This window comes from Pristis pectinata, chromosome 17 (assembly GCF_009764475.1).
Source record: "Pristis pectinata isolate sPriPec2 chromosome 17, sPriPec2.1.pri, whole genome shotgun sequence".
NCBI lineage: Eukaryota > Metazoa > Chordata > Chondrichthyes > Rhinopristiformes > Pristidae > Pristis > Pristis pectinata.
This window is the reverse complement of record NC_067421.1, coordinates 9,726,035-9,996,584: the sequence shown is the minus strand read 5'-3', so window position 1 is coordinate 9,996,584 and position 270,550 is coordinate 9,726,035. Positions and strand designations below refer to the sequence as shown.

The window sequence follows — 270,550 nt, the reverse complement described above, 5'->3', positions numbered from 1 at the left end:
TGGTGATCACTGTATCTAATCGTCTGCGCATCGCTTTCAGATTTCCGGCGAAATTCTCCTTCCACTTGATAAGTCATAAAATTTCCAGAAGTAACATTTGGAGAATGCTTATTTATCAAAGCTTTGTCCTATTGTCGGGATTTAAAACTTGTGTATGCGCGCTAGAGCCATCCAGAGAGAACAGGCAAGGTTCACAGAGTGAAACGGCGCTGCCTCTGTAGCAAGAGCCACGGGCACGATTGCAGGAAAACGTTGACTGCAGTCCAGACACTGATGTCAATTGGAGGTATTAATTTTCTATTTATATTGTTAGTGATAGAAAGGCAGGCAAATGTGTGAATGGACTGGAAACTGCAGAGTGAGACGTCGCTTTGACAATGTTGGAGCATTTCACGGAAGATCCACCGTGAACATTTCAGACTGGAAGAAAGGTTTTCGCTCGGTTGAAATTCTTATGGGCACATATGACAGTGGGAATTATATCGAAATTGTAAACCCGGAAGAAGACTTAAAATAATTTAAGTTGATTAGAAAGTTGAGACTACAGATGTCTTTTGCATGAAGCGACTGAGATGTGGACATCGATTATCTATTCAAGAAAGTGTCACAGATTTTCTGAATGCCTTCTGTTCCTATCACTATGATAATAGATCAAACGATGAAGATTCAAAACTCTTTTCTGAACCCGCAGTAGTTAATAAGTAAAGAATGGAGCTGATTTGGAAGACAGAGGAGACCATTTAGCTCAGGAATGTGGAATGTCTGATATGATAAGTGAATATCTCGCATTTGTCTTTGGTAGAGAAGAGATGGGATAAACTACTGAAAACTTTGCTACTAAAAGTAGGAAGGTTATCTGATTCAAATCAATACATATTTGAGTGAAGTCTAATCAGTACATACTTTAGTTTGTTGCCAATCCAAAGATGCCCTTCAGTGCCACCTTCTCAAGGGCACCTTTGGATTGTCAATAAATACCGTTATCCCAGTGATGCACTCATGCCGCAAATGAATAAAGGTGAAAAAGTGCATACTGTCAAATGGGAGCGAGAAGAGGATACTGCTGGACTATTGTATTACGTTTCACAATCGAGGGAAGTAGACACAGTGTCCCCATAAAACAGCGCTGGCTCCACTGAACTTCCAGATCTCAATCAGTGATTTGGAATTACACAGCTCAAGTACAAAGCTTAAAAGTGGACTGAAATTTGGACGTATAAAGAACAAGGTGGAAATTTGCACAGTCTGGTTAATGAGGCAGATGCGTGGTAATTAGAAATAATGCAGAAAGTTTTGAAATGATTTGTCATGATAGGAGGAACTGGAAACAATCAGATAAAAGTATTGCGAATATTACGGCCAGGGCACCGAGAATCCTGGGGAAGTAGGTGAACAGGTTTGAAGGAAGATTTGAGGAAACTGTTGAAATACATTCCGAAATAAAAGTAAATGTAGAAAGGCGAAGTTTATAACAGACAGATAGACACATAGATGGTGAAGGGATGGGTGGCGAAACGGTTCAAGCTGTGAAGAGTGTACTGGGAGCGTGGTGGATGTGTGCTACCGTTCAAGCAACGACAGTGTCTGTGAGCATGTTCTGAACTTAAACTGCTGCACTTGCGCAACAGGCTTTTACGAAATGAATTCATCAGTGACATAACTAAATTCCAATTAAGGTATATCCTGAGTATTACCCGTTTTATTTTTGGTAAATCTGGCTCCTAACTACTGAAGCCATTCTAATTTAGTGGTGGAACTAAAATTTGTTCCTATTTTCTTAAAGTAATACAAAATTTCGAGTGTTCAAATACCGAGTTAAGATATCGAGGTGAGTAAAATTGACTAAATTCAAGGTACATGATTTGACAGGAAAACACCTGATCTACTTTAGTTGCAGTATATCGGAGATGGAGGACAACGTGATCCCGGGTATCTGCAATAAAAGCATACATTACTGCTAACTTAGGCTCCGATTTGCAGACATTATGAGGTACCGGAAAGGCTGAGCTACCCGAAGAGCTGCAGTCTCATTAGTCACGATTTCTAGGTTTGGCTGTGGTCTAGGTTCAGTCTTTAATGCACATCGTCCCTGAAGACATGAATCCCAGTCGGTAAGGACGCAAATATTGGAAAGATGCGAATAGCAGAGGAGTATGAAAAATACAACTTGGAGTCTCCTTTGGGATGGAAGATGATCTTGTTATATCCACCATTCCGTTTCAAGGGAAAAAAAATACTCAATGCAGCATGCACATTACAGACACTGACACTTAACTAGATTATCTCCGAATAATGGATAGCATGGATGCTATAATGTCATACAACAATGAAAAGTCCTCTCTGGCCTACTGTACCTATGCCCGCCACCATAAATCTGTCTGTACTCATCCCAATACCCAGAACCTGCACCCAGCATACTATAACATGATACTATAAATGCTCGTCTCAAGACTTCTGAAATGATTTGAGAGTCTCTTCCTCGGCAATGCATTTCGGATTTCATCCATCCTCTGGATGAGAAATTCTTCCTCAAATTCCGTCTAAGGTTGTCTTACAGCTATGCACTCTGGTGCTATTCACATGTGCTACTTTCTATTGTGGAGTATTTCTTTTCAGTTTCACTTCAGGTGCAGGAATAATGTTTCTCACTGTCACACACAATACATAGAATGACAGTCACAAGGACTGCTCGACTGACAATGGTCTGTCAAGGGAGGAAACAAATCCATTTGTAGACACGACAGAGGACTCTCTCCGCTTCCTGCTGCAGGGAAAGTCATCACATTCATCCTCCATTACCACCTTCTCTTAGAGGTCACATTGTGCATTTCAAACAGATGACATCATCTCGATCGTGCAGCAACTTTAAGAGAAAACCAGGGAGCTGAGCTATTTGTGGCCCTTTGATCTCACAGGGAAAACAGTCTGAAAAAAGTTGCACCTTTCCGATGCCAACTGTTCTTGATCCAGGGACAAGACGGGAAATCGCCTCTCCTGAGTACGCCAGATGGCTCATATTCTAAACAAAGACATGCTCTGCAAATTACAATATGTGACTGAGTTAGTCTCCAGCTCCATAGATGCAACTGAAGACAAAGAAATTGAAAGCAGTTCTGAGCCTCTCGACAATGAGCAGACCAGCTAGGGAATTAAAACAAAATGCTAGGAATACTGAGCAACTCAGGTCTAATTCTGTCCTTGATTTTTCAACTCTGGTGAAGAACCACTGAACTTACCATAGACCCATGGTGTCATATGGCACGGAAGCCGGCCCTTCTGCCCAATTCGTCCAAACCGACCAAGGTGCCAAACCGAGCTACTCTCATTTCCCTTCATTTGGCCCACATCGCTATCAGATTTTCTTTTCCTGTACCAATCCAAATGTCTTTTAAATGCTGTAATTTTACCCGCCTCTCTTCTACAGTTTCCTCAGGCAGCTAATTCCATACAGCCACTTCCCTTTTTGTGTAAACCTTGCCGTTCAAGTCAGTTTTAAATCATTTCACCCCCACCATTAACATCTAATTTTAAACTCATCCACAATATGATTTTTATATCTCTACAAGACTACCCTTCAGCCTCCTTCCCTCCAGAGAAAACATTGCCAGCCTATCCAGTATCTCCTGATACTCAAGACCTGCAGTCATGGCAACATCCTTGTGAATATTTTCTGCGCCCTCTCTTGCTTCATCCTTCCCAAAGTGTCGCGATCAGATATGCACGCTAGACTCATAGTGAGTTCTTACCAATGCCTCATCGCTCTGTCTAACAGTGGCGCCACTTTCAGAGAGTCATGTATATTACCCCGAGGTTTCTCGGTTCTTCAACACTGCCCAGGGCCCTGCCATTCACTGTGTATATCCTGCCCTCGTTTAAATTTGCAAACTCTATTATTTCACATTTTTTCTGAGTAACATTCCATCTGCCATTCCTTTGCCCAATTTCCCAAAGGATCAATATCCTTTTGTAATCTTAGACAACGTTCTTCACTGCCCACTACGAAACCAATTTATCTGTCATCTGCAAGCCTACTAATCATGACGTCTACATCCGCAACAAAATTGTTATTGTATATGACAAACAACAGGGGACCCAGCACCAACTCTTACGGCACACCACTGGACATAGGCCTACAACCTGATTTCCCAAGCACGAATCCATGCTGTTACAAATCAGTCTTTGCCTTTCCAGATGTAGATAAATCCTGCATCTCAGCAGCCTTTCCCGTAACTTTCCCGGAGCTCACCAGCCTGAGTTCCCTGGCTTGTCCTTGCAGCCCTTCCAAAATAAAGGCACAACATTAGCCATTCTCCAGTCTTCTGATATCTCACCCCGGATACCGAAGACACGAAACTCCCTGCCAGGGCCGCAGCAAATTTTTTCCTTGCTTCCCAAACGTCCTACGATACAATAAGCCAGGCTCCGGGGATTTACCCAACTTTATTTGCTCATGACTGCCAACACCTCCTCTTTCGTTATGTCAATAAGTTTAACAATATCACTGTTCCCTTCCCTGATCTCTTTAACGTCCATGACATTCCCGACGCTAAACACAGAAGGAAAATGTTCATTTCAGACCTTGCCATCTCCCGTGGCTCCACACAGAGATGGCCACAATGATCCTTAAGAGGACCTATTCTCTCTTAGATATCCTTTCACTCTTAATAAACTTAAAGAAACTATTAGGGTTTTCTTACCTTATCTGCGAAGAATATCACATGTCCCCATTTTCCTTTCTTAGTTTCCTTCTTAAGTGTTATCCTAAACCCCTTTCACTCCTCAAAGGATTCACTTCATCTCAGTTACCGATATCAGACAAATGCTGCCCACTTCAGCTAGGGTTCTCCAATCCTGCCAGCGTTGCCCTTCACTCTAACAGCAACATTTTGGCCATGAACACTCCCTACGTAGCTTTTAATAGCCTCTCACTTGTCAGATGTCCCTTTACCTGCTCATGGTCATAATTTCTCTCTGTATCCTCCTATTCTTACCCTCACACTTGGGTAGAACCAGAAGTATTCCAGAGATTACAACGCTTGAGGTGGGATGTCACCTTCCAACCTCTCAAAGGTGACATCCCACCACCCCCTCCCAACAGTATCCAAAGCAATATACTTGTTACTGTGGAGAATGCTCGCAGGGGAATCCAGCACACCCTGCCCATCCCTTCTACGTTTCGTGGTGGCCACCCAACTACCTGCTCCCAGTCCTTTCACACTGACAACTTCACTAAAACTCCGTCAATGATGCCCTTAGCTCCTGCGTGAGTCCAAGTCCAGCTCCAGTTCCAGCCGCTAGAAGCGTTAAGTCAGGAGCTGTAGCTAAAAACCCTTTCTACAGGTGTAGTCACAAAGGGTCACTGGAAGTCTCCCTGATCTCCCATATTCTGCAAACTGAGCATGTGTCTCCCCTGATTCCCAACTCTAAACTACTAAGACTACAGAGGAAAGTAAAAGATCTCACCTTATCTTACCATACCACTGCTCAATTCTGCGCCAAAGTCTCTCGAGACAAACGCTTAGAACTTCCACCTCAAACACAACAATTCAACCTCACAACAGCCACTCTCATTCTTGGTTACACTCCTGCTTGAATGAGCATTATTAGAGATAGTTCCACACGTGGGAACCTTTGAGGTTACTTGACCCTGGAACAGTTTAATCTGCAGGCCTATCGGTTTTAAGTACCACCCGTTTTCTTCATAATATGCGTGAACATTGTTGGGGTGAGGAGCGGTGGAAGCATGGAGAGTACTTGACGGTCTTCACCAAGCCTTGGGATTATAGTTATGTCGCTTGATGTTTTGGCCAATATTTATGCCTCAAACACAATCACTATAACACATATGGCTAAGGTTTTAGCTCTTTATGGAACGAAATATTTCACAAAGTAGTTGCCAGATTTCCTTCAATGTAATGGTGAATACATTTCAAAATTATATCGTTAATGCGAGAGCATATCAAGGTATCGAAAATCATCAAAAGCAACATAGAAGTCCATTGTATTTTATTTGAAGGCCATCTTTCGGGATAAATGGAAGAGTTGTTTAACCGTGACACTAATATTATAACATGGCAATCTTAGTATTATATATAGTAATATAACATAGTATAACATGAACATAGTAATGCAACAAACATACAACACAGGAACAGGTCCTCCGGCCCATGAAGTTGTGCCGAACTTCGACACTGGTAATTAAACGCAGACTAAACTAATCCATTTTGCCTACATGTCCATATCCCTCCATTTTCTGCATATTAATGTGCCTATCTAAGAGACTTCTAAACGCCTTTATCATAACTGCCTCCACTATCACAGCTGGCAGCACATTCCAGGCACCCACTACTCTCTGTGTAAAAAACTTGCTCTGCACATCTCCTTTCAACTTATCCCCTCTCACTTTAAATATATGCACCCTTGCTTTAGACATTTCGATCCTAGGAAGCAGATAGCACTCTCTGCTCTATCTATACCTCACATGATCGTATAAACTTCTATCAGGTCTCCCCTCAGCCTCTGCCACTCCAGAGAAAGCAACACAAGTTTGTCCAACCTCTCATTATAGCACATGCCCTCTAATCCAGGCAGCAACCTGGTAAACATTTTCACCTTCTACATAGTCTCCACATACTTTCTGGGCGACGTGACTGAATGCAATACTCCAGATGCGGCCTAACCAGAGTTTCATAAAGCTGCAAAAGAACTTCCTTCATCTTCAACACAATGCCTTGACTAATAAAGTCAGGCAGACCATACGCCTTTTTTACCATCCAATCAACTTGTGCAGCCGCTTTCAGTGAGCTATGGACCTGAACCCCAAGATCCCTCTGTACATCAAGATAAGATATGATATTTATTCATTAGTCACGTGTACAGCGAAACACATGGTGAAATGGGTTTTTTTGCGTTAATGAGAATGTGCTGGGGGTAGCCCGCAAGCGTCGCCACTCTTCCGATGCCAATATAGCATGCCCACAGCTCCTATTCTGTACGTCTTTGGAATGTGGGAGGAAACCGGAGCACCCGGAGGAAACCCACGCAGAGACATGGCGAGAACGTACAAACTCCTTACAGACAGCGGCAAGGATTGAACCCGGGTCACTGGAGCTGTAATGGCGTCACGCTAACCGCTACACTACCGTGCTGCCCATCAACACTGTTGAGGGTCCTGCCATTAAACTGTGTACTGTCCATTTACATTTGATCTCCAAAAGTGCAACATCTCACATTTGGATGCATTAAACTCCATCTTCCATTTCTCCTCCCATATCTGCAACTGATCTGTATCCCGCTGTATCCTTTGGCAATATTCGACACTATCCACAACAAGTCACGGACATCCAGCCAGAATAAGTCCCATCGACCACTGGTGAATACAATTCTGAATGCAAACGGCAAAGTCACCGTGGATCCCATGCAACTCAACCTTCTGAATGGGCATACCATGTGGGATCTAGCAAACGCCTTATTAAAATCCTTGGAGACAACATCCACTGCTCTACCCTCATCAATCACCTTCGTTACCTCCTCAAAAAATTAAATCAAGTTAGTAAGTCATGATTTGCCCCGCACAAAGTTTTGCTAACTGTCCCTAACTAAGCCAGGGCTCTCCAAATGACCATAAATATGAGCCCTAAGAATCCTCTCCAATAGCTTCCCTGCCACTGATGTAAGATTGAACGGTCTATCGTTACCAGGTTTATCGTTGTTTCCCTTCTTAAACAATGGAACAACATTAGCTACTCGCTAGTCCTCTGGGATCTCGCCTGTAGCTGCTGAGGAGAGGAAGATCTTGGTCAAGACGCGAACAATCTCATCTCCTGCCTCTCTTGATAACCTGTGGCATATCCATCAGGCCCTGGGATTTATCCGTCTTAATTTTCTTCAAGAGGCCCAACACTACCTTTATCTTAAAATACCTTAGCACATCAGCACGCTTCACGCTGATCTCACTATCCTCTACGTCCTTCTCCTTGGAAAATACCGACTCATATTATTCATTTAGGACTTTGCTCACGTCCTCCACCTCCAAGCACATGATCCCTCTTTTATCCTGATTTCTCCTATCCTCTCCTTACATATCCTCTTGTTCTTAATATAGATGTAGAATGTCTTGAGATTTTCTTTAATCCTACTTGCCAATGACTTTTCACTGCCCTTCCTGACTCTTCTAATTCCCTTCTTGAGTTCATTTGGAGCTTCTTTATAATCCTCGAGGGCCCTGTTTCATTTAACTTCCCAAGCCTTACATACGCTTCCTTTTCCTTCTTGACTAAATTCACCACCTCTCTCGTAATCCCAGGATCCCTAACCTTGCTATGTTTGTCTTTCCTCCCCAATTAACTCTCCCTAGTTCCTGCCTAATACTCGTAGTTTGCCCTGCCTCAATTTAATACTCCGCTGCAAAGTTCAGACTAATCCTTATTCATAGCTATCTTATGGAGTTGTGATCATTGTTTCTTTAATGTTCTCCCAGTGAAAGATCCGTCCCCTGGCCAAGTTCATTTCCCATTACCAGGTCCGGTACGGCTCCTTCTCTTCGTGAACCGTCTACATACTGGTTTAAGAAACCCTCTTTGATGCATCTAACAAATTCTGCCCCATCCAACCCTCTTGCACTAAGGAGGTCACAGTCTATATTGGTGAAGTTGAAGTCATGCTCAACAACAACCCTGTTGCACTTTTCCCTAATCTGCATTTATGTTCTTCAATGTCCCGGTGGATATTGGAGTTCAGTAGCATAATACCATCAGTTTGATTGTACCTTTCTTATTTTTGAGTTCTACCCATATAGACACAGTGGATGAGACCTCCATTATGTCTTAATTTAGTGCATCTGATGTTGTCCCTGATTAATAGTGCAACCACCACTATCCACTCCCTCCCACCTGCTTCTCGATCTTTTCTGAAACATCGAAACACCGGAAGATTAAGCATCCAGTCCTGACCCTGTCTCAACCAAGTCTATGTAATAGCCACAACGTCATAGTTCCATGTACTGATCCATGCTCTAAATGCACCTCCATTCATATTAAAACTCCTTGCATAAAATGAACAGTTCTCAAGCCGTCCGTCCCATCTTGTCCATTAACTTGCTCCTGCCTGTCCTTCTTTACTGACTTACTGGTCATGACATTTACTTTCCCCTCAGTCCCTCCACTTAGTGACCTGGTGCTCTGGTTCCCATCGCCCTGTCAAACTACTTCAAACCCTCCTGAGTGACAAGAGCAAACTTCCCCGCCAGGATGTTGGTTCCCCTCCAGTTAAAGTGCAACCAGTCCTTCTTGTACAGGTCTCCACTGCCCCAGAAGAGCTTCCAATTATCCAATAACTTGAAACCGTTCCCCCGACACCAGCTCCTCATCCACCTATTCAACTGATCTATTTTTCTGTTCCTTTCTTGAATAGCACGTGGCACCGGGGGTGATCCTGAGATCAGCACCTTCAAGGTCCTGATTTTCATCTTCTTTCATAACTCCTATACTCACCGCGCAGGACCTAACCTCTCCTTTTTAACCATGTCGTTCGTATTCTCAACCCTGGCACCAGCGGGCAACAGGCCCCCAGGCGTCTCTTTTGTGGCCACAGAGGTTCCTGCTTGTCGCCCTGTCTATTGAGTCTCCTGTTTACTCATGCCCTTCCTGACTTCATCCTTTCCCGATGAGTCTCAGAGCCAGCCACATTGCCACTAACCTGGTTGCTGCCTGTCACCTTCATTTTTCTATATTCCAAGAAATACAAACCTTAATTAATTAGTCTCGCTTGATAGGACAACGCTTTTCACTGCATTTTGGTACATGTAACAATAATAAAGGCGCTCTAATATGTTGATTTTGCTCCAGCAGCTGATTGATTGGGCAATTCCCGCAAATACGTGACCAAATGGTCTTTGTTTCGGGGGAAAACGCTTTTTTTCGGAAGTGTAAGGTCAATCGACAGACAAGTGACAACAATCATAGAGAAAAGTCGAGCGAGAAATACAGAGAAGGAGAGAAAGGGAGATGGAAAGGGAGAGAGAGCGAGAGGGTTACGCACATTTAATGTAGAGCGGGAGTCGGCAGTGGGGCAGTGAAATTTAAAGCAGTAACGGAGAAAGAAAGTACAGGATTTCGAAAGTCCGCGGACAAAACAGGAAGATTTTAAAATCAATCAACTGGTCACATCTCGGACCTCCAGCCTGATACGTAATTTACAGGAGGGCCTTAGTAGTGTTTTTTTTTCTTTTTGTCTTCACAACAGAGCAGTGATTGTAATTAAACTACCTGAACTAAAATCCGCTGCTAAATCATAAAATCAACAACACAGTAACAGGGTCTTCAGCTCACTGAGTCCTCAGTGAACATCAAGCACCCAATCCACTCCTGATCCCATTTTATTCCCATTAACTGTCCCCAGATTTTATCCCTCACTCACTTACCACCGACAATTCCCAATGACCAATTAATCTTTCAAATAAATAACTTGATAACACACGAGACAAGATATCAGATAATATTCTCTAGCAATAAAAAAAGAAAACACTGAAACACACAGGTCAGGCAGCAACTGTGGAAAGAGAAACAATTAACGTTGCTGGCATGACACACTTCATCAGAACTGGGAAACAGTGACAGAAAAAATGGAAACGGAAGGATTCACAAAGGGATGGTAAGAGTCAGAGATGAACCAGGTGAAGATGAAGGTAAGATGGAAATTGACAGCGATGACCGTGGTGGCATTTTCAAAATCAGTGTGAATGCAGGAAGCAATATGTATTGATCAATGTTCCATGTACAACTTCCATGCAGTGATACCGATTAGGACTGAAATAAAAAAAACTGTTCCATGTATCTCCCAAAAAGAAAAGTAACTTGCGCCCATGCCAATGTTCATATTTGTACGTATGATCTGCATACAGTGAGTGGAATTAGAGAAGTTGTTCAATGTGAGGGCAAGTTCGGAGAGACAAATGAGTGTTGGTGAGGAAAACGGGTTGGGCATCTGTCCAACGGAGAAGTGAAAGATCTTAAGATCCTCCTGGTGTGAGATGGAGATGCAGAAGGTTGCAGATCGCTGGAGATGGTAGCATTATTGTGAAGCTCAATAACTAGACTGCAGTAAATGCCTGTATTTTCACAAAATATGGCTTCAGTTTAAAGATCTGGATTCTTAGATGCAGATGTCACAACGTGTCAGGAAGGAGAAGCGTTTCCAGAGCACCCTGATCTACGGTCATTCATTGTTCCCAGATTAAGTAGTAGGCTGGGTTCAGTCGCCACTACATACTCTCCTCAATAGCAATTTCAATGCCATTCTTCGAAAGGGCACGAACCGTTTCGAAGTGTGGTTAGCAAAGAAGAAATACGGAAAGTTATCTCCTCGTGGGAGAAGGCTTTAAATGCAGTCCATACATACACAACGCATTGTATCAGTGATACCTGTTGGACCTCAGCAAAACGCCGTCTATCCAAACACTGGCACTTTCCAGCTCTTTATCATCTCAATGTGGAATCAAAAGCTCGTGTGCATCACTTGTACTACTTCGAAGCCCCATATCACCTGGGCATTGAGAGATGACATTGTCCACTGGTCTGTACACCGCCTAAACTGCAATTTCTATCAACCTATCGTCGAAACAGACCTGCCTAAGGAAAAACGACTTCAGGAATATCTGCGTCAATGGACTCAAAGAGCCAACGGATAAGTTAGCAAACACTAGGCAACAAGCGAAAAGGCGTTGCCGCTGTCTTTCCTGACCTCCAGCATAAATAGAAGCTGTGAACGGATTGTTGATGTCTCTACTAGAAAAGATCGGGCTGATATGGTGAGAATGGCCGTGAAATGCAGAAACAGAATTCTTGAATTGAAAGGCTGTCATACGCAATCGGAAATAAAACAGATCTTCGGCATCTGAAAGCTGAAGCCTAACATCAAACGCTGGGTGAAAAGAATGCAGGATCTCCAGTAACTGCCAGTAAGAATGGCATGCGAAGAATCTTCAATGTTGTGAAGCCCGTCACAGGAACAAATATCCAAGAAAAAAATTAGCTCGTGCACATGCCTCATCCAGAACGGAGAGGCACCAGGGTAGGAGAATTCGAAAGATTTCCTCAAATAAGGCTCTGCCTTTGACGTGCATGTTTTTGTCTCCATCCTACCGTCCAATAGCTTGGAAACAGCAAGGCCTCTGAAGTGGTCAAAATCCTCGTTGAAATACCAAAACGTGCTGAGCAAGCATTCCGATGCGATTATGATCGCATCTCCACATCTCACAAATGGAGAAATCCCAGGCGATTTCAGAATCCAAGCAACGTGTGTTTATCAATAGTTCTCTGGAATAGTTTCATTCTATTCATCCAAGATCTGCCCTCAAAGTCACGTTTCTTGTTAAATTTTGGCCTTCGGGTCAGAAAAGCTTCTTTCATTTGACTAATCAATAATGTGTTCTGAAAGGAAATCAAGACTGATTGTCGTAATTACAGAGAGAATTCTTGCTATGGGTCACAGGAAAGAAATTCCAAAGATTCTTCTCAACCATACCCTGCCAGTGGCTGAAAAGCTACTTCCAGGGTCCCAACATGGATTGTCTCCTCTGATAGAAACTTTCGACAGAATATTCACGACGTGACCAATCGAAGAACAATGTAGAGAGCACCAATCTATCCACTAATTCTGTTCCCCGTACAGAAGCCGTCAGCCTGATCAGCCAAAGGGGAATACAGAGAATCTTCCTGAAATTTGGAAGTCCTCCGAAATACGAAGATGTAATAACTAGGATCACAATCAAAGCATCCACTACGGACTCACGCCCAGTCAAGTAAGGCTGTCTCATCACATCTGCCTTCTTCTCAATCTTCATGCACCTCACAACCAATAAGCTTCCTGCTGAAATGAAGTTCATTCTCAGATGAGCAAGAAAATTGTTCAATCTCCGTTGTCTCCATTCCAGAGCCAAGCTTACACACAATGTCAGTCATTCGATTCCAAGTGTATGCTCAGAGGCTCAGCCCATATCGTTGACTTTTACACTGAAGCTTCTGCGAGGACGGCCCTCACACTAAATATCTTCGAGAAACTTGACCTTCGTGTACCTGTCCATGCATAACAATATCGCCTCCCCTTCCCACCCTCACACGAAACAGCTCGCACCAGAAATCAAAATCCAAGAACACAACTGGAAAATTGTGCAGCATTTCCATGTCTCCTCTCAACCAAGGCAGACTTCATGACGAAAATCTCAAGCAGTGCCTTTGTAGAGCCATGCACAGAATCCGGAAGATGATGTTCGAAGGTCAATACCTCTAACCTAAGTCTGCCCTGAAGTTCTACAGCAGCAATGGCGCGTTCCCGAATATTTCAACGACAAGAACACTGCAGAGCTAAGTTTCTCCCAACTCCAGTCAATCAATTTCAATGGACGTGTCTGTTGAGAGGATGAGTTCGACATCCTTGCTGGCTTTTGCAGTGAAACGTATGAAACGATGGGCCTTGCAACAAACTCCTGTAGGGCAATTGTCCTTCTCCTCCTCACTGCCTCTACTGAACAATATGACCCTCCTGTGGTCGACTGTGGTTGAGAGAGCTCTCACCCTTATCTCTGCCATTTCCCGCAACTTCGCTCTCACCCCCACCCCTCCTAAACCCTACAGGGATAGGGTCCCCTTGTCCTCACATGTCATCCAACCAGCCTACGTATCCAACACGTCATTCTCCGCCACTTCCGTCATCTCCAACAGGACCCAACCACCAAATGTATCTTCTCCTCCCCACCCCTTTCTGTCTTTCGAAGGGACTGTTCGATCCGCCACTCCCAAGTTCACTCCTCCAAACCCCCCACCCCACACCCATCCCGCTCCCACGTCGGATAATTTCCACAGCCCCCGTCATGTGCAACTCCTGCCCCTACACCATCTCCATCACCTCCACCCAGCGACCCAAACATTCCTTTCAGGTGAGACGGAGATTCACCTGCACCTCCCTTAATATCATCTACTGCATTCCGTGCTCCAAGTGTGGCCTCCTCTACATTAGTCAGACCAAACGCAGACTAGGTGACAGTTTCGCAGTACACCTGCGCTCTGTCGTTAACGGCGATCTGCATCTCCCCGTTGCAAGTCACTGGAACTCCCCCTCCCACTCTATCTCTGATGTGACAGTCCTTGGTCTCCTCCACTGCCAGGAGAATTCAAAGCTCAAACTGGAGGAACAGCACCTCATTTTCGTCTCGGAACCTTGCAGCCTAACAGCATGAACATTGAATTCTCCCATTTTGAATGTGTTGTTTAGGTAATCCCCTCCCACCTTCCAAACAGCACCTCCCCCAATGCTTCGTCTCTTCTCCCTCACCTGACTTCCTTTTTCTACTTTTTTTTCTTTCTCACCTTACCTATGACCCATCCCCCGGTGGAACTGCTCTCCCGTCCTCCACAGCACCTTCCTATCACTATTTCTTACCTGTATCTACCTATCAGCACCTTGTGCCCACCCGCCTCCCCTCTTTTGTCCACCTATCACTGATTTGTTTTTTCCTCCTATATATTGGGCTTCTCCTTTTCCTATCTTCAGTCCTGAAGAAGGGTCCTGGCCCGAAAATTTGACCGCCTGCTTTTCTCCACGGATGCTGCCCACCCTAAGTTCCTACAGCATCATTGTGTTTTTCACACTCTCTCACTATCCCCCTCTCGTCAAAAATCAAAACTCATGAACACACCTTGGAAATTGTGGCTCACTTTCAGTGACGAAACTTGCGGGCTGCCCCAGAACGCTACGCAAAAAAAAGATATGTTTCACTGTGTGTTTCTATGTACATGTGACTAATAAAGGTCTTAATCTTAATCGTAATATCTCCGGAGTTACCTCTGAACAAAGGCAACATTTGATGACGATATACCACAAGTGGTGGTTTTGGAGTGCAATGCACAAAGTGGGTAAAATGATACTCGAAGGTCATCATGCTTAGCAAACTCTGTTGGAAGCTCTGTGTAGGTGTGTGTGAGTTGGCGGTGGCAGGTGTGCCACTACTGGTGGCCATATCCTACTCAGATCCAAGATGAAACTGCTGAGGCAAGCACTGTACTCTGAGGTCCACCATAGCGAGAGATTTCCAGGACAGCAAAGATGTTTCAAGGACATTCTCAAATTCCCTTTGATAAAAATGTAATGTCCTCACTTGCTGGTGGATATCCCTGGATTCTGACCACTCAAAATTGAGATGCAGCCTCCAGGAAGGCACTGAGTACCTTGAGTCCCTACGACGGAAGTTCAAGCCATGAGCAAACAACAAAGGAGCACACATCATCGTCCGCACACAGGTGTCCTTGGAGAGGGAGCACGCTGTCTCCGTGGGCACCCTGGTTGAGTTCTGCACTCGGTGGGCCCCTTGGGATCGTGTGTGTCGTGGACGGTGAGAATGCGATTCTTCTCTGAAGTGTTGAATATGCGTTTAGCGGGTGTTAGTTCGCGTTATTCGTTCTGTAGTTTGCATAGTTTTTCTTCTACTCTCTGTATTAGTTGCAGTATTTTTGACACTGGATGTCCTTTTGTAGTGCTTTTAGCAAATAAACGTTTGTAAAAAAAAAGGAGCACACATCATTCCAAAGAAATCTCAGCACCCACAGAAGTGGAGTGAAAGGAAGACAAATCTACTTTGAGGCATTACTTAAGGTGAAAAAAAAGATTCGGTCTAGAGTTCGCGACCGGAGTATGTAAGTGTAAATTAAATAAGTTTGGGGATCCAAGTTACAGTGATACAGGAGGTTTAGTCTTTAACATTGCCACGGTTGTATGGATGGCAGCCCAAGGTAGCTTTAAGTTCAATGTCGCTATGACTAAGAACAAGGAAGCCTGCGTTGAATAAGTAGTGCCAGAATTAAAATCATTTTCTTGTCTTCGGAGAGGTATTTGACGTGAGAGTGACGTGAAACAAAACATTTCGTCCGCCCAGGAACTGATTCCATAGAAGGAGCTTGGAGTGAACTTCACCTGGGAGAAGTTTGGGAATTCGGTTTGAAATTAAAATTCAGAACCTTAGTGATAATGATCTCTGTCTTGTTATCTGCGCCATGCAGAAGTTCACCGTGGAACAGAGGCGAATGTGTCATTCAAGTTATGGCGTGGGACACCAGGATTCAGCAATACTTCTGGGGAACGTAGATTTATTTCATTGGTCCAATCTCCACTTGCTCCATGCTGGGACCATAAGTCTTCTGATCAGGTAAGTGGAGCTGTGTGTAGGGATCAAGGAAATAGGGAGAGTAGGGTGTCAATACAGGAGAAAAATACATTCTTTACCACGAAATGTCAACGTACTAACTTAAGCGACAGGAATGCAATGAATTTAAAGCTGATATTGCATCAGCTATGTCTGGATAGACTGTGATAAATACATTAAATAATTTGTAGACAACAATTGAGATAAATTACTTGATTTATTGAAAATGATAGTTCAGAATAGAGATGGGAATAAATTAATGGCTACTTCTGCCAGTTAACAGGCCTTAACTCTCTCTCTCTCTCTCTCTCTCTCTCTCTGCTCTGTGTGTGTGTGTGTGTGTGTGTGTGTGTGTGTGTGTGTGTGTGTGTGTGTGTGTGTGTGTGTGTGTGTGTGTGTGTGTGTGTGTGTGTGTGTGTGTGCACCCCCACCTCTCTCTTTCCCTTTCTCTCACACCTGGTCTGCATGCATGTGATCCATATGAAGCTGTTTTACATTCTTCGTAATTTTCTGGAGAAATCGCCTCTGTTTTATTGAGAATCTTATTGTTGCCAATTGTATGATACATCTGCCAGGCAATTTCATGCCCCATTCCAACTGGTGCGGGGAGTGTAAGGTGGAGATGAGACAATCTATCATTTTGTAAAATCTTGCTGTTCTATTGTAAGTTAATGGAGCTCCTGGTAAATTTCAGTCCTGCAGGTTTCACAGTTTCTTTATTTTTGTAACATTGAACGTTACGACCCTCCAACCCAAATACCAACATACAAGTAATTAACAAATCATTTCATGCAAGTTTTGGGGGAGCGCGCCCGGACAGGGAAGGTCTAATGATAAGTCATTAACCTGAAAAGTCAACTCATTTTCCCACTTCACAGACGGCGCTGGATATGCCGAATGTTTCCAGCAGTTTCATATCATATCTGCGATTCTCCTTGGTACTAAGACCAAGTTGCCACGCATCCTTCACAGGGATGTTTAGCTGGATGGAAGCAGTCCATTTTGACAGGGCATATATCGGAGCTGTACTGCACACCGACTGTCATCAACAACTGCCTCCGGCTCCGGAGAGCGCATTGTACAGCTGGACCAGTGGCAGAGGCTCCCTACTGCTGGAAGATTGTGATTCTTTGTCGAAATTGTGCTAAAATCATTTTCGGTACCTCAAAGCGAGGGGGAAAAAACAACACTATTTAGGTCATTATCGTTTCGGTCATAAAAAAACAAAGGGAAACAGCATTTCACGTGATCCGTTCGTGCATTTTACTCAACGGCTGCAAAGAAGACCGAGGTTACGTCAGAGATATCGGTGCCTTTGGTTGACGTTATTCAATGCACAGAAGCAAGATTCATTCATCTTGAGGCTTCAGTCAACAACTACAATCTTTCAACAGAACTGCATTTAAAGTGAAAAGGTCAAACTATTCAAAGTTTCTACGTCAAACCACATTTCTTTATTACACCTCCGAAGTCCAATACATTTCTACTTTGTTGCCACATGAAATAACTGAATGGTTATAAACAAAATTTGTCAGCTCAGCTCACAACTTTCCGATATCAGATACAGCTCGATCGCGCTATGTTTTCCTTAATCGGGTTTGCCTGACTCTCGTGCTTAACTACACAGGAGTAAAGTTCGTGTGTTTTCCAGTCTAGGGCTGGGAGAGTCAGGTAACTGCTCGTACTGAATGTGTTGTCCGTTTCCTGTTGGATAGGGCTGGTCTCAACGCCATTCTTTCTGGCGCTGACGTCAACGCTCACAGCGCCCGGATTAAACCTGTTCACCAAACACACCAGTGTGGCGGTACCCTTTGCCTTAACTTCATCCGCTGAAGGCGGCATAACGGTCACGACAGGTGCCAGAGGTTCTGTTTAAAAAGAGGTCACGGTTAACATATGTCGTTGCGATAACATATTTCTTCAAAATGTTATTGGTATCACACTGATCTATTCACTTTAAGAAATATATTGTTTTTCTATGAAGCATTTTCAAACCATTATATCCACAGAGTCTAAAAATCAAAGCCGGATGAATAGCGGGCTGAATAATCTCCATGAACGTTGGTAACATAGATCCTGACTCTGTAGTTTTACAAAAATGTATATGTTATTTTGTATATGATCCCCCACTTTTACTTCCGTTGGCCTCTGTTTCAATAAAAATCAGCAGACATACACGATTCGCGGTCGCGAGATCTATATGAACGAATTGAAACTTATTTTATCGTGTGAACACCCTTTACTGAGAGGAGAGACCGATGTTATTTAAAGAGCGCAGGAACATAAGGACATGAGTCTTCTGGACGCCTTAGTCACCGATTCTCGAAATGCCGCTCTGTGCTTTAAAAATCTAATTTCTGGAGTAAAACTGCGAAACCTGCTCTTTCATTATTTGGGGAGAAAAGTAGTTACTCTTAAACAATTCAACCGGAATCACGACGATGTTGAATTACACCGATGGTAAACTCCCGTTATCCAAGTAATTTACTTTCAGATCTGGACGTTATTATCATTTTTTTAAATGTCGCTGCAGCCCGTGGTAACGTCCGCAGCTGATTTCACTAACCAAATTCCATGCAACGAGAGTACAAGGACGTGTAATTGTATATCATTCCCCAACTGCATGATGATTTCAACATTACTAAGAAATTTCACTATACGCATCAGGAAGCACGCGATCCCCAACGGAAAGGGAATGAGATTAAACATTGGATAATTCCATCACATTCCTTCCGTTAAAGTTCATCGAGTGCGGGTGATATAACTGAATAAATCTGCGAAGATCAAATACCATCAGGCATGGAATTACAGCTGTGGGATTTCAAATCTAATATCGAATCTTTAATGTTGGAACAGCTTAGACCTGAGCTTCCATGATTGCTTCGAATTGGATTTGAGGTAGAAATGTGGTTCTGGTGTGCAAGACCAATGCTGTGAAATCTTTTAGTGATTCAAGAAATGCATACAACTCTTCAAACTGAATTTGAAACTCTTGTTTCAATATCAAACAAGGCAACGCTGAACAAATTGCTCCGTCTCAGCACGGCACGGCAAAGTGAGAACTCAATGCGGAAAAAGGAGCTCCGATGTAGCTGCAGTCCAAAGTGGGTTCGCTCATTCGAGAAGTCCAACGGAGCGCCGGAATTTTCATGAGAGAAAATCATTGTCGTTCTCTAAAATCTCACGGGAAACTATGAGCTGCCAATTTCAGTTATTTCTCTGAAATATGAGCAAGTGAGCCAAGACCGTGAGCAGAGGTGACTTTACAGCAGGAGCACTGCATTTGCACCTAAATACATTTAGAACAACAATGTAAATTTATAACTTATGTCTGTCATGTTTATAATGAACAATGCTGCTGCTGCAAAAAGCTAATTTTCCTGGCATTTATACCCTGTGTAAATATATGCCTACGACAAACTTGAACTTGAACTTGGCTTAGGATCAGGATATTTTACTTCCTGCCAATACCCAGCCTCGTTCCTTGGCCGAAGACAAAACCGCTCACCCACACAGCACAGTAATAGTCCGCAGCGTCCTCCGATTGAAAGTTAGGTATTGTGAATGTCGAGGTTATGCCTGATACTGAGAGGGAGAAACGGTCTGAAATTCCTGGACCATTGGCAACGGTTCCGGTACAATAGCGTATAAGAAGTCGGGGAGGGTTTCCAAGAATCTGCCGGTACCAGTACGCATAGCTGATGCCTGAACTGGAGCCAGCCAGGGTACAGGTTAATTGCACGTTCTGTCCCGGGGAGGCGGACTTAGAAGGAGGCTGATTGACTCAAATTTCCGCTTTTAAACCTGAAAAACACCAATATCAGAAACAAATAATGAAGAACGTTGAGGTATTTGAGATGTCAGAGAAAAGCTCAGAAGCAAATCCCATGTCCGGGAAAGAAAAATACTCACAAACTGCGCCAAACACCAATGCACTGACGACACGGATCCAGTAAAACATTTTATCTAACGGGTTAAAACGAGTTCCGGCACATTGACAGTTTCCAGGTGAAGTGGCGTCCAAACTCTCTCCGGCTCCTTTTATGAATCGTGTGTCGAGGTGTCACCGCCTGTTCCTTATTTATGCAAATCAATTGAACCAGATGCTCTTCGAAGCCAATCAGAAGTTGCCGGGTCTTTCCTGTGTCAAAATATTCCGCTACTACGAAGCATACCGGTCCTATTTTGGTATTTTGTCCTTCTAAATAGCTTAAGATTTTCTTAAGCATATCGGAAAATAAAAATAATTGGCTCGGTAGCTGTTTGTTTGAAAAAATCCATCGATTTTTGTCAGATCTCACAGGATGTATTTGCCGAAGCCATTTTTTGTGAGTTTCCAATTTTTTGTTCGGTAACTCTGCGGTTACCAAGGCAAGAGGAATAAACATATTCCACAATAACGGTCCATCTGAAATTTCTTCCATGAATATAACATGACAGCTTTCACCGTCCTCTGGTCTGATAGAAAGGCAGATAAACGTATGAATGGACGAGAACTGCAGCGGGAGATGTCGGTTTGTTGGGGCATGACATTGTAGATATAGAGGGAACATTTCAGACCGGAAGAAAAATATACGCCCCAGGAAAGTCTTTTGTCCAATATCATCTTAAATCTGGAAGTATTCGCAATGTTAGATTTCATAAATCCCACGGACCACCGTTATAAATGTGTGTCAGCGACTTCGGAAGACATCAGTGCAGATAAAATATCACTGAAAATTATATTGGATTTGCCGTTTCTGCTCACAATTTTCTCCACCTTGTGTGTATGTTGTTTGGTAGAGCTCTCTGCTTTTCCTGTATTATAGGAATGCGCAACAGACCTTTCCCATAGAACGGCGATGGAACCCGCACTTGGAAAACAGTGCTATTGTATTTGTCTTTAATGAAGTCGAAAATAGGGAGATACGTTTGATCAACACGTTGATACATAATGATGCGTACTATTGACATTATTGTAAGGCAGGCAAAGGAGAGATGGGAGGGGGTCGTAAGGATAGTTTTAGGGAAATAGTGAGAGAAAAATTAATTTTATTGGACAATATTACTTGATAAATGACAACTAATGTGGATGTGTTAATCCTAAATTATTCTGAATTAGTTTTATTTAGCAGTCAGCGTGATTGGTCGGCCATCAATCATGCCATACTTTTCACCACGGATGCACCGCGACTACTATGTGTACCATCGACAAAATGCACTGAAAATTGCTCGCATAAGCTACTCTAAAGGTAGGCACACCACATTGACGAACAAGGGCTCCAGGTGTAAATTTGCACTGGAGCCTGCAAGTTACACATTATCCTGGCTTATAACTATCTCGCGGTTGTCTCGCCGATGCTCGTTCGAAACCTGTAATGTGCAATTCTGAGAAACTATTAATGTCCGAAAGATTGCAGTGGTTTACAACTGTTCACAGCCACCTCCTCAAGGGCACATTTGGATTGTCAATAAACACCGTTGTCACAGCGATGCACTCATCCAACTATTGAATAACGATGAAGAAGTGCTTACGGTCAAGTGAGAGCGAGTGGAGGGTACGGTTGGGCTATGATTTCAAGTTTCAGAATCGAGGAAAGCGGGCGAAGTGTCCCCATAAAATAACTTTGGCTTTACTGAACTTCCAGATCTCTATCAGTAATTTAGGTCTACACGACACAAGTACAAAGCCTGCAAATGGCCTGAAATTTGGAAATGTATAAATAGAGGTGGACAATTGGACAGACTGTTTAAATGTGCAAATTCGTGGTAATTAAATTTTAATGCAGAAAAATTGAAGTGATTTGTCAGGACAGGAGGAATTAGAAAAGAGCACACATAAAGTATTACGAATATTATGGCCAGGGCACGAAGAACACCAGGAAGTATGTGAACAGGCTTTGAAGGCTTCAAAGGGCCGAGACTGCTCTGACATGATATTGTAAATTATATATATTCATATTTCTTTAAAGTTGTGAGAGTCTCTTACTCGGCAATGCACTTCAGATTTCATTCATCCTCTTGCTGAACAAGTCTTCCTCAAATTCCACCTAAATTTGTCTTACAGCTACGCCTCTGGTGCGACACACACATGCTCGGGGCTTGTGGTTTAGACATGGCAGTCAGGGGAGACACATGCTCCTGCAGAATGTGGGAAATCAGGGAGACTTCCGGTGTCCTTCGTAATGCTACCCGCAGGACGTGCGTTCAGCCGCAGCTCCTGACTGGCCACATCAAGCAGCTGGGGCTGCATTTGGACTGGCTCAGGAGCATCTACGATGCTGAGTATCATTGACAGAAGATTTAGTGAAGTGATCAGGCCGAGAGTGCAAGCAGAAGGTAGCCGGGTGACCAAGAGGAAAAGTAAATGGTAGGCAGGGGGTTCACGATTCCCATGTGGTCATTCTATTCAGTAACAAATACATAGTTTTGGAAACAATTTCGGGGTGGCCTTTCAGAGGAGGGCAGCAGCAGCACTCAGGTGAAGGGTGTGCTGAAGGAGGGTGATAGGTACAGGATCCTCGATAGTTAGGGAGACAGGCAGGAGATTCTGTGGCCACGATCGTGACTCCAGGATGAGATATTGCCTCCCAAGTGCCAGGGTCAGGAATCTCTCCGAGCGGTTAAGAATATTCTCTGGTGGAGTGGTGGTAGTGAGTGTTGGAATAGGAGGATGTGGCAGATTAATGCGTGGCTGAGGAGCTGGTGCAGGAGAGAAGGATTCAGGTTCTGCAGCGATTCGGATATCTTATGAGGCAGAGGTGACTTGTACAAGATGAACGAGTTGCACTTGAACTGGAATGGACCAATATTCTGGCAGGGTAGATTTGCCAGGGCTACTCAGGGGGGTGGGGTGTTAGAGCTTAGAGTTGAGAGCTGCTCGGTGATTTTCACTTCCCTAATATTGATTGGGACTGTCATTGTGCTAAGGGATTAGATAGGACAGAATTTGTTAAGTGTCACCAGGAAGGTTTGCTCAAGAAATCCGTAGATGGCCCTTCTAGACAAGGGGAAACACTCGATCTCCTCTTCGGAAATGAAGCTGATCAAGTATCTGATGTGGCAGAGGGGGAGCACTTTGGGACAAGTTTTAATATAGTTATGGAAGAAAGATAGAACTCATGCACAAGTTAAAGTACTGAAGTTAAAGTCCTGGCGAATCACATAACTAGGGCTGTGGGTAGGGCTTTTAAACTAAATGGGGGGGGGGGGCGTTCAACAGATTGGAAATGTATGGATAAAGTAAGAAGGAAAGAGAGTGCAGGAGAGGTTACTGAAGTCTCCAGAATAAAGAATAAGGGAAAGTTTAGAAAGGGATAAGAATTTAATTTTAGGCCATATGAAGACAAATTTGAGGAGAGTGGCCGTAAATACAGGACTGAAGGTGTTATATTTGAATGCACGCAGTATATAAAATAAGGTAGATGAGCTTAGAGCACAGTTAGAAATTGGCAGGTATGACGCTGTGGGCATCACAGAGTCGTGATTGAAAGAAGATCACAGCTGGGAGCTGAACATCCAAGGATACACATCCTATCGAAAACACGGGCAGGTGGGCAGAGGGGTTGGGTGGCTCTGTTAGGTAAAAGATGAAATCAAATTATCAGCAAGAAGTGACATAGGATCAGAAGATGTATAATCCTTGTGAATAGAGTCAAGAAACTGCAAAGGTAAAAAGTTATATACAGTTATATACAGGCCTGGGATAGTAGCCAGGATATGGGATACACATTACAATAGGAGAGAGAAAAGACATGTAAAAAAGTCAATGTTACGGCGGTCATCGGATATTACAATATGGATGTAGATTGGGAAATCAGGTTGGTACTAGATCCCAAGAGAAGACATTTGTAGAACGCATGCGATATGGCTTTTCATCGCATCTTGTGGTCGAGTTCACGAGGAAAAGGGCAATTCTGGATTTGGTGTTGTTCAATGAACCATATTTGATTAGAGAGCATAAGGTAAAGGAATCCTTGGGAGGCAGTGATCACAGTATGATAGAATTTACCGTGCAGTTTGAGAGGGAGAAGTTAAAATCGGATATATCGGTATTACCAGTATTACAGTTGAGTTAAGGTAACTACAGACGCCTGAGAGAGGAGTTGGCCAAAGTTGATTGGAAGGGGAACTTAGCAGGGATGACAGTAGAGCAGCAATGGCAGGAGTTTCTGGGAGTAATTTGGAAGACGCAGGATCAGTTTATCCCAAAAAAGAAGCAGCATTCTAAAAGAAGGATGAGGCAGCTGTGGCTGACAAGGGAAGTCAAAGACAGCATAAAAGCAAATGAGGGCATGCAATATTGCAAACATTAGTGGAAGCTGGAGGATTGGAACTCTTTTAAAAACCAACAGAAGGCAACTAAAAAAGAAATAAGGGGGAAAAAGATGAAATATGAAGGCAAGCTGGCCAATCTTATAAAAGAGGATACCAAAAGTTTTTTTTCGGATATGTAAAGAGTAAATGAGAGGCAAGAGTGGGCATGACGTTGGACCGCTGGAAAATGAAGCTGGAGAGGTAGTAATGGGGAAAAAAGACATGGCGGATGAGCTGAATAAGTATTGTGCGTCAGTCTTCACTGTGGAAGACACCAGCAACATGCCAGAACTTCGAGAGAGTAGGGGGCAGAAGTGAGTGTAGTCGCTATTACTAAGAAGGAGGTGCTTCGGAAACTTAAAGGTCTGAGGGTGGGTAAGTCACCTGGACCGGATGGACTATACCATCACTAGACTCTGGAATGTTTCCAGAGGACTGGAAAATTGCAAATGTCACTCCACTCTTTAAGATGGGAGGGAGGCAAAAGACAGTAAATTATCAGCCAGTTAGCCTGACGTCAACAGTCAGTAAGACGTTAAAGTCCATTATTAAGGGTGAGGTTTCGGGGTACGTGGAAGCACATGATAAAATAGGATGAAGTCAGCATGGTTTCCTTAATGGGAAATCTTGCCTGACAAATCTGTTGGAATTCTTTGAGGAAGTAACAGGCAGGATAGACAAAGGAGAGTCAGTGGATGTTGTTTACTAGGATTTTCAGAAGGTCTTTGACAAGGTACCACGCACGAGGCTGCTAAACAAGATAGGAGCCCATGGTGTTACAGGAAAGGTACTAGCATGGATAGAAGTTTGGCTGATTGGAAGAAGGCAAAGAGTAGGAATAAATGGGGCCTTTTCTGGTTGGCTGCCAGTGACCAGTGGTGTTCCGCAGGGGTCAGTGTTGGGTCCGCAACTTTTCACATTATATGTTAATGATCGGGATGACGGAATTGATGGCTTTGTGGCCATGATTGTGGTTATTACAAAGATAAGTGGAGGGCAGTTAGTGTTGAGGAAGCAGGGAGTCTGCAGAAAGACATGGACAGGTTGGGAGAATGGCCAATGTAGTGGCAAATGGAATACAGTGGAGGGAAGTCTATGGCCATGCACTTTGCTAGAAGGAATAAAGGCGTAGACTATTTTCTAAACAGGGAGAGAATTCAGAAATCGGAGGTGCAAAGGGACTTGGGAGTACTAGTGCAGGATTCCCTAAAGATTAATTTTTTTAGGTTGCGTCAGTAGTAAGGAAGGAAAATGCAATGTTAGCATTCGTAGAACAAAGAACATTACAGCACTGTACAGGCCCTTCGGGCCACGATGTTGTGCAGACATCTTATCCTGCTCTAAGATCTATCTAACCTTTCCCTCCCACATATCCCTCCATTTTTCTATCATTCATGCGTTTAAGAGTATCTTAAACGTTTCTAATGTATCTGCCTCCACAACCTCTGCCGGCATTGCGTTCCACGTATCCACCACTCTATGTTTAAAAAAACTTACCTCTTACATCCCCCCTATACCTTCCTCCAATCACCTTAAAATTATGCCCCCCTAATTTTAGCCATTTTCGCCCTGGGAAGAAGTCTCTGACTATCCACGATCTATGCCTCTTATCATATTGTGCACCTCTATCAAGTCACCTCTCATCCTCCTTCGCGCCAAAGAGAAAAGCCGTAGCTCGCTCAACTTATCCTCCTAAGACATGCTGTCAAATCCAGGCATCATCCTGGTAACTCTCCTCTGCACTCTTCATAAAGATTCCATATCCTTCCTATAATGAGGCGACCAGAACTGAACACAATACTCCAAGTGTGGTCTAAAAAGAATTTTATAGAGCTGCTCATTTCGAGGGGACTAGAATAAAAAAAAAAGCAAGGATGTAATGCTGAGTCTTTATAAGGCATTGATCAGACCATATTTGAAGTATTGTGAGCAGTTACTGGACCCCATATCTAAGGAAGGATGGGCTGGCCTTGGTGAAGGTCCAGAGGAGGTTTACAAGATCCCAGGAAAGAAAGGGTTAAAGTATAAGGAGCGTTTTATGGCTCTGGGACTGCACTCGCTGGGGTTTAGAAGGATGAGGGAGGATAGCATTGAAACCTACCGAATATTGAAAGGCCTGGATCGAGTAGACGTGGAGAGGATGCTTCCAGTAGTGGGATAGCCGAGAACCAGAAGGCACACCCTCAGAATAGAAGAACGTCCCTTTATAACAGAGATGAGGATGAATTGCTTTGGCCAGAGGGTGGTGAATCTGTGGAATTCATTGCCACAGAGAGTTGTGAAGTCCAAATCATTGGGTGTATTTAAAGCGGGAGTTGATAGATTCTTGATTAATAGGGGCGTCAAAGTTACGGGGAGAAGGCAGGAGAATGGGGTTGAGAGGGAAAAATAAATCAGCCATGACTGAATGGTGATGCAGACTCAATGGGCCGAATGGCCTAATTCTGCTCCTATGTCTTCTGGTCTTATGGTCTTACCAAATTAGCGAAAGTAAATTTTGATAACGATAGACAGGAATTTCTGAAGTGTTACTGGCAAAGACTGTTATTGGGTAAAGGGACATCTGGCAACTGGGAGGGTAGGAAAAGTAAGATAGCGAGAGTTCAGAGTTAACAAGTTCCTGTTAGAGTGAAGGGCACAGCTGGCTGACGAGGGATATTGCTGCTCTGGTGAGGGAAAATATGTCAGATAAAGGTAACTGAGATCAAGCGAATCCGTTGAGGAGTATATGGGGTGTAGGAGTAGCCTTATGGAGGAAATCAGGAAGGCAAAGGAGGGCATAAGATATCCTTGGCAGATAAAGTAAAGGAAAATCCTCAGAGATTATTTAAATCTACTAAGAGTAAAGGGGCAGCTGGGAAGAGAACACCTCTTAAAGAATCGGTGTGGTCACCTATGTATGGAGCAACGAGAGATAGGAAAGGACTTAAATCAATACTTTTCCTCTATATTTATCGTAGAGAAAGTCATGGAAGATAACGAGATCAGGGAAGAGAACAGTAACATCCTGCAATATATTGATATTACGAAAGGGGAGGCGCTGGTGATCTTGAGGCGCATAAAATTGGATACGTCCCCAGGGTCTGACCTAGAGTATCTTAGGACGTTGGCAGGAAGTAATGGGCCCTGGCAGAGACTTTTGTATCTTCGCTATCTACGGGTGAAGTACGGGAAGTCTAGAATGTGGCTAATGGTGTGCCTTTATTTCAGAAGGGCCGCAATAACAAGCCAAGGAACTACAGGCCGGTGAGCTTAACATAAGTGGTGGGAAAATTACGGGAGAGGATGCTGAGAGACAGGATTTACCTGCATTTCAAAAGGTAAGGACTGATTATGGACGGTCAACATGGATTTTGTTCGTGGGAAATCTTGTCTCACGAATATGATTAAGTTTTTTGAAATAGTGACCAGGACGTTTGATGAGAGCAGGATGGTAAACGTTGTTTACGTGGACATTAGTCCTGAGGCAGGGTCACGGCCCAAACTGTCGACTATTCCTTTCCCTCCACGGATGCTGCCTGAACCGCGGAATTTCTCCAGCTGTTTGTCTTTTGCTCTAGACTCCAGCATCTGCGGTCTCTTCTAACTCCGTGTCACGTTGGCTGTTTTCTAATCTTCTGGTACAATCCCTGAATTTAGCAAGTGATTGAAATTTAGGCACGATTTATACAACTTTTACATCTGTATCTTGCGAAGTAGCTTGAGCAGCACCTTACTTAGAAGATGGTAGACAACTTGGAACAATAATTTTCAAGTATTATTTCCCACCCCCTTACATCGTGAATTGCCATTATTACACTACAGATCATTCACAGAACTGAAATATCATTCCAATATCTGGTGTCCTCACGCTGCCCTTTTTTCTGTGTTCTCTCATAAGGCATGGTTTATATTTCTACAAACATTTTTTAAAAAACTACCCGGATTACTCCACTACAAGGACACCCTCGACCCTTAAAAGAAATATCGAACATGTCTCATATACTCCTCAGTCACCATCTCCCTTCCTCCGTCGCATTGGAGGACTGCCATGTCAAAAATATAGGTCATACAAATATAGTAAAACTGTATAGTGCGTACGCTCACATCAATAAATACTTCCTGTAAAGTTAAGCTTACATGGAGTGGCAGAATGGTAATCACTAGAATAGTAATAATTCCCCATTCAATCAAAATTGAGGGTGAGAATTCTAAAGATTTGCAACCACCTCATAGCAGAGGTAACTGGGCACCTACTTTCTCCCTAGACAATGCTGCTGAATTCTCGGATCACCAGCTGGAGAAAACGGACTGTTGTATTCTACGCTGTCTATCCCTTTCAGAGTCTAGCACGTTCCAATACGATCTTTCATTCTTTCCAAACTCACGGAAATTAATCTCACTCAATCTCTTTTTGCGAAAGAAAGATCACAAAGTAGGAATAAATCTAATTAATCTTCTGTGCACTTGTGCAAGATAATCACATCCCCACTGAGGTACAGCGATCTCAACTGTACACAGTACTGTGAGTGACTAAGAAAGTTCAGCAAAATTTCCTTGTCCTTGTCTTTGTCCGTTTGCACTGAAGGCCAACATAATATTCACTTTATAACTGCTTGTCTTATCTCCTTGTTTATTCCCAGGTGCCATGAGTCGAAACAGCATGATCACACCGCACGCAAGCATCTATTTGTTCTCGTTGTTAAAAAGCATGTTTTCACTCTTCCTGCCAGACATTCATTTCCCCCAGGTCAAACATAATTGGATGCATTGTCTTGATAATGATGAAGATCTGATCCTAAGTGCGGTGCTAATGAGTCATAGATTCCTTCAGTTATACACCGGGAAGCCTGAACTCACACCTGTCTGCTCTATCTGCTGAAAATACTCTAACCAACGCACAACAAATTCAAATATTGCGAAGAAATTGGATAACGTAAAATGCGGTGACAGCGAAATTGGAGTTGTTATTCGGGGAAGGAAAACCTACGATTTTGTCGAACTAAGAGTTTTGAAGTAAAAATAGGTCACAGCCACTGAGGAGAGCTGAGACTAAACGAGTAGCTATTTCTGACAGCTGACATGAGTTCCATGGCTGCTCGTCCTCTTTTGTTATAATATGTAGTTCCCTGATTCGTCTCTCTCTCTCTCTCTCTCTCTCTCTCTCTCTCTCCCACCCCCTCTCTCTCCCTCTCTCTCCCCCTCCCCCTCCCCTTTCTAATGGTCGTTGGTTGTGCCCGGATAGCTGAGTATCTGCATTTACTTCTACTTTTCATTCCTTCTCTTTCAAGCTGATTTTCCTGGCACGCGCAGCACAGTATTATTGTCTGCCAATCAAGCTTGACGGCCCAGATCTGTCGGCAGTTGAGACCGATTTTACGCATGTGATTTAAGTGTAGCTGTCCAGCTCGTACCGCACCTCCCTGCAGAAATTGTCCTGGCTTAAATGAGAGCGTTATCATTGCGCAATAGTTATATGAAACAATTCTCCATCCAACCCAACTAAAGTGCTATTACTCATTACCGCTGTGTTTATTAAATGCGGATAATTAGTAGAAACAAATTGCTGCGTTTGGTGTGAATATGACTGCTCTGTGGCGTGCATATGGCGTGGTTGGTGCGGGGGTGGGGGGGGGTGCAAAATCCGTCTTGGAGCAAATTATCAATCTGCAGAATTCTGGTATTCTTTGGTAAATTAATGGATCTTCCCGTTAAATCAGGTAAATGTCCAAGTCCGCAGATTTTAAATATTCTTGTAAATGTAGCAGAACACGTTAAAAGCTCCCATTCAATAAACATATGCATAATTAAGAAATCATTCAAATTGTGCACTGTTGGAGGGGACAGGGGTGATCTTATGACATGATATCGACCTGAAACAATAAGCCTATTTCCCTCATCACGAATGCTGCCTGAACTACTGAGTATTTCCAGTACTTTCTATTTATATTTGAGACTCTTCTTGGGGCTAAGACCAAGTTTGCTGTGCATTATTCACATGGTTGTTTCGTTGGAAGGACGGTCCATATCGGCAAGGCTATTATCAGATTAGTGTTGCACACAGATGGAGCTCAACAACATGCTGTATTCCTCCGGTTTCCGCGGAGAACAATGAACAACTGGGCCAGAGACGAAAATTCACTATTGTTCTACTGTCGTGATTCGTGATCGAAACCGAGAAGGAATCAGCGTCGACAGAGCAAATATATGAGACATCACAATTTATGATATCTCAGATTAACACCTTTGAATCAGAAATGATTCAAATAGAAACAGCGTTGCATTTGAAATCAGTTCAATAATTTTATTCAACGGTTACAAAGAATACCAAGGGTACAATAGTAATATCCGTGCCTTTGGTTAATATTATTGAATTCACAAAAGCAAGATTAATTCATTTTGCGACTACAATTAACAGCAACGGCCTTTCCATTGAAGAAGCAATAAAGTCAAAGTTTCAATTTCAAAGATAATTTCTTTACTAAAACTCCGAAGTCCAATACACTTCTACCTTATTGCAATATCAGGAAAATTAATAGTGATAAACAAACTTTGTCAGCTCAGCTCACAAGTTTCTGACATCAGATACAGCTGGATCTTGCGATGCTTGATTGAAGTGGGTTTGCCTGAGATTCGTGTTCAACCATACAGGAGTAAAGTTCGTGTGAGTTCCAGTATAAGGCTGGCAGAGTCAGGTAACCGCTCGCACTGAACGTGTTTTCCATGTTCTGCTGGATCGGGCTGGTCTCAACGCCATTCCTTGTTTCACTGCCGTCCACAGTCCACTCAATGTCTACAGGGCCCGGATTAAACCCGTTCACCAACCACACCAGGGTGGCGGTACCTTTTGCAGCGATTTCATTCGCTGAAGGCGGAAGAACGGACACGGCGGGGGCCCGTGGATCTGTTGTGAAAAAAATGACCCGGTTTAATTAAGACTAGGGACTTGCTTTGGCTGGGATGTTATATTTGTTTAAAATATGTTTCGTTTTGCGCTGAATCATTCAATTGAATTTATAAATCCTTTTCCCTCGACTATTTCAAACCATAATATGGGCAATAAAAAGATCCTAGTTAAAGAGTCTGATGAACAATGTGCCGGAGAGATACTGTGACAGATCCTCTCTGCGCAGTGTCACAAAACTAGATACGTCTTCTTTCCCTTTTTTATAAGTTCTTCCTTTTCTGTTGGATTCAATTTATGAATGATATAAATGATATCTCCGGTGGTGATATTCACACTAACGGATTGACGTTTATTTTGTGGTGTGTACACAGTTCATTAAGAGGAGAAACCGACTTTATTTAAATCCGGCAGGAATATCAGAATCGGAGTCTTGTAGCTGCTCTAAGTCACCAATTCACCGAGGTTGTTCTGCTGCAATTTGCAGTTCGAATTCGGAATTATATTTGAAATGTCAGTTCGCCTTCTTGGATTGCTGTTCTGCGTATTAAAACTGATTTCTGGAGCAGATATCCGAAATCTACTCCTTTCACTATTTGGGAGAAAAGCTGTCCCAGTCGTAACACGTCAACCAGGATCACAACGGTGTGGATCCTCGCCGATTGCTGAACCCCCGTTAACCAAGCAGGTTACATTCATACCTGGACAGCCTTGGGTAAATTAAAGTTAATGAGATGCAGGCGAAATTATTGTCAATATGTGAAGTGGAAACGCTTGGAAGCATTTACAGTGGTGATGCTGTGGGGATTGCAACTCTAACATCAAGGCTTTAGTGTTCCAAAGCCATCAGGTCTTGTTTCTTGGCCATGATTACCTTCAAATGGCTTTGTGGTAAAAATGTGGTTCTGATGTGCGAGAGCAGTGGTCTTTTCATTACTCAATGAATGTATAAAGCGATTGAAACTGAATTTGAAACTCTTGTTTCAATATCGAACAAAGGAACGCTGAACAAATTACTCTGTCGCATCATGGCACGTTACAGTATGAACTGAACGAGTGAAAAGGAGCTCCAATGTAGCTCCAGCCCACTAGGGGTTTGTTCATTCGTTCAGATGCGCTGGATGCCAAAAGTTTTATTTGAGAAATTTATCGTTATTCTGTAAAAGATCCCGAGAAACAACTAGCTCCCAATTCCGGTTATTTCACTGGTGGAGGTTACGGCAGGAGCACGCCATTTGCACCTAAATGCATTGAAAATAATCATGCATAATGTGATCTGACTTACCAATTATTTTCGCTAAATTAATAAGAACCCACAGCAGCTTCGGATGAATATTTTTTTACTTATTACAATACCCAGCCTCGTTCCTTTCCGAAGAATAAACCGTTATTCCACGTGGCACAGTAATAGTCCGCAGCGTCCTCTGATTGAACGTTCGATATCGTGAATGTCGCAATGTTGCCTGACACTGAGAGAGAGGAACGGTCTGGTATTCCCGAGGCTCTGTAAATGCTGCCGGAATAGTAGTAGACAAGAAGCTGGGAGTGTTTCCAGAAACCTGCCAGTACCAGGAAGCTGGTGCACTCCCTAAACTGGCGCCAGACATGGTACAAGGTATTTGCAGGTTCTTTCCCGGGGAGACAGACTTCGAAGGCCTTTGATTTACTGTAACTTCCGCGTTTGAATCTGTAAAAAAAAAAGACCAATAGTGAAAAAATACAGAACAAATGGTATAGCAGTGGGAGAAAAGCCTCATGGACTGCACAACACCCACACGCTAACGGCACGGATCCAGTAAGACATTGTAATTAAATTATTAGAGCTCCAACTGGACGACAGTTTCCAACTGAACTGGCGTCAAAACATCGTCTCTACCTCTCTTTATTGATCGTGTGACGAGGTATCATTGTCTGTCCCTTATTTATGCAAATCAGTCAAAGCGGAATGCTAGTTGGGTTTAAACAGAAGTTACCAGATTCATTCTATTTCAAATTATTCCGTAACCATGAACCTGGCATGATATTATTTTCTGGTTTTGCATTTCTAAATCACTTGAAGTGTTCTGAAACAGAGAGGGAAATAGGAAACATTGATATGGGAGACATTTTTATTTTATCTTTGGTCGGTTTCTAAATTATCTGGCAGTACGTATATACCAAAGAGGTTTCTGTGAATTACCGAGGGAAAATGAAGAGAAATATTCCAAACAGCTGGTTCACCTGCAAGTTTTTTTTTCTCTCGTGAGGACGTAGTCACCGTCCTCTGCACCGAATGTGTTTCATTGTCGTCTTAAATCTGCGTATTTTCCTCATGTTCGAATACATAAATTCCGCAGGCCACCCTTGTAGATGCTGTGTTGCAGGCATCGGAAGAAACCAATTGATTTAAAATATCGTTGAAATTTACATCTGATTAACCGTTCAGGGAGACAATTCTGACCACTCTGTGTGTGTGTGTGTGTGTGTGTGTGTGTGTGTGTGTGTGTGTGTGTGTGTGTGTGTGTGTGTGTGTGTGTGTGTGTGTGTGAAAGAGAGAGAGAGAGATAGAGTGTGAGCCCGCGCGTGTGTGTCCCTTGGGAGAGGTCTTATTTTCGTGTTTTCCGGGTCTACTTTTAATCTGCTGGTGAAATCCGCAGCAGACCTCTGTCCAAAGATCGCAGCAGCGCTTGCACTTCGAAAAAAATGCTATTACGTTTGAATTCAATGAAGGACAAAATGGAGAAAAACGTTGCACTGACGTGTGGTAATGTAACGAACCGTATTATTGATAGATATTGATAATTGTTATTTTCCTTGCACTTGAGATTTTTACGTATTTAAAATGGTATCAGTCGGTGATGTACATGAGCAGTGATGTACAAGACCAACGCCTGCAAAATCACCCTCGGATCGAAAGCGGTAAAATTGCTGTGTTCTCGGATTTCCAACGAACTTTTCTTTCCCTTTGAAAGGCCATGAAAGATCCAAAGGAATAATTCTAAATTGTTTGTAGGCGTTGGTCTTGTTTGTTGAAGCTTTGTTCTATTGACAGGATTCGTAGGTTCTATGTGTATGTAAAGTCACAATGTAAAACGGCCCTACTTCAGCAACAAGAGCAACCGGCAACATTGTTGGAAAAGATTAATGGCAATTCAGACATTAATATCAACTGGAGTCATTAATTTTCTTCTTACAACTTTATTTGTGGAAATGTGCACAAACATGTTAATAGCCTGGAAACTGCAGCAAGAGACATCGCTTTCACTGTGTTGGGGGCATTACATGGCAACAAAAACGCAGACATTTCACAACAGAAGGCGTTCAAGGGAAACCCTTATAGGCAGATATTAAAAATAGAAATAATATCAAATGGTAAATCCGGAAAAATACTTAAATTAGTTTAGATTGGTTAGATTATTGAGACTACAGTGTGTTATCTTTTGTGTGAGACAACTATCATGTGGACTGAATTATTCTCCACTGGAGAATGGGTTTCAGACATTCTTAATGTCTTCTGCTTCACGTAATGTCAATATAGATCAAACGATGAAGATCCAAAAATCTTTTCTGAACCTACAAGAGTAAAAACGAAAAGGACAGAAGAGATTTATGTAAAAAGATAATTCAGACTTATTGAATGTCTGATATAATAAATGACTGCCTTGCATACATATTTTTGGCAAAGAAGGGGTGGGAGAAAGTACTTGAAATATTGTTACTACTCAAACTAGAAAAGTCACCTGATTGAAATCGATGAAAATTTGGGGAAAGTATGAAAGGAAATAATATTGACTCTCGTCACCATCTTCCAAACTTCCTTTGACATTGCAGTGTGATGGGATGTCAGGAAGTTTTCAACTATTCAGTTTAAATTCGGAATGATCAGATTAGCTCGTGAGGTCTTGTACGTTTCACAACAAAGAGATGGGAGAGGGTGGTGACCATGGCCTTAGCAAAATAATTGGAGTAAAATATTGTTTTGAAGAATTAAAGAGATTGCAAGTAGCATAGACGTGTTGATGAGAAATTGTGCGTGAACTATTTTTATTCAACTCTGTCATGAAGGGAGAGGGCAGCTGATCACAGGACAGTTGATTTTGTAAACATGCACTTCCAAAAGGCATTTGAACATAACTAAAGAAAATTTTGAATTGACAAAGCGACTTTCATAGCCTTAAATTTTCGAATGTTCTTTAAAGGCAACAATGCGTTTTTTAAAAATTATAGTCAGGGTTTAAACGCTTCTGCTAAATTCTATTATAATAATCCAACAACTAATAGAAAAACCGAAACCCATATCGTCAAAGCAGTGACAGACTTGTCAGACAATGACCAGTGGAATAAGAAGTCTAACCTGCTCTTGACATTCAGTGGCATTAACACACACTCATGACTTTTCAACCACTTACAAAGCAAAATTTAGAATGTCATGAAATACTCTCCACGTGCCAGAATAAGTACACCTTCAACAATACTTGTTAAGCTCCGCACAAATGCAAGCAGTCCACGTGATTGCTGTGCCACCCATCACATTAAACGTTCATCTTTCCACCACCGATAGACCACGACCGCAATGCGTATCACCTGTAAAATGCACTGGAATTACTCGCCGAGGTTCCGCTCTAGGTGCGTACTCCCACCAGCACATACAGAATCCTCCCAGTTCCACACTATCCAGGCTTCTGAATATCTCACTTTCTCTCGCTGCTTCTCGTTCCAAATCTTACAACATGCTATTCTGTGATAATATTAACACGCGAAGAATTGTATGCTTGGATGAATAGTAAATACAATGTATTGCTTGTTTGGATGGACAAATTCACAGCGATATATTCACCCCCGCAAATAATTAAAGGCGAAGTGCATTTGGTTCAGTGCGAGCGAGCAGAGAGTACTGGTGAACTCCTGTTTCATGTTTCACATTCGAGAAAAATGAACAATGGTGTCACCCTGCAACAGTGCTGGGTCGGTGGACCTTCCATCGATCTGTTAGCAACTTAGGTTTAATTGGCACATTTACAATGTCGGCAAGTAGCCGGAAATTGGAACGTTTACATAAAAGAGGGACATTGGGGCAGACAGGAGAAGGGAGCTGGACAGTTAAAAAACATTACAGATAATTTTGAAGAGTCTCGGCCCGACACGTTGACCGTGTATTGCCCTCCATGGATGCTGCCTGACCTGCTGAATTCCTGCAGCATTTTTGTTTTGTGTTTTGCTTCAGATTCCAGCATCTGAAGAATTTTTTGTTCCTTAATTTTGAAGGGACTTTTCTTGGTAGAAGAAAGGAGACAAGACAACATAAAATAATGGTGCCGAGAGCCCTGGGCATATAAGTGAACAGGCATTGAAGGAGGGTTTGAGAAAGCAGTATCACAGGGTTTCGAAATGGAATCACATCGCTGGTACCTGAAAAACGAAAGCATCGGTACAGAAAGGAAGAGCGAGACGAAAAGGCAGAAAGTGGTAGAGACAGATAGATAGACAGACAGATGGGTGGATAGATAGACAGACAGACGGACAGACTGTCGGAGTTGCAGGTTCATGTGATCCCGTGTGTTGCCATCAGCTGTAAGATCTTGCGTTACAATTAAATATGGGTCCAAATTGCCGACGTGACGTCGTATCGGTAAGGAGTGAGTTACCAGAACAACTTCATGCATGCGGCAGTCACTGTGTATTGTTTGGGTTCTGTAATGAATGCATATCCTCCTGGCAGACTTTAATGCGAAGGACGTAAAGGACACAAAGTTTGGAAAGATGTGAATGGAAAAGAACGGGTAGGAAAAGGTAACTCAGACAGAGTCCTCCAGTTGATGCAAGATGGCTCTGTTACATCCAACACTGTATTCCATGAACAAGACAAACACGAAGTGCAACACCCACATAGCCTGGCACCTGCTAGATTATCTCATCGCCCGTGCAAGGGTCAGTAAACATACTGTCGAGTCATTAAACACTGAAACGGCCACTTCGGCTCGCTTTATCTATGCCCCACATCAGAAGCCTATGTGTAATAATCCTAATACCCAGCTCTCGGACTCTGGCCTTCTATCCCATGTCAGGTGAAACGCTCATCTGAATACTTTTTAAATGCTGTGAGAGTTTCTTCGGCTTTCTTCCTCAACAGAGCATTCTAACTTTCAACCATCCTCTGAGTGAAAATATCTTCTGCAAGTTCCGTCTAAATTCCATACCCCTTGTCTTAAACCTATGTGCTCTGGTCGTATACACACATGTTCGGTGGAGAATATTTCTCACTATCGCACATACAACGTTTCGTAACAGTTGCAATCACTGTTGCATCAACCACGAACAGTTATTCAAGATAGCGGACAAATCGAAATGTAGAAAAGACAGAGGACTCCCCCTGCTGTCTGGCTCAGGGAAAGTCACCGCCATCATCCTCAAACCACCTTCCGTGGAGGTCGAAAACTGCAATCCACATCACATCGTGGATTCCAAACAGTCGACATCACCTTCATTGTGTAGCGACTTTCAGAAAATGCATGGAGCAGCAGTACAAATGTTTCTTCTTACCTCACTGGGGAAAAGATTCGTATTGGTATTGGTTGATTCTTGTCACTTGTACCGAGGTACAGTGAAATACTTGTCTTGCATTTCGTTTGTACAGATCAATTCATTACACAGTGCATTCAGGCAGTACAGGGTTAAAACAATAGCAGAATACAGAGTAAAGTGTCACAGCAACAATATGGTGAAAGGTCATAATAAGACAGATTGTGATGTGTATAAAGGAGCCGTTTAGTAGTCTTATGACAGTGGGATAGAAGCTGTCCTTGAGCCTGGTGGGATGTGCACTCAGGCTCCTGTATTTTCTGCCTGATGGGACAGGGGCGAAGGGAGAATGACGCAGGTAGGTGGGGTCTTTGATTATGCTGGCTGCTTCACCAAGGCAGCAAGAGGTATAGAAAGAGGCTGGTTTCCATGATGTGCTGGGCTCAACACAGATGTGCGCAATGCCAAAATTACATTGTTAATTGAACAGCATGTCCTTCCTTTTCGTTCAGACTGTTTTTCCTACTACAGCAAGGCAGAGTGGGGATAATTACATATATTTTCCGCCAAACACGAAAGGCTGCCCACCGATGTAAGTAACACACCAAATGCTGAAGGAACTCAGCAGGTCAGGCAGCATCTAAGGAGCGAAATGGACAGTCGACGTTTCAGTTCGAGACCCTTCATCTGGACTGAAAGATCGAGGGGAAAGAGCCAGTATAAAACGGTGGAGGGAAGGGGTGGAACAAGAGCTCGCAGGTGACGGGTGGATCGAGGTGAGGGGGGTGATAGACAGATGGGAAGGGGGGAGTGGGATTGGCGCCAGAAGCTAGGAGGTGATAGATGGAAGTGACAAAGGGCTGATGATGATAGAGTCTGATAGGAGAGGAAGGTTGATCATGAAATGAAAGGAAGGAGGTTGGGAGGGCAGGCGAGAGTAGTGGGGGAGGGGAACGAGTGGGAGGAGTGTGCGGGTGATGGGCAGATGGAGAAGGTGTAGGAGAAGAAAAAGACATGGTGATGGGGGCAGGTAGATCAGGAGGGGAGAGAAAAGAGACGGGGGGCAGTTAACGGATGTTGGAGAATTCAATTCCCATACCGCCAGAATGTACGCTACCAAGGCGGAAAATGAGGCGTTATTCCTCTAATTTGCATTTATCCTCAACTGTAAGTGACTGCAATGGATTTTATACGTGTGATTTATGTGGCGTTGTCCAGCACTCATCGAGTTTGTCTGGATAAATTGCTCTTGTTTTATTGAGAGTGTCATTGTTGACAAACATTTCTATGATTTCACGCTGAAACAATTGTGCCCCAACTCTGTGGCTGTCGTGCTAATGTCAATACACACTCTGTTTATTTAGAGCAGATGATTAGTTGGAACAAAATGCAACATTTAGTGTGAATATGAAGCCCCTGTAGAATAAAGGGTTGAGTTTTGGTTTTCATTTCTTTATTTGGATAAAATCAAGGTGGTTGGTTCGAAGAGTGAAAATTAGGGGTAGGAAACAGATTATCAGTCTGCAGAATCCCGGTGACATTTCTAAATGAATGGAGGCTCCCAGAAAAATCCAGTAAATATCCAAGTCCGCACATTCTCAAGTTCCATATCATTAGTAACCGAGCACCCGTCATTACCTCCTATTCAATAACAACAGACATACGAGGAATTAAGAACGCCTAGAAACTGTGCAGGTGCAGGAGTGGGGAAGATCTCCTGAAAGCTTATCGGCCTGAAACGTCAACTCCATTTTCCACTCTGGAGATGGCGCCTGGCCTTCTATGTGTTTTCAGTATTTTATATTTATATTTGGCATACTTGTTGGTGCGAAGACCAGGTTTGCCGTGCAGAATTCACACGGCGTTTTGCCAGGTTGACGCAGAACTTTGGCAAGGCCCAATACTTGATCAGTGTTGAGCACGGATAGACTCAACATCTGCTTTTGCTGCATTCCTCCGCTTCCTGCGGAGAGCAATAAACAACCGTACGGGCGGTGTAATCTCTCGCCCCTTGTACGATCGTCATTCACGATAGAAACTGTGAGAAAATCAGCATGGATAGCGCACAGCTAAGAGACAACATAAGCCATCAAAGGTCATCACGAATTGGATGAGAAATGAAACAAATAGGAACAGTGCTGCTTTTGAAATCAGTTCAATAATTTTATTCAACGGCTACAAAGAATACCTTGGATACACTTGCAAATCTGTGCTTTTAGTCAACGTTATTGAATGCACAAAAGGAAGACGATTTCATCTTGATGTTTCAATCAACCTCAACAATCTCTCAACTGCATTTAAAATGAACAAGTCATAAAAATCGACGTTTCGACTTCAGAGCATTTTTCTTTATTTAAAAATCGAAATCTAATACATTTCTACCCTCTTGCCACGTAAATGGAACGAAAATTGATTAAAACACTTTGTCAGCTCAGCTCACAGGTTTTCAACATCAGATACATCCGGATCTCGCGATGTTTGCCTTAATCGGGTTTGCCTGAGACTCGTGTTTAACCACACAGGAGTAAAGCTCGTGGGAGTTCCAGAATGAGGCTGGCAGAGTCAGGTAACTGCTCTTACTGAATGTGTTGTCCGTCTCCTTCCGGATGCGGCTGGTCTCAACACCATCTCTTCTCGCATTGCCGTCCACAGTCCAGTCGATGTCTACGACGCCCGGATTAAACCCATTCACCAAACACACCAGGGTCGCTGTTCCCTTCCCTGTGACCTCCGCCGCTGAAGGTGGGAGTAGAGACACAGTTGGTACACGGGGATCTGTTAGAAATAGAAGGTCAAGATTTAGTTAGGGTTTGGAATCTCTTCACTTGAAGCATCATCTATGTTCAAAATACATTTTGCTTCGCACGGGTCGATTCAATTCAATAAAAAGCTCGCCACTATCTACCACTACCAAAATATTACATCCCTGCTGTATTCTCTTTAGAACATTACAGAACGAGGGGTCCAATCAAAAATTCCCTTCCAGGATACCGGGAGAGATCCAGACTGCGGAGTGATGGAAAACGGACTACAGTATATCGTTAGTCTTCGGCAACTGTTGCAGAATTTTATTTCAGTTGCCCGAAATTTACACAAATCTCAGGAGATGGAACTGCTTGCCTCTCGCAAGCATTAAGAAATCCTCCTAGACTCTTAAGTCGGCGTTTTCACATCGTACTCAAGTTAGACCGACGTGATTTGAACCGCATGAACATTAGAACTGCAGCTACTTTAAACTAATATGCCTTTTTTGAAAAAGTACTCTACGCAATGATCCAGCTCAGGTGTCCAGAGAAGAACTGCGCAACTTTCTCTTTTCTCTCATTGGGAGGAGGTGAGCATCGGGGTGTCTGTTACAACACATGGAACTGAAATACTTGCAGCAAAAGTATATGAAGTTGACATCCTAAACAAAAAGAATACTAGAAACAGTCAGCAGCGTAAGCAGCATCTGTGGGGCTAGAAACGGGATTGATGCTTCGATCAAGGGTCTTCATAAGAACCGGAATGTATTAAGCTGTACAGAGGGGTTGGGGAGCAAACAAAGGGATAGTCTCTGATAAAAACGGCGATAATACAATTTGGTGTTGAACTCCTGTTAGGCAATTTTTACATGCAGTGTTTGTTCTGTTCTTCAAGCTTGTCTCCTTCTAGTAATTCTTTCCATAACTTGTTTCACTACTAGATATTGCACTACCAGATTCCCAAAAATCAGAGTTTGAGCATGCATAAATTCAACACCCTATCCCATCACTATGGCGATTTAACAATTACATAATAATTTCTATATTCGCATTCAGCAGACGGCCGTTTTAAATAAACATGGATTAAGATGAAACACAGCAAACGTCCCGTCGCAGAAGTCCTGCACAATGAAATTCAATAAGTGAGAGCGAAGTAATTAAATACATATGTGAAAATGACAAGTTCAGAATCATGGGATTTCATTTTGGCGGACGTAGCCCTAAAGTCAGAGCGTTAAAGTTCGAAAGGCATCAGGTCTTATTCTAGACGCAAGTTTAGTTTAACAGAGAGCATTGAGGATAAGAATGGGTTTAGAAACTTCAACGTCAGAAAGCAATACTATGGAATTCTTCAGTAATTTAACGAAGCCGCCAAATGGTTCCAATCAAATTTTATACTCAGATTAATAATAAAACAAAGCAACGGCCAACACATCAGTCGGTCACCCAGTGAATGCCTCAGTACTAACTGGACCCGTAAAACAGATTACCCTGATATAGCTGCTGCGAGTTACAGTACAGGCACACGACCCTGCACTGAGAATCAGTGTGTAAAATGTGGTTCAGTTTCAGGCGCCGCTCCAAAAGTAGTATCTTTCTGCAAAACAACATTCCATTTATTACAAAGGGGACGACTGCTAACTACAATGGGAATCACCATCGATCGGCAAGGACGCAATGCAATGACGAGTTTTGCTGAACTGGTTATTTTCAGAGTAAATGTAAGAATACTGGCAATGAATGCGCTAAATATAGCAAAGGCATTGCGACAGAATATAGGTTGACAGCTAACATATCTATTCACAGTTTTGACGACGCACATCGACCTCAAACGTTAATTTTGTTTCTCGATCTGCGAATCCATCCTACCTACATATTTCTATTTATATCTCAGATTTGGAATATGTGCATTATATATCCATGTCCCCTGGCGCCGTGAACGCCATGTCTGGGACGTAAAATTAAACCTCATGAATTGTTTCATAAAATTGCAACAGTATGGTCATGAATTTAACCAGGTTCATTAATTCACCTTGAAAACAATTCATGTTCAAAATCAATAATTAGCTCTCATCGAATTGCAGCTGGGTGTTTTACATATTATCGCCAGTGTGCAAGATAGCTTTTAGAATCTGCTTCCCGCAGATTTTCATGCTCAGGGATCGATCTGAACTCGATTCTGTCAATACAAATGCACTCAACCTCCAGCAGAGCCACCGCGACCCCATCAAAAGCACTAAACGTTAAAGCCTCATCATTCTGTAACGAGGAGTCGAACTCCTATCCAGGTTTAGATTCGGAAATAGTAATTCCTATGACAAATTTAGAGGAGTCCATCGGCGTGGGAGGCTTCTGGAGAGTTGGGTTGTTTTAAAAATATCAGTTGTAAAAGCAATCAATTTTAGCCAATCTATAAACCACGCACTTGTTAACAGGAACCAACAGCTACGTTGGATTAAGTTACTTTACTTACTGCCAATGCCCAGACACGTTCCTTTGCCAATTATCCAGCCGCTATTCCACATGGCACAGTAATAGTCCGCAACGTCCTCCGATTGAAAGTTTGATATTGTCAATGTCGCAGTGTTGCCTGAAACTGAGCCGGAGAAACGGTCTGGAATTCCCGGGCCTCTGTAAACGCTACTCCCGGAATAATAGGATACCACACCCCGGGGAGTGTTCCCGGGAATCTGCTGGAGCCAGGAGACACCGTTACCCCCTAAACTAGCGCCAGACATAGTGCAGGTGATTTGGACGTTCTGTCCCGGAGAGGTGGTCTTCGAAGGCGGTTGATTTACTGTGACCTCCGCGTTTGAATCTGAAAAAAGATGGATATCAGAAAAACATGAAGACGATTGACAGCACTAATACTTGGTAAAATATAGCAGCAATTACCGACAAGGATACTACCCAGTGTTGCCGGCAAGAGATCTAAAGTTCATGAAACTAAAATACTCACAAAATGCGAAAAGCGCCAACGCACTGACAACACGGATCCAGTGAGACATTGCAGTTTAATGACTGGAGCTCCGACAGGGCGACAGTTTCCAGCTGAATTGGCTTCTCAACTTTCTCTCCGGCTCACTTATGAATCGTGTGACGAGGTGTCACTGCGTGGTCCTGTTTATGCAAATCAGTCAAATCAGAGAGTTCCTTGTGGCAAATAAGCAGTTGCAGATTCTTGCTTAGTTATATTATTCGCCATCTATTCGGCAGATATGGATTTTTCTTTTGGGTTTTGTATGTTTGCATCCTTTGATGTTTTCTTAAGTATGAAGATAAATCATAACAGTATTCACCGTCTTCCAGAGGTCACAGTTGGAAGGCACGAAAGGCTTGAAACAAGACTGCAAGAAAGATTTCAGTTGTCGCTTTAGGAAACAGTTCTGACAATCTTGTAGAGGTGTGTGTGTGTGTGTGTGTGTGTGTGTGTGTGTGTGTGTGTGTGTGTGTGTGTGTGTGTGTGTGTGTGTGTGTGTGTTTGTTGCTTGTTGGAGGGCTCTGCTTTTAGTGAGCCACTGGAATGCGTAGCATATCTTTACCCAAAGAAAAGCACAGAAGAAATGCCATTGAAATTCACTTCAATGGTCAAATGGGGCGATACGTTTAACCTACGCGGTGATCTATGATGACAGATATTATTGATATCTAATTTAATTAATATTTGACATACTTTTCGTAATTTTAAGATAGCATCAGTCGCTGATGTGCATGAGCAGTAACGATCATTGCCTGAGCAACGGGCATGATCACAGGAAACGTTCATTGCAACTCCAGACAATAATATCGATTGGAGACATTGATTTTCCATTTACATCGTTAGTAATCGAAAGGCAGATAACCGTATAACCATGAACCAGAAAAGTTCCTAAAGTCATACACGAAATGTGTTCGGGATTCCTGTTCGTTGAAGCTATGTCCTCCTAAGAGGATTTAGGACTTGTCTGTATGTGCGCGACACTTCTTCCATCCTGCGAGACCAGACGATGATCAGAGATGAAAATTGTGCTGCCACTTTAACAAGAGTAACGGGGGAGATTGCAGGAAACAATTCATGCAAGTTCAGACATTAATATCAATTGGAGTCATTAATTTTCCATTGAATTCCTTGTGATTGAAAGGCAGACAAACGTGTGAATGGTCTGGAGACTGCAGCCTGAGACATAGCATAAACTGGGCTGTGATCTTGACATGGCTACACCAGCGTGAGCATTTCAGGAGGAGAGATATTCGCCGAGTGAAGTCCTCGCAGGCACTGAAAGCAATGGAAATAATATCAAAATAGTAAATCGGGAAGAAGTCTTCAATTAATTTGGGATGATTAATGCGTTGTGACCACAGGTGTAATGTGTTTTGGTTGAAGTGATTAAAATATGCCTTTTAATTAATGTAATGATAACATGCATTAAAACTTGATGATCACATTCTGTTCCACAAATAGTTTGATCATTTCAAAATACATGAGTTTTCAGCAGAATTAGAAGAAAGAATTGGAAAGGACAACAGAAAGAGGAATGCAGGCAGAACGAATTGTTTGAAAATAGACACATTAAAAGGGAATTCAAAAATATTTTCTGGAACTATTATAGCAAAAGGATAAGAATGGAATGATTCAGTAACACAAAATAGTTTATGTCGTTCAGGCAGAGGGAATGTCTGATGTAATAAATGTGTTCATCGCATGTGATGAAGAGCTGTTGAGATAAAATACTGAAATACTAACAATGTTAGGAGTTGAAAATTTAAATGATTCAAATCAAATGCATATTTCGGAAAAGCAAAAATGGAGCTAGCAGCGACACTCACTATTCTCTTCTAAACCTCCTTTGATATTGCACTACAACATGATGACAGGAAGTTTCCAAATACTACACCCCTGCTTAACTGGAGCTGAACGGAAGGCAACAGCTAATGTAATCTAATAAAGTTGGCAAGGGAGACGTGGCAATCTGTTCATCATCCTAAACGGTCATTTCTGTAAACATGTTACGTATTTCAAAATCGCGTGTCATAAAATTAATTAAATGTAATAGATTTTAAATATAAATCAAATGGCAGCATCACTGGTTTTTGAGTGAATTATTGGCCTGGCACAACACGTTTTATTTTTGCTGTCCAAGCCAGAGCACGATTGTTTGTTTTTAAAATTTAAATCATGGGTACCAAAATTGCTGCTCATTTTTTAAATTGACACCAATATAATCTGGAAGTTACCAGAACAGTCTTACCCACGCGGCTGTCACTGTACATAGGTTTGTTTGTACTTTGGGTTCTGTCACTAACGCATCTCCTCTCAGGCGACTTCAATCCCGCAGTCGGAAGGGACATAAACATTGGAAAGGTGTGAATGGAAAGGAAGGAGTCGGAAGAATTCCCCCACGGAGGTCTCCTCCTGATAGAAAGTAGCCCTGCCCAACACCGTATTTCATGAGAAAGGCAAACGCAAGATATCAGTACAACAACCCACAATGCAGGCACTTGCACCAACTGGATGATCTCATTGTCCGGGCAATGGACAGCAGGGATGCTGTATTGTCAGACAGAACTGAAACAGTCCCTTCAGCCCACTGTGCCAGACAAACCATCAGGTGTATAATTATCATAATCCTATTTCCCAGCACTCGGATTATGTCCTTCCGTGTCATGGTATTTGAAGTGCTCGTCTAAATATCTGTTAAATGTTAAATGTACCAGCTCTTCAGCAGTGTAATCCAGATTTCAACTCTACTGTGCGAGAAAAATCTTCCTCAAATTTCCTCTCAATACCTTACTCCGTGCCTTCAATTTATGCAACCTGATCGTGTTTGCATGGCAAAGGAAAAGCTATCTCACGATCACGCACATAATACATTGCAAAATAGTTGGCAATCACTGCTCAACCGACTACGGCCTGTCATTCAAGAAAAAGACACAAATTCAGTTGCACAAACGACAGCGTAGACCCCCTGCTGTATGCCAAACGGAATGTCATCACCATAATCCTCCCAAACGCTTTCTTTTGGTGGTTAAAGAGCTGTTTCTAAAGGAACACCGTGGATTCCAACCATTTTGAGAAACAGTGCACATGATGTTCATCGTGCAACCCATCTCAGAGAGATGCAAGCAGCAGCCACTGTACATGTTGATTCTATCCTTCACTGTTGAAAAGATCTCACCGCAGGTGCACGCTCATGCCATATGCTGTTCTCTACCGAAAGAAAGGACATGAATTCACCTCTCGAAAGAAGAACAGGTCCATCGTGTCCCAAATACAAAGGTCTGCAAAATACTAGATGTATCTAATTTCTGCTTCAGTTCCATTCAATCAACCGAATCAAAGAAATTGATGTTAGCTGTGAGCCTTATTGCAATAGTACATTAACCCAAAATAAAATATTGGCAATACTCAGAAGGTCAGGCAGCATCTGATTCTCTTCTTGATTTTTCAGCTCTGGTCGAGGATCACTGACCTGCATGCACCCCTGCTGAAATGCACCCCCTTGGGTGGATCTCCACAGTTGAGAAATATTGCATTTATTTGACCCTGCATCACTTTATTCTGTGGGCCTAGAGGTCGTGCTATAAGTATTTTTCGATACTACATGAGTCTTGGTGAGATGTGTAGTTGTCACGAACATGTAGAATGTTCGAAGGTCACCACTGAATCACTTTTCGTTTTTGACCATTTGCATTCCTCAAGCAAAACCACTAAAGAAGGATTGACTGCTTGTTATCCCTGTATAGGACTGAGCCTCAAATTTGTACTTATAAACAACGAGGACATTAGGACAGACAGGTGAAAGGGGATCGACAGCTAAAATTTATTGCGGAAAAATTTGAAGTGACTTTTCCTGGCAGGAGTAATTTTAAAAAAAAATACTACTCTGAAGAATGGTGCAGAGAGCAGTGGACATATTGGTGAGCAGGCCTTGAAGAGTTGGGGGGGGGGGGTGGTTGAAAAAGCTGCGAAAAAGGTCATCACGGGATTTTGAAATAGAAACACGTGTCTAGTGCCTGAACCGAAAACAGCGGTAGAGAGAGAAGGCGGGGTGGCGGGGTGGTGGGGAGGAGAATGACGAAGAGAGAGGTGGAAAAGCAGAAAGAAGTAGACAGAGGAGGGCAAACAGACAAACGGGTGGTAAAGGCGTGGGTAGGCTGGTACAAACTGAATCTGGGACAATTTCTGAATTAATTATTTCGAGAGTACTGCCCGAACTTCCGTACTCTTGCACCCAGCGCGGGCAGCGATTTTAATTAAACGAAAAAAGACTAGAACTTCCTGCTTTTAATTATTGTAATAAAACAGTTGAAGTATTCAATCCAAGTTAATATACAGAGGTAAGTATGATCAACTAATTGTATGGTGCACATTTCGACCGGACAAGGAACATAATGTATATGTTAACTGCAGGATGTCGGAGGTGCAGGTCAATGTGATCCCGGGTGTCGCCATCAGTCATAAAATCTTGCGTTACAATTACCTATGGGTCCGAATTGCCAATGTGATGAAGTATCAGGAAAGACTGAGTAACCTGAACAACATCATGCATGCAGCAATCACTGTCCATTGTCTCAGTTGTAGAATGAATGCATGTCCTCCTGGCAGACTTCAATCAACAAGTCGGAAAGCACTCAAAGTTGCGAAAGGTGTGAATGGCAAAGGAGTAGGAAAAAGTAACTCAGGGTCCTCCTTCTGATACAAGACGGCTCTGTTACATCCAGCACTGTGTATCATGAGAGAGACAAACAGCCAGTGCAACACGGACATACGCTGGCACGTGCTAGATTATTTCATTATCCGTGGAAGAGACAGACAAAAAGTGTTGTAGAGTCATAAAACACTGAAACGGCGACTGCGACTCAACGTGTCCACGCCCGACATCAGGAATCTACGAATGCTAATCCCAAGACCCAGCTCTCTGACTCTGGCCTTTTATCCCCAGTCATTTGAAATCTTCATCTAAATACATTTTAAATGTTCTGACAGGCTCTTCCCCGGCAGAGCGTTCCAGATTTCTACCATCATCTGAATGAAAATGTCTTCTGCGAGTTCCGTATTAATCTCATCTGAAACCGAAGTGCTGTGGTCATATACACACATGATCGGGGGGGGGGGGGGGACGGGGGCGGGGGGCGGGGGGTTGTGGGTGCGCAGAAATATTTTGTATCACACATAAAACTTGCCGTAACAGTTGATAATGACTGTTGTATCGACCACCAATTGTCATCCAAGACAGCGGACAAATCCAAATGCAGAAACGACAGAGGACTCCCTCTTCTGTCTGCAACAGGGAAAGTCACCACCATCATCCACAAACAACCTTCTCTTAGCGGTCACAGAATTGCATCCCGCATCACACCGTAGATTCCAAACAGTCGACATGATCATCAGCATGTGGAAACTCTAAGGGAAATTCATGAAGCAGCAGTATAGATGCTGTTTTTTTAATCTCACTGGGGAAATGATCTCAACACAGATATGAGTTTCTGGAGTTTGATGTTCTCTATTCAAGGAAAATACATTGATTCGCCTATCCAGAGCAGAATATTTCGACAATGTCCCAAATACAAACATATTCTGCAAACTGCGCGATGTGACTGATTTTTCCCTCCGGTCCGTTGATTGAAATAAAAACAAAGAAATTGAGGGTAACTATGAGCCTGACTACAACGGGCAGATTGGTCTAGGAGTACTGAAAATACTGTAAATACTGAGAAGATTAGGTCGGATCCTGTTTCCAATTTTCCAAAAACTACATGGTACCAAGCTGGCAGTGCAGAGGACGCTGTAATGTCATCGCTGAGCCTTGGGTCATTGCTTGCTTATATTTTATCCTAGCCAAAATTAATACCTCAAGCAAGATCATTAAAGCAGAGATTACCGAAATGTTATTCCCGTGTGGAATCAAATTCTGTGCGAACTAGCTGAAGGATTTCCTTCAATGCAAGTGCGACTAAATTTCAAACTCACATTGTGAATTGGAGAGCAATCTAAAATATTGAAATATAAGCAAATGTTCAATAAAAGAAAGCCCTTCCTGAAAGCTGCTGGGTGACGGCTTAAGCGTAGGGTTGTCACGTGAAGTTTAAGTCTTTGTCAGCCACAAGGAATAGAGATGGGACAAAATGAATAACTATTTCTGACAGCAAATAGGAGACTCATGGCTGTTCTCCTCTTTCTATGACATATAGCTCTCTAATTCATCTTCGCCATCTCGCTCACCCCTTCGCTCCTCTCTCTCCCTCTATCTCTATCTCTCTCTCTCTATCCATCCATCTGACTGTCTGTTCGTGTGCACGTGCATCTCTGGATTTCTACATTTCTTTCTTTTCCTCTCAATCATATTTCCTGCTCTAGCAAGACAGAGTAGGGATAATTATATTTACTTTCCGCCAGTCATGCTAGGCGACCGACGGCTGCTAGTAACTGGGAGAGATTTCATGCATGTGATTTATATGGCGTTATCCAGCACTCAACGAGTTTTTTCTGGAGAAATTGTTCAAGTTTCATTGACAGTGTCATTGTTGCCTTACTGATATATGTTACCGCTGTGAATCAATTCTACACCCATCCGAACTCTGTGGCTGGTGTGCTAATGCCAATCCTCTTTATTTGGAACAGGCGAAACGTTGGAACAAAGTGCATTATTCAGTGTTATTGTGACGCCCCTGTAGAATAAGAGGTTGAGGATGGGTGGTTGTTTATCAATCTGTGGATTCCTGATATTCTTTTCGAAATGAATAGAGGCTCCTGGACAAATCCGGTAAATTTCCAAGTCCACACATTATTAGCTTCTATGTCAAACGTAATAGAGCACCCTCCCTAACGTCATATTCAATAAACAACAAACACACAGGGACCTGTGCAGCAGTTGGTGGTAGTAGTGATGATCTCCTGAAAGGTTATCGATCTGAAACGTCGACTCTCCACAGATGACGCCTGACGCGCAAAGTCTTTACAGTATTTTTTTATTTATATTTGGGATTCTTTTTGGTTCCTAGCCGAAGTTTGCCGAGCAGGATTCAAACGGTGTTCTGCGGGGTTAACGCAGAAAACCTTGGCAGGGTGAATATCAGATCGGCGTTCAGCACGATTTGACTTCAACAACTGCCTTTGCTGCATTCTTGCACTTCCCGCTGAGCGCACTGAACAACCTGACAACTGGTGTCGGCTCTCACCTGTTCTACCATTGTGATAAATGATGCAAACTTAGCGAAAGTTAGAGTCGAAAGCGCAAAACTAAGAGGCAACACAAACCATCTTAGGTCATCACCATTTGGATCAGGAATTATTCAATAGAAAGAGCATTCCATTTGAAATCAGTTCAATAATTTTATTCAACGGCTACAAACAATACCTCGGGTACAATAGCAATATCAGCGTCTTTCGCTAACGTTATTGAATGCACAAAAGGAAGATTATTTCGTCTTGAGGCTTAAATCAACAGCGACAATCTCTCGACTGCATTTAAAGTGAACAGGTCATTAAAATCAATGTTTCAACTTCAGAGGCTTTTACGTTATTAAACTTCGAAATCTAACACATTTCTACCCCTTTGCCACAGCAAAGGAACTAAAAGTGATAAACAAACGTTGTCAGCTCAGCTCACAGGCATCAGACATCAGATACAACCAGATCTCGCGATGTTTGCCTTAATCGGGTTTGCCTGAGTCTCGTGTTTAACCACACAGGAGTAAAGCTCGTGTGAGTTCCAGTCAGAGGCTGGAAGAGTCAGGTAACTTCTCGCACTGAACGTGTTGTCCGTCTCCTGCTGGATGCGGCTGATCTCAACACCATCCCTTCTCGCACTGCCGTCCACAGTCCAGTCAATGTCCACGGCGCCCGGATTAAACCCGTTCACCAAACACACCAGGGTCGCAGTTCCCTTCCCCGTGACCTCCGCCGCTGAAGGTGGGAGTAGAGACACTGTGGGTACACGGGGATCTGTTTGAAATAAAAGTTGAAGGTTTAGTTAGAGTCCGGAATTCCTTCACTTGAAGCATGATGTAACTTCAAAATACATCTCGTTTCCACCTGTCCATTCAATTCAATAACGAGATCGCCACTATCTACAACTGTCAAAATATCACATCCATACTATAGACTCTTTAAAATATTACAGGACGAGGTGTCCAGTCAAAAATTCCCTTCCATGATACTGGGAGAGATCCAGACTGCAGAGTAATGCAAAACGGACTAGAGTATATAGTCAGTCTTTGGCAACTGTCGCCGAATTTTGTTTCAATTGCCCTCAATTTACACAAATCTCAGGAGATGGAACTGCTTGACTCTCGTAGGCATTAAGAAACCGTCCTGTAATCTTAAGACGGCGTGCTCACATCGTACTCAATATAGACCGACATGATTTGTACCGCATGAATATGAGAACTGTAGCTACTTTAAACGTATATGCTGTTTTGAAAAAGTACTCAACTCAATGATCCAGCAAAGGTGTCCAGAGAAAAACCGCGTAACCTTCTATTTTCTCTATTTGAGAGGAGACGGTCGGGTGACTGTTACAACACATCGAACGGAAATTCTTGCATCAAGAGTATATAAATGTTAAAATCCGAACAAAAAGAATACAATAGCAGTCAGCAGCGCAGTCAGCATCTGTGGGGCTAGAAATGAGGTTGTCGTTACAGATCAAGGGTCCTGAGAAGAACCGGAATGTATTAAGCTGCAGAGATGGATTAGGGAGGAAACGGAAGGATAGTCTCTGATCAAAACGGAGATAATACAATTTGGTTTTCAACTCCTGTTGAGCAATTTTTACAGGCAGGTTTTGTTCTGTTGTTCAAATTTTTGTCCTTTTCGCAATTCTTTCCACAACTTATTTCACTACTGGATATGTCACTACCAGATTCCCAAACGTGAATCCTCAGGGTGCGTTTGTTGCACACTCTATCCCATATTTGAGGTGATTTAATAATTATAAAGTAGTTTCTACATTCGCATTAAGCAGACGGCGGTTTTAGAAAGACGTGGATTGAGATGAAACGCAGGAAACGTCAATGAAATTCAATAAGCGAGAGCGAAGCAATTAAACAAATATGTGGAAATGAGATGTTCAGAAACATGGGATTTCACTTGGGCGGACATAACCTGAATATCAGAGGTTAAAGTTCGAAAGGCATCAGGTCTTATTCTCGACGCTAGTTTAGTTTAACAGAGAGCACTGAGGATAAGCATGGGCTCTGAAACGTCAAAGAGAGAAACCGACGCTATGGAATTCTTCAGTAATTTAACAAAGCCGCTAAATGGTTTAAACCGAATTTTATACTCAGGTTAAATATAAAACAAAACGACGGCTAACACATCAGTCGCTCACCCAGGGAATACCTCGGTCCTAACTGGACCCGTGAAACAGATTACCCTGATATTGCTGCTGCCACAGTGGGTTTGTTCGTTTCTTCAGTCACATTCTGTTTTATTTTAAAAATTGTTCAATATTCTTCGAGATCTCACTAGAGTAAATTAGCTTTGAATTCCAATCAATTCACGAAACCGTGGAATCAAGTGAGCCAGAGGTCTGCGTTGCAGGGGAGAGTTACAGCAAAGGCACACGACCCTGCACTTAGAATCAACCTGTAAAATGTGGTTGCGTTGAAGACGCCGCTCCAAACGTGGTCTCTTTCGGCAAAAGGAAACTCCATTCCTTACAAAGGGGACGACGGCTAACTACAATGGGAATCACCATCGATCAGCAAGGACGCAAAGTAATGACGAGTTTTGCCGAACTGGCTATTCCAGGGTAAATGTAAGAATACTGGAAATGAATGCGCCAAATATAGCAAAGCCATTGCGACAGATTATCGGCTGACAGCTAACATATCCATTTACAGTTCTAACGAAGGACTTCGACCTCAAACTTTAATTTTGTTTCTCTATCCGCCAATTCATCCTACCTACATATTTCTGTTAATATCTCAGATTTTCAATATCTGCATTATTATATCCATTTACACCCTCGCCGTGAACGCCATTTCGGGGACGTAAAATTAAACCTCACGAATTGTTTTATAAAATTCCAACCTTACGGTCATGATTAATACCAGGTTCATGAATTCACCACGAAAACAGTTCATGTTGAAGATCAATAATCACAAATGCACTCAACCACCAGCCGAGCCACCGGGACCCCAACAAAAGCATTGAACGTTAAAGCCTCGTCACTCTCTAACGAGGAGTCGAACTCCTATCCAGGTTTAGATACAAAAACAGTAATTTCTATGAAAAACATAGAAGTGACTCTGGGCGTGAGGGAGGCTTCTGAAGAGTTGGATTGTTTTAAAAATATTAGTTGGAAAAGCAATCAATTTTAGCCAATCTCTAAACCACGCATGTTTTAAGCAGGAACCAACAGCAACGTTGCATTAAGTTATTTTACATACTGCCAATGCCCAGCCTCGTTCCTTTACCAAATATCATGCGGCCATTCCACATGGCACAGTAATAGTCCACAGCGTTCTCCGAGTGAACTTTCGATATTGTTAATGTCGCAGTGGTGCCTGACACTGAGCCGGACAAACGGCCTGGAATTCCCGGGTCTCTGTAAACCCTACTTCCGGAATAATAGTATACCACAGTCCGGGGAGTGTTTCCGGGAATCTGCTGGTACCAGGACACACCGCCACCCCCTAAACTTGCACCAGACATGGTACAGGTGATTTGGACTTTCTGTCCAGGAGAGGTGGACTTCGAAGGCGGTTGATTTACTGTGACCTCCGCGTTTGAATCTGAAAAAAAGATGGATATCAGAAAAAAATGAAGTCGATTGACAGTTATAATATTTGGTAAAATGTAGCAGCAATTACCGACAATGATACCAAAGAGTAGTGCAGACAAGAAATCTAATGTTGATGACACCAAAATACTCACAATCTGCGAAAAGCGCCAACGTACTGACAACCCGGATCCAGTGAGACATTGCAGTTTAATGACTGGAGCTCCGACAGGGCGACAGTTTCCAGGTGAAGTGGCTTCTCAACTTTCTCTCCGGCTCACTTATGAATCGTGTTACGAGGTGTCACTGCGTGGTCCTGTTTATGCAAATAAGTCAAATCAGAATGTTTCTTTTCGCCAATCAGAAATTGACAGAATATTGCTGTGTTAAATTATTCCCCATCGATTCGGCAGATATGGATTTTTCCTTTGCGTTTTGTATCTTTGCATCCTTTGATGTTTTCTTAAGTATGAAGAGAAATCTTAACAGCATTCACCGTCTTCTGTGCCTTCTTTTTATTATCAATTTAATTCTATATATTTTCGTAATCTTTGAATTCACACTGCCCAGAGGTCACCGTTGGAATACACGAAAGGGATTAAAACATGACTGCAGGAAAGTTTTCAGTTGCCGTTGAAGGAAACAGTTCTGACAATCTTGTGTGTGTGTGTGTGTGTGTGTGTGTGTGTGTGTGTGTGTGTGTGTGTGTGTGTGTGTGTGTGTGTGTGTGTGTGTGTGTGTGTGTGTGTGATGCTTGGTTGAGTTCTCTGCTTTTGGTGAGCCACAGGAATGCACAGCAGGTCCTTACCCAAAGAACAGCAGCAGCACCTGCAGAGAAGAAATGCTATTGAAATTCACTTCAATGAAGTCAAAATGAGGCGATACATGTAACATACACGTTTATCTATAATAATAGATATTATTGATAACCAATTTCATTGATATTTGATAAAATATTTGTCAATTTAAAATAGCATCAGTCGCTGATGTGCAAATGCAGGAAAGACCATTGCATGCACAATCGCCCTCGTATTCATGACGGCAAACATGTAATGACTGAGCATCGTCCTCGCATTTCTGACGAATGTCTCCTTCCCTCAATGAACCATAAAGGTTCCGAAAGTCATACTTGGAAATTGTTCGGAATTCTTCCTATTTGAGGCTATGTCCTATTAAGAGTACTTTAGTACTTGTTCGTCTGTGCGAGGTATTTCTGCCATCCAGAGAGAACAGATCATGATCACAAGGTGAAACGGCGCTGCCTTTGTGACAAGAGCAACGAGCAGGATTATAGGAAACGTTCATTGCAACTCCAGACATTCATATCAATTGGAGACATTGATTTTCCATTTACATCGTTAGTAGTCGAAAGGCAGATAAACGTGTGACCATAAACCAGAAAAGTTCCAAACGTCATACATGAAAATTGTTCGAGATTCTTCTTCGTTAAAGCTATGTCCTATTAAGAGGATTAAGGATTTGTCAGTATGTGTAAGACATTTCTTCCATCCTCAGAAACCAGACGAAGATGACAGAGGAAAACTGGGCTGCCACTTTAACTGGAGTAACGGGAAGTTTGCAAGAAAAGCTTTAATGCAAGTCCAGAGATTTCCATTGGAGACATTGATTTCCCATTTATATCGTTCGTGCTTGAAAGGCAGAGAGACAGACGTGTGAATAGTCTGGAGACTGCAGTCTGATACATCGCTTTTACTGTGTTGGGGGTTTGACATGGCTGCACCAGTGTGAATATTTCAGACCGGAAGAAAGATATTAGCAGGGTTCTGACTCTGTGTGTGTGTGTGTGTGTGTGTGTGTGTGTGTGTGTGTGTGTGTGTGTGTGTGTGTGTGTGTGTCTGTCTGTCTGTCTGTCTGTCTGTCTGTCTGTCTGTCTGTCTGTGTCTGTCTGTGTCTGTCTGCGTCTGCGTATGTGTGTTTCTCTGGGTGTGTGGGTGTTCGCGCGCGAGATCCATTTCCACCGTCCAGAGAGAACAGCAGAAGATCACAGAGTTAATCGGCGCTGCCTCTGCAACGAGAGCAACGGCAGAGATTGCAGGAAACATTTCATGCAATTTCAGACATAAATATCAATTGGAGACATTCATTTTCTGTTGCCATCCTGCGATTGAAAGGCAAACAAACGTGTGAATGGTCTGGAGACTGCAGCCTGAGACATTGTAAAATATATCTGAGCTGTGATCTTGACATGGCTGCACCAGCGTGACCATTTCAGGAAGAGAGATATTCGCCGAGTCCTTACAGGCACTGATAGCAACGGAAATAATATCAAAATGATAACTCCGGAAAGAAGTCTTAAATTAACATAGGATGATTAATGCGTTGTGGCCAGCGCATATCATAAGATGAATTAAATGTTATAGATTTTAAATATCAAATGGCAGCATCACTGGTTTTTGAGTGAATTATTTGCTGACACTACGTTTTATTTTTACTCTCCTCGCCACATCAGTGTTTTTAACTTAAATTCTGGATGCCAAAATAGCTGTATATTTTTAAATTTCCACATACAGCTGGACGGGGTGAGCTACCAGAACAGTCTGACCCACGGGCCTGTTACTGTCCATCGGTTTGGTTGTACTTTGGGTTCCATCACTAATGTATCTCCTCTTAGAACACTTCAATCCCGCAATCGGAAGGGACATAAACATTGAAAAGGTGTGAATGGCAAGGAAGGAGTCGAAAGAATTCCGCCACGTATGTCTCCTCCCGATGGAAGGTAAACCTGCCAAACACCGTATTTCATCAGAAAGGCAAGAGCAAGATATCAGTGCAACAACCCACAATTGAGGCACTTGCACCAGCCCGATGATCTCATTGTCAGGTCAATGGATAGCAGGGATGCTGTATTATCAGACAGAACTGAAACAGTCCTTTCAGCCCACTGTGTCACGAAAACCATCAGGTATATAATTATAAAAATCCCATTTCCCAATACTCGTATTATGTCCTTCCATGTCATGGTATTTGAAGTGCTCATCTAAATACCTGTTCAATGTTAAATGCACCAGCACTTCAGCAGTGTAATGCAGATTTCAACTATCCTCTGCGGGAAAAATCTTCCTCAAATTTCCTCTCAATTCCTTACACCCTGCCTTCAATTTATGCAACCTGTTCGTGTGCGCATGGCAAAGGAAAAGACATTTCACGATCACGCACAAAATACTTGGCATTACAGTTGCCAATCACTGCTCAACCGACCTCGGCCTGTCATTCAAGAAAAGGAGATAAATCCATTTCCACAACCGACAGCGTAGTCCCGTTGCTGTCTGCCAAACGGAATGTCATCACCATAATCCTCCCAAACGCATTTTCTCAGTGGTTGTTGTGAGAAAATGTTCTTTCGGTGTCAAAGGCAGAGGACTCCGGACACAGTCCATTATTTTTAAAAATAGGAATTTATTTACAAAGACAAACGCGGGAACAGAATGAACGGGAATGGATGCACTCACACACACGCACTCGGGTGATCGCGAAACGTGAGGCGAGTCACAACGGGGGAAGTGCATGTGTGTGTGCGAGCGCGCACACACAGACACACACAGTGAACTAGTTACAAACGATCAAGGAAAACGCAATACGGTGCCTGAACCCCTGACTCATGAGAAGTATGGGCTCTACGGTACTGGGAATCAACTTAAGATGCTCCTGGACCGCCGCTGTGGAAGCGCAGACTCTTACCAGTGGTCCCTCAGCGTGGTTTCGACCCCGGCAGCAATCAAAAAGAGAAAGAGCCACCCATATGTGGCATAGTGGCATTCTTTTTAGTGCTGGAGAGCTGTCTGGAGCTAGCTCAGGTAATTGGACAGGTCCAATAGGTCATGGCCAGGTACAAGATGTGTGCACGGGAACCAATGGTCAAGAGTGTGCGCTATAATGAGTGGGTGGAGCCAGACCTTGATTGACAGTGATGTCGCTTTTCACCAGTACTCGATGGTGTCACATGACAGCCATGATCTTTCACACTACATTCCACGACTCGAAAGTTACACCACTGGCCAATCATGAGAATAGCTATAAATAAGCTAACAAATACGTTAGTGTACGGTAGTAATGGAAGGCAGAAGTGGTTCTAATAATCCGACAAGCTCAGCACAAAATACAGATAGCTATTACAACTAAAACGAGGGTGGTCGCCCAGTGGACGATAGTTGCCCACTATCGCCCCAGAGAACCAAACAGCCACCAGTTTTCCCACGAGGTGTCGTGCTTAAGGAGCTGGTCCCTTGCTTTTTGAATTTTAGCCACCGAGTCCCGAATGGGAGCAGCCAGGTTGGTGATGTTGATGGACTCATCTGGGATAAAGGTACAGCACTTTTTTCAGACTACTGCACAGGTGCCACTGTCTGCAGCGAGTAGGTGGTCCAAGGCCATCTATTCTGAAGAGCTACCAGCCTGACGGCAGCCAGCTCCGCTGCTGTCCTCGTCAGGACATCCCTGATACGTTGCAGTGACATTTTCGTTTCGTCCGCCATTGTCTGGAGCACGCTGAAAATCCGGATGACTTCTCGGGACCGTTGGGCCATGCTATACGTGGGAAAGGCTATCATCCAGAACCTCTCCACTTCCGTAATGGCTCTTTTGTCCCGGTGGCTGCTGTATGCTGGGTGCTCCCCCAGGTCATCATGTGCATGGATATAGGAGACCACAAACGCTGGGAAACAGCAACCGTACCAGCTCGTGGGGAGCCACGAGTAGGCACAGTGCCCCCAGACCCAGCGGGCCCGTTCACAGTCCAGGGAGCCCCCATCTTAGCAACACCGCCGGCGGTGGTCACTGAGGCCCCTGGGTACCAGTTGCGCTCGCAGTCACTATGGCCAACTGAAAAGGTGGAACTGCGGTCGTTCTGGAGTCTGCACCAGCATTCACTCGGCTTACTCAGTGGCTGCAGGATGACTCTGAGGGTCGGGACTCAGGTGGAGGTCAAATTGTAGGAAGGGAAATACCAGCTCCTGAAACACCCACCCTATCGGGAATCACTGGAAGGAATGTCCTGTGGTGGCAAGGGGAGTGTTGGGGGACGACCATCTGGTCCCCCCAAACCTGTATACCCAACCCAACAGGCGCAAAAAGTCTATGTGAGCAGTTCATTTGGAGGTCATCGAGGGGAATCGCTGTAAATGGGAGAGCTTCACCAGCATGTGCTGGGGTTCGGACACAAATCCAGCAGTCTGATTGGTTTGGAGCTGTTGGCGAATTCATATGCGATGCGAAGGAAGATGTTAGCAGGCGTTCCAATGCCAATTATCGCAGTGAGCAGAAGGAGTGACTGGAATAGTGCCATGATCCTGTTGGGGTGGGGGGGTGGGTTGAGGAACAAATTCATTCTCAGCGGGTCAGGTGTTGGGTACGAAAGCAGGATAAGTTATTCCGATCCAGAATCGCGACCCAACGGGTGTCCCCGGGACCATGCACAACAACTTCTCCCTTTTGAGGGGGACATTGTGGCTGTCGGACCCACACTATCCCGGAGTCCTCGGTCTCGGGTTGGGGGGGGTGGGGGTTTGGGATCTCGCAAGTCGGGTTGGTGGGGAGTGTGCCAGATCGCGGGATAATGCGGACCCCCCTTGGCCAGTGGGCCGTGTATTGAGCTGGTTGACAGCCTGTTGCAGCACGCTTGATCAGACCTGCCATGTGTGGGATGGCGTCAGCGTGCGTATCGTTTATTTCAGCAGGCCGTTCATTCTTTCTATCAGGCCTGATGCCTGGGGATGGTAGAAGATTTGGAACAGCCACAAGATCCCCGCCTCCGCCGCCCAGTTTTGTACCTTAGCCCCTGTGACATGTCAGCCCTGATCCGATTGTACCTCCTATGGGACTTCACAGATGGCGGAGAGGTACCTCAATCCTTTTATGGTGCTGTTCTGGTTAGCCCTCTCACAGGTCACCACAATCAGGACACCCTAGTATGTGTCCACCATCACCAGGGAGCATTGTTTTTTATTGTGGCGTGGGAGCAGTCCAATATAGTCTATTTGCCACACGTGACCTACCCCATGCTGTGGAGAATGTGACTTGGTGGCCCCACCTGCCAGCCCCATAGTTCTACGTGGAGGCAGGTTGGGCAGTTTACGACAGTGGTCTTGCACTGATCCACTGTGAAGGCGAACCCGAACTGCTCTGACCAGCACCACGTACCATCAGCCCCGAGGTGACCACTCTTGCGGAGTGCCCATGCGGCTAGGGCGCTGAGGTCAGGTTCCTCTGGGGAGAAAGTAGAGCAGCATATCTGGGCAGCCTGGTCCACAGCGGCATTATGTATGGCCTCCTGGTTATTTTTGTTCATCTGGATTTCCACATGGTGGACTGAAATCTGTCTTCGGGCAGCTTGATCCCCAATAAAGCTCCAGTGTTCCTGTCCCCATAGGGGACGTCCGTGAAGTTTTCACCCCGTTTCGTGCCACCGTGCCATCAATTTCACCATAACGTTGGCTATTGCCTGGAAGTCGGTATAGATGTAGACTGGCCCAGTGGTGTTGTGTAAGGTGAGTGCTACCGCCGCTAGTTCAGCCAATTAACTGGACCTTCCCGCTCCCTCTTTTGTTAGTGTTTTCCTCGTGGCGGGTTGAAGTGCCACCGTTTTGCAATGCTGTTCCCCATTTTTCCAGCTGCTGGAGCCGTCTGTGAACCAGGAGTGCAGTTTGTGTTCGGGATCGAGGGAGTCGAAGGGTTGGCCCCAGGACACGGGGGGAGGGCTGTATCTCAGGTATGTCCGGGGGTTGGTCCTGGGACTGGGGTAAGGACGTGACCTGTTCGTGGAGGTGGCTGACCCCTTCAGGACCGGGTTCAGTCCGGACCGCGATGTACCACTTCCACTTCACTATCGAGGACTTCTGGGCTAGGCCCTCTTTGTGTGTGGAGTAGGGGGGACTTGACCCAACGCATTAGGGGCAGATTGTGGCGAAGGACCACGGGGTCGGCACTGATTTGGGGCTCAGTTGCGAGGAGCGCCAGGTAGCAGGCCAGCAGCTGGCGCTCGAAGGAGCTGTAGTGGTTGGCAGCCTCAGGCAGTGACATGGCCCAGAAGCCAAGTGGGACTCTGTGCCCCTGGACCTTCTGCCAGAGGCTCCACTCGGCCACTGACTCACTAGTGGAGACCTGTAATTCAAAGGGGACACCTTCCTGGCGGGAGGGCGAGAGGCATGGCTTGGTTCACTGCCTGTTTGGTTGCTTCAAGGGGTCTCAGAAGTATGGTGAGGTGAGGTATGTGTTGTCGCCAATAGCCAAGGAGGCCCACGAAACTCTGGGTGTCCGTCTTGTTAGTGGGGTCAACAAAGTTTAAAATTTTGTTCCATGCAGTTTCAGAGATGTCCCTCCTGCCTGCGTGCCATTGGATTCCAAAGAACAATACATTCTGGGCTGGGCCTTGTACCTTTTCCATATTAATGGCCCAGCCCCGCTCTCTGAGGAAGGATGTTAACATATCAAGGGCCTCTGAGACAATAGCCTCCAAGGGCCCCTGTGAAAGTACGTCGTCTATATAATGGGTGACTGACACCACTGGAGGGAGGTGAATGTCTTTCATTCCCAGGAGATTAACCCATGGCATATCGTGGGGCTGTGGATATAACCTTGTGGCAGACGTTGGAATGTGTATTGTCTCCTGTCCCAGGTGAATGCGAATTGGTCCTGGGAGGTATGGTGGAGGGGGATGGAGAAGAATGCATTAGCCAGATCTACAATGGCATACAATGGTTTGTTTGGGCGCCCTGCGATATTTTCCACCAAAGTAATGATGTCGGGTACCCCGGTCGCGGGGGTGGGGGGGGGGGTCATCCTTGTTCAAGTGTCGGTAGTCCACCGACATGTGCCACATCCCGTTCTTTTTGCGAACGGGCCAGGCAGGGCGATTGGAAGGGGAGGCTGCCGGTCTGATGATTCCCTCCCGCAACAGGGCTCGGATAGCCTCTGTGATGTCTTGGTGCCCCCCCCCCCCCAGCACGCTATACTGCCGACTGCAAACGAACTTGGAGGGAGGGGGTACAACGACCAGTTCCCACTTGGCCGCCTCGACTACCACTATAGACCGGGCGACTCCAAAGGTGAACTTGCCACGGTTGGTGTGCAGGTACTGTCCGTTTAAGACGTTAATCCCCAGTATGCATTCCATGGAGTCTGCGATTAAAACAGTCACAGTTCGGGAAAGTTGGTTCCCGATGGCCTCCTTTGCGGGCAAATGGGAACCACCCAGCCCCTCTATCTGCATTTGAGCCCACTTCCACGCAGCGGGATTCCCCGGGACGATGGTGTGCTGGGCATCCGTGTCGACAAGTGCCATCCACCTCTGCACATTCCCCTTTCCCCAGTGTACTGCTATGGGTATGTGTGGCCTCAGGTCCCCCTGGAATGGGAGGATATGGAGCAGACGCTCTGGGGCCCATGGCCTTCATCCTATGGGAGCGGCGTGGGGGGCTGCCACCCCGTGGGCGAGGGTTCCTGCTGGCGGAAATGGGACATCTCCTGTCGCAACAGGTCCCAGGGCTGGGCCCGGAGGTCAGGGAAGGCTGTTTCAGGTGGGGGAAGGGTGGAGGCCATATCGGTGTCTACAGGGACAGCCCACTTGGTCCGGCGGTTGGGGGCGCCCCCTGTGTTGGACTTGGACCGGGGGTAGTCGTAGGGTTTCCCTCGGCCGGGCATTCCCCCACAGAGCTCCTTCTTTCGTGTGTGAAGAGCGGAGGTCGGGACCCTATCAGTGCTAGCGCGCTCCAACCCTGCGCACGACAGGCCCAGATACAGCTGCTTGCGCCAGAGATGAGGAGCGGTGTCTCCAGCCCTCGTCTCCGCTCTACGAACCTGTGTGGATGCCCCCTGATGCATATATTCTAGCCCCTACAGGAGAGTGATGTCTTCCCGTATGGTCTTCCAGCTAGCCGGTCACATGAAGGGCAGGACCTCTGGCCTCAGGTCAGGGTGCGCAGTGGCGACCAGGTACCCTGCTAGCGCACTGGTCACAGTGGTGTTCTCTAACAGCTCGAGGTCGCCCATCCCCGTGTAAATGCTGGTCACTAATGCCCATTCCCTGATGACCCTGGTGCCCAACTGACTGTGCTCCACTATGGTCATCCGTCTAGATCCCACACGAGGAATGTAAGGTACCGGAACCTCACGGCGGCCGCTACCCGATCCCAAAGGGTAGCGGTGTTCCCGATCCCTCCTGGTGGTGACCACAGGCGGTTATTAATGCTCTGTTGGTCCTCCAAGCTCCCCAGGGCTCTCGCTTCCTGGTGAGAGAGGCTCACGTTGGGAGCCCCTCATCCCAAAGCTCCAGCAGCCACGCGTCCGTCTGTTCGCCCAGCTGCTGGCGGTACTGATCTACCAGCTAGGTAAGCTCCTTAACGGAGAGGTCCCGGGTCTCCATGGCCTCGGAGGGACCGTGAACACTTTCCCCTGAAGGGGTCCCATCCTGACTCCGCTTCGGTGGCGGATCTGGGACCGCGTGGTGACGGGTCGAGCCTGCAGGGGCTCGAGTGTGTAGGGCGGGGGTCGGGTGTGATGGGGCTCGTGCTCTTTGGGTACCCCCTCCTCATCATTGTCCATCCAGATGTCCCCAGAGCCCAGTCATGCATCCAGCTTGTCGCCGCGCTGGACCAAGGCTCCAATGTTAAACGGGTCTGGTTGCCAGCCAGAGCTGCGGGTGGCTTGTGCCTGCTGTACTTGAATTAGCCGGCAGGCGACCTTGATACCCCTGGCCTCGAGGTTGTTGGCACTGTTATGGGCAATCTGAACTGCTTCCTGCAGCGTGTTGCATCGCTGCCGGAGGGTCTTGATCTCCTTTTCCCTCTGCAGACATATATTCTGCAACTGGCTAGTAATCTTAACCTGGCGCCTCAGGAGGGATGCCAGGAGCAACAAGGCACGCCTTTGACTCCGTTTGGCTCTGGGGAACCCCGATTTCTGGAGGACGGTAACCACCTGGTGGCCCAGTTTATTACCACGTGGATCTAACTGTTCAGTCCGGTCCACTGGCTTACCGTCGTCTGCCAGCAGACTGGCCAAGCTGCTAAATCCCTCACTCCCGTCCGTCCACCCGGGAATCCTCTCCTCACTGCCTGCACTTTCCTTCTTTCTCCTGTTCTAGAACATCCTACCCTCTTCTGTGTCCAGCCAAGAACTTTAAGACCCTGCTTGCAGCATCAATTGTTGTGAGAAATGTTTCGTTCGGGTCTCAAAGGCAGAGGACTCCGGACACAGAATGTATTTTAAAAAGGGAATTTATTTACAAAGATAACTCCGGAATAGAATTAACGGGAACCGATGCACACTCACACACACACACACACACACACACACACACACACACACACTCGGGTGATCGCGAAACGTGAGGGGAGCCAAAACGGGGGTGAATTGCACACGCGCCCACACAAACACACACACACACACACACACAGAGTGAACTAGTTACAAACGATCAGGGAAAAATGCAAGACGGTGCCTGAACACCCTGACTCATGACAAGCATCGGGTATTACCAGTGATCCCTCGGCGTCGTTTCGACCCCGGCAGCAATCAAAAAGAGATTGAGCCACGCACATGTGGCATTCTTTATAGTGCTGGAGAGATGGCTCCAGCTAGCTCAGGTAATTCAACAAATCCAATAGGTCATGGCCGGGTACAGGATGTGTGCACGGGAACCAATGGTCAACAGTGTGTGCTAATCAGTGGGTAGAGCCAGATCTTGATTGACAGTGGTGTCGCTTTCGACCTGTATTCGATGGTGTCACATGACAGCCATGACCTTTCACTCTATAGTGGTTGAAGAGCTGTTTCCAAAAGAACACCGTGGATGTGAACTATTTTGAGACACAATATATATGATCTTCATCGTGCAACACCTCTCAGAGAGCAGCAGCAGCCACTATACATGTTGATTCTTTATTTCACTGGTGAAAAGATCTCACCTCAGCATGAGTGCATATCCTACTGGCAGCCTTCAATCAAAAAGTAGGAAAGGACTCAACGTTGGGAAAGGTGTGAATGACTAACGGGTCGGAAAATGTAACTGAGAGTCCTCCTGCTGATACAAGATGGCTCTGTTACATCCAACACTATGTATCATGAGAGAGACAAACACCCAGTGCAACACTGGCACATGCTAGTTGACCTCATTGCCCGTGAAAGGGACAGGAAAAAGTGTTGTAGAGACGTAAAACACTGAAACCGCGACTGCGACTCAATGTGTCCACGCCCGACATCAGGAATCTATGAATGTTAATCGTCGTACCAGCTCACGTACTCTGGCCTTTCATCCAATGTCATTTCAAATGCTCATCTGAATAACTTTAAATGTTCTGAGAGTCTCTTCATCGGCAGAGCATTCGAGATTTCAACAATCCTCTGAGTGAAAATGTCTTCGGCGAGTTCTATCTAAACCTCATTCCCCTTCTCTTCAACCGACGTGCTGTGGTCATATACACACATGTTCGCGGGGGAGGGGTGGCAGGGAAGAATTTTTGGTATCACACACAAAAAGTGCCATAACAGTTGCTAATGACTGTTGTATCGACCACCAATTGTCATCCAAGACAGCGGACTGATTCGAATGCAGAAACGACAGAGCACGCTATCTCCTGTCTGCAACAGGGAACATCACCAGCACCATTCACAAACCACCTACTCTCAGTGGTCACAGAATTACAATCCGCATCACACCATGGATTCCATACAGTCATCATGATCATCACCATATGGACACTTTAAGGGAAATTCATGTAGCAGCAGTATAGATGCTGTTTTTTTTATCTTACTCGGGAAATGATCTCAACACATATACGAGTTTCTTGAATCTGATGTTCTCTATTCAAGGAAATACATTCATTCGCCTTTCCAGAGCAGATTATTTCGACAATGTCCCAAATACAAACATATTCTGCAAACTGCGCGATGCGACTGATTTTCCCTCCGGTCCCTTGATTGAAATAAAGGCAAAAAAATTGAGGGTAACCACGAGTCTGACTACAGCGGGCAGATTGGTCTATGAGTACGGAAAATACTGGAAATTCTGAGCAGATTACGTCAGATCCCGTTTCTAATTTTCCAAAGAACTATTCCATCATGAGACAATATCAGACAATAAAAAGTTCGCCACTATCCACCAGTGTCAAAATATCACTTCCATACTGCAGACTCTTTAAAACATTGCAGGACAAGGGGTCCGATCAATAATTCCCTTACAGGATACCGGGAGAGATCCAGACTGCGGAGTGATGCAAAACGGACTACAGTATACAGTTAGTCTTTGGCAACTATCTCTGAATTTTGTTTCAATTGGCCTCAATTTACACAAATCTCAGGAGATGCAACTGCTTGCCTTTCGTGGGCATTAATAAACCTTCCTGGAATCTTAAGACGGCGTGTCCACATCGTACTCAAGCTAGACCGACATGATTTGTACCGCACGAAAATGAGAACTGTAGCTACTTTAAACTTACATGCCTTTTTTGAAAAAGTACTCGACGCAATGATCCAGCAAAGGTGTCCAGAAAAGGACTGCGTAAGCTTCTCTTTTCACTGCTTGGGAGGATTGAAGGTTACAACACATGGAACGGAAAGTTTTGCAGCAAAAGTACATAAATGTTAAAATCCGAAACAAAAAGAATACTAGAAGCAGTCAGCAGCGCAAGCACCGTCGGTGGGGCTAGAAAATGGGTTGACGTTTCGGATCAAGGGTCTTCATAAGAACCGGAATGTATTAAGCCTTAGAGAGGGGTTGGGAAGGAAATAGGGGACAGTCACTGATAAAAACGGCGATAATACAATTTGGTGTTAAACTTCTGTTAAACAATTTTTACATGCAGTTTTTGTTCTGTTGTTCAAAATTTGGTCCTTCTCGTAACTCTTTCCACAACTTATTTCCCCACTGGATTCCCAAAACTAAGAGCTGGTGGATGCGTTAATTCCAGACTCCATCCATCTCTGTGGTGATTTAACAATTATAAAGTAGTTTCCATATTCGCATGAAGCAGACGGCGGTTTCAAGCAGACGTGGATTGAAATGAAACACGGGAAACGTCCTGTCGCAGAAGTCCTGCACAATGAAATTCAATAAGAGAGAGCGAAGGCATTGAACAAATATGTGGAAATGAGAAGTTCAGAAACATGGGATTTCATTGGGGGGGGGCGGTGTGGTGGGACGGAACCTCAATATCAGAGCGTTAAAGTTCGAACAGCATCACGTCTTATTCTCAACATCAGCTTAGTTTAACAGAACGCATTGAAAATAAGCATGGGCACTGAAACGTCAAGTGAGAAAGCTACGCTATGGATTCTTCAGTAATTTAACGAAGGCGCTAAATGGTTTAAACCGGATTTTATACTCGGGTTAAATATAAAACAATGCAACGGCGAATACATCAGTCGCTCACACAGAGAATACCTCCGTCCTAACTGGACCAGTGAAACACATTACCCTGATATCGCTGCTGTCACAGTGGGTTTGTTCGGTTCTTCATTCACTTTCTGTTTTGTTTTAAAAATTGTTCACTATTCTTCAAGATCTCACCAGAAGCAATTAGCTTTGATTTCCAATCAATTCACGAAACTGTGTAATCAAGTGAGCCAGTGGTATGCGTTGCAGGGGAGAGTTACACAACAGGCACACGACCCTGCACTTAGAATCAACCTGTAAAATGTGGTTGCGTTGAAGACGCCGCTCCAAACGTGGTCTCTTTCGGCAAAAGGAAATTCCATTTCTTACAAAGGGGACTACGGCTAACTACAATGGGAATCACCATCTATCAGCAATGTAATGACGAGTTTTGCTGAACTGGCCATTTCAGGGTAAATGTAAGAATACTGGAAATGAATGCGCCAAATTTAGCAATGGCATTGCGATAGATTATCGGCTGACAACTGACATATTCGTTTACAGTTCTGACGAAGGACCTCGATGTCAAAACGTTAATTTTGTTTCTCTATCCGCCAATTCATCCTACCTACATATTTATGTTTGTATCTCAGATTTGGAATATCTGCATTTTTTTGTCCATGTATACCCGCGCCGTGAACGCCATTTAGGGGACGTAAAATTAAACCTCATGAATAGTTTTTTTCAATAAATTTCCAACCTTACGGTCATGATTAATACCAGGTTCATTAATTCACCACTAAAACAGTTCATGTTGAAGATCAATAATCACAAATGCACTCAACCTCCAGCCGAGCTACCGGGACCACATCAAAAGCATCAAACTTTGAAGCCTCGTCACTTGCTAACGAAAGGTCGAACTCTTATCCAGGTTCAGATACAGAAATAGTAATTTCTATGAAAAACTTACAAATTACTCGGCGTGAGGGAGACTTCTGAAGAGTCGGGTTGCTTTAAAACTATCAGTTGTAAAAGCAATCAATTTTAGCCAGTCTGTAAACCACGCAGTTGTTAGCAGGAGCCAACAGCTACGTTGGATGAAGTTATCTTACTTAGTGCCAATGCCCAGCCTCGTTCCTTTGCCAAATATTAAGCTGTTACTCCACATGGCACAGTAATAGTCCGCAGCGTCCTCCGATTGAACTTTCGGTATCGTGAATGTCGCAGTGTTGCCTGACACTGAGCCGGAGAAACGGTCTGGAATTCCTGGGCCTCTGTAAACGCTACTCCGAGAATAATAGTATACCACACTCTGGGGAGTGTTTCAGGGAATCTGCTGGTACCAGGAGACCCATGCATTCCCTAAGCTGGCGCCAGACATGGTACAGGTGATTTCGACGTTCTGTCCCGGAGAGGTGGACTTCGAAGGCGGTTGATTTACTGTGACCTCCGCGATTGAATCTGAAAAAAAGACCGCTATAAGAACAAAAATTGAAGACGATTGACAGTACTAATATTTGGTAAAATATTGCAGAAATTACCGAGATACCAAAGAGTAGTGCAGACAAGAAATCTAATGTTCATGAAACTAAAATACTCACAAACTGCGAGAAAAGCCAACGCACTGACAACACGGATCCAGTGAGACATTGCAATTGAATGACTGGAGCTCCGACAGGACGACAGTTTCCAGCTCAAGTGGCTTCTCAACTTTCTCTCCGGCTCACTTACGAATCTTGTGACGAGGTGTCACTGCGTGGTCCTGTTTATGCAAATCCGTCAAAGCAGAATGTTCCTTGTCGCCAATCAGAAGCTGCCAGATTCTTGTCGTGTTAAATTATGCCCCATCTAATCGGCAGATATTAATTTTTCGTTTACGATTTATATCTCTGAATCATTTGATGATTCCATAAATATGAAGAGAAATCTTAACACATTCACCGTCTCCTGTATCCTCTTTTTATTATCGATTTAAATCTATATATTTTCGTAATCTTTGAATTCATACAGCCCAGAGGTCGCCTTTGCAAGGCATGAAAGGGAGAAAAGACGTCTGCAAGAAAGATTTCAGTTGTCGTTTTAGGACACAGTTCTGACAATCTTGTGTGTGTGTGTGTGTGTGTGTGTGTGTGTGTGTGTGTGTGTGTGTGTGTGTGTGTGTGTGTGTGTGTGTGTGTGTGTGTGTTGCTTCTTGGAGAGCTCTGGTTTTAGTGAGCCACAGGAACGCGCAGCAGAACTCTGCCCAAAAAACAGCAGCAGTACCTCCACGGAAGATATTTCATTGAAATTCACTTCAAATAAGTCAAAATGGGGCGATACGTTTAACCTACGCGGTGATCCATAATGATAGATATTATTAATATCTAATTTTATTAATATTTGATATATATTTTGTAAATCTGTCACTGATGTGCATGAGTAGGAAAGACCATTTCCTGCACAATCGCCTTCGCATTCATCACTGCAAACATGCAATGACTGCGGATGGCCCTCGGACTTCTGACGAATATTTCCTTCCCTCAATATATTATAAAGTTTCTGAGAGAAATATTGGAAATTGTTCGGAATTCTTCATCGTTGAGGCTGTTTTATTAAGTGCACCTTATTTCTCTTTTTGCATGTGCGAGGTATTTCTACAACAGAGAGAAAAGATCATGATCACAGTGTAAAACGGCGCTACCCCTGTAACAACAGCAACCGGCAAGATTACAGGAAACGTTCATTGCAACTCCAGACATTTATTACAATTGGAGACATTGATTTTCCATCTACATCGTTAGTAATCGAAAGGCAGATAAACGTGTGACCATAAACCAGAAAAGTTCCAAAATTCATACATGAAAATTGTTTGAGATTCTTCTTCGTTGAAGCTATGTCCTATTAAGAAGATTTAGGATTTGTCTGTATGTGCGAGACATTTCCATCTTGAGTGTACAGACGAAGATCTTGGAGTAAAATTGTGCTGCTACGTTGACAAGTGCAACAGGGAAGATTGCAAGAAACGTTTTAATGCAAGTCTAGATATTTTGATTCGAGACATTGGTTTCCCATTTATACCGTTTGTAATTGAAAGGCAGACAGACAGACGTGTGAATGGTTTGGAGACTGCAGCCTGATGCATCGCTTCGACTGTGTTGGGGGCTTGAAATGGCTGCACCAGTATGAACATTTCAGACCGTAAGAAAGATATTATCAGGATTCTGTGCGCGTGTGCTAAAGTGTGTGCGTGTGTGTGTGCGTGTGTGTGTGTTTGTGTCTGTCTGTCTGAATGTCTGTCTGTCTGTCTGTCTGTCTGTCTGTGTGTTTCTGTGGGTGGGTGGGTGGGTGTGCGCGCGCGAGAGACATTTCCACCATGTAGAAAGAACAGAGGAAGATCACGGAGTAAATCGGCGCTGCCTCTGCAACAAGACAAACGGGAGAGATGGTAGGAAACATTCCATGCAAGTTCAGACATTAATATCAAATGGAGACATTGATTTTATATCGACATCCCTGCGATTGAAAGGCAAACAAACGTGTGAATGGTCTGGAGACTGCAGACTGAGACTTAGAATAAACTGGGCTGGGATCTTGACATCGCCGCACCAGCGAGACCATTTCAGGAAGAGAGATATCCGCCGAGTGAAGTCCTTACAGGCACTGATATCAATGGAAATAATATCAAAATCGTAAATCCGGAAGGCGTCTTAAATTAATGATCAATGCGTCGTGACCACAGGTGTGTTGCGTTTTGGGTAAAGCGATTAAAATATGCCTTTTATTTAATGCAATGCAACACGCATTAAAACTTGAAGATCACATTCTGTTCCACAAATAATTTGAACATTTCAAAATACACGAGAGTTTAAGTAGAATAGGAAGAAAGAATTGGAAAGGACAACAGAAAGAGGAATGAAGGCCAAAGGAATGGACACATTAAACTTTGAAAGGGAAAACAAAAATTATTTTCTGAACCTATTATAGTGAAAGCATAAGAATGGAATGATTCAGGCAGACAAAACAGGTTATGCCGTTCAGGCAGAGGGAATGTCTGATGTAATAAATATGTACATCGCTTCCGGTAAAGAGCGGGTGAGATAAAGTACTAAAATATTAGCAATGTTCAGAATGGAACATTTAAATGATTCAACTCAAATGCATATTTCAGAAAAGTAACATTGAATCCAGTAACGGCTCTCACTACTATCTTGTAAACCTCTTCTGATATTGCACGACAACGGGATGACAGGAGGTTTCCAAATACTACACCCCTGCTTAACAGAAGCTGAACGGAAAAAGAACAGTTGATGTAATCTTGTAAGGTTGGCAAGGGAGACATGGCAATCCGTCCATCAACCTAAACGTTCATTTCTGTGAATTTGTCCCGTATTTCAAAAGCGCATGTCATCAATGGAATTAAATATTATAGATTTTAAAAATAACTCAAATGGCAGCATCACTAGTTTTGAGTGAATTACTTGCTGACACTACACGTTTGATTTTTGCTCTCCTGTATAGAGCAGTGCTTTTAATTTAAATACTGGGTACCAAATTTGCTACTATTTTTTAAATTGACACCAATACTATCGGAAAGGGGTGAGTTACCAGAACAGTATGACCCACGCGGCTGTTATTGTCCATAGGTTTGGTTGTACTTTGGGTTCTGTCACGAATGCCTCTCCTCTTTGGCGATTTCAATTCCGCGGTCCGAAGGGACATAAGGAAGGCATGAATGTCACGGAATGATTCGAAGGAGGTACCCCAACGGAGGTTCCCTCCCGATGGAAAGTAGCCCTGTTATATCCAAAACCGTATTTCATGAGAAAGACAAGCGCAAGACTTCAGGTCAACAACCAACAATGCAGCACTTGCGCCAACTCGATTATATCATTGTTCATGCATCGGACAGCAGAGCTGCTGTATTGTCAGGCAGAACTGGAACAGGCCCTTCAGCCCACTGTGTCATGAGAACTATCTTGTATATCATTATAATAATCTCATTTTCCAACAGTCGGATTATATCATTCCATGCCATGGTATTTGAAATGCTCATCTAAATATCTGTTAAATATATCACTTCTTCGGCAGCGGAATCTAGATATCAACTATCCTCTGCGGGAAAAATCTTCCTCAAATCTCCTCTCAATTCCTTACACCCTGCCTTCAATTTATGCAACCTGTTCGTGTGCGCATGGCAAAGGAAAAGACATTTCACGATCACGCACAGAATACTTGGCATTACAGTTGCCTATCACTGCTCAACCGACCACGGCCTGTCATTCAAGAAAAGGAGACAAATCCAGTTCCACAAATGATAGCGTAGTCCCCCTGCTGTCTGTCAAACGGAATATCATCGCCATAACCCTCCCGATCGCCTTTTCTCAGTGGATGAAGAGATGTTTTCAAAAGAACACCGTGGATCCAACCATTTTGAGACGCAGTACACATGATCTTCATCGTGGAACAGCTCTCAGAGAGTTGCAAGGAGCAGCAGCAGCCACTCTACATGTTGATTCTTTACTTCCCTTGAGGAGGTGTAGGATTAATAAACTAGAACTGTATTGATATCTTAAAACGGATGAGAATTATGGCTGCTCGAAATACTGATTTAAAAAGTGTCCTTCAGGCCAGAACAGCCACACCACTGCTTTCCTGGGCTGGGTGCTGTGTGGTAATTGCTGTGTCTGGAACTAAATTGGATTCCCATTATGCTTGACTATGGAGATGATGGTCAATCTTAACGGGAAATGAGAAGGCTGTCTCAAACAATGAAGGTGATGCCTGCCTTTGTCTCACCCGATTGCAAAATGATTAGCTGAACCTGTGGTGTGAGGTTGCTCTTTGTCTATCTGCAGTAGCCCTTTGTCCGTTTCCTGCTCAACCAAGAATTCCGGCACCTGACTCATTCAAGTGTGCGTGACAATACCTGTATAAATCTCTGTCTGCCCCTTTGTACTGGGAGAACTCGGGAAGCGACTCTTAGTGAGTGCTGAAGAGAATTCTCCTAGCGGTGCACTGCTAATAAAGGTATTTGTTCGAATCGACCTCGTGGCACTGTGTTACTTACAGCGGACGGATAGGGAAATTGATTTCGGGATGACAATTTGGCGAGTCAGCCAGGAGTCCAAGACGAGGTTTCGGAAGCGGCGTGAGCGACCGACGGGGATAACGGCCACCTGAGACGGACGGGCCCACAAGGTACGATTCACCTTGATCCCTCTCAGGCAGTCGGACACCTTATCGATCCCTTCGTTTACCGACAATCCTCTGACGGACTCCTCGCGAACCTGTCCGAGTGCCACAGGTAAGAAGGGGTTCGAGTCCCCAGTTAAGTTCTGTTCGGGGTTCGAGTCCCCAGTTAAGTTCAGTTCGGGGTTCGAGTCCCCAGTTAAGTTCTGTTGGGGGTTCGAGTCCCCAGTTTTGGATTTGGGATTTTAAGTTGTGAATTTCAAGGTTTTGAGCTCTAAGTTCTGAGATCGGTTCTCCAGTACTACCACCCTGCCTTAGACCGGTTCTTAAGAGGGGAAATCCCCCACGGGAAGGTCAGGAACCTGATGTGGGTGAAGGAAAGAGACCGATATAGGTAATCGCAGCGATTCGTACCGTCCGATCGGGTAGAATACAAATATGGGACAAACTCTCGATAAGTCTGGGTCCAATACCCCACTATCTAAGTTATGTAAAGGCGATCCGAAGAACGAGAGTAACTTCCGTAAATTATCAGCGTGCCTCAATAAGAAATTGGGAAATGAAGTATGGCCATTGGGGGAAACCTGGGACGTAGATAAATGCCTAAAGGCGAAAAGGCAATTTGGGAGCGGAATACAGGGGAAAAATGGAAATTATTCATGTCTACTTGGAGAAAAACGGCCGAAGACCTAACAAATAAATCTAAGCAGGCCAGCTGAGAACATAATGTGCGCAGAAGGGGAATTAGTGTGTGTGATGAACAGGGAAATCCTAAGAGTTGGGGAGTCCTGAAGTCTCAGTGCGGAGACCACGATGCTGAAAGGAGCAGAAGGGAGAGAGGAGAGGTAAATGAGGTGTATAAGGAGAAGAGCAAAAATAAAAATAAAAGTAGTAAGGATAAAGTGGAGGTACCTCCCGACATGTCTGGCGTGCACCTGTTGTTCCAAAGTAATGATACGGACGAAGAGGAGGAGGATTGGATGGTCTGACCCACAGCCCCTACCTACCCACCCCCCCCCCGGTTTCATTGCCGCCCCCATATAATGCGGCTAGCCCGCCAGCCGTCCCGCCCTTACCACCAGCGACTGCTAGCCAAGTCCCGCCCACAGGACAAGTCCATGAACCTATTGCCTCCCGGACCAGGATGCGGCTTAGTCGAAGGGAAAGCCCACAGACAGGTGGCTCTAAGGCCACAGACAAACGACGGAGCTTTCTGGCAAGGGACGGTCCTTCAATAGATTCTCAGACGGACACCGACTCTGATTCTACCACTGATTATGGCGACCCTACAGATCCCAGCCTACCGACCATGTGGAACGGGGTTAAGGGAGCCAAGGTTAAGAAACAATTCCCCAACAGGAGTGTTCCCAATCCTGATCCAGCCCAAGCCAGCGCTAATCCTACAATCCAAATTTACACCCCTTGGAGGCCTCAGGAGATGTGCTTAATCATGAGTCGGGCGCCCAACCGTAAAGCCAACCCGGAGGATTTCATAGATCATGTGATTGGAACAATTCAGATGTATCAGGCCGCCCCACAAGACCTTTTCAGCCTTTGTTGCATGACCCTTACGACTAATGAAGTGGCACAGTGGAACGAACACCTGCGGAACTATGCTGACTGGACAGCCTTTCAGGCGGCCGTCGGCCTCAGGACCAGGTGGCCACTATTAGAACTGCCCTTCGTAAAACCCTCCAACAGCCTATTGACATAACTAAAGTTTTAGAATGCCGACCAAAACAAGGTGAGGACGGCCCAGACTTTTGGGACCGTTTCTGTTCACTTTACGGTACCTATGCGGGGGACGATGCCTACAACAGAGGCAATGCCTCCCCCCAGTTTAACGCCCTCTTATTACAATGCATCGCTGCGGGAGTGGCCTCATCTATCCGCACTAATGACATGAACTGGCCTGACCACACAAGACAAGCCATGAGGAGGGCGCTAGTCCATTTCTGGAGTAATGGGCGCGAGTCAAAAGCCACAAAGATAAAACAGGAAATGGTGCAGAGACCCCCTCAGCCCCAACCATCCTACTACGACAATACGGGCTATCAAATGGAGCGGCAATTTTGCGTTCCAGAAGGGGTTGACTGGTCCGGTAAAGGATACCCACTATACCCCAATGACTTAAGAGCCCCAGTGTACGGACCCCCTTGTGGGCCACCACCACCACCCTCTCGTAATTACCTAGGACCCAGGGGACCCCAACAACCCGCACCAGTGAACACCAGGCCGACGGGATGCTACCTTTTTGGGGCACCTGACCATTGGCGGAGGGACTGCCCCCACTACCGTCACAGGCAGACCAGACCCCCTGGTAGAGCACAACCTTTTTCAACCAACAACCCGTTTTCTGCCTGACTAAACGTGGAGAGTAGCCTCTCCATGTACCCTGCCCTCACCGATAACCCAGACGATGAACCCATCGTCAATTTCTTAGTTGAAGGAAAGCCGATTCCCTTTATGAGAGACACGGGAGCAAATACTTCGACCCTTGAAGCCCCTTGTATTACCCAGCATGATTTTAAACTGTCCACTGCTTCAGTTCCATTGAGCGGACTGGAGGGACAGGAAGGATCCTACCCCTTAACTGAACCCTTACAAGTTAAATTTGAAGATCAGGAATGCCTGAACCAGTTTGCAGTAACCACAAGCCTGGGGGTTAACCTAGCCGGAAGGGACCTGCTCTGCTCCTTCCAACTCAAAATACAATGCCTGGATGACGGTATTACCATTACTCGTACTAAAAACCATAGGATCCTCTGGATTCACCAGCCTCCTCAGTGGTGGACGGGGAACCTCACGAGCAGCGATTTTAACCCCCCCCCCCTTGGAAACCACTGACCCGCATGTGACGCTAGCTTACGACCCCACTGGGGCCTCAAGGGAACTAGAAGGGTTGTATGCTCCTCTCCTGGGTAGCATGGTGACCGTCACTATTTTAGGGGAAGTAGTGGGGAAGGAGGGGGCAGCACTTCTAGTCCAAGTGCCTAATGAATTCTGGAATCAGTCAGGCTTGATGTCCCCTCACATTACCCTGTCAGTTAACGAGGGACTTAGACCAAAGGAACTGGGATTCCTAGCCCACCGGCTTGAGGTACAGGCAGACAAAGGCCTTTTCGGGGTTCCTCAGGTTCTGCCAGAGGGGACCCTGACTTACTACCTCGTCCCTTTCTCGGTGACGGGCTGTTTACACCATCACCGGCCCCATCTACTCCCTTCGGATGAACCCACCCCCGATTTATGGGCCGCATCGAAGTCCGAGGTGGGATACACCTCAGTGACCCCAGTCCAGATCCGTGTAAGACCGGGAGCACAACTGCCTTCCGTCCCACAGTATCCCCTTCGGAGAGAGGCAGTCGACGGAATAACTCAGTTAATAGATTCATTCTGCAAACAGGGCATCCTGGTTCCTTGCCAATCACCTTGTAACACCCCCATTTTATCCGTCCCCAAACCCAGACGAATACATTGGCGCCTTGTACAAGACCTACGTAAGGTCAACCAGATAGTGGAGCCACTACATCCTGTGGTCCCGAATCCAGCTACCATTCTCAGCAGTATCCCCGCCGACTCTTGCGTTTTTACCATTGTGGACCTGCAGCATGCATTTTTCACAATTCCCCTCTCTCCCGACTCGCAGTACCTGTTTGCTTTCACCTTCCAAGGTCAGCAATACACTTGGACGCGCCTCCCGCAAGGTTTTATACACTCCCCGACTATTTTTTCCCACGTTTTACATAATCAATTCCAAGGGTTGCACCTTTCTGATAAATCCACCATTGTCCAGTATGTAGATAACCTTTTACTAGCAAGCCCCTCGGATCCCGCCAACATCGCGGACACGAATAGACTACTTAACGCGCTCCACTCGTGGGGATACGTAATACCTCCACAGAAAGTAAAACGAACCCAGCACCAGGTAAAATTTCTGGGCACCCTCTTAAGTGCTACTGAGCGGCGGCTCACTCCCGAACGTATTCTGCCCATCGTTGCCACCCCACCGCCCACTACCCCAAAGGGTATGCGCGCCTTCTTAGGGTTAGTAAATTTCTGCAGACAGTGGCTACCAAACGTGGTGCTCCTTACGAAGCACCTCACACCCTTGGCCTCGAGCCAGTCCGTGGGACCCTTTGAACTTACCAAGGAACAAAGGGAGGCCTTTGATAGCCTCAAACAGGCCCTTGCCAGCGCCCCGGCCCTGGGACGCCCTTTGTATGATTGCCCATTTCAGCTCTTCTTGAATGTCCTAGAGGACTGCGCTACAGCCATCCTTACTCAAAACCATGGGGATAGGAAAAGACCGGTGGCATACTACTCCACTCGGCTGGACCCACTTGCAAGGGGACTTCCACCATGCTCACAAATGCTTCCCGCCATTTATTCCCTAGTAACAGCAGCCTCCAATATAACCTTGCAACAGGCAGTGATGGTTTATTCCTCCCATACCGTAACGGCACTCTTAACTTCTCACCAGACGCAACACCTTACCCAGGCCCGCTTAAACAGATACGAGGTAGCACTCCTGAATAACCCACTCCTCACTTTTGCTTACTGTACGACCATTAATCCTGCCACCTTCCTAGAGGCCCCATCTGAGGATCTTGCGGACCCACCTCATGACTGTCTAATGCGTAACCACTTTTTAACTGCAGACCGCCCGGACCTTTCAGATAAGGCCACCCAGTCAGCCGACTTAAACCTGTACGTCGACGGTAGTTCCTACATTTCTGAACAGGGCATCCGCCTTAGCGGCTATGCTGTGGTTAACGACTCCCAGAGTGTGGAATCGGCATCTCTGCAGCCCCCAGTCTCTGCCCAAAAAGCAGAACTCTTTGCCCTGACACGAGCTTGCATTTTAGCCAAGGACAAAGTAGCTAATGTCTTCACTGACTCCCGCTATGCTTTTGGAGTTGCCCATGATTTTGGCCAACTCTGGGCACACAGGGGATTTCTGACCTCTGCAGGTAGCCCCATACAGAATGCGGTTTATGTAAAGAACCTCCTCCAAGCCATCCTCCTCCCAAACAAATTGGCCATCATTAAATGCTCCGCTCACCTTTCAGATGCCTCCCCAATAACCCAGGGCAATAACAGGGCAGATATAGAAGCGAAATTGGCAGCATGCCAGGGGTCTAAAACCGTTTCCACTATGGAAAAACAAGCAGTTGTTTGCAAGCCAAACATAGCAACGCCGGGCACCCCAGACATGGTCACTGTGCAGCACTTACAGGGCGACGCCCCTGACTCAGAAAAACAAATGTGGAAGGTGCACGGGTGTACGCACTCTGCGCTACATGGCCTCTGGGTTACTCCAGTCGGTCAAGTATGTATACCTGATTCTTTGTTACCAATGCTTATTGACTGCCTACATTCTGACACCCACCTTGGCAAGGAGGCAATGAGTAACATTTTACTACGTACCTGGTGGCACCCCAGATTGGAGGAAGCAGCACAAGGCAAAATACGGTCGTGCTTGATATGCCAACAAACCAATGCTGGGAAAGGGGTGAAGTGCACCCCAGGCAAAACCCCCCTTCCAGGTGATCCTTTCGAATGCATACAACTCGACTTTATTGAATTACCGCGTGTACATTGTTACAAGTACTGTCTTATTATTGTTGATGTATTTAGTAAATGGATTGAAGCTTTTCCAACCACCAATAATAAGGCCTCAACAGTGGTAAAGTTATTGCTCACAGAGGTTATACCAAGGTTTGGGGTACCCCGACGGATAGGTTCTGACAATGGCCCCCACTTCATAGGAGCAATAAATAAGGAATTGTGCGAGGCATTGCATATCGAACAGCAGTTCCACTGCACCTACCACCCTCAGTCAGCAGGTGTAGTAGAGAGAGCTAACAGCACCCTTAAGAATAAACTAACCAAATTAGTGTCAGAGACGGGTCTAAACTGGTTGAAGGTTCTCCCCTTAGCATTATACCATATGAGAATCACCCCCCACTCAGCCGCCGGGGTATCGGCTGCTGAAATTGTCTATGGGCGTCCGGGAAGAACCCCATGGGACGCTGCCACCCAACCCCCCACACAGGTTGATCTTAATTTCATGGGGGATGAACTACAAAGGTATTTCAGACAACTTACATCCTCTTTAAAGTTTCTTAATTCGCAGGTGGAGAGTGCCTTTATACCACCTGAAGGGCAGAACACGGAATTGCCTGACCTGGAAATCGGAGACTCAGTACTGATACGGGTTTGGAAGCGCCCTAAACTGGGACCTCGGTGGAAAGGCCCCTTCCAGATACTACTCCAAACACCGACAGCTGTGAAAGTAAAAGGCCTGGAACGTTGGATTCATCTGAGCGACTGCAAACGATGGCCACCGGAGGAAAGCTAATACCTTTTAAATTCGGACTCCTCATCATTACCAGTACGCTTGTGCGGGCGGTAGAGGATAATTTGTTTTACAAAATACATATGCAGCTACATGGGAATCGCACCGTTTGTTACCCCTTGGCAGAGTCAGTGGAAGGCCTTTTTATAGCCACACCAAGCTGGAGCCCCAGGGCCCTCTTAAAGTATGATTTTTCAAAAACAAAGTGTGTTGGACAGATGGGAACTTACAGGAGGGTGCTGCCGGGTAAATGCTTGCAAGGAACAGTAACAGGACCTAGTAGTTCAGCCCACCACCAGTCCTTCTCCCACTGTTTCATCGGCATAGGGTGGGGTTGTGGGCTAGCAATTGTACAGCATACGATAGCATGTGCCGCCACTACCTGTACAGAGAGGAATTGCGGGTTTAAAGGGGGATGGTTTAGCTGTGAGTGCGCTGCCACCAGGTGTGCTACGTTACTTGCAGGAGAGCGATGGGTTTGTGGAGAAGGGAACGGGACCCACGTGAGATTGTCTAAAGTCTGCTTAGAATGGCTAACCAGGGAGAATTACCACAGGGAGCATGGGAGAAATCTTGCTGGGATCTCTTGGTACTCTCAAATGCCCAGTCCACGGCACTCGGGTAATGTAACCTGCTACCGGGCTAAGGAAGGGTATGTGTTCCTCTTGAATGGCACTTACACCACAGCCACCCCCGCTCTGCCAGCTTGGTTTGCAATAGGAACGATTGGGCCGGTCACGGTCCCCTGCCCCCAGAAGGCTCATGGCCGACGAAGACTTGTGGTGCGGTCAGTTAGTGAGGAGTTCTGTGAGGATTGGAAGGATCATATGTCATTGGGATCTCCCTTAGCATCGTTAGGCTATGGATTCCTGAGTACTCTCTCTCTGGGGGGTTCGGCAGGCACTATAGCCGCAAAAAAACGGAACTACCTTATTTGTGGACTGGCTGCACTGGGAAACAGTACTATGGAGGGCCTGAAGGCAGTGAACCGGGAACTGGCAGAGCTTCGACTTTATGCCCAGCAGACCGGTATGCTGTGGACTACCAGTTGGCTCAGCAAGGAGGAGTATGTGCTATAGTTGGGGACGAATGCATCACCAACGTGAGAGACGAGTCCTACAACATCTCCCATGCCATTCAGGACATTCAGACGCAAGTAGATAGCTTTAGACAGGGATTTACAGGAGGTACCAGTTGGTTGGGGTGGCTGCTAGGAGGATCGTGGGCATCATACCTGCTGCATGGAGCTGTGGGACTAATCGTGATTATAATAGTATGCTGTGTGGTGCTGGCCTGTCTAAATACTTGTTGCAAGGTCCTTATTAATAAGCTCTCGGCCCCGTTCTCAGCGCCGCTCTAGTTTATCATGAAATGATAAAAAGGGGGGAATGAGGAGGTGTAGGATTAATAAACTCGAACTGTATTGATATCTTAAGACGGATGAGAATTATGGCTGCTCGAAATACTGATTTTAAAAGTGTCCTTCAGGCCAGAACAGCCACACCACTGCTTTCCTGGGCTGGGTGCTGTGTGGTAATTGCTGTGTCTGGAACTTAATTGGATTCCCATTATGCTTGACTATGGAGATGATGGTCAATCTTAACGGGAAATGGGAAGGCTGTCTCAAACAATGAAGGTGATACCTGCCTTTGTCTCACCCGATTGCAAAATGATTAGCTGAACCTGTGGTGTGAGGTTGCTCTTTGTCCATCTGCAGTAGACCTTTGTCCGCTTCCTGATCAACCAAGAACTCCGGCACCTGACTCATTAAAGTATGCGTGACGATACCTGTATAAATCTCTGTCTACCCCTTTGTACTGGGAGAACTCGGGAGCGACTCTTAGTGAGTGCTGAAGAGAATTCTCCTAGCGCTGCACTGCTAATAAAGGTATTTGTTCGAATCGACCTCGTGGCACTGTGCTATTTACAGCGGACGGATAGGGAAATTGATTTCGGGACGACAATAGGACAGTTGATTTTGTAAACATGCACTTCCAAAAGGCATTTGAACATATCTAAAGGAAAAATTTGAATTGACAAAGCGACTTTCATAGCCTTAAATTTTCGAATGTTCTTTAAAGGCAACAAAGCGTTTTTTAAAAATTATAGTCAGGGTTTAAACGCTTCTGCTAAATTCTATTATAATAATCCAACAACTAATAGAAAAACCGAAACCCATATCGTCAAAGCAGTGACAGACTTGTCAGACAATGACCAGTGGAATAAGAAGTCTAACCTGCTCTTGACATTCAGTGGCATTAACACACACTCATGACTTTTCAAGCACTTCCAAAGCAAAATTTAGAATGTCATGAAATACTCTCCACGTGCCAGAATAAGTACACCTTCAACAATACTTGTTAAGCTCTGCACAAATGCAAGCAGTCCACGTGATTGCTCAGCCACCCATCACATTAAACGTTCATCTTTCCACCACCGATAGACCACGACCGCAATGCGTATCACCTGTAAAATGCACTGGAATTACTCGCCGAGGTTCCGCTCTAGGTGCGTACTCCCACCAGCACATACAGAATCCTCCCAGTTCCACACTATCCAGGCTTCTGAATATCTCACTTTCTCTCGCTGCTTCTCGTTCCAAATCTTACAACATGCTATTCTGCGATAATATTAACACGCGAAGAATTGTATGCTTGGATGAATAGTAAATACAATGTATTGCTTGTTTGGATGGACAAATTCACAGCGATATATTCACCCCCGCAAATGATTAAAGGCGAAGTGCATTTGGTTCAGTGCGAGCGAGCAGAGAGTACTGGTGAACTCCTGTTTTATGTTTCACATTCGAGAAAAGTGAACAATGGTGTCACCCTGCAACAGTGCTGGGTCCGTGGATCTTCCATCTATCTATTAGCAATTTAGGTTTAATTGTCACATTAACAATGTCGGCAAGTAGCCGGAAATTGGAACGTTTACATAAAAGAGGGACATTGGGGCAGACAGGAGAAGGGAGCTGGACAGTTAAAAAATATTACAGATAATTTTGAAGCGTCTCGGCCCGACACGTTGACCGTGTATTGCCCTCCATGGATGCTGCCGGACCTGCTGAATTCCTGCAGCATTTTTTTGTGTTTTGCTTCAGATTCTAGCATCTGAAGAATTTTTTGTTCCTTAATTTTGAAGGGACTTTTCTTGGTAGAAGCAAGGAGAGAAGACAACATAAAATAATGGTGCCGAGAGCCCTGGGCATATAAGTGAACAGGCATTGAAGGAGGGTTTGAGAAAGCAGTATCACAGGGTTTCGAAATGGAAGCACATCGCTGGTACCTGAAAAACGAAAGCATCCGTACAGAAAGGAAGAGCGAGACGAAAAGGCAGAAAGTGGTAGAGACAGATAGATAGACAGACAGATGGGTGGATAGATAGACAGACAGACGGACAGACTGTCGGAGTTGCAGGTTCATGTGATCCCGTGTGTTGCCATCAGCTGTAAGATCTTGCGTTACAATTAAATATGGGTCCAAATTGCCGACGTAACGTCGTATCGGGAAGGAGTGAGTTACCAGAACAACTTCATGCATGCGGCAGTCACTGTGTATTGTTTGGGTTCTGTAATGAATGCATATCCTCCTGGCAGACTTTAATGCGAAGGACGTAAAGGACACAAAGTTTGGAAAGATGTGAATGGAAAAGAACGGGTAGGAAAAGGTAACTCAGACAGAGTCCTCCAGTTGATGCAAGATGGCTCTGTTACATCCAACACTGTATTCCATGAACAAGACAAACACGAAGTGCAACACCCACATAGCCTGGCACCTGCTAGATTATCTCATCGCCCGTGCAAGGGTCAGTAAACATACTGTCGAGTCATTAAACACTGAAACGACCACTTCGGCTCGCTTTATCTATGCCCCACATCAGAAGCCTATGTGTAATAATCCTAATACCCAGCTCTCGGACTCTGGCCTTCTATCCCATGTCAGGTGAAACGCTCATCTGAATACTTTTTAAATGCTGTGAGAGTTTCTTCGGCTTTCTTCCTCAACAGAGCATTCTAACTTTCAACCATCCTCTGAGTGAAAATATCTTCTGCAAGTTCCGTCTAAATTCCATACCCCTTGTCTTAAACCTATCTGCTCCGGTCGTATACACACATGTTCGGTGGAGAACATTTCTCACTATCGCACATACAACGTGTCGTAACAGTTGCAATCACTGTTGCATCAACCACGAACAGTTATTCAAGATAGCGGACAAATCGAAATGTAGAAAAGACAGAGGACTCCCCCTGCTGTCTGGCTCAGGGAAAGTCACCGCCATCATCCTCAAACCACCTTCCGTGGAGGTCGAAAACTGCAATCCACATCACATCGTGGATTCCAAACAGTCGACATCACCTTCATTGTGTAGCGACTTTCAGAAAATGCATGGAGCAGCAGTACAAATGTTTCTTCTTACCTCACTGGGGAAAAGATTCGTATTGGTATTGGTTGATTCTTGTCACTTGTACCGCGGTACAGTGAAATACTTGTCTTGCAGACCGTTTGTACAGATCAATTCATTACACAGTGCATTCAGGCAGTACAGGGTTAAAACAATAGCAGAATACAGAGTAAAGTGTCACAGCAACAATATGGTGAAAGGTCATAATAAGACAGATTGTGAGGTGTATAAAGGAGCCGTTTAGTCGTCTTATGACAGTGGGATAGAAGCTGTCCTTGAGCCTGGTGGTATGTGCACTCAGGCTCCTGTATTTTCTGCCTGATGGGACAGGGGCGAAGGGAGAATGACGCAGGTGGGTGGGGTCTTTGATTATGCTGGCTGCTTCACCAAGGCAGCAAGAGGTATAGAAAGAGGCTGGTTTCCGTGATGTGCTGGGCTCAACACAGATGTGCGCAATGCCAAAATTACATTGTTAATTGAACAGCATGTCCTTCCTTTTCGTTCAAACTGTTTTTCCTTCTACAGCAAGGCAGAGTGGGGATAATTACATATATTTTCCGCCAAACACGAAAGGCTGCCCACGGATTTAAGTAACACACCAAATGCTGAAGGAACTCAGCAGGTCAGGCAGCATCTAAGGAGCGAAATGGACAGTCGACGTTTCAGTTCGAGACCCTTCATCTGGACTGAAAGATCGAGGGGAAAGAGCCAGTATAAAACGGTGGAGGGAAGGGGTGGAACAAGAGCTCGCAGGTGACGGGTGGATCGAGGTAAGGGGGGTGATAGACAGATGGGAAGGGGGGAGTGGGATTGGCGCCAGAAGCTAGGAGGTGATAGATGGAAGTGACAAAGGGCTGATGATGATGGAGTCTGATAGGAGAGGAAGGTGGATCATGAAATGAAAGGAAGGAGGTTGGGAGGGCAGGCGAGAGTAGTGGGGGAGGGGAACGAGTGGGAGAAGTGTGCGGGTGATGGGCAGATGGAGAAGGCGTAGGAGAATAAAAAGACATGGTGATGGGGGCAGGTAGATCAGGAGGGGAGAGAAAAGAGACGGGGGGCAGTTAACGGATGTTGGAGAATTCAATTCTCGTACCGCCAGAATGTACGCTACCAAGGCGGAAAATGAGGCGTTATTCCTCTAATTTGCATTTATCCTCAACTGTCAGTGACTGCAATGGATTTCATACGTGTGATTTATGTGGCGTTGTCCAGCACTCATCGAGTTTGTCTGGATAAATTGCTCTTGTTTTATTGAGAGTGTCATTGTTGACAAACATTTCTATCATTCTACGGTGAAACAATTCTGCCCCAACTCTGTGGCTGTCGTGCTAATGTCAATACACACTCTGTTTATTTAGAGCAGATGATTAGTTGGAACAAAATGCAACATTTAGTGTGAATATGAAGCCCCTGTAGAATAAAGGGTTGAGTTTTGGTTTTCATTTCTTTATTTGGATAAAATCAAGGTGGTTGGTTCGAAGAGTGAAAATTAGGGGTAGGAAACAGATTATCAGTCTGCAGAATCCCGGTGACATTTCTAAATGAATGGAGGCTCCCAGACAAATCCAGTAAATATCCAAGTCCGCACATTCTCAAGTTCCATATCATTAATAACCGAGCACCCGTCCTTACCTCCTATTCAATAACAACAGACATACGAGGAATTAAGAACCCCTAAAAACTGTGCAGGTGCAGGAGTGGGGAAGATCTCCTGAAAGCTTATCGGCCTGAAACGTCAACTCCATTTTCCACTCTGGAGATGGCGCCTGGCCTTCTATGTGTTTCCAGTATTTTATATTTATATTTGGCATACTTGTTGGTGCGAAGACCAGGTTTGCCGTGCAGAATTCACACGGCGTTTTGCCAGGTTGACGCAGAACTCTTTGGCAAGGCCCAATACTTGATCAGTGTTGAGCACGGATAGACTCAACATCTGCTTTTGCTGCATTCCTCCGCTTCCTGCGGAGAGCAATAAACAATCGTACGGGCGGTGTAATCTCTCGCCCCTTGTACGATCGTCATTCACGATAGAAACTGTGAGAAAATCAGCATGGATAGCGCACAGCTAAGAGACAACATAAGCCATCAAAGGTCATCACGATTTGGATGAGAAATGAAACAAATAGGAACAGTGCTGCTTTTGAAATCAGTTCAATAATTTTATTCAACGGCTACAAAGAATACCTTGGATACAGTTGCAAAATCTGTGCTTTTAGTCAACGTTATTGAATGCACAAAAGGAAGACGATTTCATCTTGAAGTTTCAATCAACCTCAACGATCTCTCAACTGCATTTAAAATGAACAAGTCATAAAAATCGACGTTTCGACTTCAGAGCATTTTTCTTTATTTAAACATCGAAATCTAATACATTTCTACCCTCTTGCCACGTAAATGGAACAAAAATTGATAAAAACACTTTGTCAGCTCAGCTCACAGGTTTTCAACATCAGATACATCCGGATCTCGCGATGTTTGCCTTAATCGGGTTTGCCTGAGACTCGTGTTTAACCACACAGGAGTAAAGCTCGTGGGAGTTCCAGAATGAGGCTGGCAGAGTCAGGTAACTGCTCTTACTGAATGTGTTGTCCGTCTCCTTCCAGATGCGGCTGGTCTCAACACCATCTCTTCTCGCATTGCCGTCCACAGTCCAGTCGATGTCTACGACGCCCGGATTAAACCCATTCACCAAACACACCAGGGTCGCTGTTCCCTTCCCTGTGACCTCCGCCGCTGAAGGTGGGAGTAGAGACACCGTTGGTACACGGGGATCTGTTAGAAATAGAAGGTCAAGATTTAGTTAGGGTTTGGAATCTCTTCACTTGAAGCATCATCTATGTTCAAAATACATTTTGCTTCGCACTGGTCGATTCAATTCAATAAAGAGCTCGCCACTATCTACCACTACCAAAATATTACATCCATTGCAGAACGAGGGGTCCAATCAAAAATTCCCTTCCAGGATACCGGGAGAGATCCAGACTGCGGAGTGATGGAAAACGGACAACAGTATATCGTTAGTCTTCGGCAACTGTTGCAGAATTTTATTTCAGTTGCCCGAAATTTACACAAATCTCAGGAGATGGAACTGCTTGCCTCTCGCAAGCATTAAGAAATCCTCCTAGAGTCTTAAGTCGGCGTTTTCACATCGTACTCAAGTTAGACCGACTTGATTTCTGCCGCATGAACATTAGAACTGCAGCTACTTTAAACTTATATGCCTTTTTTGAAAAAGTACTCTACGCAATGATCCAGCTCAGGTGTCCAGAGAAGAACTGCGCAACTTTCTCTTTTCTCCCATTGGGAGGAGGTGAGCATCGGGGTGTTTGTTACAACACATGGAACTGAAATACTTGCAGCAAAAGTATATGAAGTTGACATCCGAAACAAAAAGAATACTAGAAACAGTCAGCATCTGTGGGGCTAGAAACGGAATTGATGCTTCGATCAAGGGTCTTCATAAGAACCGGAATGTATTAAGCTGTACAGAGGGGTTGGGGAGCAAACAAAGGGATAGTCTCTGATAAAAACGGCGATAATACAATTTGGTGTTGAACTCCTGTTGGGCAATTTTTACATGCAGTGTTTGTTCTGCTCTTCAAGCTTGTCTCCTTCTAGTAATTATTTCCATAACTTATTTCACTACTAGATATTGCACTACCAGATTCCCAAAAATCAGAGTTTGAGCATGCATTAATTGAACACCCTATCCCATCACTATGGCGATTTAACAATTACAAAATAATTTCTATATTCGCATTCAGCAGACGGCCGTTTTAAATAAACATGGATTAAGACGAAACACAGCAAACGTCTCGTCGCAGAAGTCCTGCACAATGAAATTCAATAAGTGAGATCGAAGTAATTAAATACATATGTGAAAATGACAAGTTCAGAAGCATGGGATTTCATTTGGGCGAACGTAGCCCTAATGTCAGAGCGTTAAAGTTCGAAAGGCATCAGGTCTTATTCTTGACGCAAGTTTAGTTTAACAGAGAGCATTGAGGATAAGAATGGGTTTAGAAACTTCAACGTCAGAAAGCAATACTATGGAAATCTTCAGTAATTTAACGAAGCGCTCAAATGGTTCCAATCAAATTTTATACTCAGATTAATAATAAAACAAAGCAACGGCCAACACATCAGTCGGTCACCCAGTGAATGCCTCAGTACTAACTGGACCCGTAAAACAGATTACCCTGAAATAGCTGCTGCGAGTTACAGTACAGGCACACGACCCTGCACTGACAATCAGTGTGTAAAATGTGGTTCAGTTTCAGGCGCCGCTCCGAAAGTGGTCTCTTTCTGCAAAAGAATATTCCATTTATTACAAAGGGGACGACTGCTAACTACAATGGGAATCACCATCGATCGGCAAGGACGCAATGTAATGACGGGTTTTGCTGAACTGGTTATTTCAGAGTAAATGTAGGAATGCTGGAAATGAATGCGCTAAATATAGCAAAGGCATTGCGACAGAATATAGGCTGACAGCTAACATATCTATTCACAGTTTTGACGAAGCACATCGACCTCAAACGTTAATTTTGTTTCTCTATCTGCAAATCCATCCTACCTACATATTTCTATTTATATCTCAGATTTGGAATATCTGCATTTTATATCCACGTCCCCTGGCGCCGTGAATGCCATGTCTGGGACGTAAAATTAAACCTCATGAATTGTTTCATAAAATTGCAACCGCATGGTCATGAATTTAACCAGGTTCATTAATTCACCTTGAAAACAATTCATGTTCAGGATCAATAATTAGCTCTCATCGAATTGCAGCTGGGTGTTTTACATATTATCGCCAGTGTGCAAGATATCTTTTAGAATCTGCTTCCCGCAGATTTTCATGCTCAGGCATCGATCTGAACTCGATTCTGTCAATACAAATGCACTCAACCTCCAACAGAGCCACCACGACCCCATCAAAAGCACTAAACGTTGAAGCCTCATCATTCTGTAACGAGGAGTCGAACTCCTATCCAGCTTTAGATTCGGAAATAGTAATTCCTATGACAAATTTAGAGGAGTCCCTTGGCGTGGGAGGCTTCTGAAGAGTTGGGTTGTTTTAAAAATATCAGTTGTAAAAGCAATCAATTTTAGCCAATCTGTAAACCACGCAGTTGTTAGCAGGAACCAACAGCTACGTTGGATTAAGTTACTTTACTTACTGCCAATGCCCAGACACGTTCCTTTGCCAATTATCCAGCCGCTATTCCACATGGCACAGTAATAGTCCGCAACGTCCTCCGATTGAAAGTTTGATATTGTCAATGTCGCAGTGTTGCCTGAAACTGAGCCGGAGAAACGGTCTGGAATTCCCGGGCCTCTGTAAACGCTACTGCCCGACCAATAGTACACTACAGATCGGGGAGTGTTTCCGGGAATCTGCTGGAGCCAGGAGACACCGTTACTCCCTAAACTGGCGCCAGACATGGTGCAGGTGATTTGGACGTTCTGTCCCGGAGAAGTGGTCTTCGACGGCGGTTGATTTACTGTGACCTCCGCGTTTGAATCTGAAAAAAGACCGATATCAGAAAAACATGAAGACGATTGACAGCACTAATACTTGGTAAAATATAGCAGCAATTACCGACAAGGATACTACCCAGTGTTGCCGGCAAGAAATCTAAAGTTCATGAAACTAAAATACTCACAAAATGAGAAAAGCGCCAACGCACTGACAACACGGATCCAGTGAGACATTGCAGTTTAATGACTGGAGCTCCGACAGGGCGACAGTTTCCAGCTGAAGTGGCTTCTGAACTTTCTCTCCGGCTCACTTATGAATCGTGTGACGAGGTGTCAGTGCGTGGTCCTGTTTATGCAAATCAGTCAAATCAGAGTGTTCCTTGTCGCCAATCAGCAGTTGCAGATTCTTGCTGAGTTTAATTATTCGCCATCTATTCGGCAGATATGGATTTTTCTTTTGGGTTTTGTATGTTTGCATCCTTTGATGTTTTCTTAAGTATGAAGATAAATTATAACAGTCTTCACCGTCTTCCAAAGGTCACCGTTGGAAGGCAAGAAAGGGATTAAAACAAGACTGCAAGAAAGATTTCAGTTGTCGCTTTAGCAAACAGTTCTGACAATCTTGTAAGGGTGTGTGTGTGCGTGTGTGTGTGTGTGTGTGTGTGTGTGTGTGTGTGTGTGTGTGTGTGTGTGTGTGTGTGTGTGTGTGTGTGTGTGTGTGTGTTCGTTGCTTCTTGGAGGGCTCTGCTTTTAGTGAGCCACTGGAATGCGTAGCATATCTTTACCCAAAGAAAAGCAGCACTACCTCCACAGGAGAAATGCCATTGAAATTCACTTCAATGAAGTCAAATGGGGCGATACGTTTAACCTACGCGGTGATCTATGATGACAGACATTATTGATATCTAATTTAATTAATATTTGACATACATTTCATAATTTTAAGATAGCATAAGTCGCTGATGTGCATGAGCAGTAACGATCATTGCCTGAGCAACGGGCATGATCACAGGAAACGTTCATTGCAACTCCAGACATTAATATCGATTGGAGACATTGATTTTCCATTTACATCGTTAGTAATCGAAAGGCAGATAACCGTATGACCATGAACCAGAAAAGCTCCTAAAGTCATACACGAAATGTATTCGGGATTCCTGTTCGTTGAAGCTATGTCCTCCTAAGAGGATTTAGGACTTGTCTTTATGTGCTTCTTCCATCCTGAGAGAACAGACGATGATCAGAGATGAAAATTGTGCTGCCACTTTAACAAGAGTAACGGGGGAGATTACAGGAAACATTTCATGCAAGTTCAGACATTAATATCAATTGGAGTCATTAATTTTCCATTGACTTCCTTGTGATTGAAAGGCAAACAAACGTGTGAATGGTCTGGAGACTGCAGCCTGAGACATAGCATAAACTGGGCTGTGATCTTGACATGGCTACACCAGCGTGAGCATTTCAGAAAGAGAGATATTCGCCGAGTGAAGTCATTGCAGGCACTGAAAGCAATGGAAATAATATCAAAATAGTAAATCGGGAAGAAGTCTTCAATTAATTTAGGATGATTAATGCGTTGTGACCACAGGTGTATTGTGTTTTGGGTGAAGAGATTAAAATATGCCTTTTATTTAATGTAATGATAACATGCATTAAAACTTGAAGATCACATTCTGTTCCACAAATAATTTGATCATTTCAAAATACATGAGAGTTTTCAGCAGAATTAGAAGAAAGAATTGGAAAGGACAACAGAAAGAGGAATGCAGGCAGAAAGATTTGTTTGAAAATAGACATATTGAAAGGGAATTCAAAAATATTTTCTGAAACTGTTATAGCAAAAGGATAAGAATGGAAAGATTCAGGAACACAAAATAGATTATGTCGTTCAGGCAGAGGGAATGTCTGATGTAATAAATGTGTTCATCGCATGTGATGAAGAGCTGTTGAGATAAAATACTGAAATATTAACAACGTTAGGAGTTGAAAATTTAAATGATTCAAATCAAATGCATATTTTGGAAAAGTAAAAATGGAGCGAGCAGCGACACTCACTATTCTCTTCTAAACCTCCTTTGATATTGCACTACAACATGATGACAGGAAATTTCCAAATACTACACCCCTGCTTAAATGGAGCTGAACGGAAGGCAACAGCTAATGTAATCTAATAAAGCTGGCAAGGGAGACGTGGCAATCCGTTCATCATCCCAAACGGTCATTTCTGTAAATATGTTACGTATTTCAGAATCGCGTGTCATAAAAGGAATTAAATGTAATAGATCTTAAATATAAATCAAATGGCAGCATCACTGGTTTTTGAGTGAATTATTGGCCTGGCACAACACGTTTTATTTTTGCTGTCCAAGCCAGAGCAGGATTTTTTTAAATTTAAATCATGGGTACCAAAATTGCTGCTCATTTTTTAAATTGAAACTAATATAATCTGGAAGTTGTCAGAACAGTCTGACCCACGCGGCTGTCACTGTACATAGGTTTGTTTGTACTTTGGGTTCTGTCACTAACGCATCTCCTCTCAGGCGACTTCAATCCCGCAGTCGGAAGGGACATAAACATTGGAAAGGTGTGAATGGAAATGAAGCAGTCGGAAGAATTCCCCCACGGAGGTCTCCTCCAGATGGAAAGTAGCCCTGCCCAACGCCGTATTTCACGAGAAAGGCAAACGCAAGATATCAGTACAACAACCCACAATGCAGGCACTTGCACCACCTGGATGATCTCATTGTCCGGGCAATGGGCAGCAGGGATGCTGTATTGTCAGACAGAACTGAAACAGTTGCTTCAGCCGACTGTGCCATGCAAACCATCTGGTGTATAATTATCATAATCCTATTTCCCAGCACTCGGATTATGTCCTTCCGTGTCATGGTATTTGAAGTGCTCGTCTAAATATCTGTTAAATGTTAAATGTACCAGCTCTTCAGCAGTGTATTCCAGATTTCAACTCTACTCTGAGAGAAAAATATTCCTGAAATTTCCTCTCAATACCTTACTCCGTGTCTTCAATTTATGCAACCTGATCGAGTTTGTATGGCAAAGGAAAAGATATCTCACGATCACGCACATAATACATTGCAAAACAGTTCGCAATCACTGCTCAACCGACCACGGCCTGTTATTCAAGAAAAGGAGACAAATCCAGTAGCACAAACGACAGCGTAGACCCCCCGCTGTCTGCCAAACGGAATGTCATCACCATAATCTTCCCAAACGCCTTCTTTTGGTGGTTGAAGGGCTGTTTCTAAAGGAACACCGTGGATTCCAACCATTTTGAGAAAGAGTGCACATAATGTTCATCGTGCAACACCTCTCAGAGAGATGCAAGCAGCAGCCACTATACATGTCGATGCTTTACTTCGCTGTTGAAAAGATCTCACCGCAGGTGCACGCTCATGCCATCTGCTGTTCTCTACCGAAGGAAAGGATATGAATTCACCTCTCCAAAGTAGAACAGTTCCATCATGTCTCAAATACAAAGGTCTGCAAAATGCTAGATGTATCTAATGTCTGCTTCAGTTCCATTCAATCAACCGAATCAAAGAAATTGATGTTAGCTGTGAGCCTTAGCATAACAGAAGATTAGCCCAAAATAAAATTTTGGCAATACTCAGAATATCAGGCAGCATCTTATTCCCTCCTTGATTTTTCTGCTCTGGTGGAGGATCACTGACCTTGCATGCACCTCTGCGGGAATGCACCCCCTTGGGTGGATCACCACAGTTGAGACCTATTGCAGTTTTTTACCCTGCATCACTTTATTCCGTGGGCCTATCAGTCCTGCTATAAGTATTTTTGTGTAGTACCTGAGTCGTGTTGAGATGTGGAGTTGTCAGGAACATGTAGAATGTTCGAAGGTCATCACAGAATCACTTTCCGTTTTGGACCATTTACATTCCTCAAGCAACACCACTAGACAAGGGTTGTCTGGTTGTTTTCCTTGTGCAGTAATGAGCCTCAAATTTGAACTGATAAACAACGACGACATTAGGACAGACAGGTGAAAGAGGATCGCAGCTAAAATTTATTGCGCAAACTTTTGAAGTGATTTTTCTTGGCTTGACTAATTAAAAAATATAACTCAAAGGAATGGTGCGGAGAGCCCTGGACGTATAGCTGAACAGGAGTTGAAGTGTTGGAGTGTGGTTGAAAAAGCTGTTCAAAAAGTCATCACGGCATTTTGAAATAGAAATATGTGTCTCATACCTGAAACGAAAATAGCCTTAGAGAGAGATGGTGGGGGTGGGAATTAAGAAGAGAGAGGTGGAAAGGCAGAAATAAGTAGAGAGAGGAGGCAAAAGATACAGACGGGTGGTACCGGCGTGGGTAAGCGTGTAAAAACTGAATCTGGGACAATATCTGAATGAATTATTTCGAGGGTATTGCCCTAACTTTCTTACCATAGCACCCAGCTCGGGCAGTGATTCTAATTAAAAGAAAAAAACTAGAACTTGCTGCTTTTAATTAGATGAATAAAACAGTTTAAGTATTCAATCCAAGTTGATATATACAGGTAAGTAAGATACACTAATTATTCGGTGCACGTTTCGACGAGACAAGTTATGTAATGAGTACGTTAACTGCAGGATGTCGGAGTTGGCGGTCAATATGATCCACGACTGCGGCTCAGTGTGTCCACGCCCGACATCAAGAATCTATGAATGCTAATCCCAATGCCCAGCTCTCGGACTCTGGCCTTTTATCCCGTATAATTTGAAATGTTCATCTGAATACCTTTTAAATGTTCTGGAGGTCTCTTCCTCGGCAGAGCATTTCAGATTTCAACCATCCTCTGAGTGAAAATGTCTCCTGCGAGTTCTGTCTTAATCTCATTTTAAACCGAAGTGCTGTGATCATATACACACATGTATGGGGGAGCGGGGGTGAAGCACATAATTTTTTTGTATCACACATAAAACGTGCCGTAGCAGTTGCTAATGACTGTTTTACCGACCACCAATTGTCATCCAAAACAGCGGACTGATTCTAATGCAGAAACGACAGAGGACGCCCTCGCCTGTCTCCAACAGGGAACATCACCAGCACCATCCACAAACCACCTACTCTTAGCCGTCACAGAATTGCAACCCGCATCACACCATGGATTCCATACAGTCGACATGATCATCGCCATGTGGAAACGTTAAGGGAAATTCATGAAGCAGCAGTGTAGATGCTGTTTTTTATCTCACTGGGGAAACGATCTGAACACATATATGAGTTTCTTGAATCTGATGTTCTCTATTCAAGGAAAATACATTCATTCGCCTTTCCAGAGCAGAATATTTCGACAATGTCCCAAATACAAACATATTCTGCAAACTGCGCGATGCGACTGATTTTTCCTCCAGTGCCTTGATTGAAATAAAGGGGAAAAAATTGAGGCTAGCCATGAGTCTGACTACAGCGGGCAGATTGGTCTAGGAGTACGGAAAATACTGGAAATACTGAGCAGATTAGGTCAGATCCTGTTTCTAATTTTCCAAAAAACTATTCCATCATGAGACAATATCAGACTCAAATGGTAGATTTTTATTAATTACTAGTCTACTTCATAATAAAAAAAGTTGTTATGGTTAATGTTCATGCACCCAATGTAGATCACTTTGAATTTTTTAAACATATGTTTGCATTTTTTCCTAGTTTAAATCAATAAACTTTGATTATGGGTGATTTCAACTGCTGTCTAAACCCTTCGATGGATAGAACTGTGTCAAATCCTGCACTTCCAAACAAATCCGCTGTTTTTATTACCTCTTTCTTAATTGAATCCGTAATTTTAGATGTTTGGAGATTTCTACACCCATATGATAAAGAATTTTCATTCTTCTCTCAAGTCTAGCATAATTATTCGAGGATTGATTTTTTTATCGATGCTAGAATAGCTCCACTTACTACGGAGTGTAAATACGATGCAATTGCCATTTCTGACCATGCACCATTGAAATTATCAATTAAATTACCAGATGTACCCTTTGATGTCAGACAATGGCGATTTAACCCTTCTTAATTACAAGACTTGGATTTCGTCCAGTTTATTAAAGAACAGATCTCATTTTTCTTTTTAACCAATTTTACTGAAGAAATATCCAGTGGTACAATATGGGATACTTTTAAAGCATACATCCGTGGTCAAATTATTTCATATTCCGCTGGATTGAAAAAACGAACTAATAACGAAATACGTATATTAGCTGACAAGATCAAAGAAATCGATAAAAAATATTCTGATACTCCTAATCTGGAGCTTTATAAAAAGAGAACAGAACTCCAATTGCAACATAGTTTATCATTAACATCTTCAATTGAAAATCTACTACTTAAAAACAGAAGTCAATTTTATAAACATAGTGACAAATCTGGTAAATTATTGGACAACCAATTGAAAGCTACTTTGTCTAAACGTAAGATTCATAATATTCGTAAACCAGATGGTACCTACACGATAGGTCATGTTCAAATTAACAAACACTTTCAAGAATTTTATTCTTCTTTATACCAATCAGAATCCCCTGAGGATTCTACATTAATGCCTGATTTTTTAAGAGATCTGAAGATTTCCCAATTATCTTTAAATGAACGTTCTACATTCGATGCTCCCATTTCGGAAGAAGAAATAAAGAAAGTAACATTTTCAATGAACTCGGGTAAAGCACCCGGCCCTGACGGATATACAGCCGAATTTTTTAAATCCTTTTCGAATATTCTTGTTCCCTGGTTAGCAAAAATTTTTGAAGATGCCCTATCAGTAGGTAAACTACCACAACCTTTCTAAGAAGCAACTATTTCTTTAATTCTTAAAAAGGATAACGATCCCAGTGATTGTGCATCTTATATACCTATATCTTCATTAAATGTAGATTCAAAAATATTTTCCAAAATATTGGCCTTTAGATTGGAAAAGGTTCTTCCAAAAATTATCTCTGAAGACCAGACCGGATTTACTCAGAATCGTTATTTACATTTTAATATTAAGAGATCAATGAATATTATATATAACCCTTCATCCAAATTCCAGAATGTGTTGTTTCACTAGATGCTGAAAAGGCATTTGACAGAGTCGAATGGAAATATCTAATCATTACACTTTAAAGATTTAATTTCAGCCCTAAATTTATATCAGCGATTAAACTGATTTATTATACACCTATGGTTTCAATGCTTGCTAATAATCAAAGATCTCCTTTGTTTAGGCTTTTTCGAATTACTAGACAAGGTTGCCCTTTAAGCCATTTATTATTTGATATTGCTTTCGAAACCTTGGCTATTGCACTCCGGGATTCCTGAAATAATTGTGGCATTACTCGCAGACAGAAGATTCATAAGGTATCTCTCTACGCAGATGACCTGTTACTTTATATTTCTAATCTGGATGAATCTATCCCCGCAGTACTATCACTACTAGATCAGTTTAGTGTTTTTTTATGGCTATAGATTAAATCTTAATAACAGCGAACTTTTTCCATTAAATATTCAAACCCCAATTAACAGGTAATCACCTTTTATATTGGTAACTGACTATTTTATGTATTTAGGTGTTAAAATTACCAACAAACATAAGTACTTATTTAAAGCTACTCTATTGTCTTTAATTGACCATGTTAAACAATTATTTACTAAAAGGTCCCCGCTGTCTTTATCACTGGTAGGCCGAATTAATGCAGTTAAGATGAATATTTTACCAACATTTTCATATTTATTTCAAGCTATTCCAACTTTCGTCCCGAAATCTTTTTTTAACACTATTGATTCTAAAATTCTTTCATATATTTGGCAGAATAAGAACCTAAGGTTAAGCAAGAAATATTTACAAATACTAAAAAAGGATGGTGGTATGGCCCTGCCTAACTGTAGATTATATTATTGGGCAATTAATACCAGATATTTAATTTTTTGGATACAAGATTCAGATGTAATTCAATGCCCCAAATGGGTACACCTTGAGCACCAATCAGTACTTGGATTTTCATAAGTTTCTATTTTAGGAGCTTCAATCCCTTTTGCACTTACCAAATTAAGTAAGCATATGATTAACCCAATTGTTAAACATACAATACGAATATGGTTCCAATTTCGTAAATTTTTTGGATTGAACTAATATAACTTGTCAAGTCCCATTCAATCTAATTTGTTCTTTCATCCATCCAGAGTTGACTCAGCTCTTTCCAAATGGAAAAGGAAGGGAACAGTATGTTTTCGTGATATATTCAATGATAACTGTTTTTCATCTTTTGAACAACTGCCTAACGAATACAATTTGTCTATATTAATATTTTTTCGATATTTGAAGATTAGAAAATTTTAAAAGCAACTATACCCTCTTTTCCAACACCTTACAAAACTGAAATTACGGAAAAAAATTTAAGTCGTAATCCTCATCAGAAGGCCTTGATAGCAATAATTTATGATTTCATTATGAAAATACGTCCAGAATCACTCGACAAAATTAAGAATGAATGGTAAACTGAACTCCAGACATCTTTACATACAGAGACAAGGAAGAAAATTCTTCATTTAGTTAATACATCTTCAATGTGTGCCAGACATTCTTTGATACAGTTTAAGGTAGTTCACAGGACCCATATGTCAAAAGATAAGCTAGCCCGTTTTTATCACCATATAAATTGTTACGGACTCAGTGAAAGTCCCTTTAAGATAGAGAGTGTGTGTGTATGTGTGTGGGGGGCGTGCTTACGTCAATAGAAGATAAAGGACGTAATGACGTTGTTGAAGAAGTTAGAAGAAGAAGAAGAAGAAGAAGAAGAAGAAGAAGGAGAGAGAGAGAGAAGGGAGAGAGACACCAGCCTGCTTGTTTTCTCTATCGATGGAGGAGAAACAATAACTGTGTTTGCCACTGAAACCCATGTATGGAAGTTGGAAGTAATCCGGTGGAGTTCATTTTGTTGCTGACCTGCAGAAGGAAACAGGTATTTGTGTGTGGACGACCACGATTCGGATGCTTTTCGGGGTGAGGAAGTCACTACCGAGTAAACACTGAAGTGTCGTTTGGGTTCCATCGTGGAACATTTGGATTTCGTATTTACTCTCTCTATGTTTCTCTACATCTACGTCTTATCTTCAGACAACGGTGGTTGTTGAAGAAGCCCTTGCTCATGTTTCACCTTATGGCTTGCGGAACTGAACTTTAAGAACCATTCCGGAACTTGGAATTTGGGACTTTGTCACACACACACACACACACACACACACACACACACACACACACACACACACACACGAAGAGTTTAGTTTTGGGGTTAACGTTCGAGGTTTAACATTTTTGAAGTCTAACATACTAACATTTTTACTTTTATTTTACGTATTATCATAAGTAGTGATTAATAAAATAGTTTTAAACACTGAATCATGCTCAGGTGTTTCTTTTGTTGCTGGTTCGTGACAAAATCCTATATGTGACAGATGTAAATCGCATGTGGCTTCTCTGACACGTATGCTTTCGTCCTGTCATCTTTTGGAAAAATATTGGAAAGACATTTTTAACATTATCTCAACTGTATTGAATATTGATTTACAACCTCACCCTGTCACTGCCATTTTTGGATTACCAAGGATGGAGTCTGGCCATTTATCTGCTTCTGCTCATGGTATGATTGCCTTTGTCACATTAATGGCCACAAGATCCATTTTGCTTAAATGGAAGGATCCAATACCCCCCTACTACTTTTCAATGGTTCTCTCAAACTATATCATGTTTAAGCTTGGAAAAAATTAGGAGTGGTACTGTTGATCCTTCGCTTAAATTTCAAGACATTTGGAGTCCATTTATTCAATGCTTTCATATGATATAGATCCCTTTTCAATTACTTTTCAATTTAGAGGAACTGAGTTGATGACGTAATATTGCTCTGTTTATATTGAGAAATTTCAGTCCAGTATTTTTTTGGTTTTTTTTTGAGACTTTCTTTTTAGTTTGATTTGATTATCTACAATTTTTTTTATTGATTTGGGGATTTTTTCTTTCTTTTCTTTTATGTACACAATAAGTCTTCTTTCCTTTCTTTTATTTTGTATTCATCTACTAAGAGATCTTGAGGTCTAAAGATTTTTTATGTTTTATTATTCTTTATGATTATCTATGCCATGATTGTTCTCTTGATCTCTTTGTATTATATGTACAATCATCGATGTTATATTTCAGTCTGCATTAATTTGGAAACTAATAAAAAATTGAAAAAGAACGAAAACTACATGGCACCAAGTGTGCTGGCAGCACAGAGGATGCCGTAATGTCATCGCTGAGCCTTGGCTCATTGCTTGCTAATATTTTATCCCAGCCAAAATTTATACCTGAAGCAACAACATTAAAGACCAGATTACCGAAATATTATTCCTGTGTGGAACCAAATTTTGCGCAAACTAGCTGACGTATTTCCCTTCAATGCAAGGGTGACTAAATTTCAAACTCACATTGTCAATTTAAGAACAATTTAGAATATTGAAATATCAGCAAATGTTCAATAAAAAAGCCCTTCGGAAAAGCTACTGGGTGACGATTTAAGCGTAGGGTTGTCACGTGAAGTTTAAGTCTTTGCCATCCATAAGGAATAGAGATGGGACGAAATTAATAACTATCTCTGACAGCTAATAGGAGACTCATGGCTGCTTCTCCTCTTCCCATAACATATAGCCCACTAATTCTCCTCCTTCGCGCTCTCTCTCCCCCTTTCGCTCCACTCTCTCTCTCTCTATCTATCTGTCTAACTCTCCATCTGCTCGTGTGCACGTGCATCTCTGAATTACTGCATTACCTTCTTTTCTTCTCAAATATTTTTCCTCCTCTAGCGAGAAAGAGTAGGGATAATTATACTTATTTTCCGCCAATCCTGCTAGGCGGCTGACGGCTGCAAGTGACTGGGAGAGATCTCATGCATGTGATATATATGGCTTTGTCCTTCACTCATCGATATTTCTGGAGAAATTGCTCGTTTCATTGACAGTGTCATTGTTACCTTACAGTTGTATGATACCGCTATGAAACAATTCTACACCCACCCGAAATCTGTGGCTGGTGTGCCAATACCAATACTCTTTATTTGGAACAGACGATAACTTGGAACAGGCGATAAATTGGAACAACGTGCATTATTCAGTGTGATTGTGACGCCCCTGTGGAATAAGGGGTTAAGGATGGGTGGTTATTTATCAATCTTCAGATTCCTGATATTCTTTTCGAAATGAATGGAGGCTCCCAGACAAATCCGGTAAATTTACAACTCCACACATTATTAGCATCTATGTCAAACGTAATAGAGCACCCTCCCTAATGTCACACTCAATAAATAACAAACACACAGGGAATTATGAACCCATTAAAACTGTTCAGGTATTAGTGGTTGCAGTGAAGATCTCCTGAAAGGTTATCGACCTGAAACGTCAACTCTCCACAGATGACTTCTGATGCGCCGAGTCTTTGCAGTATTTATTATTTATACTTGGGATTCCCCTTGGTGCTAAGCCCAAGTTTGCCGAGAAGGATTCAAGCGGTGTTCTGCCGGGTTGACACAGAACACCTTGGCAGGGAGAACATCAGATCGGCGTTGAGCACGAATTGACTTCAACAACTGCATTTCCTGCATTCCTCCACGTCCCGCTGAGCGCACTGAACAACCTGACAATAGGTGTCGGCTCTCCCTTGTTCTACCATTGTGATAAATGATGGAAACTTAGCAAAATTCAAAGGGGATAGCGCAAAACTAAGAGCCAACACAAACCATCTTAGGTCATCACCATTTGGATCAGAAATTATGCAAATAGAAACAGCGTTGCATTTGAAATCAGTTCAATAATTTTATTCAACGGCTGCAAACAATACTTCGGGTACAATGGCAATATCGGTGTCTTTCGCTAACGTTACTGAATACACAAAAGGAAAATTATTTCGTCTTGAGGCTAAAATCAACAGCGATAATCTCTCAACTGCATTCAAAGTGTACACGTCATAAAATCATTGTTTCAACTTCAGAGGCTTTTTCGTTATTAAACTTCGAGATCTAACACATTTCTACCCCTTTGCCGCAGAAAAGGAACGAAAAGTGATAAACAAACGTGCTCAGCTCAGCTCACAAGCATTAGACATCAGATGCAGCCAGATCTCGCGATGTTTGCCTTAATCGGGTTTGCCTGAGACTCGTGTTTAACTACACAGGAGTAAAGCTCGTGTGAGTTCCAGACTGAGGCTGGCAGAGTCAGGTAACTGCTCGCACTGATTGTGTTGTCCGCCTCCTGCTGGACCCGGCCGGTCCCAACACCATCCCTTCTCGCACTGCCGTCCACAGTCCAGTCGATGTCCACGGCGCCCGGATTAAACCCATTCACCAAACACACCAGGGTCGCAATTCCCTTCCCCGTGACCTCCGCCGCTGAAGATGGGAGTAGAGACACTGTGGGTACACGGGGATCTGTTTGAAATATAAAGTCAAGGTTTAGTCAGGGTTCGGATTACTTCACTTGAAGTATCATCGAAGTTCAAAATATATTTCGAATCGAACTGGTCCATTCAATTCAATAAAGAGTTCGCCACTATCCACCACTGTCAAAATATCACTTCCATACTACAGACTCTTTAAAAAATTGCAGATCGAGGGGTCCGATCAATAATTCCCTTCCAGGATACCGGGAGAGATCCAGACTGCGGAGTGATGCAAAACGGACTACAGTATATCGTTAGTCTTTGGCAACTATCTCTGAATTTTGTTTCAATTGGCGTCAATTTACACAAATCTCAGAAGATGCAACTGCTTGCCTTTCGCGGGCATTAAGAAACCTTCCTGGAATCTTAAGACGGCGTGTTCACATCATACTCAAGCTAGACCGACATGATTTGTACCGCATGAATGTGAGAACTGTAGCTACTTTAAACTTACATGCCTTTTTTGAAAAAGTACTCGACGCAATGATCCAGCAAAGGTGTCCAGAAAAGGACTGCGTAAGCTTCTCTTTTCACTGTTTGGGAGGAGTGAAGGTTAAAACAGATGGAACGTAAAGTCTTGCAGCAAAAGTATATAAATGTTAAAATCCGAAACAAAAAGAATACTAGAAGCAGTCAGCAGCGCAAGCACCGTCGGTGGGGCTAGAAACGGGGTTGACGTTTCGGATCAAGGGTCTTCATAAGAACCAGAATGTATTAAGCCTTAGAGAGGGGTTGGGAAGGAAATAGGGGACAGTCACTGATAAAAACGGAGATAATACAATTTGGTGTTAAACTTCTGTTAAACAATTTTTACATGCAGTTTTTGTTCTGTTGTTCAAACTTTACTCCTTCTTGTAACTCTTTCCACAACTTATTTCCCCACTGGATTCCCAAAAATAAGAGCTTGTGGATGCGTTAATTCCACACTCCATCCCATCTCTGTGGTGATTTAACAATTATAAAGTAGTTTCTATATTCGCATGAAGCAGACGGCAGACATGGATTGAGATGAAACACAGGAAAAGTCCTGTCGCAGAAGTCCTGCACAATGAAATTCTATAAGAGAGCGCGAAGGTATTGAACAAATATGTGGAAATGAGAAGTTCAGAAACATGGAATTTCATTTGGGTGGGGGGGGGGGTGGTGGTGGGACGCAACCTTGATATCAGAGCGTTAAAGTTCGAACGGCATCAGGTCTTATTCTCGACTCCAGCTTAGTTGAACAGAGCGCATTGAGAATAAGCATGGACACTGAAACGTCTAGTGAGAAAGCTACGCTATGGATTCTTCAGTAATTTAAGGAAGGCGCTGAATGGTTTAAACCGAATTTTATACTCAGGTTAAATATAAAACAAAGCAACGGCGATCACATCAGTCGCTCACACAGAGAATACCTCAGTCCTAACTGGACCCGTGAAACAGATTACCCTGACATTGCTGCTATCACAGTGGGTTTGTTCGTTTCTTCCCTCACATTCTGTTTTGTTTTAAAAATTGTTCACTATTCTTCAAGATCTCGCTAGAAGCAATTAGCTTTTAATTCCAAATAATTCACGAAACTGTAATCAAGTGAGCCAGTGGTATGCGTTGCAGGGGAGAGTTACACAACAGGCACACGACCCTGCACTTAGAATCAACCTGTTAATGTGATTGCGTTTAAGACGCCGCTCCAAACGTGGTCTCTTTCGGCAAAAGGAAATTCCATTTCTTACAAAGGGGACTCCGGCTAACTACAATGGGAATCGCCATCTATCAGCAAGGACACAATGTAATGTTGAGTTTTGCTGAACTGGCTATTTTAGGGTAAATGTAAGAATACTGGAAATGAATGCGCCAAATATAGCAAAGGCATTCCGATAGAATATCGGCTGACAGCTAACATATCCGTTTACAGTTCTGACGAAGGACCTCGACGTCAAACGTTAATTTTGTTTCTCTATCCGCCAATTCATCCTGCGTACATATTTATGTTTGTATCTCAGATTTGGAATATCTGCATTTTTATATCCATGTATACCCGCGCCGTGAACACCATTTCGGGGACGTAAAATTAAGCCTCTTGAATTGTTTTTTTTTGTAAATTTCCAACCTTACGGTCATGATTATTACCAGGTTCATTAATTCACCACGAAAACAGTTCATGTTGAACATCAATAATCACAAATGCATTCAACTTCCAACAGAGCCACCGGGACCACATCAAAAGCATCAAACTTTGAAACCTCGTCACTTGCTAACGAGAGGTCGAACTCCTATCCAGGTTTAGATACGGAAACAGTACTTTCTATGAAAAACTTACAAATTACCCTTGGCGTGAGGGAGGCTTCTGAAGAGTTGGGTTACTTTAAAACTATCAGTTGTACAAGCAATCAATTTTAGCCAATCTGTAAACCACGCAGTTGTTAGCAGGAACCAACAGCTACGTTAGATTAAGTTATTTTACTTACTGCCAATGCCCAGACTCGTTCCTTTGCCAAATATTAAGCCGTTACTCCACATGGCACAGTAACAGTCCGCAGCGTCCTCCGATTGAACGTTCGATATCGTGAATGTCGCAGTGTTGCCTGACACTGAGCCGGAGAAACGGTCTGGAATTCCTGGGCCTCTGTAAACGCTACTACCAGAATAATAGTATACCACACTCCGGGGAGTGTTTCAGGGAATCTGCTGGTACCAGGAGACCCATGCATTCCCTAAGCTGGCGCCAGACATCGTACAGGTGATTTCGACGTTCTGTCCCGGAGAGGTGGACTTCGAAGGCGGTTGATTTACTGTGACATCCGCGTTTGAATCTGAAAAAAAGACCGATATAAGAACAAAAATTGAAGACGATTGACAGTACAAATGTTTGGTAAAATATTGCAGCAATTACCCACAAGGATACCACCGAGTTGTGCGGACAAGAAATCTGAAGTGGATGAAACTAAAATACTCACAAACTGCGAAAAGCGCCAACGCACTGACAACCCGGATCCAGTGAGACATTGCAATTGAATGACTTGAGCTCCGACAGGGCGACAGTTTCCAGGTGAAGTGGCTTCTCAACTTTCTCTCTGGCTCACTTATGAATCGTGTTACGAGGTGTCACTGCGTGGTCCTGTTTATACAAATCAGTCAAATCAGAATGTTCCTTGTCGCTAATCAGAAGATGCCATATTCTTGTTGTGTTAGATTATGCCCCATCTAATCGGCAGATATTAATTTTTCGTTTACGATTTGTATCTCTGCATCATTTGATGTTTCCATAAATATGAAGAGAAATCTTAACACATTCACCGTCTTCTGTATCCTCTTTTTATTATCCATTTAAATCTATATATTTTCGTAATCCCAGAGGTCTCCTTTGCAAGGCATGAAAGGGAGAAAAGACGACTGCAAGAAAGATTTCAGTTGTCATTTTAGGACACAGGTCTGACAATCTTGTGTGTGTGTGTGTGTGTGTGTGTGTGTGTGTGTGTGTGTGTGTGTGTGTGTGTGTGTGTGTGTGTGTGTGTGTGTGTGTGTGTGTGTGTGTGTGTTTGTGTGTTGCTTGTTGGAGAGCTCTGGTTTTAGTGAGCCACAGGAACGCGCAGCAGAACTCTGCCCAAAAAACAGCAGCAGTACCTCCACGGAAGATATTTCATTGAAATTCACTTCAAATAAGTCAAAATGGGGCGATACGTTTAACCTACGCGGTGATCCATAATGATAGATATTATTAATATCTAATTTTATTAATATTTGATATATATTTTGTAAATCTGTCACTGATGTGCATGAGTAGGAAAGACCATTTCCTGCACAATCGCCTTCGCATTCATCACTGCAAACATGCAATGACTGCGGATGGCCCTCGGACTTCTGACGAATATCTCCTTCCCTCAATATATTATAAAGTTTCTGAGAGAAATATTGGAAATTGTTCGGAATTCTTCATCGTTGAGGCTATGTTTTATTAAGTGCACCTTATTTCTCTTTTTGCATGTGCGAGGTATTTCTACAACAGAGAGAAAAGATCATAATCACAGTGTAAAACGGCGCTACCCCTGTAACAACAGCAACCGGCAAGATTACAGGAAACGTTCATTGCAACTCCAGACATTTATTACAATTGGAGACATTGATTTTCCATCTACATCGTTAGTAATCGAAAGGCAGATAAACGTGTGACCATAAACCAGAAAAGTTCCAAAATTCATACATGAAAATTGTTTGAGATTCTTCTTCGTTGAAGCTATGTCCTATTAAGAAGATTTAGGATTTGTCTGTATGTGCGAGACATTTCCATCTTGAGTGTACAGACGAAGATCTTGGAGTAAAATTGTGCTGCTACGTTGACAAGTGCAACAGGGAAGATTGCAAGAAACGTTTTAATGCAAGTCTAGACATGTTGATTCGAGACATTGGTTTCCCATTTATACCGTTTGTAATTGAAAGGCAGACAGACAGACGTGTGAATGGTTTGGCGACTGCAGCCTGATGCATCGCTTCGACTGTGTTAGGGGCTTGAAATGGCTTCACCGGTATGAACATTTCAGACCGTAAGAAAGATATTATCAGGATTTTGTGCGCGTGTGCTAAAGTGTGTGTGTGTGCGTGTGTGTGTGTTTGTGTCTGTCTGTCTGTCTGTCTGTGTGTTTCTGTGGGTGGGTGGGTGGGTGGGTGGGTGTGCGCGCGCGAGAGACATTTCCACCATGTAGAAAGAACAGAGGAAGATCACGGAGTAAATCGGCGCTGCCTCTGCAACAAGACAAACGGGAGAGATGGTAGGAAACATTCCATGCAAGTTCAGACATTAATATCAAATGAAGACAGTGATTTTATATCGACATCCCTGCGATTGAAAGGCAAACAAACGTGTGAATGGTCTGGAGACTGCAGACTGAGACTTAGAATAAACTGGGCTGGGATCTTGACATCGCTGCACCAGCGAGACCATTTCAGGAAGAGAGATATCCGCCGAGTGAAGTCCTTACAGGCACTGATATCAATGGAAATAATATCAAAATCGTAAATCCGGAAGGCGTCTTAAATTAATGATTAATGCGTTGTGATCACGTGTGTTGCGTTTTGGGTAAAGCGATTAAAATATGCCTTTTATTTAATGCAATGCAACACGCATTAAAACTTGAAGATCACATTCTGTTCCACAAATAATTTGAACATTTCAAAATACACGAGAGTTTTAAGTAGAATAGGAAGAAAGAATTGGAAAGGACAACAGAAAGAGGAATGAAGGCCAAAGGAATGGACACATTAAACATTGAAAGGGAAAACAAAAATTATTTTCTGAACCTATTATAGTGAAAGCATAAGAATGGAATGATTCAGGCAGACAAAACAGGTTATGCCGTTCAGGCAGAGGGAATGTCTGATGTAATAAATATGTACATCGCATCCGGTAAAGAGCGGGTGAGATAAAGTACTAAAATATTAGCAATGTTCAGAATGGAAAATTTAAATGATTCAACTCAAATGCATATTTCAGAAAAGTAACATTGAATCCAATAACGGCTCTCACTACTATCTTGTAAACCTCTTCTGATATTGCACGACAACGGGATGACAGGAGGTTTCCAAATACTACACCCCTGCTTAACAGAAGCTGAACGGAAAAAGAACAGTTGATGTAATCTTGTAAGTTTGGCAAGGGAGACATGGCAATCCGTCCATCAACCTAAACGTTCATTTCTGTGAATTTGTCCCGTATTTCAAAAGCGCATGTCATCAATGGAATTAAATATTATAGATTTTAAAAATAACTCAAATGGCAGCATCACTAGTTTTGAGTGAATTACTTGCTGACACTACACGTTTGATTTTTGCTCTCCTGTATAGAGCAGTGCTTTTAATTTAAATACTGGGTACCAAATTTGCTACTGTTTTTTAAATTGACACCAATACTATCGGAAAGGGGTGAGTTACCAGAACAGTATGACCCACGCGGCTGTTATTGTCCATAGGTTTGGTTGTACTTTGGGTTCTGTCACGAATGCCTCTCCTCTTTGGCGATTTCAATTCCGCGGTCCGAAGGGACATAAGGAAGGCATGAATGTCACGGAATGATTCGAAGGAGGTACCCCAACGGAGGTTCCCTCCCGATGGAAAGTAGCCCTGTTATATCCAAAACCGTATTTCATGAGAAAGGCAAGCGCAAGACTTCAGGTCAACAACCAACAATGCAGCACTTGCACCAATTCGATTATATCATTGTTCATGCATCGGACAGCAGAGCTGCTGTATTGTCAGGCAGAACTGGAACAGGCCCTTCAGCCCACTGTGTCATGAGAACTATCTTGTATATCATTATAATAATCCCATTTTCCAACAGTCGGATTATATCCTTCCATGCCATGGTATGTGAAATACTCATCTAAATATCTGTTAAATGTATCACTTCTTCGGCAGCGGAATCCAGATATCAACTATCCTTTGCGGGAAAAATCTTCCTCAAATCTCCTCTCAATTCATTACTCCCTGCCTTCAATTTATGCAACCTGTTCGTGTGCGCATGGCAAAGGAAAAGACATGTCACGATCACGCACAGAATACTTGACATTACAGTTGCCTATCACTGCTCAACCGACCACGGCCTGTCATTCAAGAAAAGGAGACAAATCCAGTTCCACAAATGATAGCGTAGTCCCCCTGCTGTCTGTCAAACGGAATATCATCGCCATAACCCTCCCAATCGCCTTCTTTCAGTGGATGAAGAGATGTTTTCAAAAGAAACCGTGGATCCAACCATTTTGAGACGCAGTACACATGATCTTCATCGTGGAACAGCTCTCAGAGAGATGCAAGGAGCAGCAGCAGCCACTCTACATGTTGATTCTTTACTTCCCTGGTGAAAAGATCTCACGGCAGGTGCATGCTCATGCCATCTGCAGTTCTCTACCAAAGGAAAAGACATGAATTCCCCCTTACAAAGCGGAACAGGTCCATCATGTCCCAAATACAAAGCTCTGCAAAATGCGAGATGTAACTTATTTCTGCCTCAGTCCCATTCAATGAACCGAAGTCAAACAAATTGTTGTTAGCTGTGAGCCTTACTACAATTGAAGATTAGCCCAAAATAAAATGTTGGCAATACTCAGAAGGTCAGGCAGCATCTGATTCAGTTCTTGATTTTTCAGCTCTGGTGGAGCATCACTGACCTTGCATGCAACCCGGCTGGAATGTGCCCCCTTCGATGGATCTCCACAGTTGAGAAATATTGCAGTTATTTGATGTTGCATCACTTTATTCCACGGTCATATCAGTCGAGCAATAGGTATTTTTTGTCTGCTACTTGAGTCTTGGTGAGATGTGGAGTTGCCACAAACATGTAGGGTGTTCTAGGGTCGTCACTGAATCACTTTTCGTTTTGGACCATATACATCCCTCAAGCAAAACCACTAAAGAAGGATTGTCTAGTTCTTATCCCTGCGTGGGACTGACCCTCAAATTTGAACTGATAAGCAACCAGGAGATTAGGACAGACAGGTGAATAGGGATCGACCGCTAAAATTTACTGCGGAAAATGTTGAAGTGACATTTCTTGGCAGGCGTAATTTTTAAAAATCCAAGTCAAAATAATAGTGCAGAGAACCCTGGACATATAGGTAAGCGGGCCTTGAAGGGGTTCGAGGTGGTTGAAAATGCTGCTAAAAAAAGTCATGACAGGATTTTGAAATAGAAACATATGTCTCGTGACTAACAACCTAAAACAGCGGTAGAGAGAGAGGGCAGTTCGGGGTGGGGGGCGAAAGAATGAAGAGAAAGAAACTCTTAAAACTTGCTGCTTTTTATTACAGGAATAAAGTAGATGAAATATTCAATCCAAGTTAATATATACAGGTGAGTAAGATGAACTAATTGTATGGTGCATGTTTCGATCGAACAAGGAACGTAATGTGTGTGTTAAGTGCAGGATGTCGGATTTGCAGGTCACTGTGATCCCGGGTGTCGCCATCAGTTTTAAAATATTGCGTTATAATGACCTATGCGTCCGAACGGCTGACGCGATGACGTAACAGGAAGCAGTGAGTTACCAGAACAGCGTCATACATACGGCAATCACTGTCCATTGTCTAGGTTGTTGAATGAATGCATATCCTACTGGCAGACTTCAATCAGAAAGTTGGGAAAGGTGTGAATGGCAAACGACCAGGAAAAAGTAACAGAGTCCTCCTTCGGATACAAGACTGCTCTGTTACATCCAACACTGTATATCATGAGAGAGACAAACACCCAGTGCATACACTGGTACATGCCAGATTACCTCATTGACCGTGAAAGGGACATAAAAAGTGTTGCAGAGTCATAAAACTCTGAAACTGCGCCTGCGACTCAATGTGTCCACGACCGTCATCAGGAATCTATCAATACTAACTTCAATACGCAGCTCTCGGACTCTAGTCCTTCATCACATGTCATTTGAAATGTTCATCTGAATACTTTTTAAATGTTCTGAGAGTCTCATCCTCCGCAGAGCATTCCAGATTTCGACCATCTTCTGAGTGAAAATGTTTTCTCCGAGTCCCACCTAAATCTCATACCCCTTCTCTTAAAACTAAGTGCTGTCGTCATATACACACATATGTTCGGGGGTGGGCGCAGAATTTTTTTGTGTCACACATAAAACATGCCATAAGAGTTGCTAATGACTATTGTATCGACCACCAATTGTCATCCAAGACAGCGGACAAATCCAAATGTAGAAAAGACAGAGGACGCCCTCTTCTGTCTGCAACACGGAAAGTCACCAGCATTATCCACAAATTACCTTTTCTTAGCTGTGGAAGAATTGCAATCCACACTATACCGTGGATTCCAAGCAGTCAACATGATATTCACCATGTGGAAACTATAAGGGAAATGCATGGAGCAGCAGTATAGATGCGTTTTTTTATCTCACTGGGGAAAAGATCTCAACATAGATATGAGTTTCTTGAGTCTGCTGTTCTCTATCCAAGGAAAATACATTAATTCGCCTTTTGAGAGCAGAATATTTCGATAATTTCCCAAATACAAACATCTTCTGCAAATTGCGTGATGTGACTGATTTTTCCGGCGGTCCCTTGATTGAAATAAAGGCAAAAAAAATTGAGGGCAACTGTGAGCCTGACAACAACAGGCAGCTTGGACTAGGAGTATGGAACATACTAGAAATACTGAGCAATTTAGGTGTGATCCTGTTTATACTTTTCCAAAAGCTACATGGTACCAAGTGTGCTGGAAGCGCAGAGGACGCTGTAAGGTCATCACTGAGCCTTGGCTCATTGCTTGCTAGCTTATTATCCCAGCCAAAATGTATACCTCAAGCAAGACCATTAAAGCAGAGATTACGGATATGTTATTCCTGTGTGGAACCAAATTTTGCGCAAATTAGCTGACGGATTTCCTTCAATGTAGGGGTGGCTAAATTTCAAACTTACATTGCCAATTGGAGAACAATTTAGAATATTGAGATATCCGCAAATGGTCTGCAGAAAAGCAGTTCCTGAAAATTGGTGGGTGACGATTTAAGCGTAGGTTTGTCACGTGAAGTTTAAGTAGTTGCTGGCCATAAGGAATAGAGATGGGACTAAATGAATAACTATTTCTGACAGCTAATGGGAGACTCATGGCTGCTTCTCCTCTTTCTATAACATATACTGTAGCTCTCCAATTCTCCTCCTCCGCACTCTCCCCACCGCTTCTCTCTCTCTCTCTCTCTCTCTCTCTCTCTCTCTCTCTCTCTCTCTCTCTCTCTCTCTCTCCATCTATCCAACTATCCATCTGTTCGTATGCACTTGCATCTCTGTCTTTCTGCATTTCCTTCCTTTCCTCTCAAGCTTTTTATCCGGCGCTAACAAGGCAGAGTCGGGAGAATTACATTTATTTTCCGCCAGTCATGCTCGGCGGCCGACGCTTGTAAGTCACTGGGAGAGATTTCATCCATGTGATTTACATGGCTTTGTCCAGCGCTCGTCGAGTTTTTCTGGAGAAATTGCTCTTGTTTCATTGACAGTGTCATTGTTGCCTTACAGTTGTATGATTCGGCTATGAAACAAGTCTACACCCACCCCAATTCTGTGCTGGTGTGCTAATGCCAATACTCTTTATTTAGAACAGACGATAAGTTGGAACAAAGTGCATTAATCCGTGTGAATGTGCAGCCCCTGTGGAATAAAGGGTTGTGGATTGGTGATTGGTTATCAATCTGCAGAATCCTGGTATTCTTTTAGAAATGAATGGAGGCTCCCGGAAAAATTCGGTATATTTCCAAGTCCACACATTCTTAACTTCTATATCAAATGTAACCGAGCACCATCCCTAACGTCATAAACAATAAACAACAAACAGACAGGGAAATGGAAACCCATTAAAACTGTGCAGGTGTTGGTGGTAATATGGAAGATTTCCTAAAAGGTTATAGACCTGAATCGTCGGCTTTATTTTACTCTCCACAGATGACGCCTGACCCGCGGAGTGTTTGCAGTATTTATTATTTATACTTGGGATTCTTCTTGGTGCTAAGCCCAAGTTTTCCCAGCAGGATTCACACGGTTTTTTGTCCGGTTGTCGCAGAACACTTTAGCAGATCGAATATCAGATCGGCGTTGAGCACGAATTGACTTCAACAACTGCCTTTTCTGCATTCCTCCACTTCCCGCTGAGCGCACTGAACAAACTGACAACTGTTGTAGGCTCTCGCCTGTTGTGCGATCATGATGAATGATGGAAACTTAGTGAAAGTCAGAGTGGACAGCGCAAAACTAGGAGGCAACACAAACCATCATAGGTCATCACGATTTGGATCAGAAATTATGGAAATAGAAACAGTGATGCATTTGAAATCAGTTCATTAATTTTATTCAATGGCTACAAACAATACCTCGGGTACAATAGCAATATCCGCGCCTTTGGCTAACGGTATTGAATGCACAAAAGGACGATTATTTCATCTTGAGGCTAAAATCAACAGCGATAATCTGTCAACTGCATTTAAAGTGAACAGGTCATAAAATCCTTGTTTCAAATTCAGAGGCTATTTATTTATTTAAACTTCGAAATCTAACATATTTCTACCCCCTTGCCACAGAAAAGGATGGACAAGTGATAAACAAACGTCAGCTCAGCTCACAAGCATCAGACATCAGATGCATCCGGATCTCGCGATGTTTGCCTTAATCGGGTTTGCCTGAGTCTCATGTTTAACCACACAGGAGTAAAGCTCGTGTGAGTTCCAGTCTGCGTCTGGCAGCGTCAGGTAACTGCTTGTACTGAACGTGTTGTCAGTGTCCTGCTGGATCGGGCTGGTTTCAACGCCATTCTTTCTCGCACTGCCGTCCACAGTCCACTCAATGTCCACAGCACCCGGATTAAACCTATTCACCAAACACACCAGGGTCGCTGTTCCCTTTCCCGTGATCTCCGCCGATGAAGGTGGGAGTAGATACACAGTGGGTGCACGGGGATCTGTTTCCAATAAAAGGTCAAGGGTTAGTTAGAGCCTAGAAATTCTTCAGTTAAAAGTATCATCAAAGTTCAAAATACATTTCGTTTCGCACTGATCTATTCAATTAAATAACCAAATTGCCACTGTCTGCCACTGTCAACATATTACATCCGTACTGCACAATATTTAAAACGTTACAGGACACGGAGTCCAATCAACAATTCCCTTCCAGAATACCGTGAGAGACCCAGTCTGCTGAGTGATACAAAACTTTTGGTAGCCTTTCGTAATTGTCCCCGAGATTCAATTGGCCACAATTTACATAAATGACAGGAGTTGGAACTCATTGCCTTTCGCGGGTATTAAGAAATCCACTTGTCGTTGGTGTGTTCACGTCGTTCCCAAGTGAGACCGACATGATTTGTACCGCAAGACCTGCAGCTACTTCAAGCTTATACACCTTTTCTGTAGAGTCCTCTGAGCATTGAGGCAACTCAGGTGTCTTGAGTAGAACTGCGAAACTACTTGGGAGGATGTGATCTCGGGTGTATGTTAAAGCACATCTAACGGAAATACTTGCAGCAAAAGGTTATAAATATTGAAATACGAAAGAAAATGTATACAAGAAGCAGTCAGCAACACAGACAGCATCTATGGACGAGAAACGGGACTGACATTTCCGATCAAGGATCTTCATAAGAACCGGAATGTATTAAGCTGTAGAGAGGGTTGGGGAGCAAAGACAGTCTGTGATAAAAACGGTGATAATACAATCTAGTGCTGAACTCCGGTTGAGCAATTTTACATGCAATATTTGTTCTGTTGTTCAAACTTTTTCACTTCTGGTAATTATTTCCACAACTTATTTCACTGCTGGATATTTCATTCCAAGATTCCTAAAATTAGCGTGTGAAGACCCGTTAATTCCACACGCTACCCTACCTCTGTGGTGATTTAACAATTCCAAAGTAAATTCAATATTAGCATTAAGCAGACAGCGGTCGTCAGTAGACATGGATTGAGATGAAACACAGGAAACGACCGGTCGCTGAATTCGTGTACAATAAAGTTCAAGAAGTGAGAGCGAAGTAGTGAAACAAATATGTGGAAATGAATAGTTAAGAAGCATGAATTTCATTTTGGGGGACGTAACAATATCAGGGCGTTAAAGTTGGAACGGTGTTTATTAACGGCACAAGTTTATTTTAAGAGAGATAGTTGAGGATATGAATCGGCTCTGATATGTCCAAGTGAGAAAACAATGCTATGGAGTTCTTCAGTAATTTACTGAAGCCGTTACATCGTTCCAACCGAATTTTAAACTCAGTTTAATTGTTAAACAAAGCAATGGAGAACAGATCAGTCGGTCACCCAGGGAATGCCACGGTACTAATTGGACCCATGAAACAGATTACTCTGATGTCGCTGCTTCCATGGTGTTTTTCACTTTCGTTTCTATGTTCACTTTCTCTTTTAGTCAGAAATGTATCACTATTCTTCAATATCTCAAGCGAACAATTAACTTTCAACTCCAATTAAATCACAGAACTGTATAATCAAGTGAGCCAGCGGCGTGCGTTGCAGGAGCGAGTTACAGTACGGGCACACGGCACTTCCCTTAAGAATCAGTGTGTATGATGTGGCGCCGCTCCAAAAGTTGTCTGTTACGGCAAAATAAGATACTATTTGTTAGAAGGTGGAGTAAGGCTAACTGCAATGGGAATCACCATCTACCACCCACTCCGCACATGAAATGATGAATTTTGCTAAACTAGCTAATTAAGGGGAAGTGTAAGAGCACTGGAAACGAATGCGCTATAAGGTAGCAAACACATTAGGAGACAATATCGACCGACAGCCAACATATCCATTTGAAGTTCTGACGAAGAGTCTTAGACATGAGGCGTTAAGTTTGATTCTCTTTCCTCCGATTCTTCCTACCTGCTGATGTTCTCCCGCATATTTTTGTTCATATCTCACATTTTCAATATCTGCATTTTATATATCCGTGTACATTAGGTAGCTTTACAGATTATTGGATTATCGCCAGTGTTCAAAATATCTTTTAAAATCTGTTTGCTGCAGATTTTCATGCTCAGGCATCGACCTCAACTCGATTTTGTCAACACAAATGCACTCACCCTCCAACAGAGCCACAAGGACCCGATCAAAAGCACTAAATTTAAAGCGTTCTCACTGCCTAACTCGGAGTCCAACTCCTATCCGGGTTTAGATTCGAAAATAGTAATTTCTATTTAAAAAAACTTAAAAGAGACCCTTGGGCTGAGAGAGGCTTCTCATGAATCGGCTATTTTAAAAATATCACTTGTAAAAGCAATCAGTGTTAGCCAATAAGCAAACCAGGAAGTTTATTACCTTCCCTTCAAGTTAACAAGAACCAGCAGCAACTTTGGATGAAGATATTTTACTTACTGCCAATGCCCAGCCTCGTTCCTTTGCCGAAGAATAAACCGCTGCTCCACATGGCACAGTAATAGTCCGCAGCGTCCTCCGTTTGGACGTTCGATATTGTGAATGTCGCAGTGTTGCCTGACACTGATCCGGAGAAACGGTCTGGAATTCCCGGGCCTCTGTAAACGCTACTGCCCGACCAATAGTACACTACAGATCGGGGAGTGTTTCCGGGAATCTGCTGGTACCAGTACACATTGCTACTCCCTAAACTGGCGCCAGACATGGTACAGGTGATTTCGACGTTCTGTCCCGGAGAGGTGGACTTCGAAGGGGGCTGATTTACTGTGATTTCCGCGTTTGAATCTGAAAAAAGACCGATATGAGAAAAAAATGCAGACGGCTGACAGTACTAAATCACAGTAAAATGCAGCAGCAATTACCCATTGAATAGAGCCGACAAGAAATGTCATGTTGGTGAAAGTAAAATACTCACAAACTGCGCAAAGCACCAACGCACTGACAACCCGGATCCAGTGAGACATTGCAATTGAATGACTGGAGCTCCGACAGGGCGACAGTTTCCAGCTGAAGTGGCTTCTGGACTTTCTCTCCGGCTCACTTATGAATCGTGTGACGAGGTGTCACTGCGTGGTCCTCTTTATGCAAATCAGTCAAATCACAATGTTCCTTGTCGCCAGTAGAAGTTGCCAGATTTCTACTGTGTTAAATTATTCCTCATCTATTAAGTAAATAAGGATTTACTTTTCTGTTTTGTATCTTTGCATCCATTGATATTTTCTTAAGTCTGAAGAATTCTTAACAGCATTCACCGTCCCCCGCACCTTTTTTATTATTAAATTATATACGTATATTTTCCTAGTCTTAGAATTCACGCAGTTCTGAGGTGACGGTTTGAAGACACGAAAGGGATTAAAATTTGGCTGCAAGTTAGATTTGAGGTGTGCTTCCAGGAGACAAATCTTGTTTGCGTGTGTGACTGTGTGTTGCTTGGTGGAGGACGCTGCTTTTAGTGAACCACGGGAATGAGCATCAGATCTTTGCCCAAAGAACAGTAGCAGCATATCCACAGAAGAAATGCCATTGAAATTCACTTCAATGAAGTCAAAATAGGGCGATACGTTTAACCTACGCGGTTATCTATAATGATAGATATTATTGATATCTAATTTTATTAATATTTTATAAAAATTTGTCAATTTAAAATAGCATCAGTCGCTGATGCGTATGAGCAGTAAAGGCCATTGCCTGCACAATCGCTCTCGCATCCATGATGGTAAACATGTAAACACGCTCATCATCCTCGGATTTCCAACGAATATATCCTTCCCTTTGTGCAACCAAAAAGGTTCCGGAAGTCATATTTGGCAATTGTTCGGAATTCCTGTTCGCTAAGGCTATGTCTTATCAACAAGATTTAGGATCTGTGTGCATGTGCGGGGCATTTCTACCATCCGGAGAGAACAGACGAAGATCACAGACTAAAACGGTGCTGCCTCTGTAACAAGAGCAACGGGCAAGGTTGCAGGAAACATTTAATGCAACTCCAGACATTAATATCAATTGGAGACATTGATATCCCAAATACATCGTTAGTCATGGAAAGGCAGACAAACGTGTTGAGTGGTCTGGAGACTGTAGTCTGAGACATCGCTTCTACTGTGTTGGGTTCTTGACATGGCTGCACCAGTGTGAACATTTCAGACCGAACGAAAGATATTCGCCCGAAGAAAATCCCGACAGCCACTTAAAATAATAGCAATCATGTCAAAATGGTAAATCCGGAAAAGAGACAAATTAATTTCAGATCATTAATGCGTTGAGACTGCAAGTGTGTTATGTTTTGCGTGAGGCAATTAAATATGTCTTTTAATTCATGTACTGTTAACATGGATGAAATCTTGAAGACCACATTCTGTTCCACCAATGATCTGATCATTTCACAATTCCTTCGAGTTTGAAGTAGAATAGAAATTAAGAACTGGAAAGGAGAACAGAAAGAGAAATGTAGACAGACAGAAAATGTTTGAAAATTGACACATTAGCAGATTGAAACAGAATTCAAAAAATATATATCTTCTGGACATATAGTCGTAAAAGAATAAGCATGGAACAGATTGGAGAAGAAAAAATAGAATATGTTTTTCAGGCAGAGGGGTTCTCATATAATAAATGAGTTCCTTGCATTCGTCTGAAGTACTAAAAATATTAACAATGCTCAGAGTAGAACGTTTATCAGAATCAAATCAATTGCATATTTGAGAAGAGTAAGGAAGGAGGTAGCATTGACTCTCACAGCCATATTCTAAACCCCCTTTGATATGGCACTGCAACAGGATGACAATAAGTTTCCAAACACTACATCCTTGCTTAAACAGGGCCGAGAGGATAAGAACAGCCAATGTAATCTGGCAAGATTGGCAAGGGAGACATGGTCGGTGGTTGCAGTCCACATGACTGGCAATCCGTCCATCATCCTAAACGTTCATTCCTTCCACCATCGAAGCGACGTGAATACAATGTACACCATCCACAAAATGCACTGGAATTACTTCTCCAATTCATTCTGACAGTAGGATGCCACTATGATGGATAAGGGCATCCAGTGTATTCCAGCAGGTTTCTCCAAGTTACCGTACTGGAATGTAAAGATCTCACCGTTGCTCAAACTAAATCTTGCAACGTGCTAAATTGTGAGAACGTTAACACCCGAAAAATTGCAGTGGATGAAGGCTGTTCACCGCCACCTTCTGTAAGGCACTTCCGGATGGACAATAACTACCGCTTTTGGGGAGATGCATTTATCCCACAAATGAATAAACGAGAAGTGCCTTTGGCGAAGTGAAGGCGAGCAGAAGATAGCGGCGAACTGTTGTTTCATGCTTCACATTCAAGGAAAGTGCACGGTAATGTTCCCCAGCAACAATGTTGGGTCCGCTGATCTTCCATTTATCTATGAGTAAGTTTAGTTCACTCTGCAAGTGGCCTGAAATTTGGACATGTATAAATAACGAGGAGGACAATTGGACAAACTGGAGAAATAGTTTGATACGTTACAGTTAGAGTTTAATGCAGAAAAATTGGCGTGGCTTATTTTGGGGATGAGTTAGAAAGGAGAACAAAAAAAATAGAAGTGACTATTATACTGCTGGTTCAGAGAGCTTTGGAACAGTAGGTGAACAGGCTTTGAGGCAGGTTTTGATAAATCTGCTAGAAAGGTAGTACATGAATTCGAAATAGAAGCAATATAGAAAAACAAAGGTTAACCAAGACATCTGTGAAAATTAGTGTCGGTTCCAGCTGCCATGTATTGCAAAATGTAAAATAAAGGTTCACACAATGAAGGTATTGTTTAGAGATCATGTGTGTGTGTGTGTGTGTGTGTGTGTGTGTGTGTGTGTGTGTGTGTGTGTGTGTGTGTGTGTGTGTGTGTGTGTGTGTGTGAGAGAGAGAGAGAGAGAGAGAGAGACAGAGAGACAGAGAGAGAGAGAGAGATGGGAAATGTGGAAAGGCGAATGAAGGAGAGGGAACTGGAGAATGTGGGAAGCATGCTGCCTTCAAAGCAGCGACAGAGTACATGAATATGTCCCATATTGCCAAGGTGCATTCAACATAAAATGACAAGTGTTAATGAATTTAACTATACATCGAACAGCGACATCATTTCTTTCTGATGGAATTATATGGTTTTATCGTTGTTTCCATAACTAGAACAGAGTTTTTAATTTTAATTGAGAACTAAAATTGCTACTAATCTATGACATTAATAAAGGAGTTGGGGTATTCAGCAAATGTTAAAACATTGAGTTGAGTAAAATTAACTAAGAATACAAAACAGGATTTGACAGGACAGCGCATGGTTGTGTTCCGTCAGTGGGAGTTTGAGCTTGGTGCAAGTACAATTAGCTTTGGCTCCGAGTTGCAGACATTATAAGGCATCTCTCTCCATCAGGAAGAAGATAGAAAAGCTTGAAAATACGTACTGCCAGATTCACGGAGAGTTTCTATGCTGCTGATATCAAACTCTTGAACCGACATCTCCGACGCTCAAGCTGAATTCTTGATTCTCCATATCTACTTCGTCGTGGCCTTTGCACTTTATTTACCTGCACTGCACTTTCTCAGTCTCTACAGACCTATATTCTACATTCAGTTTTACTTTTTACCACCTCGTTGGACCTATATATGGCACTATCTGACTGGACGGCACGCAAACATAAGTTTTTCACTGTATTCGGTACATGTGAAAATAATAAACCAATACCAATACCATCGAGGAGGAGTGAGTTACCTGAACAGTCTGACCCACGTAGCTGTCACTGTCCATAGGTTTGGTTGTATTTTGGGTTCTGTCACTAATGAATCTCCTCTTTGGTGACTTCAATCCCGCAGTCGGAAGGGACGTAAACATTCGAAAGGTGTGAATGGCAAGGAAGGAGTTGGAAAAAGTACCTCAAAGGAGGTCTCCTTATTGATAGAAAGTGGTCCTGTTATGTCCAGCATTGTGTTTCAAGAGAAAGTCAAACACAACACTCCACAATGCAGGCACTTGTACCAATAGAAGTACAACAAGTCAAGATGTTAGGATACATAATGTTAGGATAGGGGATGAGGTATATAGGAACATGTCTAAGGTAGTATGTAGTGAAGATGGTAAGAAGGATAGACAGATGGAAAGCTAGGATAATCTGCTGAACAATAGAAGTACAACAAAATTAATAGCAGATACCGGACTAAACGTACTATATTTAAATGCACGTAGCATTAGGAATAAAGTAGATGACCTAGTGGAACAACTACAGATTAATAAATACGACATTGTGGCAATCACCCAGTTATGGCTTTATGATGGATGTGATTGGGAACTGAATGTCCAGGGGTACACAGTGTATAGGAAGGATAGGCGGGTAGGCAGAGGGGGAGGTGTGGCCATGATGGTTAGTAGTGATATAAAATCAATAGAAAGGAAGGATATTGGGTCAGAGGAGGTGGAATCCTTGTAGGTGGAGCTAAGGAATAGCAAGGGTAAAAGGACAATAGTAGCAGTCATACATAGGCCCCCTAATAGCAGTCAGCAAGTGGACGATAAGTTGCAGTTTGAGATAGAAAAAGCATGCCAGAGTGACAATGTGAAGATAATTATGGGGGATTTTAACATGAAGGTGGACTGGGAAATCCAGAATGGCGGTAGTACCCAGGAGAGGAGTTTGTGGAATGTCTAAGGGACGTTTCTCTAGAGCAACTTGTTGAAGAGCCCACCAGGGGATCGGCTGTTTTGGATTGGGTGCTGTGTAATGAACCGGAGGTGATTAGGGTACTAAAGGTAAAGGAACCAATGGGAACCAGTGATCACAATATGATTGAGTTCAGTTTCAAGTTTGCGAAGGAGAAACTGATAACTGGTGTATCGATATTTCAGTGGAACAAAGGAAATTACAATGGTATGAGAGAGGAGTTGGCCCTAATTGATTGGAAGAGTAAGCTGGCACGAGGGACGGCAGAGGAAAAATGGAAGGAATTTCTACAGGAAATAAGGAAATTGCAGGATAGATATATTCCAAGAAAAAAGGTTTTGAATGGAAAAAGGCACAAATGTGGATAACGAGAGAGGTGAAGGCTAAAATAAAAGCAAAAGGGGCTGCGTACAAAGAAGCAAAAATTAGTGGGAAAACAGAAGACTGGGAAGCTTTTAAAAACCTGCAGAGAGAAACTAAGAAGGTCATTAGGAAATAAAAGATGAATTATGAAAGGAAGTTGGCGGATAACATTCGAAAGGTTACTAAGAGTTTTTTTTAAATACATAAGGTGTAAAACAGAGACACGGGTTGATATAGGACGAATTGATAACGGTGCAGGAGCTATTATAATGGACGATAGAGAGATGGCAGAGGAATTGAATGAATATTTTGCATCGGTTTTCACCGTGGAGGACATCAGCAATGTGCCGGTTAGTAAGGAGTCTCACGAAATGGAATTGAGTTCAGTTAAGATTACTAGGGAGAAGGTGCTAGGAAAACTAAATGGACTAAAGACTGATAAGTCTCGCGGACCGGATGAGGTGCATCCCCGGGTTCTGAAGGAGGTGGCTTTAGAGATAGCGGAGGCATTGTCGATAATTTTCCAGAAATCGATAGATTCCGGCGTGGGTCCGGAGGACTGGAGGGTCTCAAATATAGTTCCGTTGTATACGAAAGGTGGGAGGCAGCATAAAGGAAATTACAGACCTATTAGTCTGACGTCAGTGGTGGGAAAGTTATTGGAATATATCCTCAAAGACGGGGTTACGGAATACCTAGAGGCGCAAGGCAAGATAGGTCCTAGCAAACATGGTTTTTTGAAGGGAAGATCCTGCCTGACCAACCTATAGGAGTTTTTTGAAGACATCACAGGTAAGGTGGATAAGGGAGAGGCGGTAGATGTTATGTATTTAGACTTTCAAAAGGCCTTTGATAAGGTGCCTCACAAGAGACTGATTAATAAGATGAGAGGTCATGGAATTACGGGTAGGATAACAGAATGGGTGGAGCATTGGCTGGTTGACAGGACGCAAAGAGTGGAAATAAAAGGATCTCGTTCTGGTTGGTTACCGGTTACTAGTGGTGTGCCGCAGGGGTCGGTGTTGGGACCGCTCCTTTTTACCTCGTACATTAACGATTTGGATAATGGAATAAATGGTTTCGTGGCTAAGTTTGCGGATGACACCAAGATAGGGGGAGGAGTAAGGAGCATAGAGGAAATAGAAAGAATGCAGAGGGACCTAGACAGTTTAGGAGAATGGGCAAGGAAATGGCAGATGAGATTCAATGTAGGGAAATGTGCAGTTGTACACTTTGGAAGCAGAAATAAGCAGGAAGATTATTATCTAGGAGGAGAGAAAATCCAAAGCACGGGAGCACAAAGGGACGTGGGGGTACTCGTGCAGGATACCTTAAAGGTTAACCACCAGGTCGGATCGGTGGTAAAGAAAGCGAATGCTATGTTGGCATTCATTTCGAGAGGTATAGTGTATAAAAGTAAGGAAGTGTTGATGAGGCTCTGCGGGGCACTAGTGAGGCCTCATTTGGAATATTGTGCGCAGTTTTGGGCCCCACATCTTAGGAAGGATGTGTTGACGTTGGAGAGGGTTCAGAGGAGATTTACGAGGATGATTCCAGGAATGAAAGGGCTTACGTATGAGGAGTGTTTGTCGGCTCTTGGACTGTACTCACTGGAGTACGGAAGAATGAGAGGGGACCTCATAGCGACATTTAAAATATTGATAGGAAAGGACAGAGTAAATGTGGCTAGGCTGTTTCCCTTGGTGGGTGAGTCCAGGACCAGAGGGCAAAATCTTAGAATTAGAGGGTACAGTTTCAAAACAGAGATGAGGAAAAATTTCTTTAGCCAGAGGGTGGTGAATTTGTGGAACTCCTTGCCACGTACAGCAGTGGAGGCCAGATCAGTGGGGGCGTTCAAGGAGGAGATAGATAGATATTTAAATAGTCAGGATATCACGGGATATGGGGATAAGGCAGGAAATTGGGATTAGAATAGTTTTTTTTTTATTTTTTTCTTCCCCCATTCCCCATTTCTCATTTCTATTTCCCTTTCCTTGGAGCAGACTCGATGGGCCGAATGGCCTGCTTCTGCTCCCTTGTCTTGCGAACTGCATTATCTAATTTTCGGGGCAATGGACAGCGGGGATGTTGTATTTTTAGACAGCACTGAAACAGGCCCTTCAGCCCACTGTGTCATGCAAGCCAGCAGGGATCTAACTGTGATAATCCTATTTCCCAGCACTCGGATTATATCCTTCCATGCTATGGCATTTGAAGTGCTCATCTAAATATCTGTTAAATGTTGTGAGCCTACACCATCGCTTCAGCAGTGTCATCCAGATTTAAACCATCCCCTGCGTGAAAAGTCTTCCTCAATTTCTTCTAAATGCGTTACTCCTTATCTTCAGCCCTTGCCTTCTGGTCACGTGCGTATGTTAAAGAGAAACTTTTCTCACTATCACACACATAATACATAGCATTGCAGTTGGCAATCACTGCTCAACCGACCACGGCCTGTCATTCAAGAGGAGAGAAATCCAGTTGCACAAACGACAGAGGGCTCCCCCTGCTGTCTGCCAAACTGAATGTCCTCACCATAATCCTAAACGCCTTCTCTCAGTGGTCGAACAGATGTTTCCCAAAGAACACCGTGGATTCCAACCATTTTGAGACACAGTACACATGATATTCATCGTGAAACACCTCTCAGAGAGATACATGGAGCAGCGGCAGCCATTTTACATGTTTATTCTTTATTTCACTGGTGAAAAGATCTCACCGCAGGTGCACGCCCATGCTATCTGCTGTTCCATACCGAAGGAAAGGATATGAATTCCCCTCTCCAAAGTAGAACAGGTCCATCGTTTCCCAAATACAAACACGGTCTGCAAACTGCCACAAGCAGCTGATCCCTGGTTCCGTTCCACTGAATGAAATGAAGTCAAAGGAATTCATGTTAACTGTAAACCTTACTACAACGGAAGATGTCCAAAAATAAAATGTTGGGAATACTCAGAAGGTCAGGCAGCATCTGATTCTGTTCTTGATTTTTCAGCTCTGGTGGAGAAGTATTGATTTTGCCTGCACCCCAGCTGGAATGGACCCCCTTGGCAGGATCAGCACATGTGGGAATCATTCCAATTATTTTACCCTGCATCACCTTATTCCGCTGGCCCATTGTTTTCCTATAAGGACTTTTTTTTAGTAATACGCCGCTCTTCGTGGAATGTGTAGTGACCCCGAATATGTAGGGTGTTATAAGGTCATCACGAAATCACTTTTTGCTTTGGACAATATATCTACCTTAAGGAAAATCACTGAAGACGGATTGCCTAGTTGTTATCCCTGTATGCGACCCTATTGAATGTAAACGTTTTTTCTATAAAATTTGCTTCCTTCTATTTCAAAAGAAAACCCCTCTGCAATCGTATTAGCATAAACCCGCCTTACATTGCGTTGCACTCAACACATAATCCAACTGAGGCATGGAAACAAGAGTCTAGAACCCGGGGAATATACCCAGGAATCTGATACCAATAGAACCTGAATGACCAAGACGTACAAAGGGCGTTAAGCGCAAGATAACACTACTGTCTGCAAGCTCCACTCCAAGTCACACCCCACTGTGGCTTAGAAATGTATCTCCATTTCTTCGATATCGCTGGGTTGAAACCATGGAATCCCCGACACAATAAAATATTCGGGGAAATAATTCGTAATGATTGTTAGATGAAATATTTTCTTCATTGTCAAGACACAAGAGACTGCAGATGCTGAAATCTGGAGCAAAAAATCAACAAACTGCTGGAGGAACTCGATGAGTCAGGCGGCATCTCTGCTGGAAAATGGACAGTCGACTTTCGAATAGACACCCTTCAGCTGGATTCAGACAATGACTAGTTCGATAGTAAGTGTAACGTGCCCTTCACATTCAGTGGAATTATCACACACCCATGCGTTTTCTACCATTTACAAGGTAAAATTCATTATCTGATGGAATACTCACCACTTGCCAAAATACTTACACCCCCAATAACACTCATAAAGCTCAGCGCAAATGCAAGCAGTCCACGTGATTGATCGGCCTCCCATCATACTAAACCTTCACTCTTCCCAACACGGATGGACCATGACAACAATTGGGCATCATCTCCAAGATGCCCTGGAATTATTCGACTAACCTGCGTGTCAGGTGTATACCCGTACCAGCACATACAGGATCCTCCGATATCCACACTATCCAGGCGAGTTAATATCTCACTTTCTCTCATTGCTTCTTTTTCCAAATCCTACAACTGTCTATTCTGAACAATAAATACAATTTATTGCATGTTTGGATGGACAAATTCACAGCGATATGTCACCCCGCAAATGATTAAAGAAGTGCATTTGGTCAAGTGTGAGCGAGCAGGGAGTGCTGGCGAACTTTTGTTTTGTTTCACATTCGAGGAAAGTGAACATTGGTGTCACCCTGCAACAGTGCTGGGTCCGCTGATCTTCCACTTACCTATTAGTAACTCAGGATTACATGGCATAACTTAAAAAAACTGCAGATGGATGAAATTTGAACTGATAAACAACAAGGAGGACATTACGACAGACCAGCGAAAGGGGCTCGACAGCTAAAATTTACTGCGGAAAATGTTGAAGTGACTTTTCTTTGTCGGTGTGATTTAAAAATGCAACATAACAGAATGGTGCAGAGCGCCCTGGGCACATAGGTGAGCAGGCTTTGAATGGGAATTTGAAAATTTTGCTGAAAAAAATGCATCACAGGGTTTAGAAATGGTAGCACATGGCTAGTATCTAAGAACCGGAAACAGCGGTAGACGGAGAGGAGGAGAAAGAGAGAGACTAAAAGGCAGAAAGAAATAGAGAGAGACAGAGTGTCAGACTGACAGATGGTAATTATTATTTCATGAGAATTATTATATTATTCTACTATACTATATTAATACTATATTAATTATTTCGTGAGAATTACCGTTTTATTTTGCATCCCATTGCGCCCACTAGAGTAGCGATTCAAATTAAACGGGAAAAACAAAAATTTGTTGATTGTTTATTCCGGTAATGAAAGAGTTGAAGTAATTAATCTAAGTTAATATATCCATGACAGTAAAATGAACAATGCATGGTACATGTTTCGACAGGGCATAGCACGAAATATATATGTTAACTGCAGAATGATGGGGTTGGAGGTCAATGTGATCCGGGTTTTGGCCATCTGTGATGAAATCTTGGTTACAATTCGGTGTGGGTCCGTATTGACGCCGTGATAACTTATAAGGATGAGTTACTAGAACAACTTCATGCACACAACAGAAACTGTCCATTGTCTAGGTCGTGTAATAAATGCATTTCCTTCTGGCCGACTCCAATGGAAAAGTCGGCGAGGAGGCAAAGTTTGGAAAGGTGTGAATGGAAAAGAAGGGGAAGGCAAAAGTAGCACAGACAGAGTCCTCCTCCTGAAGCAAGATGGCTCTGTTACATCCAACACGGTGTTTCAGGAGAGAGACAAACACCCATTGCAACACCCACATACACTGGCAAATGCCAGATTATTTCATTGTCTGTGCAAGGGACAGAAAACAAAGGATTCAAAGCCATAAAACAATAAAACGGCCAATTCGATCTCTGTGTGCGCGCCCGACATCAGTAATCTATGTATACAAATCCCAATACCCAGCTCTCCGACTTTGGCCTTCTATCGCATGTCATTTTAAATGCTCATCTGATTACTTTTTAAATATTGTGAGAGTTTCTTCCTCAGCAGAACATTCCATATTTCAGCCAGCCTCTGTATGAAAATGTCTTGTGCGAGTTTCATCTGAATTTCATACCCCTTGTCTTAAACCTATGCCCTCTGGTCATATACACACATGTTCAGGAGGCAACACATTCTCACTATGGGGCGTAAAACTTGCTGTAGAAGTTGCCAATGACTGCTCGACCGAACCCAAACTGTCATCCAAGATAGCGGACAAATCAAACTGTAGAAACGACGGAGGACACCCCCTGCTGTCTGCCACAGGGAAAGTCACCACCATCATCCACAAACTACCTTCTCTCAGCGGTCGAAGAACTGCAATCCACATCACACCGTGGATTCCAAACAGTCGACACAACCATAATCGTGTGGTAACTTTAAGAAAAACGCATGGAACAACAGTACAACTGTTTTTTATCTCACTGTGGAAAAGCTCTCAACACAGATGTGAGCACCTGCAGTCTGGTGTTCGCTACTCAAGAAAAATACTTTAATTCGCCTTTCCTGAGTAGAATCTATCGATAATGTCTCAAATACAAACATAGTCTGGAAGCTGCGCGATGTAACTAATTTTTTTTGTCCGGTTCCCTTGATTGAAATGGGGGCAAAGGAATCTAGGGTAACTATAAGCCTGACTACAACGGGCAGATTGGTCGAGAAATACAAAATATAGTGGAAATACTGAGCAAATTTGGTCTGATCCTCCTCAAGATTTTACAAAAACCACGTGACACCAGGAGTGTCGGAAGCACGGAGAGCGCTGTCAGGTCATTGCTGAGCCCTGGCTCTTTGCTTGCTAATTTTTATCCCAGCCAAAATTTTCCATTTACATCGTTAGTAATTGAAAGGCAGACAAACGTGTGAATGGTCTGCAGCCTGCAGCCTGAGACATCCCTTCTACTGTGTTGAGGGCTTGACATGGCTGCACCAGCGTGAACGTTTCAGGAAGAAAAGTATTCATCCGAGGGAAATCCGCACAGGCTCTTACAACAACGGAAATGATATGGAAGTGGTAAATCCCGAAAAAGACTCAAAGTAATCGAAAATGATTGATGCGTTCAGACGATAGGTGTGTTATGTTTTGCGTGAGGCAATTAAAGTGTGTCTTCTACCTGGTGTAATGTTAACATGGATTAAACCTTGAAGATCACATTCTGTTCCACTAATAACTTGATCATTTCACAACACATTAGAGCTTTAGGTAGAATAGAAATAAAGACTTGGATAGGACAACAGAAAGAAGAATGCAGGCAGATAGAAATTGTTTGAAAATGGACATATTAGCAGCTTGAATGGGAACCCAAAAATACATATTTTCTGAACCTATAATTTCTAAAAGGATTAGAACGGAACTGATTAAGAAAATAAATAAATGAAAAACACGATGATGCTGGAGGAACTCAGTAGGCCAGGTAGCATCCGTGGAGAAAAGCAGGTGGTCAATGTTTCGGGTCAGGACCCTTTTTCAGGACTGGAGATAGGAAAGGGGAATGCCAAATACATAGGAGGGAAAAGCAGAGCAGTGATAGGTGGACAAAAGCGTGGAGGCAGGTTGTGCACAAGGTGGTGATAGGTAGATGCGAGTAAGAGATAGTGATAGGCAGGTGCGGGGGAGCGGTGGAGAGCAGATCTCTCTCCACAGTGGAAGTGGGTAAAAGGTAAGGAGAGAGGAAAAATGCTAGGAAAGGGAAGAAAAGCATGGTGGGGGGGCGGAGTTGGGGGTCCTCGGCTTCCACTCTCAGGAGAATTCCAAGCGCAAACTGGGGGAACAGCGCCTCATTTTGCTTCTTGGAATCTTGCATCTTAACGGCATGACTATTAAATTCTCCCACTTTCAGTAATCCCCCAGCCGTCCCCCAATCACCACTACACCCCCCCCCCCCAACACACACACATACATCACCATGTTTTTCCTCTTCCCTTTCCTAGCATCTTTCCTTTCTTTCCTTACCCTTGACACATCCCCCGGCGGATCTGCTCTCCCCTCCTCCTCCGCACCTGCCTAAGAGTATCGCTTATCTGCATCTACCTATCACCACGCAGTGCTAATCCCGCCTCCCCTCTTTTGTCCACCTATCACTGCTCTGTTTTTCCCTCCTATATATTGGGCTTCCCCTTGTCCGATCTTCAGTCCTGAAGAAGGGTCCTGACCCGAAACATTGACTGTCTGCTTTTCTCCACCGATGCTGCCTGGCCTGCTGAGTTCCTCCAGCATCATCGTGTTTTTCATCTGGATTCAGCATCTGAAGTCTTTTCTTTCTCCGGAAAATAAATAGACAGTGTTGTTCAGGCAGAGGGATTGCCTGATATAATAAATGAATTCCTTGCATTCGACTTCGGTAAAGAGTGGGGGAGATAAAGCATTAAAATATCAGCAATGTTCAGAGTAGTAGGTTTAAATGATTCAAATCAAATGTATATTTGGAAAAAAATAAAGAAGCAGATAGTAATGGCTCTCACTACCATCTTCTAAACCTCCTTTGATATTGCCCTGCAACGGGATGACAACAAGTTTCCAAACACTACATCCCTGATTATCCCTGAGATAAGGACGAGGCTTGCATTCCATATGGCTGGCCATCCGTCCATCATCCTAAACCTTCATTACTTCCACCATTGATGCACTGTGACGACAATGTGCACTGTCTGCAAATTGCACTGGGATTACTTGCTCAATTCATCTGACAGTAGGTTGAAGCAGCATGAATTAGAAAGAACCCGAACATGTGGGAAGCGTGCTACCGTCAAAGCAGCGACACAGTATGTGAATATGTCCCGTATTTCGAAGGTGTATTTGCATAAAGCGACATAAATATTAAAGGATTTAAACATAAATCAAATGGCGGAATCACTAGTTTCTGAGTTAATTGTTTCGTGATGTTACACTTTTCTGTTTTTGCTCCACTAGAGAGGGCAGTGTTGTTAATTTAAGTAACGGGAACTAAAATTGCTGCTACTTTATTAGTTTAATAAAGGAGCTGCAGTATTCAATGAAAGTTAAAATATTCAGGTGAGTAACACTGAGTAAGAATATAAAAGAGCATTTGACAGGACAGGGCACGATTTAGCTCCGCCAAGTGGGAGTTTGAAGTTGCTGCTGGTACAATTAAGTTTGCCTCCGAGTTGCAGACATCATAACGCATCTGACCCATCAGGCAGAAGATACAAAACCTTTAAAGTACGTACCATCAGACTGAAGGACAGGTTCTATCTTGAACTCTCCTCTCATACACTAAAGATCAATTCTGGATCTTCCAATCTACCTAGTCGTGCCTTTTACAACTTATTTATCTGCACAGTACTTTCCCTGACGCTACAGCACTATTTTCTGCTATCTGTCTTTTTCTGTTTACTGACTTGGTGGACATATGTGTGGCATGATCTGACTGGATGGATGCATACAAAAGTTTCACTCTATCTCGGTGCAGGTGACAGTGATATACCAACACTAATAACATCGGGAAGGGGTGAGTTACCAGAACAGTCTGACCCACGCGGCTGTCACTGTCCATAGGTTTGGTTGCACTTTGGGTTTTGTCACGAAAGCATCTTCTCTTTGGTGACTTCAATCCTGCAGTCGGAAGGGATGTAAACATTCGAAAGGTGTCAATGGCAAGGAAGGAGTTGGAAAAAGTACCTCAACGGAGGTCTCCACTTGATAGAAAGTGGCCCTGTTATGTCCAGCACCGTGTTTCATGACAAAGGCAAACACAACACTCAACAATGCAGGCACTTACGCCAACTCGATGATCTCATTATCGGAGCAATGGACAGCAGGGATGCTGCATTGTCAAACAACACTGAAACGGGTCCTACAGCCCACTGTCTCATGCAAGCCAGCAGGGATATAACTGTAATAATCCTCTATCCCAGCACTCGGATTATATCCTTCCATGCCATGGTATTTGAAGTGCTCATCTAAATATCTGTTAAACGGTGTGAACCTGCACCATCTCTTCCGCAGTGTGATTCGGTTTTCAACAATCCTCTGCGTGAAATATCTTCGTCTAATGTCCTCGAAATTTCTTTCTCTATGCATTCAAATTGCGCCTGCTGGTCATGCGTGAATGTCGAAGAGAAGGTTTCTCACTATCACATACATAGTACATGGCACTGTCACATACCTAGTACATAACAATTGACAATCAGCCGACCATGGCCTGTCATTCCAGAGAAGGAGACAAATCCAGTTGCACAAACGACAGAGGATCCCCTGCTCCCTGCCAGAGGGAACGTCATCACCATAATCCGCTAAAACGACTTCTCTCACTGGCCAACGAGCTGTTTCCAAAATAACACCGTGGATTCCAAACATTTCGAGACACGGTACACATGATCTTCATCGTGCAACCCCTCTCAGAGAGATGCAAGGTGCAGCAACACCAATATATACGTGTATTCTCTAGTTTACTGGTGAAATGAACTCAACGAAGGTGCACGCTCATGGTGTCTGCTGTTCTCTACCGAAGGAAAAGATACGAATTCTCCTCTGTGAAGAAGAAAAGGCCCATCATGTCCCAAATACAAACAAGGTCTGCAATCTGCGAGATGTCGTTGATTCCTACTTCATTTCCGTTTAATAAACAACGACATTGAAGTCAGCTGTGATCCTTACCACAACGGAAGATTAGTCCAAAAATAAAATGTTGGGAATAGTCAGAAGGTCAGGCGACATCTGATTCTATTCTGGATTTTTCAGCTCTTTAGGAGGATAACTGACCTTACATGCATCCCTGCTGGAATGCACTTCCGAATGAATTTGGGGACCATTGCAATTATCTGACCCTGCATCAGCTTATTCCGCGGACCAATCAGTCGGGCTAGGGACAGACAAAAGTATTGTAGAGCCATAAAACACTGAAACGCCACTTCGACTGTCTCCGTCCATGCCCCGTTATCAGGGATCTTCCGATATCATGACCCCAATACCCAGCATACGGACTCTCGCCTTCCATCCCATGTCATTTGAGGTGCTCATCTGAATACTTTATGTGTTTTGACAGTCTCTTCCTCAGCAGAACATTGCATACCAGCAATCTTCTGAGGGAAAATGTGCTCTACGAGTTCCATCTGAATTTCATAACCCTTGTCTTAATCTTATCCCTCTGCTCATCTACACACCTGTTCGTGGGGGGCGGGGGGGAGGTTGTAACATTCAGTATCATAAATAAAACGAGAGGTAACTGATGCCAATGACTGCTGGACCGACCACGAACTGTCATTCAAGACAGCGGACAAATCCAAATGTGGAATCGACAGAGGACTCCCCCTGCTGAGTGCCACAGGGAACGTCACCGCCATCATCCACAAAGCACCTTCTCTGAGCGGCCGAAGAACTGCAATCTGCATCACACCGTGGATTCCAAACGCTATAAATGTTGTTTTCTTTTTACCTCTCTGCGGAAAGGTTCTCAACACAGATGTGAACTCCTGCAGTTTGGTGTTCTCCAATCAAGGAACATACAGTATATTAAATCGCCTTCGGCCCAAAATGTCGTGCCGACATAGCTAATCCCTCCTGCCTACAGAATGCCCAGAGCCTTCCATTTCCCTCTCATTCATGTGCCCATCCAAACTCCTCTTAAAAGGCCCCAATGAACTTGCCTCCACCACCCTATCAGGCAACGCATCCACCTCTCTCTGAATGAAAAACTTACCACCCCCCACGTCTAGTCTGAATCTACCCCCTCTCACCTTAAATGTATTGTCTGGTATTGGATGGCTCAGTAACGGGAAGAATATATTGCTTGTCCACCCTATCTATGCCCCTCAAAATTTTATACACTTCCAACAGATCAACCCTCAGCCTCCGCCTCTCCAAAGAAAAGAGCCCAAGTTTGTCCAGCCTCTCCTGATAATACATGCCCTCTAATCCAGGCAGCATCCTCGCAAACCTCCCCTGGACCTTCGCTGAAGCCTGGACATCCTTCCTCTTGACAGTGACTAGAATTGCACGCAATATTCTATATGTGGCCTAACCAGACTTCAAAAGAGATGCGTCATAACTTCTTGACTCCAATACTCAATACCTCGATTAATGAAAGCAAGCGTTCCTTAAGCCTTCCTAACCACCCTACCAACCTGTGTAGCCACTTTCAATGAGCCATGGATTTGCACCCCAAGGTCTCTCGGCTCTTCAACACTGTTAACGGTCTTGCCCTTTAGAGTCTACTGCCTCTTGACATTAGTCCTACCAAGGTGAAACACCTCACATTTATCCGAGTTAAACTCCATCTACCATGTCTCTGCCCACATCTGCAACTGATCTCTATCACGCTGTATCTGTCGCCAGTCTTCTACACGGTTTACAACTCCACCAATCTTGGTATCCTCTGCAATCTTACTTACACCCATCAACAGACTCATTTATCTACATCACAAACAGCAGATGTCCCCAGTACAGATCCCTGTGGAACACCACTACGCACAGGTCTCCAGCCCGATTAAGTCCCTTCAACCACCACCCTCTGTCTTCTATGGGCAAGCCAGTTCTGGGTCCACACAGCAAATTCTTCACTGACCCCATGCATCCAAACTTTCTTGATGAACCTATTATGTGGGACCTTATCAAATGCCTTACTGAAGTCCATATAGATGACATTCACAGTTCTACCTTCATCAATCTCTCTCGTCACCTTTTCGAAAAACTCAACCAGGTTAGTAAGGCATGACTTGCCACGCGCAAAGCCATGCTGGCTTTCCCTTATCAAGACATTGGATTCCAGATGCTGGTATATCCCATCTCTCAGAATTTTCTCCAGCAATTTCCCTACAACTGAAGTGAGACTCACCGGTGTAAAGTTCCCCGGATTTTCCCTTGTTTCTTTCTTAAATAGAGGAACAACATTAGCCACTAACAAGTCCTCAGGGACCTCACCCGTGGACAAAGAGGACACAAAGCTGCTGGTCAAGGTCCCAGCATTTCCTCTCTCGCCCTCCTCAGTTACGTGGGGTATATCCCGTCGGGCCCCGGGGACTACTCTTGTTCTCGTTATCCTCTTATTCCTTACGTAGGTATAAAATGTCTTTGGATTCTCTTTAAAGCCTACTTGCTAAGGACATTTCATGGCCGCTCCTGGCTTTCCAAGTTCTTCTTTTAGTTCATTTCTAGCTTCTTTATATTTCACATGGACTCTATCTGATCCTTCCTTACAAAGCTCTACATGCTTGTTCGTTTTCTGCTTGAATAAGTTCGTCACTTCTCTGCACATCCAAGGGCCCCTTATTTGACCATTCATGTCCTTCCTTCTAATCGGAACATACCTATCCTGTACCCTATGTATTTCATCCTTATGCACTTTCCACGTGTTCGACGTGGACATGCCAGAAAAAAAGGTGTTCCTAGTTTACTCTACCTAGTTCCTGCCTTGTTGCTTCATAATTAGCCCTGATCCAATTTAAAACCCTCCCGCTAGCCGCATGCCTATCTTTATCTATAGCTATCCTGAAAGTTAATGAGCTATGCTCACAGTTCCCCAGTTGCTCACCAATAATGTCCCTAATGCAAACATAGTCTGTAAATTGCGTGAGGTAACTGATTTTTGCTCCGGCTCCCTTCATTGAAATGATGGCAAAGAAATTGAGGGTAACTATGAGATTGTTTACAACGGGACGATTGGTCCAGGAATAGAGAAAATGTGGGAAATACTGAGCAGGTTAGGTCTCATCCTCCTCCTCATTTTCTAAACATTACTTGGCACCATTTGTGCTGTAAGCACAGGGAACGCTGTTCGGTTATCGCTTAACCCTGGTTCAGTCCTTCACAATTTTTTACCTGAGCCAAAACTTATGCACCAAGCGAGACCATCGAAACAGAGATTAACCAGATATCTTTCCTGCGGAGAACCAAATGTTGTGCAAACTCGCTGATGCATTTCCTTCAATGCAAGGATGAATATATTTCAAAATTAGGATGTTAATTGAAAAGCATTTTAGAATATTAAGATATCAGTAAATGCTCGATAGAAAAGCACTTCCTGAAAGCTATTGGGTGAAGATTTAAGCTAAGGCTTGTCACGTGAAGCTGATGTATCCGCCAGCCGCAAGGAATAGAGATGGGACTAAATGAATAGCTGTTTCTGGCAACAAACAGGTGCCTTGTGGCTGCTTGTGCACTTTCCATAACATATACCTCTCTAATCCTCCTCCCCCTCTCACTATCTGTCTATTTATCTATATATCCGTCTATCTATCTATCTGTCTGTCTGTCTGTCAGTCTATCTATCTATCTATCTATCTATCTATCTATCTATCTATCTATCTATCTATCTATCTATCTATCTATCTATCTATCTATCTATCTATCTATCTATCTATCTATCTATCTATCTGTCTGTCTGTCTGTCTGTATGTCTGTCTATCTATCTATCTATCTATCTATCTATCTATCTGTCTGTCTGTCTGTCTGTCTGTCTGTCTGTCTGTCTGTCTGTCTATCTATCTATCTATCTATCTATCTATCTGTCTGTCTGTCTGTCTGTCTGTCTGTCTATCTATCTATCTATCTGGCTGTCTGGCTGTCTGGCTGTCTGGCTGTCTATCTATTTAACTATCCACACATCTGTTTATATGCACATGATCTACATGAAGCTCAGCCTCTCTCCTGTATTTCCTTCCTTTCCTTTCAGACTTATTTTTCCTGCTCCAGCAAGGCAGAGTGGGAATAGTAACATATATCGGGAAAGTCTGCCCACGATTATAAGTGACTGGCATAGATTTTATGCATGTGATTTATATGGCGTTGTCCAGCACTCATATAGTTTTTCTTCAGAAATTGCTCTTACTTCATTGACAGTGTTATTGTTGCCAAACAGTTGCAAGAAACCGCTGTGAAACAATTCTACACCCACCCCAACTCTGTGGCTGACTTGCTCATGCCAATACCCACACATTTGGAGAAGACGGTTAGTTTGAATAAACTGCAACATTTATTGTGAATGTGACGCCCCTGTGGAATAAATGTTGAGGATAAGTTGTAGGTAGGAGGACTGCAAACTAGTGGGAGTGAAAAGATTATCAGTCTACAGAATCCTAGTATTCTTTTCTAAATGAATGGGGGCTCCAGGACAAAGGCCAGTCCACACATTCTTAACTTCCATATCAAACGCAACAAAACACCTTTCCTAGCCTCCTATTCAAGAAACCTACAGGGAATTAAGAACCTCTTAAAACTGTGCAGGTGTTGGTTGGAATAGGGAAGATCTCGTGAAGGCTTATCGACCAGACACTCCAATTTCATTTCACTCTCCACAGCTGACACCTAATCCGCTTGGTCTTTCCAGTATTTTCGAGTTATATTTGGAGTTTCATCGGTGCTAAGCCAAGGTTTGCCGTGCAGGGTTCACGCGGTTTTTTTCGGGTTGACCCAGAACATTTTGGCAGAGCAACTATCAAATCACTGTTGAGCACGGATGGACTTCAACAACTGCTTTTGCTACATTCCTCAGGTTCCTGCAGAGCGCACTGAACAACCTGACTACCGGTTTTGGCTCCCGCCTGTTCCACGATTGTAATTCATGATCGAATCTTGGAGAAAATCAGCGTCGATAGCGCAAAACTAAGAGCTAGCACAAACCATCTTCGGTCATCACCATTTAGATCAGAAATGAAGCAAATACAAACAGCATTGCATTTTAAACCAGTTCAACAATTTTATTCAACGGCTACAAACAATACTTCGGGTACAATAGCAATAGCCGTGCCTTTGACTAACGGTATTCAAAGCACAAAAGGAAGATTATTTCATCTGACGGCTTCAACCAACTGATCGACTGCAAAAATCTCTCAACTGCATTTAAAGTCAACGTGATACAAATCAATGTTTCAACTTCAAAGACTATTTCTTTATTAAAACTTCGAAATCTAACGCATTTCTATCCCTTTGCCACCTGAAAGGAACGAAAAGGGATAAACAATTTGCCAGATCATCTCACAAGTTCCAAATATCAGATACAGCTGGATCTCGCGATGTTTGCCTTAATCGGGTTTGCCTGAGTCTCGTGTTTAACCACACAGGAGTAACGTTCGTGTGAGTTCCAGACTGAGGCTGGCAGAGTCAGGTAACTGCTCGTACTGAATGTGTTGTCCGTCTCCTGCTGGACCCGGCTGGTCTCAACACCATCCCTTCTCTCACTGCCGTCCATAGTCCACTGAATGTCCACAGCGCCCGGATTAAACCCGTTCACCAAACACACCAGGGTCGCAGTTCCCTTTCCCGTGACCTCCGCCGCTGAAGGTGGAAGTAGAGACACAGTGGGTGCACGGGGATCTGTTTCAAATAAAAGATCAAGGTTTAGTAAGGGTCGGGAATTTCTTCAGTGAAAATAGTTTTTGTTTTGTTCAAACCTTTGCTCTTCCCGTAATTACTTCCACAACTTATTTCACTACTGGGTATTGCACTCCAAGTATCCCAAAAATGAGAGGTCGGGGATGCGTTAATTCCACAACCCACCCTCTCGCTATGGTGATTTAACAATTACAACGTGATTTTATACTCATATTAAGCAAACGGAGGTCAATAGTACACCTGGCAACACGGGAAACATCCCGTCACAGAATTCGGGTGCAATAAAGTTCAAGAACTGAGAGCGAAGTAATGAAGCAAATATATGTACCTGAAAAGTTAAGAAGCATGAATTTCATGGTGAGGTGGGGTGCGGTCGGAATCTTACTATCAGGGCGTTAAATTTCGAACGGCATCGGGTCTGAATACCGGCACAAATTCATTTTAACAGAGAGCATTGAGGATAAGAATCGGCTCTGATACGTCAGACAGCGATGCTATAGAGTTCTTCGGTATTTTGCTGAAGCCGTTGCATCTTTCCAAACGAATTTTTAACTCAGTTTTGAGAAGAGACAAAACAACGGCGAACAGATCAGTCGGTCACCCAGGGAATGCCACGGTGCTAACTGGGTCCGTGAAACAGATTACTCTGATGTATGTGATGCCATAAAGGGTGTGCTCGTTTCTTCATTCACTTTATCTCCACTATTTTTAGAAATGTATCACTATTCTTGAATATGTCACTGGAAAACAATTAGCTTTCATTTCCAATTAAATCGCGAAACTGTAAAATCAAGTGAGCCAGTGGCGTGCATTCCAGAAGCGAGTTACAGCACGGACACACAACCCTTCACTTAAGAACCAAAGGGGATAATGGGGCTGCGTTGAAGGAGCAGCTTCAAAAGTCCTCTGTTACTGCAAAAGAAGCTTCTGTTTGTGAGAAAGGGGATTAGACTAACTACAATGGGAATCACCATCTATCACCCATGACGTCCATGTAATGACGAATTTTGCTAAACTGGCTATTTCAGGGTAAGTGTATGAGCGCTCGAAATGAATGCACTGCAATGTGGAAAACACATTCCGAGAAAATATCGGCTGACAGCTATCAGATTCATTTACCGCCCAGAAGAACTATCCTCGATTTTAAACGTTAACATTGGTTCTCTTTCCACCGACCCACCCTGTCTTCGGAGGGTCTCCTGCACGTTTCTGTTTATATCTCATATTGGAATTATCTGCATTTATCAGATCCATGTACACTTGCGCCGTGAACGCCATTTCGGGGACATAAAATTAAACCACACAAGTTGTTTTAAAAAAGTCCGATCTTATGGTCACGATTCATACCAGGCTCATTAATTCACTGCGAAGACAGTTTGTGTCGACGATCAATGATTAGTTCAAATTGAATTGCTGTTGCGTATTTTATAAATTATTGGATTATCGCCAGAGTGCAAGTATCTTTTAGAATCGGTTTGCTGCAGATTTTCATGTTCAGGCATCGACCTGAACTCGATTCTGTCAACACAAATGCGCTCAGCTTCCAGAAGAGCACCCTAATCCGATAAAACGCAGTCAGCCTTCAAACAAAGATTCTCACTATATAACCAGGAGTGGACTTCTTATCCAGGTTTAGATTCGGAAATAGTAATTTCTACAAAAAAGACTTGAAAGTGACACTTGGGCTGAGGGATGCTTCTGAAGTGTTGGGTTACTTTAAAAATATCACTTTTAAAAGGCATCAATTTTAGGTAATAGGCAAATCACGCATTTTATTCCTTTCCCTTTGTAAACAAGAACCAGCGGAAACTTTGGATGAAGATATTTTACTTACTGCCAATTCCCAGCCTCGTTCCTTTGCCGAAGAATAAACCGCTTTTCCACATGGCACAGTAATAGTCCGCAGCGTCCTCCGACTGGACGTTCGATATTGTGAATGTCGCAGTGTTGCCTGACACTGAGCCGGAGAAACGGTCTGGAATTCCCGGCCCTCTGTAAACGCTACTCCCAGAATAATAGTATACCACACTCCGGGGAGTGTTTCCGGGAATCTACTGGTACCAGTACACATTGCTACTCCCTAAAGTGGCGCCAGACATGGTGCAGGTGATTTGGACGTTCTGTCCCGGAGAGGTGGACTTCGAAGGCGGCTGATTTACTGTGACCTCCGCGTTTGAATCTGAAAAACAAAACACTAATATCTGTAAAAACAAAATGCAGACGGATGACAGTACTAAATCACAGTAAAATGCAGCAGCAGTTACCCATTGAGTAGTTCCGACAAGAAATATCATGTTGATGAAAGTAAAATACTCACAAACTGCGCAAAGCACCAACGCACTGACAACCCGGATCCAGTGAGACATTGCAATTGAATGACTGGAGCTCCGACAGGGCGACAGTTTCCAGCTGAAGTGGCTTCTGGACTTTCTCTCCGGCTCACTTATGAATCGTGTGACGAGGTGTCACTGCGTGGTCCTCTTTATGCAAATCAGTCAAATCAGAATATTCCTTGACGCCAATCAGAAGTCGCCAGATTCTTGCTGTGTTCTCCGTATTCTCGGCAGATATGGATTTGCTTTTGAGTTTTGTATCTTTGATGTTTTCTGAAGTATAAAGTGAAATTCAACAGCATTCGCCGTCCACTGCACCTTTTATTTATTATTAATTTAAATCTGTCTAGTTTTGTAATCTTAGAATTCACACAGCTCAGAGGTCACGGGTGGAAGGCACGAGAGGGATTAAAACATGACTGCAGGTTATATTTGAGTTGTGTTTCATTGTTTTAAGACACAATTCTCACAATCTTGTGTGTGTGCATGTGTATATGTGTATGTGTGTGTTTGCGTGTGTGCGTGTGTGTGTGCGCGCGCGCGTGTGTGTGTGTGTGTGTGCGCGCGCGCGCGCGCGTCCCTGTGTGTGTGAGTTGCTTCGGCGAGAACTCTGCTTTCAGTGAACCACAGGAATGCGCGGAAGATCTTGTATTGCAGCAGTACCTGCACAGAGGAAATGCTGTTGCAATTCACTTCAATGAAGTCAAATTGGGGCGATACATTTAAACGACGCGGTGATCTATAATGAAATATTATTTATTGTAATTTTACTTATATTCGACATAATTTTTGTAAATTTAAAATGCCATCAGTCGGTATCATCATTACCATGACCTGGAAAGAGCAGTAGCTGCAAAGTCGCCGTCCCATCTATGACGGCAAACGTTTAATGACTGCGCATCGCCCTCGGATTTCCAATAAATATCTCCTTCCGTTTGATACACCATGAAGGTTCCAAAAGTCAGTTTTGGAAATTATTCGGAATTCTTGCCCGTTGAAGCTATGACCTATTGAGAGGATTTGGGAGGTGTGTGTATGTGCGCTACACTTCTACTATCCAGAGAGAGCAGACGAAGATCACAGAACGCCGCTGCCTCTGCAACAAGAGCAACGAGCAGGGTTGCAGCAAAAGGTTAATGCCATTCCAGACATTAATATCAATGGTAGACATTGATTTTCCATTTACCTCGTTAGTAATTGAAAGGCAGATAAACGTGTGAATGGTCTGCAGCCTGCAGCCTGAGACATCGCTTCTGTTGTGCTGAGAGCTTTACATGGCCACACCAGCGTGAACATTTCAGGAAGAAAAATATTCATCCGATGGAAGTCCGCACAGGCTCTTACAACAACGGAAATGATATAGAAGTTGTAAATCCCGAAAAAGACCGAAATTAATTTAAAATGTTTGATGCGTTGAGACCACAGTTGTGTAATGATTTGGGTCAGGTAATTAAAGTGTGTCTTTTATTTGGTATAATGTTAACATGGATTAAACCTTGAAGAACACATTCTGTTCCACTAATAATTTGATCATTTCACAGCACATTAGAGTTTTAGGTAGAATAGAAAAAAACAATCGGATAGGAGAACAGAAAGGGGAATGCAGGCAGATGGAAAATGTTTGAAAATAGACATATTAGCAGCTTGAAAGGGAATCCAAAGATGCATATTTTCTGAATATATAATGGTAAAAGGATAAGAACGGAACTGATTCGGAAAGTAAATAGATTGTTCACTTCAGTAAGAGGGATTGTCTGATGTCATGCAGTAAATGAGTTCCTTGCATTCGACTTCGGTAAAGTGTGGGTGAGATAAAGTACTAAAATTATGAGCAATGTTCTGAGTAGAAAGTTTTTCTGGTTCAAACCGAATGAATATTTGAGAAAATTGAAGGAGGTAGTAATGGCTCTCACTACCATCTTTTAAACCTCCTTTGATATTGCACTGCAACGGGATGATAGCAAGTTTACAAATACTGCATCCCTGCTTAACCAGAGCTGAGAGGAAAAGAACAGCTAATGTAATCTCTTTCTTTTTCAATCTTTTTATTGAATTTCAAATTAATTCAAATTGATGTACATAACATTAATAATTATACATATGATACAAAGCGATTGGGATAATAAAAACAGTTAATATTTATACTCACAAGGAGTAAAATATGTATTCTGGACCTCACGCACTCTTGCTAAGTGTACATGCTGCGAAAAAAAAGAAAAGAAATTTAATTATATGAAGAGAAAACCCCCAAATCAAAAAGAAGTATAATATTAAACAAAAGCAAGCCAGAAACTTCAAAGAAAAAAAATGGACTGATAACTCTTCGATTGAAAAAAACATTCTTATGTCGTCAGCTCCGCTCCTCTATATACAAAGGTTCTTGAAGGGGATTCGAAAAAGGTCTGCTTATATCGTATGGAAATACTGAATAAATGGATTCCAAACTTCCTCAAATTTAAGCGAAGGATCAACAGTACCACTCCTAATTTTTTTCGAAGCTTAAACATGTTATAGTTTGAGAAAATCGTTGAAATGTAGCAGGGGGTGTAGGGTCCTTCCATATAAATAGAATGGATCTCTTGACCATTAATGTAACAAAATAAATCATACGACAAGCGGAAGCGGATAAGTGGCCGCTAATGTAATCTCGTAAAGTTGGCATGGGAGACATGGACGAGGCTTGCAGTCCACATGACTGGCATTCCGTCCATCATCCTAAGCATTTATTTCTTCTACCATCAATGCACCGTGATTACAATTGTGCACCGTCTACAAAATGGACTGGAATTACTTGCTCAATTCATCTGATAGTAGGCATGCCACCATGACGGACGAGGGCACCAGGTGTATTCTGGCAGGTTGCTTCAAGTCACTGTTCTGGCACGAAAATATCTCACCGTCGCTCATTCTAAAATTTCCTACTTCCTAATGTGTGAATACATTAGCAGCCGAATGATTATAGCAGTTCAAAGCTGTTCATCTTCACCTTCAAAAGTCACTTTATGGATGGAACATAAATACCGCTTTCGGGGAGATGCATTTATCCCACAAATGAATAAACCAGAAGTGCATTTGGCGAAGTGAGGGCGAGCAGAAGATGGTGGTGAACTGTTGTTTCATGCTTCACATTCAAGTGCACAGTAATGTTCCCGAGCAACAATGTTGGGTCCACTGATCTTCCAGCTATCTATTAGTTAGGTTCACTTTGCAAGTGGCCTGAAATTTGGGCATGCATAAATAACGAGGAGGACATTTGGACAAAGTGGTGAAATTGGCAGACACGTGACAGTTAAATTTTTAATGCAGCAAATTCAACGTGGCTTATCTTGGAAGGAGGAGATAGAAAAGAGAACCAAAAAAAAAGAAAATTGACGATCGTAGTCCTGATGCAGAGAGCTCCGGGGCACTAGTTGAACAGGCTTTGAAGGAAGGTTGAAAAAGCTGCTAAAAAGGTAGTGCAAGGATTAGAAATAGAAGCAAAATAGAAAAGTTAAGATTAAGGAAGGCCTTTGCCGGATTTCGAGTCGTGGCCAGCGGGTATATACTAGCCAATGTAAATTGGAGGTTCAAACAATGAAAGTTTTGGTCAGAGATCATGAGTCGCGGGGGGGGGGGGGGGTGAGAGAGGATGGGGGGAGAGTTGGGGAAGGTGGAAAGGAGTTGAAGCAGCATGAATTAGAAAGGACCGGGACATCTGGAAAGCGTGCCACCGTCAAAGCAGCGACACAGTATATGAATATGTCCGTATTTCGAAGATGCATTTGCATAAAGCGACTTAACTGTTAAAGATTTGAACCATAAATCAAATGGCGGAATCACCACTTTTTGAGTTAATTATTTGGTGCTGTTACTCCTTTTATTTTTGCTCCGCTGGAGAGGGCGGTGTTTTTAATTTAAATAGCGGGAATTAAAATTGATACTTTTTATTAGTTTAATAAATGAGCTAGACTATTCAATTAAAGTTAAAATATTCATTTTATATAAGTAAGAATATAAAACAGCATTTGACAGGACAGGGCACGATTTAGCTCCACCAAGTGGGAGTTTGAAGTTGGTGCGAGTAAAGCTAACTTCGTCTCCGAGTTGCAGACATGATAACGCATCTATCCCATCAGTCAGAAGATACAAAATCTTTAAAGGACGTACCACCTGACTGAAGGACAGTTTCTATCCTGAACTCTCCTCTCATACACTAAAGATCAATTCTGGATCTTCCAATCTACCTCGTCGTGCCTTTTACAACTTATTTATCTGCACAGTACTTTCTCTGACGCTACTACACTATCTTCTGCTTTCTGTCTTTTTCTTTTTACTGCCTCGGTGGACATACGTGTGGCATGATCTGACTGGATGGCATGCATTCAAAAGTTTCACTCTATGTCGGTGCAGGTGACAGTGATATACCAACACTAATAACATCGGGAAGGGGTGAGTTACCAGAACAGTCTGACCCACGCGGCTGTCACTGTCCACAGGTTTGGTTGTACTTTGGGTTTGGTCAATAATGCATCTTCTCTTTAGTGACTTCGATCCCGCAGTCGGAAGGGATGTAAACATTCGAAAGGTGTGAATGGCAAGGAAGTAGTCGGAAAAAATACTTCAACGGAAATCTCCTCTTGATAGAAAGTGGCCCTGTTATGTCCAGCACCTTGTTTCAAGAGAAAAGCAAACACAACACTCCACAATACAGGCACTTACACCAAATTGATGATCTCATTGTCGGGGCAATGGACAGCAGGGATGCTGCATTGTCAGGCAGCACTGAATGGGCCCTTCAGCCCACAGCGTCATGCAAGGCAGCAGGGATCTATATGTAATAATCCTATTTCCCAGTACTCGGATTAAATCCTTCCACGCCATGGCAATTGAAGTACTCATGTAAATATCTGTTAAACAGTGTGATCCCGCACCACCTCTTCTGCAGTGTGATTCATTTTTCAACAATCCTCTGCGTGAAATATATTCGTCAAATCTCCTCTAAATGTCTTACTCCCTACCTCCTATTTATGCCTGCCGGTCATGCGTGAATGTCGAAGAGAATCTTTTCTCACTATCGGACGTATAATACATGCCATGACAGTTGCCAGTCGATGCTCAGCAGACCACGGCCTGTCATTCCAGAGAAGGACACAAGCGACAGGGAGACAAATCCAGTTCCACAAGCGACAGAGGATCCCCTACTGCCTGCCAGAGGAAACGTCATCACCATAATCCGCCAAAACATCTTCTCGCAGTAGTCAACGAGCTGTTTCCCAAAGAACACCGTGGAATCCTAACATTTTGAGACACAGTACACATGATCTACATCCTGCAACCCCTCTCAGAGAGATGCAAGGAGAAGCAGCAGCCAATATATACGTGTATTCTTTACTTCACTGGTGAAAAGATCTCAACGAAGGCGCACGCTCATGCCATCTGCTGTTCTCTACCGAAGGAAAAGACGCGAATTCTCCTCTGCGAAGAAGAAAAGGTCAATAATATCCAAAATACAAACACGGTCTGCAAACAGCAAGATGTCGTTGATTCCTACTTCAGTTCCGTTGAATAAACAACGATATTGTAGTCAGCTGTGAGCCTTACCACAACGGAAGATTAGTCCAAAAATAAAATGTTGGGAAGGTCAGGCGACATCTGATTCTGTTCTGGATTTTTCAGCTCTAATTGAGGATAACTGACCTTGCATGCATCCCAGCCGGAAAAACACCCCTTGGATGGATCTCCGCATTTCGGAAGCATTTGCATTTATATGACCCTGCATCAGCTTATTCCGTGGACCAATTGGTCGTGCTATACGGGTTATTTGTATACTTCATCACTCTTAGAGAGATGTGGAAATGCTACCAGCTCACAGGGTGCTCTAAGGTCGTCACAAAATCACTTTATGCTTTCGACAATATATATATATGCCTTCAGCAATATTCTTGTTCTGCGAAAGTTGCTCTTTTCTGCTTCAAAGACACCCTCTGGAATCCTAGAAGCATTAACCCGCCTTACATTGCGGTGCACTCAATGCATATTCCAACACAGTCACGAAAACAATAGCCTATAAGCCAGGAAATATTCCCAGGAAACTGATGCCAATAGAATCTGTACGACCAAAAAGTACCATGGTCTTCCAGCGCAACATAGTACTGCTGTCTGCCTCTTCCCCTTCTACATCCCACTGTGGATTGGAAATGTATCGCTATCTCTTTGTTATCGCTGTTTAACTCATTTGGGGAAAATAATTCGTAATGAGAGGCGAGATGTCTCGCAGCGTTTGCCCTTTATTGTAAAGACACAAGACACGGCAAAACCTGGAATCTGGAACAAAAATAAACACATTGCTGGAAGAACTCAGCGGGTCACGCAGCATCTGTGAAGGGAAATAGACAGTCGGCGTTTCGAGAAGACACTCTTCGTCTGGATTCAGACAATGACGAGTTCAGTGAGAAGTTTAACCTGATCTTGACATTAAATGGCATTATCCGACAGCCATGGGCTGCCATTTGCAAGGCAAAATTCAGTATATGATTGAATACTCGCCACTTGCCAGAATACGTACACCCCCGACAACACTTATAAAGCTCCGTACAAATTACCAGCTTTTCATCGTGTTAAACGTTCATTCTTCCTACCACGGATGTACCGCGACAACAATGGGCATCATCTACAAAATGCGCTCGAATTCTTCGATGAAGATACGCGCCAGGCGTATCCCCGCACCAGCTCACACATGATCCTCTGTGTTCTACAACACGGTAGAACATTACGACAAACCAGTGAAAGGGGCTCGACAGCTCCAATTTATTGGGGAAAATTTTGATCTGACTTTTCTTGACAGGAGCAATTCAAACCATAACATAAAAGAATGGTTTAGAGAGCCCTGGGCATACAGGCGAGCAGTCTTTGAACCGGGGTTTGAAAAAGCTGCTGAAAAGGCATCGCAGGACTTGGAAATAGAAGTACATCGCAAGAACCAAAGACTCGATAACAGCGGTAGAGAGAGAGACGGAGGGAGAGGGAGATAGTAGAAAGTGATAGAGGGAGGAAAAAGTCCGAAAGACAGAGGGAGGGTAAAGGCGTGGGGAAGGCGGGCAACAGTTACATCTGGGACAATGGCAAAATTAATTATTTCGTCAGTTTTATCTCTTTTATCTTTCTTACCTTAGCGCCCAGCCAGGGCAGCCATTCTAATTAAATAGGAAAATCTAAAATTTGCTGCTAATTTAGTGCAGTAATAAAAGATGAAGTATTCAATCTAAGTTAATGCATTCAGTAAGTAAAATGAACTAAGTGTATGGCACATGTTTCGAACTGACAGAGTAAGTAATATATATTTTAACTGAAGAATATCGGAGTTGGAGGTGAACGTGATCCCGGGTATTGCCATCAGCTATAAAATCTTACCTTACAATTAACTATGGGTCCGAAATGCCGACGTGATGACGTACCCGGAAGGAGTGAGCTACCAGAACAACTTCAGGCATGCGGAACTCATTGCCCACTGTCTGGCTTGCGTAACGAATGCATATCCTCCTGCTAGAATTCAATCCAAAAGTCGAAAAGGACGCAAAGTTTGGAAAGGTGTGAATGGAAAAGAAGGGGTATGAAAAAGAAACACAGAGTCCTCCTTGTGATGCAAGATTGCTCTGTTGCATCCAACACTGTGTATCATGAGAGAGACAAGCATCTCATTGTCGTGCAAGGGACAGACAGAAGAGTTGTTGAGTCATAAAACACTGAAACGCCACTGCGACTCTCTCTGTCCTTGCCCGATATCAGGGATCTTCCAAATTCATAATCCCAATACCCAGGTGACGGACTTTGGCCTTCTACCCCATGTCATTTGAAGTGCTCATCTGAATATTTTAAGTGTTCTGATAGTCTCCTCATCAGCAGAGCATTGCCGACTTTAACAATCCTCTGAGGGAAAATGTGTTCTGAGAGTTCCATCTAAATTTCATACACCTTGTCTTAATCCTAACCCTCTGGTCATCTACACAGCTGTTCGTGGGGGGGGGGGGTGTAATGTTCAATATCACAAATAAAACGTGCCGTAACTGATGCCAATGATGCTGGACCGACCACGAACTGTGATTCACGACAGCGGACAAATCCAAAAGTAGAAACGACAGAGGACTCCCCCTGTTGTCTGCCACAGGGAAAGTCACCGCCATCATCCACAAGAACCACCTTCTCTCAGCAGTCGAAGAACTGCAATCCGCATCACACGGTGGATTCCAAACGCTATAAATGCTGGGGTTTTTTTACCTCACTGGGGCAAAGTTCTCAACACAGATGTGAGCTCCTGCATTCTGGTGTTCTCCAATCAAGGGACATGCATTAATTCGCCATTCCTGTGCGAAGTATATCGACCGACCATAGAACATGGATCATAGAACAACACAGCACGGTACAGGCCCTTCGGCCCAAAATGTTGTGCCGACATAGCTAATCCCTCCTACCTACAGATTGCCCATATCACTTTATTTTTCTCTCATTCATGTGCCCATCCAAACCCCTCTTAAAATCCCCCAATGAATTTGCCACCACCATCCTATCAGACAACGCATTCCAGGCATCCACCACTCTGAGTAAAAAACTTACGCCTCACGTCTCCTCTGAACCTACCCCCTGTTACCTTAAATGCATGCCCTCTGGTAAGGAATCGCTCAATAATGGGGAAAAGGTATTGCTTGTCCACCCTATCTATGCCTCTCATAATTTTATACACTTGCAACACATCACCCCTCAGCCTCCTCAGCTCCAGAGAAAAGAGCCTAAGTTTGTCCAGCCTCTCCTGATAACACATGCCCTCAAATCCAGGCAGCGTCCTAGTAAACCTCCTCTGCACCCTCTCTAAAGCCTCGACATCCTTCCTGTAGTGATATGACCAGAATTGCATGCAATACTCTAAATGCGGCCTAACCAGACTTCTACAGAGATGCATCATAACTTATTGACTCCTACACTTAATACCTCGATTAATGTAAGCAAGCGTTCCATAAGCCTTCTCAACCACCCTACATATCTGTGTAGCCACTTTCAATAAGCCATGGATTTGCACCCCAAGGTCTCTCTGTTCTTCAACACTGTTCAGGGTATTGCCCTGAAGACTGTACTGCCTCTTGACATTAATCCTACCAAGGTGCAACACCTCACATTTATCCGGGTTAAACTCTATGTGCCATTTCTTTGCCCACATCTGCAACTGGTCTGTATCACGCTGTATCTGTCGCCAGTCTTACACTATTCACAACTCCACCAATCTTGGTATCGTTTGCAAACTTACTTACACACCCATCAACATACTCATCCAAGTCAATTACGTGCATCACAAACAGCAGAGGTCCCAGTTCAGATCCCCGTTGACACCACTATTCACAGGCCTCCAGCCAGAATAAGTCCTTTCAACCACCACCCTCTGTCTTCTATGGGCAAGCCAGTTCTGGATCCACACAGCCAACTCCACTGACCCCATGCATCCAAACTTTCCGAATGAACCTATTACGTGGGACCTTGTCAAATGCCTCACTGAACTCTGTATAGATGACATCCACAGCTCCAGCTTTATTAATCTCTCTCTTCACCTTGTCAAAAATCTCAACCAGGTTAGTAAGGCACGACTTGCCCCTCACAAAGCCATGCTGGCTTTCCCTAATCAAGCCATTGGATTTCAGATGCTCGTATGTCCCATCTCTAAGAGTTTTCTCCAGCACTTGCCTTGCAACTGACGTGAGACTCACCGGTCTGTCGTTCCCCGGATTTTCCCTTGTTCCTTTCTTAAACAGAGGAACAACATTAGCCACTTGCTAGTCCTCCGGGACCTCACCTGTTGTCAAGCGGACACAAAAATACGGGTCAAGGACCCATCAATTTCCTCTCTCGCCTCCTCAGTAACCTGGAATATATCCCATTGGACCCCGGGGACGGATCCACCTTACTACCGTTTAGTAGAGATAACACTACCTCCTTTTTTGACAATGCCAAACATGTTTAAGCCCTCTGTTCCAATTTCTGCGTCCAGCGTGTCCGTTTCCTGGTTAAATGCTGGGAAGTACTCATTCAGCACCTTACCCACATCCTCTACATCCAAACATAGATTCCATTCTTTATCCTGAGGTGGTCCTACCCTTTACCTTGTTATCCTCTTATTCTTTACGTAGGTATAGAATGTCTTTGAATTCCTCTTAATCCTCTTAAGGATTTTTCATAGTCCCTCCTGGCTTTCGTAATTCCTTTCTTGAGTTCATTTCTAGCTTGTTTATATTTCTCACATGGTCTATCTGATGCTAACTTCCGAAGCTGGACATAATCGTTCTTCTCCTTCATGACTAATTTCATCACTTCTCTGGACATTCAAGGTTCCCTTATTTTTCCATTCATGTCCTTCCTTCTAATCGTGACATAAGGACATACCTATCCTGTACCCTATGTATTTCATCCCTAAACACTTGCCAGCAAAAGGGTGTTCCCAGTTTACTCTACCTAGTTCCTGCATTATACCTTCATAATTTGCCCTGCTCCAATTTAAAACCCTCCGGCTTGCCCCATACCTATCCTTATCTATAGCTATCCTGAAAGTTAATGAGCTGTGGTCACTGTCCCCCAACTGCTCACCAATAATATCAGATATGAACTCCTGCAGTCTGTTGTTCTCCAATCAAGGAACATACATTAATTCGCCTTTCCTGTTCGATAATATCCAAAATGCAAACATACTCTTCAAACTGCGTGAGGTAATTGATTTTTGCTCCGCCTCCCTTCATTCAAATCAAGGCAAAGAAATTAAGGGCTAGTAAGACTGTCAGATTGATTGCAACGGCCAGATTGTCAAAGAATACAAAAAATACCGGAAATACTGAGCAGGTTATGTTTCATCCTGTTCCTCATTTTCTAAAAGCTACCTGGCATCAGGTGTGCTGGAAGCACAGAGAGCGCTGTAAGGTCATCGCTGAGGCCTGGCTCATTGCTTGCCAATTTTTTACCCAAGCCAAAATTTATACCTCAAGCAAGACCATTAAAGAAGATATATCCAGATGTTATTCCTGCGTGGAACCAAATGTTGTGCTAACTAGCTGACGGATTTCCTTTCAATGCAAGAGTGACTACATTTCAAAATTAAACTTTTAATTGAAAAGAATTTCAGAATATTAAATATCAGCAAATGCACGATAGAAAAGCACTTCCTGATAGCTGGTGGGTGAATATTTAAGCGTACATTTGTCCCCTGAAGCTCAAGTATCTGCAAGCCGCAAGGAATAGAGATGGGACTAAATGAATAGCTGTTTCTGACAGCTAACGGAAGTCCCGTGGCTGCTTGTACACTTTCCATCATATATAGCTCCTTAATCCTCCTCCCCCTCTCTTTATCTATCTGTTTATCTATCTATCTATCTATCTATCTATCTATCTATCTATCTATCTGTTTATCTATCTATCTATCTGTTTATCTATCTATCTATCTATCTATCTATCTATCTATCTATCTGTTTATCTATCTATCTATCTGTTTATCTATCTATCTATCTATCTATCTATCTATCTATCTATCTATCTATCTATCTATCTATCTATCTATCTATCTATCTATCTATCTATCTGTTTGTATGGACGTGATCTACATGAAGCACTGCCTCTCTCCTGTATTTCCTTCCTTTCTCTTAGACATATTTTTCCTGCTCTAGCAAGGCAGAGGGGGATTTTTTACATATATTTCCCGTCACACGCGCAAGGCGGCCCACCGTTATAAGTGACTCGCATAGATCTTATGCATGTGATTTATATGCAGTTGTCCAGCACTCATCGATTTTTTTCTGGAAAAAAATTGCTCGTTTCACTGACAGTGTTGTTGTTGCCAAACAGTTGCATGATACCGCTGTTAAACAATTCTACACCCAATCCAACTCTGTGGCTGACATACTCATGCCAAAACCCACTCTGTTTATTCAGAGCAAACGGTTAGTTAGAATAAACTGCAACATTTAGCGTGAATGTGACGCCCCTGTGGAATAAAGGTTGAGGGTAGGTGGTTGGTGCGAGGAGTGCACAATAGGGAGAGAAAACAGATTATCAGTCTGCAGAATCTTAATATTCTTTTCTACATGAACGGGGGCTCCCGGGCAAAGCCAAGTCTACACACGGTTCACACGGTATTTTTCGGGTTTACGCAGAACACGGTGGCAGGGCGAATATAAGATCACTGTTGAGCACGGATTGACTTCAACAACTGCCTTTGCTGCATTTCTCCGGTTCCCGCAGAGTGCATTGAACAATCTTACCACGGTGTTGGCCCCCGCCCGTTGCACTATTGTGATTCATCAACGAATCCTGGAGAAAATCAGCCTTGATAGCGCAAAACCAAGAGATAACACAAACCACCTTAGGTCATCACAATTTGGATCAGAAACGAAGCAAATAGAAACAGCATTGCATTTCAAATCAGTTCAATAATTTTATTCAACGACTACAAACAATACTTCGGGTACAATAGCAATAGCCGTGCCTTTGTCTAATGTTATTCAATGCACAAAAGGAAGATTATTTCATCTTATGGCTTCAATCAACTGCAACAGCCTTGCAACAACATTTAAAGTCACCAAGTCATACAAATCAATGTTTCAACTTCCATGGCTATTTCTTTATTAAAACTTCGAAATCTAACGCATTTCTATCCCTTTGCCACCTGAAACGAACAAAAAGTGGTAAACAATTTGCCAGTTCAGCTCACGTTCCAAATATCAGATACAGCTGGATCTCGCGATGTTTGCCTTAATCGGGTTTGCCTGAGTCTCGTGTTTAACCACACAGGAGAAACGCTCGTGTGAGTTCCAGACTGAGGCTGGCAGAGTCAGGTAACTGTTCGTACTGAATGTGTTGTCCGTCTCCTGCTGGACCCGGCTGGTCTCAACACCATCCCTTCTCTCACTGCCGTCCATAGTCCACTGAATGTCCACAGTGCCCGGATTAAACCCGTTCACCAAACACACCAGAGTCGCAGTTCCCTTTCCTGTGACCTCCGCCGCTGAAGGTGGGAGTAGAGACACAGAGGGTGCACGGGGATCTGTTTCAAATAAAAAATCAAGGTTTAGTAAGGATCGGGCATTTCTTCAGTGAAAATACTTTTTGTTTTCTTCAAACCTTTGCTCTTCCCGTAATTCCTTCCACAACTTATTTCACTACTGGCTATTTCAGTCCAAGAATCCCAAAAATGTGAGGTCGAGGATGCGTTAATTCCACATCCTACCCTCTCTCTATGGTGATTTAACAATTACAACGTGATTTCTATAATCGTATTAAGCAGATGGAGGTCAATAGTAGACCTGGATTGAGATGAAACACAGGAAATGTCCCGTCACAGAATTCGTGTACAATAAAGTTCAAGAACTGAGAGCGAAGTAATGAAGCAAAGATGTGGACCTGAAAAGTTAAGAATCATGAGATTTAATGGGGGGGCGGGGTGGTTCGTAACCTTACAATCAGGGCGTTAAGTTTCGAACGGCATCGGGTCTGAATACCGGCACAAATTTGTTTTAGCAGAGAGCATTGAGGATAAGAATCGGCTCTGAGACGTCAAAGTGAGATGGCAATGCTATGGAGTTCTTCTGTAATTTACTGAAGCCGTTACATCTTACCAACCGATTTTTAACTCAGTTTTAATAAGAGGCAAACAACAGCGAACAGATCAGTCGGTCACCCAGGGAATGGCACAGTGCTAACTGGGTCCGTGAACCAAATTACTCTCATGTAGGTGCTGCCATAGTGGGTTTGCTCGTTTGTTCATTCACTTTCTCTCCATTGCTTTTAGAAATGTATCACTATTCTTGAATGTCTCACTGGAAAACAATTAGCTTTCATTTCCAATTAAATCGGGGAACTGTAAGATCAAGTGAGCCAGTGGCGTGTGTTGCAGAAGCGAGTTACAGCACGGGCATACGACCCTTCAGTTAAGAATCAGCGTGTATAATGGGGCTGCGTTGAAGGAGCAGCTTCAAAAGTCCTCTGTTACGGCAAAAGAAGCTTCTGTTTGTGAGAAAGGGGATTAGACTATCTACAATGGGAATCACTATCTACTACCCATGACGTCCATGTAATGACGGATTTTGCTAAACTGGCTATTTCAGGTTAAGTGTATGGCCGCTGGAAATGAATGCACTACAATATAGAAAACACATTACGAGAAAATATCGGCTGACAGCTGTCAGATCCATTTACAGTCCAGACGAACAATCCTCGATATTAAACGTTAACTTGGCTCCTCTTTCCACCAACCCGCCCTGTCTTCTGAGGAATGAAATTTCTGTTTATATCTCATATTGGAAATATCTGCATTTTTCAGATCCATGTACACCCGCGCCATGAACGCCATTTCGGGGACATAAAATTAAACCACACAAGTTGTTTTAAAAAGTTCCGGTCTTATGGTCACGATTCATACCAGGCTCATTAATTCACTGCGAAAACAGATTATGTCGTCGATCAATGATTAGTTCAATCGAATTGCTGTTGCGTATTTTATAAATTATTGGATTATCGACAGAGGTCAAGATATCTTTTAGAATCGGTTTGCTGCGATTTTCATGCTCAGGCATCGACCTGAACACGATTCTGTCAACACAAATGCGTTCAACTTCCAGACGAGCGCCCGAATCCGATCAAAAACACTCAACCTTAAAAGGTTATCACTGCTTAACCAGGAGTCGAATTATTATCCAGGTATAGATTCGAAAACAGTAATTTCTACAAAAAAACTTAAAAGTGATCTTTGGGCTGAGGGAAGCTTCTGCAGAGTTGGGTTCCTTTAAAAATATCACTTGTAAAATCAATCAATTTTAGGTAATAAGCAAATCACGCAGTTTATTCCTTTCCCTTTGGAAACAAGAACCAGCAGCAACTTTGGATGAAGATATTTTACTTACTGCCAATGCCCAGCCTCGTTCCTTTGCCGAAGAATAAACCGCTGCTCCACATGGCACAGTAATAGTCCGCAGCGTCCTCCGAGTGAACGTTCGATATTGTGAATGTCGCAGTGTTGCCTGACACTGAGCCGGAGAAACGGTCTGGAATTCCCGGGCCTCTGTAAACGCTACTGCCGGAATAATAGGCTACCACAAGCCGGGGAGTGTTTCCGGGAATCTGCTGGTACCAGGAGACAGTGCCACTCCCTAAACTAGCGCCGGACATGGTACAGGTGATTTCGACGTTCTGTCCCGGAGAGGTGGACTTCGAAGGCGGTTGATTTACTGTGATTTCCGCGTTTGAATCTGAAAAAAGACCAGTATGAGAAAAAAAAATGCAGACGGCTGACAGTACTAAATCACAGTAAAATGCAGCAGCAATTATCCATTGAGTAGTTCCGACAAGAAATGTCATGTTGATGAAAGTAAAATACTCACAAACTGCGCAAAGCACCAACGCACTGACAACCCGGATCCAACGAGACATTGCGATTGAATGACTGGAGCTCCGACAGGGCGACAGTTTCCAGGTCAAGTGGCTTCTCAACTTTTTCTCCGGCTCACTTATGAATCGTGTGACGAGGTGTCACTGCGTGGTCCTGTTTATGCAAATCAGTCAAATCAGAATGTTCCTTGTCGCCAATCAGAAGATGCCAAATTCTTGCTGAGTTAAATTATTCCCCGTGTTTGTGGCAGATATGGATTTGCTTTCGACTTTGCATCGGTTGATGTTTTCTTAAGTATAAGAAGCAATTCAACCGCATTCGCCGTCCTCTGTACCTTTTTTTTATTATTAATTTAAATCTGTATATTTGGTGATCTTAGAATTCACACAGTCCAGAGGTCACGGCTGGAAGGCACGAGAAGGATTAAAACATGACTGCAAGTTATATTTGAATTGTCGTTTTATCGATTTAGGAGATAATTCTGACAATCTTGTGTGTGTGTGTGTGTGTGTGTGTGTGTGTGTGTGTGTGTGTGTGTGTGTGTGTGTGTGTGTGTGTGTGTGTGTGTGTGTGTGTGTGTGTGTTGCTTGGTGGAGGACTCTGCTTACAGTGGACCACAAAGAATGCGCGTTAGATCTTTGCCCAAAGAACAGCAGCAGAACCTGCACAGAGGAAATGTTGTTGCAATTCACTTCAATGATGTCAAATTGGGGCGATACGTTTAAGCAACATGGTGATCTATAATGATAGATATTACTTATATGTAATTTTATTTATATTTAATATAATTATAGTAAATTTTCAATAGCTTCAATCGGTGATGTGCATGAGCAGTAACGACCAGTGCGTGCAAACTCGCCCTCGGATCCATGACGGTAAACATATAATGTCTTGATGACTGCGCTTCTTCCTCTGATTATCTCCTTCCCTTTGATAAACCATAAAGATTCCAAAAGTCAGACTTGGAACTTTTTGGGAATTCTTGTTCGTTAAAGCTATGTCGTATTAAGAGGATTTAGGATTTATATGTATGTCCGAGGCACTTCGAACATCCAGAGAGAACAGACGAAGATCACAGGGGAAAACGGCGCTGCCTCTGCAACAAGAGCACCGCGTGAGATTGCAGGAAACGTTTTATGTAACTTCAGACATTGATAGCAATTAAAGACATTGATTTCTCTTTACATCATTAGTAATGCGAAGGCAGACAAATGAGCGAATGGTCTGGAGACTGCAGCCTGAGTCATCGCTTCGACTTCGCTGGGGGCTTGACATAACTGCTTCAGCATAAATATTTCACAGTGGAAGAAAGATATTCGCCCGAGTGAAGTTCTTAAAGACACCGATAACAATGAAAGCAAGATCTAAATTGTAAATCCGGAAAAAGACTTACATTAGTTTAGGATGGTTGATGAGTTGACACTGCAAGTGTGTTATGTTTTGCATGAGGCAATCATTTATTTCATGTAATGTTAACATGGGTTAAACCTTGAAAGTCACATTCTGTTCCACAAATGATTTGATCATTTCACAGTACATTAGAGTTTTAAGTAGAACGGACGGAAGGAATTGGAAAGGAGAACAGAAAGTGGAATGCAAGCACAAAGAAATTGTTTGAAAATGAATGAAAGGGAATCCAAATAAACTTCTGAACCTATTGTAGTAAAAGTATAAGAATGGAATGATTCAGGAAGACAAAGCAGATTATGTTAGTTCAGGCAGAAGGACTGTCTGATATAATAAATGTGTTCCTTGCATTCGGTAAAGAGTGAATGAGATAAAGTACTAAAATATTAACAATGTTCAGAGTAAAAAGTTTAACTGGTTCAAATCAAATGCATATTTGGGAGAAGTAAGGAAGGAGAGAGTAATGGCTCGCACTACCATCTGCTAAACCTCCTATGAAGTTACATTGCAACGGGATGACAGGAAGGTTCCGAATACTACATCCCTGCCCAGCTTGGGCTGTGAAGATAAGAATGGCTCATATAATCTCGTAAGGTTGGCAAGGGAGATATGGATGAGGCTTGCAGTCCACATGACTGGCAATCCGTCCGTCATCCTAACCGTTCATTTCTTCCAACATCGGTGCACCGTGACTATAATGTGTACCAACTACAAAATGCACGAAAATTGTTTGCCTCATTCATTCTGGCAGTAGACATGCCACAAAGACGGATAAGGGCATCCGTTGTATTCTGTCGCTGTCTGGCATGTAGTAAAATGGACTGATACGCCATAGTTAAATTTTAATGCAGAAACTTTGACGTGACTTATTTTGGGGGGATGACTTAGAAAAGAGAACCAAAAGCAAGCTCCGGGACAGCAAGTGAACAGGGTTTGAAGGAGGGTTTGATAAAGCTGCTGTAAAGGCAGTACAGGAATTAAGACCTCAAGCAAAATAGCAAAAGCAAAATTGGTTAAACAAGACATTTGCAAAATTTCGAGTCAGTTCCAGCGGGTATGTATTGGCCAATTTAAAATAAAAGTTCAATTGATCAAGGTGTTGCTTAAAAATCATGAGAGAGAGAGAGAGAGAGAGAGAGAGAGAGAGAGAGGTGGATAGTTGTTTAAGCAGCATTGTATGAGGAAGGTCCGGGACATGTTGTAGGCGTGCTGCTGTCAAAGCAGGGCAGATTCTGTGAATATGTGCAGTTTTTCAAAGGTGCATTTACATAAAATGACTTCAGTGTTAAAAATTTAAAATATAAATTAAATGGGGGCAGCAATAATTTTGAGTTAAGTATTTAGTGATGTTACTCGTTTTATCTTTGCTTCCCTCGGTAGAGCAGTGGGTTTTTTTCAATTAAATAGCGGGAACTAAAATGTCTACTTCTTTATTGAATTAATAATGGAGCTGCGGTAATAAAGTTAAAATATTGAGGTGAGTATCTTTAACTAGGAACACAAAACAGTATTTGACAAAACAGGGAATGTTTTAGCTCCGTCAAGTAGGCGTATGAGGTTGGTGCGATCCCGAGTACAATTAGCTTTGGCTCCGAGTTGCAAACATTACAAGGCATCTCTTCCATCAGGCAGAAAATACAAAAGTTTGACATCACGTACCACCAAGACTCAAGGACAGCTTCTATCCAGCCGTTATCAGACTTTTGAACAAACCAAGCATCAGCTAAGGATGAACTCTTGATCTCCCAATCTATCTCATAGAACCATAGAACACTACAGCACAGAAAACAGGCCATTCGGCCCTTCTAGTCTGTGCTGAAACTTTATTCCGCTAGTCCCATTGACCTGCACCCAGTCCATAACCCTCTAGACCTCTCCCATCCATGTATCTATCCAATTTTTTCTTAAAACTTAAGAGTAAGCCCGCATTTACCACGTCAGATGGCAGCTCGTTCCACACTCCCACCACTCTCTGAGTGAAGAAGTTCCCCCTAATGTTCCCCCTAAACCTTTCCCCTTTCACCCTAAAGCCATGTCGTCTCGTACTTATCGTGGCCTTTGCGCTGCATTCACCTGAACTGCACTTTCTCTGCCGCTACAGCACAGATCTTCCTCAAATGTCCTCGAAATTTCCTACTCCTTACCTATGCTTTCTGGTATTGTGCATATGTTAAAAAGAAAAGTCTCTCACTATCACACACATAATACATGGCATGACAGTTGCCGATCACTGCTCAACCGACGACGGCCTGTCATGGAAGATAGGAGGACAAATCCAATTGTAGAAACGACAGGGGGTGGCTTCCCTGCTGTCTGCCACAGAGAAAGACAACACCATAATCCCCCCAAAACGCTTTCTCTCAGTGGTCGAAGAGCTGTTTCCCAAAGAATGCAGTGGATTCCAAACATTTTCAGGCACAGTACACATGGTCTTCATCGCGTAGCAAATCCACGAGAAATGCCAGGAGAAACAACAGACACTGTACATCTTTAACAATACACAAAAAGTGCTGGAGGAACTCAGCAGGTCAGGCAGCATCTATGGACGGAAATAAACAGTCGACTTTTCGGGCCGAGACCCTTCATCAGGACTGGAAAGGAAGAGGGCAGAAGCCAGAATAAGAAGGTGGGGGAGGGGGAGGAGCACACGCAGGCAGGGGGTAGGTGAGTTCAGGTGATAGGTGAGACCAGGTGAGAGGGGAAAGGTAGGTGGGGGGGAGGGGGAAGTTGTAAAGCTGAGATGTGATGGGTAGAAGAGGAAAAGGGCTGTAGATGAAGGAATCCGGTATAAGAGGGCAGTGGACCATGGAGTAAAGGATGGGGGAGGGGAGGAGAGGAGATGGGCAGGTCATCAAGGAGGGGGAAGGGAGCCACGGGGATAATTGAAGACAAATGAGTGGGAGCGGAGTAAAAGAAGGGGTGGTGTTACCTACCCCCTGCCTGCGTGTGCTCCTCCCCCTTCCCCACCTTCTTATTCTGGCCGCTGCCCTCTTCCTTTCCAGTCCTGTGAAGTGTCTCGACCCGAAATGTCAACTGGTTATTTCCCTCCATGGATGCTGCCTGACCTGCTGAGTTCCTCCAGCAGTTTACTTTTTTTGCTTCTTCATTGCGAGATCTTATCAGGTAGTAATACCAAAGCACTCCCAAACTGTGCACAACAACAAGTGCACCAACAAAATGATCCTGCAGGGCTGGAATTCGATCACACCTGTGATAAGGAGGTGAAATGGCTCCTCAACCTACCCTCGATTATCCCGTTATGAACCACGCGAAGGGATGTCAAGAACGGTTGCTTTTTGTCAAGCCCACCCGAATTATATTGCCGATCAGAAGCAGAGAAATCCACGTGTTAAAATCAAATTAGTAGGGAAATAATGAATAGTGTCTGTGTCATGCTGATTCTTCATGCTTTTATTCATTCTTAAAAGAACGAATGAGAATTATTTAACACAGATATACCATCATTCAGGCATATCGTTCAACTGGCACACTTTTCTTTGCAATTTCAGTTTTCTAATATATCTCAAAATAATCTCCATGGTGATGACATTTTCATTGCAAATGAAAAATGAAAATAAAATTCTACCTGAAACTCTTAATAGAATACTCGTTTCTGGAACATACCTTCACATATTCATAAGAATCGTGCATGGGAGATCTCGACTGAAATCACCTGTCAGACGAAGTATTTCGCTACAAACCTCTTTCAAAGCAGGACCCTCAACACCCTGAGAATCTCTATCAAAAATTCCTGACAGATCTGCACCAAGAAAATGCGACACAGACGTTGTTCAAACGTCGTTCTCAGGGCGCGAACTTGAAATGATAGCATTCATTCTGATTTTACATTTGACTTCACTGGAAACAATAACCGGGGATCTGAGAGGAACCGGTACCGTGTGTTTAACGCCTTTCTCCAAAGTCAAAGCTGCGCTCAGTGAATTGAGGCCAAATATTGTCAATGGGATACAAGCACCACTACCGAGGGAAAGGGGAGATTTTAAGCAAAAGGGATGATTTCTTAACGATAAGAGGTCTGGAATTGGATCAAGGTCCTTTGGAACCCCAACTAAGAAAAATATTATGCTCCAAAGATTGGAGGCCCCTTCTGCAACCCTGAGATGTCTAATTTTTGTGATTTTATTTCTATACAAAAGCTCCTTGATCTTATCTTCAATACGTATGTCATTCACAATGATCAGCACACTCGCTGCTTATCCCCTGGCCTGATTCGTTGTTTCTTCTTTTAAAAGAATATCCACTGTTGGCCATCCGCAGGGACATATCCGGTATTCTAAATTTTTGGAAGGTTTGTACCATCGTTCTCAAAAATTTTCTCCATGTTACTTAAATAAAGATTTCTTCCTGGAAGCTTGTCAGAAAAGAGCTGCAGGTGCTGGAAATCAAAAATAAAAACAGAGGATGCCGGAAAAGCTCAGCAGATCAGGACGCACCTGTGGACAGTGAAGCAGAGTTAACTTATCAGTTCTGGCCACGTGTCTTCGACCTTCCCTTCCCACCGGGCCGCCAGACCTGCGGAATATTTCCATCATTTTCAGTTTTTATTTTAGCTCAGTCACTATTTGTTCAGCAGTGTCTGTTCAGCAGTGATATGAAACCATCAAATATTTGAATTCTGCGGGCTCAAATGGAAGAGCATTGTTACTTATTGCAAAAACTTGAACAGACCAAATAAAAAATCTGGGAAAAGATAATGAAGTTGCTTGAAGTAGAGTCTCTCCCCAGACAATGTATTGGCAATTTGGAAGTGATTGTTGCTGAGACTTAGTTGAACTTACCATGTTCCTTAATATTGTTTGCTTTTAAAGAGTATGAGGAACTCGTGGACTCCTTTGCTCACCCGATTCCTCTCTTCTGAACCTGAGCCATGATCCTTCTAACCCCTCCCCGACTACTGTTCACCTGACCGCTGTTTAGCCCCATTTCAAAAGTTCAAAAACGAAACACCTTTGCCATTTTTGTTATTGAAAAGCACCACCCATCTCCAACCTCCCTGCCTGCTCCAAAACCTTTGAGTGTGCCTTTGCCTTTCAAATCCATGAGCATCGTTTACTCAATTACAATCATGAACCCTTTATGATAGCTTCTCATCCCTTATGACCAAACCATAATAAGCAATTACACCCCTGTACCCGTCGACATGCTGACTGCACCATTTTCTTCCACTGTCCAACTGGACAAGGCCCTTGGGTCCACGGTTATTAATTCAATCATAAGGGAAGCAGCCTGATTAATAGATTCACCTGCCACTCCGCGTTGTTACCTCCGGAGTGCTGCCAAGTTTGGTACTTCAGTCTCCCGCATTTCACAGTTTTTATGCTGACACTTGGCAACATCAAATAAAGACATGGGTTCAGGTTTCACATGCATAGATAACACCCAACTCTATCTCTCCGTTACCTCATCCCACCCCCGCAGTAGACTTGCATTGTCAAACCGCGTCCTTTACCCCATTCGTGAACATGTCACAGTTTCGATCAGTTAACCACTGGGAAGATCAAAGTCATTGACCAGATCACGTGACAAACTCTGTACAGCCTTGATAGAAGTCACCTGTCCATGGTATCAGGATGAACCAGGCTGACCAGAGATCTGTGGTCTGTTTCATCTGGAGCTCCTCGCCATCAGAAAGATTTCTGCACCCATCTCCGTTACATTATCCAGCTCCACCACTGCCTCTCCCCATCTTCCGCTGAAATAATCATCCATGCCATTAGTATCCGAAGACACGACTATTTCAATGCTCTTTCATACAGTTTTATATCCCGCAAGAACTGCACCCCGAGTAACCATTGGTGTCTGGTCATCGAATGCGCCGCAATTAAAAAAAATCTTATCTGTCTGTTTAATTTACTTCGTGGTTTTACCAAACTGCATCTGTACAATCTCACCACCAGTCCAAGCATGCTGCAAGATTCCATTCAGAGCTCTTGCACAATCCCATCACCTGGAATTGTTAATTTTCGGTGCTAGAACTAGTATTCGACAGCGATTAGCAGATCCCCTGCTGTCGGTAGGGCATCTGCCTTGGAATAACCAAGTGTAAATGCTGTCTCCGAGGAAAGTACCGCAGCTAAAGCAACACCAAACAGCTTCCAGTTATATAGCATCTTTAAAACAGCAGAAGCATTTTAAGGCACTCTGCCGGAGCATTATCAAACAAGATTGTTGTTGACTCACACGGAAACCGAAAAGTAAAAGGAAACACACGCCAGAAACATGAAATTAAAAATAAAACAGAAATGCTAGAAATACCCAGGGGGTCAGACATCAACTGAGGAGATGTAAACGGAGTTAATATTTCATGGGGGTGAATCTTCGTTATATTTTACGACCTGGTGAAAGAAACGGCCTTCAGGAAACGTCTCAAAAGAGGAAGGAGTGGTGAATTTTAGAGATGGAATTCCGGACGTTGGGGTCTTGTCAGTTGAAAGCAACTGTGGAGCAACTGGATTCCAATGTGTGTAATAGGCTAGAATAAGAGAAGCACAGAAATGGCAGTTGGTTATATTGCTGTCGAAAGTTGCAGAACTGTGAGGGACAATAGAGAGATGGTCGAGGGTTCCCACTACCGATTAGCCTTCAAAAGGCTCCTCTAAGTTACAACTTGGAGGATCACCAAAGATAGTTTGGGTTTTTTGGAGTCAGGATTCACTGTTGTAATGCGCCTGACTGCAAAATCTATCCTAATATTTCATTGGAAGTTTATTTTTGCATCTACAGTGCCCACAGCATTGCCCATTTGCCTCACTGGAAACCCAGGTACATGTATGTGACTTCATTTCATCAAAGTGGCTAATGACTGGCGAATCGATTCTTGCAGGATGGCCCAAGCCACATCCCGCTATATGTCCCCACTCTGTCTCCTGCTTCCTTGCATGTCAATATTCATCTTTAATTTACAAGAAGGACTTCATCAGAAGCATTCGAGAGGTCCTTACAAGTAATATCCATAGACATTCTTTTGTACAATAAACTAATATTACTCAAGAAATTCAATCTGTATCATCAGCCATGTCTACACTTTACGAATCCATGATGAAAAACGTCCCCCCATCTTTTTATACTGGCTCCCTCTCTCTTCTTTTGTTCCAGCCCATATGAAGCGTCTCGACCCGAAACGTCGACTGTCCATTTCCCTCCATAGAGGCTGTCTGACCTGCTGAGTTCCTCCAGCATTTTGTGTATTGCTTCAATGTGTTAAGTTGTTTTGTCTTTAATTATAAACTCCAGTAACTTTCCGTCAACAGATTTCGGCTGACTCGACAAAAGACTCACGACAATCCCACGTTTATCTTTTTATTGTTAAGTAATGAGCTGACCTACACAATTCTCCAAACGAAGTATATATTTCCCAAATTGAAAGAACGTTGAAAGATTATAGTTATGGTATCACCAAAGTTCTCCCTTAAAAAAAAACACGAAGATGGAAACTATTTGATCCTGAAGGATTTTCTCTCCTCCGAATTAAGACCGGTTTAATGGAGGCCTTCATTGTTCAAGTTTTGTGGAACTAGCGAATTCATTCGGTTTTGAACATCGCCAATGGAGCAAGGGTTGCGGACACAAAGTTTAAATCGGTTTTCTGCCTTCAAAAATGATCGATATTCATAGTTGGAGCTGTACTTTCTCACTGAGAAACAACTTAGAGGATTCTGATGGAAGGTCATTGAGCGGAAACGGTTCCGCTCTCTCTGTCTCCTGCTGGGGATTTCCAGCATTGTCCGCATCATTTTAGTTTTACAGTTCTATGAACTTCTTATCGGTTACAGGAAACTCGTCTTTTGTTCTTGCATGTAATGAAGAACTCAGTTTTGCTGCTCGAATGTTACATCTGTTCCTTGGCATTTGAACTTTCTGCGATGTTCAGACCGCATTTCCACCTGACGTGATTTCGCACCTTTTTTCGTGGTAACGCGGTGTAGCAGCGCCATCAGCCGGAGTAAACGTTGAACTGCAGTTCGCTTCCTGGCATCGCAGAAAAACGCATTATTTCCAAATATTGCCTTTACGTTTACATTTTCTTTCGCTTGTCCACGTGAGTACTACAAAAAACAGCACCGCTTTAGAAAGCAGCGTTTAATTAAATAATAAACTATAATTCAATTAAATATCAGAGTTGTTAGAGACCGAGTCGAAATCTATGTTACCATAAAGCTCTTACTGTGAGCCGCGTGCGTTATACAGTGTAGAGACAATAATCGAAGCACTTTCGGCTGGTATCACAAGAAAGGACAATGGAGATTTGGAATTGTTCTGAAGTACTAGCGGGGTTACCAATGTGTTTAAGAAAGCAAGCTCGTCGTGTTTACACTATCTGGGCGTTGGCTTCCAGCCTACATCAACAAGGTGAAAGATTGTTGCCACGAAAATGGGCAAACAATGTCAAAACAAATGAAGACGTACTACAAATCTTTACAGCATTTTTGGTACCTTGATCCCTCAATGTATTTAAATTGTTCCTGTTTAAGGGCACCACAGGGAATGGGAGATGAGCCGAATTTGCCAGAACTATCGCCAATCTGCTCTTTTTGAAAAGCAGAATTCGTACTTTGGATCTTCGTCCAATGGCAATTGGGGTCTATCCACAGGACGGAAGATTAGCTGCTGTGACTAGGTTTGAACCGGCCTGAACTTAACGCAGCTTTTAATGAAATATCGGAAGGAAATCCTTTATCAAAGTTCAACATGAAAAACACGTCGTTAGACCAAGAAACCAGCGTGAAACTTAACGGAATCCTGTTGCAGGTCTCCGATATCCTTCTGTTACAGCTCCATATGATCGTTGGTGCCAATATTCCAACTTAATAACAACTGGACAAGAAGCTTCATGAAGAAATTTAGGTTGTGACCCAGAAATTCCATTATACGTTTTGGAACCCCTGTCACTGTTCCTTTGCGGCCTGCAATCAATTTCTGTCCTTAGGTGGGTAACGGAGAGAAGGTTATAAATCGGCATCCTGCAAACAAAACCTATACATCTCGACATTCTAATAGATTGCTCCGAAACATCTTAAATCTATCCCTGCATCCATTAAGATTTATTGCCGACCGTAAAAGTCAGAAAGAAGCTATCAAGTGGGAATGTATTTCTCATGTGAGTTTCTAACGTTGATGCACAGTAACTGCTTGGCCAGATTGGTGTGGAACAGCTAGAGTTGGATAGGATATACGTGAAGGAATGTGGAGCCATGTTGGATAGAAGGCAGAATCGATCATGTTCTTATTGAGTGGCGCATTGGGACCAAAAAACTGAAGTGCCTGGTCCTGTTTCTTTAAAATGAGTCGGGGTAACTTACTTTATCAACCGGTTCAAGGGTTACTTCTAATCAGCGATGGTGGCGTAGGTAGAATTGCTACTGTTACGTACCAGCAACAAAAGAAACACACCAAGTCATGCATAAGTGTTAAAACTATTTTGTTAATAACTACTTATGATAACAAGAAAAATAACAGTAAAACTGTTAGAAGCTTAGAAGTAAAAATGTTAGAATGTTAAACATTAACCCCAAAACCAAACTCCAAATCCAGGGAGAGTTCTCAAAGTTCAGTTCAGCAAGCCATAAGGTGAAACGTGAGCAAAAGCTTCTGCAAAACCACTGTTGACTGAAGAGAAGATGTAGAAAGAAAATAGAGACATTACGAAATCCAAATGTTCCACGATGGAACCCATAGGACACCTCAGTGCCTACTCAGCAGTGACTACTCCACTGCTTTGTTCCGAAGTATCTGCCACCCCGAAAGGCACTCGAGACGTGGTCGTCCACACAAATACCTGTTTCCTTCTACAGGTTAACGACAAAGTGGTCTCCACTAGGTTATTGGATTGTAGTGACAGACACAGTTATTGTTTTTCATCCATCGACAGAGACTAGCAGGCAGTGTGTCTCTCTCACCCCTCTCTCTCCTTCCTCTGACACTGACTGACTGCTCCAAAAACGTCATCACGTCCTTTTTTCCTGTGTTGTGGTAATCACGCCACACACACACACACACACACACACACACACACACACACTACTGTACGATGTCTGAAATGGACATTCACCAATAGTAACAACCCGTAACACTATATTTGAACAAGTACCCGTAAAGTGTTATACATCAGGGAAACTATACAATAGACAGTTTAGTCGGCATGCAACAGAGCCTGCCCTTGGGAATCCACCGCTAATGTGTCGTGTGTGGCGCAGCACAGAAATCGTTATGCCTTATCCAAAAAGTTATTGTCTGTTTCATTTTTTAGGAAGTCCTGTCGTACGTGGAGGATTTTCGCTGAAATATTTCCATACAGTTAAAGGATGGGTAGTCTCGTAATGTTGCCCCATGTGAACGGAGAATGCGTGAAAGTTATAATCATCTGTTAAATATGGTAGAAATAATTGGAGAGATGTTACAAGCCAGCAGATATCATTCTGCATAATGGGGAACGAGAAAACAATATGAACCTGTTTCTAACATCTTCCGATGACGAATCATAGAAAGTTTGCCGCACAGGAGGGGGCCATTTGCCCATCGACCTGTGCTGATCCAGCACTTGATCCATTGCCCTGCGGGTCACTGTTCTTCGAGTGATGCCCAAGTACTTTGTCAGTGCGATGAGAGTTTCTGCCTCTCCCACCCCTTCAGGCAGCGAGTTCCAAACCTCCTCCACCCACTGGGTGAAATAATTTTCTTAATCTCCCCTCTAATCCTCCTATCAATAAATTAGACCAATTCTCCCCTCGGTTTTGTTTCCACTGCTAAAAGAATAGTTTTTTTCTGATTTGCTCTTTCAATGCTCTTCAAGATTTTATGCAGCTCAAATGAGTCTCCGTTGAGTTTCTTCTTTTCCCCATAGCTACAATTTTTCAGTTCCGGCAACATCCTCGTAAATCTCTCCCAGTACAATCACAGATTAGCTGTAAAGTGGTGACCGGAGCTGGACTCAGCACCCAGGCGGTGATGTAACTCACACTGTACACTACTAGAGTATAATCTACTTGATCCCATGTTCTGTACCACGATTAATAAGGGAAAGCATACCCTGTGCCGTTTCAACCAGCTTACTGACTAGTTTTGAGTGTTCTGTGGACCTAAACAGCGCGATCCTTTTGTTCCTCGAAACCATTCAATATTCTTCCATTTATTGTGTATTCCCTCCCCAGATACACTGCCTCACACTTCTCCGATCTAAATGTCCGTTGCCATGTTTCTATCCAACAGACCAGCAGTCTAAAGTTACCCCCCCCCCCCCACACACACACACACACACACTGTCAACCGCACTGCCAATTTTGCATCGTTTAGAAATCTGTATATCTCAGCCAGACTAGGAAGTGATTAGAAACATCCTTTCTGCAAAATGAGTCACTGTTTTATTTCTGCCACGCATTGCAGGGAATGACCAGCTTGGAAACGGGGCTTTTCCAGATACAGTTAGTCGTCGTGGTGTTATTAAAAGAACGATGGTTTCCTGCGCAATAGAGCCCAGAAGTCAATCTTGCCTACGGGATCACACAGACACACAGTACCATATCCACTTGTCCTTAATATGCTTCAACAACTGCTGGTCTCCCAATGCACTGGTTTGATTCAGACATTTTCAGTTCCTTTCACTATGGCAACTGACAACGGATTTTGTTCAATGCAACTGGAGTTCATGATATTCAATACTCAGCAAAGTTCCCGTTTTAGAATTGCTAAGGCAGCAAAATAAAAAAAAGAAGAACCTTTCCCTGCATTGATAAGTGAAAGGTTCCGCTGTTCCAGTCACATTCGCAGAAGCGCGTCGAACAGATGGATCTTGCAAATTCTGCTAAAAACGCCCAGCAGAATTTAAGCATAAGTGACAACGAGAACTCTGAATTATTCAAAGACGGTAATCATTGTTTTAAGTGTATCAGTGCTTGTGGTATCCTTTAACTTATTGCTAAATTTCACTTCATTTTGATTTACATTCAGACTCAAAATGGACTCGACTGACGAAACTGAAGCAAGAGGAAAGGACTGTGAGGGTCATTCTCACGTTGTGTCTGATTTTCCTTGGTGCCCTAACAGTACTGTCCGTTATTGCATGTAAGTACCGAGCTTCTGACAGGCTCGTATGATTGTACCCTGAGAACATTTATGGACCCTCCACTTGATCCGGTAGATATGTCCTTCTGCGATGTACAGCGGGCTGCACGGTAGGTACGGTCAATAAAACTACCCGCCAATAATGAATTAAGATCGATAGAGCCTGCCTAACCAAGCATCTGATACCATTATGTCCGTTTGGCGCTACCAACCAATACATTCTATACCCGTATTTCTATATAATTGAACAGCGCCAACAAGCCATGTACCTTCTGTCAAGTGGAGTGGCCACCACTTTTCGAGAACTCTGCGGGATATTTAAAACATTCAATTTATCTGCTCACCGCCCTTAGGTGGGTAATCACTCTGCTTGTTATGTGGAGGCTTGGTACAGGAGGAAATCTCTATCTCATCGGATTAGGCCCTCTCAGCATGTCTTTACAGTTCCTCTAAAGCGAATATTGGCAACCTATTCAGAATCTGAATGTACGGAGTGATCAAAGATTTTGTTACTCACTCTTTAACTGGGTGTCTGTAATCATATGCTCCACTCTTCCTGCATGAATGTACCGCCACAGCGTGGGTTTGGGGATCAAAACGTCCTGCGGTGGATTCCAACGATTGTTTCCTTGAAAACTTCTGTGGAAATTCTTAGCTACCACTCACATCGCCGAGGGATATCGCGCAGCCTTGTCAAACCACTCACATCTAGAAAATTACTCTGACCTGGAAATTTCAGGCGCGGCTTCCAATGCCCCCTGTAAGGTCGATGGAAAACAGTCCTTAAAACTGCGAATAATTTCACACTGAAGTTACCGGATGTCAGGGAAAACTCTTGAGCAGGAAACCCGACGGCTCTATTGCTGCAACTATCACTGACGTATGGTTCAAATAAACTCATTAAACTTCTTCAGTGTTGGACAATTGGCTAAATACAGAGATTCAACTTTGAAAGGTGTCGCACATACCTCAAATTAACTTCCAGCAGCAGTGCAAAAGACACAGTAAAGACTAAACTGGACTGTACAGCGACTGTCAAATGCTGGGGGGAAATGGGCCGATTTACAGCAACTTTCCAATTGTGATCGCTTGTCTGAAGCGTACACATTGAACGTTATATTATCGAATGGTGGGCTAGATTGAAGACGAGTGTCCCGCAGTCTTTTGCTTATGTTTTCATTAAATCAATTGAGGGAATCCGCACCACCACGGTGTAAAGAAACCGAGAGCTGCGTGTATGTTAGTTGCCGGGATGTTTCTTCCGAATGTTGCTGGAATTGTTTAATATTTATTTTCGAAGCCTCCTCTACTTCTCGAGTTCGGCTGGGGCTATTTGGTTGTATTTAGAAATTTGTGACCAAGTTGTTACCAGGTGGGGGGGGGGGGGTGGGGGGTGGAGCGCAGGGAGGTGTGACATGTGGAAATGGAACTTTTCTGGGACGGTGAAGAAAGGCCAAGCAGAACAAGGTGAGGTACTGGGAGAAGGAAAAGTCGTGGGTGGGAAACGGCGCACAACACGGTCTTTCGGGAGCAAGTCGATAGTCAGCGGGGACCAATCAATGAGGCATCTTCATTACATCGGAGTTTGTGACTGGGATCAAGCTGCTGACTCAATGAAACCTCAGCCTGGGAGGACGTTCCCTGTGGCTCTCAAGGTGACGGTAGCTTTCAACGTTTATGCAAGTTGGCTCCTTCCAGGCTGCTCCAAATGCAATGGACCATGTCATAATTTGCATTGCAGTCCAAGGGCCACTTCTCACGATCCTTTACACACGAGGTGATAGTTTACTGTTAACCCCACTTGCCAGAGGCAATCACGGGAATGTTCATGTTCCACAGTCGCGTCCCTGACGCAGGGTGTCACTGAGTGCATGAACGTCGCCTCTCGTGGGCCCAAATGAGAATTTAGCCATTTTCATGAACCCAAATGTATTTCACTCGTTCACACATTGTATGTACACGATCAATGGAAAATTCTCAGTCCATTTTTGTCATAATTCATGAAACGTTCATTGTGCAGAATCCTTATCCCATTTCCAATGAACACATGATATTAAAAGCCACCAGTTGATAGACATGACTTTGCAATCGCCCGCAACTTTCCAATATTGATCATTTCATCGCCCTCTGGTGTCAAACACTAGAAACTGCACACACGTTAATTCAACTTTCTAAATTCAATCACTGTATAAAACGTATAATGTTAACTTTAACTAATCAAACTTATAGAAACGATGCAGAAAATGCTGGGAACGCTCAGCAATTCGGGCAGAATCTGTGGAGAGAAACAAAGTTAACGTTTCAAATGTGGTGAAAGGTCATCACGCTGAAACCGTTTCTCCGTATCTCTCTCGTCAACTGTGATGCTTCTTCCAAACCACAGTATTCGGGGCAGCGGTGCAAGTAGTATCAGTTTTGTTTTTGATGTTTGAGGATACGGAACAGTAACTCAGTCAGCAGGGCTGCTGCCTCACAGTTCCAGCGTCCAGGGTCCGATAGTGACCGCGGGTGTTGTCTGTGCGGAGTTTGCGCGTTATCTCTGTCACCTCCAGGGTTTCCGCCGGGTGCTCGGGTTTCCTCCCACATGCCAAAGACCAGAAGATCGGTGGCTTAGTTAGCCGCTGTAAATTACTCCATGGTGTGTAAGTGAGTGTCACAATGGAGGGCGGGGGGCGCTGATGGGAGTGTGGGGAGGATGAAATGGGTTGGGTACGATTAAGGTAAAAATGGGTGTTTGAATGTGGCGCGGAGTCGCTGAGGCAAAAGGTCTGTTACCGCGCGGAAGGACTCAATGCCCACATCTGACCAAGTCCGCATTTCTCATCCCTTCCCAGTTGCTCTTCAAAAAGTGGTGATAAATCATTTTGTCTGGTGAAAATAGCCACAATATTTGTGAATCTGGTTAATGGTGACACCACCTCCCCCTCCTCACCAACACTCACCCTCCCTGCAGCCTCACACCCACCCCCAACAACCCCCCCCTCCCACACGCACACACACACACACCTCCGACACCCCCCCCCCCCTCCACCCTCCAGAGCAAAATATTGATGCTGGCGATATGAGGAAGCGTGTCATTGCAAGTTAAGGAAGGTAGTTCCATTACCCCTTGTTGGGGATGGACATATCCGTACACTTGTCAATTTCATTTATTGGGCTAGACCCAGATGTCGGCCAATCCTCTCTGGTTACAGGGTGTGTGCGCGGCCAGGGTTTCCTGATCTGAGAAATTCCAAATGGAACTGAACATGGTGCAGTAACCAGCAAGCAATCTTTTCTGACCTAATAGTAAGGAGCAAACTACCAATTTGACATTATCACATTCGTGGTACCTTCAGACTGCTTTCATTATAATAGCGGGTTGCAGGTTTGTGGGGTGCACTTAAAGAAGTCGTGTCGAACTGCTATGTGGCCTTTCCTGCATCTGTTAAATACTATGCCTAAATAGTTAATCACTCCTGATTTTTAAGCAGGTTTTGTTTGTAAAATTTAACACACTATTTAATTTGCAGATCTGGAGTTCTCTGTTGCTATTAAAGAACTGCAAGATTCAGTTAAAAATATCACTGGATCAAGCACACACCCAGGAAACGGTAAGAAAATAGTTACTATAAGGAGTAATAAATGTGTCTTCCGTACCTGTCTCTTCGGTCGTCACTTTCGTGTCAGGTGAACGTAGGAATGGAGGTTTGCAGAGCCCTGGAGTGTAAAGGGATGCGGTTACAGCAAGTGATTAGGAAAGCTAACAGAAGGTTATTGTTTATTGCTGGGCTAATTGAATAGAAAAAGGAGTGAGGCTATGAGTGAGATAGGTGGCGCATTGGTGAGACCATATCTGGTGTATTGTGCACAGTATTGGTCTCCTTATTTAATTGGGGGGGGGGGGGGAGGAATGTGCCGGAAGCAGTTCAGAGATTAATTAGACCAAAGCCTGGAAGGCGTGTCTTCTGGGGAAGGGTTGGACAGGTTAGTCTTTTATCTGGTGGATTTGTGGTACCCAACACTTTCACGGTAATGTTAAACTGATTGATCAGTAGATGGGGCATTATTCCGATTCTCTATGGTAAACAGGGATACGGTGCTTGTAATACCAGTTCACTGTCATCACCTCCACCCCTGAGGTAAATTGGGAGATTTCTCCAGAGTCTCCAAATATCCACCCTTAATTCCCTGGTACCAATGATCAATTCCATCTGTACTTCTACTTTGAGGAATGCCGGTCTTGTTAACTACTGTTCACTATTTCAATTACAACCAATACCATTACCACCTCATTCGCTTTCAATATTGCATCAACTTCGTTAATAAAGGAGGCTGCAAATTACTTATCTGGTACCTTATCAATGCCCTCTGCATAAAGATATATTTTAGTCCCTTAAATCTCATTTGCTCTTTGAATACACTTTTATTATCATAAAAGAATTTTGAATTTCCCTTACATTATTCGCTATTCTATTTTCGTATTGTCTCTTTAAATAGTTATTCTCCCCTTCTAGATTTCTAAAGTGTTTGCAGGATTAGACTCTTTGTATTTAAGACAACGCTGTCCAGGTGTACTGGTAACCCCTTTTATGATTTATCATCTCGGAAGCTCCATTTTCCTTTCCTACTTGTGAGAATATATTTAGTTTGTACGTAAACCATCTCCTCTTTGAAAATCCGATGCTGTTCAATGGTCGTTTTGCTGCACTTTATTTCATTCCAAGACATTCTGCCGAGATCCCTTCAGTAAAGTCAACGCATCTGAGATGCAAAATGGTGGAAATGGTTGTATAGCCAGATAACCCCATAACCGGAATTTTGGATTTCTTAACTGGTGGCACCGTGTTAAAAGATAAGTAACTAATAAAGTTAGCTGAACCAAATGGTCAGCCACTATGAGCAATTTTGGACACAGTTATGACTTTAGCATAGTTTTACAACTGGAGACAGGGCGAAGTCCGCCATTAGTTGGTGAGAGGAAACTTGTAGTTCGGCCACATAATGTCTTCCGCTCGCACACATCTGGAGCAGAAGCACAGACACTTGGTTGTAATGCGGACAGCGATAAGTCGTTACTCCAGGTCCGTCTAATCGGCAGCCAGACAGTCAAGTGGCAAACCTCAGGCTGCAACTCACCAGATTTGTCTGTATTTATAAGAATTTGATATTTTCGTTTGTATTGAGCCGCTTCGGGAGCAGAATTAATGACTGCAAGAGCGGCGGCATAGGGGTGTGAAATATTTGTTCTTAAATGCTCCGTTCGCTATCACAAACTATAGAATATCGGTAAGTTTCATTATAGACTTAGACGTCGTGAGGTGAGGTTCAGCTTCGGGAGGGACGCACAATGGCTGCCGCTTCCAACACGGGCGACGTATTCACCTCAGCCTGAGTGTCCGCCGAAGCTGCACCCATTCAGCTACCAACCACCATTCACCACTCCCAACACGTTACAGCAGAGGTTCATTGAGCCTTTCCTTCCTGAATTTCAGAAGCACAGGTCGGCTACGCGGAAAGATTTGACTACAGTAAATCAGAGCAAGAAAGGAAAACCTCTGGTAAGATCTTAATCCTCGTCTGCATTCGGCAATGCATTGCACAAGTTGTTACATTTCTGTTGCGCTAATGGAAATAACCTAACATGCACTTTAGATGCTATTTATTTCTAATGACACTTTGGGGTGTTTTATCAACAAAACGAATTTAACTCCGTGCTTGGCTGTAAAAGTGGACTGACTGCTGACTATAGAGGCGCTCCGACATGTATTTCTATTGAGATTGTTTAAGAGTCGGTAACAATTGCTTATTTTTCGTTTGCACGCTTTATGCTGTGCGGTGAGGACAGGAGGGACAAGGCCTGGGCGCAGTCCTATGCCAAATATAAAACCAGAGATTGCTGGAAATACTCTGAAGATCAGGCAACACACGCGAAGAGCGAAGCGGAGTTAACGTTTCAGGTCGACGACATTCCTTCACGTCACAAATGTTTGCGTTCCCAGTCCGTGTAGAATATACTACTCCCAGAAGTTAACGCTTGCTTTCTGGTGCTACTAGAAGTTGTTCTGAATCACAGACTAAATCAAGGTGGATCACCACTCCTACTTTACCTGGTCCTACAACTTCTGGACTTGCCTTTAGCAGTTTTGGTTACCAAAGGGTGATCTCTTGCCATAAAAAAACAGAAAATGCAGGAAATATTCAACAGGTCGGGCAGCATCCGAGCAAAGAGAAACAGAATTAACCTTTCAGGTCGAAGTTTTTTTCATGAAAGCCGCCGCCATCGATTTGAATAATTGCTGAAATTAAGCCCTTTGCTCGATTTGGAATCCGCATTTGCGCGTAAATTCTCCACAGGTTACCCACATTGCCTCTTGATCAGGTAAATTCAACGCAAGTCAATCAATCGATCCCATTGAGATATGCCACAATGGTTACACGGATGTTGGTTGTCAGTTCACCCGCGCTTGTTAAACTGCGGGAACTCTTTTTGCAATTAATTTTGTTGACTTTTTTTAGCGATAAGGATTTCGAAGGAATTGAGTGAGTTGAAAGAGTCTGTCAAGCAGCTGAATACCGAACTCCAACAGCTGCAAGGTAAAGATATTTGCAAATTCGCTGTCGATTGTGATTGAGAATGTCAAATTGCTGAATATTGTGATCATTGTTGATTGTGACAACTTTTTTAACGTTTGTTAATAGAAACAAAATATATCCTGGTATCTTACTACTGTTAATCAGCATGGCAGACAAATTCGCGGTCTGAAATTTTCTTGTGTGTCTTTCCTTTTGGGGATATATTTTTCATTGCTGTGATCACACTGCAAAGGTTTCTTGGGGTTGTCAAATGTTTCAAGAATAAAGGAAAAATCAGGCAATTTGACGAAAGGCGAGTTAGCTTGGGCCTTGTATATCGCCCACCAACAGAGTATCAACGCTTTACAGATTTAAGTATGGAGGTGGCCACAGCAATGGATCTTAACGCGACTTGATCTTCTCAAGTACGTGAAACTGTAGTCTATCCACAAGGTGGCAGTGTTTACTGAAGCTCAGGCCAAAAATCCTGAACTGAAACCTAAAGGAAATACCTTTTCATTCTGTAAACTTAAAAGTGCTGCCTCGCATACAAGTATAAAAGTGAATGAACGTGTCATCCACAATGGCATTAAGCAAAACATATTAGAGAAACAAAGAAACAAAACACAATGATGCTGGAGGAACTCAGCAGGCCAGGCAGCATCTGTGGAAAAAAGCAGGCGGTCAACGTTTCCGGCCAGCACACTGGAGACCCTTCTTCTGAAGACAGGAAAAGGGGAAGCCCAATATAGAGGAGGGAAAAGCAGAGCAGTGATAGGTGGACAGAAGAGGGAAGGCGGGGTGGGCACAGGGTGGTGATGGGTGGATGCAGGTAAGAGATGATGATAGGCAGGTGTGGGGGAGGAGGGGAGAGCAGATCCACCTGGGGATGGGTCAAAGGTAAGGAGGAAAAAAGCGTAGAAAAAAAGAGAGAGAGGGTCGGAAAGGGAAGAGAAGAGGCATGTTTTTGGGGGGGGGGGGGGGTGGTTGTTGGGGGATTACTTAAAGTGGGAGAATTCAATGTTCATTGGGTTAGGCTGCAAGGTTCCAAAATAGAAAATGAGGTGCTGTTCCTCCAGTTTGCGCTTGGGATTCTCCTGGCAGTGGAGGAGGCCGAGGACTGTCGTATCAGTGATAGTGTGGGAGGGGGTGTTGAAGTGACTGGCAACAGGGAGACGCAGATCGCGGTTACGGACAGAGCGCAGGTGTTCTGCAAAAGGGTCACCTCGTCTGCATTTGGTCTCACCAGTGTAGAGGAGGCCACACTTGGAGCACCGAATGCAGTAGATGATATTAAGGGAGGTGCAGCCCAGTGGCTTGAAAAAGTAAAACAGAGATTTACTTGTTCACCTCCCCAATATGTATCACCTCACATTTGTCAGTATTACATTCCATCTGCCACAGCCCTACCCAACTTTCTGACTGATGCTCGCCTTAAACAACCTTCCTCACTCTCCACAACACCACCAGTTTTTGTATCATCTGCCTACTCACTTATCACGTACATTCACATCGAAGTTGTTCATGTATATCACAAACATCAAGGGTCCCAGAACCGACCGTGGTGGTACACCACTGGTCACAGACTTCCGATCAGAAAAGCAACCGTCCGCCGCCGTCCTCTACTCTTCACATTACTCCTCCTGAGATTTTCCCTGCGTCGCGTATGCACCAAATGACATCATTGTTCTTGCAGCCCCCATTTCCGCCCGTGCCTACATAAATCAGACCAGAAAGCCTCACATTGCAACCATCATCAAGTCACCCCTATAGAACTAGGAGTTTGTTGCTTTTACTTACTTTAAAAGATAAAGTGGTGACATCAAGAGATAAAGCCATTGAGTCTTACAGCTCTGAAACAGGCCCCTCGGCCGATTCAGTCTATGGTGACCATCAAGCTTCCACTTGCATAAATCCAACAGCAATCCCACCCCATTCTCCCCACAGTCCCATCAACTCCCACAAATTCTACCGCTCACCTACACATTAGAGGAAACTTGTAGAGGCCAATTAACCTACCAACCTACATATCTTTGGGATGTGGAAGGGAAGAACTCGAAGGAAATCCACAGAGTCACAGGGAGAAAGAGCAAACTCCACACAGAGAACACCGGAGGTCAGGATCGAATCTGGGTCACTGGAGACGTGAGAAAGCAGCTCTAGTTGTGCCACTGCGCCACCCCAGGCTATTCAAACTCCTTCAGAACTCCAAAACATGTGCTCCAACTCACAGAGAGTGCTTTTTTTCCCATCATTTAGCTGCTGAGGCACTCATTCCATGGATGCCTCAGTGGTGAGACCACATATGTTATTCCTTTACTGGAGGCATTATAATGACTGTGCCAGGGATGGTCAGAGACCTCAGGACATGGTTCTCAGTGAAGACCCTACTGACGTGGGGTCTTCAGCGATGCCACATCCCACCTGGACCTCAGCGGTAAATAATCCCTTCACAGACTAAGGCTTCCCAAGGCTGCCATCACTGAGATACGTGACATTCTGTGGGGAGACCTCCAGCTATACACACAGTCCTGGAGGTCAAGGTCACATTGACTCTCAATGTCCTCACTACAGGATCTTTCCAGTTAGTCTCAGTGGATCTTTGCCCTGAATCCCAACTGACTGTTCACCTGTATTTGAGAAGAAACTGAATGCACTGGGATTTGCCAGCATTGCCGGCTATCTGAAGCGCAAGCAGCCACCGACCAGAAGAGCTCCCCTTACTAACCTGGACCTTCACCTCAATAGAAATGGTTTCCTTGCCCTCGATGTTCAGCTTGTTGTAAACAATGGGAAGAAATTCCTCATGATGAAGGCTCTGTTTCTGGGAAGCACCTATGATTCCTTTCTCCACAGGGTATCCACACTGCTGGATACTTTCAGTGGCTGGCACTACCCAGAGGGATTAATAGACAAGGGCTTTGCTACACTACCATAGCTGCTCACATCAGTCTGCTCTCCAAGTATACAGCTAGGCATCAATACAATGAGAACAATGCAAGTATTGGGACCATAGCGGAAAATAAGACCGGTCTCCTCAAGATAGATTTTGTTGCCTGAATTAGTCCAGTGGCTCCATTGTATTTCACACCAAGAAGATGTGGCAACTACATATTTATGTGCTGCTTGTGCCCAATGAATTGAACTGCAGTCAGCAGCTGGTCTCTTATGGTGAAATAACAACAGAATGTGCTGCAAGTACTCAGCAGGTCAGTTGGTAAATGTTAAATGCATGCACTGTTGAGATGATTAACATAAAACATGGGACACTGAACATTTATGTAACATGGGCTTGGAGGTTTACTTTGTGAGCATCCCTTCCATAAACCTGCCAAGTATTCATATAAGAGTGAGAGTGAACAATTTGAGGTGATTACAGCATTAATAGGATGGATCTGGAGAAGTTATTCCATATTATGAGAAATCGAGAAGAAGAGGAGATGAAAATAAGGATCAAAAATATGAGGCACTTTTCACATAAAGGGCAGCAGAAAGTTGGAACTGTCCCCCTGAAAGTTTCTGGGTGTTTCCAACTGTGAGGTGGCAGGAACATGATTTCCCTACAATTCCTCTTAATTAGTATTCAGAAATGGTAATGGAGTTATAATGAGCATCATTCACAATGATCTTAAGAATTCTTAAGACACAATTTATCTGAAACAACCCATGAAATCTTCATGCTGTGTGAAAGGAAGCACTCGTTTTATCCCCAATGCAAACCCTTAATTTCTAACTGGTCAGCCAAGGCTTTGGAAATATTACTTTAACAATGAAATGTATTAACACATTGCAAATTATCCTGTTTTAATACTTCATGAATTCAAACTCACTGCTGCATTAACCATCCCACCCCACTGTTACAATTATGGCTCCCTGCACCCAAACCTTAACACAACAGTTGTCCAATGAAAGGTTGCACTTTCGTGATCTGCTCCTCTCATTTACTTCTTTGGGTTACTTGGCCCAAAGACTAAATAAAACTAGTGATTTGTCAAATCTCTGCCGACGTTTATTGGTTTCACTGAATGTATTTGATTTGAACAATATAATATAGCCGCATCCTAGAGCCTTAACATTGCAGTTCGATTGCTGCTGAATAAAACTTTGCAAATGTAATAATTTTCTCAAAATCTGTGTTTCATTTTATAGGACAAAAGATGAAAGACAACATGAAACAACTGCAAGACTCACAGAGACAAATATTTTCTGATCTTCAAAATCTCAAAGGTTTGAAAGAATATTGGCAGCTCTTATTTTATTCATACAATCATGGTGGTAAATAGCTCTGTACATCTGTGGGCTATAAACAAACCCACCATTCATAAAACTGCCCATGAAGAGACGTCCTATTGTCAGTCAATTATTTGACAGACATCTTCACTCTGAGTATAATTATTAGCAGATTCAAACTCCCTTTTAATGTGCCCTCACTCCCTTGGATAAGGGAGGAAATAACCTCCCAAAATTGTTCATGTAGATCCCTCTGAAAATACCTCATGCCTTAAATTATTCGTCAATTCTACGTCTGTCCCATTATAGCTTCCACTGGATTCAACAATAAAGAACTCTGGGCAAGATGCATGGCTGAATACTTCAATATAATCCTCTTCACATTTTTACTAGCAAAGTTAAAACTAATGTCACTCATTCAGCAGATTAGTTGGAAATAAAACACTGCTCAGCTTGATAAATAATGTTCCAATTCATAATGTGTTTAGATTTACAGATCAGTGATCAGATTAACCAGCTGCAAACCTTAATGGATACTCTAAACGTGTCCACACATTTTGATCTACAAAGTCTTAAACAACAAGGTACGTAATGTGGCACCACGGAAATCTGATTACAATTCCGTGAACTAACAGGTTAATAGTTCACGTGGGTATAACTTTTTAGCAAGATTGTGCCAGAAATCTGAATTGGGAGAGATTTACAACTAGCAACTGCATAGGGCCTACAAAGTGGCGGAATTCCCAGACATTTCACAGGAGCTTTATCAAAAGAACTCTGATACAGAAGCATATTAGATGATGATAAGTAAGCAGGAGGCTATCAAAAGCTTACAAGGAGCATCTTCAGCAAGCGTAGGTTAGAGAAGCAGAGAACAAGAGACAAAGTCTGCAGGCCATCGACAGATCAGTTTAGTGATTTCAACACCGGCAATATGCAACCTATCATTTAATGTCATTTATCAAATTAATATTGGTGATATTTTCAAGACCTACAGATTTCAGTGGAAATGAATCAGTTACAAGAATCTGACAAGCACTTGAGTTCTGAACTGCAACAACTGAAAGGTAAAGATTAGAACAAATATTGAGTGGAAATCATCCAGGCACTCAATCGATTGTGATTGTGAATGCTAAACTCTGCAGAGAATTATCTCGTCATCGTTACTGGTGACTCTTCTTACATCGGTCATTTTTCCTTCTGTTAACTGCATGTCCCATGTTGTGATAGTTTAGAACTGGGAGCAAGCACAGCTAACCTTATGATCTGGAGTTATTCCAGATCTGGAGTTATCAGAAACATAGAAAACCTACAGCACAATTCAGGCCCTTCGGCCCACAAAGCTGTGCCGAACATGTCCCTAACTTAGAAATTACTAGGCTTACCCATAGCCTTCTATCTTTCTCAGTTCCAAGTACCTATCCAAAAGCCTCTTAAAAGACCCTGTTGTATCTGCCTCCACCACAATTGCCGGCAACCCATTCCATGCACTCGCCACTCTCTGAATAAAAAACTTACCCCTGACATCTCCTCTATACCTACTCCCCAGCACCTTAAACCTATGTCCTCTTGTGGCAACTATTTCAGTCCTGGGAAAAAGCCTCTGACTATCTGTGAACATTTCTCTTCTCTGGCTTCGTAGAGCTTTCATTTTTTGGACTTTGTAATCAGTTTCCCACCCAGACAATTTCAGGTGTCGGGGAGAAGGAGGAACTCAGGCAGAGAAGTGAAAGGCAGATTAATCTGGACCTCACCCACCCTGTAACCATGTGGTTGTGGTTGCTGGAGTTCAGTGGTCTGGCCCTGAGGCATGGGGCAGAATGTGGAGAGCAAGAGCTGCAGAAGGAAGAGAGCGGCTCCAGGGGGATGTTTCTATTCACCACCCACAGCTTCATGTCCCAGCCCGCAGGGGGCAGGCACTGGCTGATTGGGATACCGGAGACTCCTTCAGAGAGAGACGTTTTCTTTACGAGTTTGTAAAGTAAAATTTCTCAATGCCAGCAAGTTACTCTCCGTACTCCAGTTGTTACTGCCAACATCTTACAGAAGGAAAGTCCAGATGAGGTAGTTAGGCCACATTTGGAATATTGTGTGCAGTTCTGGTCACCACACTATAAGATAAGATATCTTTATTAGTCACATGTACATCGAAACACAGTGAAATGTATCTTTTGCATAGTGTTCTTGGGGCAGCCCGCAAGTGTCACCATGCTTCTGGCGCCAACATTGCATGCCCACAGCTTCCTAACCTGTATGTCTTCGGAATGTGGGAGGAAACCGGAGCACCCGGTGAAAACCCACTCAGACAAGAACGTACAAACTCCTTATGGACAGCAGCCAGAATTGAACCCGGGTCACTGGCGCTGTAATAGTGTTGCGCTGTGGGAGGCTTTGGAGAGGATGCAGAAGAGGTTCACCAGGATGTCGCCTGGACTGGAGTATTTTAGCTATCAGGAGAGTTTGGACAAACTTGGGCTGTTCTTGCTGAAGTGTCGGAGGCTGAGAGGAGATCTGATCGAAGTATGTAAAACGATGAGAGGCAGAGAGAGAATAGATAAGGTCTTTTTCCCAGGATGAAAATATCAAATAGTAAACGGCATAGCCTTACATTAAGAGGGAAAAAGATTAAAGGAGATTTGTGAGGCAAGCTTTTTACAGAGCAGTAGATGCCTGGAATCTTCTGCCAGGAGAGGTGGTGGAAGCAGATACAATAGCAACATTTAAGAGGCATCTAGATAGACTCATGAACAGGCAGGGAATGGAGGCATATGGACCATGTGCAGGCAGACGGGATGAGCTTCAATTGGCATCATGGTAAGTGCAAGCATGCTAGGCCAAAGGGCCTGTTTCTGCACTGTACTGCTCTGTGTTCTGTGTTCTTTGTTCTATGCATATCATTTCCTCTCTACTGCTTAACAGGTCCACGTGCACTGAATATAAAACGTGAATGAATGAATCCCCAATGCCCTAAACGGCCTGCTATAATATTTCTGTCCTTCCTGATGAATGGTGGTTCACTTAAAAAAGCACTTATCCCCAATGCAAACCCTTAATTTCTAACTGGTCAGCCAAGGCTTTGGAAATATTACTTTAACAATGAAATGTATTAACACATTGCAAATTATCCTGTTTTAATACTTCATGAATTCAAACAGCACTCTCACTGCTGCATTCACCATCCCACCCCACTGTTACAATTATGGCTCCCTGCACCCAAACCTTAACACAACAGTTGTCCAATGAAAGGTTGCACTTTCGTGATCTGCTCCTCTCGTTTACTTCTTTGGGTTACTTGGCCCAAAGACTAAATAAAACTAGTGATTTGTCAAATCTCTGCTGACGTTTATTGGTTTCACTGAATGTATTTGATTTGAACAACATAATATAGCCGCATCCTAGAGCCTTAACATTGCAGTTCGATTGCTGCTGAATAAAACTTTGCAAATGTAATAATTTTCTCAAAATCTGTGTCTCATTTTATAGGACAAAAGATGAAAGACAACATGAAACAACTGCAAGACTCACAGAGACAAATATTTTCTGATCTTCAAAATCTCAAAGGTTTGAAAGAATATTGGCAGCTCTTATTCATACAATCATGGTGATAAATAGCTATAAACAAACCCACCATTCATAAAACTGCCCATGAAGAGACGTCCTATTGTCAGTCAATTATTTGACAGACACCTTCACTCTGAGCATAATTATTAGCAGATTCAAACTCCCTTTTAATGTGCCCTCACTCCCTTGGATAAGGGAGGAAATAACCTCCCAAAATTGTTCATGTAGATCCCTCTGAAAATACCTCATGCCTTAAATTATTCGTCAATTCTATGTCTGTCCCATTATACCTTCCACTGGATTCAACAATAAAGAACTCTGGGCAAGATGCATGGCTGAATACTTCAATATAATCCTCTTCACATTTTTACTAGCAAAGTTAAAACTAATGTCACTCATTCAGCAGATTAGTTGGAAATAAAACACTGCTCAGCTTGATAAATAATGTTCCAATTCATAATGTGTTTAGATTTACAGATCAGTGATCAGATTAACCAGCTGCAAACCTTAATGGATACTCTAAACGTGTCCACACATTTTGATCTACAAGGTCTTAAACAACAAGGTACGTAATGTGGCACCACGGAAATCTGATTACAATTCCATTAACTAACAGGTTAATAGTTTACGTGGGTATTGTTTTTTAGCAAGATTGTGCCAGAAATCTGAATTGGGAGAGATTTACAACTAGGAACTGTGTAGGGCCTACAAAGTGGTGGAATTCCCAAATAGTTTACACGAGCTTTATTCAAAAAACTCTGATACAGAAGCATATTAGATGATGGAAAGTAAGCAGGAGGCTATCAAAAGCTTACAAGGAGCACCTTCAGCAAGAGTAGGTTAGAGAAGCAGAGAACAAGAGGAGCCTGAGACCAAGCCTGCAGACCACCGACAGATCAGTTTGGTGATTTTGACACCGGCAATATGCAATCTATCATTTAATGTCATTTATGAAATTAATAATGTTGATATTTTCAAGACCTACAGATTTCAGATGAAATGAATCAGTTACAAGAATCTGACAAGCACTTGAATTCTGAACTGCAACAACTGAAAGGTAAACATTAGAACAAATATTGAGTAGAAATCATCCAGGCACTCAATCGATTGTGATTGTGAACGATAAACTCTGCAGAGAATTATCTCGTCATTGTTACTTGTGACACTTTTTACTTCTGTAATTTTTCCTTTTGTTAACTGCATGTCCCATGTTGTGATAGTTCAGAACTGGGAGCAAGCACAGCTGACCTTATGATCCGGAGTTGTTCTGTGTACATTTCTCTTTTTGGGCTTCATACAGCTTTCATTTTTTGGACTTTGTACTCAGTTTCCCACTCAGACAATTTCAGGTGTCGGGGGAGAAGGAGGAACTCAGGCGGAGAATTGAAAGGCAGATTAATCTGGACCTCACCCACCCTGTAACCATGTGGTTGTGGTTGCTGGAGTTCAGTGGTCTGGCCCTGAGGCATGGGGCAGAATGTGGAGAGCAAGAGCTGCAGAAGGAAGAGAGCGGCTCCAGGGGGATGTTTCTATTCACCACCCACAGCTTCATGTCCCAGCCCGCAGGGGGGAGGCACTGGCTGATTGGGATATTGGAGACTCCTTCAGAGAGAGAGACATTTTCTTTACGAGTTTGTAAAGTTAAATTTCTCAATGCCACCAAGCTACTCTCCGTATTCCGGTTGTTACCGCCTTACAGAGGGAAAGTCCAGATGAGGTAGTTAGGCCACATTTGGAGTGTTGTGTGCAGTCTGGTCACCACACTATAAGATAAGATAAGATATCTTTATTAGTCACATGTACATCAAAACACACAGTGAAATGCATCTTTTGCTTAAAGTGTTCTGGGGGCAGCCCGCAAGTGTCGCCACATTTCCGGCGCCAACATAGCATGCCCACAACTTCCTAACCTGTACGTCTTTGGAATGTGGGAGGAAACCAGAGTACCTGGAGAAAACCTACACAGACACAGGGAGAACGTACAAACTCCTTACAGACAGCAGCCAGAATTGAACCCGGTTCACTGACGCTGTAATAGCGTTGTGCTGTGGGAGGCTTTGGAGAGGGTGCAGAAGAGGTTCACCGGGATGTCGCCTGGACTGGAGTGGTATTGGCTCTCAGGACAGGTTGGACAAACTTGGACTGTTCTTGCTGAAGTGTCGGAGGCTGAGAGGAGATCTGATTGAAGTATGTAAAATGATGAGAGGCAGAGAGAGAATAGATAAAGTCTTTTTCCCAGGAGGAAAATATCAACTAGTGGACGGCATAGCCTTACATTAAGAGGGAAAAAGATTAAAGGAGATTTGTGAGGCAAGCTTTTTACAGAGCAGTAGATGCCTAGAATCTTCTGCCAGGAGAGGTGGTGGAAGCAGATACAATAGCAACATTTAAGAGGCATCTAGATAGACTCATGAACAGGCAGGGAATGGAGGTATATGGACCATGTGCAGGCAGATGGCATGAGCTTCAATTGGCATCATGGTCAGTGCAAGCATGCTAGGCCAAAGGGCCTGTTTCTGCACTGTACTGCTCTGTGTTCTGTGTTCTTTGTTCTTTGCATATCATTTCCTCTCTACTGCTTAACAGGTCCACGTGCACTGAATATAAAATGTGAATGAATGAATCCCCAATGCCCTAAACGGCCTGCTATAACATTTCTGTCCTTCCTGATGAATGGTGGTTCACTTAAAAGAGCTCAGACCTCCACGTAAAAAAAGCATACACTGTGAGGACTTATATGTTGAAGCTGTAAACTGAGGTGCGCAGATGAGCTTGATGCACCTTGTGAGGTCATGAACTTTGCTTCAGCAAAACTCCATTGAGCAGAGCTTCTCACTTCTGAAGGAGACAAGTGCAGCCACCTCCAGCCAGGCCCTCCTGATGGGTCTAATGTGTCTCTGACACTCATCCCCCTACCGCCCCACCCCTCCCACCCCTGAAATAAAGGATCTTCCTCTTTGTATTTATCTTTTTGCCCCAATACTTGCACTTTCTGAGTGTTTGAGGGAGCTATCTCACTCTCCCTGCAGCATCTGTCTCCACTAATAGATATCCTGTGGCTACCCCAAGGGATGTGCCCTTAAGACCTTCTTTGAATGCAAATTGTTGGCAGTAGATAGAATTGGGTGAGGTCCAGTTGGAATCTGCACAGATCATCTTTCAGTACTATAATTCTGTTAATACTATAATTCCAAGCAAACTGATTACCAAACTCCGAGATCTGGGACTCAACACCTTCCTTTTCAACTGGATCCTTGACTTCCTAACCAACAGACTGCAATCAGTAAGGAAAGGCCCCTCCAGCATGATTATTCTCAACATTGGTGCCCCGCAAGGCTGCGTCCTCAGCCCCCTATACACTCATGACTGCATGGCCACATTCTGCTCTAACCCCACTGACAAGTTTGCAGTTGACACCACAGTGTGAGCTGGATCTCAAATAACAATAAGGCAGATTACAGGAAGAGAGCTTCGTGACATGGTGTCATGACAACAGCCTATCCCTCAATGTCAGCAAAACAAAAGAGCTGGTCATTAACTTCAGGAAGGTAGGGCAGTGCACATTCTCCTGTCTACATCAATGGTGCTGAGATGGAGAGAGTTGAGAGCTTCAAGTTCCAAGGAGTGAACATCACCAATAGCCTGTCCTGGTCCAACCACGTAGATGCCACGGCCAAAAAAGCTCAACAGCGCCTCTACTTCCTCAGGAGGCTAAAGAAATTTGGCATGTCCCCTTTGAGACTTACCAACTTTTATCAATGCACCATAGAAAGCATCCTATCTGGATGCATCACAGCTTGGTATGGCAACTGCTCTGCCTAGGACTGCAAGAAACTGCAGAGAGTTGTGGCCACAGCCCAGCACGTCACAGAAACCAGTTTCCCTTCCATAGACTCTGTCTATACTTCTCGCTGCCTTGGTAAAGCAGCCAGCATCATCAATGACCCCACCCACCCCGGATATTCTCTCTTCTCCACCTCCCATCGAGCTGAAGACACAAAAGCCTGAAAGCACATACCACCAGGCTCAAGGACAGCTTCTATCCCGTTGTTGTAAGACTCTTAGATGATATGAACTCTTGACCTCACAATCTACCTTGTTATGACCTTGCATCTTATTGTCTATCTGCACTGCACTTTCTCTGTGGCTGTGACATTTTACTCTGCATTCTGTATTTTACCTTGTACTACCTCAATGCACTATGTAATGAACTGATCTGTATGAACAGTATGAAAGACAAATTTTTCACTATACCTCAGTACAAGTGACAATAGTGAACCATTACCAATACAAATAGTAACTGTTTCTGGGTGTAAACCACCAAAGAGATGTCACACTGAATTTTAACGAGTTTTTTAAGGGATGTAAGTGAGCCTTGATGCTAAAGCCATCTGTGTTTTAACCACCAAAAAAGGATGACGGTTTTCTACATTTATTTATTTTCAACAATGACAACTACTTTCATTATTGCTAAACTTGTCAAAGGTTACTGAAGTAAACCTGTTGATTAATAATTTGGTTTCAGTTAAGAACGCAAAAGATGACGAGAAGGATTCATTTGCTTCTATTACACTGGTTTCTGAGGAACTGAGCCTTGTGAAAGAAGACGGTAAGATAAAACATGGCTATATAGTATTGCCTGGGGACTAGTGGTTTAAATTATTTCACTGCAGGATACATCAGTTTTTACTGCAATAAAGTTTTGTTCTTAATTTTCTGTAATTGGTTTATAGACTAACTCAGCACATTTCAGAAGTTAAAGTGAGAATGGTAGGGAACTTAAAGTAAAATTTCCAAATATATTGTATTGGATCACAAAATGTGGGTATTTCTGACAAGCTTCGCATTCATTGTCCATCTCTACCTGCCCCCAAAATTTAACAGTTTGCTCGGCAAGTCGGTGGGGTAGTTGAACGTCAGCCACATTGCTGGGTCTGGAGTTACAGACTGGAACAGCTTATAGATGACAGGTTTTATTTTTTGAAAGACGATAATGAACTAAATGGACTTTTTGCTACAATATACAGTAAAACTCCAATAGACCGCTATCCAACCATTCAGAAATCCCTACGGTTCACATCCGGCTCACTGGGACTCCCTTCCAATCCCTGGGACGCTAGATCCCCCATTCCCTTCCAATCCCTGGGACTCTAGTTGCCACGATCCCTTCCAGTTCCTGGGACCCTGGTTCCCCCATTCACTTCCAGTCCCTGGGACCCTGGTTCCCATGCTACACTTGCTGTGCTCCTTTTAAACTTACTGGATTCACTTGTAAATGTCTTATTCTACTGTGTAACATCTAAATCAAAGGTAAATTGGATGAGTGTTGGAGTATTAATGCAATAAAGTCTGATAGTCCAGAAAATCAGCTGGAGAGACTGGAATGTGCCAGATTAACAGAATTTTTCCTGTAGTAGTTTCAACTTCACCTTTACTAATGCCAGCTTTTTGATGGTAGCTTTATTTAATTACTTGAATTTAAAATGCCCCCACTGCATTAGTGAGACTCAACCCCACGTTTTTAGATCATTAAATCTGGCCTCTGGATACTGGTACATCATCTTAACCGCACTGCTACTGCATTCCTTGTGCCACTCACATTTCAGGAATTTGGGGTTCGTATTAAGTTTTATAATCAGTTTTCTTACATCGTGAGAACAGCATAAATTTAAATATTGAAACCAACAACATTAGCAGAAACTCCAGTCCTTAAATTATAGAATAAAATAACAAGCGAAGGAGAAAGTACCTGATTTCGTTATGAATTTGATCATTTTAAGTGACTTTGCATGATGTCTTAAAACGTATGTTTTATTCTAAGGTTGATAAGTTTTTATTAATGAGAGTTATGAAGGGATCAAGGCAGAGATGGGTAATGTAGTTCAGGCACTGATTGAAGATGATCTCATCAAATGGTAAAACAGGATTGGCCAGTTAAAGGAATTACTCTAGTTCTGATGTCCCCAGCTCCTCCATTCAATTAGCTTATGATTGATCTGTATTTTAATTCCATCTACACAACTTTTAAGTTCCATGTCACTTCATATGCTCAGCTCACAAAAAAATCACTATTGGAAATATCCATAATTTTTTAAAGGTCCAAATTCCTACCATCTATTATGTGAAAAAATGCCTCAATTCTGATCCTTATTGAGTTTTAATGACCCTTTCTTCCAGTCTCCACACAATATTGAATCATTTTTCATAACTACCTTACCAGTGGTTCAAACATCTTGGTTAGGCTCCATTCAATTAATTTTCTCAAAGGAACACATGACACATTTGTGCACCCAGTCTTCATAACATAAACCTCTAAGCTCTGGTTACATAAAATATTTCATCATCGCTTTTTTGTTTGCATATTCTACATTAATTATCTAAATATGGCATATAGTTGCATCTAGTTGCATATAATTGACATCTGTGCTTCAACTTATAGGTCAAAAGATGAAGGAGAACATGAAACAATTGCAAGATTCACAGAGACAAATACTTTCCGATTTGCAAAATCTCAAAGGTATAAAAGAAGTTTGTCTGTTCCTATTTTATATGTCGACGGTTGATGGGAAATAATTCTATACCTCTATATACCAAATCCATCATAAAGATATTGTTACTTGAGGAAGGAGCTTCATTTGGTCACCAGAATAAATGGGTCATATCATTAGCACTATACAGAGCAGATTCAGAATCCTCTTAGAGTGTCCACACCCCATTGATTAAAAAATGAATTTAGAAATTCTTTGTGCCATAATTCCATTAACCAATAACAATGATAGCAACAGAACAAAAGAGCTTGAAGCAACAATGTCAATATGGCCTTTTGATTCTACCCATCATTCAATAAGAGCATGGTGTGTCTCAGGCTATCTGAGCCCCAGGTTATCTGATCCTTTGCTTCCAAAAGTATCTCAGTCATGGGCTTGAATATACTCAAGGAACAAGCATGCACATCCCTCTGAAGTAGAAAATCCTAAAGATTTATCCTAAAAATGCATAAAGAAAGTTCTCCTATTGGCTCGGCCTTTAGTTCATGCTTCTCCAGCTAGAGGAACCGTATATTGTCAACTTCTCTAAGAATCCTGCAAATTTGAAATGTGATTCTTACCCAGTGTTGAACAGCCATTTACAAGTACTTCTATAATCTTTTAGATTTTAATATTCCCTTTAGTGAGCATAAGTTTGACCATTTTATGTATTTTATTTCTCCATCTGGTAACAATAAGATTGTTTACATCACTGTGCTGTTCTTAAGTACTAAATGGAAGAAATTACTTGTAGTATAGTTTTTTGACATCATTTTCATCATATTGCATCTTTGTTCATTTCTAATCCGGCACAGATAATACAAAATCTTCAAACAAATAAATATATTGCGAAGTCATGTTGGAGACCAGGGAGTTGATTTCAATCATCTATAGTTAATAATGTAGAATTGGTGATATTGATTTATTAGCCAATTATATGCCTGTCCAATGTTACCTTCCAGTGAACTCAATGATCTTCCCAATATCACTCAGCTTTAAAATTGACTTTACACTTCCAGCAGGTTGTTTGGAAATAAAGTATTGTTTAGCTTGAAAAAAAAGTTCCAATTCATAATGTGTTTAGATTTACAGACCACTGATCAGATTAACCAACTACAAACCGCTATGGATATTCTAAACATGTCCACCCACTTAGATCTGCAAAGTCTTAAACAAGAAGGTATGTAATGCTGCATCCATGAATTCTGATTATAATTTGATGAACTAACTGGTTAAAAATTGACTAGGGAACAATTTTGAGCTTGAAACGTAAATTGAGAGATTTTGTAACAACAGCGACTTGAATTTATATAGTGCCAATTAAGTGTAGAAAAATGTCATGATATGCATTACAGGAGATTGATCAAGAAGAATTTGACACAGCCAGAAAAGAGGATGGTAAAATAGATGAAAGCTATCAAAGGCTTTTAAGAAGCATGTTTTTCAAGAGGATATTGGAGAAGCAAAGAAATGTAGACCAGAAAGAGCTCAAGACAGAGCAAAAGGAAAACTGGGCATGCACAGCAGGCAGTAGTGTGGGTGTGCATTGTTTTCACAGGCTCGAAACAGTAGAGGTTACTGTTATAGGGCCAGGGAAGGTGTTAGAAGGATTTGATCACCAAGCAAAGAATTTACAGGTCTGGGCATTGTCTGACCAGGAGCCCATGAAGGTCAGTTAAGCACATGAGCAATGGATGTTTTGTGTCAGTTAGGATACAGGCAGCACAGCTTCATCTGAGCTTGTTCATGGAGGCTGGAAGACCAGGCAAGAGGGCATTAGAATAGTCAAGGTGAGAGATAACAAAACATAGATGTGGACTTTATGAGCAGAAGGAATGGACTTCAGAATCTAACAACATTACACTGGTGGAAGAAGAGGGACATCTTTTTGCTGGGGTACCTAAGGGGTTAAAATCAACCAAAATTACACTTTGTGATTAGAGAGCGCAAAGTGATGGGAGTAGTCTGTCCTGTTAAACCAGGTGAATATACACCTGCTGGTGATGTTTCATCCAATAACTCAAATGCATACATTTGTGTCATAGTTTACTTTTTTGTCTAGATTCCCAGACCACAAGGAGCTATTTATTCAAGTTCCAGAACGTCCATTTGCTGTATGAATATAATGAAATGAATCTGATGAACGCTAATGAAACTAATTTACACTTTAGGCCACATATTTTGATCCAGTTTTTCAAAAAAATTGCAAAATATTGCAAGTGGGTTTGCATGTTGCATTAAATCAATCAACAACAACTGGGAAGTTTTCAGGAAAGTGGCTCAGGATATTTTATACCAGAAATTAAGACTTTTTCCCAACTTGGAGCTTGGTTTTGAGTGTGTCTGCCCGGCAGCTTCCCCACTTTGCCATGTGAGACCAACTTTGTCAACCTCTGACAGATCAGTCTGGAGATTTCAACACTGGCAAATCAAACTGCAGTGCTAATCTTACACCAATGTGCAACCTATCATTTGGTGTCAATCATTAAATGGATGGTTAGCTTTTAGCTAACCCAACCTAGTTGAATTATAAGAATTCTGTGTTTGGAATTAATAATGTTGATATTTTCAAGGCCTTCAGATTTCAGAGGAAATGTATCAGTTACAAGAATCTGACAAGCGCTTGAGTTCTGAACTGCAACAACTGAAAGGTAAAGATTAGAACAATTTGTGACTGAAAATTGGCCAGTCACTAAATCAGTTGTGATTGTGAATGTTAAGTAGAGACTTAGCTTGTCATTGTTACTTTAACACTGCATGTTTCTGTAATCTTTCATTTTGTTGATTGAAAAGATTTCTCAAATAACCTGAAAGTAGTAGTCTGTAATTCTCCCTTTATCTTCCTCCTTTTGGGCATCATCTGTCTTCCATTTTTCTGGATATTATAATCAATGCCCCACTGAGTCATTGTAGGACTTTCAGAGATTTAAGGAGAAGGAAATCAGGAGAGAGGAGGAAGTTAAATCAGTGTAAAAGGTAGCAGTGGTTGTTGGAGACCAGTTGTGTCTGCACCAAGACTTTGCTGCAGGATTTCCTTAAGCCCTGAATATCTTCAGTGGCTAAGCTGCTTCATTATGTGTCCTGTACTCTAACAATTCTATGTGTGTCCTACGTATATTCTATGATCGGCACAGAGCAATCCAGTCAGTTGCATTACTCAGTTCTTTCCCCATACCTCTGCAAAATTAGTATTGAAATATTATCCAATTTACTTTCAACAGCCATAGCTGGATTTGCTTTCACCACACTTTCAGGCTGTTCATCCCAAATCAAAGCCGTTTTTTACACTTCTCCAATCTTGTTTCAGCCCCTTTTAAAATCTGCTCAAAGAACAAAACGTGGCCTCTCCACCCCTTTTCTTGAAACTGAAATCTCTCACCCCCTAGATGCGTTATAGGAATTCTTTTCTGCACCCTCTCCAGGGCCTCCTCGTCCTTCCCATAATGTCATGATCAGAACTGGATGCATTTTCTAAAGATTCCATATAATCTTCCTGCTTCTGTACTCAGTGCCTGTATTCATGAAGCCCTGCTTTCCCAGCTACTATATACACCGAGTTCACTCTGCTCCTGCCCTTTAAGAATCACGCAATTTGGTCTAAATTGTCTTCTAATCCTTTCTGCCAGGTTGTATCACTTGACTCTTATCTGTAGATAACATCTGCCTTATGCTATCCAGTGCACCAGCCTGTCATTTTTCAGGCTTTACATGCCGCTGGCAAGGTCAGTATTTATTGCCCTTTCCTAATTGCTGTTGAAAAGTTGGTAGTGAGCTGTCTTGAACTGCTGCAATCCTTCCAGTGAAGGTACTCCCACAGTAAGGAGATTTAGACCAGGATTTAGACCCAGTGATGATGGGGGAATGGGGGGAGGGGTGGGTAGCAATATATTTTCAGATCAGGATAGGATATTGTGTCCAGTCCTGTTGTTAAATTGTAAGATATTGCTGAGCATTCTTTTTTCTTTAACACAAAATTGTTGAAGTGACGGATCATCAAACAGATTGAAAGTGGCTTGCAGAAAAATGCAGACAAAGAAGTGTAGGGTGAGCCTGGAGAACTGAACAGCTCAACTGGCCTATAGCAGCACTCATGGTCCAAATGTGTCTCCTCCTGTACTTCTTCATCAGACCCTGCCAGTACTTCCTACTCCTCTCAAGTAGCTGCCCCTCAATGCAATGCATTTCTCTGTCAATGGACAATCTGGAGGATACAGGAGTAGTACATGATGTCCCTACATTTGCTATTGAGATAGGATAACAAAGGAATAACAGGAATCAGGGACAACAGTCTTCTGAGACTCACTTCACCACAATTAACCCATAGAATTTTCCATTCCTTCTTAAGGAAGCAATCATTTTGTTCTCTATCCAAATCCCTGGCAAAATGCACAATATCTGAGAGGGCAAGGTACTCCAGTTTTGAAACTGTTATTATTTTCACCAAGAAATGTATTAAACTGCCATGAAAAATACACTCAATAAAATGTCATCAGGCCAATCCCACTGTCCTGGCACCCATCCCTCGTTTCAGCCACCCCTCACCCCACCTTTCCAGACTTTGTTAAAAGTCAGTGAGGTAATTACCATTGTCTGTGTCTTAAAACAACAGCTGGCCAGTGAAAGGCACCATTTTCAAGCTTTGCTCTTTCCACTTATTTCCTTATACTGTCTCAAAAGACTAAACAAGATTAGCATTGGTATAAATCCTTTCAAATGGTTGTTGACTTAGCTGTAAGTGCACCTCAATTTGACTTAAGCAAAATAGTAAGACATTATCCTGGTGCTTTGAGTTCATAAACATAAGTGTTTCTACTCTGTGACAAAATCAGTTTTGCAAATTTAATCATTTTTTTTTCCAAATCTGTGCTTCAATTCACAGGGCAAAACCCAGAAAGCCTGCAAAACTCACAGAAAAAAATACTTACTGATCAACAAAATCTCAAAGGTTAGGGAAGCTTTATCTGTTCTGGTTTTACCAGTGAACTGTGGATGGTAAATAACTCTGTAAGTCTATGGCTATTAGCAAATTGGTGATTTCTAAAGCTGGTATCTGAGAAAAGGACTTCATTTGCTCTGTACATTATGAAGCAATTGTAACCATTATGGAGACCTCTCCCCTGTCTGATCGCCAGCGACCATCATTGGGCTTCTTACCAGAGAGAAATTGTCGAGCTGGGGAGAGGTGTGCAGCCAGAAGAAGAGATGGAGAGAGAGAAGCTTCAATGAAGTCGAACAAGTAGTGATGAGAGTGACTGTAGGGCCCAGGTGTTCTGTGAACACATGGAGCAGGTGCTGCCGGTCCACACCACTGACCCACGCTCAATGTGCTGGTCAAAATGCAGCCCTGAACCCCACACAATACTGAGTGTCCACACTGCTCACCCCAATCCACTAAAACCCAGCCCTCACAGGCAGCCTGTCCACACAGTCATAGGCGATTCTTTGCTGCAGGAGCAAGAGCAGAGGACAGCATTTGCAATGGGTTCCCAGCATAGCAGTGCACAGCCTGAGCAAAGGTCCTTTTTGAAATAGAGTTGGGTTGACTGTTTGGACTGAAGGACCAAGTGCATTACAATGAATCAGTACTCAACAGACAGTGTTCAAAGTCAAAGTCTGAAAGGATTAACTTCATGTCTATCTGCAGTATATATTGTTTATTCTCTTCAACATTTCTACAAGTTCAGTCAGAGTTTTGCCATACAAAACTTTCAGAAAGTAAATGCCTTGGACAAATAAAGCTGACGAACTCACGTTCAAGTTCTGATTTTAATTGCCAGAGGCTGATTGCATAACATAGGCAAAATTAAATAAGTAGTTTATATTTTACTCTGCCCAATTCTGAAGAAAAATATTTAGGATAATCAATGTATTATTAAGTAAAATATGACACCATCAGCCAAAGTTAAAATTACCTTCATTCCCACAGCCAAACGTAAAGTAAAACACTGTTCAGTTTGGTGATTAACTTTTTGATCTGTTCTGTGTTTAGATTTACAGCTCGGTGATCATATTGGCCAAATGCAAACTCTTATGGATACTCTAAACATGTCAACTCTATCTGAGCTACAAAATCTTAAACAAGAAGGTATGTACTTCTTCATTAATGAAGTCTGTTGTAGCAATGCATTTTATTAAATTTGATGTGGAAAGTTAATGGGAAGAATTCACCCAAGTAAACTTTTTGAGTAGATTTGGACTAAAAATGAAAATTGTGTGGGTTGCAGTAACAAAACTTGAAATTCCACAGACCCTTCAATGTAATAAAACATTCCAAGGCACCCCTAAAGGACTTTATGCCATCAAGAAGGTAGGAAAGTTTGAGAAGTGGGGGGCCTTAGAGCACAGATAGTTGAAGCAGGATTGTAGGAGTGCAGAGATCGCAGAGGCTTGCAGAGATGAAGGAGGTTGCAGAAGTGGGCAGGGATAAGTCCATTTTGAAGGATGAGAATCTTCAAATTGAAGCATTGCTGGACAGGGAACAGAATGTGGCGATAGATCAATGAGAAATGGGGAAATTGATAGGTTGATTTATTATTGTGACACGTACCAAGGTACAGTGAAAAATATTGCCTTGCATGCCATCCATAAAGATAATTTTATTACAATGGTGCATTGAGGTAGTACAAGGGAAAACAATAACAGAACGCAGAATAGTATTACAATTACAGAGAAAGTGCAGTGCAGGCAGACAATAAGGTGCAAGGCCATAATGAGGCACCATTATGGGGGAATCATTCAATAGTTTTATAACAGTGGATTAGAAGCTATTCTTGAGCCTGGTGGTACGTGTTTTCAGTCTTTTGTATCTTCTGCCCGATGGGAGGGGGGAGAAGAGAGAATGTCCAGGGTGGTGGGGTCTTTGATTATGCTGGCTGCTTTACCAAGGCAGTGAGAAGTGTAGACAGAGTCCAAGGGGAGACAGGTTTCTGTAATGTGCTGAGCTGTGTCCACAACTCTCTGCATGGTACTTACTTTGAGTTGGAATACAGACACTAGAGTTTAAGCTGAGCTCATGTTTATGTTGCAAATGGAAAATGAGAGGCCAAACAAGAAAACTTTAGAATAGTCAAGCCCAGTGATGAGCTTGATGGAATCGGACTCCAGCAATATTACAGGGGTGGAATTCTTGGTGATAGTCCAGCCGTATAATCAAATCATTTTACACTGAAGAGAAGCAGAGTAAGATGATTGCGGGGGACCTGTCCTCAGGCTGGTATGCATATTTCATCCAATTAACTAAACATGTCCATTCATGATTTTTTTTTCTCTGTCCAGGTTTCCAGTTCTCAGAAAACCTAAAAGTGATTACTGGTTCTATTACTAATGTTAATGTTTCGTTGTTATCCAGACTTCAAAGAATGGAACAAAATGGTAGGAAATTCAATTCTACATTAAATAATTTAAGATATAAATCTTCTATCTGCTTCATAAATTATTCTAATGGCACAATTGTGACAATGAAATTAGTCTGTGTGCTTTTATACTTCACACATTGTGCTATGAGGAGAGGCTGGACAAATTTGGGCTGTTTTCTCTGGAGCAACGGAGACCGAAGGATGATCTGAAAGAAGTTTATAAGATTATCATGAGATAGAGTAGACAGCCAGTATCTTTCTCCCAGGGTCAAAATGTCTAACATAGAAAGCATGCATTTAAGATGAGAGGGGGTAAGTTCAAAGGAGATGTGTGAGGCAAGTTTTTTTTACAGAGACTGATAGGTATCTGGAATGCGCTGCCAGGGTTGGTGGTGGAGACAACTACAATAGAGTTGTTTAAGAGGCTCTTGGATAGGCACATGAATGTGCAGAGAATGGAGGGATATAAACATCGTGTAGGTAGAAAGGATTAGTTTAGTTAGGTTTTTAATTTCTGGTTTAATTAGTTTGGCACAATATCGTGGGCTAAAGGGCCAATTCCTGTGCTGTACTGTTCTATGTTCTAATGCTCATACTTTACCTGAGAAGGAATGTATTTAATTCTGTATCTTCCAGGAAAATGGGCATTGGGAAGCTTTGATGCACAGTACTTCTAGCACCTGCATGGTCATATAATTAGAAGAATTCAAAAAAGGTAGTAGGGATAGTCCAGGGAATTACAGGCCGGTGAGCCTTACGTCTGTGGTGGGTAAGCTGTTAGAAAGGACTCTAAGAGATAGGATCTATGAGCATTTGGAGAATCATGGCATGATTAGGGACAGCCAGCATGACTTTGTGAAGGGAAGATCTTGCCTCACAAGCCTGATAGGGTTGTTTGAGGAGGTGACCAGGAAGATTGATGAGGGTAGTGCAGTGGATGTGGTCTACATGGATTTTACTAAGGTGTTTGACAAGGTTCTGCATGATAGGCTTCTTCAGAAGGTCAGAAGCCAAAGGATCCAGGGAGGCTTGGCCGTGTGGATTCAGAATTGGCTTGCCTGTAGAAAGCAGAGGGTTGTGGTGGAGGGAGTGCATTCGGATTGGAGGGCTGTGACTTGTGGTGTCCCACAGGGATCGGTTCTGGGACCTCTACCTTTTGTGATATTTATTAATGACTTAGATGAGGGGGTGGAAGGGTGGGTTAGCAAGTTTGCAGATGACACAAAGATTGGTGGTGTTGTGGATAGTGTGGAGGGCTGCAGAAGCTTGCAGAGGGATATTGATAGGATGCAGATCTGGGCTGATAAGTGGCAGATGGAGTTCCATCTGAAGAAATGTGAGGTAGTACACTTTGGAAGGACAAACTCCAAGACGGAGTACAAGGTAAATGGCAGGATTCTGGGCAGTGTGGAGGAGCAGAGGGATCTGGGGGTTCATATCCACAGATCACTGAAAGTCACCTCACAGGTAAATAGGGTAGTTAAGAAAGCTTATGGGATGTTAGCTTTCATAAGTCGGGGGATCAAGTTTAAGAGCCGCGAAGTGATGATGCAGCTTTACAAAACTCTGGTTAGGCCACACTTGGAGTACTGTGTCCAGTTCTGGTCGCCTCATTATAGGAAGGATGTGGAGGCATTGGAAAGGGTGCAGAGGAGATTTACCAGGATGCTGCCTGGATTAGAGAGTATGGATTATGAGGAGAGACTAAAGGAGCTAGGGCTGTTCTCATTGGAGAGAAGGAGGATGAGGGGAGACGTGATAGAGGTAAACAAGATATTAAGAGGAATAGATAGAGCGGACAGCCAGCGCCTCTTTCCCAGGGCACCAATGCTCAAAACAAGAGGACATGGCTTTAAGGTAATTGGTGGGAAGTTCAAGGGAGATGTTAGAGGGAAGTTTTTCACCCAGAGAGTGGTTGGTGCATGGAATGCGCTGCCTGGGGTGGTGATGGAGGCTGATACATTGGATAAGTTCCAGAGATTGTTAGATAAGCATATGGAGGAATTTAAGATAGAGGGATATGTGGGAGGAAGGGCTTAAATAGTCGTAGGTGTGGCTTGAAGAGCAGCACAACATGGTGGGCTGAAGAGCCTGTTCTATGTTCTATAATGTAAAATGCCTTCACTTTGCAATGGTATCATCTCCTTCAACTCCCATTTTACACTTTATTAGTTTGAAATTAATGACTACCAATGAACAGTGAACAATCACTGTACCATAATACTGTCTTTGGAATGGTATAGAAATGACATGAAATTTGAAGAGATCATCCCTGAATCAAAAACATCTGCTGTATACTTTCATTTCAAGATGAAACTTCTCCTTCAAACCAGAATTGACTCAGTGGTTGTGCATTGTGACTACACAGCACAATGTGGTCAGAAGTGTCACAATCAGAACAGAATTTTTTCTTGTAATTGAAGAAATTACAGCATACACAACCCAGTTTCATAATAAATTTTAACATAAGATGGTGATAAGCGAGAGATAATATTCAAAGGTTTGGTGCAGTATTTAAGAAGGGAGTAATATACTTTAGAAAAATCATGCATTAAAATGCTTAACTGGAGGTCAGTGAGTTTTAAGAGATCATACCCAGGTGAATCAAAATCAAAAGCTGGTGAAGGAAACAATAAACTAACAATGGGAAGACGGTTTAGGTAGGGAAGAAATCCCTACCCCGAAAGGGGTCACAAAACAAAACATGCAAAGCTTGAGCTTCCTGGTTAAGAAAGATAAGGGTTCAAATAATGCTCCAAAGGGAGGCTTATAGGTTGCTAATACAGCAGAGGAATAAACTATGTGTGGAAGGTACTGAGATGATCTTAAATAAGGAATGCAAGGGGCGAAGGAGGAGTGTGATAGTTTATGTTTTGTTTTTCTTGGCATTTGAATTGAAAATATTGTTTAAAATAGGACCAGCTTGACTTAGCATCCCTATGGGAAAGCAGAGGGCTTAGTCCAGGGAATAGATGAGCAATTCACACTCATTTCACTTGAAAGGAATATTTTGCAAATATAATAGGAAAGGAAAACCTTCAAGTGGTATGGGTGCTGTGTATCGTGTGTTGTCATAGGAATTATGTGTGAACCATGGGGTGGTGCCGGAGAGAGATAAACTGCAATTGCTGTGCGGTATTTAATAAAGGTGGAAAGCAGTGACTCTGATGATGAACCAACAGCCCTGGAAAGTGGACCAAGGGTGGCAATAAGGTCAGGAAAGAGTCGCCCTGGGAGTCTTCAACAATGACAACAGGCTGCAGGAAGCTGGAAAATGTAACAAGCATCACTACATGCTTCAGCTTCTCCTGTAGGTGACCCAAGTCTTCACCTGAGTCTTTATAAGTAGTACTGGTATATCACATTGTCCCGGAGAGTTGGCAGTATAGCCTGGCTGCTGCCCACTTTTACCAGGTAAATTACAGCACACATGAGATTAACAGCTTTACACTACCATCTATTAAAAAAATGGGAACAGGAATAAGCAGGGCTTGGAAGGGGACGGGGACCTAATGGGACAGGGTTGCTAGGCTGGTGGGATGATGAAGTCACAAGGATATGGTCATGTTGAGGGGAGAATGAGAGATAAGAAGCCAATTACTTGCCATTTTAAATGCCAAAGACAAATGTTACAGGAGGAATAATGGAGAAGTGTTATAAAGGTCTATTGGATATGTACACGCCGTCATCCTCAATGATTTCTGTCCCTGCTCAGAAGTCAATAGCTCTGTAACAGCAGAGTCCATGTTGGCCAGCACACAGTCTTCCAGACAACAGAGCCAGTATGATTCAAATGGCCCTCTCTAGTTTCTGCTCCAGGCTGTGATTACAAGCAAATGGGTTTGGAGATAGAGCGGGGCAGGTAGAGAGAGGGGTTTTATGGGGTGAGGAAATGGTTGTGGAGGTGAGGGATGGATAAGTAGGTGGGACACACTTACATGGGAGGGAACTATACAGATATCATAAGAAACCCGACAATGAATATCACATATTCTAAAATAAAAACCAATCATAACTCAACCACTTCTTAAGGCAGAGAGGGGATTGCCTTCATGCTCACTTTGAACTGGATTAATTTTCCCAAGCATAATATGAGGGCTTTCCCAGTCACTGCATGCCTTACAAGGGGAGAAATGTTTTATTTGTTGTGGCAGCAGGGTGTTAAGGGGATTGTAGAGAGGGGGGCAGTTAAAGAGAATTAGGAGGGCAGATGATCAGGGTGGGAGGTGGGAGTCAGTCAGGGGCCTGGCTGAGGTGGTGGGCAGGAGGACGGGTGGGCAGGTACAGATTGTCACACCTATTATTTATTTACAGGGGAATGACAGAAACACAAGAGCTGTTTCAAACCATCATTGAATCTGTTTAGTGTTCAGCCAAGAAGGGTTATAAAGACATTTTTACTCTGGTTACTGATCTAAGATACTTGCAGCCAAATGAAATGTTGGCAAGGTGGGGATCAAGTTTTATCACAGGCTTCTCCATCCCTAACATCTACACAAATATCCACAACACTTACCACTCCTACATATATGTAAGGTCCAACTTGCTGCCCGCAACCAGCTGTGAAGAGATCAGATGTGATTTTATTGGCTGAATGGATGTGTCCACTCTCTATCTAGTGTGTCCACTGAATAGGCCTTGTTTATGTTACAAGAATTATTTGTGCAGTAAAACACTCGAGGCATTCTAAACCTGCAGATCGAGTTAGTGGCTTGTTTTAGACTTAAAAAACAGGACTGATAACTCCCATGGGAAAATTGAACAGATTAACATTGTCAACTAAACAAGAGTTGCTGATGAAAACTTGGCCGAAGCAAGGTTTTTTTCAAACATTATTGTAACAGATTTGATTACACTTGACATGACAGGATATGATCAGTGTGAGTCATTGGGTTGAACACCCAACGAGTCATATTGAGGGAGCGAGTGAGTTGGTACAGACCACCACTGAGAAAGGGGCCAATCGGTACAATGAGTTTTAATCAGCAATTTAGCAATGAGAGCACACAGAAATGAAACAAGTTACTTTCACCCACATGGAGTAATATCCCAGACACTGAGATTAATAATGTAGATTTTGAAGCATTTGGCTGTGTTCATAAAATGTTCAGTAGCTAAACTTGAAGAAAAATTTTTTATCTCTACTTTCCTTAAGAGAAAAGTGTTTTGTTTTTGGGAGTGCTGCTCCTTTAATGCTGGCATTATCAGAGCACATGAAAGCCACGCATGCTCTCCAGCACCCACCAATGAGGCCTGCACTTTGTTGGAGGGAGAGACTCCTGGGCTCCATTGGGAGTTCCTTGAGTGTGGCTGAGGCTTTGCTGAGCTGTGCACAGACTGCCATTGTTTCCCAGTAAGAAGCTGCTGGGACGTTCTGGCCCTTAACATGCACTAATGGGGAAATCAAGCAGTATGAGTTTTAAACACGCACATGAGGAATGCAGAAGGAAGGTGTCCTCCAACGAACCAGGGCAAGCAGGTCCAGGTGCCACATTAGAGCTGGATTTTTTGAAGGTAAGAATTTCTAGACCAAACCGTTCCCAGTGGTAGAATTTCCCAGGGAAGCAGATCTAAAGGGATTAGGAAGCATCATGCAATACAACATGTCTGGAATACACCGCCTGAAGAGGTAGAGAAAGCCGATTCAATAGTAATATGCCAATAGAGAATGGGGTAAATACTTAGGAGGACAAAAATAAGTTTTGAATAAAGAACAGCTGAGTCAAGTTAATTGGGTAACTCTACCGAACCGACACCACAGACTATTCTTGCCACCTGTGCCCTCATTTGATTCTGTGTCTACTGCTGGCTGAAGATGTACCATGTAATATTAAAAATTTGTCTTTTTCAGCTGTAACTGTACTTACCAACATTCAAACAATGCAGGATTCTCTCTCAAGGCTTAGAGTGAATGTGCAGACTCTGAAGGCAACAGGTGAGAGAAAAGTACCCTTCACCTCATAAGCAAATATCACTCAGCACTTGACCAGTAATGTCTGACTCCTGATATTGTAATTTGTTCAGGCTGGCAAATATATATATTATTCACAGTTCTGAATGCAGATCTATAATTCTCTTATAAGTAGCTCATCATTGAGCCTGAAACATTGTATACAGATCTATGCTCATATTTGAAGGGCACAGTTGGTGCTGCTACCTCACAGCTCCAATGACCCAGGTTCGATTCTGACTTCTGATGCTGTCTGCATGGATTTGCACCTACTCCCTGTGACCATGGGTTTACCCTGGGTGCTTCAGTTTCTTCCCACCTGCCAATGATGTGCTGGTTAGCAGGATAATTGTCTACTGTAAATTGCCTCTGGTGCAGTTGGGTGGGAGAAGAAGTAGAGCAAGGGGGAGAGGTGACGTGGATTTGAGAAGAAAAACGGGATTAGTGTGAGATGAAAGTATATGGTGCCAAAGGACCTGCTTCCTTGCTGTGTGATCTCTGGATCTGTAGAGTCATGGTCATAGAGAGATACAGGAGACTTACAGGCCTTTTGGCCCACAGAGTCCACACTGACCACCCACCACCCATTTACACTAATCCTACACTAATCATACTTTTACTCTCCCCACATTCCCATCAAGTTCCTCCAGAAGCTGTCACTTACCTACTCAATAGGGGCAATTTAAAATGGCCAACAAACCTCCCAACCTGCATATCTTTGCGATGTAGGAGGAAACTAGAGCACCTGGAGGAAACCCATGTAGTCACAGTCCATACTCCACACAAACAGTACCCAAGGTACTCGGGTACCCGAGGTCAGGATTGAACTCGGGTCTCTGGCACTGCAAGGCAGTGGCTCTACCAAGTGTGCCACTGTGCCACTCAATGGCTCTATGGCTCTTTGGGGAGGATGGGGTGAGGTTTTCACCTTTAAAAACAGGTTTTGTTGGTCAATGTAATTGAAAATTAAGTCTTCATCTTACCAGTTCTTCTGGTTGCTCTGTGTTGGAGAGGAGGTCCTTGCACTCTCACTCATATAGTGAATATAGGTTGGCATTCAGAAATGACACTGTGTAATACTGACCCCTCGAGAAGAGGAGAAGTGTTCTATGAGTTGAATCTGCAATGATTGTGAGTTCTCGGCTTCCATTCCATCGGCAGATTAAAATGCAGTTCCTCATCATTTAAGAATATGTGAAAAAAGCATTAAAATGTGATTGAAACTACACAATGCAGCTGTTATAAGACACCCTTTTACTTCAGGCTGACACACTACCCATGCTATCTATGATACCAGTGTATATCACTTCCGTACCATATCCCACTTCCTGTAGATTCTCTTTGCCTTGCTTGCCATGTTTCAAAATGACACTAAGCAGAATTCCACTTCTTCCAAACTTTGTCACTTTGTTTATTCTTTTTATTGCTGAACTACAGTCAAGGGACTGGGAACTCAGGCATTGCAGCCCAGCTGTAAAACTGTTGTAGTCAATTCAAAGCTCACAAAATGATAAACGACTTTCAGCACCCCACTGTAAAAATTAACCTCCCCTTCTGACAAATACTTGTGACCTGTACCACAAAACTGAAAAAGAATTGTTGTCTCGATCTGATGGAGGGAGAGAGTTCTCTTCATTTTCTACCAAATGATCAACTTTTTGGGCACCAATTTGGCTGCTTTTGTGTAGCCAAATAAAGTGTTGTGAAACATTCACATGAAGTATTCTCTTTTTTTCCCCAGATAAACAGTTTTCTGAAGACCAAAAACAGAGCTCCAATTCCACAGAGTTATTCAAAAATTCATTTTCATCTCAGCTCCAGAATGTGAAGTCACTTGGTAAGAAACATGATTCATTTGTAAAATTGTTTGGGGAAAGGTGCCAACCTTTAACTTTCTTATGAACATTCTTAACCCAGCACTATTTAAGAATTAAATATGCAATATACAGGCAGTCCCCGGATTATGTAAGGGTTCTGTTCCTGAAAACTCCGTGAGCCAATTTCCCTGTCAGAAACTTCGGTTTTCTATAGCTACCCATATCATATCACTCAACATACGCTTGCTATAATTCTTCCATTTCATTGAATAATCACCCTATCACTACTCATAATTAAACTAATGTAATATATACTGCATCCAGTCATTAATGAGTACCATGAAACATTTTATTATTGGTATTACTAGCTTGAAGAATGCTTTAAAAATATAGGGAGAATTGGTGTAAAGTCAGATTTTCATAAGTCAGGTCATTCGTAACCCAGGGAGCACATGTACAATGCAAGTTAATAATGAAATAATACTGCTTATCAAACTGTTGTTGTATTTTAGAAGCAAATAATTTTGCGGCTTCAAATATTTTAAACATAAGCAACTTCAGCACTGCATTGTTGAAAACAAAATATCCTGTAAATATTGACAATTTGTATTTATTTAAATTGCTATCTGATGGTCTAAATTTTAATCGACTGAACTCTGTTATGTATCTAATTATTTAGTTGTTTTTTTATGAATAAATATTTTTAGTTTAAACCATCGTTAATTCATCAGGCTGAGCACAGAGATTTGTGCAAATATACCTTGTAGCATTTCTGCTCCTGAGGTGGAAGCCATGGAAGTTGATAAAACAAAGCAAATAGGTTTGCACAGAAATACTTCCATCTAACCTATTTCATGCATCAATTTTAATATTATCCTCCGAATGGAGCTGCCATCCAGAGAATCCATGAATAATGTGCTCTTCTTTTGGGGGGGTGTGGGGTGGGGGTGGAATTTTACATAATGTTCTCTTTAGGAAAGCAAACTGAAGAATAATAATAAATCATTCCAGGCAAGAATATTTTTCAGCAGAATTCCAGTGTGCACAACGTTTCCTACCACACATGCAATCAATGAATAAAAACTAAACCTAGTTCCTATTCAACTACCACTTGCAGTATATGGAAAAATAGTCTCTGTGATCTAACATGCATCTGGCATGAATTCAAGTATTCAATCTGTTACATTTAGCCATGTTGTCCACAGAGCTTGATTTGAGCTGTTTAGAAATTTGACATTATTTTCCAAAAGGAGGCAATCCACTGCATCATGGCCACTTCCACATAAGAATCCATGAATCCAGGAATAGCTTGTTAGAATCTATACAGAAAATGAATGAAAAGTCAGGTATTGATTGTCTTTGGCAAACTTTTATGGCCTGGACATTGCTCCATGTAAGTTTTTAGGCTTTAAAGTAGAAGTAGGAGTTTCCTTAACGGTCATTCTGAAAGTCACCTTAAACTTCAGCTGTGATGTTCACATTACAATGTCGTCAGGGTTTCCTTTATAATGCCGAGCTGAATATTCCCTATTATCATAGAATCATAGAACAGTACAGTACAAAACAGGCCCTTCGGCCCACAAATTTGTGCTGACCTTTAAACCTCGCCTAAGACTACCTAACCCCTTCCTCCCACATATCCCTCCATTTTAAATTCCTCCATATGCTTATCTAGCAATCTCTTGAACTTGACCAATTTACCTGCCTCCGCCACCACCCCAGGCAGTGCATTCCATGCCCCAACCACTCTCTGGGTAAAAAACCTTCCTCTGATATCTCCCTTGAACTTCCCACCCATTACTTTAAAGCCATGCCCAATATTATGTATTGCAAGGTCTTGCATTTTTCACAATATAACAGCTCTTAAAGGAACATCATACAAGAAAAACTCTGCTTAGAGCAGTGTCATTGCTACTGAATGAATGACGCTGTAAGGGTTGGAGAATGTTCCCGTGGGTCAAAAGGACGGTGCAGACTGGTAAAGAATCATTTCTGCAGGAAGCATGTTTCTTATGCAAGAGGTAACAGCCACAGATGCCCTCTAGGGCTTCAGCCAGGCACTCGTGACGGGGAGATCTCTAAGTACAGTTTCCCAATGCCTGCACTTACAAAGCAGGCTAACACTCTCTCTACCTGCAGTCAAGGCACACATGATGTTATATTAGGAATTATAGAAAGTTACAGGTCTCAGTTAGGTTAGAATGCTGGCCGGTTATGTAGCATAGTTTCAGAGGAAACTAGGTCAGTGAAGGTTATTCAGTAAGTAAATAAGAACTGTTTAACTGACCAGTGAGGTTGGTCAGGTGAATTTTGAGTGGAGGAGTACAGGTAACATAATTTTGGAGTGTACAATGCAGGGAAAAAGTGCTTAGAGAATGAGAATCCTGCTGAAAAAATGAGGAAATTAATTTTCAAGGCACCCATAAATGTGTGTGAAGTTGCTGTACCCTGTGTTAAACCTGACTTTTTGCTCCTCGATGCTGCTCTTTTATTTATCCTTTGGATTTAGTGTGTACAAATAACAAGCTTAATGCCTTTTCAAAAGAACAATTACTTCAACATGCATAGCTCACTGAATATGTAATTATGCATCTGTATTTCATTGCATTTAGTCTCAAGCTTATCTGACAAGATGCTAAAGCTGGAAGAATCGAATTCAAACCTGAGGGGGATGTTACAGTCCAAGGGTAAGAAAACAGTAATTATTTACCTCATGATAGAAAACTGGGCCCAAAACACACTGTGCGGGTGGGGCTGTGGAGACCCAGCAGAGGCTAAGGTTCTGCTGCAGAAGAGTCAGGGAAGGACTTCAGTACTGCAGGAAAAAAAAAGTTATATGTAAAGAAATTGCTTGAGAGAGAAAAAAGCAACAGTAGGGAGACTTGTACTGGAATTGTGTATTGTAATTGAATATGATCAGAGTCAGAAAGGATGCCTCTAAAGAAATTAAAAAGGTATGTAAACTATTTGGAAATCAACATTGTGTAAAGTACACTGACTAGTGACATTAACAAATGTAATGGTTGGTTTTATAGTCAGGAATCACTGCCCAGAACATTGGATGTTATACGCTGGCAGGTGCTATCTATTTTCATTGACTGAGGAGACCTTTACAAATGCAAAGAGACAATGTGCATTAAAACAATCACATCTTGTGGGGATTAACAGCAAGGCAGAACAGGTATGAAATATATCTTCCTTTATGCTATTTTCTCTACTGTGTGACAATAAATCTGCATAAATGTTCACGTATTTCACCTTCCCTTCTGTTTGAAAAGCAGTTTGCCTAATTGTTTGAAAGTCCTCTTGGAGAAGTACTTGTGGGCCTTATAACTTATTATGGCATAATTATTTTGTTTAGTCTCTTCCTGTGGTCAAAGTAAATGAAAAATGAACAGATATCTTGAGCATCCAGATTTATTTAGAGTGTAAAAAAAAGTTGCTTCTCAATCTAATAATTAGTTGAAAAAATCAACAGTTATGTTTCCATGTAAGTAATTTTACTGACGTCACCTATTTAGATGATCACTGTGCTTTGTTACAGAACACGTCAGAACTGCCCAGTCTGTAAGACTGGAGGACTAATCTTATAAGTCAAAAGTAGTGAATGGAATTACTAAATTTATGCAAAATAATAATCTTAGCCACAGACAGAAATATGAGACATGATACCCAGAAAATAGAGAACAGCGCATAAATTCCAGTTGTTATTTTCCCCTCATCACCATAATTGCACTTCACTTCTCCATTCCCTTAATGACGTAATCTTGCATTGGATTGGCCCTGAAAGCTCAGAATTGATCTGGTCCCTTTAAATAACAGGAAATTCTGTTTCTTGAATGAGGAATAAGTTTCTGAGATTTAGTATGCACATCCAAGTCCTTATCTCAGAGCACTAATGTTAAAAATTGTTTAAGAAGTTGAGTATTTAGATGGAGATATTGAAACATTAGTTGCAAAGTTGAACAACTGAAAGCATGCAATGCTGGAGATACTGAGCAGGTCAGCCCACATGTGTGGATGGTCTCAAACTTTGACTGACCTGTTGAGTGCTTCCAGCACTCTCTATTTTCGTTTCAGTTTCAGAGTTTGTAATTCTTTTGCTTTCTGAGCTGAAAAGTCTGTGTGTCTGTGTGTACGTGTGTATTAATTTGTAGCTGTGAAAGAAACACACTGCACTAAAACCAAGAACAGGTATTTCCGGTCATTAATTCCAATAATGGATTTGTAGGGAAATGCCAGTATCTTGTAGAAGTTGGGAGGGTTATCCTATCAATAAAGGCTCAAGATTTTGGGCTTGTATTCCCTTGAGTTTAGAACAATGAGGGGTGACTTTATTCAAACATATAACATCTGAACGGGACTTGGCAGGGTAGATGTCGGGATGTTGTCAGTAGTGGGAGAGTCAGGAACAAGGGTAGATAGCTACAAAATAAGGGGCCAGTCATTTAAAGCATTAAAGATGTGTCAAAATGGAATTCCCTGCCCCAGAGGATGGTGGAGATCAGATCATTAGATGTATTTAAGGTGGAGATAGATAAATATTTGAAAAATCGAGTAATTGAGAGTTATGGGGAACTGACACAGAGGAGGTGTTGGGGCCAACATTGATCAGTCATGATCATATCAAATAGCAGGGCAGGGTAGAGGGGCCAAATGGCCTACTCCTTCTAGTTTCTTGCTTCCCACTTAAGACCGAGAAAGTTTGAGATTTTCTGCAAATACTGACATGCACAACAGATACTGGCATTTTAACCATTTTTAACATTAGTGCTCTGAGATATGGACTTGGATGTGCCTTATTAAATCTCATAAACATTCCTCATTCAAGAAACAGGATTTCCTGTTATTCGAAGGGAACAGATCAATACTGAGCTTTCAAGGCTAATCCAATCCAAGATTACATCCTTAAGGAAGGGAATGGAGAAGAGCAGTACAATTATGGTTTGAAGTTGTGGACACAACCAGAGTGCTTGACGTGGTGCCAGGTCCCTGAGCAACCTAAGTGGGCAATGTGGATGGGCCAGAGGAAGCCTCATCCAACAAATTGGTGAGAGAGCCTTTGACAGTTGACAGAACTGTTTCCACAGCAACCTCCACTCAGAAACACACAAAACATAATGCAGGACCTATCGGTAGGTCTGAACAGCAGCGGCACTATGGTATCAGAGTAGTAATACAGAGACCTGAGTTCAAATCTGACCATGACTGCCGTGAAATTTAAGTTCAGTTAATGATCTAGATTTTTTAAATAAAAACTAGTTATTAGTAATGACAAGAAAAAATTATCAGACTATCATAAAAACCCACCTCATCCACAGATGCTGCTTGAGTGGCTGAGTTCTTCTGATATTTTCCGGTTTTGTTCCGGCATCTGCACTTTTATTTGTTTTCCATCTTATTCATGAACATTCTTAAGAGAAGGAAATTTGCTGAATGCACAGGGCCTGTTTGTGACAACTCAATGCTCTCTGAAGTGACAAGCCACTCAGTTCAAGGCCAGTAAATGCAAACTTACGCTCCTGGCAGAACGTATTGACACATTCAATGGCTGGAATCAAGGACAAGTCCTGGTACAGATATACAGGCACCAAGGCCCGAACTGGCTGATATTCACATGGATGCATGTTGGCAGTTTGGAATTGAACAGCCAGCGCTTCCTGGCAAGACTCATCAACGTGTAATTAAAGTGAGAAGGTGATGCGCTATATCAAAGGGAAGCTCTTTAAGCTCATGTTCAAACCATTATCTCTTTTGGCATTGTTAACAAAAGCACAAAAATCCTCCTTATATCTGTGGTATTGTTGGCTGCAGCGATTGGTATTTAACTGAATGGTTGTCAATGTCACCGTCTAGTATGGTAGATAATGAGCAGCTGATGCTGAGCCAAGGTATACTTCTATAACTTACTTATTGTCATTCATTATTAGTTATTGGTTTCACTGTTGTAACTCTAAGCATGTACGTGCATCACAGAAATTCATTGCTGATCACACATATTCCAAGTTTTACTGGATTGGACTCACTGACTCATTGCAAGAAGGTGACTGGATTTGGGAAGATGGTACAAGCTACTCAAGTTCTCCAAAGTAAGGAAATGCATTGTATTAATAACAGAATACTGTGCTTTTAATAAGTTATGGCCTTCTGGATGGAGAACTGGTGGGGTTCTACTAATAAATTAAACCATCTGTGATCTTCCGTATTCATTTGAATCATGGGTTAATGAGGACATAGGTTGAAAGCTATTATTCAGATGGCAGAGATCAAATTTCCTGTAAGCATTTGGAAGTCATTGTAGGTCATGGCATTGCCAGTCATTTCTCACTGTTCCCAGGGTATGTCTCCAACAACTTAAAATGGGCAAATGTCTAATTCTACATGACGACCGTAGATAATTTTGAGCAGTGTGAATGTTATTTATCACCAATCGCCTGAAGACTTGCCATGGTCCAAGGTCTTGTTGAAAAGAGCATGCACTGGTCCATTATCTGAAGAATTAAGAATGAAGCTTAATTGCGCTTTCATCAGCAAACATTCCACACTATGATAAAGAGAAAGGCATCTTTAGTTGATGACGCACGATGTTTGGGTCAGTGGGGCAGCCTTGAGGACAAAAGAATGTGAAAAAGGCAGCAAGAGTAAGCTGATCAGCCACGTGTAACTGCTCTGCAAAACCACGGATGATCCAATCTTGTCTCAGCACCACTTTCCTGCTCCCTCCCCAAACCACTGACTTATTTGTAGATCGAATGTTTGTCAATCTCTGTCTTGAATATATTCATTGACTCCAACTCTACAGATCTCTGAGGCAGATAATTCCAAAAGATTCATGACCCTTTGAGAGAAGTTTCTCCTTGTCTCCACCTTAAATGGACAAACCCCCTATTCTGAAAATCTACACCTAGCATTAGATAACCCACTGGGTGAAGCACCCTCTCAGTGACCACCCTGTCAATTCCCCTCAAAATTTTATTTATGTTTTAATAAGATCACCTCTCATTCTTCTAAAACACAAAGAATATTGGTCCAACCTGCTTCAAGAATCAACCTGGTCGTCCTAGGAATCAAATAGTGAACCTTTACTGCATTGACTCCATTGTGAGGATGACCAAAAGTTTCTTTAAATACAGAGACCAATAGTGTATTCAGTACTTTAGCCGTTGTTTCACCAGCACTCTGTAAAATTGAATCAAAACTTCCCTAATATTATATTCCATATCCCTTGCAATAAAGGCTAACATTACATTTGCCTTCCTAATTACTTGCTGTACCTGCATGCTTACTTTTTATGTTTTGACTATGGGGATCCCTGGCTCCCAATGTGGAACAATATTATGCAGTCTTATTTGATTTAAATAATTTTCTTTTTCATTTTTTCCTCCAAAATGGATATGGATGTCAATATGACTCTGTAATGAGGTGTAGATGATATTACAGGATACAGCTTATTGAGTGAGTGTGTGAAAATTTGGCAAATGGAATTTAATGTGAGAAAGTGTGAGGTCATACACTTGAGTAAAAGAAGTCAAGAGGCACGTTCTTATCTAAATGGAGAGGGATTGCAAATGAGTGAAGTTCAGAGGGATCTTGGGGTTATTGTCAATGAAGCAAAAAAGTTAGCAGGCAGGTCCAACAATAGTTAAGAAGTCAAATGACATATTTGCCTATGTTTCAATATTGAAGTTCAGAGATAGAGAAGTTGTGTTACAGTTGCAGAGGGTATTGTTGAGGCCACACATAGAGTATTGTGCATAGTTTTGGCCCCCTTACCTAAACAAGGTTATTGTGACATGAGAGGCTATCCAAAGGAGATTCATCAGGCTACTTCCTGGGCTGAGAGGATTGTCCTATCAAGAGAGGCTGAACTGATTGGATGTGTATTCTTTGAAGTTTGGAAGAATGAGAGGTGATCTTATTGAAACACATAAGATCCTAAGGGGGTTTGACAGGATAGATGTCAAGATGTCTTCAAGAGTGGGAAAGTCTCGATCAAGGGGTCATGGTTTCAAGATAAGGGGCTGGTCATTTAAAATTGAGCTATGTAGAAATTTCTTCTCGTAGATGGTGCTGAATCTCTGGAATTCTCTGTCCCAGGGGGTTGTTGGGACTAGCTCATTAGAGGCATTTCCAGTCAAGGTTGATAAATTTTTGAAAGATCAGGGGATTGAGAGCTAAGGGGGTGGGGTGGGGTCTGACACTGTGCAGGAGTTGAGGCCTGGGGTAGATCAGACATGACCTTATTGAATGCTGGGGCAGGCTTGAGGGGCCAGGCGGCCTACTCTTGCTTGTTGTGTTCTTGTGAGGGACAACTAATTGGGCCTTTTATTTCTATTCAATGTACTCAACCATCTCCTGATTCAGTGGCTTGATGCAACTAAGTAGCTTGCTTGAGGAATGCCGAACCCAAAGAACATTGATGAATCTGCTGAGTTTTTTATGACAATCCCTAAAGCTTCACAGATACTAACTTCTTTAACCTGACCTTATTTAATTAAGTGAAACCAGATTCACGATGGTGAATTGGTGAGATTTGGGCTTGCTGACTCCAGATCATTAGTCTAGGCCTCGAGATTACTCGTCTATGATATCATCCCCTTCAAGTGATTATGCCAGAATGCAAGTAGAACTACCTTAGAGCAAAAGAACTAACTGAGAACTTGACCAACCAGATGTCCCTGAGGCTGTCAACCACGGGCTTTAACTGAGAGCACACATAGGCTTGAGTTCACTACAAAGTACCCAAAAACACAGGAGTATTTATAAGTTACCATAGACTTTGGAAAGTTCCCACATATTCCTTACAGAAGGTGGAAAGATAAACAAATCCTAAGATAGATAACAAATCCTAAGAGAGATAACAAAGATAAACAAATCCTAAATTCCACTGAAAATACTGTACTTGCAATCAGTTTACTGAGACCAGCTCCTACCCAGCAGTCAGGAGTAAGTAGCAGGCCAAAAGTGCCAGAGTTACTTCACTTGATCATATTCACGGTTCTCCAACATGTATGAAGCCTGGGATAACAACTTATCAACAATTTTCAGTATTTGGCGAGATGAAGTTTCCAAGGGAAACTGGGAACGTTCCTATTGAAACTTGGCCCCAAAAAAACTTCTTTTCAACATTACTTTAGTAAGATTTTGTGTTGCAACACTGATGCATATTGATATATATTGGTTACAATTTGAAAATTATACATGAATTGTACTTTGTTTCACATTTTCTTTCTCTGTTTAGATTCTGGAAGCCTGGTCAACCAGATAACCACAATAAAATGGAACATTGTGCTCACCTTGTTGCTCGAGGTCTGTGGAATGATGGTCCTTGCAGCAGGAAGTATAAATATATTTGTGAAAAAATGCCTGACTGATGTAATATGAAGAGAACATTTATGAAGAAGAGCAAACAAAAGAATTTCAAAGTAACTGAATATTAAGCGTAAAATGTCTGATTCTTATAAAATGCCTATTAACATAATTATCACTGTTTGCTCCGTATGCTCTTTAAAAGATTTGGTCATTCCAGAATATTCCATGCACACATCCAACAAAGATCAGTTTTTGAAGATTGCCATGTGTTCTTTCCTTAAAGTATATCTTGCTTAACATTACATTAAAATTAATTATTAACGAGAAGTTGTCTGGGCAAGAATTATTTACCAGGAAGTTGTATACAAATATATTCCAATTTTTTCATGAAATGTTCATTGAAATTGCTTTAGTTGACTCTGTAACTCATATAAATCTCATTGGACAGTATTTTCTGCGACATCTTTCAAAGTATTACTGAACATTATGATTACAATAAAGCTTTTACATAACGAAGGAAATTACTTCTCAAACTTTGTCAATGCCACATCCATCACTTATCTCTTTGAACGTTCTGTGATTTCCCCAGAAAGTTCTCTTTGATTTGGCAATTTGATGAATCTAAACTTAAATAAAGGCACCACGATGCAGCTCATAGAGCTACTGCCTCACAGTACCAGAGACCCAGGTTCAATCCTGACCTCAGGTGCTGTCTGTGTGGAGTTTGCATATTTTCCCTGTGAATGCATGGGTTTCCTTTGGGTGCTCTGGTTTTCTCCCACATGCAAAAGACATGAAGGTTGGTAGGTTAATTGGCCACAGTGAATTACCCTCAGTGTGTAGGTGAGTGGTAGAATCTACTGAGAGTTGATGGGAATGTGGGGAAAATAAAAATTGGATTCATATACTGTATGATTAGTGTAAAGGGATGGTTGATGGACTGTGTGAAAACTCTTTGGGCCAAAGGACCTGCTTCCATGCTGTATCTCTCTGTGACTCAAAAACATTATGAGGGTAGAGTTGGCTGAAGTAGAGTGGGAAAATAAATTAAAGCATACAATGGTAGATCAACAATGGGAGACATTCAAAGAGCCAGTTCATAAATGTCAGCAAAGGTATATTCCAGTGAGAAGGAAAAGTTCTACGAGAAGGATGTGCCCTCTGTGCCTAACAACAGAAGTTAAGATCAGTATCAAATTGAAAGAAAAGGCATTGTAATAATTAGTAGGTCTGAGGTTTAAGAGCTTTTAGAAACCAGTAAAAAAACTAAAAGATATCTAAAGAGGGAGAAGATAGAAAATGAGTAAACTAGCAAATAATTTGAAAAATTCTAAAAGCTTCTAAAGTATTTAAAAAAGAGAATGGCTAAAGTAAATATTGATCCCTTCGAGGATAAGTGTGGAATTAATAATGGGAATTGACAGAGATTCTAAATTATTTTTGGATTGAACTTCATGATAAGAAGGCACTGATAACTTCCCAGTAATTTTCAATAATTAAGGGACTAGAGGGAAGGACAGATGTAAAACAACTTCCATCACTAGAGAGGAAGTACTAGGCAGACCGATGGAGCCAAAGTCCGACAGTCTCCCTGGACCCAATGGCCTGCATCCAGGTGTCTACAAGGACCTGGCTGCAGAGGCAGTGGATTGCTGTAAGACATCTATATTAAACATGGTGAAGGTGGGACCTGCACAGAAGATTTTGTGAAAATTTTGGGGTCTATCTTCCTCTTTGTGTTATCCCGAGGACAATGGATAATGAGAACTATTCAACCTGTGTTTAACACCCATAAGCTTTAGGACCTCAGTATAAAGTGAGACAATTTCTCATTCACTACCCAGTTAGGTGCTGGCCACTTCAGTCAATAAAACTGTTGACTGCAGTGGCTGATTTATTTCTACATAAGAAATGCCCCAATCCATTTTTTGGTGTAAGGGTGAGGAGCTGGGCTTCCCTGGAAGACTAACAAGTTTCAGGCAGACCAAAGCGCCTCTTTCACAAACTTGATGATCTTCCAGCAGCAGTTTATCTTTGTCTCAGTAGGAATCCCTGGGATCAGCCCATAGTGTACAGTGCCCCATATTACCCTGCTAGTTGGGATTCTCAACAAAGACCACTGCATCCCTTTCCAGATCTTGTTGGTAACACACACGCTGCAGAAGAGATGGTGACAGTCCCATCCCCAGTGCAGCCACCTCAAGGTTACTGTGCGGTGGGATTGAGACTGTGGATGAAATATCGAACAGGGAGAGGTCCATCTCAGTGCCAGCCAAGGATATGCAACTTACTTGAGAGTTCTGATGTGGCGGCACCTCGACGATCCATTCAGGGAGCTTTCCCACAGGAACCCACTGTCTTGTTCTCCCAAATAGCCTCCAGGACATTCCATGCTCACCACTGATTTGTGATCAAGGTGTTTTACCTGCAGAAAGATTTCTGCAAGGGACAGGTGGTGGGGCAAGTTCCAACCAAATGAAAGTTTGTCCATGACCGAACTGAGTCTTCCGCTCTATGTGTTGCCATGGTGCTCACCCTGCAAGGTTGCATCATCTTAACCAGTCTTTGTCTGGATTCCTAGTGGAGGGTGTGAGATGGAAAGGGTTAGGGCATAGTTTCTCTGGCTATGTGAAGGGAAGCCATTGCAATCTTTCATGACTAACCTCAAAAATAGCATATCCTAACCAGACAATGACCTGATCAGTACGAGCAGTCTGTAAACCTGGGCTATTTAATTCCATCTGCATGGTAATTACAAACTGAGTAATTTGCAGTGGATTGGAACAGATAAATAGATTTGGGTGATTTGAAAATCAGGCAAGGTAAAATGAAATAAAACACAAATTGTCTTTACTAAAGAAGCAATGATATGGACACTAATGTTAGACAATGAGAAAACATACAGAGGGAGTATTAAGGGGTCCAATGTCATTGGAATTGGATAAAGCACAAGTCCCAGGTAAAATGAATCCCCAACTGCTTGGAGAAGCAATTCGTTGGGGGGAGGATGGAATCATGGAGGCTCTGACAACACCTTCAAGTCCTCATTGGCTGCAAGCATGGCCCAGGAGGACTGAAAGACTGCTAATGTGTGTAGAGCATCAGACTGACCAAAGACAAGAGGGTCCACCAAACATCAATGGCAGGGAAATAATTGGTAATAGGTCTGAGGGGTTTTACGCTTTCATTTAGAAAGGTGCAGTTTAATATCAACTTGGAACTTTTAAGGGAAGATTGTGTCTGTTACGAGCCAGGTTGCTACTTGGTGAGTGTCCCTGTAAGGCACCTGGACAGTAGTGTTGTAGTGTGTGTGGCTTTATCTGACTACTGCGTGTGGAAAACAAACGGCTATAAATGTACTGGCACTTACGCAGGCAGACAAACGGAGAGAGAGAGAGTGAGAGAGAGAGTTGGGAACACTGCCTGCCTGCCAGTGTCTCTGTGTCTATGAGCGACGGACAATCATTGTGAGTGTCACTATACAATCCATGTATGAATTTTTGGAGTAATCTGTGGAGTCCACTTTGTCATTAACCTGTACAGGAAAGCAGGTATATATGTGGGCGGCCACATATCCAGTGCTCTCGGTGTGGCAGATACTTCAGAACAAAGCAATGGAGAACTTTGGCGATTGAGGTGTCATATGGGTTCCATAGTGGAACGTGTAGATTTTGTAAATTCCTTCTCGCTACATTCTACTGCGGTTTTCAGAAGCCCTTGTTCATCATATTGCTTCATGACTCACTGAACTGAACTTTGAGAACTGTTCCTAGACTTGGGGGTTTGGGAACTTGACGCACACACACTTTGAGTTTATTTTGGGGTCAATGTTTAATATCTAATGTTTTTATTTCTCTTATTATTACAAGTAGTTATTAATAAATAGATTCTAACACTTAAACATGGCTCCTTGTGTTTCTATTGTTGCTGGTACGTAACAATGTCTAATTAATAATTGACTTTTTGAAGAGAAATCTTTGAAGGCAGGTCAGAGAGTGTGTATTTTTAAAGAGTTAAATAGATTCTATCAAGGCATTTGACCAAATCCCATTTGGCAGACTGGTCTGAAAATTAAAAGCCCGTGGGATGCAAGGTCAAAAAGGCAAATTGGATCTAAAACAGACTCAGCGGAAAAGAGTAAAAGTCAATGAAACTTATTGACTGGAAGGGTATATGCAGTAGGTTCCTGTGGGATTCAACGCTGCGTCTATGGTACATATCAATAACTTAGACTTAAATAGAGGAACAACTACTTAAGATGTTTGCAGATGATACCAAAATCGGTAACGTTAATAGAGAGAAAGGAAGTTTCAGGCCGCAGGAAGCTATCGATGGACATTGGGCAGTCAATAAAGTGGCAATTAGAATTCAGTGCAGAACAAGTTGAGCATTTCCAGAAAATATCCAATGGGACCTGGCAAGCAGTTGAGAGGAAAGAACAGTCAGCAAGTGTTCTCTTACTTGAGGATTCTGGGAGACTGTGACTGCTTGTGCCGCCTCCATTGTTCGCTCAGCCTATTTTGGTCCAGTGATAGTTTTTCTCCCCCCTGGGCTTTTGCAGTCAGAATCTGAGAGACAGTCTCCAGGAACCTCATTGGCAGCTGGAGAGGGTTGGTCAATAAGGCCGGGGTAGCCCAGGGCAGTAGGAAACTTGAAGGATCAGTTTTACAAGTGGGTGGACCTGACAGAAAGGTCATCGCCTAGTAATGATTCTTAATTGCCCTTGGTCATCCTAACTTTGGCACCTCTGCTCCCTTTGAAGGAGAGGGAATCATCTGGTGTTTGTGGGGGATTGGTGGAGATAGGAGGGGGCGCTGGAGGAGGGTGTTAGGGGTATGAGGATGTTGGAGGGTTGGGATGGGGAATGGGAGCTCACACTGCAGTAGGACCCATCTTTGGGGCGTTGACGTTGAGGCTGGGAGGAAGCTGACATTGAAGTTGAGCCAGATTCACCATTCGCACGGGGGAAAGATTGCCCGCCAAGAGCAGCACCCACATTGAGACTTGAAAGGGTTAACTTGCAAAGGTAAGTTACACGGTACGCGTTTGTGTTCCATTGAGTTTCCAAAATTAAGGGAATACTATATATAGGTCGCTTGGAGTGATACTGGGACTCGACAGAGTGGTGAAAGACTAATTATGCTGTTGGGAATAATGTCAGGACGCACTTCCCCTTCGCAAAGTGGGTCAGCACTCACCCCCAAAATGGTCGTAGTCACCTGGGGGTTAATGGGAGCTTTCAATACTGGGATCGTTGTTGGCGAATGGGTATCGAGGACAGGCGAGAAGGCGGGTAAATGGGGTCAGGTTAGTAGATCGGCCGCGAACCAACTGAACGTGAAGTCAATGGGTCAGGGAAGGGATACGGCGAACGGCCACCCTCTGACCCGTTCAGGCGCAGGATCACATCAGAATTCCAGCAGCTGCGGATTTATTTCTTTTGCACATGTATTGCATGGGTTTCAAATCAATTTACGTATAATATCAACTAGAATATACAGGTATATATGGATTGACCAATGTATGTATTGAACCTGTAATTTTGTAAAATTACATTAAAATTTACACACACACACACACACATATTTAAAACTTTACATGTACAAATTTTGCAAGTGGTACAATTCTGAGTTCTTCCAAAAATTCCGCTGTGATCACCTAGAGCAAGACAACGTGTTCCAAGGGAGGAACAAATAACAAGCTGCAAATGCTGTTTCCCGTGCCCTGTCGCCGAGACCTGCTTGCAGCATTGACGGTAGAGAGGGCGGCCGGCTGCAGACAACATTTACCCGGTACACAGCCTGCGATGTTGCTGTTCATGCCTCTGCGCATCGCACAATGATAATCAAAGAGGGCTCAGCCTTAGGCCTTAGCGGTCAGCACAACAGTCTGGAAAGGCGGTTCACTGCCACCTTCTCATGAATGATCGCGGATGGGCAGGAAATGTTACCCTTAAACGCGTCTTTTTAAGGTTCCTATGAGAAATGCAACCGAGCCGCCTATGTGATGGACACACCCGTACCTGTAGGTTAAGCGTCATAAAAATCATAAAATATAGGGATTATACGTAAATGGATGACAGATATTTAGGGGTGGAGAATTTCAAAGATACACAGCGCTCTTAACGTACAACGCCCTCTCATTATTGCAGGTGACTTCAACCAGGCCAACCTCAAGAGTGTGTTGCCAAAGTACTACCAGCACGTCTCCTGTCCTACCAGGGGCCTAACTCCCTTGACTATTGCTATGCAACTATTAAAGATGCCTTCCGAGCCACCCCTCGCCCTCACTTTGGGAAATCGGACCACCAGGCTGTGCTCCTCCTCCCTGCATACAAATAGAAACTGAAATGGGAGGATCCAGTACAGAGAGTCGTGCAGTGCTGGTCTGAGGAAATAGATGAACTTCTACGTGACTGCTTTGAGACAGTGGACTGGTCAATGTTCAAAGACTCAGCTGCCAGCCTTGATGAGGATGTCACCACCATCACGGACTTTATCGGTCAGTGCGTTGAGGACTGTGTACCAAAGAGGACAATACGGATGTTCCCAAACTGGAAACCATGAATGAACTGGGAGATCCGCCCCCTACTGAAGTCGAGGGTTGCTGCATTCCAGTTAGGTGACCCTCACATTTGCAAGAAGTTGAGATACGACCTCCGTAAAGCTATCAGAGATGCCAAGAGACAATACCAGTTCAAAATAGATTCCCAGACCAGCCGTCAGTCGTAGCAGGGCTTACATGCTATAATAGATTACAAAACAAAGTCAGGCAGCATAGTCAGCAACAGCGCATCCCTTCCTGATGAGCTTAATGCATTCTATGCATATTTTGAACAGAAAGGGATTAGTTTGTCACCACCCACCCTGACAGCCTCCAATGCAACTGAACCCGTGGTCACCACTGAGGACGTAAGATCAGTCTTCTGGAGAGTGAACCCTAGGTAATAGGTAACGTGTACTATAAATACACAGTAGACAATACTGTGTATCCTGTGCTGTATCGTGCATTTTGTCGATTATGTTCTGTGCAGCACGCATTGTCTACTGTGTGCTTATAGTACACGTTACCTATTACGCACTGTATGTTGTCCGCAATGTACAGAGTATCTCAGAACACTCACCTGTTATTTTTTGCGCATTCTGAAGATGTGGAATAGGCGGGCGGGGTGTCCAGTGCATCAGAAGGTGGGCGCGTGGGTTTCTTAACCAGGCCAGTCTACATTGCGAGCCAAAAGGTACCGACCATCTTAGAATCAGCAGCACATCCCCGCCCGCCACCCACCTCGCTTCCTCTCGGCCTTACATCACACAAAGCAATGGATGAAATCTATTGCGTCTCTGGTTCAATCCAGGGAAATATTTATAATGCGTGAATTTATCAGAAATTATAATTCATAACACTGCTGCATTCAAACCCATAGTTAACTCATAATATAAATAAAACCTTTGTAAGTTTCTATATGTGGAAAGCTGCCCATGAACAGTACCACTACACGTATCAAATCTACATATTTACATTCTACAGAATCCGTAACCAATACGTAAAATCTCTCCTTACGAAACGATATTAAGACTTCTGCGTTTGTGTGTAAGTTGCATATTTAACAAACCTCTCAATGGCTGAGCAATGTGTTTGTGTAAACTCTTCTTTATATACGTTATATACTCGAACGCAAATTTATGGAATTGTAAATCGATAAAAATCCAAGTAAACTGAATGCATGAACAGTGCATCCGTTTAAAACTCTCTCCCGTATCAAATGTGAATAATGTATTTTAAAAATTCAGAATTTACGAAGCCTGTGTAAATATTTTATTGTATAGCAGCACATAAATGTGCCCGTGATATTTTCGCATATTATTTTGGAAAATTGCGAAAAATTATTAAAATACAATTTCCATAAACTCTGCCTGTTCGCAGTCCACATACCACCTGCGTGGACACCACTGAACATAAGGCTTTATAACCTGAACTAGTTTAGACCCTGATTGTTTCCGTTGAATGGCAATTTCACATGCTAAGCAGCTCTCTGAAAGTGCTACTAAATGCTTATTACACCGTGAGATAGCAGTAAACAAGGAGAGGGTGCGTGCTATTATCCAGTGCGGTTTGAGAAGCACTCCAAACCTTCAGAAAGCATGTAAATGTGGTGGAAAGTTTCCCACGTGTCCAGAACAAAGGAAAGTTTAGGAGCGGTCACCAGCCTGATCCGCGACCTGAACCAAATGCATCAATTTGCAGGCAACCCGGCGCATGCGCCTTCGATTCCTTTATTTTGTTCAGAAAACACGCACCAACATGTTATTCACGCCAGTTCGTGTTAAGACGCCAATGCTTTAGCGACCACCTTACCACTTTTACAAGTATTTCTTTATTATGCGAAACAATGTGTCTGTCCTGTTTTCGAACCATTTATTTGCTGTCAAGTTAATCACCAGAATATAAACTCTGATAATCCTGGCACCAGTTTGGACCCCTTCACCTCGGTACACGCAGGTTCCAGAAACCTGATTCTGTCGAGATCCAAGACTGGAAACCAGGATTATTTCCCGGCTATTTTGTGTTTTTATCTGTAAAGATTAAGCGTCAGCGAGAAAACTGGTTCTGGCAAACAAAAACTGTTACTCTTTCTCTGCCCTAAATCTTTGTTTAGTCTCCTTCTAAGATGCTGTGGGTACCTCACCTGCTGTATTTAGCAGCTGTCTCGCCGAGTATCAATTTCCTCACCATTCCAAATAGCGCCGGATTATCACAACAACCTCATTTATTTGTTTAACTCAAAAACGTAAGGGAGAAACGTGATACCGAAATAATAGACATGTCCAATGTGTGTGCACTAAAATAGTGGCCTTCGTGAGAAAATGTAACCTATAACGTTGAGAATGCGATTTGTCGATGCATGGATACATTAAAATTAATGCTAGCTTTACCACAGGTGAATAAATGATGTTAGCTATTAACTTCCGCACAAACAAAAAACCCGCGCAGCTGAAGGAGCAGGCTAGGCGCTCAGTTCATTCATCTGATCCCTGATATTATGGGCGGCGCTGAGATAGCTGGATTTGCCTCTTTCCCACGTGTTAAGAAACAAAGAGAACGCATGCAGCTGGTGTTTTTCAGCGGAGACTTGGCTCGCGTCATTTATTCGGACACTAGATACAGAACATTTGGTGAAATGGATCCGGAACATTGACAAAATGCTATACCGCAGAGTAAAAGACTTTCCCACGTTTGCAGAGAACATTGCGGTCTCTTGCTCCCACACGCACATGCACACAGACACGAACACACAAGTATATATGCACATACACACACAAACACATCTATACTCACACACAAACGCATACATTTATATAAATATACGATATTTATACGCATTATTAATGGAGTTTTATTTCATCTAAGTTTCCCAGCGACTGAGCAAATACTCACTCAAAAATATTCTAACGATAATAATATAGTTGTGCATATTTGACTATTTTATGTCAACGTTGAAATGTGTTATTGAAAACGGTATCTGAGATGTAACAATGTGGGAACTATGCGCTGTGCAATGTTTCGGGCGTTATATTTTTGGAAATTGGATCGCTGTCCATTTCCTGGACGTCAGCACTAACAAATTCTACGCCTTGTTATTTTCATTATTTCCTGTCACTATTATCTGTCAAGTTCCCGTCAATTTTCAGCGGTCATGTGCCAGTGGACAGTTGGATTTATTGGGACAAGAAAATTGTCTTACTGGTGCAGTAAGCCGTTTTCGGAGCTTTAGTTTGGTTCACAGTGGCCGAGTTTTAATCGGTAGGTAAATGTACTGAGCAGATCCCGTGAAATGTACAGTACTGACATTTAGTATCTGAAACAAATACAATTCCGTGCTTCAGACCAAGCAACACAAATGTAAGGCAAAAATCAATTTATTTCCACCTAAATAATAAATAGAACAGCAAAAAAAAAGTCCCAGAGATTGTTAGGATTCACATTGTCCAGCAGAATCCATCTTTGTTTATCAGTTTTATTCAAAATGATGTGTTTAACATTAATATTCTGCCTTGCCTGCGTTCAAACTATATTTGCAAAACAAATGTGTTCCCTTCTGAAATATTTATTTGCCGGTGGTCGGATGTGGCTATCGCTGACAATGCCGCCATTTGCGGCCCTAATTGCCCCTGAATTGCGGAGGCGGTTGACAGTGAACCACATCGGTGCGTCTGGAGCCACGTATGATCCAGACCGGGTAAGGAGATTTGAATCCGATGGGTTGTCATTGACAATCCGGCGATGTTGCTATTACGAACACTGGCCTTCCCTTTAGGTTCCAGGTTTATTCGATTACTTGAATTTAACTTCTTCGGCTGCCGTGGTGGGATTCGAACTCACGTCGTTGGATCAAAGGTCCAATAATCCAACTACAAGCCCAGTAATTTAACCACTACGTTAACGCGCCCTGCTTAGAAAATGTTGAAACAGTTGTTCATTTGAACACGTTGCGATAAAAAAGATAAATACAGTTAGATGTATTAATAATAAATGATTCATTTAAGTGTTAACTCAAGCAGGGCAAACCTGGGCAATGATTAAATTTAACTCCAGTATTAATAAAGCGGCGGGGGGGGGGGGTGGAGGGGAGGGGAATTGTAAATGCTGGAAATAAACTTTATTTAAATCGGAAACGTACTTGTTTGAAATCACCTTTATCTGAAATATTATTTCTTGAGAAAGAATATAATCTTACACAGATCGATCATTCGAAATGAGCGTTTCACGTTATGAGTCCGTATGTCCAAAGTAGGCTCTCATGCACACAGGAACATCTGTGATTACATAGGTTTTATTCTTCAAAGCAAAAGTGAAGAGATTATTTTAGAATGAACCAGCGGTGTAGGGACAGGCATACTTTCTGTCATAGAATTCCCTGTTCAACAATGACGGGAGGGTCTTTCCCAGGGTCCTGTAACCTCAGATGAGAGTAATTTCCTCTGACTTACTGTGTCATGCGTGCCGTCCAGATGGTCCTCAGAGACGACCACAAACAAAAGCTTAAAAACAGCCCTTAATTCAGCATTTAGAAAGAAAAGCTTCTGCTGTTGTCACTCTGACAGTAATGATTGGCTGCCGAGTGTGGGAAAAACCACGAAAAACAGGCACACGCTGTCTCATGGGCAGAAGGCGGTATAAATAGAGGAGCAAGTCCTGCTTATCCCAGCTGAATCGCTCCAGCCGAAGACAGTCACACGGCCATCCGCGGTGTTCCCGGCAGCAACCTCCAAAAGCATGGCTCCTAAAATGTCTGGCGTTATCCCAAAAGAATATTCGGAGGAAAAAGCCACACGGAAGGAAAAATACAAAGTAAGTCACTTCGACTTTAAATAAAAGAAATGTGCCGGATTTCTCAGCGTATTTCCAAGGTCTCTGTATTCAAATGTCACTCATATTTTTCTATACTTTTCCAGTTAATGAAACCAATTATCGAGAAGAAGCGCCGAGATCGTATAAACAGCAGCATCGCTCACCTCAAGGCTTTACTGGGGGAAGAGTTTCAGAATGGAGAGCCCAATATGAAAATGGAGAAAGCTGACATCCTGGAGATGACCGTGAATTATCTGAAACTTCATAGTCAACGAATGTTTACAGGTAGTTATTTTTTATTATTGGTGGAAGTAACGTTCTAAAATGGGCAAGATACCCGCAGTTAAATCAAATGGTCGTTCTTTTGATATAATGATTATTTAAGTTACATAAACAGCGCTCCCTTGTCAGTTTTTGTTTTCGAAAACGTACCTCTAAACCCTCCGTTTCTTCTCATCCACAGTGACCTACAACAAGAGCCTAACTCAGAATTTCAAGGAAGGATACTCACGCTGTCTGCAGGAGATACAGCGTTTTACGTTCGCCCCAGAAAGCAAAACTGATGTTCAGAATAAACTCGTGAAGCATTTACACAAAGCTTATGACATTCCCATCAGCTCGAGTTACACTGCTTCTCTTATGCAACCCCCTACATATCAAGCGGGCGCCAAAAAGGAAGTTAAACCCAATGTTACCACGCTCTGGAGACCCTGGTAATTACTCCAACTTAGCCAGACCGAAGGAAGAGAAGGCTATAGTGTATCAAGCGCCAGGGATGTACTCTGGGATAAGCAGTATTCTACTATGGAAGAAATAACATCAACCACTCTTCGTTGAAGGAGATGGACACTCTTTTAATATATGGATTATTTAATTTTAAATTATGTACATATTCTGCTATATTTGTAGATGACGAAAACCATACCTGAGCTGACAGCTGACTGGGTGGTTGTGCTGCCTATTGTTATATGCAGAGCTACCTAAGTTATTCTTTTATAAAGGAATGTCAGTGGTGTGTTGTTGGTAGTCTTCTTGTTGAGGAATGTTTGCATCGTTTTAAAGGATGTTCGTTTTTTTGTACGTATGTTTACATATTATGTACACGAGTGTATCAATGAGTTGCATTATAGCGAGCTTTTCAAAATTCAGAGATAAATCAATTGGATTTTTCTTGTAAAATACTCCTGAAATGGTGGGAATTCTATTCTGCTGGATTTCATTTTATGTTTCCCACATTTTAAAGTCGACATGAGTTATGCATTTCCAATACCTCCTGGAAAACATTCAAATTATTCTTCCCTAACTCATGTATAAATGTCTGCATTGTAGCAATGTGAAATGTGAAGCAGTCCTTATTCTCAGTTCTATATTTAATTGTATACCGCATTGTAACAATGCTGATCTAAATATATTTTCATATTCATAGTTCTGTTTGTAAATAAGCCTTTGTGTATCTAAAATGAATTACTTGTTTAAATGATTCATTTTATTTTAACAATGTTAATTTTGAATAAACAATTGTATGCACAATTCCATCTCCATATGTGTTGTATGTGTAAATATCATAACACTTAGACACATGGTTTGGATTGGTAATGAAGAAGGTCAGGGAACAATCTGTAACAGTAGCGAAATTTCTAAATTGAAAGAGTGCTGATTTCAATGTGATGACAGACTCTACTCAGGGCAAATGGAAGCAAAGGAGATACAAGAGTCTACAGATGCTGGAATCTGGAGCAAAAAAAAAATCTCCTGAATTAATCGGGATCCGTGGATGCAAAGGGATGGTTGATGTTTTCGGTTGAGACCCTGTATCCAAAGATTGACAGGGAATTTGGAATAATGGATGAATTTAATGAGAAAGATCTTGCAGCACAGGCTAAGTCCATTCCCACAAGTAACACAGGAACAGAGCTCCTCCTACTTTATTTGTGTGAATAAAGACAGTCAACATAACAGGGAAACCAATCTTTTACCAACATGTAAGTAGCAATTAGATAATAAGAATACCTAGCAAGTACTTTGTATCTTTTTCTTATTAAGGAATGGGGTGCTGTTAAAATGTTAGTTGAAGCAGTAGAGCTAATGGATAGGGTAAAGATTGATAGGTGAGATGGAATGAAAAGACTGGCAGTGCTCTGAGAGGGCATGTTGTTGAGGCAGATGGCTTGCATCCCAGTTTAATAAAGGAAATGTATGGTGAGACACCAGAAGGGCTTGCAATAATTTGCCAATTTAATAATTTGAGGGGGAGGTGCCGAATATTGGAAGGGGATAATTGTGACACCCTTGATAAAGAAAGAATGTAAGGACTTTCCTAGTGGCTACAGATTGATCACTTTAACATTGGTGATTGTTGAGGTCTCAGAAACAATCATCAGAGTAAAGATTGTCAGCAACTTAGAAGAGTTTGAGTTGATCAAAGAAAGCCAGCACAGATTTGTAAAAGACAGACTATATTTAGTCAAATTAATGGACGAGTTTTGATGAAATAACAGGAAAGGTTAATGAAGAGAACACAGTGGATGTTGACAATACACAGAGATAATAGATATTAAAAACTCTTCCACAAATGATAACTAATGCTGCACCAAGTATTAATTTTATATCAGATTGATAGGTATTTTAATAGCAAGCGAAGTGAAAGATTGGTGGATCTATGGAAAAGTGACAGATGAGCCATCATTTCATTGAATGGCAAAACAAGCATCTGTGGGTAGTCTACCTCTGTTCCTGCATTCCAGGTTACCAAAGAATGTTCAGAGAACCACTGAATAGAAATAGAGTTAAATTCATGGAAATCTGCAATAAATTACATTTTGTATGAAAGTTATGAAGCTAAAAATTGTTGTGAGTAAACAAAGTGAATGAAGAAAGAGCAACTACATTGCAAGCTATTGTAAGTCTGGATGAGCCAAGGTTAACTGTTTGTCCCCTGTGTTATGTTTTTTGAAACCGTTGATCGGTTTCACACATGATAATCTCTCAAAATGATCCAGGCCCTCTGGTTCTAACAATGCTGGTAATCTGTAACCAATTAATCATAAAATAGTTCATATATATATATATATATTACTGTGTTGGTTTGTTCCTTGTAAAAATTGCTGGAATGTATATTGCTATTCCATAGAATAAGGCTTCAATTTTGATTAATACAATTTTGAATTAAAACCTTCCCAATGGAACATTTATTTCCAGAAATATTCCCTCACCTCTCGCATCTGGAATTAAATCCAATCCATACTGATGTTACAAAGACAAGTTTATTTGTTCTGTCAGTAGTAAGCAAGATAATTTTGAACAGTGGGGACCTGCAAAGGGAATTTCTAATAGGTTGAACACCCTTGGCAAATATGTACCATTTCTATTATAAAAAATGCCTTGCGGTACCAGATTATTTGATTTCAGAGAGATAGAGGAGCAGTTTAAATATAGATGGATATCCCCTCACTTTATGGTTGGAGACCACTTTCAAAAGTATCAGAGGCACATTGCATCAGATAAGCAGCATTCACAAGAGAAACATACATTAGACATAAATTATACACACGTTTTACAAGAAAGAACACAATTAACACAAAAAAAGTCAATTTTAATGCAAAGTGATTAAAGCGGTCATACTGTTGTTAAACTCCAGTGATTAGGGCTGTACCAGTTGGTTCAAGAACCAAATGAAATAAGAACAGAAAATGCTGGCAACACCCTGCAGCTCAGATGGCCTCAGTGGAATGAGAAATAGGATTAACGTATCAGGTTACCAAATCTTCACTCGAACTGCTTTGATGAAGGGTCTTCAACCTGAAATGTTAGCAGTTTCTCTTTATCCATTTTTATTTCGGATTTTCAACATCTGCAAGGTTTTTTGTTTCCATTTTCAAAATATGGCTTTGAGGACAAAAGAAATGGCAACAACATTAGGTCACCTGATCATTCCAACTTGATCCACCGTTCATCAAGACCCAACTAATCTTATCTCAGCGACATTACACAGCATTCAGCCCATGCCTCTTGATTACCTTAATATTCAGAAATCCATCAGAGTCTGTTTTGGATGAACTCAATGACTGAGCCTCCACGTCCCTCTAGGGTAGAGAATTCCAAAGAGTCACCACCCGACTTCCTCTCATTTCAATCCTATAATGCCTACCCCATATCCTGAAATTGTGACCCCCCTGGTCCCAGCCCCTTCGTCCAGGGAAAACATGACCTCTGCACCCACTCTGTCAAGCTCTGTAAGAACTTTGTACGTTTCTATGAAATCTCCTCTCATTCTTCTAAACTCCAGAGAATACAGGCCCAGTGTACTCAATGTCTCCTCGGGTGGCAAACCCAGCGTTCCTAAATCTTCATTGCACTCCTCAATAGCAAGTACATTAGATAAGGAGACTGAAGCTACACACAGTGCAGATGTGATCTCACCAACCCCCTAAATAATTACAGTGAGACATCTTTAATGCTATACTCAAATTCCTTTAGAATAACGACCTTCATAAGGTCTTCTTTCAAATTGCTTGCGAAGATAACGATATGGTAAAAACTCAAGGAAATTCAAAGCTCCCAAAATTCTGGAATGTCAGACAATCGACTATCATGCACAAATGAAGTTAAAAAAGCTTGAAATGTGAATGTACCACTGTAACTTTACAAATGATGAATAATAAACAGAGAGCTTGCGAAATATTATAGAAGAAAAAGTACGCAGGCATCAGTGTTTCTCTAAAAGCCTTTTGAAAACTGCAATAGGTGATGACAATACCAAAGTGAAATTAATGTCTTATTCCCATCGCATTAGCAAATTTACCTTTGATGACCATGAAGCCAAATCATTCAGATTACAACTTGTGTCCCTTAGTTTAACACCATTTGTAAAGTTACATCACATTCTAACTATTATCTAGAAAAATTGAAAGCTCTAGGAGCAGGTACCCATGGTAGAAAATGACACCTCTGTACTTTTCTTCCTGTACCATTGCTGATTTTTACTGAAATGACTTCAGTGATTACAAGTGTCTGTGGCATCTATTAGTGGCTCAGCACACTTCGTGCCAGTGACACAATAATGTGCCTGCACTTTCTTTGGAGAATATTAATCATTTTTGTCTGATAACTGCTACCTTGAGAATTACTCTCTTGTCACAAAGAGTGATGAATCTCTGGAACTCTCTACCCAATGTGACTGTGAAGGCTGGATCATGGGGGGTATTAAAAATGAAAGTTGATTTTTTTTGATAAATCACGATATTGAGGTCTCTGGGGAACTGGCATAGAAGAGATCAGACTTAGGGCATATCGAATGGTGGGGGAGGCTTGAGGGGGTGAGTGGCCCAGACCTGCTATTGGTTATTTTTTTGTGTTCGTATTCTTTAAAACTAAATACATACGATTGTTCAGCATTGGATGTACAGTGCGAATAAGAGCCCACCAATCACCTCTGTCTCCTGTCTTACCCCCCCCCCCCCCCCCCGCCTTTTCTCTTTATACCAGCTGAGACCCTCCAGCAGATTGTTCCTCCAGCTTCCAGCATCTGCAGTCTTACCTGTCTCTGGCGTGACTCTGCTTGTCCCTCCTTGCTCTAGTCCAGCCCAGACCCAAAGTATTCCGATGAAGCCGGTAGATCTGAAGTCCGCTGACTAACTCCTGGTAATGAACCAGTTATATTGGCATCTTCAGAGGTATGACAATAGCGATCTGTTCTGTATATATGTTATAGACTCAGCGAGCTCGGTCACGGGCACAACGCTCCCCGCCATCGAGGCGGTGCCTCAAGAAGGCGACATCCATCAGTAAGGACCCTCACCACCCAGGACATGCCCTCTTCACGTTACTACCATCAGGGAGGAGGCAGAGGAAGCTGAAGACCCACATTCAACGTTTCAGGAACAGCTTCTTCCCCTCCACCATCAGATTTCTGAACGGTTCATAAACCCATGAACACTACCTCATTATTCCTCTTTTGCACTATTTATTTATTTCTTTAACTTATAGTAATTTTTACGTCTTTATGTCTTGAACGTACTGCTGCCACAAAACAGCAAACTTCTCGACATTTATCAGTGATAGTAAACCTGATCCTGATCCTGGTCTTCCATTGTGTAAGGTGTGTCACAAAATAGGCTTTTCGGGGTATATATGAACATAATGTAATTTCGTTGGGATTTAGAGCCCTGTTTTCACATTAAAAGGTACGAGCAGTTTCCTAACGGGGCTTTTTTTCTGACTCTTGTGAAATAGGAATCACGCTCTACTACATTTTTGTTGTTTCTTGACCAAATAACTGCAAATTCACAACTGGCATTGGGTGAAAATCTATGAGGAGTTCCCATATTTATGGTTAAAGTGTGCCCGCGGTGGAAATGAATTTATGCTCTTGTTAAATATGATTTGTACCTTAAGGGAAACATCGCGGATGCTGGAAATCTGATCCGTACCTTTCTGTGAGAGATTTAACTGACAACTGATTGAGCACTCGGCTTGCTCCCATATACCGTGGATCAAATCTGAAAACAAAGCGTAACCCTGAAGATCTCAGATGAATACCGATTGCCGAGTTTCTAAAATAAATGGGGATTTATAGAGGAATAGTTATGGCCATTATCTGTAGAAAAGTTTTCAAGCGGCTCCATGGGAGAAACGTATGTGTGTTGGTATCACATTTGTCAGTTTTGGAAACTCTGAGTAAATCGAAGTCCACTTGATTAAATCTTTTGTAGCAACGATAAGCACGGCAGAAAAATATACACTTCAATCAACCTTATCAAAGTGAAACGTGCTGGTGTCCCGGTTATCCTTAACATTGTTTCATTGCTTTAGAAAGCTGTAGTGTCCATCTCTTCTCCTGGGATCAAGCCACTATGGTTTTTATTTTCTTCCGTGGCCCCTCGGGATCGAAAATGACTTCCTTCCATTTCTGTTCTGTACATTCCGAGATCATGAAGGAAATCCATGCAGGAACCTCAGACTCCGTCGCTAGTGCTTGAGCGGCGTATGGATGGGTATTTAGCATTGTTGCATGCTTCTTCTGTTGTTTGTGCTTGACACCTACAGACTTATACTGGCGAGAAACAATGTGTCTGGTGGTTCCCCAGATGTTTATCCACCAGTCTGAGCAGTCTTACATCAGAGATTCCTGGGACTCAGTGAGATGTATTTTTTCAAGGAAAGGTTAAGAAAATCCTTGAAGCGTTTTCCCCGTCCACTGGAACCCCACGAGGTAGTTCAGAGTAGAGTGCTATATTTCCCTTGGGGAGTGGGGTGGAGGGGGGAGCCGAGATCTGATGTCTTGTCCATGTAGGACTAGTCTCTCTTCCAGCTCGATTGGAACTCCGCCAAGATAGGAGAGAATTTTTTTTAACTTTTAAACGGTACCAGACATTTTCATCCTGCAATCCACCGAGGCGTTTCCATAGGTTAATCTATTTTCGGGTCCCAAAAGATCAAAAAGGGAAAACAACCATGTTTCAGTTCTATTTTCAATGAGCATAATCATCCTTACCCATCCAGTGTTAGTCCAGAGGCAGGGGCTCGAGCTACCGCAGGCTACTGTTGGACCTGAAGTTAATGCTGCCTCCCGGAAAATGCGGAGTGTATAATGCGGGCTGCCGAAAAGGGCAGCTTCAGGGCAATGTCTGGATCTCCAGTGACCATTGTTGATGTGTACATTGTGTTGTACGTGCACTGCCTGTATCTGGCGTTGTGCCCTCGTGCAGATGTATCCAGCAGTGTGACCATTTACACCGCACGGCCGGGGACTGTTTGAAAGTGGATACGAGGCAGCTGCGGCAGCCCCTTTCACGTGCCGAAGATTAACACAAGTCCAGTCCCACAGCTGCACTGCCACCAACACTGGGATTAGTTGGAATGGGCTGAAAAGGATATGACAAACCGATTACACTCCTTTTTTTAAGTTCTTTCCTGGCGCTCTCTATATAGAACACGAACATGCAGTAATCTCAGTACAGCCAGATATTGGTTTTTTTTTGAACCAACTCCAGCCGGCTGTTGGCATCGTTCACAGTCAAGACCTGGGGAACATTTCCGAAGGAGCACCGTGACAATTGCTCAAAAATAAACTGACGAAATCAAGTTACAAGAGCGAAGTTACCAAAAAGTAAATTTCTTGCAAATTCTCCTGACCAGAAACATTGAGCGTGGAATCTTGTGGGGGTTCCCCCGGGGGACGAGAGGTGTGTAACCTGTCATTAAAACTGGCATCGGCTATTACCTAACTATATAAACTGTGTTCGTGCACCAAGTATCTTGGAGTAATTCGATCAGTTTAAAAACCGGGCCAATTACGTCCTCAATTCCTACTGCAATCTGACACCTTTACTGTTATATTATCGTAGTTTCTTGGAGCAACATTGCGCCGCACCTCCAGCAAGTTTCACCTCTTCTAACCAGCCCCCTCTGCACAACGTGGCCCCAGAAGTTAAATGACAATGAACAAAATTGCTGAGGATACTCAGCAGGACAGGTATCATCCGCGGAGAGGGAGAAGGTGTTAACGTTTCCAGTCAATGACCTTACAGCAGAATAAGCAATAAAGGTTCATCAGGAGACCCTGGAAATGTCCATTTCTTGGATACACCTCACAGTAAACCTGCTGCCTCAAAGCCTGGCTTTTGGCTCAAACAGCGGAATAGATGGTCACCCTCTTGCACACTTCGGGCTACCTACAGAAAACACCTCAAAGTACTGGACCACACCAGTGCGGTCCTTGCAAAGTTCTCCCACTTCACTGACAGGACAAGCAACCCATTGACAGTGGTCTCTGCCAGGCCCACAAATTCAGCGGTGAGGTCCTAATGACTCCCAATAGGCTCGATTGGGCAGCCTCCCACAACGGGCACACTATACCAAGCTCCGACAGAAGATTGCAAGGAGAACGGAGCAAATGTTCCCAAAGCCTCCTTGAAAATAATTTGCATTTTCATTGAGAGTCCCGGGCCTCTGACCAATCAAAATGAAGGAACATCCAGGATAACACTCAGAACCTCAGGTCTCTTTATTGGGATCAGGAAGAAGCGCAGTGAAACTGGCAGAAGGAACCTGCCACTTTTTCTTCTCCCTCTCAAGCACTTCCTGCCCCACCCGTGGCAGAATGTGTGGATGTTTTCAGCTCCTTCAGAACTGGAGTGGAAGCAAGTCAGCCTTGGCCCTGTAGGAGGCACAAGAGACGGCAAATGCTGGAATCTGGAGCAACAACCTGCAGGGTTTCGACCCGAAACGTCGACAATTCCTATCCTACCACAGGTGCTGCTCGACCCGCTGAGCTCCTCCGTACAATTGATTATTGCTCCTTGATCCTGTAGGACTGCCTAAGAAGAAAAATATCACCAAAATTAAACAGTAGGAATCGTCTATTCGCCCAATATTCTCCCATTCGTGGCTTGTTTCTCAGAAATGAGCGATCACTGCTGAATATTGTCACCAGCCACTGAAACAAGCGAAGAAAACTTGAGCTCCAATACACGCTGTTGTGACAGTGAACGGAGTCACCGGAGACACTGAAGCCGGTTGATATAAATGGCCTATATTCATCACGACAAGCTGGCATTCTCCTGGAGATCCTCTCAGTAGAATCCCCCGAACCCAAAGTACATTAAGTTTTTATGCTCTTTAGAACAAAGGTAACAGCAAGTGATTCAATGCACTTTCAATAGCTAAAATGCCATCGTTTACTTCAATATTTTGAGTCTGACAATGAGTTGCATATCTTTAATGGGAGACTCTTCTAAAGTTTCAAATACCTATGCTGGACAAAATATTTCACAAAGATAGTCTAAAAGCTTCGAACACAAACCCCAGACACCCAAGATACCTCTTTTGTTAGTGTTGAGGGGTAGCTCCCTGAATATGCAACAAGCCAGGATATTAAGTGACAAAACAGACCTGTCCTGAACTGGCAGGGATACGCCTTTAACACTGTATTAATACAGGAGATGGCCACTTAATGGCTTTCCTGATCTCATCCTGAAGGTATTGGTATTGGTTTATTATTGTCACTTACCGAGGTACGGTGAAAAACTTGTCTTGCATACCGATCGTACAGGTCAATTCATTACACAGTGCAGTTACACTGAGGTAGTACAGAGTTCATTGAGGTAGTACAGGTAAAAACAATAGCAGTACAGAGTAAAGCGTCACGGCTATAGACTAAGTGCAGTACAGGAAGACAATAAGGTGCAAGGTCACAACAAGGTAGATTGTGAGGTCAAGAGTCCATCTCATCGTATAAGGGAACCGTTCAAAAGTCTTATCACAGTGGGATAGAAGCTGTCCTTGAGCCTGGTGGTATGTGCCCTCAGGCTCCCGTATCTTTTGCCTGCTGGGAGAGGAGAGAAGAGAGAATGTCCCGGGTGGGTGGGGTCTTTGATTATGCTGGCTGCTTCACCAAGGCAGCGAGAGGTACAGACAGCGTCCATGGAGGGGAGGCTGGTTTCCGTGATGCGCTGGGCTGTGTCCACGACTCTCTGCAGTTTCTTGCGGTCCTGGGCAGAGCAGTTGCCATGCCAAGCTGTAATGCATCCAGATAGGATGCTTTCTATGGTGCATAGATAAAAGTTGGTGAGTGTCACAGGGGACATACCAAATTTCTTTAGCATCCTGAGGAGGTAGAGGCACTGGTAAGATTCCTTGGTCATGGCGTCTACGTGATTGAACCAGGACACGCTATTGGTGATGTTTTCAATGACCAGGAAATAACAGGAACATTCATCTATTGTCTTCCCCTGCGGAGTTTCAATGGTACAGAAGCAGAATGTCTCACACCCAATGATTAGTTTCAATGGCCTTAAAATATTAGCTGAAGTTAAATTGTGAACAGGTTTTATTTCCTGAAGACTAGTTCTCATTTTAATTAATATCTGCTATCCATCATTTCATAACTCCAAAATAACCCCTAACGCAAACAAACGTAATAGACGGTCACATTCAGACTCCCCTCCATGGGCTCTGTCTATAACTCTTGCTGCCTTGGTGAGGCAGCCAGCATAATCAAAGACCCCACCCACCCGGTCCATTCTCTCTTCTCCCCTCTCCCATCAGGCAGAAGATACAGAGCCTGAGGACACTTACCACCAGGCTCAAGGACAGCTTTTATCCCACTGTGATAAGACTATTGAATGGTTCCCTTATACAATGAGATGGACTCTTGACCTCATGATCTACCTTATTATGACCTTGCACATTATTGCCTACCTACAATGCACTTCCCTGTAGCTGTGACACTTTACTCTGTATTCTGTTGTTGTTTTTACCCTGTACTACCTCAACGCACTGTGTAAAGAATTGATCTGTACGAACGATATGCAAGACAAGTTTTTCACTGTACCTCGGTACAAGTGACAATAATAACCAATACCAATGCCAGTTGTTATTAAACGCACCCTTTGAATACCTTCTCACAATTGTCAATCCCGATATTACCTCTGTGTATACAGAGCCCTGCGTCTGCCTTAAACAAGATGGCGCAATGATAAGGAAAAGGGTTTACCAAGAAGCTCAGAAATGCAGATGCTGAAAATCTGAATTTAATAAAATGAAACCCCTGGAAATTCTTGGCAGATCAGGCAACATCTGTGAAAGAGATAAAAACACCAAAGAAGAACGCAGATCTGTATATTCTCCCTTTCTTTCTCCGTGTTCTGTGAATAACTTAGGGGAAAATAGTTTCCTTCCGCTTTGTTATTACTCCACAGTGGCAGTGAAGGGGTTAACCTACTGTTTCCTGAATGCAACAAAATCTAAAGAGACCACTGACACGCTGAACGTCCATACGGTTTATACTAAATAAGAGCGTAGCTGGGGATATGCATAACTATCTTAGAAAGTGGATTTGGAGATTAATCACATGTGTTTGGTGCGCAGAACGTTTCCTCTTGTATTGACGGCTGTTTTGCCGAATAGTTCGCTGCCTGTGTGGGCAATGGCATTTTCATTATACGTTAGATTCACCTATTTAGAAACGATTCCAGTTCCAATTAAATAGCATTGATTTGCATAATTCAACCCCAGAACCCGTTCTGCTAGTCAGCGAAATTACATCTAATGTGCAGACACAAAAGAATACTGAAATCCGGAACAGCCCAGATGAAAGGTCTCGACCCGAAACGTCGACTGTCCCTTCATGGATGCTACCAGACCCGCTGAGTTCCTTGAGCAGCTCGATTCTTGTTGTTCCACTTAACGTGTGTCCAACCTCCTGCATTGGTTCTATATCTGATATACATAGAGTGCAAAAATCTACCAATGTCAGAATTAAACGCATTAATTGAGGTAGGCCCCTTTGCTTATGAAAAGGAGTCAGACAATTCTACAATTCTTATTGCGCGGAGATTTTATTTGTTCCTGAATGCCTGACTCGGATCTCATAGCCCCGTATGTTCCTTGTCCTGGGCTATTTCAGTGAAACGACCTTTTTTCCCCATCTATCTCCGCAATAAAGAGGATCACAATCAAATCAACCCTTATATTTCTGCGTTCCGAGGAACGTAGTACCATTTTATGTAATCTATTCTCTAAATTTAACCCTCAAAGCTCCGGCAATTCTCTGGCTTACCAACGCCGTGTGCCTTCCCCGGCCTATATCATGTCCAAAATATAGCACCCAGAACTGTATACAGTGGGCGGCCGTGGTCTAGCCAGGGTTTTGCACAAAACCCCATTATATTCTAGCTCTCTCTGCAAAAGGTTCTTTAGTCTCTTAATTAATTGTCCTGTCTATTAATTACATGTTAATAATCTGAAATTACGGATAACGCCCCTGAATTTCAACTCCATGTTGTCCACTCATAATCTCTCTACCTCTCTTTGCAAGTTAATACTCACTATCTGTGTCATTGTCAAACTTGGATAGAAGACTCCGTTGTTATTAGCATCGTTCCTTACGAGACTCCGAAAGTCCACTACTTCCAATGCCAGGATATTACCACTTTTCCCGCTGTTTGTCTGCTATTGTCCAACTCATCACTCAACCAGTTCAATGCTTTCTTTGAAGTCCACGAACTTCATTTGGACTTTACCGAATGCCTTCCAGAAATCCCTATATTGTTCACCCTTGCACATTCCCCTGTAGTAACTGCTTTATTTACTTTCTCAAATATATATAACCTCACCGTTACAATTACTAACAGCATAAAGTTCTTTTAAGTGTCCAGTCGTTCAGTCTTAATTATGGACTTAGATAGCCTTGCGACAGTGCTTGTTTCACAAATACGACCTGATCAAAGTTCCGGGTTGAAGTTAGTGTTACAGAGTCATAGTCGTAGAGTTATGCAGCACGGATTTGGCCCAACCGGTCCGTAAATCGAAAAGGCTACTGAAACTGCGACGGGAACTTTTGTCCTTTCCTCACCCTTTTAAATCGTGGGAGTGGTAGTTGTATGGGGGTGGAGCCGAGGATTGGATGGGCTCTGGTGTATTATCAGGTGCAGTGGATTTGTGCCAAGGTGTTTTTTTTTCCCCTCTCATTAATGTTAAATTTCTGGAGAAAACAAATTCCAAACGTGCAGTGATGTGCCAATCATGTTATGGGTGACCGCTGATGATTCTAACAAGAGACCGTTATTCAGTGAGTCAGAATGTTGTACTCTGGCCTGCGGATCCGTCTGAGGTCACTGTACAATTAACATTATACCGGTGCATCCTCGGTTACCGTTGATGTCCAGAGATAATGAGTTTAGCGTCGGATGAAAATGCGAAGATAGCATGAAAATGCAATATTTATGTACGTTGAGAAATACACGAACAGAGTAAAAACAATCATAACAATACCAATACCACACACGCAGAGCTGGAGGGACTCGACGGGTCAGGCAGCATCTGTGCAGGGAAATGGACAGTCGACGTTAAGGGTCGAGACCCGAGACCCTCTCCATTTCACTATATAGGTGCTGCCTGACCCGCTGAGATCCTCCAGCGCTTTGTGGTTGCTCCATATTCCAGCATCTGCAGCCTCTCGTGTCTACAATAATACAAATACCTTCCCGAGATTGAAGTGAAACAGTTTCACAGTCTCCAACCTGTGGCAAAGGGAGACACTGGAGTTAAACGTAGTACAGCAAAGCATCTGGGTCCCGTTTCCCTTTAATGGGCATGGAACAAAATCATAAGCTCTGAAAATATATCCCTTCCATCAATACCATGCTCAATTCTAACACAAAACAAAAACAGAAAATGCCGGAAATAGTGCTTTAGACTGTATCTGCGGAGAGAAAATAAAGTTCACGTTTCCCGTCAATTAATTATCATCAAAAACTGTTCATCTGCTGCCCGAACCGCTATGTAATTCGCCTTTCCTGATTTTATTTCAGATTTCTAGTATCTGCGTGATTGTTTTACGGATGCTGCATTCTTGTATTTGGCTTGAAGTGTGAGAGGCTGAGGGCTAGCTAGGCGTGGTCAAGGATCAAAGGTCTGCACGACTTCATGCTGAATTACATTTCTGCACGTTTTAATGATGTCCTCAGTCATAGCAGATGTTATCAAAAATAACTTAATCCGTGAACTGCTGCAAAGTGACGAGCTGGGGAATGTTCGTCAGTTCTGTCTGATGAACTGAGATCCTTGCGACGAGAGCGCGGTGGCTGCAGCACCGAACAGCTGTGGGGGAAATGTGGATGCCATAGACCACTGTTGAGATTACACGTGATACACTGACGATGCCTGTATCTGGCCTTGTGCCCTGTTGCAGATGTAATCGTGCACTTTGAGTGTGTCCCTATTTACAGCCCACCTGTCGTGTGATGGCGTTTGGAGGAGTCTGCTTTCCCACGCGTCGAAGATTAGGAAAGGTCGCTTCTAACAGCTGCACCGTCACAAAGACTCTATTCATATGGGAATGAAACTGAAAGGATCCAACAAGCAGATCGTGGGAACTGGTGCGATGTACTTTGGAAGTGTATTTTTAGGTTTCCTCCTAATGATACCTAAATACTTCATTACCCTGCTGCCACCTCTGTACCAGCGTGTTTTTTGTTTTAACCACGTTACTGCAAGTTCCTCTCAATTCCTGTCTGATTATTAGATCCGGTGCTTCTCACGCTTAGCATCCTACGCTATGCTACGGTTCCGACCGAGTCCAGTAGTGGATGGCGGAATAAAGCAACTATCTGACTAGAATGCATCGCAGAAGACAGTGTTGCCAGCATTTAATTTCTTGCAGATCTCCGTCCTAGTAATATTGCGTGCAACAGAATGGTTTGCAAAGAAAATAAAACAAATCCTGTAACGTGCTATAGGCTAATAACACATTCTTAGGACGCAATTTTCTCAAGTGAGAGACGATGGAGATGGTCCCTAAAAGTATAATCTTGCTGCTATTTTCCCGTAAATAACCTGCACGGATTTAAAAATACATTCACAAGATACAAGCCTTCAAACGTTGCAATTTTACCATCAGTTTGTCCATCACTGAAAAGAAATGCAAATGCCGTGACTCGGGGCAATCGTTGTTTCGTTAGCTGTTTATGTCTCGGAAATTGATGATCGTCACTGGAAAATGTCCACGTGCCGTTGAAACAAACAGGTCGGAGGCCGAGCCCTAACTCAAAGGCTAAAGCATATTGTTTGAAGGCTTTTAGCTACAATGAGCTGGGGTCCCTCAGGAACATGTCTGATTAACTTTTAGTTGATGGTTCGACATTTAAGATGCAACAGACACCATTGTCAATATACTTCAGATAATAAACACGCTTTTGTAAATTCTTCGGTGTGTCAATGGATATAGTCATTACATTCATCAAAAAATAAACTAAGATAAAATAAGATAAGATGTCTTTATTAGTCACATGTACATGAAACACACAGTGAAATACATCTTTTGCGTAGACATTTTCTGGGAGCAGCGCGCAAGTGTCGCCACGCTTCCGGCGCCAACATAGCACGCCCACAACTTCCTAACCCGTACGTCTTTGGAATGTGGGAGGAAACCGGAGCACCCGGAGGAAACCCACGCAGACACGGGAAGAACGTACAAACTCCTTACAGACAGCGGCCGGAATTGAACCCGGGTTACTGGCGCTGTGACAGCGTTACGCTAACCGCTACACATACTTTTGTGCGAATGCAGAAGCAAGTTGTCTCTTTTAGGTAAAGTGGCTCAAAGGTGGAAGGGGCAATATTTTGGTCTACATCGCTGAACACACCCAAGTTAAACCATAAGCGAAGAGAAATCGGACAGAGTGAATGATTGCTTAAATGTAAAGGCCCATTAAGGCACTTTAGAAATCCAATTCTTTGCTTTGCATTGTTAGTTTCAAAATATAGCTTCTGTCAGAAACTGTTCAACAATTAAAATAACAAAACATACAATGTATTCAAATATTAGATGTGTCAATGCCTCAGAAGGGCCCGCAGAAGTGTTGCAATTACATTGAGCAATTTGCCGATGCATCGCCTCTGCCACAAATTGTCCCGTAGCCCAACCCCTCGCCCCTCCTCCACCACGAGATTCCCGAAAGTTTGCAAAATCCTATCAATATGACGTTAAAAACGGAATTTCCTCGTGCTTGGAATATTTTCGCTGCCAACGAGGGGAACATTCCCAGAGTTCCCGAATAAGTATTGCTATATCTGGCATGGATTTCAACGTCATCTGCCCCGATGTCCTTCTCTTGCTATGCAGGCAGCCGAAAAGCGGCATTGCTTCATGTCAAAAGACTCGCTGCAACTGTTATGTACCTGGGAGGTCCAGACGGGAAGCCACGAGAAATCCAGAGCTGATATTCGCGATACAATAAACAGCAAGTCTGCTCAGCGACAACAGAAGAGCCGAGGACACCCAGCGAGTTACTGAGTCAGGGACAAATTCTCTCCCTGCGATGAAGCTAATGCAATTAAATCACAAAAAAATGTTCTGGAAAAAAATTCTGTTGAAGTGTTTATAAGTAACAATATGTTATTAATTACCATTGTGGCATAGTGTAGTGATCGCGCTGTATATTGTTCAATGTTCCTTTTTCACTTCTTGTTTAAAATGGTAGAAGTGCAGTCAGGGTCAGCACCAAGCTGAGGACGTTGGTTCAGAATTGTTTAACGGTCGAGAATTGTATGTGGAGCAGGAGGAAGCCGTGGTCTGGAACTTGGCCTTGATCGCAGCAGCAACTGGGCCAGGTGAAGGGTTTCAATAACAATTCTGAACCAACGTCCTCAGCTTGGTGCTGACCCTGACTGCACTTCTACCATTTTAAACAAGAAGTGAAAAAGGAACATTGAACAATATACAGCGCGATCACTACACTATGCCACAATGGTAATTAATAACATATTGCTACTCATAAACACTTCAACAGAATTTGTTTCCAAAACATTTTTTTGTGATTTAATTGCATTAGCTTCATCGCATGTCCAGAAGTGTGTTCTTGCCTCTAAACGGCATGACAAAGAGAGTCACACACAAAAAGCTCGAGCAACTCGGTGGGTCAGGCAGCATCTAAGGAGGGAGATGGACAGTCGACGTTTCGGGTCGAGACCCTTCATCAGGACTGGAAAGAAAGCTGGGAGATAGCCAGTATAAAAAGGTAGGGGTAGGGGGTTGGGGAACAAAGGGAATTATTTCTTTATAACTGAAGTAATAATTGGACAGTAGAGTATCTGTCAAGGGGTAGGAGAAATGAGCGGGCTGTGTAAAGCTCCGGACAACCCAATTCAGAACAGACTGGTGAAGCATTTTCTAAAGCTGGAGTCCGACAAATACTGTGTTCTTTCGCGTGTTGTTTCCGCTCTTTACCGGCTCCAAACAGATACTTCAACCCCTCCTACCGTCTTTCGAAGCAACTCATAGATTTGAAGAGTTGCCGTCAATTCACGGCAGAGAGAAAGTGATAGCGACACAAGCTGCAGTGCAGATGTTTTCTGATGCACAACTAATATTCCGCAGGTGAACTCCCGCCATTGATATCTCCACGTCGTTTCTTAAAAGATATTTCCGGATCATCACCCGACTAATTTATTTATATTCTTAATGATTATAAAGAAAATGAACGAAGTGGGGAGTTCGTTACAAAAGGATATTTCTGGCCTGTGCAAACTGACCCACTTTCTACATTGATTGTAAAGTTTCGATGATCTACCTGCATATTCCTGTGTCTACGAGCCGTGGTTGCAAGAACGGAAGTAGGTTGTGGAAGAGAAATCCCTCCGCGCGTTGAACTGTGTCAGGGACAGAAAGTGAGTCGCCTCCTTGTCAGAATTACTTCTGTTAACTATCTGAAATGTTTCCCCAATTAATAACTCAGGGCCCCGCTCAGTCTTCCAATGCACAATTTGTCAAGCTAGGAACTTATGTAGAAATTCTTCTCTGAATAGATGGCATGGTGCAAAGTGAATTAACAGGAAGAAAAATACTAGGAAGAAAGAGGTGCTATACGATGAAAAAGTTATCATTCTAAAACGAGGCACAGGAAAACACCTTGCACAAACCTTTGATCAGGACAGGACAGGTTAAAGAAGTTTTTTTTTCTACGCATACCTCAGGAATTCACGAATAAAGGCATAGAGTTCAAAAGCAAGGAAGATCTGATGAAATTTCGTGAACCATTGGCCCAGCCATAATCACAGAACCTCTTCCTGTTCGGATCATTGCACTTTGGAAAGGATTAGGTAGCGAAACGTTTCCATTTGGTGGAAGGGTGGAGAAACAGAAGACTTCGACTTACGTTAATAGATAAAGAACCAAAGACAACATGAAGAAACTTTTTAATCTCTCAGCAAAAGATTAGGTTCTGGGATGTATTTTCTGACAATGTGGTAGAGACAAACTTAATTGTTAATTGGAAGGTTGTTTGGGGTCAGTATTTGAAAAAAATTGCAGGGATACAGAACGGGAGAAGAGGGTCAGCAAGTATGAAGGGCCAAATGGCCTTTTTCTACGCAGTTACCATTCTGTGATTTGAATATTCTTTGCAATTTAAAGCTAAAGCAATGAAATAAGCCAGCCTGACGGGCATAGAATGAAGGGACATTGATGGCTACATAGGATAGAAGTGGGCAATAGCTCTTCCTTCTTCACAGGCAGTCCCTCAGGATAAAGGATAACTTGCGCCCACTCCACCTGTATGGTTAGGGTAACTGGAATCAATTTAGGAATCACACACTCTTCCACAGATGGAGCTTGAGGACGGTGGGGGTATTCCTTCTACCAATGCACTCGAGGTTCTCAATACCAACTCAAATGCTCCTTCTCCAGTTCGAGGAGTCAAGAGCCAGAGATTCCAAGGTGACAATGAAGAGGGTTTCATCACATCCTTGAATTATTGCCTTCATCAGTCTTGTAATCGTACCCTGGGATAAGATTTGGGAGTCTAATGTTGGGCGTGTGAACTACGTGGTTTGTCCAAAAGAGCTGACTACGTGCAATAAGGGCTTCTTTGATGTTTCAGGAGAAAACTCTGACATTGGTTCGCTTCAACTTCCAGTGAATTCAGAGGATTTTGCAGAGACATTTCCAGTGTCTTCAGAATACTACCATATATAGTGCGTGTTTTAGAAACATATAGGAAGACAGGATCGCTGTTGACCAGGAGACCGTGACTTTTGTGCCAGGATTGAAGCCTTGATCTTCCAATACCCCTTTTTTTTTCAATCAACCCGAGGCTATGCTGGTTTATTGAAAGCAATGGTGGATTTCACTGTCAGTGTCTGCACATCCAGTTGACTCCGAAATGTACGAAGAAGTCCACGTTTTCCAAGGTCTCACTGTTAAACTTTGTTGTCAGAGGCATTGTTGTGCACTAGGGTTGGGTTGGTAGAGGTGGAGGACCGTGGTCCTGCGAAAATTGAGTGTAAGACGCATCCTCTCGAACGTCAACAGTGGCTTGCAATTCAACCTCATATCGCCGGCGTACTGAATCTCCACTACTGAAGTCCACGTGACCTTGGTTCTGGCGTATCGTCACTGAGGGTTGAACAGAGTTCACTTTGTTCGGAAGATTACCTCCACTCCTGCGGGATGCTTGTTGGAGTGAAGTGCAACATTGTAATGAGAAAGATGGAAAAACTGTTGAGGTAGTAACAGAGTCTTGCTTGATACCAGTCTTCACTGGTACTGGATTTGTTGTTGACCCATTGATTAAAATCATGGCTTAAAAGCCATCAAGAATAAATGTGAAATGGAGATGCATTCTTTCAGCAAGCCAAAGTTGAGCAGAGCGCTCCACAATCCCACCTAATTGACAGAGCCAATGGCCAAGCATTGCAGCTGGTGGTTGTCACTGCAATTCCCTTTGAACTGTTGTGCAGTGAAAATCATGCCCACTAAATGGATGGAGTACACACTGCAATTTGGGGACAGATGTTCAGCACTGAAAGGAGGCTGTTAAGGAGGCTCTGGTATAACTTTCCTTATGGCAACAGCAGGGCGACCCCTCTTTAACTGCCATAGTTCCTATCTTGACGATGGTCACGATTACAACATCTCGGAGGCCCCTTGGTACATCCTCCTCCCAGACTGGATGATTGTCATGGCTGAAGCTCTTCAGTTATCACACAAGGCCTTGTCAGACCGCACATGGAGCATTGTGTGCAGTTTTAGTCTTCTTACCTAAGAAATAATACATTGGGATAGAGGGGTATAATGAAGGTTCACCAGACTGATTCCTGGGGATGACAGCGTTGTTGTTGACTAGACCTGTATTCACCAATGTTTAGAAGTATAAAGTGGAATAACATGCAAAATTCTGATGGCGCTTGTTAGATTGGATGCGTGGAGAATGTTCCGCAGGCTGGGGATTCTGGGACTGAGGGAGAGAGTGCAGGAGACTGGCCAACCCTGTGGCGGCCATGACAGGCATAGGGTTCTTCAGAATAGAGAACATTTAGGACTGAGATAAGGAAAAATAGTTCTTCACTCAGAGGGTGGGGGGACCCACAGAACTCTTTACAACAGAACGCAGTTGTAGAGGCCAAGTCTCTGAATACAAGAGAAGAAGATTGATGGATTTCTAACCACAAAGGACATTAAGAAGAATAGGAAGAGAGTGGGAACATGGTACTGAGATGAAGGACCAGGCATGGTCATATTGAAGGGCAGGACAGGTTTGAAAGACTGAATGACTGATCCTGCTCCTATTCACGGTAGTGTAGTCACGGTACTGATCCAGGCACGGTACTACAGCGGTTAGCGTAAAGCTTTACAGAGCCAGCGACCCGGGTTCAAATCCGGCCACTGTCTGTAAGGAGTTCGTACGTTCTGCTCGTGTCTGTGTGGGTTTCCTCCGGGTGCTCCGGGTTCCTCCCACATTCCAAAGACGTACGGGTTAGGAAGTTGTGAGCATGCTATGTTGGCGCCGGAAGCGTGGCAACATTTGCGGGCTGTCCCCCAGAGCACTACACAAAAAGATGCATTTCACTGCGTATTTCGACGTACATGTGACTAATAAAGATATCTTATCATGTGTTAGTTGGGGGATGGTCTTTTTGACGTCTTGTCAATCAGGAATGACGATTGGGCCGGACCAATAGGTTGCTATTGAATCTGGGAAATGTTGATGAGAATGAGAGGATTTTTTAAATGGAATTAATGTAGGATTCGTGTAAATGGATGGTTGATGGTGGGCTGACGCGGTGGGCCGAAGGGCCTGTTTCCGTGCTGTATCTCTCTATGATTCTTTGACTCATACTATTGAACAACAGCCTCCCGCATACTTATGAAAAATTGCGTTGTGTTATCAGATGTTATCGCCAAGTGCAGCGTGTAACTGAGAAAAATCGGAGCTGTTGGGAACAACATGTAATGGATGGCTGTGGAGTTTGTAATGTGTTGGTAGTAGTTTGCACAGGTCACAATATAACGTAAGTGCATCTCCAGCAGCGGACATGCGTTTTCTTGCCTTGATTAACATTAAATTCACAAAGAAGTTCTGTTAACCATTTCAACCCTCCCTTCTTACCTTAATGTTGTAAAACATTCGCTTTTATAGCATACTCATATAATATTGTAGAGGGCCCAAACCTCCACGTCACGCAACTTCCTTCCTAATTTTCCTCGATTAGAACAGTGCACAGAGTAGCCTTTAACAAATATCCAAAAGTAATTTTATTCTACAGGAACGGTCACATTAAATTGAGTATTAAGGAAAACTCTATTACTTTCGGATTTCTTAGTTAAATATTTCACAGAAAAATAAAAACTGTCCTTCCAAAAGGACAAATAATTTTCACACTGACACACTTCCACCGCGATTAAAGTGCTCTGGCTTCCGCCCTCTTCCTTTACAGTCCTGATGAACGGGCTCGACCCGAAACGTCGACTGTTTATTCCCCTCCATATGTGCTGCCTGACCTGCTGAGTTCCTCCAACACTTTTTGTTTGTGATTAAAATGTTGTTGCCGTTATTCCAAACACCCTGTCCGTTTACTATGTGCATACAAGTATATTGAGATAACATTCTTATCACATTATGAGATCATACTTGTAAGAATCTAAATAAATGACCTCACGATCTACCTTGTTGTGACCTTGCACCTTATTGCACTGCATTTTCTCTGTAGCTGTGACACTTTACTCAGTACTGTAATTGTTTTTACCTGTACTACATCAATGCACTCTGTACTAACTCAACGTAGCGGCACTGTGTAAAGAATTGACCTGTACGATCGGTTTGCAAGGCAAGTTTTTCACTGTACCTCGGTACAAGTGACAATAATAAACCAATGCCAATGTCTTTAACAGATTACCCATCTCCTTCAATATGAAGGCATATGATTAAATGTTCCTAATAACTCCCTAAATACCAAAGGGAAGTGACCAGAGCACTGATGCGTATAAGTGCAATTTTTAGGATTCATTCACGAAAATCATTGGATAAAAGATTACTAATCAATGTAAACTGTTGATTACTAAGGTATTTTCAATAATTGAAGCCTTTTTTTCACTAGACCGGCCTGCCATCTGTTTATTGGATATATTGTTGCAGCAACAGTACCACCTCTACCTACCAAGGTAAATTATTACCATCACCAGCATAGAGTAACATAATTTTATTTTCTTACACAGGTATTTTCGTAGACGTTACAAAATAAGCGATTTGATTCTCCAACCTGTGTCGGCTTCTGGCCTCCATGTGATTAAGATCTGTGTGTTTCCCTGCATGTTGTGTCTGGTGGGGCGGAGCAGCCAGGTCCCCTAACGATGCAGCATTCCACTGATACAACACTGACGTGTGAGCCAGATCTTGTCCTCATAACAAGAATGCCACTTGAAATCAGGATTTTTGTGCTCAGCGGTGAGAATCGTATCAACTTAGACAAGTCGATAAGCCTCTTATTCTCTGTCCGATTACTTTATATTTTCACTGAATGAACTGTGCAGTGCTGAGAAACTCTACCATATTGTAGAACCCAGCTATATGTAACTGCATTACACAAGTGGGGGTCTGATTATTCCTTTAAGAAAGAACCCATCTCCTTCCATTTGAAGGCATGTGACCAATTACGATGGAAGGGGTTCCACTCACGAACTTGATCACAACACTATGTTATATGGAACTTCAGCTTTTACAATTCACTCGTCAAAATATTGGACAAAAGTGATGCGCTAATAATCAGTTTACAAACTGATAGTTACAATATTTCAGTTGGAATTAGTTTATTATTGTCACGTGTCCCGAGGTACAGCGTAAAACAAGAAATGTGCTATGCTAGTTGGCTACAAAAGAAACTTACTTTATTTGAAAACATGTGCTGTCAATTTACCGTTCTTATCAAGAGAATTACTTTCAATGTCCAATTCACATCAACAGCTGTCATGTGAATCCGCAGCAGCGACACATAGAGCTTCACAGAATTTGAAACAATTATTTAAGACGTTCCTTAAACCAGCCCGTTTTGTCTTTTAACATTTGCATGGGCAAGTAAATCAGAGCATTTCCAATAATGCAGCATTCCCTTTGTGGTACACTGAAGCGTGAGCCTGCATTGTGAACTTAGATCCATACAGTGACTTTTGGGTTCAGAGCGGAGAATATTACCTTCTCAGCTTACCCATCAGGGCAACTCGACATCACTCCAACTGCTGCCCATATTCACTGTGAATATAGTGCAGTGTTGTGAAACTACAAATACAGTAGTAATATTTTGTGAAGGTAAATCACCCACCATCTTCAATGTGAAGATATCAAAGCCACTGCTTCCATTCTGGAAAACTATTGGACACCGGGCTCTTAAAGCTCTCGTGTTTTAAACTTCCTAACCAGCGGTTCTTCAGGACCTGCAGATTCCCCGAATGTTTCAGCCTCACTGGCTGTGACAACCAAAGTCGTGCGGCTTTGAGCTGACTGACCATTGACTGAATGTTGAGCTCGGTGGAACTCCTGGGTTTTCTTTCTGAGAGCGGTTTTGGTGCGTGAACGGACAGTTTCTCGTCTTTGCAGCTTCGGTCATTCCCCAGGTGATCGCCATGCGGAGTTAGTCCGCGGTCAACTGCAAGCCAAGAAAAGCAGGAGTAAGAAAAACTGATTTGAGAACAACATATTGACTTCAACGCTGAACTTTACAGCTGCAATGTATAAAGGACTGGATGACTTACGGTTGACGCGAAGGCCTCTGCTTCCGCTGTTAACTTCCAAGCTGATGGATATTTCTGAATCTAATCTATGGACGAGAGTTCAGGCGCCTCCGTCGGTGTTTACTGCTGAAATTAAATAAATATTTTAGTATCAGTTCATGGGGTGATTTATTATTAATATTTCCCGACAATAGTCAATTCATGATATTTTAAATAGAATTTCACTCACAGTCTGTTGTTCTCCGGGTGGAATTCTGTTCATGAATGTTGACCTCCAGCGCCAGTGATGTTACGACAGCTACTTCCTGGCCGTTAGACGAGCGCAGACTGGGCTCGACTTGGTGCCGCTCTATCCAACACCGTCTGTACTTATACCTTCCAATGGGCACGGGAGAAGCATGAGCCCGGGTTTCTCAGCGTTTCCCACACACAGCAACCAATTGCCGCTGTCAGAGGCACAATAGCCAATGTGTTCTGAATGAGGAATTATCGCACTGTTTGACTTACAGAGCCTCAAGGGACCATCTGGAGAGCAGGCGTGAGCCAGTAATCCACGACCAGCCGGGCTCTTGTAAAGTTATGGGAAACGAAGGAACTCTCCCCCGTCCCACCTCCAATTACCGGCGCATGTGGAAGGACAAACATCTGTCTCATTCCAATCGGTTATTTTACGAATAGATTCAGCAGCGAATAATTTATGCCAAAGTGAAGTTTCCTGGTGAACCTACTGATAACATTCCTTGAGAATTACCCTAATGACACTGAAAATTTGGAGCGGAATCGAATGAAAGCTAAAATCAGACTTGCTGGGATAAAATATAATGTAAAGTTCGTAACTGATTTGTGATATTAAAGCAGGAAAGAGACGTCCTTTCATAGTTAAGCACCTTCTGAACCCTGAGGTTGTTTCTGCCCTCAGATAAATGGGTTTCACTACTCACTGAATCACAAAGGGGAAAATCCATTTATCTGTGAGAAGCAGTTCTAGGATGAAAAGTGACCCACCCTCCCCCCCCCTCCCCCCCCCCCCCCCCCCCCCCCCCCCGCTCCAAATCGTGGAGCAGCACTCACGGACTCACGGTTTTGGACCCAATGTTTCTGGCTTAGTTTTAAAAATAGTCTGTTGGATACTGATCTGATACTGACCGACGTAACCCCCTTTTTATTCTCTTTAGTGATATCTGTCTTACTGTTCGGTTACGCCCACAACAAAGCTTCTCACCACGTGTTCTGCTGTTACAAGTGCAACAGGATGTAGGGCAAGTTCTGTACATCTGTGTCCTGCTGAAGTCAATGAAGCAGAACTCCAGTTGCAGTAACGTGTTAATTTATTACTGCACTTCCAGAATGGATGTGAAATAAATAATCATTTGCCTTTATGTAGATCCTTCTACTTCCTTTTAGGGCATTCCAGCTTTTCGTAGCCAGCATAGAAAATACTTCTTGAGATGTAGATTTGAGGTTTACAGTAACACAGGAAATAGGACAGTCAGCGTATGCACAATGCTCACAAAAATAAATATATCTAGATAATGCGCTTGAGGGATACATATATCCTGAACAAATATACATGCCCCTCTGTATCAATAGCGATTACAGACAAATGTCAGGATGACTCAGATTACGGAGCAAAAATCGCCATATTCACCCCACCTCCCCCCCCCCCCGCCCGAAGGAATGGGAAGTGCACTTGAATTGAAAATGAGTTAAATCTTTCCAGTGAATCCTGCACATCTTCCACAAGATGATGGTGGTATAAAACGCGTTAACATAAATCACTCTTTGGTAAGCATGTAATCTTCAGTACTATGAAGATTATTGCCTTCCATTGTGGATTAATATAAGCATAAGTCTAAAACAAAATGTGTTAAATCTTTCCCAATCTTTCTATTGAATCTTTTCTGCTCATTAAAATGCTTAATAAAAATATATTCCAGTTATTTGTGGAAAAGTGAACTCTCAGATCTTGTTTCCTTTTTTTAAATAATTTTCTGTAATGACTAGAAAGGCCCATCTGAGGGGGGGGGGTTATAAAGGGGGTACAGGTGGTAAGGAATCATCCAAAATGAAAAAAAAAGTTCTATACTCGGTATCTGACGTCTGTAGTGTGCTGTCTGCAGCTACAACTGACCTTCGAACAACGTTCAGACGTACTCAGAGAGAACGTACAGGTTAGAGCCGCCTCAATCCTTCACAGTGAGGGACTTCCGCAAGATCCAGAGTGGCTAAACCTAGCATCATGCGATGGATACGATTCTTTCACAATTCAATTCACAGCAATCAAATTCTTCATTACTGCAACATCGTGGAAATGAAAACATTAAGCAGGAATAAAGGGTGTGTTTTTAGTTTGGGAGCCTGTACCTAATGAGGTGGTGTAAGGGTCGATGCTGGTGCCCTGGCTATTGTCAATATTTATCAATGAATTCGACGAGGGGACCAAGTATAATTAAAACTTGATGATACAGGAACTGGCTGGCAGTGTAAATTATGAAGGGAATGCATCGAGGCTTCAGGAAGATGTAAACAGGTTAAGTGAATAGATAAGAGTACGGCAGGTGGAATACAATGTGGGAAAACAAGAGGTTAGCCACTTCGGTACAAAATAAATATAAATATGTTGATGTTTTCCCCCTGGCTGGAGTGTCGAGAACCAGTATAGAATAACAACATAGTCATTCAGGACTGAGATGAGAAGATTTTTTTTTCACCCAGAGGGTATTGAATCTTTGGAATGCTCGATCCAAGAGGGCTACTCGGGCTCAGTCACTGAGCATATTCCCGAAGGAGACTGGTGCATTTTTAGACTTTAAGGAAATCAAAGGATATGATTCCGTGCAGGAAATAGAGTCATAGATGACTACAGGCCCTTCGACCCATCGTCCATGCCAGCCTGATTTCTGCCTAGTCCCATCTACCTGCACCCGGACCACAGCCCTCCATACCTCTCCCATCCTTGTACCTATCCAAACTTCTCCTAAATGTTACAATTGAACCCACATCCACCAATTCCGCTGGCAGCTCGTTCCACACTCGCACCACCCTCTGAGAGAAGTAGTTTCCCTTCAGATTCCCCTTAAATATTTCACCTTTCACCCAAAACTATGACCTCTAATTCTCGACTCACCCAACCTGAGGAGAAAAAGCCTGCATGCGTTCACCCTATCCATACCCCTCATAATTTTGTACACCTCTATAAGATCTCCCCTTATTCTCCTGCGCTCCAGGGAATAAAGTCCTAACCTATTCAACCTATTCCTGTAACTCAGGTCCTCAAGACCCGGCAACATCCGTGTAAATTTTCTCTGCACTCTTTCAATGTTGAGGTAAAACATCAGCCGTGCATTTAAGAGGCAATGGGCCGAGTGGTCTATTCCTTCTATTTATGTTGTCATGACACCCACAACACCTAGCCCCCTGACGAGGGAGGAAGCTTGTTGTGGCACAATGACATTTGCTGTCCAATGCCCTCTAATCTTGACCACAAGCCATATATTCTGTGTAGTGTCATGGGGCTATGATGCCAGGTAGCTGCAGTTAGACCGTCCTGAGCCGCTGCGACGAATACGTGTGATGTGATTGAGATTTCCCAGCAGAATCATTTTGCAGAATACAGCACCTGTGTATTATACTCTAGATTGGTTGCCCTCCAGTGTATTTATGGATGGGAGTGGTATCAGAAGTATAAGAAGCTCCGGAATGGAGGAAACGGGCGTTTTAAGTGAGAGCAGGAGTTTGAGCTGGAAGCTGCCTGCCTTGTAAATATGTTCCCTGCAACGGGACGACAGTAGTTGCGCCTAATTAATTTCAAGATGGGCATGAAGGGTCGCCAGCCCCTAACGAAAAAGTATAAAACCTTTGTTCAAAATTGCAAATAGAGGCCCAGCATCAGCCTGCCTCAGGATTAAAGCCCTCAGTCCACATTCGAACTTTGCAGCTGGGAACATCTGCAAAGCCTTCTGTCCAGCACAGACATTCATGAGAGCATATACCTCAGTGCTGCAAACCACTGAAGGAATGTGTGCTCGGAGTCTGAACGAAGTGCGAGGAGCGGTGCACGGAAGTAGGGGCATGGAGACTTGACTTAGGTGCACACGTAATCGTTTACCTCTTACGGGGGTAAATGCCGACAAATCCGTTTGTGGCTGCCAGTTAAGAATCGGTCGTGGTTTTTCAAAATTAAAAAGGAATCACTGAGATATATATGTCGAGAAGCTTTTGAAGTGAAGCTAATCAAATTCTTGGCCCAGAGGAGTAGCACTGAGTTCAGCAAATGTCTGATAATCATTTACAGTAAAGGTTACTTCGCAGAATCAGTTACAGTTATTGACAAAAACTTCTGCTTTGATCTAAAAAGATTTGTTTTAATACTGTTCTTTACCCGGCGTGCTTCACGGCTTTAACATTTACTATTTTCAAATAAAATCTGATTTCTTTTCATCCGATGTGCGTTGATTGTCATATCTTCTGAAACTCGTGAATTTGGAAACGACCTCCGTAGCGCATGGTGGTGAATGACGTCATTGAAGCATTCCTGCTGTATGTGCTTTAGAAACCTCAAGGTGCAGAATGGCATCCTGAGCCCTAGATAATGTATAGAAACTACTTTTTAGTTTGTGAAATTGATTGGAGAAAGAGCATACATTAACAATTGGTGGCTGGTAATGTGAAATAGATATCACCCATAGATAGAACAAATTGCTTAAAATTTAGATTGTTAAAATGCATCTAATAGGCTTGATCACCAGAGTTGTTAACTTGTCACCCATACAGCAAGTCTACCATAATTCCATATGGATGACAATCCAGTGTTCTTCTTCGATGTCATCATCTCGAATGAAAAGTGGAAAGAACAAACTGAAAATATCAGCTAGCGTCCCTACCCACCAGATTACTGCTCGTTAAAAGATTACAGCTGTTCCCAGGAAACCCAGCAGAACACCGAAAGTGGCAAAGCCAGGGTTGGAATGAGGGGTCTTCACTGAACTTTCACAGCACACCGCTGAAAGCATTGTATTAAATCATATAACTATCAAGAGAGATCTTTAAACTATTTACTTCCAAAATGTTTCTACTTTCTAAAAACTTTCTTACGTGCATATCACTTTAACCAAGTGCAACCACGTATTTATCTGGATCCGTCAACAGTTTTAATGGGATTTATTTAAGATTTTAATAAAGTTTATTAGACACACTTTAACAGAAGGCTAACGATGAGACAGATGTTCTTATTTTTATTCCTGTGGTGGGTGGCACGTGGGAGAATTTGTCTTAGTTTCTCATAAACTGCGACCAGGGATTATTGGCTCATCCCAGTTCTCCAGATGGTCCCATGAATTGACTGCACAAACCCGTCAAACAGTGTGGATAATACTTCATTCAAAGAGAATACATTAGCCATTGTCCTCCTCACAACAGCGATTGGCTGCTGAGGTGTGGGAAACGTCGAGAAACGCGGACTCACGCTTCTCCGCTTTCATTCGGAGCTATAAATAGAGGAAACGTTGGACAAACGGCAACAGAAAGGAGCTGCCAGCTCTTTGCAGGAGGCTTCGTTGGAGAGGGTCCAGAGTGTAGCCGCGAGTCACTGGCGCTGGAAGCGATGATTCGGAAATAGAATCTTTCCTGCAGAAATGCAGAGGGTAGGTTAACTTAAGTGTAAAATATACGGAATTAGCACTTTCTGTATTGTATAGCACTTGCCGTATATTTCAGCACGAATTGTGAAGTAACATTTGTGTAATACATTTCTGGATTACTGACGTGTTTTTTTTATTCTTTTTCAGCTGGTGTCAGAAACAGTCGAGGGAAACTTGCGGAGAATGAATTGGGCCCGCAACAGCCGCCTGCACTCTAGACTGGAGGCAATCTCAGAAACAGTTCTACTCTTCCCATCTTGTCTTCCAGGTAACATTTGAATCGGCAGAAGTGCCCCATGAATTCCTCGAGTCCCTTACAAACTGTAGTCGTTAAACATGCATTTAAATCAGTTTCGGGTTCCCTTCAGAGTACTTACGACTATTGCTCATGTTGTATTTCAGCGGATAATCCCCGTGATTCTGCATCAAGAACACAGCCGAGGGCACGTTCCGTCTGCGCTGAATACCAAGAGCGGACTTCAATGCAAACGCGTGAAGTGCAGGCAGATGTCTAAGTGGTCACTGTTTCGGGAGCAGCCTCTGAGTTTTCAGTCACGCGGCAACAGTCCGGCCCTACCGCATCACCGGGCACCTGGCAAATTGAAACCATTGAACAGTTTAAAGACTCGAGAGAAGCTACCGACATAAAATAAAATACATGTAACCGGAGACGTACTCTGGTGTGATACTGTAGTCCAGAATGGAAGGAGTGGCAGTAAAACCTTCAGTGAAGGGTCTGGATAGTTTGTAAAGGGATATTTCCCATCCTTGCCTGTATGGTGAAATCATATGGGTCCATGTTCTATAATATTTGTAGATATTTCATAATATCTGTATATTCATAGTGAATATATGCAGTAGTTGAGATAACGCCAGACAAAAATGTAGGAGAAAATCTTCATTACCATTCCTGTCAGTTAAAGTGTGTCAGCGATGGAAGATTTGTTTTGATAAATGCAGTTTGTATTTTTGGTAGAAAGGGGTATTCAACAACCATCTATATTATCATGAATAATAGCAAAGAATTTTACCACGCAGAAGGAATGATTCGGTCCATTGTGTCTATGCTTATCAATGTATATTGTAGCATACCGAGAGAGACACCCAGCAGAACAATTTTTTTTCAAAGTAATTTCCTCATAATCAGTTTTGCAAATTGATTATTGATGTTTCAGTTCTTGTCACCATTTTTTTCCGAATGGGTCTGAAAGTTTATAGTTCTAACAGAGCTAAAACCGCGTTGTTGTGGTATTGGGAGGGTTAACATGAATCTCCCAATGATTGCAGTAAGTTTCTTCATATTGAAGAGTACGGGGAGTTTGTGCATGGGACGTCCAATCCCCGAATATGTTGGGAGGGTTAACAGAAATCTCCTAATGATTGCAGTTAAGTTTCTTCATATTGAAGAGTATAGGCAGTTTGTGTATGGGATGTCTAATCCCCGGATATGCAATGTCGTAATATGTTCTATAATGTTTGAGTTTCTCAAAATATTATCTGTATATTCTCAATGAATGTGTAGAATAGTTGGAATAATGGCAAACAAAGTTTAGGACGTTTCTTTCCAGATAGATTCCTGTGAGACAGGGATGCAAATTGATTTGACTTCATGGTGTCAATCTTGTAGACCTTTGTAGGTTTAATAAATCATGGTTCACAAAATAATGGCTAATTTCTTGTGACTTTCGGGAAAAGTACAGAAACATGAAGTATATCAACGGAAAAATGTGCTTGGGACAACAATTCCAAAGTTTACCGGGATAATGGATTGACTAGTTCCTCCTTCGTGGTGAAGGTGGTTAGCACAGTTTTGTCATAAAAAGTTCGATAGTATTGAAAGCTCAGAAACAATCTATTTTCCACATTCCTTATTCCTTAAGCAAATATCGACTGTGGCAGTCGAAGCGCTTTAACAGAACTTTAAACCACCATTATCCAATAACTCTACAGCGCGCTCCACTGCCACCCCCGGGCGCGCGCACACACACACACACACAGACGCACACATACATAGACATACGCACAGAGACACACATACATACACACAGACACACACACACAGACACACATACGCACACAGACACACACATACACAGACACACACACATACACAGACACACAGACACACATACACAGACACATACACACACACACAGACACATACACACACATACACAGACATACACACAGAGACATACACAGACACACACATACACACAGACACACACACAGACACATACAGACACACACACAGACACATACACACACACACACACAAACACACACACACACACACACACACACACACCAGCCACCGCCACATTCAACTGGATCTAATTCTTCATAGAGAAATTGCCTGAAAAGCCGTGAACTATCGCTATAGATAAATCAGTAAATTTTAGTGTGAAATTGCCAACAGCCCACTGGCAGTATAATAGTGTGTCTCGGGGGAGAAGGCTGTGCAGTGTTCAGATGCACTTACCTGCACTACTTCTCAAAGTCCCAAATAATGTCACCAAACACAAAGTTTTAAATGGCTCCTCAAAAAAAACTTTTCAATCCTTGAATCTTCCCACTGTTACTTCATCATCACCTCCACAGTCTCTAACTTGTCAGACTCCTTGACTGACACAGACTACGGAATGAGTCGATATTTCTTTCATTTGGAAATACAAAGCTTTTGTCTTTGGTCCCCATCACACACGCCAATCCTTGGCCACTTCCTCACCTCTCTCTGGCAACAGTCTGAAATTAAATCAGACGTTTAGCAGCCTCGGCACTACAAATGTTCCAGGATGAGCTTCAGGCCACGGATTGGATTAAGAACACTTGCCTCCCTGATATCACCGAAAGGTGAGGGTTCCCGTGGTGTGGTGGGTGCTGAACAAAATGACGTTGCTGTCAAGACAAAGCTGTCATTAGGAGAAGTGTCTTTCATTGTCCCTTTCCTTAAAGTCCTTAATTTTCTTTAAAAGTCCCAGAGAATTGGAAGGAAGCAAATGTAGCTTCATCGTTCAAGAAAGGAGGGAGAAACAAAATAACTATAGAAAATTAGCTGACAGAAACTGCTGGAATCCATAATTAAAGATTATGGTAACACGCCACTTCCGAAATCATAATAGGCAGAGTCAACCTGGTTTTATTAAAGGCTCATTATGATTGACAAATATAACAGTTTTTAAAAATATATTTAGCAAACTGGGCAAGATGGAATCAGTGGAGGTCGGATATCTGTATTCTCAAAAAGTATTTAATAAGTTATCACATCAAAAGTTGATAAGCGCTTGCATTTTTGGGGGTTACATGTTGGTATGCATGCAGGGTTAGTGGAGTGCAGAATACAGAAGGTAGATAAGCAGTTATCTTCAACAATGGGGTGACATATGGATCAGTACCGAGTCTTCACCATTTAGATCAATCATCTGGTTGAAAAGGAAACATCGAATTCATCCATTTTGTTGGTAATACAAAGCTTCTTGCCTGGAGGATGCAAATGGCGTGCAAAGAGATGACAACACATAATGTGAGTGGGCAAGATGACGTATAGTTGTGCAAATGTAAGATTGGTAGTAAAAAAAACATATTAAATTAGCAAGTTGGTTTGTTATTGTCACGTACCGAGGTACGGTGAAAAACCTGTCTTGCACACCGTCCATACAGATCATTCCTTTCCAACAGCGCATTGAGGTAGTTCAAGGTAAAAACAATAACCGAATGCAGAATAAATTGTTACAGTTACAGAGAAACACTCTGAAACTAGTAAACATTCGGTGTTTGTAGGGATCACGGTTTTCTGGCCTCAGAGATACAGAAATTAAAAATCTAATAAACAGTTAGGAGGGCAAACAATATGTTGGCTGTTGGTGGAGTTTGGAGTACGAAAGTAAAGCAGCCTTGCTGGAATTTATAGTTGTTAAGATCCCGGGAAGAATGTACTTGCCTTGGATTGGTGCCGTATAGATTCACTTGACTGGTCCCAGGGGTAAGAAGGCTCTTCTCAGAAGAGAGTTTGAAGGAGATTGACCGATATGTACTAAATGGAACTGAGAAGAATAAGAAGTGATCATCCCAAGAAGCACAGGACTCTGAGTAGAATTAGCAGTGTGGATGCTGGCTGCCTGTTTCCTTGGGTTGGAGCGTCCAGGACTTGGGATGAATTGTCAGGATGAGAATTGAGATCAGAAAATGTTTTTTTTATAATTCACAGATCTTTGGAATTCTCTGCTCGGATGGCCGGGGATGCTTAGATGTTGGGTATATTCAAGGCTGAACTCAATGGATTTTGGGACAACAGTGAGCATCAAACTGGCAAGTGGGATTTAGAATCAGTTACCATGGGTTATGATCCAATGCAGATTTTCTTTCTAGTTCCCTTCAGAACTCCAGAAGATGTTGCATCAACCCTGGAGATTTCCTAGTGCAAATTCCTTCATCTTATTTACTTCCCCGTTATATTCAATTCAACATCTCCGGGATTTGAGATCTTTCAGAATCCATTTGCACAGTAGAATAATTTTGTACCTGCGGACTATTTTGAGATATGGCAATTAGAGTGGAACTGGAGTTAAACTGGTGATTTACTCCCCTCGCAGACCCACCCTTGGCCTTGTCAGACTCCTTGTAGGATTATTGGGAGATATTTGTGGCTAAAGATCCCTTAGGAAGTAGTTATACACATGCCAAAATCCCAGACACAACCTGAGGGTGAACACCTGGGGTCCAAAACCGGAGTCATCGATTAAGAGTAATTTAAAATGTATGAAAGTAGGGTTGCTTGCTTGTAGTGGAGTGGACAAACATACCGAGGAATAGGTTAGCAGAAGAGCAGTAGCAGATATTTAAACAGTTAGTTCAAAACACTCATCAGAAATTTACCCAATTAGAAACAGAGATTGCATGAAAAATATGAAACATTGCTGGTTAACAAAGGAGGTCAAGGAAAATATTAAATCGTAAACTTGAGGTTACAAAGTGGCAAGGGCTGGAGTTAGACCAGACAACTAGGAATTTTTCAGGAACCAGCAACAAAAGACTAATAAGGAAGGAGGAAATTGTTCATGAAAGAAAACTAGCAAATAACACCAAAACAAACAATGAGTGCTTCTACAGATGTATAGAAAGGAAGAAGGTAGGGTAAATGTAAGGAGTGGGAATTAATAATGGGAAACAAGGAAATGGTCGAAAAGTTAAACCAATACTAATACACTGTATTAGTGTTCATGGTGAAGGACACTGCAAGTATCCCAAAGATAAGAGATAGGCTAGTTCCAAACAGCATGGAAAGAACCTGTGACAATCCCTATCATTGGAGGCAAGGTATTGGAAAGACTAATGGAAATAAAGATGGGCAAGTTTCCAATGGCCTGCACCTGGGGGTTTTAAATTAAGTGGCTGCAGAGATCACGGAATCATTGGTTGCAGCTTTTTGAAACTCACTGAGTTCCAGAAGGGGACTGACAGATTGAAAAATACAAATAAATTTGGGAGGCAAAAAAAGTAGTAAAGTATACGCCTACGAGCTTAATGTCTGTCTTGGCAAGATACTGGAATCCATAATCTAGAAAAATCTATCCCACATAATTTAGAAAATCTTAATGGAATAAACTAAGGCAACGTAGAAAGAGAAATTATGTTTGACCAATTTGCTAGAGTTCTGCAAGGATGCGGATAGAGATTTTTTAATCTATTTATTAGTCACATGTACACCGAATACACCTTTTTGCGTTTCTGAGAATATGCTGGGGGCATCCCGCAAGTGTCGCCACGCTTTCAGCGCCAACGTAGCGTCCCTACAGCTCCTAACCCTTAGGTCTTTGGAATGTGGGAGGAAACCGGAGCACATGGAGGAAACCCACAGACAGGAGGAGAACGTACAAGCTGCTTAAAGACACCGGCGGAATTGAACCCGGGTCGCTGCCGCTGTAATAGCGTTACGCTAAGCGCTACACTACCCAGCCGCCAGAGCTGTAACAAGCAGAGTTGATCGTGGGGAATCTGCAGATGCAGTCTATTTGGATTCTCAAAAAGCATTGAATGCAAAGGCACATAAAAAGCTGGTGCACAAAATAAGAGCTCAGAATATTGGCGGAAGTGTGTTAGCGTGTATTGAAGACTGGTTATCACACAGATGACAGAGGGTTGGTATTTTTCAGACTAGAAGCATGTAGTTAGTGGAATGCCCCAAGAATCAGTTTCTGGCCCTCAGTTATTTGCTATTATATACATGACCTGGAGGAGGGAACAGACCGCAAGGTATCCAAGTTTGCCAAAGAGACTAAAATAGGTGGGAGGACATGTTTCACCGAGGATATTGGGACTCTGCAATCGGATATAATTACAACGGAGTGAAGTACAGAAGGATTTAGGTGTTGTTGTACATGAATCACAAAAGGTTAGCAGGCTGAGGCAGCAGGTAGTTAGGATGGCAACTAGTATATTGGCCTTTATTACAATGGGGGTTGGGATTTAGAAATAGGGAAGATTTGCCACAATTTTACAGGGTGTTGGTTACCTGGAGTTCTGCCCACAGCTTTAGAGTCATAGAGCAGGGAAACAGGCCATTCGGCCCAACTTGTCCATGCTGACTGTGTTGTCCAGCCAGCTAGTCCCATCTGCCCGCATTTGGCCCATAGCCCTCTAAACCTCTCCTGTCCATATCCTTACCTAAATGACTTTTAAATGTTGCTAATATGCCCGCCCCAACCACCGGCAGCTCACTCCAAATACGCACCACCCTTTGCGTGAAGAAGCTGCCCCTGATGTCCCTTTTAAATCTCTCACCTCTGATCTCAAAACCTATGCCCTCTTGTTTTTAGCGCCCCCTCCCTGGGAAAAGGACTATGTGCCTTCACCCTGTCTATGCCCCTCATGATCTTATATACCTCTATCGTCACCCCTCAATATCCTGCATTCCATCAAATAAAGTCCTAATCTACGCAACCTCTCCTTGTAACTCAGTCCCCAAGTCCAGGCAACATCCTGGTAACTTTTTGCTGTACTCTTTCTAGTTTAATAACATCTTTCCTATAACAGGGTGACCAAAACCGTACATAGTACTCCACTCCACAATACTAAATTGTTGGACTCCTAAATTAGGAAAGGACATACTGACATTGAAGGCATTCCGAAAACTATTCACTGGGATAATCCCTGGGATCAGATGGTGTCCTAACATGAGTAGCAAATTAGGTGCTCTTGTATTCATTGTAGTTTAGAAGAATGAGGGGTGATCTTATTGAAACATACAGAATCCAAAGTGGGACGGGAAGGGTGACAGGACAGGTGTTGAGATACCTCCACTCGTGGGAGAGCCTCAAACAAGAGGAGCTAGTTACACGAAAAGGGGCTATCATTTACAACTGAAGTTCATAGGAACTTCTTCTCATAGAGGGTAGTGAATCTCTGGAAATATCTGCAATGGGGGTTGAGGAGGCTACATCATCCACCATATTTAGGGAGGAAGTAGGTAAACTTTCAAAATATCGGAGAATTCAGGGCTATGGAGAACTGACACGGCAAGGTGATGCGGCCTGGGGAAGGTATAATCATATTGAAATCCAGGATGGGCTTCAGGGGCCGTTTGACCTACTCATGCTCTTATTTTATTGTGTCCTTCTCTCAGGCACCTCCTGCCCCATCTGTTCCCACGTTGGCCGCATTACGCTCCTCAATTCCCACAAAACCGGTGTGGAAGCAAGTCATCCTCGATCCTGAGGAACCGTCTAAGATAAAGATGAAGATGCCAGGAATTCAAAACTGAATTTCCGCACCTGGGAGGTTTCAAACACGGACGATTTGATACGTTCAGAGATCAACATGCGCCCAGTTTTGTGCTGCCTCTATTCCATGACGCTTTGTCATTGCGCCGTTTTGTTGATGAAGTTCAGCACTGAGCAATTGTAGATCAGCCTGCAAGTGCAAAGTTTCTTTTTCTATCTATTGTGAACTCCAGACAAATTCAGTCTGAATCTGTGGCATGGCGTGCAACTGCAATGTTCAATGCAGTCTTGATCCAATCAAGGAGCTGTTTACTATCTGTCTGACGTGCGGTCTCCAGTCTAATGGGGAGCTGTATTTATGCGTTTAAAAATCATCCGAATTTCATCTCTTAATTAATAAATTTGAACTGCATTGACTGTTGAAACGCGCCAAATATTTAAGGCAAGCCACCATGTCTTTAAACAAACTCCTGTAAATTAGGTCTGGCATTACACAGGAGATTGCATCCCGAGTAAAATCAGGGAAGCAATTATTTTGGGAAATCTAATTTTTTCTATAATTGCTCTTTTTATCTTATTCGCTTGATTTATCCAGAGTGCCTTTGTTGTGCAACCACCCTCTTTTGAATAACACCAGTTGTACAGAAAGCCTTATTATTCGTAACCAAGTCCCTGTTATTCCAGTTACACGGACGGCTGGGGCATCGTGGAGACCTTTTCACCATCACAGAGTTTCAAAGGACGCAGTAACGGTGAGATGGTTCATCTCTGCTGCAAGACTCTCAGTCATTAAATGTGTTTATTGATTAGAATCAGTTCCAAGGTTACTGTGTGGTCTTTAGAAATGTAATAAATAAATAAGGTACGTTTATTTTACATTTTAACTCACAGTTAATTGAAACAACGAAATTCGGCGATAGAACTTTACATTAACTATTTATGCACACTCCTTGCTGGAGGACCTTGAGTGGATCTCTCCAGCTTGCAGCTTGTAAGTTGTTGAGCTGCTAAAGCTTACCTGGTTTCACTTTATTCCTTTTCCATTTTATAGATTAGAAGAGTTAAGTTTTTAAAGACACGGTCTACGTAATTATATCGTACAAAAAATCTGCAAAGTCAGGGTTCGTTTACATTCAATCGGGGTATTTATTTTGACAGTGTACAAGTTAACGGAGTACCAACAATATCTGTAGACAAAATTTCAAAAATAATATTTATCTCTCTTTACATAAAGGAAAACAAACATTAGAACCATTTACAGAGTCGCCCAACAAATGCCAGACGGATGTAGGAAGGGCGAGAATGAAAAGGAACGCAGATTGCAAGGATGTAAAGAAGCGATCTTGTATTGAATAAGTTAGCGGTAAAATCTGAGATGCCGAACAGGTTTATCAGCCCGGGCTGTCCCCAGTGAATTACCAGAGACATCCGAGTACTGGTAACAGTCCCACCACTGATCTGTTGGAAGTTATGCCCCAGCAGTGACAGATAGTCAGGTAACACACCAACAGCAAATATTAGCAGTGCTGAGTTACAACGGGCGTCATTAGTACATGTGAAAGCCACTCTTATCAGTGTAGCGCAACTGACGTGTGCGTTGCAAATATTGAAGAGTCGAGACCAGAGAGAGACAATTAGGAAACACCAGAGATAGCTATAGGGAGAAAAAACAGATAGGTACAGTTTCCGTTGAGATAGATAATTTAATATGGGGCATTGGCAGTCAAGAGATAGACATTTTGTTTAAGATGATCAAGCCAGAATTGTCGGTAGATTGTCATATCAACTGAATGAAATGATCCTGGTCTCTTTCTAACAAAGATGAGACTTGGTACTGAAGAAAGCGTCGGGGTAGAGAATCACCCGCGACTGGGTGAATCGAAGACATGGAAGAGAGTGTGATTTCCTAAACCACCACTTCACCAGGAGTTGGAAAGAGCGCAACTGAGAGAGAATATCCCTACCCAACCCACCACCTCATCGACTATCTACCCAACAGTTGTTGACTGGAGACAAAAAGAGGGTCTAAGAGTCGGGAGGGGGTTGGGTGCAATGTGTGTCAGATGAGAGAAATCAAGGAGTAAGATATCCTGATCTTTTCATTCATACGTAATCTAACAACAACTATCTGCGCAGAGTCCCGCCCGCCACTCCTCACACAATTTACCCCAAAATTTGCAGCATCTCTTCACCATGAAGAACAATATGATCCCGGCCCAGGATCTGCAGAAATAAAGTGGAGAAGCATTCCTCCTACACAAGCTACTTTTTATTATAATTAATTTGTCGAAGATGATTGCAATAAAGTATCTGGATGATTCGCCAATACCATATAGACCGAGCAGTATTTACAAAACGACACGCTCCCTAGATCAGGAAAATACACCTTCTTCAATATGAAGAAAAGCTCACAACACTTCCAATCTTATCACGAAATCGTTATGCCTGGTACTGGAGAACGATTCTCCTACAGCGGGTTCACTATCGCCCAGTAAACAAGGAAGAGTCTTACAGGCATGCTGTTTCTGGTTCAAGCTCTACCAGGGTCTCCAGAGAGCCGCAGGGTTGAGCTGAGCTGACTGCTCAGTGCCAGTTTGACAAGAAGCCGTGTAGGGAAGGTATACGCCGTAAGGTAGAGCCTTGGCCGGACACTGTTGTTGTGTTCTTTGGAAGCGCGTCACCAGCTTCTTCTGAATGTCGCTTCTGCCTTCTTGTGTAGAGAAAAAACGCAGCGCCTCCTGTAAACACCGGGAGTATCCTTCGTTATAGTCACGCTCTGCGTTACCGGTCGGGCAGCTTGCTGCTGCAAAAGAAATTAAAGTACAGGTTAGACTGAGCAGAACGACCTGGAAGCTAGCCAACGTGAAGCACAGCCCGTCTGTCGGCTTACCCCTGAGCTGCTGATTGTGATACTTTAGGTAATTCACTGTCATTTTCAGGATGTCCGCTTTCTCCAGTTTCATGTTCGGTTCTTCGGTTTGGAATTCCCTTCCCAGCAAAGTCTTCAGCTGGTTGATGCTGCTGTTTATCCGATCTCGGCGCCTTTTCTCTATTGTTATTTTCATTATCTAAAAATAAAACGAATTAAGATTTGTTTTAGATGACAATTAACTGAGTTTGTAAGGAAGGAGTAGATTGCTGAGCCATGTTCTTCAGTTTGCCTTTACACTTACTTTGCTTTTCTGTTTAGCAATGAACTTTTCTTCCGAGTATTCCCCGGTAATAACAGCAGCGGTTTTGGCAGGAGTCATGCTTGACATCTGAGGGAGACTAACAAGGCTTACGCTTGGTGCTATATAGAAAGTTGCAGCTAGCTCCTTCCTCTATTTATACCGCTGAATTTACATGAAAAAAAGCGGGAGTCCTTGTTTCATGAGGTTTCCCACACTCTCTGGCCAACGAGCGCTTTCAGAAGGACAATAGCCCAATCGCTGCGTTGTAAATGCCAAACTAATGATGGGCTTTGACATTGCTTTGCGTGGGAATCTTCGCGGACCATCTGGACAGTCCGTGTAACAGAGCAAACCCAGGGGCAATTAGTCACGCCTCAAGTTATGAGACTCTGAGAAAGTTGATTTTATGTTTCCCGACACGGAGTGATATTACGCTGCAAAATGGCACCTTGACAGTTACCTTAAATAAACAATTTCACATCAATCGTAAAATCCGCGTTAACGTTATTAGCAAACACGTGTGAAAATGTTTGATTTCCTGTGATTGACAATAAGTGTGTGGGATGTAAATAAAGATGCAAATGTGAAGATCTATTGATCATTAGCATATAGTAAGGATAGCCAAGTCATCATATTTTAATGTTGATTCCGCTGTTTGTTTGATGCATTTGTATCTTTCTTTGCATTCAGCTTCAGACGTGTTTTCCCGCGTCCTTGTTTCACGATAAGGCGACTTCAATGCATACTCTAAATTATGATCACAACGCGGGAATTTCTTTCTGGGGTCACGTATTTCTGCCATAGTAACAGATGTGTCGTTACAACGACTCGTCTTCCAGATGTTTAGCAGTTTACATTCTTGCGAGGAAAGTGAGTCAAGCAAGCTTGGTAAGTGGCAGAAGGACAAGAAGGGACAGCTGTTTCTAAGTAAAGCTTATGTATTGTGTGTTGCATTGGATCATTGACCCGTCACACTTTGTACCTTCAAGACGACACGTGGGAAACTTTCAGTAACAATTGACTGACGCCTGGAAAGGGAGGGGGTGAATCATTGAGTACACTCCATCTCTGGCTTCTAGTTCAATATTTTTAAAAAATATTTAGCAAATACCGAGCATTCCTGTGTTTAATATAACGTGTTTTAGACAGTCCGCCCAGACCTAATAATTCATGTGCCATATCAAATAAGCAAGAAACGTATCTACTGTAGATAGTAGATAGTATCTACAGATAGTACGTTTTTGCACAATTTAACATTCTACTGTTATCGGTGTTGCCTCGGTGACTAACTTTAAGCAATATTTTCTAACATGCTGCAGTGTGGGAAACTGTTGCATTCAATTCAATAGAAGTTCAAAGGTATTGGACGGCATTCGTTTGTGATTCTCAGTGGAAAGTATTCGTTTATTTATTAAAGTATATCAAGAAAATGGCTTTATTTTAACAATTGAACGTTTATATAAGGAGAGAAATAATGATAGCGATTCCTTGTCGTATTTATATTGTTGCTTTCATGTTGTATACAGTCTCAAGGCTCAATGATCTAAACACAGCATATCTCCAGATGTTTGCCAAACGCTGTCATAAAAGTATCTAAATAAAAGCATGTTAGTCCCTTTTATCGCCATCCAAATCCAGTGTTTTTGTATTGATCGTTGTCTGATGTCACAGTTGTGTACAATACACATTTGTACGATTAGGATTTGGTTTAATCGCAAATGTACTTTTAAAAAGAAAAAGGACTTACAACAAAAATGTTATCAATGTTTCATTGCCAGGGTGTCTTAAGATTCGCTGTTCCATGATACGATTTCAGAACATTTGTAGATGCTGAAAACACAGACGGTCTGAACCTCTGGGCGCTTTACAAACTAAAGCAGATTTGTAATAAGGACGAAAGCGGAAAGGCAGGGTGAAACGTTGTTTTAAATGAAACACATCCTTACTGGGATATTGTTTACAATGGATGGTATACCACTAATAATTATTAAGGTACAATATCATAGCATAATGGGTAGAAATATTTAAGTATTTGTTGCGAAATTTTGGACAAATTCAATTTGTGAAAACAACAAGGTTCATCTCCAGCCGGGGTAAACAAGACAACAATGTTATTTACTCTTCTGTATATTTAAATAAGGATTTGTATACAATCGGTCTCTTGCAAATAAAGAAGAATTGTGTAAATATTGATGTCGGGATTCGAAAAGTCTAAGATGCAGGTGTTGGGCTTGACCTCTGCAAATCTTCAACGCGTGGGAAAGAGGTGACAGGAACCGCCTCACATCCACTTTCAAAAATCACCGGGCACTGGTCGTGGGAACATCAATGGCACGTTCGCATCAAGAGGTTGGTATTTGCGGGGCGTAATGCCACGAAAATACTTGCAGAAGCATATTGCACGTAGTGAGATGAACGCAGCCGCAAAACGAGGATTGTCCTTGTCATCGGAATTGGGCATTTCAGGTTGTACTTCAAACACCGGTGTCGTTTTTCATAAGAAGTAAAAAGCCATTACTGAAGGATGGTAAATAAAACAGAGAGGTAAAATAAATAGAATTTTTCCACTGTCCTTTTGCATTACAAACTGAAATCAAGGACGGGAGCTCCTTTACATATTTGCCTGATATTACTAGGATGCATTTCACAGTACTGCGGAGAACTCATTTCCCGAATTTAACCTGTAGTTTGGGAGGAAGTGCAGGGTGTGCAGATAATAAGGATCTTCCATAATATCAGATAAGAGAAGTCAGAATGTTGAAAAGCAATCACTGTAACACCACTTAACAACTACTGAACACTATATGCAAAGGATAGGTTCAGAGCTTTTGCAGTGAATGCTATACCATCACAATTCAGCAACCGCGTTCTCTGAACATATCCACGTTTATATTAAATTCGTTGATATAGTCTGGCACAGATTAGTGTCATGGCCAACTATTTCAAATGTATAATGTAAAAGTAGTGTGTGAGAGTAGATATGGCACATGTATCAGTAGCATAGAACATAGAACATAGAAAACCTGCAGAACAATTCAGGCCCTTCGGCCCACAAAGCTGTGCCGAACATGTCCCAACTAGGCTTACCCATAGCCCTCGATTTTTCTAAGCTCCATGTACCTATCCAAAAGTCACTTAAAAGACCCTATCATATTAAGAAGACACAAGAGACTGCAGATGCTACAATCCGGAGCAAAAAAACAAACAGCTGGAGGAACTCAGCGGGTCGAGCAGCATTTATGGGGGGAAGGAATTTCAATGTTTCGGATCGAGACACTGCATCAGTCTTGATGTATGGTCTCTAACTGAAACATTGATAATTCCTTTCCTCCACAGATGCTGCCCGACCCATTAGTTCCTCCAGCAGTTTGTGGTTTTTTATTTGCTGATAGTATATTTAATATCGGTTATCAAAAAATATTTGTTGATTTGACTGTTTTAATTTATGGATTGTACCCTGTGACTAACTGTTCTCTGTGCTGCAACAATGCTTGTCTATAGTTTCAGAGAGGCAGCGTATGAGAAGCTCTTGAATAAAGGAGGTGTGATTTACTTTGGACTCATTGTGTTTCATGTCTCCACACTTTCAAAATAGATTTGGTCGCTTATCAGTGAACACGTACCCCGGGTTAGCAACAGGGATAGAATGGCAAGAAATCATAAGACATTCCTCGTTGGTAGGATGAGTCCAGGGCAATTACAATCTCACATGGTAAATTGAGGTAC

The 270,550-nt window shown here is 42.8% G+C and overlaps 7 protein-coding genes, 1 long non-coding RNA gene, 3 pseudogenes and 1 gene segment (V, D, J or C); 2 read left to right on the top strand and 10 right to left on the bottom strand.

Moving 5' to 3' along the window:
- Nucleotides 1–17,749: 17,749 nt before the first annotated feature.
- Nucleotides 17,750–20,153, bottom strand: LOC127579458 (immunoglobulin lambda-1 light chain-like; annotated as a pseudogene).
- A 10,894-nt stretch (nucleotides 20,154–31,047) lies between these two features.
- On the bottom strand, nucleotides 31,048–39,820 carry LOC127579602 (immunoglobulin lambda-1 light chain-like). Its single transcript, XM_052032493.1, is given in 5 exon segments — nucleotides 31,048–31,370; nucleotides 31,611–31,651; nucleotides 32,767–32,909; nucleotides 32,912–33,057; nucleotides 39,688–39,820. Coding segments are annotated over 5 exon segments (786 nt in total).
- A 187-nt stretch (nucleotides 39,821–40,007) lies between these two features.
- On the bottom strand, nucleotides 40,008–43,736 carry LOC127579216 (immunoglobulin lambda-1 light chain-like). Its single transcript, XM_052031826.1, has 3 exons — nucleotides 43,572–43,736; nucleotides 43,086–43,430; nucleotides 40,008–40,643 (listed from the first exon to the last, which is right to left on the bottom strand). The coding sequence occupies exons 1-3, from the start codon at nucleotides 43,618–43,620 to the stop codon at nucleotides 40,321–40,323; spliced, it is 717 nt and encodes a 238-aa protein (XP_051887786.1). The 5' UTR covers nucleotides 43,621–43,736; the 3' UTR covers nucleotides 40,008–40,320.
- LOC127579218 (immunoglobulin lambda-1 light chain-like) lies at nucleotides 40,008–90,394 on the bottom strand. 2 transcript variants are annotated; one of them, XR_007957643.1, is made up of 4 exons: nucleotides 90,239–90,394; nucleotides 89,753–90,097; nucleotides 86,845–87,344; nucleotides 40,008–40,143 (listed from the first exon to the last, which is right to left on the bottom strand). XR_007957643.1 is itself a non-coding variant. In XM_052031827.1 (3 exons), the coding sequence occupies exons 1-3, from the start codon at nucleotides 90,285–90,287 to the stop codon at nucleotides 87,022–87,024; spliced, it is 717 nt and encodes a 238-aa protein (XP_051887787.1). In that variant the 5' UTR covers nucleotides 90,288–90,394; the 3' UTR covers nucleotides 86,708–87,021. The 2 variants fall into 2 exon arrangements, 1 of the variants encoding a protein (XP_051887787.1); XM_052031827.1 differs by lacking the exon at nucleotides 40,008–40,143 and having other exon boundaries at nucleotides 86,708–87,344.
- LOC127579221 (immunoglobulin lambda-1 light chain-like) lies at nucleotides 51,214–69,292 on the bottom strand (annotated as a pseudogene).
- Nucleotides 90,395–102,170: 11,776 nt separating the features above from the next.
- Nucleotides 102,171–105,489, bottom strand: LOC127579220 (immunoglobulin lambda-1 light chain-like; annotated as a pseudogene).
- A 7,806-nt stretch (nucleotides 105,490–113,295) lies between these two features.
- LOC127579601 (Ig mu chain C region secreted form-like) lies at nucleotides 113,296–140,299 on the bottom strand. The segment is given in 7 exon segments: nucleotides 113,296–113,928; nucleotides 116,342–116,686; nucleotides 116,817–116,941; nucleotides 132,369–132,468; nucleotides 137,601–137,915; nucleotides 139,768–140,112; nucleotides 140,251–140,299. Coding segments are annotated over 7 exon segments (1,602 nt in total).
- A 12,378-nt stretch (nucleotides 140,300–152,677) lies between these two features.
- LOC127579219 (immunoglobulin lambda-1 light chain-like) lies at nucleotides 152,678–155,800 on the bottom strand. Its single transcript, XM_052031828.1, has 3 exons — nucleotides 155,644–155,800; nucleotides 155,167–155,511; nucleotides 152,678–153,311 (listed from the first exon to the last, which is right to left on the bottom strand). Exons 1-3 carry the CDS (start codon nucleotides 155,690–155,692, stop codon nucleotides 152,989–152,991), a joined length of 717 nt encoding a protein of 238 aa, XP_051887788.1. The 5' UTR covers nucleotides 155,693–155,800; the 3' UTR covers nucleotides 152,678–152,988.
- A 13,035-nt stretch (nucleotides 155,801–168,835) lies between these two features.
- Nucleotides 168,836–214,961, top strand: LOC127579214 (C-type lectin domain family 4 member F-like). Of its 5 annotated transcripts, XM_052031820.1 has the most exons (24): nucleotides 168,836–168,939; nucleotides 169,023–169,136; nucleotides 172,649–172,729; nucleotides 174,611–174,676; nucleotides 175,635–175,712; nucleotides 179,841–179,918; nucleotides 180,410–180,505; nucleotides 180,911–180,988; nucleotides 183,405–183,482; nucleotides 183,952–184,047; nucleotides 184,462–184,539; nucleotides 188,008–188,091; nucleotides 189,922–189,999; nucleotides 191,094–191,189; nucleotides 192,583–192,660; nucleotides 194,889–194,954; nucleotides 195,999–196,094; nucleotides 197,285–197,380; nucleotides 203,216–203,299; nucleotides 205,056–205,151; nucleotides 207,744–207,818; nucleotides 208,167–208,312; nucleotides 211,108–211,220; nucleotides 214,373–214,961. In XM_052031820.1, the coding sequence occupies exons 1-24, from the start codon at nucleotides 168,858–168,860 to the stop codon at nucleotides 214,503–214,505; spliced, it is 2,166 nt and encodes a 721-aa protein (XP_051887780.1). In that variant the 5' UTR covers nucleotides 168,836–168,857; the 3' UTR covers nucleotides 214,506–214,961. The 5 variants fall into 5 exon arrangements, with proteins under 5 accessions (XP_051887780.1, XP_051887781.1, XP_051887783.1 ...); XM_052031821.1 differs by lacking the exon at nucleotides 180,911–180,988 and having other exon boundaries at nucleotides 214,373–214,938; XM_052031823.1 differs by lacking the exons at nucleotides 179,841–179,918; nucleotides 180,410–180,505; nucleotides 180,911–180,988 and having other exon boundaries at nucleotides 214,373–214,938.
- A 10,627-nt stretch (nucleotides 214,962–225,588) lies between these two features.
- LOC127579223 (transcription factor HES-5-like) lies at nucleotides 225,589–227,322 on the top strand. Its single transcript, XM_052031831.1, has 3 exons — nucleotides 225,589–225,792; nucleotides 225,897–226,077; nucleotides 226,256–227,322. Exons 1-3 carry the CDS (start codon nucleotides 225,718–225,720, stop codon nucleotides 226,507–226,509), a joined length of 510 nt encoding a protein of 169 aa, XP_051887791.1. The 5' UTR covers nucleotides 225,589–225,717; the 3' UTR covers nucleotides 226,510–227,322.
- Nucleotides 227,323–248,754: 21,432 nt separating this feature from the next.
- Nucleotides 248,755–250,673, bottom strand: LOC127579225 (uncharacterized). Its single transcript, XR_007957644.1, has 3 exons — nucleotides 250,524–250,673; nucleotides 250,316–250,417; nucleotides 248,755–250,209 (listed from the first exon to the last, which is right to left on the bottom strand). It is a non-coding gene; the product is annotated as an uncharacterized LOC127579225 (long non-coding RNA).
- A 14,104-nt stretch (nucleotides 250,674–264,777) lies between these two features.
- LOC127579222 (transcription factor HES-5-like) lies at nucleotides 264,778–266,929 on the bottom strand. Of its 2 annotated transcripts, none has more exons than XM_052031829.1 (3): nucleotides 266,825–266,929; nucleotides 266,542–266,719; nucleotides 264,778–266,454 (listed from the first exon to the last, which is right to left on the bottom strand). In XM_052031829.1, the coding sequence occupies exons 1-3, from the start codon at nucleotides 266,909–266,911 to the stop codon at nucleotides 266,189–266,191; spliced, it is 531 nt and encodes a 176-aa protein (XP_051887789.1). In that variant the 5' UTR covers nucleotides 266,912–266,929; the 3' UTR covers nucleotides 264,778–266,188. The 2 variants fall into 2 exon arrangements, with proteins under 2 accessions (XP_051887789.1, XP_051887790.1); XM_052031830.1 differs by having other exon boundaries at nucleotides 264,778–266,451.
- Between the last annotated feature and the right edge of the window lie 3,621 nt (nucleotides 266,930–270,550).

What these genes read in the sequence shown, in the direction of transcription:
- LOC127579222 (XM_052031829.1), bottom strand. Translation starts at nt 266,911, where the DNA reads ATGTCAAGCATGACTCCTGCCAAAACCGCTGCTGTTATTACCGGGGAA. An exon ending in TTGCTAAACAGAAAAGCAAA is followed by an intron (nt 266,720 to 266,824) that starts GTAAGTGTAAAG and finishes TTTTATTTTTAG; the next exon opens with ATAATGAAAATAACAATAGA. An exon ending in TCACAATCAGCAGCTCAGGG is followed by an intron (nt 266,455 to 266,541) that starts GTAAGCCGACAG and finishes TTTCTTTTGCAG; the next exon opens with CAGCAAGCTGCCCGACCGGT.
- LOC127579216 (XM_052031826.1), bottom strand. Translation starts at nt 43,620, where the DNA reads ATGTCTCACTGGATCCGTGTTGTCAGTGCGTTGGCGCTTTTCGCATTT. An exon ending in GTTGGCGCTTTTCGCATTTT is followed by an intron (nt 43,431 to 43,571) that starts GTGAGTATTTTA and finishes ATCTTTTTTCAG; the next exon opens with ATTCAAACGCGGAGGTCACA. An exon ending in AACGTGTCTGGGCATTGGCA is followed by an intron (nt 40,644 to 43,085) that starts GTAAGTAAAGTA and finishes TATTTCTAACAG; the next exon opens with ATCCCCGTGTACCAACTGTG.
- LOC127579218 (XM_052031827.1), bottom strand. Translation starts at nt 90,287, where the DNA reads ATGTCTCACTGGATCCGTGTTGTCAGTGCGTTGGCGCTTTTCTCATTT. An exon ending in GTTGGCGCTTTTCTCATTTT is followed by an intron (nt 90,098 to 90,238) that starts GTGAGTATTTTA and finishes GTCTTTTTTCAG; the next exon opens with ATTCAAACGCGGAGGTCACA. An exon ending in AACGTGTCTGGGCATTGGCA is followed by an intron (nt 87,345 to 89,752) that starts GTAAGTAAAGTA and finishes TATTTCTAACAG; the next exon opens with ATCCCCGTGTACCAACGGTG.
- LOC127579214 (XM_052031820.1), top strand. Translation starts at nt 168,858, where the DNA reads ATGGATCTTGCAAATTCTGCTAAAAACGCCCAGCAGAATTTAAGCATA. An exon ending in CCAGAATGTGAAGTCACTTG is followed by an intron (nt 205,152 to 207,743) that starts GTAAGAAACATG and finishes CATTGCATTTAG; the next exon opens with TCTCAAGCTTATCTGACAAG. An exon ending in TTAACAGCAAGGCAGAACAG is followed by an intron (nt 208,313 to 211,107) that starts GTATGAAATATA and finishes CGTGCATCACAG; the next exon opens with AAATTCATTGCTGATCACAC.
- LOC127579223 (XM_052031831.1), top strand. Translation starts at nt 225,718, where the DNA reads ATGGCTCCTAAAATGTCTGGCGTTATCCCAAAAGAATATTCGGAGGAA. An exon ending in CACGGAAGGAAAAATACAAA is followed by an intron (nt 225,793 to 225,896) that starts GTAAGTCACTTC and finishes ATACTTTTCCAG; the next exon opens with TTAATGAAACCAATTATCGA. An exon ending in TAGTCAACGAATGTTTACAG is followed by an intron (nt 226,078 to 226,255) that starts GTAGTTATTTTT and finishes TCTCATCCACAG; the next exon opens with TGACCTACAACAAGAGCCTA.
- LOC127579219 (XM_052031828.1), bottom strand. Translation starts at nt 155,692, where the DNA reads ATGTCTCGTTGGATCCGGGTTGTCAGTGCGTTGGTGCTTTGCGCAGTT. An exon ending in GTTGGTGCTTTGCGCAGTTT is followed by an intron (nt 155,512 to 155,643) that starts GTGAGTATTTTA and finishes GTCTTTTTTCAG; the next exon opens with ATTCAAACGCGGAAATCACA. An exon ending in AACGAGGCTGGGCATTGGCA is followed by an intron (nt 153,312 to 155,166) that starts GTAAGTAAAATA and finishes TATTTGAAACAG; the next exon opens with ATCCCCGTGCACCCTCTGTG.